Source organism: Lutra lutra, chromosome 6, assembly GCF_902655055.1.
Source record: "Lutra lutra chromosome 6, mLutLut1.2, whole genome shotgun sequence".
Classification (NCBI taxonomy): domain Eukaryota; kingdom Metazoa; phylum Chordata; class Mammalia; order Carnivora; family Mustelidae; genus Lutra; species Lutra lutra.
Window position 1 is genome coordinate 82,021,609 of NC_062283.1, and position 288,358 is coordinate 82,309,966.

General features: G+C 39.7%; 2 protein-coding genes and 1 long non-coding RNA gene across 13 annotated transcripts in view; 1 reads left to right on the forward strand and 2 right to left on the reverse strand.

Annotated features, from left to right (window-relative positions):
- Positions 1 to 4,538, reverse strand: part of LOC125103066 (uncharacterized) — a 7,140-nt gene extending 2,602 nt beyond the window's left edge. Inside the window, exon 1 of the long non-coding RNA XR_007128276.1 lies at positions 4,377 to 4,538. This is a non-coding gene — a long non-coding RNA (uncharacterized LOC125103066). The remainder of the gene's footprint in view (positions 1 to 4,376) is intronic.
- Positions 4,539 to 28,693: 24,155 nt separating this feature from the next.
- L3MBTL3 (L3MBTL histone methyl-lysine binding protein 3) lies at positions 28,694 to 140,354 on the forward strand. Of its 10 annotated transcripts, none has more exons than XM_047734098.1 (23): positions 28,694 to 28,824; positions 32,293 to 32,377; positions 52,843 to 52,959; positions 59,828 to 59,939; positions 60,304 to 60,378; positions 61,816 to 61,975; positions 63,082 to 63,214; positions 65,274 to 65,358; positions 66,883 to 66,974; positions 69,190 to 69,294; positions 71,046 to 71,181; positions 73,271 to 73,362; positions 76,071 to 76,222; positions 87,911 to 87,987; positions 93,131 to 93,216; positions 94,963 to 95,073; positions 100,363 to 100,477; positions 102,045 to 102,147; positions 111,315 to 111,464; positions 123,698 to 123,777; positions 134,395 to 134,564; positions 134,789 to 134,851; positions 140,107 to 140,354. In XM_047734098.1, exons 3-23 carry the CDS (start codon positions 52,858 to 52,860, stop codon positions 140,248 to 140,250), a joined length of 2,343 nt encoding a protein of 780 aa, XP_047590054.1. In that variant the 5' UTR covers positions 28,694 to 28,824; positions 32,293 to 32,377; positions 52,843 to 52,857; the 3' UTR covers positions 140,251 to 140,354. The 10 variants fall into 10 exon arrangements, with proteins under 10 accessions (XP_047590054.1, XP_047590057.1, XP_047590058.1 ...); XM_047734101.1 differs by having other exon boundaries at positions 28,750 to 28,824; positions 32,297 to 32,377; XM_047734102.1 differs by lacking the exon at positions 28,694 to 28,824 and adding an exon at positions 29,607 to 29,625.
- Positions 140,355 to 144,069: 3,715 nt separating this feature from the next.
- Positions 144,070 to 203,357, reverse strand: SAMD3 (sterile alpha motif domain containing 3). Of its 2 annotated transcripts, XM_047734108.1 has the most exons (11): positions 203,224 to 203,357; positions 202,891 to 202,990; positions 202,046 to 202,235; positions 198,878 to 198,985; positions 181,697 to 181,885; positions 181,358 to 181,442; positions 175,619 to 175,786; positions 150,477 to 150,677; positions 145,347 to 145,518; positions 144,750 to 144,832; positions 144,070 to 144,520 (listed from the first exon to the last, which is right to left on the reverse strand). In XM_047734108.1, exons 2-11 carry the CDS (start codon positions 202,967 to 202,969, stop codon positions 144,236 to 144,238), a joined length of 1,560 nt encoding a protein of 519 aa, XP_047590064.1. In that variant the 5' UTR covers positions 202,970 to 202,990; positions 203,224 to 203,357; the 3' UTR covers positions 144,070 to 144,235. The 2 variants fall into 2 exon arrangements, with proteins under 2 accessions (XP_047590064.1, XP_047590065.1); XM_047734109.1 differs by lacking the exon at positions 203,224 to 203,357 and having other exon boundaries at positions 181,697 to 181,882; positions 202,891 to 203,107.
- Positions 203,358 to 288,358: the final 85,001 nt, after the last annotated feature.

Below are 288,358 nucleotides of genomic sequence, written 5' to 3' on the forward strand. Positions count from 1 at the left end.
ACTTTTGCTGATTTTCCTCTGTGGAGAGCAAGATGGAGTCACTCATGTCAAACTGTGACTTGGGTCAAGCTGTGACATCAGCAGCCAAGGGCACTGCTGCTAAGACCGGATGTCTCTGAAAGCAGCCTGGGCTGATGACACCCAGAACAGATCACCAGCAGAACCAGAGGAGGATGGCAAGGGCCTGAGACTGATGAAACTCCTTCAGAAAGGGAGGATTTTTGCAGCAACTGTCACCATCTCCAGATGCGGACCCTTTTACATTTGACCACATCATTTTTTAAAATTTCTTTTCAGTGTTCCAGAATTCATTGTTTATGCACCATACCCAGTGCTCCATGTAATACGTGCCCTCCATAATACCCACCACCAGGCTCACCCAACCTCCAACCCCACTCCTCTCCAAAACCCTCAGTTTGTTTTTCAGAGTCCACAGTCTCTCATGGTTCGTCTCCCCTCCAATTTCCCCTGACTCACTTCTCCTCTCCATCTCCCCATGTCCTCCGTGTTATTCCTTATGTCCCACAAATAAGCAAAACCATATGATAATTGCATATGATAATTGACTCTTTCTCCTTGACTTATTTCACTCAGCATAATCTCTTCCAGTCCCATCCATGTTGATAAAAGTGGGTATCCATCCTTTCTGATGGAGGCATAATACTCCATTGTATATATGGACCACATATTCTTTATCCATTTGTCTGTTGAAGGGCACCTTGGTTCTTTCCACAGTTTGGCGACCATGGCCATTGCTGCTATGAACATTGGGGTACAGATGGCCCTTCTTTTCACTACATCTGTATCTTTGGGGTAAATACCCAGCAGTGCAATTGCAGGATCAAAGGGTAGCTCTATTTTTAATTTCTTGAGGAATCTCCACACTGTTTTCCAAAGTGGCTGCACCAACCTGCATTCCCACCAACAGTGTAAGGGGGTTCTCCTTTCTCCACATTCCAACACATGTTGCTTACTGTCTTGTTAATTTTGGCCATTCTAACTGGTATAAGGTGGTATCTCGATGCGGTTTTGACTTGAAACTCCCTGATGGCTAATGAACATTTTTTCACGTGTCTGTTAGCCATTTGTATGTCTTCTTTGAAGAAGTGCTTGTTCATGTCTTCTGCCCATTTTTTGATGTGGTTATCTGTTTTGTGTTTGTTGAGCTTGAGTTCTTTATAGATCTTGGCTATCAACCTTTTGTCTGCACTGTCATTTGTGAATATCTTCTCCCATTCTGTGGGTTGCCTCTTTGTTTTGTTGACTGTTTCCTTTGCTGTGCAGAAGCTTTTGATCTTGATGAAGTCCCAAAAGTTCATTTTCGCTTTTGTTTCCTTTGCCTTTGGAGACATATCTTGAAAGAAGTTGCTGTGGCTGATGTCAAAGAGGTTACTGCCTATGTTCTCCTCTAGGATTCTGATGGATTCCTGCCTCACATTGAGGTCTTTTATCCATTTTCAGTTTGTCGTTGTGTATGGTGTAAGAGAATGGTCAAGTTTCATTCTTCTACACATAGCTGTGCAATTTTTCCCAGCACTACTTATTGAAGAGACGTTTTTCCACTGTATATTTTGTTCTTGCTGTGTCAAAGATTATTTGGCTATAAGATTGAGGGTCCATATCTGGGTTCTCTACTCTGTTCCACTGGTCTATGTGTCTGTTTTTGCACCAGTATCATGCTGTCTTGGTGATCACAGCTTTGTAGTAAAGCTTGAAATCAGGCAATGTGATGCCTCCAGTTTTGTTTTTCTTTTTCAACATTTCCTTAGCAATTTGGGGTCTCTTCTGGTTCCATACAAATTTTAGGATTGTTTGTTCCAGCTCTTTGAAAGATGCTGGTGGAATTTTGATCGGAATGGATTAAAAGTGTAGATTGCTTTAGGCAGTGTAGACATTTTAACAACGTTTATTCTTCTGATACATGAGCATGGAATGGTCTTCCATTTTTTTGTGTCTTCTTCAATTTCTTTCATGAGTGTTCTGTAGTTCCTCAAGTACAGATCCTTTACCTCTTTGGTTAGGTTTATTCCCAAGTATCTTATGCTTCTTGGTGCTATAATAAATGGAATTGATTCTCTAATTACCCTTTCTGTATTTTCATTGTTAGTGTATAAGAGAGTAACTGATTTCTGTACATTGACTTTGCATCCTGCCACATTACTGAATTGCTGTATGAGTTCTAGTAGTTTGCAGGTAGAGTCTTTTGGGTTTTCCATATAAAGTACCATGTCATCTGTGAACAGAGAGAGTTTGACTTCTTCATTGCCAATTTGAATACCTTTTATTTCTTTTTGTTGTCTGATTGGTGTTGCTAGGACTTCTACTACTATGTTGAATAAGAGTGGTGAGAGTGGGCATCCTTGTCATGTTCCTGATCTCAAAGGGAAGGCTGTCAGCTTTTCCCCACTGAGGATGATATTCGCTGTGGGTTTTTCATAGATAGAATCAATAAAGAAACAAGAGCATTGAATGACACATTGGACCAGATCCTCATGGATATATACAGAACATTCCACCCTAAAACAATAGAATACTCATTATTTTTGAGTGTACATTTAACTTTTTCCAGAATAGACCACATACTGGGTCACAAATCAGGACTCAACTGATACCAAAAGATTGAGATTATTCCCTGCATATTCTCAGACCACAATGTTTTGAAACTGGAACTCAACCACAAGAAAAAGTTTGGAAGGAATTCAAATACCTGGAAGCTAAAGACCACCCTGCTTAAGAATGTTTGGATCAACTAGGAAATCAAAGAGGAGCTTAAACAATTCATGGAAACCAATGAGAATGAAGATACTTTAGTCCAAAACCTATGGGATACAGCAAAAGCAGCCTTAAGGGGGAAATACATAGCCATCCAAGCCTCCCTCAAAAAAATTGAAAAATCCAGAATACCCCAGCTATCTTTACACCTGGGAACTGAAGAATCGACAACAAATTAAGCCAACCACACACACAAGAAGGAAAATAATCAAGATTAGAGCAGAGATCAATGAGATAGAAACTAGCAATACAGTAGAACACATCAACAAAACTAGAAGCTGTTTTTTTTAAAAGACTCAATAAGATCAATAAACCATTGGCCAAACTAATCCAGAAGAAAAGAGAGAGGACCCAAATTAATAAAATTATGAATGAGAAGGGAGAGATCACGACTAACACCAAGGAAATAGAAACAATCATCGGAAATTATTATCAGCAGTTATATGCCAATAAGTTAAGCAACCTAGACAAAATGCATGCATTCCTGGAAACCTATAAACTTCCAAAACTGAATCAGGAAGAAATTGGCAAGCTGAATAGACCAGTATCTAGTAACGAGATTGAAGCAGTGATCCAAAACCCCCCAAAAAACAAGAGCCCAGGACCTGATGGATTCCCTGGGGAATTCTACCAAACTTTTTTTTTTTTAAAGATTTTATTTATTTATTTGACAGACAGAGATCACAAGTAGGCAGAGAGGCAGGCAGAGAGAGAGAGAGGAGGAAGCAGGCTCCCCGCAGAGCAGAGAGCCGGATGTGGGGCTCGATCCCAGGACACTGGGATCATGACCCGAGCCGAAGGCAGAGGCTTTAACCCACTGAGCCACCCAGGCACCCCTCTACCAAACTTTTAAAGAAAAAATAATCTCTATTCTCCTGAAGCTGTTTCAAAAAATTGAAGCAGAAGGAAAACTTCCATACTCTTTTTATGAAGCCAGCATTACCCTGATCCCCAAACCAGGCAAAGACCCTACTGAAAAGGAGAATTTCAGACCAATATCCCTGATGAATACAGATGCCAAGATTCTCAACAAGAATTTGTTTCTGTGGTGAAAAGATCCTAGCTAATAGGATCCAACAGTACATTGAAAAGATTATCTGGGGCACCTGCGTGCTCAGTGGGTTAAGGCCTCTGCCTTCAGCTCAGGTCACGATCCCAGCCCCGAATCCGGCTCTCTGCTCAGCGGGGAGCCTGCCTCCCCCTCTCTCTCTGCCTGCCTCTCTGCCTGCTTGTGATCTCTATCAAATAAATAAAATCTTTTAAAAATAAAAAATAAAAAGATTATTCACCATGACCAGGTGGGATTTATCGATGGGAGGCAGGAGTGGTTCAACATTCACAAATCAATCCATGTGATAGAACAAATCAATAAGAGAAGAGAGAAGAACCATATGGTCCTCTCAACTACTGCAGAAAAAGCATTTGACAAGATACAGCATCCGTTCCTGATTAAAACAATTCAAAGTATAGGGATAGAGGGAACATTCCTCAACTTCATTTGACCACATCAAAGAGGCAACTGCTACCGAGGGTTCTGCCCAATTGATCTCTGAACATCACAGAGACCCGCTGCTGCTTGAACAGACAAAGCAGCACCCGCCCACCCAAGCTCACCAAGACAAGACACAGGCCTTACCTCAACTGCGCACTCATGGACTGACTTCATGTTTGGTTCCTTGATGTCTTACCCCTTGTTGCATCTCGTTTGTTGTGTGACTTGGTATTATGCTTCTCTTGGTGGGATGTATATGAAGCCAAGTTAAATGCGTAGCAAAATGCCATGGAGTTTGGAATCCAGAATGTGCTTTACCTTCACCTTGCTTTACGACTGAACAAAGATGACCCTCTGGAAAGATGCAACCAGCATGTCCGCCTTTATAGCATGCTTGCAAGGTCCTCCTCCCTCCCTGACTTGCTTTTCCCCTCCCCTTGCACATTATCTGTTCCTCACCTCTCTCTTAAAGGACCATGTGCCTCTACGGTTTGTCCAGCAGCTTTCAGTTCTCGCCCTGTATGTTTCTGGTACAATCTCAACTGAATTCTCTCAGGATCTTTCAACTGTCAATTCACGGAAATAAGAGGACCTGAATCTCTTTACTTATTTCACTGTTTTCATTCAGGAGAAGATCATTAAGCTTGTAACATTCTTACAGCTTGGCTATGACTCATTTCTGAGAAGGTCACTGGGTCAATGTTACCTACCTCCTCTTCTCAGCATATCTGATGATTCGTTCGTTGACTATATTCATGTGGAGGCATCTGACTGCCTACTTTCAGCTACTATGCGTAAACACTTCATTTGGCCCCATCTAGTTATTAGTAATCTCTATCAGTAGTTTCCAAATTGCACAACACATTGGAAACACCTAAGGATCCTTAAAAAACTACTGACACCTTGCCTCCACTCCAGACTGGCTGATTTAATTGGTATAGGATGGGATTTAGACACTGGACTTTTTAAAAGCTTACCATATGATTCTAATATGCAACAAATTTGGGAACTATCACCTTCCTTGGTGGTTCTTACACTGAGTTACTCATTGGAAGCACTTAGGGAGTTTCTTTTAAAAAAAAAATGTGGATCTCTGGGTCCTACCTTAGGCCTCAGCCAGTGGGACTCAGGACCTTTACTTTGTCTAAGTCTCCAGGCGAATGGATGCTGAGACTAACTCCCTGCTGTGTATACAACTTGGAGTGGGCCTTTATGGCTGGATTACTACTGCGTTCATTCTAGTTTCTTGAATGGCACCGTAACATAATGGGCCCCTTATATCCTGAGAATGGTCTAGAGCTTCTGTTCTGATCCATGTTTTGTGCTCCAATCATCTATACAAGATCCCAAAGACATCTGGCTGTCATACCATGTACACTTCATTTTCAACTATGGCCAAAATTAAACTCATCAATCGTTTTTATTTTGCGTCACATTTCTCTTCTCTGCCTCATCCAAGTGAGCTGATCACCCTTATCTACACTGGTGTACAAGTCCCAGGTCTAGCCACCACCTCTGAATTCTCTTCTCTTAAGCCCACAGCTAGTAGTAGCCAAGTCTGCTGCCTAAATTCTATCCTGTTGGTTCTCTCTCCATTTTGTAGATTTCAGTCTAGTTCAGATCCATATTATCTTCCAACCAGAGTACTGCTAATAACCTAACTGATCTTTCTGCCACTGATGTCCAGATTGCTAATTTCCATTTTCTTCCAATTCTTTAGGGCTCCTTGAATGAACTTTAGAAAATGCAAATCTGGTTTTAACACCATGCTGCTTAAAACCTTTTAACGGCTCCACCTTAGCATTTTCACAGAATTCAAACTTTTCAGCTTGGAGAGCCCTTCATGGGCTTTGCCTCCAGCCCCAGTCCCTCAGGACAAAGTTTCCCTTTTGTGAGTCACCCGGGGCCCCTCTCCAGACCTGAACCACATTCCGTGGGGGAAGAACTCTAGATATCTAATATTTAACAAGCCTTAGGTGATTCTGCTGATCTCACAAGATTGAGAAACACAGCCCTCAGACACACCCATTCCACTTGTTTTTTTTTTTTTTTTAAAGCCAATTTGGGTGAACATTCCTGAATAAACTGTACTTACTGTGTCATTTGTCTTTGCCTTTCCAGCTGGCTCCCTTCTCCTTATCCCTCAAAACGTTCCCTCGTGGGGTGGAGTCTCCCGGCTTGTCAGGTGGGGCTCTTCCGTGCTCTTCTTCTGTATTTCTAGAACACCTTGTGCCCCTCCCCATTCCACCATTTCCCACCTTGTTGTTTTCTTATCTAGCTTCCCCACTAGAATTTGAAGTCCTTGATGGTAAATACTATGTCTTGGGTTTTGTTTTTTTTTTTCTTTTTATCCCAGATTCCAGCACAATGTTTTGCATAATAAATGTTTGTTGAATGCATTGTGAGAAAATGAAAACAGAGGAGTCCATTATTAAGTAAAAAGGGCTGTCAAAAGCCTAGCAGATTTAGCAATACAGACAACTACCAAAATTTGAATTTAAGGCTGGAGGTTCTATACTAACAATCTAAAATACAAGTAGATAGACACAGAATCATAGTGTAAGTACAGCGTCAGTTAAAAATTTTAATTGCAAGTAGTAGACACTGATATAGGCTGATTGGAGTAGAAAAGGAATTTATTGAGAGCTTATCGGGAAGCCCACAGAATTTCCAGGAAGACAAAAATGCCAGGCTTTGAAAACAGGCAGGAACAAAGGAAGGCTAAGTGGCTAGAATCACAGCAACGGCTGAACAATGGAGGCCGCCGCTCTCCCACCTGTCTCTACCAGCACAGGGCACGACGCTGCCATTGGCACAGCTTCTAATGACTGTTGCTGCGGCTGCTGCTTCTAAAATGAATTCTCTACTTTCCTCTTCTTTGCCTCCCTCATTCCATATTCAAATCTCAGAAGGGTTCTAGCGACCAGACAAGTTTAGTCTGGGTGTGTGGGAGAGAGGGGTGCAACAAAATCATGCTTCTGGACTTCTTAGAACCCATGTGTATGTGCAGCAGAGGTTCAAATCTTGGAGAATTCTTCAGATAAAGGCAGGAGTTCAGATACCAGATAGACCGTTTAAAAAAGAAAAAGCGCCCTGGGTGGCTCAGTGGGTTAAGGCGCTGCCTTCGGCTCAGGTCATGATCTCAGGGTCCTGGGATTGAGGCCCACATCGGGCTCTCTGCTCAGCAGGGAGCCTGCTTCCCTCTCTCTCTCTCTCTCTCTCTCTCTCTCTCTCTCTCTCTGCCTGCCTCTTCGTCTGCTTGTGATCTCTCTCTGTCGAATAAATAAATAAAAATCTTTAAAAAAAAAAAAAGAAAAAACAACCTTGTTTCTAATTTTATACAATTATAAAATGTTAAAATTAATTAAAATCCTAGGGCTCTGTTAGATTAATTTCTGAGTAAAATAACAACATGCACTACATACTGTGTGTGACGTCAGACTCAAGTCTTCAGGTGGCAAAAACTGCAGCACAGACTTCTAGGACTCCTGGAGACTGAGTAGGAATCCAAAGGAAAAAGGGAGGTTCCACATCCTGGGGATAGAGACGACAAGGATGGGCTCAAGGGTGTGTGTCAAGAGTTTTTAAGAGTAACTGGAGATAGAATTGAAGCCAAAGAGTGTGAAAGCAAGCATAGGTTGAAGATGAATGCCTCAGACATGAGGGGAGTAGTCAAGGTTATTTAGTTCATTTAAAATGTTGCCTCTTTGTTTTTATTTAAAGAAACATCTTCTTTGTAGAAAGAGTAATATAATTTTTAGAATGTAAGCAATATTGAAAAATGCAAACAAGAAAATTTAACTAATCATCTCAAATCCTGCTGCTGAGAAATAACCCTTAACACCAGGGGCACATCATTCTAACCATTTTTCTACACATGCTTATAGAAAGACACAACTGGACTGCTACTTTACACTGCTCCAGGGGTGACCATTCATGTAGAAAGGTAGAATGGCCAAGATAGACAACAGGATGGATGGATGGATGGATGGACTTTTGTTACAGGATCTCATTTGAATAAAAGTAGCCGTTTTAATTAATAGGGGAAAAGTTAAGGAAATCGAGGACTTCAAATATAGTTCTTTACCACAAAATATGTAATTTCTTCTTTAAAACAAACCTAACATTAAAAAATAAGGGATGGAAATTGTTATTTTTTTGTTTCAACCAAGTGTTTGGCTTTAGACACCGTCAGCAGACTCACTGCGAGGAGAGATGAGAACGTCAGCACTCTTAACACTCCTTGTAACCAGCTCCTCTCAGTTTTGCCATGTCTGTGAGTTGTTTTACTTTTATACTGCCAAAACTTCCTGTGGTTATATTTGGTTGTTATTTTCCAGTACTCTCTGTGGAAATGGATTAATTGCTCAGCACATATTCTACCATCTCTTTATCCATTCCTCAGTTTTTTATTTTGATTTCTTTTTTATACAGTTCAATTTTTGTCACCAAATAAATATATTTTTCTTTACAAGAAAAGCTAAGGGTGTTATATTCCTGAGGTCTTTCTTATTTAAATATGTTTGTTTTTACTTATATGACACCATGCCTGGAAAAATGTTCTTTGGTCCTGCTTTCTTTTTCTTCAGAACTCTTTACATTTCTCCATGGTCTCTGGCATTGAATACTGCTGTGGATAGAAGTGTGATGACAGTTTCTTTCTTTCTTTCTTTCTTTCTTTCTTTCTTTCTTTCTTTCTTTCTTTCTTTCTTTTTCTCTCTTTCTTTCTTTCTTTTTTCTTTGTAGGCTATTTGTTTTCTTGACCTAGATATTATTAGACTATTCATTTTTATACTCTCAAATTCAACAAATAGACTGAGGTTTCCTAGAGCTGAGAATTCCTTATCTAATTATTCTTATTACAATTTAGGTACAGCTATTGCTCTCATGACTCTGGCAGGCCTAAGAAACAGTCTTGTAGCAACCTTGAAAAGTTAGGGATGTGAATGTGTCAAGAAGGATGCCAGATGCTGTCTCTGATTCTGATTTTGTTTCCAGGTACATTCCCTTTGGGTTTTGTTCCTTCTTATATTCAAGCGAATTCCTGTTGCTCTTCTTGGATAGCTTGAAGTGATTCTCTGCACTCAACAGTTTCTGGAAAGATGGTGATATAAAGAAGTAACAGGAGTAGAAATTATTATTACTATGGAAGAGAACGCTCTTGGTGGAGGGTTGTAGTGAGTTCTGCACATAACAATTGTGGTAGACCAGATGTATTGTCTAGAAAATGAGTTTTATGAGATTCTGCCCGGTCAATGGTCTGTGATTTGCCATAGATAGATAGATACGGATAGAAGGGTCTAAAACAGAGTTTTCTTTCTAGAAGGAGTGGATGAAGTGGTTGGTAGTCCATGAATAAAAAAATACTTCTGCATAGACTTCCCATGCAGTGTCATTTTGGTGAGAAAATCTACTTCCACCAAGATGATCTTTTGCCTTAGGAATGAAAAGGGAAGCAACCAGTGATAAAATACCTGGTGATATTATCCCAGAGGTGCTTCTGGATCAAAGGCATGGAAATAATTTTTCCAGACCCTCAGATCTACCTTCCTTATGTGCATGTGACATAGGAGTTCATGTATTGGCTATGAAAGAGTCACCAGAAATCCCAAAAGATCATTTCTAATGCACAAAATCTCTGGGTGTGCGTGTCATGCCCACACATATATCTAGTTGTTTTGGTTAAGGATTCTCTCACCTATCCCTGGACCACGCTGTGGAGGCTCTGGATCTCAAGCCAGTTCTGTGCATATGGGCATGGGTTGATTACCCTCAAACTGTCTTCCTTAACTCTGATTGGGGTTGAAAGATCACAAAAGGTTTGTACTGGAGACTTGTGATAAGCTGGTCTTGTGCTTTATAGAGCAGTGTGTCTGTGTGGTTGTCAGAGCTCCTGTCTCTTGCTACCAATACAGAGAGCAAAACAGAACTCCCCTCCTCAGAAGCAAGTTGAGTTCTCAAGGTTTCCTGAGCTACAAGTGAGGTGAGGTCCTATCTCAGGGTGCTGAACCTCTTTTATTTCGTGCCCTACTAGAGTGCCTTTAATTGTCAGTAGTTCCTTTTCCCTCACTGGGGAGTTAGCCTTGGCTGACATGAGCTTCCCTGAAGAAGAGAAACAGGTCAGCTGCTTTGGAATCCTCTTTATGCCCAAAGAGTATTCACAAAGATACTAGAAAGTGAATTTACGTCAGAGATGTCAAATTATAAGCCTATAGTATGAAATCAGCCCATAGGCACAATTTTTTTGATCAACATAGTGTTTGCCTGTATATAAAGACTGCATAAGGGGCACCTGGGTGGCTCAGTCAGTTAAGTGTCTGCCTTCGACTCAGGTCATGGTCACAGGGTCCTGGGATCAAGCCCCACATTGGGCTCCCTACTCACTGGGGAGTCTGCTTCACCCTCTGCCCGTCCCCCACTCATGTTTTCTCCCTTCCTCCCTCTCTCTCTCTATCTCTGTCAAATAAATAAACTCTTTTAAAATGTTCATCATCACTAGCCATCAGGGAGATTCAAATCAAAACCACATTGAGATACAACCTTACACCAGTTAGAATGGCCAAAATTAACAAGACAGTAAGCAACATGTGTTGGAATGTGGAGAAAGGGGAGCCCTCTTACACTGTTGGTGGGAATGCAAGGTGGTGCAGCCACTTTGGAAAACAGTGTGGAGATTCCTTAAGAAATTAAAAATAGAGCTACCCTATGATCCTGCAATTGCACTGCTGGGTATTTACCCCAAAGATACAGATGTAGTGATAAGAAGGGCAATCTACCCCAATGTTCATAGCAGCAATGGCCACAGTCACCAAATTGTGGAAAGAACCAAGATTCCCTCCAAAGGACGAATGGATAAGGAAGATGTGGTCCATATATACAATGGAGTATTATGCCTCCATCAGAAAGGATGAATACCCAACTTTTGTATCAACATGGATGGGACTGGAAGAGATTATGCTGAGTGAAATAAGTCAAGGAGAAAGTGTCAATTATCATACGGTTTTGCTTATTTGTGGAGCATAAGGGATAACATGGAGGACATGGGGAGATGGAGAGAAGTGAGTTGGGGGAGATTGGAGGGGAGACAAACCATGAGAGACTGTGGACTCTGAAAAACAATCTGAGGGTTTTGGAGGGGAGGGGGTTGGGAGGTTGGGTGAGCCTTGTGGTGGGTATTATGGAGGGCACATATTGCATGGAGCACTGGGTGTGGTGCATAAACAATGAATTCTGGAACACTGAAAAGAGATTTTAAAAATAAATAAAAATTAAAAAAAAATAAACTTTTTTCAAAAGACTACATAATTTTTAAGTTACTTATTTTTAAAAATCTGGAAATGTCCCATAAATGTTCAGCTTTCTGTCTTTTCTAATAGAGTAAGAGCTATGATGATCACACCAAGTGTACATTTCCAATGGCAACACCAGATCCAGAGCTGTGAAGGAGAGCTGAGAGGCAGATGTCCTCTTAACACGGGGCTGTGCTCTCCGGGTCACCAGGGTCCCCACCAGTTATTACCCTTCTGACATAGAGGGCCGGTGCCGGTTCCCATTTATTGTTAGGATGGAACTTTGTTTTTCTTGCGGTGAAGTCAAGAGGAAAATGACATATCTCTTAGGTTTTACCTCTACCATAAGTGAAGACATGCAAGATAAACTGAGAGGACAATAGATTTCTTTTTCTTGGCCTGCTTCTCTCATTGATATGACCTGATGGGAACCTCTGAGCATCTGAGTTTACAACTGTTGTCTTAGAAAGTCAAGGTGGATCAGGTAGACCAAGATCAGGATATACTTAAAAGTGATGATTCCTTATGGAAAAGCACAGTTCCTTTCATGTGGCCAGTATTTACTTTTGTCATGTAGATTTATTGCTTAGGAGTAGGGATGAGACTCCTGGGGAGAAAAAGTCAATGGTAATCAGGGACTATTGGATGTCTTTAATTGTTTGCAGTCACATCTAGCTTTCTGAGTTTCTTCCCTGAGTTTTATTATTATCAAATTATGATGTGATTTATTGCAAGTTCCCTGCTTACTCTCCATGTCTGATCTACTATATCAATTAGCAGTTTTTGTGTGAGTCTCACCAATGACTCTGGGCTAAGCATCTTTACAAGTCATGATTCTAAAGTCATCTGAGTTCTATACCAGCCAGCCACTTAGCAACTATGCAGCCATGCAGAATATTATCCTTGTATAAAAATGAGTTGTCACCTCACTTTCCTTGGTCCAGCTTTCAAGTTTCTTATGGTTTTTAAAATCACTTTTAAATTTATCTTGAAATGACTAATACATTCCCTTGGTTCAAATTCAAAAAGTAAAAAGGGTATATAGTGAAACATCTTCCTCCCACACCTGTCCCTCAATTATCCAGTATTCTTCATTGAAGCCAAATAATATTACCAGTTTCTAATACATTACTTCAAAAATTATTTATGCAAATATTTCTCCAAGGGTGGTCTGTGGACACCTGGGGGTCCCTGAGATGCATTGAGGGGGTCTGTGAGATCAAAACCATTCATAATGATAAGGAGATGACATTGGCCATTTTCACTGTTGGCTTTTCCCCTGGTGACACACAAGCAGGGGTGGATAAAACCACTGGCACTTTGGCATGAACCAAGACAGTGCAGTCACCTGTACGAGGAGTCACTGTAGTCTTCCCTGCCACATACTCACAGATAAAAACGTGCAAATCTCCCTTAAGAATGTCTTTGATGAGCAAGAAGAGCCAATCATTTTATTAAATCTTGACTCTTGAATCTGTCTGATGCAAAAGGGAAGTACATATAAAGCACTTTTGATACATTCCAAAGTACTGGTTTATCTCAAGGAAACGCACTTGCTGGTAGTCTGAGTTGCAAACCCAACTAGCTACATTCTTCACACAACACTATTTTTACTTGAAAGAATGACAAACAAACTATGGTTATTCATACAAGTGTTTGGCGAACACTCCCTTGAAAATGAACAAAATGTGCCTGTTACTTCCAGAAAAACAAATGATGGTATGAGCTGCAAATCGCAAAATTTGAGCTTTTAAATAGAAATTAGAATTTTGGAAAACTTGTACCCACCACTGTGAGCTCAGTAGCTTTTCAGTATCTAAAAACCTGTTCTGATGAAATTGGTGATGACACAGCAAATGCAATTTTTTCATATTGTAAAATGAGATGTATTAACATTTAAAAGATCTGTATAACTCAGTGGAGCAACACTTCCCAATGACTGATGTGTGATCTTAAAAAGTCATGCATGGGTAGGCGGACCCTCCAAAGGGGAAGGCAGACAAATGGATTTTAACATAACAGGGTATGAATAGCTCTTTGATAGAGTTTCAGATACTGTATTGCAACTAAACTTTAAGAAACTACTGGTTGTTGAGTTTTGGTGTACTATCAAAGAAGAATAGCTACAATTATCTGAAAAACTTAAAATACTGTTTTTCAGTCTCTTATCTGTGTGAAATTGGATTGTCTCCATACACATCAATCAGAATAACATATCACAATGGAATGCATGCAGAAGCAGATATGGGAATCTAGAGGTCTCCTATTAAGTCAGACACTCAAGACCTTTGCAAAAAATACCACTCCTCATATCTGCTTTGGAAAACCTAATGATTTTTTCATAAAAGTATGTTAGTTATGTTCCCATGGAATGGGTTTTGTTGCTGTGTCCTAATGTGTCAGAAGGGGAAAGGGTGAGGAAGCTCTCCAAAGTCTCCTTTATAAGGACACTAGTCCCACTCATGAAGGCTCCGCCCTCAGCATCTAATCAGCACTCACGGGCCCCACACCCTAATTATCATCATACTGGGAGTTAGGTTTTAACATATAAACTTTAGGGGAACACAAACAGTCTATCATAGCATATATTAAATAAATATATGTGTATGCACACATATATACACATATATCAGTTCTTTACATAGCCTCCTTTTCTTATACAAATCACCCAGCGATCACTGAGGCTGCTCCTTGCTGTCCTTACAACAAGCCCTCAGCATTATTCCATATCAGTACATATATATCTTCCTTATTCTTTTTATGCTACATATTATCTCCTCTTCAGAATTAACCATCATTTTTAAAACTTGTCCCATACTGATACATTTTTTTCAAGTTATTTTGTTCTTCTAAACAACGCTGCAGTAACCCCATACTATGTTATGTCACATGTGTAAAAGGAAATCTGTAGGATGGAAGTAGAAATGCTGGTCAAAGATTTAAGTGCAATTATAATTTTGATATATGTTGCAAAACTTATAAACTCATGCTTTTTTAAAAACAAAGTATTTTATTATAGCTTTATAAAAATAGATTCCATCACTTACATTAAGTTGTGATCAGGGAATATAAGAGTTGAGTGGGATGCACACACACATACACAATTTACACGTTTAGGAGCAAAAATGGATTTCAAAAAATAAAAATTAAGAAAGCATAAAGTCTATTATAATATACAAAATGTATTGTTGGGGGCGCCTGGGTGGCTCAGTCGTTAAGCGTTTGCCTTCAGCTCAGGTCATGATCCCAGGGTCCTGGGATCCAGCCCAGCATCAGGCTCCTTGCTCCACAGGAGGCTTGCTTCTCCCTCTCCCACTCCCCCTGCTTGTGTTCCCTCTTTAACTGTGTCTCTCTCTGTCAAGTAAATAAAGATCTTTAAAAATAATAAATTAAAAATTAAATGAATTGTTGATTGTCCATGAATCTCTTATATCATGAAAGTAATTTGGGAGAAGTTATAAGCTTTTGGCAATTGTTCAGTGTATCGTTGACACAATCTGGCAACTTGTGCTGGAGGCCCTGAGGCAGCTGGCATGGACAGCACCCATGAACACAAGGTCCCACCATTTGTAAATTCTAAATTCACGGTGGCCAGTGAAGGAGATGATGCTTATCATTACAGGGCAAGATTTCAGAGTTGGGTGGAGCTAGATTCCAGGCAAAACCTGATGAAGACGAGCCAGGTGAGCTCTTGAGTTCTTCTTTGGACGCTGCAGGTAAGGACTTGTAGCTCATATATATGTGCTGGTAAGTGATACAATGAAGCATTTTTGTGTGGGAAGATGGATTTTTTTAATCTAACATTTTCAAATAGTTTAAAGAAATGAAAGCTCTTAGTTACAACCCCTCTGTCCCCAAATAACTATCATAATTTTTCTTTTGGTACTTATTGATCTTTTGCTCATTACAGGGTGTCCCATGTCTCCCATTCTATGTTTACATGTCAACTTAAATGCCATCTCCTCCAGAAAGCTTCAAAAGTTTCCCTTGAACTCAACAAAATTATTTTCCTTCATACTCCCCTAGCATTTTTTCCTTTCTCTGCCATAGCACATATTTTCATGTATTATAATTGCCCATTTATTGACAATATCTACACTGCATCTTACATCCTAATAGGAGTGCTGATATGTGTCTTACTCAGTGCTTTGTTCCTAGACCCTAGTATAGTACCTGGCATATAGTAGGTACTCAATTAAGTATTTGTTGAATTAATGAATAAATAGAAGAATAAATTCGGGGGGAACATGGGCTCTGGGTATCTGGAAATTTTAATTTAAATGCCCCAAATCTCTTAGCAACTACTTTCAACAACACTATTTTCACATCATTTGTTACTGCTTCATATAAAATTTCTAGCAAAATAAATACACATAATATTTCTAATGTGGATATACTACAATTTGATATAATATACAATTTGATATAATATACAGTTTGATATAATATACAGTTTGATATAATTGATATAATATAATATAATGCCAAGTATCTGACCTAATTAGGTGATGCTTTTTCTTTACTATCCCCAGTGATATTAGTCCTATTTGCCTTACTGGCCATCAATGGCACCCTGGGCCAAAGAAAAAAAATCAATTCTCTAAGAAGCAATAGGATAAATCACATAAGAAAAGTAGCAGTCAATAAGTTGGGATAATATACACATAACAAGCCAGTGAAACATTCTTTAAATGGTACTAGGAAGTATGAGACTATTTTTCAGTATTGACCAAAATTGATTTATTGTCCTTGTTTTTTAAACTACATTAGATCAAAGGAAGAAAACAGAACCTCAAGATATGGGGTAACTTAATACCATCTTTCGGTTCAATTTACAATGGTCAAGGATCAAATGAGGAGAAACTCATGAAAGGAGGGAATTTCAGGAAGATGCTTCCTGCCACCTCCTCTTTTCTGAAAGGCCAAATCCTATTCATTTCTTTTAAGAAGATTTTTCTATTTCATCCTTCCTTCCTTCCTTTCTTTCTTTTCTTCTTTCTTTCTTTCTTCCTTTCTTTCTTTCGAGTGCACGTGAGTTAGGGGGAGTGGTCAGAGAAAAAGGGAGAGAGAGAATCTTAAGTGGGCTTCACACCAGCATGGAGTCCAACGTGATCTCATGGCCCTGAGATCATGACCTAAGCTGAAATCAACAGTGGGACACTGGATGGTAACTGACTGAGCCACCCAGGTGTCCCCTGTGTTTTCATTCCAGTCAGAATTCATTATTCCCTCTTCTGTCCTCTCCTTTACTTTTTTTTCACATATGTTCATAATTTTGCATCCAATCTTGTGTCTTTGATAGAAAATGCATTTCTTGGGGTCCACCTTGAGTTTTATTGAGCGTCCAGCACCGTGCACCGTGACTTCCATTTGCTCATGCTCCATAGATTTCGTCAGATGCCTTAGCATCTCTGTAGTGACTTGCCTTATTGTCTACGTGGACATGTGATGGCAAGAACTAGGGTATTTAGGTCCAGGGAAATATGAGGCCAGACAAACTCTTAACAATACAGAAAAGTTTCAGCAGGTACAAGAAAATTTAAATGAAGAAGGTAAGAAGGATTTCAAGATCATTACAGCTTAGCAGTGGTGACAGGTGACAGGCCGGTTCAAATTTTGACATTCATATTTAGAAGTTTGTGATTTTTGCCAGATGACTTCACCTCTCTAAATTTTAGCTTATTCAACTGTAAACTGAGGATAATAAGAGTAACTACCTATGTCAGGCAGACTTATAAGATGGCTCCAAAATTTCCCTCAGGCTGGTGTGTACTCTACTCTAATTGCCTCCCCTTGACTGTGGGAGAGACCCTGATGGGATGTTACTCTGGTGATTAGAGCATGTGATGTGACAAAAATGAAGGGATTTTCAGATGTAATAAAGATTCCTAATCATTTAACTTTGAGCTAATTGAAAAGGAGATAATGCCAAGTATCTGACCTAATTGGGTGAGCCCTTAAAAGGAGGGTCCTGGGTTTTCCTGAAGGGAAAGAGATTTTGCCGCCCTGCTTGAAGAAGCAAACTGCCCTGTTTTGAGAAGCCTGGGGATAGAGTCATGTAGCAGAAACTGCAGTCCTAGCAGACAATGGTGATGGCCAGCAAGGAAAGGGAATCCCGTCCTGCAGTCACAAGGAGCAGAATTGTGCCAACAGCCATGCAAAGTGCAGAGGACTCCAAACCTCAGACAGAGCTTAGCCCTGGCTGACACACTGACTGTAGCCTTGAGAGAACCCCAGCCGAGGACCTAGTCAGCTCTGCCCAGGGCCCTAACCCCTAGAAACTGTGCAACAATCAACATGGGTTGTCAGCAGCTACATTTGTGACCATTTGTTATAGAACAGTGGAAAACAGATATGCTACTTTATTGGGGTGATTTTTAGGTTATACGCAATTGAGTCTGGCTAACATTGTTTTTTTTTTTTTAAAGCAGAATATATTGAGCCAGAATTTGCTATGTCAGAGTTGGAAGAAAAGTTAAATGATTAGGCCCTGGGGGTAACAGGGACCAGGCCCACTCTGAGGTTATTGTTCAAGAATCTAGGGGGAGGGTGTATTTTGAAATAACCTGCCTCAACCACCATACCTTTGTCACTTGGCCCATGAATCAGATCCTCCCGACAGTCTAATTGGCCTCACTTCCATTACCCACCCCTTCTTTGGTGTCAGGAAGTGTTAGAACAGACAGGCCCCCAAGACCACATAGAATGAGGCTGGGAGCCCCCTAGGATCCAGGTGGTGGCGCTAATGAAAGAGAAGAAAGGGAATCTGGGGAAGCCACAAACAAAAGAAATCCACCTTGCTCCCTATAGCATTGTGAAGAAGACATAAGATAACACAGATAAAAATGCATAACACTGGTCTTGGCACTCAGTAACCACTCAGGAAATTTTAACCACAATTATGAAGCACCAGGTCGCCTAAATCTTATCTTGACAGTAAAATAAAGCACTCTGCCTCTGGAGATGAAAAAAAAAATCCTATCTTGATGAGGGGAAAATTTTCCTAGCACTCAAGAAGACAGGCTTAAGTGCCTGTTGCTACCTAGATAATTTATAATTAAAGGGTTATCAGAGGATAGAAAGTTCTAGATTCCTAAGTGCTATTTGTGCTGATTATTGCCATGTACTCAAAACCAGACCAGCTCTGGGACAGATTGCTCCAAACTCTGCGGGTCAGGGAGGGAAGCCAACTGATGGTGGCTATATCTCTTCTCACAAAACTCTTCATGATTGGTTCACAGCTAGGATTGTAAATATGCCAGACAGTGGCGGGGCCCAACCATCCATGCTGAAATGATGGCTTTCAATTTGAAATTTTAGAAAATTAATTCGGATATGAAATGATAGCCACATTTACTGGGGATCGTAAATCAAACCTGTAACAGCTCTGAGTACCTAGTATTGAGGGATGTAGTGGTATTTTTGAGGTGGGCTTTCTTTTGATCTTTTAGTTGGCAAATGCCATTGGTCAGGAAACCCATTCTGAGGAAGGCCCATCTAATCAGGCGCTGTCATTTCCAGCCTGGAACATCACCGATGGCCAAATTTAACTTCCATTCCATTCTGTTCTACTCTACAAGTATTTATGGAGCTCCCGTTATGTGCAATGAACTGCATTAAGTGCTATGATAGATTTTAAAAAATGGATAGATAAGACAGAGCTCTTGATCTCACGTATTTTATTACCCCAAAAGACAGACAAAAGTTTACAAGGACTGGACACAACATAGAGCAGAATGTGGCAAGTGCTAAAACAGATACAGAGACAGAAGAAAGCTTTAAATTCCCAGTGGAATAACCTGGAGTTTTGCGTGGTAGAGGTAGACTTTGAGCCTTTCTCAATTATATGCCCCTTTGGGACAGTCAGCACTTTATTTATTTATTTATTTACTTTTTGAATTCCCCATACCTAGAATAATCCCTGGCACTTAATAGATGTAAGTAAAAATGAATCAGAAAAAAAAGTAAATTGTGGTAAAATATACATAACATGAAATTGACCATTTTTAAATGTACAGGACAGTGATATTGAGTACAGTTGCACTGTGGCAAAGCCATTTAGCACCAGCCATCTTCAGAAATGTTTTCACTTTGCAAAATTGAAGCTCTGTGCTCATTAAACAATAACTCCCCATTTCTCCTTCCCCCTGCTCCTGGCTATCATCATTCTACTTTCTGTCTCTGAATTTGTTTTTATTTTTTAATTTAAATTCAAGTAGCCAACATATAGGACATCATTAGTTTTTGGTATAGTGTTCAATGATCAATTAGTCGCATATAACACCCAGTGCTCATCACATCATGTGCCCTCCTTAATGCCCATGACCCAGTTCCCCCATTCCACCACCCGCCTCCCTTTCCATAACCCTCAGTTTGTTTCCCAGAACAAGAGTGTATCATGGTTTGTCTCCCTCTCTGATTTCTTCCTACTCAGTTTTCCCTCCCTTTCCCTGTGGTCCTCTGTGCTATTTCTTATATTCCACATATGACTGACACCATATAATTTTCTTTCCCTGACTGACTTATTTCACTTAGCATAATATCCTCCAATTGCATCCATGTCAATGTAAATGGTAGGCATTCATCCTTTCTGATGGCTGAGTAATATTTCATTGTATCTCCTTCTTTATCTATCTTCTTTATCCATTCATCTGTTAAAGGACATCTTGGCCTCTTCCATAGTTTGGCTATTGTGGAAATCGCTGGTATGAACTTTGGAGTGCATGTGTCCCTTCTTTTCACTACATCCATATCTTTGGGCAGACTAATCTAGGTACCTCATATAAGTGGAACCCTACATACCTGTCCTTTTGTGATTGGCTTATTTTATTTCACATGTTTTCAGGTTCATCTGTGTTATAGCATGTGTCAGAATTTCCTTCCTTTTATAAGGCTTATTAATATTCCACTGTATGTACACACCACATTTTGTTTAACCATTCTTCTGTTGACAGACATTTGTGCCGTTCCCACCTTTTGGCTATTGCGAATATGCAGCTATAAATATGAGTATACAAATATCTGTCCAAGTGAGAAATTTTGATAGGTCAAGCAGGTGCAAGGACAGGGCATTTCATGTTTAAGTAATAGCATGAACAAAAGCAAAGTCAAGTGACAATGCACCAGGCTTTCTTGGTATGGCTTCCTCATGGGTTTGTGGGGTGTACTAGCTGAAGATGGAAAGACCACTCTACCCTGGTGGTTGAAGGGAACTAAGTACCATGTTGAAGAGATAAACTTTTTCTAAAGTTATGAGGAACTACTTAGGGATTGGTAGCAGGGGAGTAATGTTACTAACGCTATACTTGAGGAAGATAATTGTAGTGGAAAGGCTACAGTTAGAAATACAGGGTAGTAATCCTGGCAGGAGACAAAGTAGGGCAGTGCCATTTGAATTAGAAAAAGGCAAGAGAGGGCGTAGAGTAGAGATTATTATAGAGGAACAATCAATAGGATCTGTTAACAACTGGACGTGGGTGGCAGGAAGAGGAAGTTGTAGTTAAATCAGTGACTGAGAGAACAGTGACATTATAAACTAAGATGGAGAATGCAGAAGGAAGGAGAAGCAGGGGAAAACAGTAGTTACCGGTTTACTAAGCTCTTACAGGTTAGACACCTTCCAGACATTATTTCATTTAATCTTGACAATGACCCAGTGAAGGACGGGTTATTGTATGTGGGAGGAAACTCAGGTTTAGGTAGATTAAGTTACTAATATCTGATTAAGGGGTAGAATTGGGTGGAACTCCAACCAACCAACCAACCAACCAACCCAGTGTAACTCCAAAGTTGAAGCCTTTGTTCTGGTAAACCCCCAGACCATGCCGTTGTCATCAAACACATAGAATACCCATGTGGATCTATCTCTCAAGAAATTGGAAATGTAGTTTGAAGCTCAGTGGAATGCTCACATACAAAAATGTGGTCCAAGAATTCTTCACACAACAGTGAGTTCAAATGATCCTGGGCAAGTACATGAGTTCACTCCAGAGAGAAGGAAGAGATAGAAGGGAAGGCCAGAAGCTAATTCCAGAGGCACTCATATTTATCAAATGTCAGGAGAAAAAAGGACTAGGTCTGAAGGATAAAAAAAACATTGAGAATCGTGAATTGGCAACGAGTATGAATGAAAAGACAATTTCAAAGAAGAGATTAGTCAACATTGTCAAATCTAGAATCTTAAATAGGAGGTGGACTGTGGCCATTAGATTTGACATTTAAGAAGTCATTGGAGACTTTACAGAGAAGAAAGCATATATCATAACGTCCATGGATTAAAGAATGAATGGGAGGTAAGGAAATGAAGAAAGTGAATATAAACTACTTGCTCAAGAAGTTTGGCATCAAAGGAAAAGAGAAATTATGGTACAGCATTTAAAAGGGTGTGGAGTTGACAAAAGTTTTTCTTTCTCAGGATTGAGAAGATAAGCACGAGTATGGTTTTTGGCTGTGAAAAAGTGAGTGCCGAATAATGGACTGTAAACATTGGGAGAATCATGAAAATTCATGGAGGACTAAAAAGAGGGTGTGACCAAGTACTCATTTGGAAGCTCGGCCTGGGGAAGAGGTAGGGATGTCTTTCACTAGAGATGGGAGAGGAAAAGAGAGAGATTTGGAAGTCGAAAGGGAGAGATGAAGGAGACTGAATGGGGAGAGAAACCCTGGAGTGGAACCTGACCTTGAGATCAGTAGAGAGTTGATTTGGCCATGGAAGATGCGTCAACTAGAGACAAATGAAGGGATTATCCAGCTCTCCTTGGGACTCCTCTGAGTTGGGATTTTTTGTTTTGGTTTGGCTGGGTTTGGTATTTTTTTTTATTATTGAAGTATTATTGATATACGAGATTATGTTTGTTCCTGATGTCCAACATACTGAGTTGTATAATTACAAAATGATAATTGTGGTTACTATCAGTCACCATGCAGAGGTATGACGATATTATTGACTATATTCCTGTGGTCAATCAGCTGAAATAACAACCGAAGCCGGTATCTCTTTTTGGCCCAGTACATTTCAGACTTTCTTGAAACTCCACGGGGACACCTGATTGGATTTCGGTATTTCCCAAACGTCCTCAGCCCTTTTGTAGACACTTAACTTAGATTACTCTTGACCGCTTTCATCAATGGTATGCTGATTCTTTTCCCACTTCATTCCTCACTGTCTACAAATTCTAAGGGCACATACACATTTACACTAGGAAAAAAGTACTGTCTTGAAGACATTTTCATAGAAGAAAGATTGTGCAATTACTGAGATATTGTGAACTATTTCAATACTGAATTTCAAAATTTTATTCTTTAAAGATTTCAAACCCATTGAGAAACCTCAGTTTAAAAACCTATTGATGGTAGTTTCTGAAATAGAACCAAGGGAAAGGCGTAGCTAGTGTAATTTAAAGTGACAGATTGTCTTCTTCTCAAACACTGACATTCCATTCGGCATTCTACATGAACCAAGTAATGTTCCAGATTTATATATATATATATATATATATATATATATATATATATATATACATACAGTTACACTTACTGTATTTATGTGATGAATTCAATTCCAGATCTAGGTATTAGCGATTGGAACCATGCCTCAGTTACCTCCCTTATGAAAGATAACATAGGAATGTTATAACAAATATTTAGTTAAAAAACTGCAAAGGGCTTTGAAAATGTAGAAGTGTAATATAAATGCTAAATAAAGATAATATATTCTGAACAGCAGGCTCCTTTGAAATAGGGCCTATGAATTCCATTAGCACTCTCTGTTTACATGCTTTTAGGAACTTTTAGGGGGATGTTGCCCATGAGCATGTCTGTGACATGATACCTATGGCCTAGTAACCAGCTGGAAAAGGGACAAGTAGAAAAGCAGGTGTAATAATTTGTGTACTAATATTTCCTTAAGTCATTCAATAAATATTTTCTCATAGTTAACTGTGTGCAGGTACAATTCTGAATATTAGCAGTACAGCAGAAAACAAAAACAAGCAAAAATCCCGACTCTCAGGCTCACATTTACTGAATACTAACCCTGTGCCAAGATTTAGTCTTGCATAGATCCATTCAATCCTTAGAATGACACTATGAGCTAGGTGCTAGTCATATGCCCATTTTAGAGATCTAGAGAATGAGGTGAAGTTCCCCTCTATTTTGCAAGTCTAATGGGAACAAGTCATCCTCCTTGCCGTTGTTTGGGTTCTTTTGTTTACCCACTCCGTTCAAAATAGGACTCAATTTCTCATAAGGGATGCCGAGTTATTATGGCAATACGTGTGAATACAGAAATTCTAGCTATGTGGGTAGCCTTCATGGTGACCATAGAGGGGCCAGGCCTCTCCAAGCCTAGAATGACCTTTGGGAATAGGAGGTCATGCTGAGCCCAGTGAAACTATGGCACTTCTATCTTTATCTGGCTACCTTATCATTCTATGTATGCGTAGCTTCTAAGGCCTAATAGTTAATGAGCCTGCAGTCTACCTTATTCTCTCTGTGAATCTTTTAGTTTTTATAATGCCTATGGACTAACTTTATCTTCAGTAGTTCCAGTTCATATGGCCAAGTTTAAGAATATGGCGGGTCCATTTCATCACTGTTATTCATATGGGAAAGAACTCCCTGCTGACTTCTAGGCCACCCCTTGCTACTCAATTTGGTCCTGGGATTAAAAGTCCTTTTCTGCACCAATCAGCTGGGGTCAGGAGGCCAGGTCAAACGGAAAGAACATTCTAGGACCAGGCTCTAAGAGTCTGAGGGGCGATTGTTACAGACATGTTCCAAAGACTGGCTTGTGCCTTCTAACATTGTTTAGTCATAAGACTTTTGGGTTTAGGCTTTAAATTGAGTGAGTATATTATGAAAAACTATAAATTATCTTTTTCCTTTAAATTTAGAAGGCACTTTACAGTCCCAGATTATTCTACTCTTTTGGATATGCCTGTCATATTTCTATCTACTTTTGTATCTAAACAAAATGATAATAAATATTCACATCTATCCAGAAGCTCTTTCTATATTAATTTCCTTAGGATGTTGAGAATGTGATACACATTATAATGCTTTCCCTACCTGATGAGTAATATACCCTTTTTCTTTCACCCTTAGCATTTCAATTACATTTTACCATCACAAGCTGTGTTAAGAATGTATGCAGATGTGTCACAATAAAGATAACCAGGATTCAAATGAGAGTACTTAATAAACATTTCAGTGTTATCTAGAACACTAACAAGAAAATCAAACTCAGCTCTTACAAATATCAATAATAAGAATCTTGGCCAAATCAATGTTAACGTCATTTTTATACTTGGAAAAACATGGAGCACACAATTATGTAGGCTAAAAAAAATCAATAACTTGACTCATACTTAAAAGTAAGATAATACATTAAAAGGATGATTTCAAGTATTGTTCATTTAGGATATTCCTATGGAAAGATTCAATTTTACCTCAAGACTTGTGACCAGCAGCACATGCTACAACTGGGGGACTGGTGTTAGAGAAGCAGTTTGTGGCTATGAAACAGATCAAAACTAACTAGCCATTAGGGAATGGAACCCATGACCTTGATCTCATTAGTACCAGGCTTAAACCAACCGAATGAGCTATAAACTGATAACGTTCTGATACCTAGCAGATGGATGGATTTTTCACTCCTTAAAATTCCTTTCTTGGTTCCATATTATTTGTACCAAAATATGACAGCACTCCCGTTTGGTGAGAAAAATGGGGAAGGACGTGGCTTTTCAAAGAGGCCTCAGAAATCAATTACTCTGTTTTCTTTCTCTAACAAGTGAGAGAATTGAAGCCCTGAAATGTGAGTTGACCCGCCTAATAGTTCCCAGCGGGTGGTGGCAGAACTGGATTAGAACGCAAATCTCTTGGACTTCACTCCAATTTCAATTTGTGAGGGACTGGCCCTTGGAGGAGGTCGTCCTTGAACTGTTCCAGGCCAGGAAGAGTGAGTCCTATCAATGCAGGACCGGCTGAGTGTAGGAAAAGAGATGTTAGGTTTTTAAACTGAAGTTCGCACAGAGTAGAGGTAAGAGAAAGGAGCACAGAGAGAGAGGTTTTATTTTGTTTTATTTTTTTACCATTTATTTTCTTTTAAAAAAATTTTTATTTAAATTCAATTTAGTTAACATATAGTGTATTATTAGTTTCAGGGGTAGAATTCAGTGATTCATCAGTTGCATATAACACCCAGTGCTCATCCCAACAAGTGCCCTCCTTAATACCCATCCCTCAATCCCCCCATTTCCCATCCACCTCCCCTCCAGCAACCCTCAGTTTGTTTCCTCAGGTTAAGAGTCCAGGGAGAGAGCTTTTCAATAATCTTCACTGGGGAGGCCTCAGAAAATCTCTGAAGAATGAAAGCAGTGATTTGTTTAAAATATTTTCCATGTAAAATAACTTTGGCTTCAGAATATTTAGGAATGGAGTAACCCAAAGTCATTGGGTGGGGGGAATCAGTTTGGGTTTAAATAAATCAATACAAAGAATAATAAAGGAATGAGCTAATAGTTTGGTTTGAAGAATCAAGGAAATTGATCTCAACTGAAGGACGGATTTGATACGTAGGTGTCAGAGGGTAGAGCAGGGTGGAGTGGGAACCCAGGAGTGGTAAGGAGTGATGAGATTAAGTGAAGCTGGAAAGAAGGGATTCATGATGAATTATTAAGCAGTGACTAGATGGGGAGGGGTGAAGGAACAGCAAAGAAGCTTCTACTAGTCTATTACCATTTAGGGACCAGATGGAGAGAGGTCCTGTAAATAGTAGCAGTTTACCTGAAGAACACCACAGTGTTATCTAGATCCTAATGCTGCACTCTACCTCTGTCTCTGGTGGTGGCACTAAAGGATTCTTTGTAGAAAAATGCAGTAGCAGTCTTATTTTTACAGGTGAGTACCTTCAAAATATCTCCTACAGTGAACCACGTCTTGGGAACAGCCGAAATGAAATCTTTGAGGTTTTACAGACAGTCTCTGGAGGAGAAAGGCAAGGTATTCCAGAGAGCCTCAACTCATTTTCATTTTTGTTAGTGGACCTCAATTAAATGCACAGGTCCCAAGCAAGCCTTGCTCTCCAAATCCTTAGACTTCCTCTGATTGGATCATTTTTCCCAGAGGAAAAGTGGAACAATGCACCAGGGATGGTTGTCCTTCAAGAATCAGCTTAGCTATGACCTTTTCTGTCCTCATTGCCATAGGTGCTTCTCAACTGTCTTTGCTCTGCATACCCTACAATGGCACACATACTAGAAGGCAACGCCCAGTTCCCTAGACTGAATTCCTTGTGGCCGGTTTTTTGTCTGCTCTTCTTCCCTAGCACCTTGCAGAGTGCTCAACATAGGCCATTAATATAAGTTTACAGGCTTTTGAACCAACATCTCTGAAAAATATATGTGAAACAGAAATATCATGCAGAAGTTATCTAGAGAGAAACAATCTAAAATGGATTTTTAGAAATAAAAATCTAAAATTTAAGGGTTTTTTTTTGTGGGGAGGTGGTATGGCCTTAGTTTTGCACATAGTTCATGGCCTTTCTTTTTGGCTCTTCCTGTAGTCTGCCTTTGGCCATTTCACTGCTTATTATTCAAGGGCTAAGGAGAAAAGGAGAGGAGCTAAAATTCAGATCAATTAATTAGGCTGTTTGGGAGCAGCTCTGAAAAGGGTTGGATGTAGTGGGTGAAATCAATAGTTAACTGGCGGTCTCAGATTATCCATAGCTCTCACTAACCCAGCCTGCGCCACTTCGCACCCCTAAACCGATGGCTGCCCAACATATGAGCATATTTTATAAACTCATTTCAGCTTCATGGGTTTGTTCCTTTGTTTTTGAGTACATGGCAAGCCATATGTCCTGATTTTTGGTTTGGAGAATTTGGTCACTATACCAACAGAAGAAATTGTAGGGTGGTCAGCTTCTCTAGGGCAATTTCATGGTCCTAAAGGAAGAAATTAACAGTTTATTTTCTGAAACTGGTTCAAGGAACATTCCTTAAGTCAAAAAAAAAAATCAATCAAGAAATAATATTACTTACATTTTGAAGAAGGATTTTTAATACAGTATTTCCATCTGTGATATATTTAAACTCTAGGCCTCAGGCAGCAATTCTGGAAAAAGGCCTCCTTTACCCTTTACGAGATGCAAAATAAATAGTCCACTCTGAGGGCCGGAGCCTTTTTCCCTTCCTTTCCCACCCTTGCAAAATGTTAAGACTTGCTTCTTGCCATTTTGGAAATCACACGTGCTACTCCGATTTTTTTTCTCCTCTAATCGCCAACTGTTATTAACATTACAATGCTTATCACAACTTCAATTACACAAATTATTTTGTAATACCTGCATCTGGTAGAAAAGAACAGTGAGCTGCCCAAAAGGAGGCCGGCAGTCACTAAGTGGAAGGCTGTCAATCCTGAAATAAATACTCTCTCTTGATCTAGTTTTGACGCCTTAACAAAGACAGGTTTTGCTCTTCAGGAAGGCTCAGCGCTCTTGACTGGTTGCACGAAGAGGGTAGTCCTGGATCTGCCTTTTGCCCGGGTCTGGAAACACCGATTTCTAAGTTGATGAGCGAATCCAAACATATTTCACAACAGAGGCCTAACATGTAGAAGCTGTCCATAAAGACCAACATTTGAGGAACCGAAAGAACACGCGAGTTTTACACGCACACTTTACCCGTGCCTTCTTCCAGTCCTCAAACAGGGGGAGGATCTACCGCTTGGAAGCTTACAACTTTATTTCTTATTTTTCATGACCTGTGGCATGCAGTGAGCCTTTCGGTAATGTTTGCATAAGACCAAGGCCCACTCTTTAATGGCTGAATGAATACATTTACAGTACATGCTGGATTAGCTGCTCTGAGAATTGCCTTAAAAAAAAAAAGTAAAGTGAAAAATAGACAAAGAAATCTATAACCTGAGCAGTCTTTCATATTTGTTTTGACTGTTTTTGAACCAGCTCTGAGCCGGTGACAAGGATATTGAAAAGATGCACCTGAAACAGTATCTGCGGGCAGCTGCATTTGCCAAGCGGCTTTATAGCTGCTTTCCAGCGGCGAAGGCGCAGCAGCAGTAACAGGGAAGCCAGAGCGAGCCTCCCCGGCAGCGGCGGCGGCGGCGGCGGCGGCGGCGGCACCAGCACCAGCGCAGTTTCCCCTCTCCCCAGCCCTGACTCTACGCGCACATGCGCACTGCGCCCGCAGCCCTGGACCATTTGTCAGGACTACTCGTGAGACGGAGAAAAAAAAAAGAGAAAATTTGGGGGTAAGAAGCGGTTGATTGGATCTAATCTCTAATTAATCAGAAGATTGGTCCGTGCAAAAGCCATTCATTTATTTTTCTGGGTGAGGATGAAAGTTAAGAGACCTATGGAGAGAAGGAAGCGCACCCTCGTCTTGTGAAACAGATCAGGGGAGGGGAAAGGACAGAAGGGGTTTCTCCCCCACTTCTCTGCGCCTCTGGGAAAGAGGAGAAAACTTAATCCCGGGGAAAAAAGTGGGCAAGTGACTCGGAAACGGCTGGAGGGGGAGTCTCTGGGCATCTCACTCTGAAGTAGTGAGTGCGAGTATGAAAGAGGAACAAAAGAGAGAGAAAAGAGAAAGGAAAAAATGGGGGGAGGAGAGACTTGTATTTTTTTCTTTGCGCGCACACGGGGAAGGGTGTGGGGGGCCGTGCTGAAGGGAGCCGGGGCGAGGCGGCCGCGTCGGGCTCTCGCCGGCGCGCAGGCGGCGGGATGCGTGTGGGCCCCCTCCCCCGCGCCCCCCGAGCTTGTCACTTTGGTCGCTTTCATGACACCGGGCGCGGGGTGGGGGAGCGCGGCGGCGCCGGGCTCCGCCGGGGTGCGTGCCCGAGTGGGCGCCGCGGAGCTGCAGCCCGGGCGGCGAGCGCGGCCGCCGAGGCGGGGGGCGCCGGCGGGGGGCGCGGGGGCGGCCGGGGCGGCGGATCCGTGCGGCGGGAGGCGCGAGCCCCGCGCACCGCCCCTGCGGCCCCCTCCGCCCGTGTGGCCTTTGTGCCGGGCGCGCACCGGAGAGCGAGCGAGTGAGCGAGCGAGCGCGAGAAGTACAAGTACGGGAGACCGAGGCAGTGGGAAAAGAGGCCGGGCCACTTTCTCCCCGCTCGGGCTGCGGAGAATGGACTGGTTGAATGTGCAGGCGCGTCTCCCCGGCGTGTGCTGTGTGTGTGCGCGGCGGAAAGGCCTCCCCGACTCCCACCGCGCACACGCACACTCACACGCACGCACACACTCGCGGACCCGCGGCGGGGCTCGGCGGCCGAGAGTTTGCATTTGCTTCCTCGCCGCCTCCCCCTTCCCAACCGACTGTGTGAGAATTTCATATAGATCAGCTCCAATTTCCGCCATTTTGGGAAAGTTGCACAAAAATAAACCCTCCGGTTTATTTCTGCCCGAGGCAGGAAAGTGCTTCGGGAAGCAAGGCGGCACGGGCCCGCCGCGGCCGTCCGCGCGGGGGAGGGCGCGGGCCGCGGGCCGGGCCGGGAGCCCGCGCCGTCGCGGCGTTCGCCCCGCTCGGTGCCGAGCCGCGCCGGCCAGGGTGCGGGCGCGAGCGTGTGTCGGGAGGCGGCGGCAGCGGTAGCGGCGGGCGGCGGCGGCGGCCGCGCCGGGGCGGCGGGCGGGCGGGGGGAGGCACGGGGCTGCTTTTCCTGCAACTTGTTTACGCCGCCCTTATATTGGGGAGGCAGAGTGGGGTCCGGGTCGGGCCGCCGCCCGCTTCGCGCCGCGTGCGTGTGCCATTCCGGAATAATGGGTTTTGCACACTCGCGTCCTGGGCCCGGCGGGCCGTCCTCGCGCCGCGGCGGCCGGGCGGGGGGGAAGTAGAGGCCGGCGGGGGTGGGGATCGGGAAGCGCAGCAGCCGAGCCATCCGCCGCGCGCCCCGCGAGCGGGTGGGGGGGGGACAGGGAGGAAACTTGTGAGCCCTGGAGGCGGTGGGGGGGCATGGTGGCACGGGCGGGGGGAAGACGCAACTTTTGTGCTGCTGGTAAAACTTTAATTACCTTTAAAGAAAAAGGCCTTTTGATTACCCCCCCCCCCTTTCTGGTCAAAGCATGGCCCACAGTGCGACCGTGAGAGAAAGTTTAAAAGCAGGCGGTTTCTTCCCCGCCTTCTCCGCGGAGGGGTGAGGGTATCTGTTTGTCCGTCTGCGCACGGAGAGAGGTGGGGGTAACGAGCCGCCCTTCGGGGTCGCGAAGACCGTAGCCCTTACCCCACCCTTCCACGGGGAGACGAAGGTAAACGTCGCTTCAGTTTCCCTCCTCCCCGCTTTCCCCCCCACCCCGCTTCCTTTTCCTCCCCCTCCCCGCCGATTTTTTGAGGGGACCCAAAAAACGGAGTCTCTTTCCTTATGCAACTTCCTCGGGCGCCGTGAGCACGGCCCTTCCCCCTCCCTGCATCCCTTGGCCCGCTCCTTTCCCACCTCGGGTCCACCGCCAGAAAAATGTATTAGAAATCATTCAAAGTCTACAGAAACAAAAATAGATTTTTTAATTGTTCTAAGTTTAAGTTAAGGGAAATTGAGATGAGAAATAAGATTTTGGGCGGAGGGGGGGGCGGGCGAGGGCTAGGCGAGTGCGTCGAATTTTAATTTTGATTTTCCTAGAGCGTTGTTTGTGATATCTTTATTGGTTTGTGGAGCCCGAGAGTCTCTGTACTGGCTAGTTCGGTCGCGTGGATTTTTGCGCAAGTTTTTAGAAAAACACTGACTCGAGTAGAGCATTTCTCCGGAAAGTTTCAAGTGCAGCAAAATAGCGAACATGCAAAACTGGCCAAGGGGAGACCCCTAGTGGTTAAACGCATCTTTAAGTTCGGAAGGCCGAGAGCAAAGTTTGGCCTTTGCTTGTAGCTACGTAGTCTGTTCAGACGTGGAAGTAATTAGAGGACCTGAGCGAGCAGCCAGATGTTGAGTGAATGGATGCCGATCACAAATAGAAGGTTTAGGAAATATAAGTTCTGACGATCCAGAGCCTGTAGCATCGATCCCTCTTCGTTTATATGGGAAAGATGCTTTGCTTTTATCCGGGGATCTGAGATGGGTCCATAACTGGGTTAGAAACAGTTTGTCTTTATTTATCATTGTCTTTGTTTTTAATCAATCAGGAGTCACAGCAGGTCGTTTCATTTTGAATGTTAATAAAATTCAAAGTGCTTAAAACTTCGAAAAAAATGAAGACCTGTGATTGAAATTTGTCTTTTATATAAACTGATCATTTTATTCTCTAGTAAATACAATTAAAGACTGGTACTTAGTTTCTTAACCATGCAATTATATATAGTCATAAAGTAAGTGGTCCTTTTTAGTTCTAAGAGTGTAATTTTGTTTCACTGGTTAAAACATTATTTCAGAATACATTGTGTTTAAGTTGTGATTTAAACATTTACATACATAGGGAAAAAACTGCTTACATAGTATCTATTCATTTGCCAGTATTTGTTTGGAGAAGTAACTTGAATTTTAAAAATAAAAGCACTGAGAAAAATTAAAGTTGAATCAAATGATCCCTGTAACTTTCATGTGCTGTTCATACAAAGGGGGAATCTTTAATTTAGGAATTTAGGATAACCCATTTCATCTCATCCAGAACTAGTTTATTTTATTTTTAATATAATGAGTGGTATTGTGTGAAATTATGCAATAAGTCAGCGATTCAAAATTTAAACATATTAATTGTGGACCTGGAAGCTTTTTTATGACATTGATTTTATTTTTCCACTCTTTCAGTTAGTGCTGGATCTTTAGGAGAAGTCTTGGGGGGTGGACAGCAATCCTAAAGACCACTGGAGAGTTACTTCTTCACCACCACTAGGTAAGATTTGCTTGTCGAAACAAATTGTGTGGTATATTTGCAAACGTTAAAAGCTGTGCTTGGGAATCAGGAAGGAGAATGTGGGGCAGAGTTGGCAGAAAAGCATCATTTTGTGGTGGCTGCTTTGAATGCATGAAGGTCTTGATGTGAAGTGTGATTGAGGCTCAAGTAAAATATTAGGAAAAGTTCTGAGATTGTCCTGGATAATTTATGTACTGCCTCCTTTACTAGATTCCTAATTTGCATTTCATTTGTACCTGTTTTCTGCTGAAAGTAAATAATTTTATTCTTTGGAATTGAAAAAAATGGGAAAACTAGAACAAAGCACTTGTAAGTTAATGTAACTGTTGTAACCCAGTGATATGGAAGATTCTGGAACTTGTTAAAATTTTGTAGGTGAAATTTACAACAAGAGCTTTGGGGTATTTAAGTGATTTAACTTCTGTGGCTTAAATCCAATGTGGCCCCACTTGTGCCAAATATCATGTCAAAGGGCTGTAGTGACTTTCCTGTGTATTAACATAGACTTGTCAACTTTTGAACTATCTCCACAGAAAATATGGCTGTTGTCTAATAAGATCCCTTTGGTAATTTTGGAGTGTTCTTGCTGGTTTATCTCCAGTAATTCAGGGCCTATTTTTAGGACAAAGGTTGTTCTCAGGCAAAGAGGGCAGCCTGCTGTAGGTAAACCATCAAAGTATATTTGTGCTACTCTAGTGCTTTCTAGTTATACCTATAATCCCCCTCTCCCTTTAATTTTTTTCCTCTCCTTTTTTGCTTGTTTTTATTTGGTCTGTCTTAAGTGTTAAAGGAGTTGCTAATTCTTGTTTAGCAAAAACAAATAAAACAAAATCAATTAGACCTACCTTTTATGAGTAAGACTAATAATCCTCATTGGGGTATGGTAGAACGAGGATAGGTATGACCTAGATGTCAACACTGAATAATTACTGGTGTAAAAATGATTGTTAACAGGAGTTCGTTGTCATTTTCTGCTTGTGGATGGTTTTGAGTGGAGTAATTAGTGAAATAAATAGATGAGGTCCATGTGGGTGATGCAACAGAGACAGTGGGGTGAGAATAACTCCTAGAAGATCATGCAGACGGAAGTAGAGTATAAGCAGAGTAGAAGATGTTTCCTAGGGTGTTGAGTTTCGTGTTTGGACATGCCAGGTGGAAGACAGTGACTCTTTTTTTTCATCTGGGGAATCAGTGTGGCTGTGTATAGAGTGCTAGAGTGGGAATCAGAAGACAGTTTGGCCTCTAAATGTATCACATTATATCAGTCACTTTACCTCTTTCAGCCTAGATTTCTCCATCTGGACAATGGGGGCAACAGTGCTTGCCTCACTTCCTTTGTTGAAAGGATAAAATTAAGTAAGGTTTTGAGAACTATAAAGACTTATTGAAATGTTTGGTAGTCATATTACCATTTTACCTTAGTCAGGTTTTGTGAAGGGCAGGAAGTAGGTTGTAAAGGGCAGAACAGAGTGATTTAAATCCTGGCTTAAAATGATGACATTGGTTTCTGGTATATATATATATTATGTGGAATTGTCACAGTACTTCTGGGGGATATTTCTTTTCTTTAGGAAAAAAATAGTTTATCTTTAATAGTGTTGGCTCATTGCAGGAAGGGACCATGTTTTAACATGATGCTAAATATAAACTGAAATTTATTTATCCCAATCTGGTCATTTAAAAGTTGGGAGTTAAAAGGTAGGAGTAAGTGAAATAAGTCAAATTTAAAATGATGCCTACTTGTGGAAATGGGAGGGTAGTGAAAGTAGAAGGGTTGGTGTGAGGGGAATTCATGTGCTGTAATTAATACTTTAGTTGTGTGAGTCTGCTGGGAAATGAGCATGAGAAAATAGCTAACTGGGGTAGTAAGATTTATACTTTAGGGGTCAGAAAATGGGTCCTGCAGATGACTGTGGATTTAGGGAAAAGTCCATGCAGGACTTCCCCTACACCCCACTTAATGCTTTTTAGACCCCTTTGCTACTTTATTCTAATTATAACCAACTCCCTGTTATCTAAATAGAAAAAAAAAAAAATCACAAGGATTGACTGTCATCATTCTCAATTTGCTGATACTGAACTTGACAAATCCTGACAAGTTTTAGTTCATCTCTCTTCTTTTGTAGATTATCCAATCACTGTTCCGAAAATTCAAAAACCTAATACCAGGGGAAGAAGAAATATGTGTCTTGTTGAATTCGTTGGTTGGTTCTTGAATAGTTTCTCCTGGTTTGTTTGGTAGTTTTATTTCTAAGAACACATATTTCAATCAAGGCTTTTTGTTGCAGATACAGTTAAGATGGGAAATTTATAAAAGAAGTTACTTTATATAATATGGGACAAGGGTACCTTTGGGGTTTGGAGGATGAGTAACTTGAATGATCCCTCTTACAGTGTTTCTACTAGTTAACTAGTTTTTGGGTTTTTTTTTTTTAAAGATTTTATTTATTTATTTGACAGACAGAGATCACAAGTAGGCAGAGAGACTGGCAGAGAGAGGAGGAAGCAGGCTCCCCACTGAGCAGAGAGCCCAATGTGGGGCTCCATCCCAGGACCCTGAGATCATGACCTGAGCCGAAGGCAGAGGCTTAACCCACTGAGCCACCCAGGCGCCCCTGGTTTTTATTGAGCTCTTATAGTGCTGAACACCAAAAGACTAGGTCTTCTCCCCTGAGTTCCCTGGACCCTAACCCCAGGAGTAGACACAACTCTTGAGCAAAGAAGAATATAGCAGCTCCACTTGGTCAAGGGACCCCATGCTCTTGGGAGCCAATGAGTCAGGAAACAGATTCCTGGGTTCACTGAGGAGGACAGTGCCGTATAATTGTATATACAATATTCTATCCCTTTCTTAATGCTTCATCTTCAGAAATTAATATGAAGCTCTTTATCCAGGATCATGAAATTTCTGAATTGTATATCCAGTGAGGGTAATGGGTTTGGGCAGTTCTTTTGTTCTTTGACTAGTGTGTTCACAAAGATAACTTTCTGGTGGAGATTGCTCTACTTGCTCCCACTGAGGGAGTCATGCCTCACAAGAATTTGGGGGGCACTGTGTTTAAAGAAAACATTTATACCTTCGTATGTGTGTATATTTGTATATGACATCTTGAAATTCAGAGTATCTGTAGAAGAAGATAGATTTTGTAAAGGATCTCATTATCCAACGGGAATATTCTCAGGTTGTCCCTTTAGTAAGTTAAATTATTTTACTGATACGTGAGGACATGAGTAAATAGTGGCATATTATGAACTAATTGTACTGATTGTAGCAGCAGCTATACAGCAAGTAGATTAAACAAAACACCAGGAAAAAGGTACCCTTACAATGTAACCGAGTTTGATTTATGAAGTCAAATTGAGAAAGACATATAAGAAATTTCCCCATTGAGGAGACAGGGTGGTTTGGGGGAAAGAACAAGGACTTTTGAGAGGAACCTGAGTGAAGTTGGGTGATCTTGGGTAAGAGCTTCCTTAAAAGTGGACCTAGAATTGGTTACTTGGAAAGTGATGGAGGAATTACATGTGTATTATACATAATAGTTAAGTGCTTCCTTTATTATTATTCTTCCTGTAATCCAAGTTTTGTGTCAATCAACAAATATTTATTGAGCACCTAGGTTTTGGAAGTCTCATTTGAGGAGTGCTTCACATAATCCTCACTTAAAACAGCGTCAAATGAATGAATGGGTTAGGGCATTACAAAGAAAGCAGCAAACCTTGGCCTCCATGTGTTCATAATTCTATTTGAGGAAATAACCCGCACCACGTATAGTACAGTGGTGACTAACAAAACAAAGCCACCTCATGGTTCAGAAGGGTAGAGATGAGCACAGTGAGTACTCTGGTGGTACCACTGGATGTGGCCTTGAACCTATTGCTACAGTAAGGACCTGGGAGGTGGGGCGCCCTCTGTAAAACACTGCCAAATGTTGCTCTATTAAGTGTGATTGTGTATTGAGTGCCTTCTGAATGCCAGGCATTGAGCTAGGCACTTTATATTCTTTGATTCATTCATTCATTTATTTATATATCCAGCAAATGCTAAGTGCCTTCTGTCTTCCCAGGTGCTAGTGTTGGCACTATTATCTCTAACACTTTCCCTAACCTTGAGCAGTTGGTATTATTTTACTTTTAGAGCAAACTGGTGCTCAGAAATACTTAGTAACTTGTCTAAGTTCATATCATACAGTTTGAAAGGGCTGGGACCAGGGAAATTGACACTGGCTTATGATTGTCTTGTTAGGTCTTTAGTTTCTAATTTTTGAAAAAGTAATTCTTAGAGTATTTTTAAGATAATACATTTCCAGATTAATGTGCTCACTTTTTTTTTTTTTAAAGATTTTATTTATTTATTTGACAGAGAGATCACAAGCAGGCAGAGAGGCAGGCAGAGAGAGAGGAGGAAGCAGGCTCCCTGCTGAGCAGAGAGCCCGATGCGGGGCTCGATCCCAGGACTCTGAGATCATGACCTGAGCCGAAGGCAGCGGCTTAACCCACTGAGCCACCCAGGCGCCCCATAATGTGCTCACTTTTATAGATTGGTTTACTAAGATAAGCAATAGCAAACAGGTATCAGAAAAAATAATGGGAAGAAAACTCTATCTCTTCACTTTCCCTTTTTTTTTCTCTTTTTTAAACCAAGAATTGGGAAAGACCAATTACTGAATTACACTGAAAGAAACACCTTGGTCTGACTCATGGCCTCGAAATGATCACAAACTGTTAAGAAAACATAACTCAGATTAGGTAATTCTCATACCTAATATGAGAATATGTGAAAAAGGTTTCACTTGTTCTTTGTAGGAAGAGACTAGATGAGGCAGTAGGGTTAGTTCCCCCAAAATGTAGATCAGTCAGTCAGTAGAAAGGATGGGACCTAAATGTGTTAAAGTGAACACAAAAGATGATGGAGTTTTCTCAGAAGCAGGATTATTAAAGGGAATAAGAAAAATAAATGGAGGTATAGAGATATTGGTGGGGAGAAGTAGGTGGCAGGGCTGAGTATAGAATGCTGGAATCAAAATAAAAAAAAAAACAGGAAATATGACTAATAATACATTCAACAACAGTACTGTGGTAACTGTTACACTCTTTAACCAGAAGAGTATGCTCATGCTCGCCCGATGAAGGGAAGAGTCTCTATTTATTCATTGTTTCTGTACTGCAGTGGGAGTCAGGTAGGATCTCTGGTGTATGAGTTATGGTCCATCAGACAGAGCTTCAGTCTGATGTAGAAGGATACCCCTGCATGCATTGATCATAGGGTAATAGACGGTTTCTCCTTTAAGGGAACTCTATCTCTATCCACTTTTTTGAGCACGTGCTACAGGCAGGCTGTTTTAAGATTGGACAGTAGCTTTATGTTACGTGTAATTTTGTAACGTTAAACTCCTTCAGTAGTAGAACATTTTGAGTAGGATTGCTCAGGCCCCAAAAATCATTTGATTATTTTCCCTTCATCTGTTACACTGACTGAACCCTGAAGCATGAATTGAAATTCCTAAGAGATCAGTGTGGTCAGGTTGTTAAGCGGTCGAAATAATTCACCCTGTCGCTTTGTGTTCTTATTTGGTGGATTTGAGGCCTGCCTAGCTGTTCAATCTGTTGATAAGGAGTTTAGCTACAAATGGTTATCAAGATAAACCTATAGACTTGAACTCGTGTGAGAGAAATAAAATCTGGTCACATCTACTTTATTAGATACAAAAGAGAAATCAAGTGTAAATCTCTTAATTTTAGCTCTGTGTTCTATAAAAATATGAAGCGAGTAAGAAAAAAGATCCCACTTTTAGCATTTAAAAATTATGAAATGAAATAAGAGAAAAGAACAAGATACTACTTTTAGTTTTTCTTTTTTGAGTTCCTGCATATTTTGCATAAGCATGGACATATCTGTGTCAGACAGGTTCTTGTTCTTTTTATGCCCTTTGAGTCCCCTTAATGGGTGTAAAATTTCTATTATGACTCTATTAGTGTAGTGATGTTGATGATATGATAGCACTTGTCAGGATATTTTTGCCTCAAATTGAGATATGTTGCACTCTACACTAAAAGTGAACTTCCAATAAAAGCATTTGATGAGAGTTTATTAAATATGCCGTAAGCCTGTTAATGTCAGTTTGTGATTTCGTTTTCTATGTACATTTTTTTTTTCTTGAAAGGCGTATTTCATTTTCTGTTCCTCCTTTAGAGGAAGTAAGTAGGTTAGGCCACAGAATCTCAAATAATTCATCCTTCTTACAGTAACAAGCGGGAAGGCAGGAAGTTGAGATTTTGTAAAGGTTGCTTTTGGTGATTACCCCTTTGTGTATAATCTCCATGGCAGAAAAGGTAGCAAATCAGATAAACCATAGCTGCATTAATAGGATCATTGTCATTTAGCATATGACCAGGAGATACAGGTTTTGAGAAAATATCAAATAAGAAGGAACCATCCCATAATCGATTTCATATATTTTTTTAAAAGATCTTATTTATTTACTTGAGAGTGAGAGAGAGAGAGTGTGTGCAGGCACATGAGTGGGGGTGGAGAAGCAGAGGGAGAAGCAGACTCCCCACTGAGCAGGGAGCCTGATGCGGGGCTCGATCCCAGGCCCCCGGGGTTCATGACCTGAGCTGAAGGCAGAAGCTTAACCCACTGAGCCACCCAAGTGTCCCTCAGTTTCATATTTAGAGAAAGTGGGGATTAGTTGCCACTCAGTCATCTACCAAATAAGGATAGATGTGGACAGAAGACCCAGATTCTCAAGGATTGTTCTTGACAGTCCTGAGATTTTATTTCTTCCATTGAAATGATCTAGAGTTTTGCCTGCCTAAAATCTATGAACTTGGGCCCTGGAGGCAAAATTTTACATCTTTCCACAACAGGATCTCAATTCCAGTATGTATGCGATTCAGAGTTCTTATCAGGCGGGTGAGTAGAATATCAAAGCTGGTATCTTTCATGCTTGATTTGAAAGGAAAATTTTTCTTTGTAGCAATATGTGTTTGTTGAGAGATACTTCAAGTGTGAGCTTAGATTTGTCTCTTATCCTTATTGAATAAGCCTGCTTCAGAGGCTTGAGTTTAACTTCTTCTGATGTGTCCTCCACTGACACTTAAATAAGGAGGGTTTCTTGGAGCAGTAACGTTATGCTTCTGCCAGCAAGGCGAGTGAATATTTAGCAGCCTAGCTATGAGTTAGAATGTCACTGAAGAATATGAGATAGATGGACAAATGAATTTTATCTTTTTTTAAAATTTAATTTTTTCTTCAGTGTTCCAAAAGTCATTGTTTATCTACCATGCAATACATGCCCTCCTTAATACCCACCATCAGGCTTCGTTTGATCTTTTTTTCTGATTTCCCCTCTCCCAATTCCCACCCACAACTAGTCTGTTGCATTTTCCCCTTCTCTTTTTATTCATTCACTTAATAAATTTTATTGATACCTACAATGGGTATTCATAAGGGATAAGGAAATGAATAAATCAAGGTCCCTTTCTTCCAAAGCCTGGTCAAAGTAGATGATCATGATACACTGTCAGAAGTATTGTGATGGGCTTATAGATTCGTTCTTCCTAGTCTCTCTTCTGGTGCTTATCACATACACAGGCTCCAGTTCTTGTAAAGAAAGGGACTTATTCTAGTCTCCTTTGGGACGATCCCTAGTTCTGGTCTGTCTTTCTCCTCCTGGCCTTTTGCAAGACCTGGAACCACAGTTGGTATGTGAGGAAGCTTTTGTACCTTCTCAGCAAGAATACCCATAAGGTTGCCAGTGGTCTACTCTTGGGTCATCATTTAGAGATTATGTCCTTCTGACTTTTTTGGTTGTTATAACATTCTTTTCTTTATAAGAATGTGGCAAAACTAAAACTAACTCATTTTGAAATTTTCCATGTCCATGAAATCCAGAGTCTTACCATTGATCTTAACATCCCATTTTTCTTTACCTTCGCCTCTGGACTCCTGAGCTATCACTTAGGGCTTTGTGGTGCAGAGGTCTCGGCCTTTGCAGTTATCATTCCTGTGCTCTGGTATGCTTCAGATACTGGGTAAACTGGTGCCTGGAGGGAACGTGGACACTGGGGTGCTGTTTGTTTTGTTTTCTTCAAAATAGCTACAGCTCCGTGTACTGCATGTCTACCATGTGCCAAACACTCTTAGCACGCATGATCAAAACACTGATTTTTACAACTCTGTAGACATTCCCCTTCCATTTTATTGACGAAGGAGCCTAAGGCTCAGGAGAGGTTACGTACCCTGCCCAGGATTATGCAGTAGTTTGGAAAATAGGAGACTAGGACTCAAACCCAGGTGCTGTGGCCCCGGAGCCCGTGTTGTCACCCTCACACTAGACTGGCTTCTGTGTTAGCTAAAATGCAACATGCCGGGCCATGTGGGATAGTCTGAGGGCCACTGTCTTGGGAAACAAAAGTTTGTTTCTTGGCTGCATGACCTCCATTTTCTTGCCTGTAAAATGGAATCCGTCGTAAGAGTAGTCGTGAGGGTCAAACAGTTGCTGTTGGTGAGATCCTTTAAAATAAATGGCAGCTCATGGAGGAGACCTCTCTGCTCTGGTCTGTCTGTATCCCCTTCATGTATATTAGGCTTTTTGCCTTTGGCTGGTCACCCTTTTGTAGCTGCGTATTTGTGAGCGTGTGTGTTTGCCCCTTATAGGCTGTGTACCTCAGAGAGCTGAGGTCACAAGGGTGTAGGCCATCAGAGAGTAAGTCAGAAAATGGTAGACAGGCCTGAGGAGTCAGAGGCTGTATCTTTCTCAGGATCACTTTCTCCAGCCTGGACTTCAAGGACTACATGTCCGGAGGGCGTTCTCCGGTCTAAGACACTAAGAGTCTCACCCCTCGGATTCAGGTTGGGAACTAGATCCGAAGGTAGCATTTGTAGCTGGATCTAACCTGAAGAGGAGTCCGTTTTATTCCTGTAAAATGCTCCCTACTTTCATGTTATTTCCTGAATTTATTTTCCATAGCTCAGCATTTTCCCAAAGGCCGGGGGCAGAGAGTAGAGGACTCCATGGAATTTGATGCCCTGTGATAATAGAGTTACAAGGCAAGGGGACCGTGGGAAGCTTTGGCTTGGCCAGTACTTCCCAGATGCCACAGTGCTGCTGACGTGCGCTGTACGTATCCTGGGGTATTCACATCTCTCTCAATAAAACAACTGCATCACAGGCCCTGAATAAATGGTCTCCTAAAGGCTGTGTTTTGAGGAATAGACTGGGAGATGTTGCCCTGGCCTTTCATCTAGTTTTGTTGCAAAGCCTCCGCCTGGCCTGCAGTGTGTGGTCAGACCAGCATGGTAGCAGAGAGAGCCTGGCCTTCAGGCCCAGTGCCCTCCCGTTGTGGCAAAGCCTTCTCTGTCACTTGGAAATATTGTCTTTTGAAGAAGGGTGATAGTTGAGGGAAACAAAAGCAAAAATAAACTGTTGGGACTCCACAAAATAAAAAGCTTTTACACAGAAAAGCATCCTACTGGGGCGCCTGGGTGGCTCAGTGGGTTAAAGCCTCTGCCTTCCACTCAGGTCGTGATCCCAGGGTCCTGGGATTGAGCCCCACATCAGGCTCTGCTCAGCAGGGAGCCTGCTTCCCTTCCTCTCTCTCTCCCTGGCTGCCTCTCTGCCTACCTGTGATCTCTGTCTGTCAAATAAATAAATAAAATTAAAAAAAAAAAAAGGCATCCTACTGAATGGAAGGAGGTGTTTGCAAGTGATATATCCAATAAGGGGTTAATATCCGAAGTATATAAATAACTTACACAATGCAACACACACACACACCAATCCAATGAAAAGATGGGCAGAGGACTTCAATAGACATTTTTCCAAAGCAGACCTGCACATGGCCAATGGACAAATAAAAGATGCTTGACATCACCCACCATACTGGAAATGCAAATCAAAACCACAATGAGATAAGAGCTCATACCAGTCAGAATGGCTAGTGTGAAAAAGACAAGAAATCCCGAGTGTTGGGTGAGCATGTAGAATAAAGGGAACCCTCACACCCTGTTGGTGGGAATGCCATTGGGTGCCTCCATCATGGGAAACAGTATGGGAGTTCCTCAAAAAATTAAAAAGAAATACTGATACCGCATGATCCTGTAATTCTACTACCAGTTAATTATCCAAAGAAAATGAAAAATACTAATTTGAAAAGATATATGCATCCCTGTGTATTGTGGCATTACTTATAATAGCCAAGCTATGGAAATAATCCAAGTGTCTAGCCATAGATGAATGAATAAAGAAGATGTGATACACGCAGACACACACACACACACACACAGAAGTATTACTCAGGCATAAGAAAGGATGAGATCTTGCCTTCAGCAGCAATGTGGATGGACCAAGAGGGAATTATGCTAAGTGAAACAATCAGACAGAGAAAGACAGAAACCACATGATTTTGCTTGTATGTGGAATCTGAAAAAAACCAAATGGACAAATAAAAAGACAGACTCTCAGGTATAAGGAACAAACTGCTAGTTGCCAAAGGGGAGGAGGAAGGGGGGATGAGCAGAATAGGTGAAGAGCATGAAGAGGTATAAAAAGAGCTAGTAGTCTTTTCTGGAGCTATGTAAATATGAGATATTATGAACAATAAAATATCTGCTTTTATGGAGTGATCTTGAGTCTTGTGATATTTAGGTTTTGAACAGGTGCCTTACCGTAAGAGATACTACAGAAATACAATTAAATAAGAGAAAAATCACTGTCTGATATTTTTAAGGTCACTCGAGAAATCGAATAATTGTTAAACCAGATAATTATAATAAAAAGCTAACATTTTATTGACTGCTTACTACGTGATAGGCACGAGGCTAAAGTATTAACCGACTTATCTCATGGAATCTTGACCATTGTCCACAGAAGAAAGGGTCCCTTCTCCACCCTTTCTGAGTGGGGGAATTGAGGCTTCCAGAGGTTAGCCGGTCTGAGGTTACTGAGTAGGCAATTGTCAGATTTTGCAAAGTGAAATGGAGAGGAGGAAGGGAAGGAAGTGGTTGAGGAAAGGGTAAGGGATAGAAGAGGGAACTGGTGCGCTCACGGCAGGTTTTCAGGATGATCCATGAATTATTTTGTTTGGTTCGTGATGATGCTTTTAGGGTTTGCATTCCTGACTCTTTGCAAAAGATAGCTTGTCCTTTTAGCCCGAACTGATTAAAACCAGGTGCTGGTATCTCAGTTTTTTCATCTGAATGACAGAATTTTAACCCGATTCTGCTTTTGAGGTGATGTTCATCCCCATTTTATAATCACTCCCAACTCACAGCCGTATCCTCTCTGTACCTTATTTTTGAAGAACACACTGGTCAACTATAAAGCTATAAAATGTAACTCTAAAAAAAGCAACTGTAAGATTATTTGAACTCTTTAACTGCTCTTAGTGAACATTAACTAGCCATTCTTTTAAACCATGGTTTGAGCAAGAATGGCCCAGCCACAGTTAGCTCCCTTTCTTAATAATCTTTATTTCTCACTTTATCTGCAGATCCAGACTTTTGGTTTATAGGTAGTGGCCACTCTTTCACTTGATTTTGAGCATCCTGGTTTGGGCGACTTATCTCTCGAGGGACTCTTGTCTTCGTCTCAGTGCTAGAAAGGTTCTTCGCCTTGACTCTGCCATAGGAGCTTGGCACTGGGGGGGTCCGTGCCCCTCGCTTGGAGCCGCCGCTTGTTTGATCCACCAGTGGCAGATATGAATGAAGGGACTGTGTGAAGGGGGGATTACGAAGGACACACGAACTGCTTATCTCCAGTCAAAATAAGATAACGGCAGATTCTTGACATTTGTGAAGGATATATCCCAAGGCAATCACCAGTTCAACTTGAGAAAAAAAATCATTGTAATATACAATTCCTTCCTTCAGATTACTAAAGTGTAACTGAAAAATGTAAATCATCTCTCTAGACCTTAACTACTTATCTTGCTTGATGAGCAATTTTTGTCCTGTCTGGAGCACTTATTAAAACAAATTCACACATCTTTTCTACTTACTTCCTTTTGGAGCATTTGGTAGTTTTGTTCACACAATGTGTCTGAGTCATCATTGCATTTGACATTTCAGTCTTTAATTTATCTGAAACTTCTATTTTGTGGCTAGGCCTAGCGCTTTCATAAACATTTCCATATTCCCCTCATTCTGTCATCAACACTAGAATCAACTAGCAGTTAATGTTGTTTGTTTCATTTCTTTTTTTTTTTTTTTTAAGATTTTATTTATTTATTTGACAGATAGAGATCACAAGTAGGCAGAGAGGCAGGCAGAGAGAGAGGGGGAAGCAGGCCCCCGGCTGAGCAGAGAGCCTGATGCGGGGCTCAATCCCCGGACTCTGGGATCATGACCTGAGCCGAAGGCGGAGGCTTTAACCACTGAGCCACCCAGGCGCCCCTGTTTGTTTCATTTCTTAACAAGAAACGATGTTTTATCTCTTTCTTTACAGCGGCCATAGACTAAGACTCACTGCTCTGTGTAAGAGCATCCCTGGACCATAGCTGGTCCAGGCGACTTGCCCTTGCCCCTCAGCTTCATGGTATGTCTCATTCAGAGTCATGTCTTTGAAAGATAACAAATCGCTGAATGTCATGGGAACTTCAGATGCCTCTCAGGAACGATAGAAGCCATAAATAATCCGTGAATGCCAGTGATCTACTATATATTTCTGATACCCGAGTTGGGGGAGAAGTGAACCTTACCTTCCTCTTCTCATCCATCTGTGGAGCTGATGCATTTGCATAAATAGCTAAATACCTGCTATTTAAATGACCCAAGAGCTTTGGGGAAGTTGACTTCCCTTAGTGACTTCTCTGCTATTGCTTCCGTTGTTGGCAGCAATCACAAACGAAATATTTTCATGAGAAGACCTGCCATTCGTTACATGATCTCTTCTGAATTGACATGAGAAGGGGTTTTGAGACATTTTTTACATTAATTTTTTTTCCTCTTAAAAAAATGTGAACAGTCGGCAGGTATAAAGGAATGTCTAGAGGGCAGATTCCCTCCACGGCTGTCTTGCAGCAAACTGTTGCCTCTTCCCGAGGGCGGCCAGTGTTGTTACCAGTTGCTAATGAATGCTTGCAGAGAGGATGTCTGCCTATATAATAAGCATATGTATACCCTTTGTGTGGTTTTTTTTTTTAAGATTTTATTTATTTATTTGATAGACAGAGATCACATGTAGGCAGAGAGGCAGGCAGAGAGAGAGAGAGAGAGAGGAGGAAGCAGGCTTTCCACTGAGCAGAGAGCCCGATGCGGGGCTCGATCCCAAGACCTTGAGATCATGACCTGAGCCAAAGGCAGAGGCTTTAACCCACTGAGCCACCCAGGTGCCCCTACCCTTTGTTTTATAGAAGCAGTAGGACACAGTTTTTATACTTGGCATAAAATTAGAGTATTAGTCCTGTGTTGGAGCTCTTTTTGTATCACAATGTAAAGAGCTCATTGTGTTATTTATAATGGCATTAAATGCCATATGGATGTGCTGCAGTGGTCCTTAATTGATGGGCTTTTGGATTGTTTCCAATTTTTTGACCTTACGACTAGACCTGTAGTCAGTAAATAACACTTTACATTTTTCCTTCTTTCGTATGTGTGAGTATCTATAGAATAAATTTCTAGGAGTAGAACTGCTGAGTTGGAGGATCTGTTCTTGGAAATTGATCTCCAGAGAGGTTGTTTTCATTTATAATGCCACCGTCAATGCACGAGAGGGCCTGCTTCCCCATATCCTCATAACATAGAATTTTCGAGTATAAGATATTAACTAATCTCCTCATTGCCTGCTGTTTCTTGAAAACTAGTGGTGTATGGTAGGTTGAGGCTTCCAGGGATTTATTCACGTGAGAGACTGAGCACATTCCTCCATTAGATACAATGTCCCAAGGGAAAGATGAGTTGCAAAGCTTTGGTTTAGAGGCAAGGAATGGTGCAGGAGAGAGATACAGAAGGTAGTTCTGAGGACAGTGTTACATGTCCTTTAATCTGTCTTCCAGCCCTTTTGTTGGAGGCTTAGGGCAACAAGGTTGTCATAAAAATGAGTAAAATCTTAAGTGAACTGTTGCACCGAAGAGGGACTTGGGGAGTCTAATACTTTTTGAATTGGTGTCAACAGTAATGCTTTCTGCCTTCAGTAAAGTCATTGGTTCCTAACAGTGGGCATTAGTAGAAGCACCTTGGACATCAGAATGCTTGATTTTAGCCATTTCTAGTCATGATAGGAAAGCTAGTGGGAATCAAAAGATCAAAAGCTGCAGTAGTATATTTGCTGGATATGTGACCCCCACAGTGGTCTTTTTTGACATCAGCAGTGGTTAGGAGACTCTTAGGATTTAGAAGAGGTTTAGAGGAAAATGGTGGATCTTGGCTGATAGTGCAGAGGACCCATCATGGTGCACTTGGGAGATGCTTCTTTAGGAAATCTCAGCATCATTAAGAGATTGGGGATGAGATTTTCTGCAGAATGAGAAATGTTGGGGCACCTGGGTGGCTCAGTGGGTTAAAGCCTCTGCCTTTGGCTCAGGTCATGATCCCAGGTCCTGGGATCGAGCCCCGCATTGGGCTCTCTGCTCAGCAGTGAGCCTGCTTTCCTCCTCTCTCTGCCTGCCTCTCTGCCTACTTGTGATCTCTGCCTGTCAAATAAATAAAATCTTAAAAAAAAAAAAAAAAGAATGAGAAATGCTGTTTGTGACTTGCCTTGTGAGTAACTCTACTACCTACTTGCTTTTTATGGTCTGTGGAATAAAGGTTACACATGGAGTTGTAGAATAGCACCGGGTGATAATTAAAGAAAACATAAAACAAAGTATTTTAAGTTCTTAAAACAAATAAACTGCTTCATTCTTAGGACCCCAACTGATTGAAATCAAAGAACATTGTATGTATGCAAGTGTGCACTTCTGGATAAAGAAAACAAGGGAGGAAGACTTAGGGTGTCATGAAGAAGGAGCTTCTGTTAAAATAATATTGGTTGATGGCTGTTCTCTCTGATGAAGAGATGATAGACAATGTCCTAGCCATTCAGACTTCTTGTGATAGTGCAAGTAGCTACTTGGCTTCAAAATTAGATAAGGGGAAAGAACACATTTCTAAATATTTTTATGCTATCATATTTTATACACAGTGTTCACAAACCTTAAAGCGAAACAATGAATAGAAATTTTTGTAAATTTTATGTGCTTATAGGTAGAGTACAGTGTGAAACATTACTGATGTTTTGTGGGACAAAAGCAAATTCTAAGTATTTCCAAAAATGTGTCATAAGCATTTACTGCAGGTTTTGTACAGTGCTAACTTTTAGATTGCTCCTGCTTTCTATTCCTTCTCCTAGTCATAGGATTTTGTCGTTGTGAATTTTATGCACTTAACGATTTTTTTTTAAAAGATTTTATTTATTTATTTGACACAGAGAGAGAGATCACAAGTAGGCAGAGAGGCAGGCAGAGAGAGGAGGGGAAGCAGGCTCCCTGCTGAGCAGAGAGCCCGATGCGGGGCTCGATCCCAGGACCCTGGGATCATCACCTGAGCCGAAGGCAGAGGCTTTAACCCACTGAGCCACCCAGGTGCCCCGCATTTATGATTTTTAAGTGGAAAAGACTGAAATTCTATTTCTGTTGTATATGTGTCTTAATGACACTTTGTTATTAATAAGCATGTATTTGATATTTATTAAAAGGATACACATTGCACTGATATACATAAATCAAGATCTTCAGCCCTAGTAAATTTGTTTCTGGATTTGTCATGTCTAAAGAAGTAACTTAGGGAAAAGTAGGTTTAGCTAGATTCTTAGAGGCATAAGACTCTGAGACAAGACAAGACAGTGGTTGAGAAAAAAAGCCCATGGTGGGAATTAGACCTGGTTTCAGATATTGGCCATGCCACCAGATAGGGTTTTGCGTAAATTCCTGACCTCTGCAACTCACTTTCTTCAGTGTAGACCAGAGGGATTTTAGAATCGATCTTTTTGTGAGCAAGAAATAAATGAAATAATGTATGTAAATTGCTGCTTTGACTCCATTTCTGGAAGAGGTTGAGATTGAATTAATAAATTTAAAAGTATATATAGTATGTCTGACTGGTGTAATTGTAGTACCTGGTGATAACTTTAGTTCGAGAAAGAACAGTAAAACAGTCCTTTTCTATGGATCACTCGGGTGTTACCTAGTTTATCCACCAGGGGGAAAAATTATTCCATCATTCTACTGTCTGTCAAGAAAAAGTTGCCACTCCTCCAACGCTTCACAGGGAAGTGGATTTTGTTGCTGATTCCTGTTTAGTGAATACGGAGTCGCCTGTTTAGTGAGGTAGGAGTCACCGAGTGCTTAAGCACAAGTCTTAATTCACTTAACATCTTCTCTGTTTCTTAAATTAATCTTCTTCAGGCCTTCACATCTTAGTTCCTGTTTTAAGGGTGAAGTCTAATGATAGTGAAATCTAGTACTTCTTCAAATTCAGACTGTATAAATTTTGAAATGATCAGAAGTAGATAATATGTAACACTTGAAATTGGCTCATTTAAAGGGGACAAAGGAAGAAAGAATATGGAGGGATCCGATAAACTTCAACAAAAGCTAACTATAATTCAAAGAAGCACAGGTTTTTTCTATTGACTATTTGAAAATTAATGTGTATTATGTATCTAAAGAGACTGCATTTAAAATATATTTCTTTTATAGAATAGAATTTAAATAGAATAGAAAATAGAATTTTTCAAGCACTTGTAAATGAAAGATGTAGTATAATAAACTGCTGTGGGCCCTTCAGACTTCTTGAGAATTACTAACACGTTGCCTGTTTATTTTACCGCTTCACCCTCTTGGCTAATTTGTAGCAAATTCCTATCTTAATCATTCCATCTGTCAATTTCAGTTGACAAGGATGAAGTCCCCTTTTTGAAAGTATATGCCATCATCATCCCTCCAGAAAAATCAACATTTTTGTACATCATCAGATAGCCAGGTGGTATTCATGTTTTCCTTCCTCTCTAATTTTTGTCATCTTCTTTAAGAAATGGTTTAAATCAGGGTCCAAACAAGATCTGTGAATGATAATATTGTGATTTATTAATATGTTACTTAAATCTCTTAATCTAAGTTTCAGATTTCCTCTTCCATGTATTTTTTTTACTCCTAGTCTTGTGCACGTGTATGTGTCTATGTAGCAGAAAGCCAAGTTTTTATCCTATACAGCAGTGGCTCTCAAATCTCTCTGACACTCTTAAGAATGATTAAAAACCCCGAAGAGTTGTTGTTTGTATGGGTTATATCTACTAATATTTCCTGTATTCAGAATTAAAATATGTAATTTAAAGTATTTACTTAAAAATAACAGTAGCAAACCCATTATGTTAATATATGTCTGCACAGTTTTAATGAAACATAATCATAGTTTCCATCATGGAAAATGATAGAAGTGGCACTGTGTTACATTTTGAAAGTCGCTTTAATGTCTGGCTTAATAGGAGATAGCTGGATTTTCATATCTGCTCCTGCGTTCAGTCTGTCACAATATGTTGTTTTGGTTGAAGTGTATGAAGAAAATCTGCTTCACACAGATGTGGGGTTGGAAGGGGAGAGGTGTACTTTAAGTTTTTTCATTTAACGGTGGACATTCTTCTGTGATACTACACCAAAAGTTGACAAGTGGTAGTTTCTTAAAGGTAAGATGCAGTAGTGGGCAATTCAAAACCCCAACAATGAACTTTTCTTACTATGTTACATTAAAATCCATTGGTCTGTCATGCACTTGAATGGATCCTTTCCATGCATAATTTTGTGACATCAAGCACGGTTATTGGGAAAATACTGCTTCACTGAGTTATGCAAATCTCCCAAATGTTGACATATGTCAAATATAAAATATTTTAATATTTTAAAAATCCTGTTCATGAATATCACCACCCATCTCCTTAGAAAAGTATTTAGCTCTTGGGAAGCTGTCAAGCCCATGGTGGAGGATACACGTTTTCCAAAATCATGGTCTTCCCTTGAATGCTCAAATTGGATCTTCAGCAACAAATGCTGTCAGTGTTTCCCATGAGGTTGACGGGCTCACTTCATTTATTTTTGACAAAATATTTGCCAGATATCCAAACCTGAATGAACATAGTCTATTAAATACATGGCCTTCCATGGAAAAGCAGCTTGTTCAGCTTGCATCTCAGACAGTTCACAGGTGCTTTCCTTGGTGCTTTGACACACCCAAGGGCTTGATGTGTGCTTCCTATTTTATCCCACAGAATGTTAAAAAGGTGTGTTTTTAAATATCAAGATTTAATGAAAGTTGTCATTTTACTTCATCAAGGATGATCTCTAGTGAAACTGGTGTTTGTTTCCTATAAGTACACAGTGGTAAAGGAGGCAACGACTACTCCTACCACTGGGCACCCCAACTGTCTACCCACTGTTGCTTGTGTACTATCAATGCAGATGTCATATGCTGACATTGCGAAGAAACCAAATAATGTGTTAGTATTTTTATGAAAGTACTTTTGACTTCTTGGGCCTTTAGAAAGCGTCTCAGGTCCTCCCAGGGTCTGTGGACCACACTTGGGAGGATTGTTGCCCCAAGAGTTTCTGACAGTCTGAAGTTTACTCCCTATGTATTTTCATGGTGTGATTTAACATGTCTCTTTGTCTCTGGTATTTCCTGTAAATAGACTTGATCAGATTAGGTTTGAATTTGATTTTTTTCTTGGCAAGATGTCTTGATAGATGGTGTTGGGTTTGTATTCTTAGCAGTCATCGCTGGCCATTGCCAAAGCCATTCATTTTTCAAGGATTGAAAATGGTAAATGTTTCAGTTCTGTTATTTCTTCTTTATTAGCAGAACTCTTTCTAAACTGAAACTTCCTCTCACCAATGATTTGGTTACCCTGAGATAGAGTTTGCATGGGTCTCATGCAATGTAGGCAGGATAAATCCTTGTTTCTTTTTCCAGATGATGAGTTGGTTCCCTTGTAGTCTCAAAAGGTGATCAAGGAGGTGTTCTTGGTTGGTTGGTTGATTTTCTTTTTTTAAAAATTTTAATTAATTAATTAATTTATTTGAGAGAGAGACAGTGAGACGAGAGTATGAGAGGGGAGAAGGTCAGAGGGAGCAGACTCTTCATGGAGCAGGGAGCCTGATGCGGGACTAGATCCCAGGCTCTGAGATCATGACCTGAGCTGAAGGCAGTGGCTTAACCAACTGAGCCACCCAGGCACCTGGTTGGTTGATTTTCAATATCAGTATGAACTCATGGATTTAAACTCATTTGATGTGTTTCAGTTCATTGTAGGAATCTTATCCTTAGTTTGTCCAGCAGGAGCCTCTTCAAGTTGGCTTCTAAGTTCTTTTGATATGACTTCTGTTGTCTTTGATAACTTCCTTGCTTTTTGTTGACCAGTTCCAGACACGTTTTGCATATTTGCCACTGAGCAGAAATCAGCCCCTTCACTGGGAAGACCTGAGAGAAATGGTATTTAGACACCACAGTCTGAGCACTTGGCTGTTCCATACTGTTGGTTGGTGGTGGTTTCTAGATTTTGTCAGACAAAGCTAGAAAATATACATATTTTTAAAATATTAAAGTGCATTATGAACACATACTGATACTTCCATTCAAATTTAGGACTTACCCATCTTTCATTGCATATCAATGACACCAACATAATTACTTACATTTTTAAATCTCATACCACATACACAACAGTTTTGGAATAACAGTATCAATGTGACCACTAACAATATGATTATGGAAAACTGTTTTATAATTTTTAAAAAATGCAAATTAAAAGCATTATCACAGTTAGCTAGCTGACTTGGTTATCTTAACAAAGCCTTATTATTAGTGTTTGCTGTGTATTTTAAGACTGCTTCCCTATTTTCCAGAACATCAAATTGGCAGATATCTCAACTGAATTGAATTAATCAATTTACTGAAAGAATCGGTCACACTGTGAATTCATTGAATTTATATAGCAAACTTAATTGACTGGTGTAGATGACAGTCTGAATGGATTGGAATTTTCTTGTTTTTTATCTAAATGGCTTCATTTTATTTATTAACATTTAATATTGATTCTGTCCTTTATACCCACTTTCTTTTCGATATCTTAAAGCAACAACAACAAAAAAACTAGTTAGTGGGCAAGAAATTCTATTTATATGAATCATGATTTTTTATTTTCGGTGAATATGCTGTGAAACAGAGAATTCCTTTTTAAGAATAGAAAAATGGACACTTTTTAATTTATAAATTTTAGTAATATTTTTTCTTCTATAATTTACCAGGGATTGCGCTCGGAAAAAAGTGATATTTTTGAAGCATTTTTTTCTAGCTCTATGAGTATGGGATTTGTGATCAAGAAAATTATGTTTGGAAACCAAGGCAGTGACCACTAAAATAAAAACAGATTTGTATGTAGAATATTTATGATATGCCTTTTTCCCCCTTCCAGTTTCAAAAATAAATCATGACTGAATCTGCCTCTAGTGCAAGTGGTCAAGAGTTTGATGTATTCAGTGTTATGGACTGGAAAGACGGAGTAGGCACATTACCAGGAAGTGACTTGAAGGTAAGCTGTCTTTATTAAATACAGCTATCTGTGTGTACCGCTGTGTGTATTTATTAAAATAAACTTGACTACACATGTGAAACAAGAATTAAAAGCATTAAGCAAAACGCTCTATGTTCCATGTGATGCTGAGATGTCTACAGTAAATCTTCAAGACGATTTGGAATGCTGACGCCTTGGGAGAAGTCTTCCTCAGTTGTGGTGGTGGATGGGAATGTTTTGGCAATACGCGCTTATTGCTTATTTTGCAGAAGTTGGATTGTAGCTTCCAGAGGTTCATCCCAGGTTTGACTTCATCATGATGGACAATAAATATGGAAATGGTAGGCTTTGAGGACCTAGCTTCCTGTGTTTTGTAGTCATGAACTTTATAACTTTAAATGAATAACCATATTCCCTGTGCCCTAGTTTTCTCTTTTTAAAACCGGATAATGTTAAAATATTTAATAGACAGGGCTATTCTCCTCCCTTAAATTATTTATACTGTAAATATGGATTTTTATTTGTATAATCACTTGTTCAAAAGCTTGTCCTTGCTGTAAACCAAGTTGCTTTTATATAGATGGGAACTGTCTTCAGAGAGTGATGCTTCAGCCTGTTCCTTTCCAGTGTGCTCACCTTGCCCTTTGCCTCAAGTCTCCCTAAACCCACAGCAGGACCACCTCTGCTGCCCTGCGAAACATAGTTATGCAGTCTCATTGGGGAGGCTGGTCACTCCCAGCTCTCATTTTTAATGTGTTTTTGCTCTAGTCCTATCTCTGGGACCTTGAACCTGTCTGTGGCCTTTTAGACTTTGTGTTTGTACGTGGTCACTCAGGTGTTTGAACTTCTGATCACCCTAACTGGCTGTCACTTGGCTTTCCTCTGTAGTGCTTGGTGTTCTGGTCTATCTTGAATAGACTTTCCTGCCCCCTCATAGTAGCTTCCTGGAATCCAGTGCCTTTTAGTTTCTACTTGACAAGTATCTCAGCCAAGTCCACTCTAGTTCATCCTCAGTGGTGAGATTTGGATAGTCTGTCATTGGAAAAATACTTAGATTTTAGTTGGGTTAGGTTGAATTAACTGCAGTGTGCCAACATATCTGAGTTTAGCTTAACAAAATTACTGCGGGTGAGGTTCATTGAAGTCTGGAAAGGAGATATGGTTTTAGTTTTAGTTCTGTATGGCCTTGAACAAGTCAGTCTCTTTGGGCCGGTTTCCTTTTTGGTGAAATAAGGAATTAAATGAATACTAAGGATTTTATCTGCTTTAACATTCTCCAAATGTTCATCTGGATTAGATATGATGGGAATCGAGTGCTGAAATTTGTGAGAAGGAAAAACTGTTCCAGACTCTCATAATGTCAAGCCTCATAGTAGCTACATGAGCTTTGTCAAGTTATTTAAATTTTCTAAGTTTCAGAATCTTTATCCAAAAAATGAGGAAATAGGATCTATGTCACAAGGTGGTTATAAGGATTGAAAAAAGTAACATGGAAAACACTTAACAAATTGTATCTTTTCTGGCTTTGTGATATATTATGTAAGCTGCCTTTTTTTTATCGCTTTATTCTTATATTTTCCTTGTACATTTTTGTTGCATTATTTTGGTGTCAGTAGATGATGAAATTTATAACTTTTGTTCAGTTAGATTTTGAACTTTCTATCCCTGAGAAGTTTCCCTCCCTCAGAAATTTAAATTGCCTGAAGGTTTTCTGAGCAATGGATTTTAGGCATTAGCCTATTACTTTTATTAAGGTAATCAGGTAATTAAGCCACTTAGTGGTATTATAATCTGGTTTATTTTATTTGACTTTTAGGCTCACCTAATTACCTGGGTAATTGCCATGTATCCAACTCACTATATATGCTGTAGACAGTTTGAAACCCCACTTCTAAAAAAAAATAATTAAAAAATTGTTTTTCTACTTTATAACCATTTTTACTTGAAGAGATTAAAGGACAAGCCAGCTGATTATGTTCCTTAGGGTTTCTTAATCCCTTGCTCCTGATATTAATATCTGAGTCACTTAAGAGACCTGATTGAGAAATTGATTTTTCACAAAAATAAGATATTAAAAGAACTTTGAATAAAGCACGAGATTTACTCTCTGACATCGTGCCTTGTCTATCTTACATTACTGAAGCTTCTGTTTTTTTCATGGGTATAGCCATGTGGATTTCCTCATAAACAAGGCTCTCCTAAGACAGCCTGCTCAGATTAACGTAGTCCATACAGTCAGCCAATACACAGAAGTCAGTTTCTTATCATGGGAAGAGGTTTTTATATGCTTCAGTTTATTGCCATTTCGAAAGAATGTTTCTCTGTAAAATGTTGCTGGCCAATCAAGTTATGTCACTCTTCTGCTTAAAATCCTTTAGCAGTTTCCTGTCTTTTATGGCAAAGTTTATCTCAGAAGTTTTTGGTGATCTGGTCCCTTCTTTCTTCCAGCTGCTTCTCATTTCACTCTTCTGTGCCATCTTGTTTCCCTTCCAGGCCAACTGGCTAGTTGAGGCTTCAAACCTTGGTCTGTGTACTGTTTCCTGTTGCTGAGTCCCCTTGCCCCTCTTCGTCCTGAATTAACCAACCTTTATATAAAACAGTGCAAAAACTTTTCATTTGCATGCAGGAGTGGAAAGAATAGAGAACCTACTCTCTGATGAGCCCTTTATCTGCATCTTTTTATTTAATCCTTTTGAGGTATTTCCTGGCACTGTTGTCAGTTTACAGATGGGAAAACAGAGGCCCAGAATGGTTAAAGCATTTGCCCAGGGTCAAGATATTGTCAGAACTGTGTCTAAAGCTGGGCTTTTCTGATACTGAAATTGATTCTCTTAACACTGCTATACTACAGTCTAAAGGGAGGAGATGTTTTCACAACAAAAGAGATACAGGGAAAATGTTAGAGCAATTTAGAGGTGGTATTATTTTAGCTAGAGGGATCGAGAAGGCTTTGGGAAGTAGTGGTCACATGGGCTTCAGGTGTCTGAAAATAGGTAGACATTTACATGAAGACTGCTGTGTGCAGGGATGGCAGGCAAGAAAGAGAAGGACATTCAGAGGAAGGACTAGCCTAAGAAACTATTAGTGTTACAGGAGAAAGGCAAGTGTCTACGGTCCCTCTTGGAAATACTGTAGTCATCCATAAGACATTTTTGCTTAAACAAGCTTTAGAAACTGTGCCATTGCCTAATTTTTCTGTAAAATGGCATATTAGTATTTGTAGATGAATTTCTCAAGGCCAGCCGTAAGAACAGGCAGGGCAGTATGTGGTGGGGGGGAGGTGCATGGTAAGGCTCCTTGTCCCTAAGCAGTTTCTCTCTCTAAACTTCTAATTGGTGTCTGAAATTTATCCACAGAGAATTATTCCTCTGGGTCATGAGGAATTAGCCATTTGGAATCCTTTAGTAGAATGCAGATACACTCCTGAGAGCGATAGCATCTTATCTAGTAAGAATAGTTACTACTTAACTGAGAGCAAGACCCTGCAGCAGCCATGCAGAAACCCAACTGGAAAATTCACTGCACTCATCGTGCGCAGTTTTGCCTTGTTGTGATTAATGTTCAAAAACATGTAGTTACCAGAATCTTTGCTCTTAAAGCAGATTGGTAAGTAGAATTCACGTCATCATGGAAAGTAATAAAACAAAAATAGTAACCTCAGCAGCATCTTTTAATGATCTGCTATTAAAGACAGGCAAAAATCAGCAAAGGATCCTTTGCCTCTACAAGCAAAAAGAAAGAAGAGAATTGAATCTGTTAAAGGTAGTTCAAGCCAAGTTAAACAAACAAACCTTTGTAACCCCTTATATATTTCAGGCATAATTGTTTTCTGACTGACCTAGATGTATCCACCAACAGAACAAATTACAATGTCAGCTGATGTGTTTGATGTGCTTAATAAATTTCTTTTGTAAAGTTTATAATTTTGATGTTCTTGATTATGGAATGGAGCCACACGATAAATTTTAATGCTGCTTTTTAGATGTCTGGATGAAAAGAACTAATAACTTTGAAAAAAGAAGTAAGAGGGATTATTTCAAGTTTCCATGGCTCTGACACCATTCATAAAAGCATTACCCACTTCAGAACCTGGTGTTTTATTGGGGTAAAAAAATGTTGGGGAATGTGTCAGTCTTTCTGGAATTCCATCTGTGGAACTCCAGCAATGCTGGGAGCACCTACCAGCATATGTTGTCCAGCATTTTCTACAATAGTAACATTGTGAAAGACAGTAAATCCAAACTGAGAAGCCAGAAAAAAAAATTTAACCCCTTTGTTTTTTTTTGCATATGATAGGGTACTTTGAAAACGCTTGGAGGTTAATTTTTGACATAAAGTAAATTTGGATAGGGTAGATGTTCTTTACTTTTTCAGGGTTATAGAATACCTTTGAGGATATGATGAAACTTATGAACCTGTTTCCCAGAACTATGACATAATTTTGCATGTATTTTCATGCAAAAGCCCAGCTATGGATCCCTGGCTTCCAGGAGTTCATTGTGTCTCTCAGTGTCATGGCATCTTTCCTCTATACTTCGGCTATAGGTCATTTACTGGCAATAAGTATTAGAAGGAAAAAATAACTGGGATTAATTGTTGTATTGTGGGAATATTACTTTTTAACTTCGAGAGTAGTTGAGCCTAAAGCTCAACTCTAGGTGTCATAACTCTGCACTTTAAAGATTCAACTCAGCGGTGTTCTCTTTCTCAGCATTGGAAAGGCAGCCTTGCAGCTTAGCAGCAGGCTGGAAGCTTCTACCACAGGAGACTCCGTGGAATGCCAGTGGTGCCATTTCTCACATTCTGTAGTTTTCAAACAGGTATAAATTAATGTCAACCTAGGGGCACCTGGGTGGCTCAGGGGGTTAAAGCCTCTGCCTTCGGCTCAGGTCATGATCCCCGGGTCCTGGGATTGAGCCCCACATCGGACTCTCTGCTCAGCGGGGGGCCTGCTTCCCCCCTCTCTCTGCCTGCTTCTCTGCCTACTTGTGATCTCTGTCAAATAAAAAAAAAAAATTAATGTCAACCTATAATAAAAGTAAAACTACTTACCTGAACTGAATGACAAAGTTCATGCCTCTGGTTTTGTTAAACATTCATGCAGAATTGATTTTCTGTCTCATTCTTTCGTATCATTAATTAGTAATCATTATGGCTTGTTTTTTCTACTCTTGCCCAGTAGATGGTACTGTCAGCTTTATTTTGAAATAGTCCCTTTCCAGAGTAGATCATTTAAAAATTTCTTGTTTTCCGAAAAGTAAAGTTATTTTTACCTCTTTTCTTCTCAGTTACCTTTTTGCCACTTTCTACACTGACATTTTTAGGTGAGCACACCAGGTATAGTAAACACATGTCAGCTGGGAACGTGTATCTGAAATAGGTAGTAGAGAACATTTTCACTTCCCTTAACAATTTCAGCTTTGTCAGTCTAAAAACCTTTTAATCATGGTAGAGTACATGCATAAGATTCTTTAAGATGCTGTGTTTTCCTGGTGAAAGGAATAGTAATTTTTGCCTCAGCCTCTTGTGACTTGTAGTTTGAATGATTGAATGAATTGTTCTGTTGGCATGTTGACTAAATAGATGTTTTAGATTGGGGAATGGCGGTCTTAAGTTTCACTACTACATATTGGCATGCTCATCTATATTTCTGTGAAACATCTAAAAACTTTAAGCAAAAAGTTTATGATTTGAATGGTGAGCTTTCCAGTTTTTCGTCAGCTGTCAAAATTAGTGGATCCCGGCATCTGGGTGGCTCAGTTGGTTGAGCAACTGCCTTCCGCTCAGGTCATGATCCCCGACTTCCGGGATCGAGTCCGCCTCGGGCTCCTAGCTCCTTGGGGAGTCTGCTTCTCCCTCTGGCCTTCTCCTCTCTCATGTTCTCTCTCACTCATTCTCTCTCAAATAAATAAATAAAATCTTCAAAAAAAATTTTTTTTAAATAAATTTAAAAATATTAGTGGATCCTTGAGATCATTTTATTTTATGGAAAAACAGAGGACTAGGGAAAATTTGAACTTCATGAATAGGAGAGAAAACCTAATTGTTTCAAAGAGGATAGTGGTGGTGTCCCTGCACAGAGATGGTGGTTAAGCCTTCAACCCATGCACAGTACAACCTGGCTGTTGCAGAAACATACTTGGTTTGAAGCATGCCATGAGATGAGAGGAATTTGCAATATTTGAAGTCAAAATGTCCATGAAATCAAAATGCCTGTAATTTTGATAGCCTTGACCTGTAGCTAGTAGATCTGTTCGCATCTCATAGACTTTGCCGGTTGTTTTGGAGGACTCCAGGTGAATAGGATGGAGAATTCCAAAAAAGCAGTGAAAGAAAGAAGTGTAGAACTGGGGCTCACGTGGCTCACACTTGTCTTCTTCATCTACATCTTGGAAATATAAGGAGTTGCGTGTGTAGGTCATTATTTCTGGAAGAAAGATTTCTTTCTCTTGGCCTGGGTGAATTGGGTGAGACAAGTTGATTCCTGGGAAAACAGTAATTCTTCTTTTACTAATTTTGATTACTAAGTAAGTAGTAATACGAAATAAGAAAAGAGGGGAAAAAAAAAGCCCTATCAAGAACTGGTGTTTGAAATGATAGAGCACGTGGAGTGAGCAGTCAATTCTACCAGCACAGTGCAGGGTTGGTTGGTAATTTTACCGGAAGAAGTACCTTGCTGCTTTGTTCTGTTTTTCCGTCCCCGAATCCCTAGATTAGTAAAACGCAAAGGACTTAATATTAGCAGAGGGCTTATCTAGATATATTTGCTGAAATGAACTTTTAAAGCATAATCAGTTTGCTTCAAGACTGTATGTGTCAGCCATGAAACGATTACCATTTTGAGCGCTTTTGTAAACGTTGCCCCTTTCTACCATGTTGTCCCTAGTTTCGGGTGAACGAGTTTGGAGCCCTGGAAGTTATCACAGATGAGAGTGAGATGGAAAACGTGAAGAAAGCAACAGCTACCACAACTTGGATGGTACCAACTGCTCAAGAAGGTACGAATGGGTCATCTGCAGGGCGCTTTCTGTTGAGAGTTTTAAAATAAGAATATCTAGGTTTTATAAAATAGGCTGGAACTTTGAAAATCCTGGGTGATTTTCATGGCACATGTTCTTAGGTAAATTTCTATAACAAAACTTATACAGAACCAACTTTTATATTTTAAAATAACTATAAACTGTCTTCTTTCCTAATGCCAGATCTGTTAATTGACAAGGTTAATTGGCAATTATCAAGTAAATCCAGTGTTGTAATAGCCTACCCAGGTGATTTAGCCAAAAGCCTGCCACCTTTTTCTCATCTATCCGATGGTTGTAACTAACACCTATATGCTGATGACTCCTAAATCTGTATCTCCAGCCCCGACCTCTCCCCCGAGCACCAGGCCCGTATTTCCACCTGCCTACTGGACATCTCCACCTGGATGTCCCACAGGTACCTCAAACTCCACATGTCTGAAATGCAATTCATTTTCTATTTCCTTCTCCCCTTCCCCCAGACTTGCTCTTTCCTCTGTAACCCGTATTTCAGTTGGTGGTGGCACCATCCACCCAGTGGACAAGCAAGAAATCTAGGAGTCATCCTGAATTTGTTCTCCCCCGGTCCCGCGGCCTGTTCCTCAATCCTCTTGGTTTTTATTTCCTAAATACGTCTCAGATCTGGCTTTTTCTACTAATGACCACTGCCCCTGCCTCAGTGTAGGCACTTCTCAGCTCTCACCTGAACTGTCGCGGCCTCCACCTAGAGAACCACTCTGCTGCTAATTTCACCTGATGGGTCCCACACCTTGAAGTCAGGGGAACTTTTGTAGATCGCTTACCTGATTTCTTCACTTCGCTGATTTCTTATTGTCTCTGTAGCGGACCGTACAAAGATCCGGGTGGCACCACCCACCTGCCTGCTGTGCCTTTTTGCTCTCTGTTCTGTTCTGTCCGTACACAGTGTCCTGGTAGTGCCAGCAGCACTGAATTCCATGTCATTCTCCCAATACGTCATGTGGTATCGTCCTCCTTGCCTCTGCTCATGCTCTTTCTTCTGGCTGGGATGCCATTTCTCTCTTTGTCCAGTTGGTAAATGCCTCTTGGCTTTCAAAACCCAGTTGAGGCTTTATACCAGACAATCCTTCCCTGACCTTACCCCAGCCAACTGAATCACTTCTTCCTCTGTACTACTTCTGGAACTTGTTCATGCTTTAAGTGCATGTTATCATATTTTATTATAAATATTGGTTTTCTTCCCTGTCTTCTCTTCTAGACTGTGAGCTATCTTGGGCAAGGTCTGTACTGTCAATATCAGTGTCTAGTGTAAACTGGTGCCTAATACATGTTTGCTGAATGAATGATTAGCCTAACAAATTCAGGCAGAAGGAAGTGTGAGTTCCTAAATGATTTGGGTCATTATGATTTAGGAGCTCTTTTATATGAAAAGTCACATAGATGGTGATTTAACCAATTTAGTAGGATAAAACCACTCATCAAAAGGTAAATAACATAGATAAGCCTTTTTAAATTGTGTCAAAGATACATCCATAAAATAGGATTCTGTAGATTGACAGTTTCATCTTCTGAATTTAGTAATGAAAATTTCTTTATCTTACTTTGAACTCTGCAGAAAAAGCCTTAGATAAACTTTTATCTTTTCTGCAAAATATTTTTTTGTTGTATAAGTGATTTGAATGATTCCTCCTAAGCCCGTTCTCTTTTCTCTCCCAAGCACTATATGTTGGTCATTCATTCATTCAACGAACATTATTCTTGTATTGTGTTGCTAACAAAATTATTAGAAGAAAAAGTTTATATGTATTTTGGAATATTTTCTGTCATGGTTCTAATTGTTTTTTTGTTTTTTTGTTTTCTCCTTTTCATCTTCTAGTCTTTTCAGAGAAGACTGGGATGCCTTTCAGGTTGAAGGATCCAGTGAAAGTAGAAGGGCTTCAATTCTGTGAGAACTGTTGTCAGTATGGCAATGTAGATGAGTGTCTTTCTGGAGGAAACTTTTGCAGCCAGAATTGTGCCCGGCATATCAAAGACAAGTAGGTTTTTGCCCTGTTTCATCTATACAATGGGTTTTAGAGTCCAAGGTCATGGTACTTGGGAATACAGAGGCTGTCCGACATTGGTCACCCACTCATGCCCTTTATTCTCCCAGAGACTTTGCCTTTAGAGACATGTGGATGCTGACCCCATTACTTCCATCGTGTCTGATCTGAGCTGTCCTGCTTAAGTCATATCTGCATGTACAACCTCTGCCTCTTTAGCCTTTCGATTATATCACAGGCTCCTGCTAAGCGTTTTTGAATTTCTCTGGTCTGCATACATTTTGATGATACCGATGTTTATGGAAAAGCAGTTTTGTTTGTATTTGAGGGGCTCTTAGGTAACTCCGCTAACACTCCACCAGTGAAACAAAGCCACCACAAACTGGGGACCAGCTGAATGAAGATGGCCTTAGAGAGTTGTGTAACAGGTTGCCCAACTGGAGATCTTGGGGCAGACTGATGATGAGAAGACAGGGGTGTCCGCTGTGGCTGACGGTGCTGTGTGACCTGGCCATTTGGGGACTGTCTGACAAAGTTCAGCTAATCACTAGGGTGTGTTTTTTCATATAACTGTGTACCACAAAGAAGTGTCTTGACCCTTATATATTTTTGTGGTGTTTCCCATGTATTTTCACCAGCGTAGTGGGAATTGTCTGTTTTTGTTGGACAACTTTTATTTTACAAAGTTATACTTGGCCTTTTTTCAGTTGCACTTGTCCTTCTTAATAATTACTAGATCTTTGCATTAAAATTGCCCTGAAGACTAAAACATCTCTAAATAATTGTTTCTTTTATTAGTGTGGATGGCAGATGTGAAAGACAAATCATTTTAAACTTTTACAGCCTGTTTCACAGACGGCACTGATCCCCTTTTGAAATTAATATATAAGCTAATTTCCATCTTCTACCTTGGGCTGTTTTGTGTGCCAGTGGTTTCAAGTGTTACTTAGCTGTGATGTTCTGATGCCTACATACTTCTCCTGGTGGTTAATGTTTTTCCTTTGGAGGATGATTTTTTTTTTTAATTGCATGATTGTCAACATGTAGATGTTTGATAGGTATTGTTTCCTGTCACTATTTTGGGTTTATAAACACAACAGAGATCAGAAGGAAGAAAGGGACATAGGAGAAGACAATGAGGAAGAAGATCCTAAGTGTAGTCGGAAGAAGAAACCGAAATTATCTCTGAAGGCCGACTCCAAGGAGGATGGAGAAGAGAGAGATGACGAGATGGTTAGTATCTCCCGTGCACCTACTGCGGGCACAGGGTGCTTCCTAGGAGAATAGCACCCGGTCAGAGGCGCTGACTTCCAGTGGTGGTTCCATGACTTTCTGTGTTTCCATCTGCGAGTTACCTCCCTACCCTCTTCTGGGTGTCACTGTCCACCTTTCAAAATGAGAATAATAAATAATGGTATTCCTCCCTTAGGCTGAAGAAGTAGGGTGTGCTAAAATTTATTACCGGAGAGCAAGGCCACAGCAAAATCTTCCATTTTGCAAATGAATCTTCAATCCCTCTCAATAGCAAAAATGTCAATCCCATTTTGGCAAATTACAGACAGATCACATAAAACTATGCAAGTAGGTAGAAAATGGCAGATAAATGTCAGGTATATTTAGGGGAAACTAATTCAGAATGTGCTAATTAAGGCATAAATATCTATCCCTAAAGTATATATAGTGGTCCTATGTGAAAAGAGAACTTGGAAAGTCTTGAAATTAAAGACTTCCCCTTCACATTGGTGTTGACCCACCATTATTTGCTCATCTCTCTCCTAGGAGCTGGGAACACAGGGGATGTGTGGCAGTGGGAGAACAGGAGCTCTCTTCTCAAGGACACCACATTCTTTTAAGGGGATAGCTAATAAACAGGAGACACGGCAGCCTGTGATAAATGCTATGTGAGAACAAAGTAGGGCACGAGGATTGGCTGACTCCTTTAAGCTGGGCTATCAGGGAGGCCTCCCAGAGAAGCTGGCAAGAACAGTGTGATCTCCGTAACAAGAGGGAGCCCCAGCTTTGCCAAAGGACTGAGGAGCCCCCCCAGGCAATGGAATGGCTGGGAAGAGCCCCTAAAGCAAGAACCTTTGTGACGTGTTTTGTTTGAGGAAATAAAGTTTAATTGAGCCTTAAAGGTCAAGGGAGGGTAGAGTTAGATGAAGCTGAAGAGGTTCAGGCCATGTAAGGCTTCCTGAGAAACCAGACTTAGGGGGTTTCATTCTGTTTTGTGTGTGATGGGAAGCCATGAGCAAGTTGAAGGCAAGGGAATATGATGACATGATTTATGTTTTAAAGCAATGGCTCAGGGCGCCTGGGTGGCTCAATGGGTTAAGCCGCTGCCTTCGGCTCAGGTCATGATCCCAGGTCCTGGGTTCGAGCCCCATATCGGGCTTTCTGCTCAGCAGGGAGCCTGCTTCCTCCTCTCTCTCTGCCTGCCTCTCTGCTTACTTGTGATTTCTCTCTGTCAAATAAATAAATAAAATCTTTAAAAAAAAATAAAATAAAGCAATGGCTCTAGTGTTGGCATGTGAAAGTGAGAATGAAATCAGGGAAACACTCAGTTTATTGCAGTAGACTCATTAAGAGGGCTAGGGAGGATAGAAGTCACTGGATTTAGGGTACATGTTGGAGGCTGTCTTACCAAGGTGGTGAGGGAGAAAGAAGGATCAGGAAAAACTCAGGTTTTGGCTTAAATAATTGACTGGGTAATGATGTCTTTTATTGAGGATGGGAAGGCAAGACTGGAATACAGAATCTAGAGTCCACTGGCATCATGGGTTTGAGACGTTCATTAGGTATCCGAGTAGAGATCCCAGGTGGGCAGTCAGATACAGGAGTCTGGAGTCAGGGAAGAGGGTCGGGGCTACAGACTGGGGATATTGGGCAGGCAGATGATATTTAAAACCCAGGAAGAGGGATTCAATAGAGAAGAGAAAGGAAGTGGGTTGGAGGAGACACCAGCAAAGGGACCGAGAAAGACAGGCCATTAGGGTGTGAGGAAAATCTGCACATAGTGGTCAAGGAGCTATAAGAAGAAAGTGCTCCAAGAAGGCAGGAACGGTATCTGAGTTGTTGCAGAATGTGATTCTTGGAAACGTTCTTATTTTGTAATGACCTCAGGCCAAAAGCAACACAGTTCTCAAATGACCTGTGTTCTTTCTTTCTTTAAAAGTTACGAAGTGAAATTGAAGAAAAGTACAAAAAATAATAATGCTCTCTGACAGCTCTCTAACTTTTCATTGGTGCCAATTTCATGAGCTTTTAAAATCATAATTTTCCTTTCTTGCTGTAGGAGAACAAGCAAGATGGAAGAATCCTGAGGGGTTCACAGAGAGCCCGAAGGAAAAGACGGGGTGATTCGGCTGTCCTGAAGCAGGGTAAGTTGATGAAAGAAAGATTTTACTTGTGGCTTTATGAAGTGGAAAATAATTCACACAGGTAGATATTTTCGTCTTAATTGGAATGTACACTATGGTAGTGAAGGTACTGTTTTGGGTTTTTTTAAAAATTTTGTCAATAAAAATCAGGGTTTTGAAGAAGTAGATAAGGAAAAAAATGGAAATTAGTAACTTCTGAGTAGTGTCCATTCAAACTTGAAAACAGCTTCCGATATTTTTCCACCAAATAGTTTTTTTTTTCTACTTTTGCACATTAACTAAAACCTTTGTTCTTGTTCATTTCCTAAGACTTCCAAGTTTTCAATGTTTCCTCTCAAACCACAACCTCCTGATGGGGAGCCTTTTTTTTTTTTTTTTTTTTTTTGTCATTGCTCCTCAGGCAACACTTTATTTTCATGACGAATCCAGTCCTTAGACCCTTTCCTTTTACACTTGACTGGATGACCTGACCTCCTTATTCATCCTGGCCCTGAGCTCATTTCCACAGACGCCCACTAGATTTTGTCCTGCTTTTCTGATGCGTCCCATCTGTCCGCCAGCCCTTCGTGTCAGGTCTGTCCACTGAGGGCAGTCCCACCACCGACTTGGCCATTCCTGTCGTCCCTGCAAACTAGGGCGGGAGGCCAGTGTGTCTTCTCACCGCGTGGATGCATTCCTTGCCCATTCCTCTCTCAGTTCCTCAGACACGGCTTCAAGTATTTCTGCCTGCCTCAGGCACACAGCCTAACTCATATTCTGGGGGGAGATGACCTTCTGTTTTACATCACTGAGATGATAGGGGATAAACTCCTCACTCTGCTTTCGGCCTCACCAGTGTTTTAACCTTTCTCTCCCTTCTGCTTTTCTGTCTTCAGAGCCCCAGCTCTTCTGGGACCTTGTTCCTTCAGTCATTTATTTTTGCCCCTTACGTGCTCAAATTTCTTTTTTTCTTTTCATGGGCTCCATCTTAGCGTGCTCAAATCTCGCCCCCCCCAAATACCTTTCGCTATTATGTTCTTCCTTTCATTTCTATTATTTATTAAATAAATCCACAATAAAATGGATATTGGCTGGCGGCATACCTTTATCACTCATAGATTCCTTTGCAGCTCAAAGTCTGGCCCTTGCTGAATTGACCATCCCCTCCCTTCCCAAATTAGCGGCCATTCCCTAAGCACTCCTTGCTCTGGCCTCTTCTTAGTCCTCAGCTTCTTGATCTCAGGAAACATTTTTGAATCATCTTGTTTCACGATACTCTTCTGTCTTGGTTCCCTGTGTTGTCTCCATCATTTATTCTAAATTCTTCTGCTCTCTCTTCTGCCATCATAACTGCTTATATACCACAGTTTACTCCTTATCTTTGTTTCTTTGGAAGAGGGGTCAGGAGGAGACTGGGAAATACCAGTCATGGAAGTAAAAGAAGATCCCATCGTAGTAGTAGGTAAGGAAGTGAGACTTCACAAGATACACCTCTGACTTCTTACATCTGGGAACCCTAGCCTATTAGTCTCACTTGCTTTTCAGGTTTGCCTCCTAAAGGAAAGAAAGCCTGGTGCTGGGCATCCTACCTGGAGGAGGAAAAAGCTGTGGCAGTGCCTGCGAAGCTCTTCAAGGAGGTACGGGCCCTTCTAGAAAGCATTGTCTGCATTGTCTATAAGGGCATTGTCTACAAGGGCAAAGGGTCTGGAATTCTGATCTGGAATTAGGATTGATGTCTCTGTTGTTTGTTTAAGAAATGTGACTTGGGAAAATTTCTCAAACATACTGTATTTCATGAGTGTATTTATGTGGAGGGGATAGTGCAAGGGCAGCTAACGCTAATATAGGCTGACCACGCCCCCATGCCCCATGCACGGACACACGTCGGGACACACTTGCTCTTTTCTCTTGACATTTACCAGGCTCCCACTCAGTAATTTTAAGAGGGATACCTCTACTACTGCCGAAAAGCTCATACATAAAGAAAATCTGGCATGAAATTTCATGTCAACATTATGGCTTTGGGAGAAGTGAAAAATGGGTTACTGAGGTTTATGTAATATCACAACAACAATCTAAAAGCAGGTTATTGTATTCTGTTAACTGTAATAAAAACATTTTGTCATGAGTGACTTAAGCTCAGTTAGAAGTATAGCTACCAGGTGTGGTTCTGAGTAGCAGCTGCCACCACTGGGCTAAACCTGGGGTCAGGAAGCCTTTTCTGTAAAAGGGCCAGATGGTACATATTTCAGATATGTAGGGCATCTGGGCTCAGTTACTGCAACTCAGTTCTGTTGTTGTAATAAAAGCAGCCATAGACAATATATAAAAGAAGGGCTATGGCTATATTCTTGTGAAACTTTATTTATAAAAACAGGTTGTGGGCTGGATTAGACCCAGAGAGCATAGTCCACTGAACCTTGCTTTAAATTATTTATATTTAATCATGGTGTGTAATAAATCCTCCATTGATACCTTGTTAGCTATGCATTCACATAGGCAGTTTTAAAAACATAATGAATAGTAAATGTTGCGATGATTAAATCTACATTAAGAATATTTAAATGTGGGGCGCCTGGGTGGCTCAGTGGGTTAAAGCCTCTGCCTTCGGCTCGGGTCATGATCCCAGGGTGCTGGGATCGAGCCCCATGGGCTCTCTGCTCGGCGGGAAGCCTGCTTCCTCCTCTCTCTCTGCCTGCCTCTCTGCCTACTTGTGATCTCTCTCTGTCAGATAAATACATAAAATCTTTAAAAAAAAAAAGAATATTTAAATGTAATTGTAATTACATATGGACTTGTTCTATATAATTATTTTCTATAAATTTGATTCTTTGTAGACTAGATTTTTTTTACATTAAAAAAAGTTTAAGTACACCTAATTACTTGAACCAGTGAAACAGCCTTGTAATTCACACTGTAAGAGTACTAGAAGAATGTGACTATGTCCTTCAGAGCCCTGTCCTCTAGGTCCCAGATTTGCCTCTCCCCGTAATAAGTGATTACTGCTACCAGTTCATCCATCCCCTTCCTAGGAAATTGTATGTGCAAATAAGCAGTAGATATACAGATCCTGTCCTCCCCATCTTCAACCAAATAGTAACATGTCACACACACTGGGTGAGACTTTGCTTTTTTTTTTTTTCTTAACTTAGTTTGGAAGGAGTCCATCATTCCATCATGATTCCCTTCATCATTCTTTTTTTCTTCATCATTCTTTTATATCGATTATTAGTTAATTAATATATTAATCATATCTTTTCCATAATAAGTTGCTCTCTATTAGTGGACACACTATTAACATATATGTTAATATATGACAGATATATGATACCCACATATAAATGTTTTGGTGAATGACCTTGGATACTCCTGTCATTCTGCACATTATGAGGGTATCTCTGTGGATAATTTCCCAGAAGTAGAATTACTAAGACAAACCGAGTATCCTTTTTGAATAGATAGCGGGAGATGGCAAGAGGTTGGGCCAGTTTCGATCCCTGCCAGCGATGTGTGTGTGTGCCTGTTCCCCCAGAGCCTTGCCCACACTGTGTTACCAGACTTTTTGATCTTGATAAACCTGATTAGGGAAAATATGTTTTAGTGTAATTTTACCTTGTATGACTGTCATGGATGAGGTTGAACATCTTTTCAGATACATAAGACATTTCCTTTTCTGTGACCTTTTTATAGTCTTTGATAATTTTCCACTGAATTATTTGGTGGTCCTTTTCTTTTGGATTTTTAAGAATTATTTAGCTGTTTGGTTAGTCTTTATTTAAGAGTGGTAATTAGTCACATTTTAATTGGGCTTTCAGGATAAAATACTAAAACCAGTGTCATTTTGCATTTTAGTATCAATCCTTTCCATATAACAAAAATGGGTTTAAAGTTGGCATGAAATTAGAAGGCGTGGACCCTGAACATCAGTCTGTGTACTGTGTCCTCACTGTGGCTGAGGTAAGCCTAGCCTTGTCTTTATTTTTGCAATAAGATGGCGATTATGGGGTTTTAATAATGGGAAAAGGTTCCATTTGTTGAGTGCTGATACCAGGCATCATACTTCTTGTTTTGTGTATTAACTCACTGAATCTTTATAAGAATCCTATGCAGTTCATGTGTTTTCATTTCTGTTCTATAGATAAAGGAACTGAGGCTCAGAGAGCTTAAGTGATGTTTATTTACAAAGCCACACAACTTCAAAGTAGTAGAAGCAGGATTTGACCCCAGGTCCTTGTGACTCCATAGCTTTGGTCATACTGTGGTTCCTTAACATAGGAAACAGAGCAACGGGGTGGGGGTGGGGGGCTGGGTGGCCCAGTCAGTACTGTGTGTCTACCTTTGGCTCAGGTCATGATCCCAGAGTCATGGGATGGAGTCCTGCATCAGGCTCCCTCTGCCCTTCCCTCTGACTTGTTCTTTCTCAAGAAGAGAAAGAACTTTTCCCTCTGCCCTTCTCCCCTGACTTGTTCTTTCTCTCTCTCAAATAAATAAATAAAATCTTCAAAAAAAAAAAAAGAAAAAGAACTAGACCAACAGATATGTATATATCTTTTAGTATTTCAAGGTACCTCTGTGAAATTTTTTGAGAAAAATTGTCCTAGTCTATTTATATATTTATCTTAGTCTAGTATATTATACTAGTATATTATATACATAATACACTAGTATACTAGTAAATACTGAGAGCATTTCTTAGAATTTACTGCCACTTGGGTTTTAACCGTATGTTCCAGAGGACTTTCCATGGCAGTAAATAAGCATCTCCCTTATTATTCGAGAATGGTTAGTGGTCCCGGCTCTGTGCTCTTGCCTCAAGCTTCCTGACCGGCTTCTACAGAGCAGGTGCTCCTGGAGTGTTTAGAGGTCTACTGTGTCATGTGCTCCCACCTGAATGCATCTGCTGTGCTAGAGGCCAAGGGATTGAGAGGCTGGACTTCTATCTGAGAACCCAAGGCAGAGAGTGACGCAGCTGAGCCCTCCTCAACCCATGTGAAATTTTAACTCAGAACTTCCCCAAGAGCAGCCCTCTAGACAGCTGCGTGGCCGCAGCATTCAGCACACATTACATAAAGTGAGTTCTTACCGGCGTTCCTGGGAACCTGTCTCTGCTAAGTATGAGTTGAGGAAGGCTTTTCTCGCTTTCTCCCAATGCAGCTACTGGTAGAGAGGAGAAGCTGTTGACCTCCCTCCGTGTACCAGCCTTGGCCAGCTCTCACAGTCTGCAGCGCTCTGCCAAGGCCAAGAGCCAGCATTCAGGCAGTGGACAGCGGGGCGTCACCCTGGGACTCTGCAGGGGCTGCATGCCCTGTGCGGGGCTGGCTCTGTCCCTGCTGGCCCTCCTTGCTGATGCATGCTGGTACAATATAAAGAACGGAGAGAGGGCATGGATATGTGGGAAAATCAGTCTTCGCGCAGTATCTTTGCGCTCCTAATATAACTGGGAAGAATGCCAAAGCACGGCAGCTCAGTTCTTCCCAGAGAAGGCCTTTGCCTTTAGATTTTGTCATTTTGTTCACTCGCTTTTATGGCTGGTCATGAGGGCGCTTTGATGAACATAGGCTATGTCACACTGACAGTCCATGTTTATTTGCGTACCAAAATCAGTAGATTTTGTTTTATTTTGTAAACAAGTTTTATACAGAGATATTCTGGGTATTTTGGATTTCTTTCTGTTTTTCTAGTCAGTCAGCCTGCCTTACCTATTTCAGGTTTGTGGATACCGGATAAAATTGCACTTTGACGGCTACTCTGATTGCTATGACTTCTGGGTAAATGCAGATGCTCTGGATATTCACCCAGTGGGGTGGTGTGAGAAGACTGGCCATAAACTCCATCCTCCCAAAGGTATTGTCCCTTTTTTGTTTCATATTTTAAATGCTGTAAAATCTTTCCTTATACTGTGATTTGGAATTTTTAAGAATTCAGACTTTATGATGATTCAGGTAGACCCTAATTTCAAGCTTATTGTTTATGAAGAAAAATGCGTTCATTAAAGTGAAAGAAGTGTAGAAAGTAGAATCCTTTTTAATGATAAACTATGTTCATGTACTTATTTGTATATAAAATAACATTGGATTGATACTTAATTTTTTTTAACTTGTTCATCTTCATTTTTTATTTTAAACAAATTATATGGTTCCAATGATATATGCCCTAGATTCAAGATTGATACTTAATTTTGGATACAAATTTTAGTGACAGATTTCTTTCATACACACACCCCTCCTTCTCCGCCCTCCCCCCCACACACACACACAGCTGACTCTTGAATAACACGGCGATTGGGGCCACCGTCTCCCAGCACAGTTGAAAATCCATGTGTAACTTTTGACGCCCTAAAAACTTAATTACAATAGCCTGCTGTTGACCAGAAACTTTACTGGTAATATAAATAGTCAAATTAACACAAGTTTTGTATGTTACGTAGATGATATACTATCTTTTTACCATAAAGTAAGCTAGAGAAAAGGAAACGTTATTAAGAAAATCATAAGGAAGAGAAGATAGGAGTAAGTGGCCCCATACTGTGCAAACCTGTGTTATTCAGGGTCGAGTATTTAGATCCTTGGAAAAACACGTTTGAAAATTTAGTTGTAACCTGTTGACATGACGAAGTTTACTTACTCATATTTCATTATATAGAAAATCTCTAGAAATTATGCATTGAATTCACGAATCTTAATATTTAGGAGATTGGGAGGGAGAATGTAGCCCTAAACACTGGTTTGAGTGGGGGTTGAATTAATAGTAATTACATTGGGCTCTCTGCTCAGCAGGGAGCCTGCTTCCTCCTCTCTCTCTGCCTGCCTCTCTGTCTACTTGTGATCTCTCTCTCTGTCAAATAAATAAATAAAATCTTTAAAAAAAAAAATTAAAAAAAATTTAAAAAAAAGAATTAATAGTAATTACTTTTTTGTTCCTGAGTTCTCTATACTACAGTCTGCCAGTGATTCTGCCTGTTTCATTTTTACCTAAAGATCCAAGAATGACAGATAACCATTTTTTTCCAGTCCATCTCTGGTGTATTTCATAATATCTTGTTTCTTTCCTTTTCAACTGTTTCATTCAATATTGCTTACTTGGTGTCAAAGATCCAGGTGACCAGTGTAGTATTTTTGGCCTGTCTCAGGGCTCTCATTTTTTCATGGGCTAGCCATCCTTTGGTTTTAAGTGAAAAATTAATGGCAGAATGGTATTTTCAGATGGCTGAAGGATTGAACAAAAACACGTAGAAAAAAATGAGGATGAAAAAGAGAATCTGCAAACCTTTATATAAATTGACCTCCTATATGTGGTGAATTATTCGCTCTTCTTTTCGTGCTGCCCTCTGGACTTTAAAGGAGGTAGAAGAGAGCACATGAGCCAATAAAATAAAATGCTCAATTTCCTTTTTAAAGGAAATGTTGGCTTCAACAGCATTAAATGTGAAATTGTGCGCATGAAGGCAAGGACATTTCCATTATTATAATTTGCCAACATCCTTACTTCATAAATCTTGAATTGTCATTCTTGTGGTGATAGACTAAAAAGATTTTATCTGTTTTATTACTGTTTTCTCCAGTTTTCAACTTGTTCCTGCAAGTGGTTTCCCAAAATAGAACAGGTGAGGGGAAAACTGTGGAGCAGTTATACTTAAATACTGATATAAATAGCTTGGTAATAAGCAGACCTGAGTATAATACATATTTATTACCTTTTATTTATATCCTTTATCGTTCATTCAGAATTGAAAAAATAATACAATTTGTTGGAAATAAACACAGCCTGTGTGAGACAATCCATAGTTATGAATTATGAGTTAAATTTTGTCTTTTTAAAAAAAATCGATTGTTCGATTTCAGCATGTTGGAGGTATAGCTGAATGTGGGAATGGAAAATTAAGTATGAAACATTTTTACATTTTACTCAATCTGTGTATATGTGCTTATCCAAGGTTATAAAGAAGAAGAATTTAATTGGCAGACCTATCTTAAGACATGCAGAGCTCAAGCTGCTCCCAAGTCATTGTTTGAAAACCAGAATATAGTAAGTACATCCAAAATACTTTTCCTTTCAAGGGAAGTGACTTTTGATGTTTCGCAGGATAAACTAAAAGTGATACCAAGAGACTATAGTAAATTTTATTGTTTTGGTAAATAAAGTACTCTTAGTTAAACTTTAAAATTAGCTTAAAATTATCATGAATACATATTTGATAGCCAAATCATGGTTATTGTGTTTTATTGAAGGGTGGAAGGCAACACAGGAAGGAAACCCTGGTGAATTTACAGTAAAAGTACATAAAAAATTAAATTGGGATATTTTATTGTTAGTGTCCATTCTTAGAGTGCTGTTCACATGGGATTCATGCAGTGAAATGAGGGTAGCCCTGTTGGGATTTGCATGCTTAGGGACGGTGATTCACCTTCCCTCCAGTGAGTAGCTTCCTTTTGCCATGTAACAGAAGCAAAGTCTGGATGTGTATGTATTTCCCATATTTTTGATTTGTGTTCCCATTTTCCACAGTGTTTTCCCTGTTGCATCTCTGAGGAAGCCCAACATGTTACACTTTTCTTCCTTGTCCCCGTTCTGATCTAACTGGAATTAACAGAGAGTAGGCAGGCGGAAAGCCAAAATACCATCTTTCTAACAGTTAAGGGCTCAGTTGGAGTACATGCATGACCTCTATCTGTTGACAAATGAGCTCGTGGATTCTGAGACCTCGAATTACGATGTACTGGCCCTTCTGCCCCATCCCCCAAGCCCAGGAGCACTGGATTGGGGCAGACCTACACCCCACAGGGACAGAACAAGCCTGTAGAGGGGTGGAAATTCCGTGCCCTGTAGGCCAGTTTGCTCTTGTGAGTGGGACCACTTCCTTCTTCCAGATTCATCAGTCAGGTGACGGTGAGTGAGAACGTAGAGAGAGACAATAATGTTTCAGTAATGAGGTTCCCTCCAAATGGAAATGAATATTAGGACGGGGTAGAAACTTTCTCACTCACTCCAAATACCTTCCATTTGTGAAATGGTTTTAACCAGTTGTTTCAGGCATTGGTTTGATGGCTAAACAAGTCTCTGATCGAATTGAGCACAGGCCAGGTTGAATTAGAGAACTGAAGAGGGCTGTGTGTGTGTGTGTGTGTGTGTGTTTAGGTGACTAATAGAGCTAATGAGCCAGATCATTTTTTTAAAAATCTCTTAATTGAGAGGAGAGCTTAATTACTGAAATGTAAATACCGTGTTGTCAGTAGGTATTCTCTGTCAAGACAAGGGAGGGAGGTCATTTAGGTGGAAAATTCAGCAGCCTGCTCCAAGATTCCTAATCCCTGTCTGGTTCTCTGAGGATGCGTTCAGTCGGGGATTTGATTAACTGCCTTGAACCGTCATCTTAAATTCTGTGCAGTGCTAGTGTACAGCTTAATCTTGAGCAATGGGTTTGATCTCCAAGACACAATTAACTTTTCTATCCCTAAATTCTTCTACCTCAGAATATGCAAATATTTGTGGTCAGAGCCCTGGTAAATAATTTCAGGACTTAAACGTATCGTCAGGGTGTCTGTGTACCATTAATTCCTGCTCCTTCTATTCATCTAGGACATAAGCTAACATTTTCAGATACGTGTTATCTACACTTCTGTAATGAGAACTGGATAGTTATAGTAAAATGAGAGATAACAGTTGTTTTGCTTAAAGTAAGTAGAATAGTTATCTGTATGCTTAAGTCTGGACAGAGGATTTTTTTAAGAAGGGCAGAAAGGACTTGGGGCGTTATGATTGGCATAACTAATACCCAGTACATCTCTCCAAGTTAGGATAGTTTTCCTCACACAAGATCCTAAGGAATGTTTATATTTTAGTGCACCTCAGGCACTAAATATTATTGAGTTGTTATTGTCTTATTTCCATTACTCAGATGGCTGATCATGTTTGGTATTAGTTATGTTAAAAATTATTTTGAGGGGCGCCTGGGTGGCTCAGTGGGTTAAGCCGCTGCCTTCGGCTCAGGTCGTGATCTCAGGGTCCTGGGATCGAGCCCCGCATCGGGCTCTCTGCTCAGCAGGGAGCCTGCTTCCTCCTCTCTCTTTGCCTGCCTCTCTGCCTGCTTGTGATCTCTGTCTGTCAAATAAATAAATAAAATCTTTAAAAAAAAATTATTTTGAATGGCCATGTGTGTTCAGCCGTTTGTTTTGCTGCTTTTGTGAATAATATCTGTGGTGTTAGGTAAAAGTTGTAATAATTTGCAGCTTTTCACGTCTGAAGATGACCTACTTTCAGTAGAGTACTCTTTAGAGAGATCGCTTCAGGAATGGGAGTGAACTTGGACTGACTCATACACATTTTTAACTTGATTAACTGCATATTTTGTGTGAAATAATTTTCATGATTAAGTCTGTAATCAAGGACAAGAAAAACAAAAAGGGAACTGTATGGTGAATTAAACTTGCCTAACTAGTGGAATTGTCTAACTAGGGTGCCAGAACACATATTGAAATTGATTAAACTCTCTGAGGTTATGAGTATTTTGGTCTGGAGGTCCAGATATCCGCCTAGTGACTTGGGTGTACCAATAAGACATTGTTTTATCATTGCTGCTTGTTGGAAAGCGACCCTGCTTGAAAACCAGTACATGCTCTTTAAATAATGTGAAGGCGGCTGACGGATGCCAGGCCTTCAGGGGGGAGGTGTAGAGAGGGTACAGATCTAGCTGTTAAGTGTGTGCTTATCTCTAATTAAATCTGTGTGTTTCGTAGACAGTGATCCCATCAGGCTTTCGAGTTGGAATGAAGCTCGAAGCTGTAGACAAAAAGAATCCTGCATTCATCTGTGTTGCTACGGTAACAGATATGGTGGACAATCGTTTCCTGGTACATTTTGACAACTGGGACGAGAGCTATGACTATTGGTGAGACCTTTTCGGTTGCAGTGTGCTGTCTGTGATGGGTGTGTTCAAAGGCCACCAGGTGCATGGAAACAATACTAATGCAAAGCTCATGACAAGAAAACAACAGTGTTTTGTCCCATTCTTTGCCGTTTCAGATTTTTAATTTTGCACCTATTTCATATGGCACGTATTTCTAAGTAGTATCCTTCAGTTCGACTTCATGACTTGTATTTTCACTCATTCCTGCTGTGGAAGTGTGGTTTACCCGCCACCCAACACATGTTCATGTGGGAGTGCCCAGAAATGCATACTTCCCCCTTATCCTGGGTGTCCTCTGTCATTTTCTGAGAAAATAATTTTCCTTCATATTTTTATTCTCAGTAACTAATTGAACCATTTTTAATTGCCAAATACAAATATATTAATTGGGGAATATTCTTAATCCTTAGAGTTTTGGGACATACTACATAAAGTAGTAGAGCAACGTATTAGAAAATCACATACCTGTAATTCTAATAAAGCCATCATATTTTGATTAAGCAGTTGAAATAGTGATTTCCATACCTAATTCAAATTTATTGATCATTACAATTCAGTTTCCTGGTGAAGGTAATTTCTGAAGTACTTAATTCCTTCCTAGAACACTGGCAATGAGAACATATCTTTATAAAATATGGCCAGTGTTACAGTATCAATTGAATACTAATTTATATAGGTGTTGCTGCATTTCAGGAAAGCTTGTTTCCTCACCTGACTTTTCAGTATGCATACATTTAAAAATTCAGCTGAGCTGTCAATCATTTCCATTACGCCTCAAATTGGATTCTTAGAGACCAGTTTTACTTACAGTGTTTTAAAAAGGAGAGGCATTGAATCCATTTGCTATTCATACTTTTTAAATGCTTTCTGTTATACATTACATGTATTTTTTACAGAATTTCTTTTAAGGGTAGACAGGCAGTTCCATTATTACACCACATAGAGTCTTGTACTTCTGAATATTTTCGATGTGTTTTTCCCCAGCTGTTTTCTGCAAAGCTTAATTTTCCCCATAGCCTGTCTTTTCATTCCATTTGCAATAAAAATTTTTGAAATATAGACCATTTTAAGCATATACAAAAGTAGAATAATAGTGACCTGCCTGCAGCCACTTTGCAGCATCAAAAATTATCAACTTAAGATTCACTCTTGTTTTCTCTGTATTCCTTCTCCTGAAATCCCAACTTCAGGATTATTTTAAAGCAAATTTCAGATAGCATAGCATTTCATTAGTGTATACTGCAGTGTGTGTCTTTTAAAGATAGGGATTCTTTTTCTCCAGATTCATTGTTATAAATGCTATCTTGTTATTGACATACTTAAACATTCTTCCCAATTATCTTAGTTTTGTGGGTTTTTGTGTGTTGTTGTTTTTTTCCTTTTTTTTAGATTTGATGGTTTTTAAATCCAAATGAGGTGTACACTTCATGATTGTTTTGATGTTTCTTCTGATCTCTTTCTTTATAGATTCCTATTCCTCTCCTTCTCTGCCCCTTGTAACTTTTATTGAAGAAACGAAGGTGCTTGTCCTGTTGAGTTTCCCACAGTCTGGACTTGATTGAATTCTCATATTGCTTACCATGTTCATCTGTTCCTCATATTTCTTACTAATTCATGGTTTCTGTTTCATTCAAAATTATCTGTACCTAACTTGAGTGAGGGAATCGATGAGAAAACATTTAAATTTAGTAACACCATAAATCTGTTCTGAGGTCAAGTGTGTTTCTCCCTTGCTGTGTTTGATGTGCTATGATGGTGACAGTAGCAGAGTGATGACCAGATCCATTAATAAAGTGATACTTCAGGGGCGCCTGGCTGACTCAGTCAGAAGAGTTTGTGACTCTTGATCTCAAGGTCATGAGTTCAAGCCCCATGTTGGGTATAGAGATTATTTAAATAAATATTTTTAAAAATCAGTGATACTTTAAAGCAATTATTAAAATTTGTTAAAATGAGTGCTTTTTGTTTTTAAAGTCCTGATTCATTTAGGGTTATTTATTTTTAGCTTTTGTCTGATTTAAACAAAATGGGTAAATGTTTATTTTTTGTGGTCTTAGAAGTATTAGAGAGTTTTAAAAGTGTTAAGTTGTTTGTCATAAGATGTGTTTCCTTTAAAAACATTCTTCTAGAAAAAAGTAATGAAAAGCCTAGAAGACTTTGTCACATTCATTTTTCTTTGATGCCAAATGCCTAGGGAATAGGAAAGATACTGGGTTCTTATTTTAGAAAGAGCGGAGAAAAAAGATTTTTTTAAACACTGATTTTTGTATTTTTATGAGCACAGACTAATTATTTTTAGGACAAAATGTACTTTGAGGATTTACTTATACTTTTAACTGTTGACATGAAATCATATTTTGTTCATTGTCAGAATAAGAGTACAGTGTGTTCTCTTTCTCAGTATGCAATTATGGCACATTGAAAATTGCTTAAATGCATTGGAATTTCTCCAGCTTTATTAAATATTATGTTCTTTGATCTTTGAATTTTGGGATGGGTTTTATCTATATAAATTACTTGTTTAGGTATGTAATTGAGGTTACAAATAAGATTGCTTTCTGAATTTAAAATGATTTGGAAATGAGATTTTTTTTCCCATTTGGATTGAATAGTAATCTTACATCTTTTTTTACCTTAGTGGGAGTTGGAAAACATGTACAGTTGACCCTTGAACAGTGTAGGGGGCAGGAGTTCTCACCCCCAGTACAGTCACAAATTCGTGTGTAACTTTTGACTCTTCAAAAGCTTAATAGCTTGCTGTTGACTGGAAGCCTTACTGATCACATAGCCAGTTGAATTTGTATTTTGCATGCTATGAGTGTTATATACTGTTTTCTTTTAATAAAGAAAGCTAGAGATAAGAAAATATTATTAAGAAAATCATAAGGAAGAGAAAACACATTTATAGTACTGTATATATTGGAAAAAATCCACATACAAGTGGACCCATGCAGTTCAAACATGTATTATTCAAGGGGTCAAGTATATAAATCTGTCTGCATTTGTAGTAGTACAAATGCAATGAAATGTTTCTTCCTTCCAAAGAGGAAAACTGAAAATGCATGCAGAGTTGAAGTAGTTTTTACTAAAGGGGAAATAGTATATGTTAGAATAAAATTTGCTTTACCTCTGGGTTTCCCATGTGCTTTTATTATACTGGTAATTGCTAGCAGCGTAATTCTATCCCCTTGACAGTCATTAGACTTATTAATAATCCTAAATAGCTTGGAATAGTAGAACTAGAAAGGACTTGAAAGTTGGGGACGATCACCATCAAGGTGAGGATGCCATTGTCCTCCCAGAGCAATGCCCAGCCTCTCTTCCACTGCCTGGAGACTGGGCTCCTCAGCAGAGCACTGGTTTGAAGGAGCATCTCCTCCCTTCCCCAGGTGCTAGCAAGGAACCTTCCCTTTTTTAAAAAAATTAACATATAATGTTAATTAGCCCCAGGGGTACAGGTCTGTGAATCGCCAAGGAACCTTCCTTTTAAGAAATGTTATTTTCATGTGGTCTGGTCTTTTGGTAACTAGGAAGGCACAGCACGACTTAACTGATTGTTGAGTAGAAAAGCTGTCATAATTGAGATTGCCTTCAACTGTCCTTGAATTTCAGTCTGGTTTCCCAGTTGAGGTAGGGCAAGAAAAAATCAACAAGTAGATCTATGAAAAAGAGAAGAGTCAAGTTAGTGAATTAGAACAAACAGGGGGGCTAGGGCCATTATCTCTAAGTGTACTTCAAACTTTGTTATTGTTTTTTGGGGGTTGGGTTTTTTTTGGTTGGTTTGTTTGTTTAGAGGTGACTCTCTTTTGTCTCCCCAAAGTAATGTTGAAAAGTTTACAGCATGTTGTCGATTTCTGAGAGCAGTGTCAAAGTTAACAGGTTTGTCATCATTTGAGAAGCATGGGTTGATGGTGGTCACAGTTACAGAGACGAAAGGAACCTAGGTAGCTCTGCATTTCTTCCCTGAGGGGCTCGGGGTCTGGGGAGGGGCACAAACCATGGGCTGCAGGGTACAAGGTTTTTGCTTAGTTTTTAGAACCAACTACTTGCTGTCTAAGGTGGTGGGTAGGGGGAAAGACTGACTGATAGAATGGAGGGTTCTTGGGGAAGGTTTCCTGGAGGATATGGGATTTGAGCTGGATCATGAAGGATGATAGGAATCAGCTCTTGGATGTTGGGATGGAATATTCCTGGCTGAGGAAAGCATGTGCTTGTGTTTAGGCCCAGGCGAGCAAACAGAGGTATGTTTGGGGAATGGCAGCCCATCTGTTTAGTAAGTGACTTTACTCATGTCTAAGCTTTAGTTGCTCCCTTTGCAAAAGGGATAACAATACGTACCTCATAGGGTGGTGTGAGGATTAAAATAAAAGTTTAAGAAGCAGAAACCAGTTTGCAGAAGGTTAAAGAGATGGCTACAAGGGACTTTAGTCAGAGAAGCTAGGTCCTGGAGGTGAAAGTGGATTATGGGGTGTTAGGGGTGGGGGCAGTCAACAGGGTAGGGTTTCCTGCACAAAAAGAGTTTTGGGCTTAGTTTTCAGGCTGAAGAAATGAGGCCACCATGAGGAAGATATATGAGACTGTGGTCCTGTAGGAAGAGCTAATCTGGGGGAGAAAGGAGCTCCCTTCTCCGTCAGCCTGGAGAAGATGAAGAAATGATAGGAAAATTTGAGAGAAGCATAATGTGGCATCTCCTTTCTCTTTCCCAAGGAGTCCCTGTTAGTGAAAAATCACGTTTTAAGCTTAAAGCAAATTAATAATATTGAAAACAGCTGCTATGGGGAATGGGCTTGGAAATGAATTAGGGATGAAAAGAAGAACTACTTAACTCAGACTGATGAGGTTTGGGGTTTAGTAGTGAAACACAGAGTAATGGAGGCCCCTGAGAATTGGCGCAGACCCAAACCAGGAAAGCAGGGTTCTGGGAAATAAAGGGAGTCATCATGCTCTGAATTCAGGGAGTAGGCAAGGACGAGTGGTGTGTAATTCTTCAAAGAATCTGAACCATTATTGCTTGAAATGAAGACTTTAGTATTTTGCTTAGGTGAGCATCTTGAAATGTTCTCATTTGACTCTCTGCCTAGATTTGCAGAGTCTGGAGCGCATGCATTTTGTTGAGCTTTTGGCTGTGACTTGAGAAAACCAGAATCTCTTTCTTTTCACCTGAAAGGCTTGGTGAAATCTCTTAACCTCTTTCTGTTTCCATAAAATGAATATCTTAGCATCTACTCTCTTTATCCTTATATTAACATGAGTTTTTCGTGAGTGATTTCTTTGGATTCTGACCTTTCCAAAGTCTATCTGTCGAGGTCTGACTGGATCTTAGGAGTCTTCTTGAATAATTTTCACTCGCTTATGAAATGGACTTTTTTTTTTTTAAGATTTTTTAAAGATTTATTTATTTATTTTTGAGAGAGAGCACATGATCTTGTGCGAGCAGGGAGAGGGGCAGAGGGAGAGAATTCCCCATGCAGACTCCCCGCTGAGTACAGAGCCCAACACAGGCTCCGTCTCATGACCCTGAGATCCTGACCTGAACTGAAATCAAGAGTCGGGACCCTTCACCCACTGAGCCTCCCAGGTGCCCCTGAAATGGACTTAAAAAAGTGTTTGACATGGACTTCTTTGATGATTTTTGTAGAAACCCAAGAGAACGAAGGAGGGCTGGTGCAATGATTAACAGTTTACAGACTTCTCACCATCAGTCATTCGTCTATAATTACATTTCTTTCTGGTTCCATTTCTGCTTTTGAACACTAGATGGGACTAAGAGATGACTTGTTTGACAGTAGTAGTAGCAGAAAGGATTTCACAGGCTTCCAACTTCATTCTCAAGTGTTGGCTGATGGGCAGAGTGTGAGTACAATAGATGAAAACAGGGCCATTTCTGTTTTCTCTACTGAGATGGCTTCCTGTTGATTTTAAATGGTAACTTTGATCAGTATTTAGGCAGCATTAAAACCTTACATAAGATTCGAGTGGTACAGGAATGTATGGCTGAGATACACCACGGTATTTTTCTTAATTGCAGTTTATAGAGAAATGCAATAAAATCAAAAGAATTAGTAATGTTGCTGTTCTTACTTTAATCACCATGAGCCTGGCAGGTAATTATAAAAACTGTTTGATAGCTGTATTAGATTGGGAAGAAAGAAATTAGACAAATGTTGTATATGTTTTCTTTTTATTATTTTTCATGAGCCCTATGAATTACTGCCTTTCTCTAAAATAAAATAAGAATTTCTCTGAAATAGAGGCAATACATAATCAGTAATAATCCATAACCAAATGAGTGTCTCAGTAAAGAGTAAAGTATCTGGATATAGAGTTTTATAGCCTTGTTTATATAATTTATAACAGAATGCTTTTATTTTATTCATTTCCAGTATAGTTAACATACAGTGTTATATTAGTTTCAGGTATACAATGCAGTGATTCAGCAATTACACACATTACTCAGGGGTCATCAAGAAAAGTGTATCCCTGGGGCGCCTGGGTGGCTTAGTGAGTTAAAGCCTCTGCCTTCGGCTTAGATCATGATCTCAGGGTCTTGGGATCGAGCCCCGAATCAGGCTCTCTGCTCAACAGGGAGCCTGCTTCCCTTCCTCTCTCTCTCTGCCTGCCTCTCTGCCTATTTGTGATCTCTCTCTGTAAAATAAATAAATAAAATCTTTAAAAAAAAGAAAAAAAGATGGGAGTTGAGGGAAATTGGAAGGTGAGGTGAACCATGAGAGACTATGGACTCTGAAAAACAATCTGAGGGTTTTGAAGGGGCGGGGGGTGGGAGGTTGGGGGAACCAGGTGGTGGGTATTAGAGAGGGCACGGATTGCATGGAGCACTGGGTGGTGCAAAAACAATGAATACTGTTACGCTGAAAAGAAATAATAAAAAATAAATAAAATTAAAAAAAAGAAAAGTGTATCCCTAATCCCCTTCACCTGGTTCCCCCATTCCTCCCACCCACCTCCCCTCTGGTAACCATAAGTTTGTGCTCTATAGCTAAGAGTCTGTTTTTTGGTTTCCTTCCCCCCTCTTTTTTTTCCTTAAATTCCACATATGAGTGAAATGTGGCATTTGTCTCTCTCAAATTTAACTTATCTTGCTTAGCATTACACTCTTTAGCTCTAACCATTTTGTTGCAAATGGGAAAATTTAACTCTTTATGGTTTAATAATATTCCATTATATATATTTACCATATCTTTATCCATTCATCAATTGTTGGACACTTGGCCTGCTTCCATAATTTGACTATTGTGAATAATGCTGTGATAAACATAAACGTGCCTGTATTCTTCTGAATTAGTGTTTTTGTGTTCTTTGGGTAAATACCCAAGAGTGATTTACTGGATCATATGATATTTCTGTTTTTAATTTTTTTTTAAAGACGTTATTTATGTATTTGAGAGAGAGAGAGATCACAAGTAGACAGAGAGGCAGGCAGAGAGAGGGGGGAAGCAGGCTCCCTGCTGAGCAGAGAGCCCTATGCGGGGCTCGATCCCAGGACCCTGAGATCATGACCTGAACCGAAGGCAGAGGCTTAGCCCACTGAGCCACAGGCAACCCTGCTCTTAATTTTTTGAGGAATTTCCATATTGTTTTCCACAGTGGCTACACCAGTGTATATTCCCACAACAGAATGTATTTTAAGAAATTATATATTAAAATATATTTTATGAAATTATATCATTGTAAGATATGTACCAGTTGCCGTATGGACTTAGCATTGACGTAGCAGTATTTGTTTTGTTTTCAGATTTCTAAAATAATGACATACACATATACATATAACCCTAATACATAGATTAAGAGAAATACTGGTGTGGGGAAGGGTGGTAGGAGGTAACAAGTGAATAAAAGAAGAGAAAGATAGAAATCTTTAACTATAAATTTAAAGGTATATTTCACTGAAATAATTCTGAGAAAAATCCACATTAAAAATTGGGGCTCAGGGCACCTGCACGGCTCAGTGGGTTAAGCCTCTGCCTTCGTTTGGCTCAGGTCATGATCTCAGGGTCCTGGGATCCAGCCCCACATTGGGCTCTCTGCTCAGCGGGGAGCCTGCTTCCTGCCCCCCACCCCTTCTTTGCCTGCCTCTCTGCCTACTTGTGATCGCTCTCTGTCAAATAAATATAAAATCTTTAAAAAAAAATGGGGGCTCTATCAACTCACTTTGATACTGTTCAGGGCTACTAATTTGAAAGTTGGTTTGTAAAGAGGTGACTATATGTTGATCTCATTCACTTAGAGCATTTTTTAGAAAGATCTTTGTTTTTCACTAGTCATAAGACTTTTTTACTCACCAGAAACTCTAGCCACTGTGTTACCTTTCTGTCTTTTAGTTTTCCATTCAGAGGAGTGTGTTGAGATTTCCTGATCTTTTAGGATAGACTCAGTGGATCTGGTTAATAGAGCAAGACTGGACTCCTTGGCATCCTTTAGACCAACATTTTCCAAACTGTGTTCTGCAGAACACTAGCGTTCCACATGATGTTAATGGACTGTCCACTAAAGCACTATTTTATAGTTAAATATTTTTAGGAAATGCTAGGTTAAATAATTTGAAACTTGTTTGTTCATGGTATAACTTGACAGTCTTTAATACGCTAATGATGCATTAACTATCTTAATCATTTAGCCCTGATTTTTTTAAGCTTCATTACACCCTTTAACTTTGAGAACTCCAATAAGAAATATTCTACAACTTTTTAAAAACAGATTTTAATTGTCATGTGTCTCTAGGTGCCTATACATTTATTTTATAATCCTGTTATAACTACTCCATTGTAACTGTAGCCTCCTCTGCCTTATATTGTGTTTTCCTGGCAAAATCCCAACCCTGGTTGAACTAACTTTGTGCCCACTTTATGCCTGCACCTGAGTGGTTGAATGTAGCTAGAGAAAGGCACAACATGCTCACTCGTCTAACGTCACATTCATGACTGCTAACTTCAGGTGGGCATTAATGCCTTCCCATAATCCTGCTCAACAGATTCCCATCTGTGATTCCAGATCACTAAAGTTCACTCCATTGTTTCCCTCAAACCTCTCTCACTTCCTTCCCTACCCTCCCTCAACTGATAACCTTGTTTCCTGGTCAGTGAGAAAAAAGACCCCCAGCAGAGATGTCCACGTGCTCCCACTGTCTTGTCTGGTGGGTATATTCTCTGCCCATACACCAAACCCTCTCTGTGACTGTGGGTGTGGTGCCTGTCTGTGCCTTAGGAGCCCACTCTCATGCCAGAGATTCCATTCCCTCTCACTGAGTCATTTCTCTCTTCTGCATCAATAGGTCATCCCTCTCTGCTAAATTAATTCTTATCAGTATCCAAATAGGAGAAGGGATTTGGGGGTTTTTGATACCCCTGGTAGACCTACCACCTAGAACACTACCCTGATCATGGTCGTTGCTCAGCATATAGTTCTTGAATAAATAAAGTAATACTTCCCATCTTTTGTAAAGAGTTTTATTTTAAAGCAATTCTAAACATTTTAAAGCAATTCTAAACTTAAAAAATAGTACAGAGGAGGGCACCTGGCTGGCTCAGTCAGTAGAGAGTGCAACTCTTGATCTCAGAGTTGTGACTTTGAGCCCTCTGTTGGGGGATAGAGTTTACTTAAAAAACAAAAAACAAACAAACAAACAAAAAAAAACAGAAAATTTCCATATATGCCTCACTCAGCTTTCCCCTCTGGATTTCCCAGCTTAAGAAAAACAAAAACAAAAGCAGTAAGATTCCTTTTGCTCTTGGTTTCCTTTTAAAACAGCTTCTAAAGCATGTCGACTCCATCTGTCATCCATCCATTTTACTCTTAAACCCACTCTATTCCAGGGGTGCCTGGGTGGTGTGGACGGTTGAGCGTCTGACTTCTTAGTTTGGGCTCAGGTCGTGCTCTGAGAGTCATGGGATCGAGCCCAGGCTCTGTGCTCAGTGCAGTCTGCTCGAGTATCTCTCTCCCTCCCTCACCCTGTGCTCCTCCCCATGCCCCCACCTAAAATAGATAAATACTTTTTAAAAAACCAACCCTCCCTATTCCAGTTTATGTCCTTTCTTATCCCCAATTCCACCAGAACACCCTTGTCAAGAATGCTAAAGACCTTTACATTGATAAATCCAGTAATCAGTTCTGGTTTCTTCTCTTCTTTGACTTTGACTCAGCATTGACGTCTTTCTTCTTTCTTCCCTTCACTTATTTTCTAGACATTTCTTCATGAACATCTTTGCCTCCTACCTTTTCTGTTTTCTCTCTATATTCATTCACCGGATGGCTTCGTCTCTGTTCATGACTTTAAATATCATCCAAAATGCTGATGACTCACTCCCACATTTGTGTTTTTACCCTTGATCTTGTCTTTGAACTCCAGATTTTTGTGCTCATTATCTCTTTGACTTCTTAACCTATTTGTCAGACATATGTTGATAACAAAACTCTTCACCATTCATAATGCCAGACTGTGTCTGCAGTCTTCCCATCTCAGGAAATGGTCCTCCATTCTTCCTGTGGCCCATGCCTGAGACCTTGGAATGTTCTTGACTTCTTCACATCACTCACATTCTGTATCAAATGTACCAGCATATTCTGTTGGTTTTTTCTTTAAAGTATAAAAACATGATCACTTCTTATTATCTTTACCAGTAGCACTTTGGTCCAGGTCACCATCATCAACTCTGGAAAAGGCCTTCTAAGAGCCTCATCTCATTTCCGATGTGCTTAATTGTCTGCCAGCCAGTCAGAATAATTACTTCAAAACATAAATTAGATTATGCCACTCTTCTGCCTAAAACCCTGTGCATGATATTTTAGTAAACATCATTTTACTCTGAGTAAAATCCCAAGACCTTATCATGCCTAAAGACCCTTCCTGATATTATTTCCTATTCTCTGCTTTCCTCAGTCTATTCCTGACATAGCCATGAGACTCCCAATTCATAGCCTTGATACTTGCTATTCCTTCTGCCTGAAATGGCTTTTTTCTTATGCATTTGAGTGGCACTGTTCTCTTTCTTCACTTTCTTTAGGTGTCACCTTATTTGAGAAGCCCATTTGACTTTACTGTATAAAGGGTTTTTCCATTTTTCTCTCTGCCTCTTTCTTCCACTTCCTGTCCACATAGTGTTCTGCCTCCAGAGTACATATTTTTTTAATTTATTTCTTTTCTCTTCCCGGTATACTGAAGATCCTGCAGAGGCAGGAACTTTGTACATGTTTTATGTGCTACTGTATCCTCTGTGTCTGTGCTAGTGTCTGATGCATTGTAAGTGCTCAGTGTTTAAAATGAATGAGCGAGAGCAAATGAATGTTGCACATTAAGTTCAGGAGTACATAGAACAGGTTTGATCAGGAGCAAGGACTCAGAGGCCACATAATGCATGCTGCTGAAGAGTCTTATGAAAATACGGGCTTGACTGAAGGAAAGATGGCAGAGGGGAGAAGAGAGAGGATAGGAAGGGGCTACCCCATCTTAATGCCTCGTCTCTGCCATTGTGACAGATGATAGAAATAGTACGCTTGCTTTTTGAGGGTGATCAAGCTTCCTGCTTTTCACATGTTTGCCCTTACAGATGCTGAATAATTTTAGCTTGCTTGTGTATATGATTATTTATGTACATATTTACTTGTATCTGAGAATTTGTCCTGGTAATTACAGTTTTGTGGTTTATATAACTACAGGTGTGAAGCATCAAGTCCACACATTCATCCAGTTGGTTGGTGTAAAGAACATAGAAGAACACTTATTACTCCACCAGGTTTGTATTTATTATGCGTCTGCTATTTTTAAAAAGATTTTTTCTACCTATCTCTCAGAGATCAGAAGCAGGGGGAGCAGCAGGCAGAGGGAGGAGCAGACTCCCTGCCGAGCAGGAAGCCTGATGCAAGGCTCCATCCCAGGACCCTGGGATCATGACCTGAGGCAAAGGCAGATGCTTAACCGACTGAGCCACCCAGGTGCCCCTTATGTGTCTAATATTATTTTTCATATACATCAGGAGTCTGCAAACTTTTTCCATAAAGGGCCAGATAGGACATATTTATGGCTTTGTAGGCCATATGATCTCTGTCACAACTACTTGATTCAGTCTTAGCAGCCCTGAATGATATAGAAACGAATGAACGTAGTTATGTCTGAATAAAACTTTATTTGCAAAGAACAGGCAGCTGGCCTGCAAGCGGCAGTTTGCTGACCTCCAGTACTTCTAGAAGTATATACATTGGTTTAGTCCATAACAGAGTATCAAAGGTTGTCTTCTTTGGAAAATAAGTTGTTTTTTTTTTTTTTTTAATTTTTTAAAAGAGTTTATTTATTAGAGAGAGAGCACATACGTATACATGATCTGGGGGGAGGAACACAGGGAGAGGGAGAAGCAGACTCCCTGCTGAGCAGGGAGCCTGTGGGGCTCAGCCCCAGGGCCCTGAGATCACGACCAGAACCGAAGGCAGACACTTAACCCACTGAGCCACTCAGGCGCCCCAAGTTCTTCTTTTAAAAGATCTTTTATTTCTCAAGTTGAAATTCATTTCTAGACCTTGCATTAATATACATTGAAATATATCGTCTAACCACAGAAGTGAGTTGTCTAAAGCTTTAACGAACATAGAGAAATGGGCATAGGGGACAGCACTGTGGATGGAGCCTTGACCCACATGTGAGTCAGTTCTGACAAACGCACAGTGCTCACATTTAAGTGAGAACTTTAGGCTTCAGTTTTTTTTTGTTTTTTGTTTTTTTTTTAATAACCTGGCTCAAAACTCACATACTCACTTTTACTTTTTCTATTGGGTTGTTGTTTCCAAAATCGATTTTGCACCTTTTTGCTGGTAGTACCTCTTCTCTGTTCTCTGTGCTATACAAATACTTCAGCAACTGTTTCCAGCCCTGTGGCCCCCTCTCCCCTCTCCGCTTCCTTACACCCTCTTTGAGAGGGAATGGTGTACTGCTGACAAATGGGCTCTCTGTCCTTGGTCACGTTGAGTTTATTTTCATGTGCATAATCAAGACAGCAGGTTTCCAAGCATATGCCTTTCAAAGGAGCCACCTGGGTGAAAAGACAGGGGTATCAGCTGGTGGAAAGTGTCACTGCACTGTGTGTGGTTACTTATGGGTACTTGTGTGAGCGATGACAACTTCCATTGTCACAGGCAAAGGATAGCTGCTTAGTTTGCTTAGAGCTGATTTGTGGATGTTGATGGCAGCAAAGACTCAGCTTGGAGCTTCAGTACTTGTCTCATTCCGTTCTAACAGCTGATTGCAGGTGGGGGCTTGTCTCCAGTTCCTCGGTACCATGTCTTAGTCTCTGATCATTTACTCACCCAGGGGACCACTTCTGTCATCCCAGGGATGGCTGAGATGAGTCCCTTCTGCTTTCTGACTTTTCTCCTGTGTGAAGGGACAAAAGCCCCATCCTTTACTGATTTATAGAGCTGTCTTGAAGATGAAAGGGCGTTAGCATAAACAATGAAGTGTTAAAGCAAGATATTAACAGTTTCACGGCTCAACTGTCCGGCTGCCCGGAAGACTTTCCCTGGACGGCTCTCCTGTGTCCCACGGCTTACGTAGTATCAGGAGCTGGTGAATGCTGATCGCATAGTTACCTGTGTGCCACTGTTAGCGTCTGAGATGCTAGGAGGATTCTTTTAGATTACCCAATTTAGTCTTGATCCATTTTTTTCTTTCTTCCCCACCTTTTTGGTCATAATCAGAGATCTGATAAACAGAGAACCAGTGAACAGCAGGTTCCTAGTTATGTCTTCACAGCAGTGGCTTAAGTACTGTGGGAAGGGCTGGTGTCAGGCACTGTTGTTGACTTACAATGGGAAGCAGATAACCAAGTCATCTGTCTCCTTCTGTGGACTTTTGTAACTTAGTGGAAGAGAAAAGCCATAGCTTTTTGACAAATTTTAAAAATCTGAACTTCATGTTCAAAAGTACCAAACGCTGACAGCAAAGATACCCTTTCTCCAGTCCTCTTTCCTCCTAGGGCAGCTTCCTGGCTGCATCTCTGATGTCCTGTGTGAGGAGTCCAGTCACTCCCCAGAGGCAGCTGCCCCTTCTGCCACCCTTGCCACATCCTTGATCAGTCCTCTCAGCTGCCCTGCTAGACGCCCCATGTTCATGTTTTCTTTGAAATATGTAGCATGTCTACTGTTCTTTTTCCAAAATTAAAGTCTTGGTGACTTTTAAAATGATTTTCTTTTGAATTATCCGGTTGTACATTAATACATGCTTGTTCTGAAAACTTTAGAGTGAAAATAGAGGTAATGGCTGTTCGCTCTCATAATGGTTTAAAAGTTTGTCCCTCTCTCTCTCCAGAAGAATCTTTTTGCCTCTCTGTATACAGATTTCTATGCATGTGCAGTCAGCTTTAATACTGCTTAAATTTTGCAAGATACGGTCCTTAAAATATGTTGTAAAATATTTGTATTCATAGAGATATGGTTGCATAATACTTACTCTTAAACCTTTATTTTGAAACAACTTCAAAGGTACAGAAAAGGGACAAGGATAGTAGAAATCATCTATGCCCTTGACCCAAAGACCCATTCAGTTCGTCAGTCTTATCAGTGCTATCATTTGTTCTAAAAGGATCAGATGTTGCATTCGGTTGTTACATCCCTCTACTCTCCTTCACGTAGGTTTTCCTTGACTTTCATGTCAGTATGTTTAAGGATTACAGATTAGTCATTTTGTTGTTGTGTTTTAAAGATTTTATTTATTTATTTATTTGAGCGACAGAGTGAGTGCATGAGCCAGGGGAGAGGTAGAGGGACAGATGGATGCCCGACTGAGCCTGGAGTCTGATGTGGGGCTCTGATTCCAGGACCCTGGGAGATGACCTGAGCCGAAGTCAGACACTTAACTGACTGAGCCATTAGTCATTTTGTAGGATGCCACTTAATTTGGATATGCTTAGCATTTCCACTTTATTAGATCCGGGTTATATATTTGGGCAGGAATATCACAGAAACAGTGCTGCGTGCTCACTGCGTCCTCTCAGGTGGCATATGAAGTCAGTTTGTCTCATTCCTTGATTTTTTAACATTAATTGATCAAGGTGGTGTTTGCCAGGGGCATTTGGGTGGCTCAGTCGGTTAAGCATCCAACTCTTGATTTGGCTCGGGTCATGATCTCAGGGTCCTGGGATTGAGCCCTGTGTTGGGCTCCTTGCTCTATTCAGAGTCTACTTGAGGATTCTCTCTCCCTTTCCCTCTGCCCTTCCCCTGCTTGTGTGTACATGTACACTCTCTCTAAAATAAATTTTAAAAATCTTAAAAAAAAAAAAGATGGTGTTTGCCAGGCTTCTTCACTAACATAATTTTTTTCCCTCTCTAATTAGTAAGTATTTTGTGGAGAGATAATTTGAGATTGTATAAATATCCTGTACTTCATCCCGGCATCACTCACTAGTTTTAACATTTGTTGATATTTCTAGTATGAATTATTATTCTGACAGCTGCTAAATGCCAATTTTCTATTCCTTGTACATAATTAGCTAATATTCTTCTATAAAGAATAACTTTTTCATCTTTGCATTTATTCATTCAGTTAATTTATTTATCTCTGTATGGACTCATACATTACTGTTTTTATCAATGAGTTATAATCTCTAACCAGTATTATTTACTTCCATGTCCAGATTTTCTCACATTTGGCCATGGGAGTCCCTTTAAGCTCTACTATGTCCTTTGACATGTTCTAATCATTTTTTGAGAACTTCCTACTTTCTGTTATAGCTAGGCTTATTCTGTACTTTCCCTGATTCAAACTAAAATCTAAACAAGTAGGTGTGCTCGTTGCTGCTGGGATGATACTACTTCTGTCCTCTCAGATGACATAGTTAGGAAATACACTCTTGTGAAAATATTTTTTAAAATTCTGTATACTTCTGTATCTATTTAGACATTGAAAACAATGAATTTATATCCTTAGCTCCAATTCATATCCAAGACCCCTAAGTTTATTCTAGTTTCCTACTTTTTCTATTTATACCTCTTTTTTCAGTCAGTAAGAAGTGTACCTTCTTTTACCTCAGTATATTTACCTATTTTTTCAGTCCTCTTTATATAGCCACTGTTAATTCCTGCTCATGCCTGCCTAATGGATTTTGGACTCTGGAGGAAACAAAAGGAGGCAAGAGAAAGAGGAATAGTTATTGCTACATATTCTCTGAGCACTGTTCCATGACCTGGGGCACTTGGGTGGCTCAGTTGGTTGGGCTTCCCGATCCTTGGTTTTACTCAACGTTGTAAGATGGAGGCCCCCCCTCCCCCCGCTCGGGCTCTAAGCTCAGGACGTAGTCTGCTTGGGATTCTCTCTCCTATTCCCTTTCCCTCCCTCACTGCGTCTCTCCCCATTCACACTCTCTCTAAAAATAAAATCTAAAAAAAAAAAATACCATATCTATGACTTTTGTTTGTTTGACCTAATAATATGATGATATATCTGGAATATGTCACATATTAGTATATGTAAATCTGTCTCATTCTTTTTAATAAGTGCTTTCTATTCCATATGTATTATATATAAGACACATAACAAACAACTGTGCATTGTCTGTGTGTACATGAGATTTTCCTAGATTAGTAGAATTGGACAGTAAAGGGTACTTTTGTTTGTGTGTATCTGTATATAGGACTTACCTGAGAATATAAATTATATGTATACGTATATCTTAAATTTTCATTTAAAAGGTAATAGAGGAGTCTTGATCAAGATGAAAGTAATATAGTTATTAAACAGTTCTGAGTGTATTACTCAGTTTAAAGTTATTATGTGGAATAGGAACATAATTTCTTAGGTTATAGTAATAATATGTCCTAATTTTAACAGGTCAGTTTGTGGTTCTCACTATCATTTTGGTGAAACCTGACAGGATTTACTTTTTTCTTTCTTAGGTTATCCAAATGTGAAACATTTTTCTTGGGATAAATACTTAGAAGAAACCAATTCTTTACCTGCTCCTGCAAGAGCTTTCAAAGTGGTGAGTTAATCTGTTTTACACTATTTGATTAATTTGTGTTGGCAATGGTGTACATTCAATGAAATTCAAGAACAGAAAGAGAGAGTACAAGTGAACCAGAATAGGAAAGGGAGGGAAACAAAAGACCACAGAAGATGTTTTTGACTTCTTACAATTTTGAGAGTCAAAGTTGTTACTGGAGTTTTTATTGTTCGCATCCAGAAAATACTTTCATTTTGGACCTGTCTGCTTGGAAAATAATTCTGCTTGAATTGGTATGGAATGAGTTGTTGTAGTCTTATGGCAAACTTCTATTTTTCCAGGTAGATGTTCTGAAAAACCAAAACAAGATAGGATATTTTCTAATGAAAATTGTATTTAGCGATTCCTTTAGACTTGTTTATGGCAAGCTGAGATGCTGTTTTTCATTTTATTGCTATTTATCAGCATGTTTAATTATCAAACTACAAGGTCACCTGCTTTTTTTAATGGTATCTTTCTAACCGGAGTCATTGCATCTTACATATAACTTGGTAAGATTCAAAGTAAACCTCATTTCTTTGCAAGGGAAAAATAAGTAATGAAATATATTTTAAAAATTTTTTTATCTCTAAAAACTTCTTTTATAATTTCTAGTTTTCTGTGAATTTAAAGAAAACTATATTAAATATTTTAAAAATATTTTAATGTAGCATAATTAGTCTGTCATAAGCATCACTTTTCTTTAAATGATTTTCTCACGTATAAATTGCTAGAGTTTTTAATGATAGAATTAATTAGAAGTCTGGGCCCAAATATAGAAAAAAACAGCATAAATTTTTGAAAGAAAAATCATATTACATAAAGAAAAGCCATGTAAAACAGCATATCTGATAGTAAATTTAGGATTTAAAAATGAATAGAGTTATGACCTACTTAAGAATTTTTACCTCTCTGACTTTAACTCAAGCTGTTACAAAGAAGAACTTGCGTTGCACTTTGCTTTGAACTGGATAAAATCACATTAGTATCAGCCTTCATGTTTCCTGTCACAATGATACCAGAGAGAAAACTATGATTTATCTAGTTTGGCCTTCAGGTGCCTTGCATTGATTGGTTTTTATCTTTTACGTAATTTTCACACTTAATTTTCAGAGCCACTGTTTTGTTATACCCAATTTAAAGAACAGGGGCCTGAAGCTCAGAAAAGTTAAGCAATTTGCCTAACATAACAGTCACCTTGCCTTCTGCAGCTTGCCACTTGTTTCGAGGTTTGCAGGTTTCTGCTGAGGACTGAGGCGTAGGTAGCTAAGGTCTAGGAGAAAAGGTCCTCCTTACTCATTTCTGTTTTTACAGGACGGATTCCATCTTGTATGTTTTGATGGCTAATTTTCCTTTTTTTAAAGACATCTGCTTTTTGGTCTGATCATTTCTAATCTCTGTGTCACTTCTCTGTCACTTTAAAGTTCTTCCCTCTTTTTCTGTAAATTATTTAAATGCTTCTTGATTTTTGCCAAGACGCCTTCTTCTCACTAATGAGAAAAACTTCTTGCCTTCCCTGTGGCTAATCAAATAACTGAAGCATTTTGAATTTTATCTTAAGATCTTTGCTTTCTGTTTGCTCCTGTGGCTGGGTGCTCTGGCTGTTTCTGTTGCCTCAGGGTTTGGCCATGTGATTTGGGATTGTGTTTTTTGATAGGGAGGGAAAGGTCCAAAGCTGTCTTTGTGACAGCGGAGCCCACCTTCTCTTCCTCTGAATCTTACCATGTAAACTTTTCTGTATGGCAGAAACCTCCACATGGATTTCAGAAGAAAATGAAGCTTGAAGTCATAGACAAAAGAAATCCCGTGTTTATTAGAGTAGCAACAGTTGCGGACACGGATGATCACCGAATAAAAGTGAGTGTACTCTGGTGGGGTTTTGTCTTTCGTTCTAAGATATCTTGGATGGAAACTTAGGCAGATATTTAACTCATGAGGTCCTGTAATTCATCAGACCGTGGGAATATGCAAATAAAACAGCTGTGCATCTTTGTCAATGTTTATCCAGTTTTTTCCTTTAATCAATGCAAGAATTTCTCATTTGTGACTAACAGTTACTATGTTGTATCTCCGTTCTTTCTCCCAGAACACACTCGAAATATTAAAAGTCTGTCATAAATCATAGAGTGATTTCTTCTGAATATGGCACCTCATTCAATAGTATGCTCTTTTTTTTTTTTTTTTTTTTTTTTCGGAAAACTTGCAGATTAATGTTTTCTGATGGGATTGTATTAGATGTAGACTTTTCAGAAGAAAAGTACAGAAGCACATCCTTTTAATATAGGATGCGGAAAGAGAAGTAATCTTACAAAGAAGATCAGATTGTATCTTTCACAGGGTCAACGAATGTTCAGGAAGGTGGATCCAGTTTGTTCTGTTGGAGACTGGTAACGTCAAGTGTAGCCACAGATCCCAGTGAGGAGCCAGGAGTTCTCTTCAGCCAGAAACAAATGTCAAATGTCAGGTCCTTGACTGGCTGTATTCTTTAAGAAAAAACGCTTAAAAAGTTAACTGTTTTCATGGGTGGGACTTAGAGACAAGTGGATTTCACCATTTGATAAGAAAGCAGAGAGCCAGCTTTTTCACATGAGATCCCCATTTTTGGCATCTGAGTCCTTCTCTGGAGCCTTCCAGTTTCTGCCAGTCTCCTCCCTGGTGGCTGCTGGGCGAGATAGAAGGACGGGGTTGGAATGTGCAGCTCTTGCTCAGTTCCTTACTTTCTGTCCCACCCATGGCCATGGGATGTTTGTTCTAGAATTTAGAGCCTTAGTGATTTTATTTCTCTACAAGGTAAGCCTCTACTCTCTGGCAGGGTTGTTGAAGGGGCAATTACCATGGTGGGGGGAGTTGGGGAGCACACTAAGGGAGTTCTCCTACCTGCTGCCACCAGATTGAGTCCTTCTTGGGTTCTGCCTGGTACATCCGTTTGCTCTGGTGCTGTTCTCAGGTGCCTAGGCTGCCCCCCACCCACTCTATCCTGTAGGTCAGCACTCCTTTGTTTGTCCCCCACTCACGTCTTTGGTTACCGTCACTTCTCAACTGATGGCCACTTTACTTCTCCATTTGTCCTCCTGGCTTTAGACCTTTGCAGATATAACTTTAATTTTAGAAGAGAATGGAGATAAGCGCCTGGGTCTATAATGTGCTTTACTGAGTTGCCTTTCACAAGAAGAGAAAATCCAATCTTTCTCTTTTTTTTTTTTTTTTTTTAATTTTTGTCCTTTATTTATTCATGTATGTGTGTTTTTTTATATTACTTTATGAAATAAAATGTCTTTTATTACCTTGCTTTTATATGACAAATTTCCTTTGCTGAGAATTTTCTCCCAATCCTCTATTGCTTTTTTTTTTTTTTTTCAGCATAACAGTATTCCTTGTTTTTGCACCATACCCAGTGCTCCATGCAATCTGTGCCCTCTCTAATACCCATGACCTGGTTCCCCCAACCTCCCACCCCCCTCCTCTTCAAACCCCTCAGATTGTTTTTCAGAGTCCATAGTCTCTCATGGTTCACCTCCCCTTCCAATTTCCCCCAACTCCCTTCTACTAACTCCCCATTTCCTCCATGCTATTTGTTATGCTCCACAACCTTTCTCTTTTTAAGAAATAGTGTGCTTTCTAAAATATTAACTGTCTTATTTTTGATTAGTTGTCAGTATGGGGTATTAAGATTTTATAAAGCTTCCAAATGATGCTTCTGGATAAAAATGTATCCAGTTTCCTAAACTGTAATTTTAGATATGTGTGAGTTAAGTGTTACTCACTGTATTTCGATCCATAATCGTCTTATTTTCTTCCTTCCTTCCTTCCTTTCTTTTCTTTCTTTTCTTTTTTTTTTTTTTTTTAGAGAGAGAGAGAGAGAGGCTTAAGTAGGCTGCATGTCCAGCATAGAGCCCAGCTTGGGGCTTGATCTCACAATCTTGAGATCATGACCTGAGCCCAAATCTAGAATCATACACTTAACTGAGTGAGCTGCCCAGGTGCCCCTCATATTATTTTCTTTAGAATTTTTATTAAATTTAGAATTATTGCTGAGTTGCTTTCATATATAATTATATTTCTAGTGGAACATTTGTATTATAAATATTTTATATGTCTCTTTTGGGTTTGTAAAAGTTTTAAGTATTTCATGTTACACATTTGTGTATCTTCCTTTCTTGTTCTTTGTTAGACTTTGGATTTCTTTTCAAAATTGTCACCAGCAAGAGTAAAACTATAACAACATTACTAAAGTGTCTGATTTTTTGTTTGTCTAAAACCTCTTAATATGCCAGCAACTGAAGTAGTAGAATTTACAAGAGATGAAATAAAACTATACAGACGTTAATAAAATGATTTCATCTGGGCTTCTAGAATGAGAATTTTGATTCGGGTTAGTATTAACTTTTGCATATATTATTTTTTATATACTTTCAGATAGCATTTTTAAGTATATTTGGTACTTATCAAAGAGAATTTTATTGTTACCTCTGTTCATAATATCTAAACTAAATTTTATCTCTGAAATTATAACTTTAAACTACTAAAATTCTCCAGATTGTCTACCAGTCTAGTTTATAGGTGGTATTAGACTTATCTATGGTATCTAAAGTACATTAATCCTAGATAGATAACTTCTCATTGCCAACTAAGTTTCAGTTTCATGGAAAACTATGACACATTGTGGTATCAACAGATATGCTAGATCTACCATAAACATTCTTAAAGACATATGTAAGGAAACTTTAAGAAGAACCCTTTTGTTTATTTATTTTATCAAGACTTTCAGAGACTCTATTGGTGTACAGTAATGTACTAGTTAATATCCATGGGTCTCATTTCTGAGCGCACACCTCAGTTTCTTAGACGTTGAGTAAACAACATAAGTATGCGCAAAACCAAACCTGTGGTTTAACAATCTCCTAGGTAGGCTCAGCCGGTTTGTTTTTTTCCCCCTTTATCTCTTTCTCCTTTTCATCGTTGAGAAAATTCTGATCTGTAGCGGGGGTGGAGAACCATTTATTTGTTAGGATTGAGTATGTTTGCTATAGGAAGATGCCTAAATTTTAAAAAATTTAGGAGTTTATTTACAACAAATGAGACATACATTATGTGAACATTGATTCCAGTGTCCAAGAAATGGAATTTAGGAATAGCAAGATCAGAATCCAGGGAAGTTTCATGTGTAATAAAATAGGGTAATCACTTGATTAGTTGAGAATTAGGACACTTTAAATTTACTTTAACACTAAATTATGTGTGTTCATTTATTGGTAGCATTGATAGCATAAATTGGTACTTTTAGAAAATTATCATGAATGTCTTCTCACTGTTAATTGGGCATTGTTTTTGATCAGAGGAAAAGAAGGGGTTACTTTGACTTAGGTAATTTTATGTAAGTGCTGCTTTTATATTCAATGCATGTGAATGATGAGTAATTTTATTTGGATCCTTGAATTTTAGGCTTTGTAACTTCTCCTAATTAGCTGTGTGATCTCTTCTCTTCTTTAAGATAATACCTATGATTTCTTCCAGGTATGGGATTCTGTGGGCTTTGATTCTAGGACTGATTGATTTTCAGCTTGAGAAAGTGGATTCATTGTGAAGGACTTTATTTTGAACCTGTATATGTGTACTTTAACAACTCTGTATTATTCTGTCATACAAATGTACCATAATTTAGCTAGCCAGTCCCCTAACGGTGGATACCCAGGTTGCTTTGTACTGTAAACCAAGAGTTGAGTTACTGAGATTATCAAGTCAAGGGTGATGTATTTTAAGTGATTGTTATTGCAAATAACATACCAGACATATTTGCTAATTAATACTCCTGTCAGCAGTCCAAGAGAAAGCTTTTTATTCTCATACCCACCAACTCTAGGAAATACCCAAGTGGCACATTTTTGACAGGTTGAAATAACTGCATCTTGTGTTTTAATTTGTAGTGTTTTGCTTATAAGTGTAATAGATTATCTTCTTATATGTTTACTAAGTATACTTAGTTTCTTATTTATGAGCAATTTATATCTATTTTTCATCTTTCTATTGGGTTTTTAATCTTACTATGTTAATATATGATAACTATATACATTAAGGAATAGAGTACATTGTTACATATATAATAAATGTATTTTGGAGGTTTCTCCTGGGCCTTCCTTTTTTTTTTTTTTTTTTGTGGTATTTTCCACTCATTACAGAATATTTGCCACTCTCAAGTTTTTCATGTTCATGTGGTTAATTGAACAGTCTATTCTTTCACGGCTTTTGAGTTTGGCATCTTGCTTACAAAGGTTATCCTACTCTGAGAATACAAACATGTTCACTCATGCATTGTTCTAGAACTTTTGTTGTTCAGCTTCTAATGTTTGCATTTTTCATCCATCTGGCCTCTGTTGTCTGGTAGGAGTAAGGGATTCACAGACTTAAGGAGATGTAGCTGGCAAACTTGATGTAAAAGCAAAATATCTATAGCCTTTTGGCAAATCTTCCATCCTAAAAGATAAAGTATATGTAATAATTAAAAGCTACTTAGCTGATCTTTAGTGACCCTAGCTCGGGGACCAGGTGCTCTTCCACGTGGTGGCCAGTAACAGTGGCGCCAGCATAAAATCTTTTTGAGAGATACTGTAATTATTTATGAGAAAAAAAATGTTTTTTAAAAATGCAGTGGATGGAGAGATATTTTGAACTGGTTGTATTTCTAATAGGATGTTGAATTTGTTTAAAAGGCCTTTTTAGCATACCTCTGGAAGAGTTGACATTTATATGAAAAGCCCTTGTGCCTCTCTACTACCCCCTCCCATTTCTCCATCCCTGCCCTGATGTATTCATTACTCAAGGCATATTTACTGGGTGTTTGGCGTTGCTTATATGAAGACGTTGTGTATTCAAGATGTTCTAGTGTTGGAAGATACATATAATAATATCTCTGTAGAAGTACTCCTGGCAAGACATTTCTTAATGGACAGATAATTTAAAAACAAGTCAAAAGTGCCTTTTTTTTTCGCATAGTGTAAACGAAGTAATTTAAATAATTGAAAAAATGTATTTAGTATTAAATCTACTGTATAATTTAGAAGAGAATGAAAATTGTTATGGTGGTTAAAACTTCTATTGTAGGGATTTTCGTGACGTGAATTATACTGTTAATTTCTTTCTGTCATCCAGGTTCACTTTGATGGCTGGAACAGCTGCTATGATTACTGGGTAGATGCAGATTCTCCAGACATTCACCCTGTGGGCTGGTGTTCAAAAACCGGGCATCCTCTTCAACCTCCTTTGAGTAAGAGATACAAGAATAATTTAAATAAATGTTTCCATGTTCTTGTATGGGGTGTTTAAAGTGTTCTTTTCTCCTATCCTTTCTTTCTGTTTCTTTCTCACTGTACATTTTTTCTCTATGTAATCCTTTTCCTACATTTTCAGTCACATGACAGTCACAAAAATATAAAAGAAAAAATGTAATGTTTGAAAAAGCGAAGTTTATATATATTTTTCTTACTTTTATTTAGAAGTACTCCTCACCTTTTAAAATCAATACTGAATTTTTGGAAGACAGTTTGTCAGACTATCAAAATTTAATGTATCAGGAGTGATTTCATACTTTAGTTTTGCAAAATGTTACCATTTTGAGAAACTGAGCAAAGTCTACAAGGTCTCTATATGAATCATTACTTAAAACTTCATGTGATTTATAATAACCTCAGTAAAATTTTCTTTAAATTCAATTTTTATTTATTTATTTATTTATTTATTTATTTTTTAAAGATTTTATTTATTTGACAGACAGAGATCACAAGTAGTCAGAGAGGCAGGCAGGGAGAGAGGGGGAAGCAGGCTCTCCACTGAGCAGAGAGCCTGATGCGGGGCTTGATCCCAGGACCCTGGGATCATGACCCGAGCCGAAGGCAGAGGCTTTAACCCACTGAGCTATCCAGGCGCCCCTAAATTCAATTTTTAAAAAAGTAAACATGGAAAACTTAACATACTGTGATTTCTGTTTGAAAGAAAACATATACATTGTAACAGAAAATATGTAGGAAATAGATTATTGTGGGGTTTTAAAATGTTTAGCATGCAGTCCCCCATCTAGTGGCTTCACTTCTGGATGCCCCGTATAGGCTGTGTAAAGGTACAAAAGTTCACATGAATGCCATTTGTTACGTTGTATTTAAACTAACAAACCTTGGAAACAGAGATTGGTTAAATTCTGGTGCATTCATAATACAGACACTGCAATGGCCATAAAGAATGTTACCATCGAGATGGAAAGATTTACAAGACATGAAGTTAAAGACCAAAGAGAAAAAATGTTTCAGAATAGTGCACATCTATGTTATCCCTTATATGTGACTAAATGAAACAAAAACAAAAACTTGATACATATATACACACACACACACACACACACACACAGGTATATATGGGAATGCTTAGAACAACATCTAGCACATTACACATGGACATAAGTTGTCGGGATGAGGGAGTGTCTGAAATGTGGTTGGGGTAGTATGGATCTGTAACTGTTTCTCTGTATACCAGTGTGGTGTCTGAAATTTTCACAGTATACCAGTATTCCTGTATTAGTTATGTTAGTTACTTGATAAAAATTGCTTAGAATCTCCTCATTAATTCACATTTAGGTGTTTCTGGAATCTGTGACATTGAAAGAGGTTTATACCAAAGTCTACCGTTTCACTATTGAAGAAAGATAAATAATGTGAACAAAAGCATAGGGAAAAACCTTTAAAAAGACTTTTAAGATTTTTAATTTTTATTTTATAGCCTTCTGGTTAATTTTATGCCCCCTTCTTTCTTTCTCTCATTTTTCCCCCCTTGTTTTCTTATAGACCCTTTAGAATTAATGGAAGCTTCTGAACATGGTGGATGCTCAACCCCAGGATGTAAAGGGATTGGCCATTTTAAGAGAGTGAGACACCTGGGCCCTCACAGGTATGTGTTGCTGCCACTCACACGGGGATTCCTTACGTGGTCAAAGAGAGGGTACCTATCCCTCACATGTGTAAAATAATGATTTCCATGTGTACTAATAGATGTGAGCTAATTCTATATTTTGATCTATATGAAATGTGGTTTCCATGGTGACCCTGTAAAATTGAAGAGTGTATCTGTAGTTAAGTCTTCCTGCATTCCTGAAAAAAGCATTCACAGTTTAAAATAGATTTACTCTAGCTATTTGCCTTTTCTTGACAGCCTGACCAGTTGTCCATACACTCATCTTCTGAAAGAGTCATATTGGGTTAACTGTTAATAATGAGAAGAAGACGGACCCTGTTGAAGGTCTTTGTTTGGTAGAATATGATATGATTTGGGGACTCAACAATTTGAATAATGAGAAGTGAGATTATCATAGATTACCAGCAAAGATCACAAGAAGCACAAATATAAATAGTCACACTTGAGAATGCATTGATCCAAAACCATGTTTTTCAAGTATTTTTTTAACCCCTAAGTAACTTAAAAAAGAAATCAAAATTATGCATCTGAAATTTGATGTATTGTGTAGGCTATTTGAGGGTCTTTGTAGGCATTTAAAAATCTTAAGAAATACCTGGAAGTTCCAATGATTTGACTGTGATTTTTGAGGAACAGAAGCATCACCTGTTTAGGGATGTATTAAAATAACCATTAGTCGATGTAAGTGTTCTGACTGCATGTTAATTGGATTGCCCAGTAAGGAAAATGGTCCCTTGTTTATCCAGTCTGTAAGCACTGTGAATCTGGGCCTTCTGAAAAATCTGAACATTGCACTACCTGTTCCTCTGAGACTTAATAGGAACTGTAAAAGTGATGTAATTGTTTCTTCCCTCTCCCTCCTTTTCTTTTCTCTTTTCTTTTCTTTTCTTTTCTTCTCTTTTCCGCTTCTTTCCTCCCTCCCTCCCTCCCTTCCTTCCTTCCTTCTTTCCTTCATCTCTGAATCTTCAAATACTGCTTATCTTCCTTTTATAACCTCCTCCTGAGATTTTTATGGGATTCAATCTATTTTAGAGTAAATAGTCTAAGAATAGGATGGTGATTCCATTTACAGATACCCACTTAAAAATCCTTTTCAGAGGCACCTGGTTAAGCCTCTGCCTTTGGCTCAGGTCATGATCCCAGCATCCTGGGATTGAGCTCCCCACAGGGAGCCTGCTTACCCCTCTCTCTCTGCCTGTCTCCCTGCCTACTTGTGATCTCTGTCAAATAAATAAATAAAATCTTTAAAAAAATAAAAATCCCTTTCAGAAGTGCCTGGCTCTCTCAATTAGTAGAGCATGTGACTCTCTATCTCAGGGTCCTGAGTTCAAGCCCTGCATTGGGCATGGAGCCTGCTTAAAAAATAATTAAAAAAAAAAAAAAAAGAAAGAAAGAAGGAAAGAATGAAAAACATTAAAAAAAAAGAAAAATCCTTTCATTGTTTGTGTAACTGCAAACCCAAAGTTAACATGATTAATGCAAACTGAATTAAATATACTGTATCTTCAAAGTTGTTTAGTGTTGCTGAGTGAAGGCAGCTAGATTATTTTTCAGACATTATATACGTCTAAATGCCAGAAATAACCCACTAGCATTAATAAATTTCCATTGTATATTAATAATTTCATTCAGTAAATATTTTTGAGGTTTTTTTCCCAATAATAACTAACGTTTATTGAGCATGTATTTCCCCCTGCACAAGGCACTGCTCTGTTTTACATGTATGGATAACCTTCAGAACTACCCTATTAGTCTTAGTGTTATTTTCTTCCAATTTTTGATGAAGCTACTATGACACTGGAGAGGTTTATTGATTGGCTGCTGGTAAGGGGGAACAGGGAATGGCACCCAGTCTAGCTTCAAGGGTGTGTGCTATTGACCTCTTCCGTCACAGTGCCTCTCAAGGCTCTGCTCCAAGAATTAGTCACAGAAACCTAAGGTACAGAACAGTAATATTGAACCTTTGATCTGTTACCAACCCCAAGATGTTCATTGGACTGAGGCAGTTTGTTCAAATTATGGAAATTTGAGGAAAATTAAGGACAAGAATAAAGAAATTTTTGTTTTTTTTAAAGCATGCATATTGATATTATGTTGTTGGGATGCAGTTGAAATATTTGTTTTGGCCTTCTGGGAAGGAAAGCCTCCTTAAAGCAATGTCCATCATCTCTTTAGGAGTGCTTTTGGCCTGAGCTGAGAGGTTTGCCTGTCACGGCAAGGTCTTTGGTGACAGTCCTGTCCCCTGCTTGAAGGCACTGTCCACTCATTACGACCACCTTTCCCCAGCAGTACCATGGACCTCTGAGGGCTCCTCTGCTGAGCCACACCCATTTCACAGAGTTTCGGTGATCCTCTCCAGAGCATTTCTTCAGCGATGTGGTGTCGTATCTGCCAAAAGACGGGGGGCATTGTGGGACAAGTCGTGGAAAATTTTATGGAAAGATGCGGTAAAGAAATCTTTCCGTATAACTGGAACCGATAGAGAATTACTCATTTTTTTGGAATGAAAGAGGAAGCAGTAGACCTTCGGGCTTGAAGACATATATTGATAAAGAAGTAGCATCTGGTGTTCTGTCAGATGGAGGGTGTGACTAGCAGTTTTGTGCGTGAGCCTTGGCGAGGAGGGGTGCGTGTGCTTCAGACAACTGGCAGCTGCCGTCAGCTCCTGCCCTGTGCTCTCTCCCCTTTTTCTTAGCTCTTTCCGCTGGCTTTCCTGAGTCTTCCCAACTGTGCTGTCCTATTTACAACACTCAGAGCTCTGTGTCCGGCGGGTTATTAATCCTTAACAGGCATAGCCTGTTTTCCGTTTCATTAGTAGACTGTGGCATAGCTGCAGCCTCATGGATATTCTTGAAAAGGTTCATTTCTCTGGCACTTATTTTTGTCCTTGCTGAGAATGCTGTGTTTAGGAAAACATAATGAGAAAATTCTCTTTGGACTAATTTACTGAGCAACTGCATAAATCAAAACATGCATTCTTTGCTTAGATAACAAGGAAAGTTGCTCTTTTAAGCAAGAATAATCAGTTTTATGAACACATAAGCAAAAGGCTATGTTTTGACTAGCGGTTGTTGTTAGCTTCTCTGAAAAATTATAATAGTTGAATTTGATATAAGAGGTGTTAGAAATAGAACATGTGTCTCGGCGATGAAACTTGAGAATGTGATGTTTTCAGATGTTGAAATGTAAATGATCAGTGAGTGAGTCGAATGTGGATGTTATTCTTGTCTCTAGGGACATTCGGTAGCCAGATTGCTCCATGCTCTCTTTCTAGCAAGGGAGCATTAATCTGGGTGGTGGTGTGGTGTTTCCCTTTGTTGATTCATTCATTCCGACTACGGAAAGGTCAGAGAAGGGGAGGAGATGAAAGGAGAACTAAAGTTATATGAAAAATATTCTGCATCTCTAGTGCTTTCAGAAGCAAATCTTTTCTACGTAAGATTGGATCATGGAGGAAATAAACAAGAACAAAATGGGGAGTATCTCCAGCAACCTCTAAAAGGTCATCATAAAATCCATGGAGAGTTTTAAAAATGTGAACAGACACCTGCAAACTGTAAACATCATAGTGACTGAACATCCATCCATCCCTGCATCCAGCACACACTTGCTGAGTGCTTGCTTTGGGCTGGCTGCAGGGTAAGGTGGTGGGCCGCACAGAGGAGGAGGTCCCTACCCCGAAGAAGGCCAGTCTGGGGCAAACAGGTTTTCGTAGAGGCATGAATGGAGTAGCACCCTTTTCCTGGGAGAAGCAGAGAACCTCCAAACGTGAGGCATGGTATGGACTTTTTAACGCTGTTGTTTATCTTTGCCGATGCTCTCTTACGCCGTCATGGTTATATGTTCGTCAGCTTCGGCTTTTTGAATAATGACAACAGGTGGGATTTATTGATGACTTCCTATGTTCCAGGCACTGTTGTAGGACTTACTGTGTGATCTCACTTACTGCTCACAGCGGCTTTGTGAAACAGGTGCTAATCTCTGTGTTACAGGTGAGAAAACAGGGTTGGAATAGTTAAGTATGTGCCCAAGGGTTAGACAGTGGCCGAATCAGAATTCAGCCAAGGCTTGGATGGCACTCAGTCTCTTCTTCTAACTCCTAGACTCTCATGTAAGAAGTATGTGGCCTGATAGAGCCTGACTCGGGTTTTGGTCAGGATAGTGTATGAGAACGATTATGTGATCACTCAGAAAACTGGAAATGTTACCTAATCGTTTAAATAAACGTATCCACAATTAAAAGGATTTCAAAGGTGGCAGTGGGGAATAGTGAATAGGCATTCCTCCTCCCTTTCCTCATCAGCTGGACCAGTCTGTCATAGGAAAAAACTGCCTCCTTAGAGGGACTGGAGGCACATTGACATTCGTGTGTAAAGCTGATATGGGATTATTTGCCAGTAGAACAGGGTGTACCCTGATGAAATCCTCACAGTAGGTAGCTGTGTGCCCCTGCATGAGTTGCTTCCTCTGCTCTCTGAGGAACTATGTCATGGTAAAGACTTACGTGTATGTGGATACGTGTGTGCCCCGTGTACATGATGCACAGAGGTAGTACAGGAGAAACTAGGGAAGCCTAATGAGAACCACTTTCTCCGCAGAAATTGATCAGTACTGATGAGTGATAGTTTGTAACTTTAAAACTGTATGAACCTTGTAAATTTAAGAAAAAGGAAACTGGCAAAGAGATTCACTTATGGGTCAATGCATATTAGCTCTATGACAGCAGTATCTTGGTCGAAGACGGTACTCAGATGGAGTCCATTGTCACAGATTAAAGCTGAGGGCATTCTTCGATATGGCGAGATACTGTTTGCCCCCATACGACATAACAGGACAGCCAGAGCTCATCATCGGACTCTGCCAAGAACTGGTAAAGTGACAGTGAGCAAGTTCCCTTTTTTAAGACTCAGTTTCTGTATCTGTAAAACGAGTGCTAGACAAGGAGCCAACTTCCCAGGGTTGTAGGAATTAAACAAGATGATGGAAGTAAAGCACTTAACGTGTGTAATGCATTTGAGCCGTGGAAATTACGACATTGTTATCATCCTCGTTTTACAAGTGAGAAGACGGGGTCTCACAAGTCGCGCTCACTCTTGAGGAAGTAATGGATGGAGCTGCAGAGCACCTTTAGGACCAGGTTCCTGATTTCTGTCTAGGGGATTGCCCATCACTCCACGCATACTGTCACTTGAGCACACTTTATTTGCATTTTGTGGCATACCCTTTTTTTTTTTTTAATCACCACCCACCCACTTCAGGAACCAACTGTCTTCCTTCTCTACCCCAGAGTAGGTGTAGAAATGTGAGGTGTGTAAACCCATTTTACTTCTCTGAGGGTTCAAAAGAAGAGGGGGGTATCAGCATAAGATCATGGTGGGACTCCCTTGATAGATCAGCCTGGCCCATTAGTAAATCTCTGCTGGGAGGGCTGTGCTCCCTTCCCCTACTTCAAGATGAGAGTTTGAAATTCCTCTCTGGCCCTAACAATCCAAAGAGGCAGACAGTTAGACAGTAAGGCTGATTTTGTTCTACAGTCTCGCCTCTCTGTGAGCTGTCCAAGTTCATATATAGGGATCTTAGAGCTATTCTTCCTTCATGTAGTCAACAGAGAGGTGAAGGGGATGACGTAAGAGTTCTAAACTGTAGCTCTTACCTCTTGTGCATAGTTGGGGATAGGCAGCCCATCTTAAGAATATTGTGGGTCTTCCAATGTGGGAGTGAGTGAGGTCAGGAACAGGCCTCTCATTTTCTTTACTTCATATCTGATAAAACCCAAGGATAGGTGTGTAGAGAGTTCTTCAGTCACTGTAAAGCCAGGTGTTTAACTGTGAGTGAAATGTGATGGTTGCAGTATTTTCGGATTAGCAGCATACTGTTTGTCCAAAAAAAAAAAAGAAAAAAAATTAGATTTTTTTTCTTGCTGTTCACAAAATGCAAGGAGATAAATTTGTAATAGAAATACACAATATGAGGAAGAGAGAATAGAACAGAGTTAAAGATGACAGTCTGAGGCTTAGTTAATATATTTCCTTTGTCAGAAACAAAGATTCAAGAATAACAGGAGGAACTGGTTGTATTTCTTACCTTTATTCATCAGAAGAGGGGGAGTTTATTGAAGATGATAAATTTGGTTTTAAGCATGTTTATTATGAGGCCACCCTGGGTCATTTATATTTGTATGAAACAAGATAGGTGGAAGGCAAGCTCCACGTCTCTTGGGGGTACCACAGGGAGCAGGGCCTCTCCCCTTCCTCAGACCTGTGGCAGTTACTGTGTGGGCAGAAAACCGAAATGTAGCCAAGCAGATGCTGCCAGCTGGGTCCTCCATCGGAAGGAGTGATGTGAAGGCAAGTCACACTTGGTGTTTGCAGCCTCTGTGGAATTGGGGTTGGGTGGGAGTTGGGCGGGTGTGGAAGTGGCTGAGGGGTCTGCAGAGTGAATGAAGGCCATAGCCCCAGGAGCCCCCCATCCAGTGTAGACTATGTCGGGGAGGAGAGCTGGTTGGACCTTTCTTCCTGACACAACCTGACTGCCCAGTCTTCCTGCAGAGCTGAATGATGCTCTTGTAGTAAGTTGATTTCTGTTCAACTTTGAACTGGTTTTTGTTACTTATATCCATAAACACTGATTAGTACAAATATTCCAGAAAGGATTCCTTGAGGTACTTGAAGGATTCTTGTTTAGAAGAGACAATGGTGATGGATTTTTCTTTAACATCATTACTCGATGAATAAAAATGAGTTAAAATAGCATGCCCATTCTCAATAAGATAAATGAAATAGTGGGCTCATTTTACTGAGCTGCTTCGTTGCTATGTGACATTGAGCAGGCACCATCCCTACTTGATTGTTTAATAAACATTCCACAATTCCTGATGTGGTCCCAAAATATCTCCTTCTCTCTCATCATTCTCATCTTGTTAGGGGGTGGGGGGAGAGAAAAGGCATCCTTATCACCCACCACCCAGGTCTTCAGGCCAGAAACCTGCAGACCATTCTTCAGTCCTTCTTTGATGTCACTCCCCATCAGCCTTCCATGCACAGCTTCCCTTGGAGGGATCACAGAAGTACCGTGACTGTTTCAGCCACCCAAATCCAAGTCACCGTGATGTCTTTACTCTTACAAAACTACTTTTGCTCCAATTCTGTCCTCTTGAAATCTTCCCTCCACAAAGCATTCTGAGTGATTGTTTTAAATTGTACATCAAACCATATCATTCTCCTATTTGAAGGTCCTCTGGTGGCTTCACATCAGAAGTAACCTAACCAACTGAACTCATGACCATGGCCTACCAGACCCTACATAATACTTCCCCTGCCTGCCTCTAGTGCATCCCCTCCCCTTGCTCACACACTCTACCATCACTGATCTTCCCCCACCAAGCTTTCCCTACGAGCTTTCCCTCCATTTGTGTTCTTCTTCCCATTTCCCAGAATGCTCTTCTCCTGTGTGGACAGAGCAGGCGTCTTCCTGACCTCGAGGGCTCTGCTCAAATGCTGCCACTTCAGAGAGGCCCTTCCTCACCCCTGCGACAGCCCCAGCTTCTCTCTTAGGTCATACTGCATGGCATTTGTCATTATGTGAGGTGGTCTAATTTAGGTTTGCACCATTGTGGCATCTCCTAGAATATCATCTTCATGAGAGGGGACATCTTGTCTTTTTATTTTCCATTGTGTTTCCAGTGCCTAGGAAGATAATTAGGGCTTAATAGATACTTGATAAATACTTGTTGAACAAATGAATGAAATAACTAATGATTGAAGTCACCTAAGCATTTTAAGCCTAATTTGTCTCATGAGAAGCCTTCCTCATAGGATATTGTAAAGCTAAGTGAGGTACTGTGCTTAGTACAGTACTTGATTATATAGTAAGAACTCCATAAATATTACTAGTTACTGTTTTTGTTATTGTTGGGTTAGCATTATATACATTTAAGTCAAGACATAAGCAAATGTTATTTATGTTTGTCTTTTGCCTAGAGTGTAGAGCACTATGAAGTTAGGTAAAATAAAGAGTGTATTTTAGCTTACAATGTATCTGTGATAAGTTTTATAGACCACTATCAGAATCATTTAGTTTTCAAACTTTTCCCCCTCTTCTAGGAGAAGGTATCTGATTTTCTTGGTGGAGAATAGACATGCGTTGTTTAAAATTTTTCCCTGGGTGATTATCAACATTCCCACAATCACCTAGAGAGAGGAAGAGACACGTAAGACACTAATATAATTTATCTAAGATCCAACAATTTCCACTTTTAAGCAGACTTCCTAAAACCAGAGGGGCAAGAAGAACCATTAGTTGGAGGGGTTCATTGTGATTGGAGGCCTGAGATACAGAGGTTGCCCAGTTGTTCTGGAGCCTGGAGAGCTGAGGCCTAGGCAGAGGATGATACTGACTTAACACTGATTTAATAATTAGTGGCCTAGATTTCCTTTGCTTAGATAACAGGTGTGATCCCCAAGTGGGTCCTGAGAGACCAGCCAGGGGTGCAGAGGGCACCGATAGAAGGGAAGCGAGCTAGATGGGTCATGATCCAAGTTGGCGTCTGGGCTCCTTTGAGATCAGAAACAGGATTAACTACAGATTGATACAAGTATTGCCTAAGATATCAGGTGTGCATGTGGACGTGGAGCCAGGAACATGGGGGAACCGCCTTCCTTTAGAGGGACAGCTGTTATAAAGAAATGACACAGCCCTTGAGGACCCTGAGGCTGGAGAATCACTTTGGGAAGCAGATCTGCTCCGTCTGTCCCATCAGGCTCTCTCTGACCTACCTTTATCGCCCGGCCTCCTAGGATGTCTTAAGCATTTCTCTCTTGGGGCTGATTGTTATCATAGATATGCACAGGCTCTGCCCTTGGACAGTACAGAGGGGATCCTGCAGTGATCGTTGCTCAGTTCCAAAGATTTCATCAGATTGCGTCTGAACATCAAGTGCCAAGACACATTTGCTCTCAGAATATACTGAAACTGTGTCTGAGAAACAAAATATTGCATACGGTACATTTAGTCATACATATACACATATGTAAATATATATAACATTCAATTAAATTTTGGAATTTTAGGTTCTGTAGCCTGTCATTTTCATTAGAGGTGTGTTCTAATGGGAATGTTCTTCCCTTTTTCTTTTAATGTTTTAGTGCTGCCAACTGTCCCTATTCAGAAATCAATTTGAATAAAGACCGAATTTTCCCAGACCGCTTAAGTGGTGAGATGCCTCCAGCTAGTCCATCATTTCCAAGAAATAAAAGGACAGACACAAATGAAATCTCTTCATCTCCTGAAATCAGGTAATTAAAGTGATAATATTAGTGTTGTTTAGAAGTACTCTGGTTGAAAGAGGTTTTCTATCTCAGATGTTTTATGTTCTCTGGTTATCTTTTCTCAGACATTATTGAAAATGTATTTGATTTAATGTAAAAGGATGATAGAGATCGGTAGTGGACTTAAAAAAATTAGGCAGAGGGTTTTTAAAAGCATATCTACTCAGATAGGCTTAATTCTTACTTGTTCCTCTTCTGGTTGAACTTTTTTGGTGTTAGGAGTTTAGAAATTCCAGTCATTTTATTTCATGCCAGTTCATATTTCTGTGAAGATTTTTGTGAAGAATATACATTACTTCTTTTTCATTCTAAATGCTTGCATATGTGTTATTTCTTTTAATTATTAAACTGTTAATTGCACTACATTTGAGGGTCAGTACCCTTAACCCCCCCGACATAGTGAAAATCTAAGTATACCTTTTAAGTTCCCCAAAACTTAGCTAACAGCCTAATGTTGACTGAAAGCCTTACCGATAACATAAACAGTAGATTAACACATATTTTGTACATTATAGATATTATATATGGTTTTCTTACAATGAAGTAAGCTAGAGGAAAGAAAATGTTATTAAAATCATAAGGAAGAGAAAGTACATTTACAGTAGTATATATAATTTATTGAAAAAAAAAATCCATGCATAAGTGGACCTGCTTAGTCCAAACCTATGTTGTTCAAGGGTTTGGACTAAGCTCATTCAGTTTTGATTTCACTTGTAGAGTTGAGTTGGAATGTTAAGCTCAGTGGATTATTAGGTAAAGAAATAGATTTTGTTTGATCTTTAAATAAAAGTCGTGTGCCCTTCCAGCAGCTGAAGATACTACTGAAAAAAAGCAGATTAGTGGAAAGGTATTCCTTAGTGCTTAGGTTTTGGGAGTTTTTTTATGGAGTATTTTACTTATTTATTTATTTAAGATTTATTTATTCATTTGAGAGAGAGAGAGAATGCATGCACATATACGTGAGTAGGGGGAGGGGCAGAGGGAGAAGGAGTCCCCAGCAGACTCTGCACTGAGTGCAGAGCCCACCTCAGGGGGATCCCAGAACCCTGAGATCATGACCCAAACTGAAATCAAGAGTTGAATGCTCAACCAGCTGAGCCCCCAGGCGCCCCTTTCATGAGTATTTTAAAACCTAAGGCAACATCATTCTCTATTTAAATATTTTATAACTTCCATTCTTATGGATGAGCCAGGTGGACATTTGAATTAATTAATCTTATTCTAAATTCATAGCAATGCTATTGGAGTACTGGCATTTCAGGTCTCACTATCCTTATAAAAAAGTAATTTTATCCTATGGATGGGGTGAGCTGTAACTTCTTTAATTATTAACCACAGGAAGATGATTATTTTTTTTTTACCCTTAAAACTATGACTAATGTAACATAAACTCATTTTCCCCAACCCAGCGCTCCAAAATGAGGTCATACCATGTGAGGAAATTTACTTTAAGACAAATAAAGCACTAATTCATATAGTAATAATTATAGATACAGAGTTCATTGACTCTGACTCACAAGGTGGTAAGACTGCCTAGCGTTTAGATTTCAGAAGCCAAGGTACTATTTAAAATATCAACAGAAGACTCTGAGGAGCAGGCAGGCCTATCTCACAGGCTTTTCACTCATCTTACCGGCTCCAGGGCAGACTCCCAGGGCCAGAGTTTCCTCACAGCAGAATCTCCTTGGGATGATTTCCTAGGGTCTTCTTTAATGCAAAATTTATGTAAAAAAAAAGCTGTAGTGGATTTGACCATTCCAGTGACCTGTCTTCTCTGAGGTGTGGTCATGATTCTTCATGTAATCACCCGGGATTTAGGGAACAACCACAGACATTTTTAGTTTTCTCTATAACCTATCACATATGTTTCACATCTAAATAGTTTTCTGCATCATAAATTTTTCTCCCATACTCTCTTTTGAGTCAGTGAATTCTGACCTGTCATTACTTTGTGTGACTGAATACTTAGACTTCTTTGTATTAAGGTCAGTTTCTTCAGGTGATCTGCTTTCATTTGGTATGTGAGTGTTCCATTATTCATGGTTTGAGAGACTCTTTGGATTTCTTCTTGCCTTCATCTTCCCAGATTTACTGTTTTTATTTTACTTTATTTTTATAACTGAAAAATAAACTGAAAGATTTGATTAGTTACGTGCAAAGGAAACATGAGGGAGATGATCCAAATGACCCCTCAATTTTTAAGGTGAACATTTTTTTTTCTCACTGTATTTTTTACACAGAAATATATGTAAGAGGTGATTGCAGACATTTTGATATTGCAACCTAAATGCTTCATTAGGCATACTTGAAAACACAATATGTTTCAAAATAACACAGATCCATTTACTCTTTAAAAATTTTAATTTCTTCCTTAATATTTTTGAAAATTGATTTAGGATTACCTTTTTCTACTGCAGGCAGTCACTGGTTCTCTCAGCAATCCCAATGGCACTGGGTATTTTAGATACAAATGATCATGAGGTGCCAACATAGTAAATGCGAACAGATAAAAGAAAGGCTGTTAATGAAAAAATGTATCTGATGGCTTGATAATGGTTGGTTTAAGGTAGAATTAACAGGGTAGAAGTTGGCTGGCTTCTCTGCTCTAAGGGAATCTGTGTGAACATATTTAATATTTTTTTCATTTCATAAGTAATAAAATTTTTGGATTGTTGATTTCTTTCACCTGGACTTAAGAAACTAGTGAGCTGTGCAAAGCTCTGAGAGCAGTGACTAATAATAAGCCCTCAGTAAATGTTAGTTTGTATTAACGGGGCAAGAGGAATAGGTTACCTATTTGTTGCACGACATTCTTTTATTCTGGCTGAGCAAAGGAAAGGCTGGCCCATTTCTTTCTTTCCTTTTCTTTTCTTTTTTTCTTTTTTTTTTTTTTAATTTATTTTTTCTCACTATAGCACATACCCTCCCCAATATTCCTCAACCTGCCACCCCATCCCCTCCACCCCCTCCCCTCCAGCAACCTTTAGTTTGTTTCCTGAGATTAAGAGTCTTTTATGGTTTGTCTCTCTCTCTAGCTTGATCTTGTTTCATTTCTTTAAATATAGCATTGAAGACAATTCTCACAATACCAGATTATGTTCTCTCTCCTTTTCTCATATTCATTACATACATGGATAGAATTTTTCATTCAGGTTTTAATGCATTTTCCTTGCATCCTTTGTAATAATTTACTAACTTTGGTAGCCAGACTCTACCAGATTTTTTGTTTGTTTGTTTGGGGTTTTTTTTTTTTTTTTTTTGGTAATACACTTTAGGACAGCAAGAGACCATTTATTTGTCTCCCCAGAAGTGGACCCTGAGAAAAAGATTGAGTTGCAGGTGGTTTATTTGGGAGGTGAGGAAGACCTCCGTTGGGGAGTGAGGAAGTGAGCCGGGGAAGGGGAGACCGCCCATGAAAGCTTTGTTGTCACACTGATTACCACTGTGGACAGCAGGGACACAGTCCTGCTGCAACCACTCTGGGAGTCTGTGTAAAACACACAGTCGCAAAGTTTGCCCACCATGAGGCTGCAGGAGCCGAGCTATTTAAACAGCGGTTACCTTCAGTCCCAGAGCAAGGCTGCCGGGGGTGGAGCACACAGTCATTTCCCTGCACATCAGTCCTGTTGCACACCAAGCAGCCGGAGCCCAGGTTAGTCCTTCAGGGAGGCGGAGTGGGAAGACTGTGGAGCTGGCGATGTGGCTGGAAGGGGAGTGCTGTCCAGCAAACACGGGCTGGGCATTGACCGCGGCTGCTCTGCCACCCATCACTACCCCCTCCTTCACCTGTTTCAAATGCCAGAGGGTCACCAGGCATTGCTTTTGATCTGGAAGCTGATGCAGCCAGGCCAGATAAAGTAACAATGCAAGGAATGTGTATATCCTTTTCAGACCTCGACCATTATTGTAAGGGCAAGTTGGCAGGCCACCTGCTCAGGCTGGGTGTGGGGACAACTAATGTTCCACGGCAGTAGCTCCTAGACTTTGCATCAGAGTCCGAGGGACCTTCTGAGAATTCAGATTTGGGGGCCCGGGCCAGCCCCACCAGAATCTTCCAGGCTAGAACCCAAGAGTATGCATTTGAAAATTTGTTTGTCCCTGCTCGACACTTGCAGTGATTCTCCATTACCCTTGAGATGAAGACCGTAATTCTGAGCCTGGCCTGGAAGGTCCTGTGTTCTCTGGCCCCTCTTGCCCATCTCTGCCAGGCTCGTTTTTAAACTTAATGCTTTAACCACTGTGGTCCTCAGACATCCTTTGCACTCTGCCTAGAGCCTCCAGGCCTGCCGTCTCCTAGCTAATCTCTCATTTTGTAGGTCTCAAGTTCACTATCATTCCCTTGGGGAAGCTTTATCTGATCTGCTGGAGTGTAGTTCAGGTTCCTCATTACGCTTCTTCACAGCACACATCCTGATGCTGCTGATGGTTTCAGGTATATACTTCTGAGTCTGTTTACTTTGCTTGACAGTAAGCTCCATAAAGGCTGGGCCACATCTTCTCTGGTTCTCTGAGACACCCCAGCACAGAACATGCTGCCTGGCACCCAGTAAGGATGCAAGGTGACCTCGAAACATCCACCAGCCTTCAAAGCAGACAGATCAGTTATATAATCTAAGAGGCAACTGCTGTATGAACTTTTTGTTCTGGTGAAACAGCTACATTCTTCAATGTTGTAAGGTCTCCACACTGGGTATCTATTAAATGACTAGATGAACCCACAATACTGGCATACATACTGGCACTCTTTTATAAATTTGGCAGTGCTTCCCAAAATACTGTTGTTTTAATTCCTGTCCCACATAGGAAATGCTACCTTTTTCATTCTCCACAGGAAATGAAATTTTCATTTCATATACCGCAGAAATGACAGTATTTATATATGCAAAGGGAGTGAATGGGGCCGCCTCTTATGACCAGATGGGGGCACTTGTAAGCAGGGACTCAGGGTATCCTGGCTGGTAATCTCTGCCCCACATTAAGATGGCTTCCCTGTGAGTCCTTTTATAGGTGTGTTAAATATTCCAATCTGTTTTCCTAGAGCAATACGTCAAACCCAAAAGGATGGTTGGGTTATGTGAATTCCTAATATGTATTTAGATAGAAATGTGAGTCTGCAATCCTTTTCCAGTTAGCCATTGATTCCTCAGACGTGTAAGGAGTGTCTGCGTTGTGCCTCATGTTTTCATTGAGATGTTTCCCTCACTTGGGAGAGCGACAGCAGTGTCCCTGCCCTCTCAGCGCTCCTCGCCACAAGATGGTGAGTCAGGGGCTTTCCCAGTCCAGTCAGGGGCCAACTTTTCCCCGGGGACTGGGACCTGAAGTCTCTGCATGTCTACCACTGAGTAAAAGTATGTGTGTATTTCCTCTTCCATCTTAATAAACCTGGGTTTCAAACTTTGTTTTGCATCAGACTCATCAGATGTTTGTTAAAATGCAGCTTTCAAAGTACCATCTCCAGAGTTAACAGATTCAGGAAGTATAAGGTGTATCCCAGTTCATTTTTAACAAGCGCCCCCAGGAGATGGATGCAAGTGATCTTGACACTAGGCTTAGAGAATTATTATTCAGTATAAAGACCCCTCTCTGGAGTAATAATTCACAGTGTGTTACCCATCAGAGAACATCGGCATCTATCCCACATAGGCTCATTTTCATGAAATCTACCCTACAGCTGCTTGTAATTGTGTTTCTAAATTAGGTGCTCTCTCTATTAAAAATCGTGGAATGCTCTAAGCTCCCATGTTGTTTAAGCCTGCTTAGACATAACCACAGAAAAACAGTAAAGCACGTTTTAAATATCTGCTAAATGCTTGTGTTACCTTGCGAGGCAAAAGCCCATTGCTAATCTAAATAAAGCCAGTGAAAAATTTCAGTCTGTTCAGCTCATTATAGGCCATTAAAATGGCTTCTCAAGTTGTAGGACCAGTGTTTCTGCTCAGAATTACAGAGAGCAGTTGTAGGAATTGCAACTATTAATCTGATTTATATTCCTAGGATGAATCCGACTTGCCAGTCACTCCAAGAGCTAGTCTGCACACTTGAGGAGGGCTCTATTAAGCAGATGGGAACACAAGCTAACAGAAATATGAAACTATAAGCATATAAAAATCTCTTTACTTTGCAGAACTGAAAGATCAAAGAGAGTAACATTAATTTAGAGCCAGAAGTTCTAAAAGATTACAAATGCTAATTAAGAATCTTTTGGAACTTTGTTTTGCTTTTTGAGGCTTTCTGAGCCTGAGGGTTTGTTGTTGGCAATTGGAGAAAGTCCCTTTTGATGATTAGGCGTTACCTACCCCTGTAAAGCGCTGCCAGATATGGATCAGGAGCGGTGCAAGTTTAAAAAATATTCCAGCTCCTGGGAACCTGAGTCAAATCTGTGTGGTGGTTCGTGTGCACCAAAGAGAAGCTCAGTTTTAGTTAAAACACTCACAGTTGTTTTTTTGTTTTTGTTTTTAAGATTTTATCTATTTGACAGAGAGCAGGATCACAGGTAGGCAGAGAGGCAGGAGGAGGGAGAGGGGGAAGCAGGCTCCCCGCTGAGCAGTGAGCCCAATGTGGGGCTCAACCCCAGGACCCCAAGATCACGACCTGAGCCGAAGGCAGAGGCCCAACCCACTGAGCCACCCAGGCGCCCCCACACTCACAGTTCTTATGCCGACCACTGGGACACCAAGACAGTCATTCAGAGTGTTAAGGAAGCGATAACTGTTGTTGTATGTCTGTGAAGTCGGGGGAACAATACTGAACCGAGTTTTATTTTATCCCCTTGAACAGCACTAATTCCTGACTCAGATGACTCTTTTATATATTGTAGAAAAGCAATGACATCTGTTTACTTTTCTTTGACAACGTAAAAGCTATGCAGTCTTGCTCTTCTTATAATATGTGGTCTTTGTTCCCCAACGCTCGCCTCGTTGGTTAGGGTTTTACATTTTATTAGAGGATTGATCAGTTAATAGCTGAATTAGTTTTTCTGGGGGTCTTTCCTTGGCATTTGATAATATCCACTGTTTTGTCTCATTATATTACTTTTCTTCATTAACATATGTTCCTTATGCTAAATGCTAATTTAATGGGCTTATTAATCAAAATGTTTTATTTTTAGACATTAGATAAATAGTAAACCATGTTTCCTTCCCTTAGGCCATGTTTATGAAGACACTATTAAAACCATTGCTAGGGGTGGCTGGGTGGCTCAGTCATTTAAGCGTCTGACTTGATTTCGGCTCAGGGTGTGATCTCAGAGTCCTGATCTCAGGGTCCTGAGATTGAGCCCCATGTGGGGCTCTGCGCTCAGTGGGGAGTCTGCCTCTCTCTCTCTCTGCCTCTGCCCCCACATGCATGCGCTTGCTCGCTCTCTCTCTCATGCCCACCTCTCTCGCTCTCTCTCAAATAAATAAATAAACCTTTAAAGACTATTCAGATGTTAACCATAGACATAAAAGTTTTAATCTGACTTGTTTCATTTGCCATCTTTTCTGAGTCCTTTTGAAGAGGATGTGCTGAGGCTGTGTGTACATGCTCTCCTCTTCATTTGTAGGAAGCATTTGGAGACACCGCAAGTAATCTTTTATAATTCCTCTAAAGTATAAACCGTGAGATTCTCTTTATTGGATTTTTTTTTCCTGTGAGTGACCTCAGCCCAGAAATTTAGCAAAAAAAAAAAAAAAAAATAGAAAGAATTTGCTGGGGGCATGCAAAAAAGACCTTTTCACATTCAAAACAGAAATGCCTGTATTTTTTTATAGGGTCCTCAGCCCTCTCTTCTTGCAGTCACTGTGTTGCCTCTTGTTACGAGGGAATACAGGTAACTTTTCAGCTCTAACAGAACCCCTGTGCGACTAGAATGAGCTCTGCTGGAGAGAGAGAAGGTGGGGTTATTTCAAGCTAAGAGCCAAACCAAACTCATGCTGCATTTTGACGTATAGCTGAAATCCCTGAATTGAAGCAAAGTAATTGTTTCACATTTTTTCAATATTGTTTTTAACATACTGGGGACTAATGGAAGGATATTTGTTTAGGGATTGTTTTCAAATGAAAAATAAGCAAACTTGAAGAAATGTAGCACTTTGCATTCAAATATATCCTGTTACTATGTATTTACCCTTCTGATGTTTGTTTTGCTGATAATTACCACAAAGTATATTTAGAGTAAGATAGTAAGACATCTAAAGCATGATACATAATTACAGAGAAAAACAGGATGCTGACTCATGTAAGGAATTCATTTTTGCACTTGAGTGGATTTCACTGTCTTAATTAAAAGCCTAAAGAGTATTCTTGAGTAAGGTTTAAGCTATGGTTATATTTCAATTCAGACTAAAGAAATATTGAAATAAATGGGTACTTGAAAATTCTAAAACCTCAAGAGAAATCGCTGTATTCCTCGTCCTTTTCTAGGGGTTTTTTTACCCGCTTTAGCTCACTTAATCTTCACAGTGCCTTATGTGGGGCTAGGTGCTATTATTACATCACCATTCAAAAATGTAGAACCTCTCTTGGTTACAGATTACACAGCTAGTCAATAGCAGACCCAGATTATAGCCCAGGCCATCTGGCTGCAGTCTGGCTCATAACTTTTTCTAAAAGTTGTTGTAAAACTTGAAGAAAACAGGTGACAGTGGGTGATTTTATCCCAAAATGTAAGTAATTCTTAAATAGTAGAAGTTGCCATTGATCATGCTCCTGCTTCTGTGTCTGGCAGTGGGCAGCATTTTCAATTCATTATTTTATTGAGTCCTCAAAATGCCGGTGAGGAAAAGGATTTATTACCCTCGTTTTACAGATGATGCAGCTGGGAAGTAGGGAAGTTAAGTAACTTGCTGAAGATCATTTAGAACTAAGTAGCAGAACTGATGTTGGATCGAGGTCTGTTTACTTCCAGAGACCATCTACGTGACCACTCCATGTTCTGATTCCCTATACCCCTGCCCCCTGCTCCTTCCTAAATGAAATTTTTGGCACTGGAAAGTATTGATAAAGGGGAGAAAATAGAAGTGTTTTTCTGTTCAGCAAAACTGTACTACTAAAACACAACATCAAAGTACTTGGTTGTCTTTTTTTAAAGAGAATCTGTCAAGAAGCATATCGGTACCATGTTCCAGAGCGTATTATAAAGTTACCACAGAGTTGAAGCATTCTGATAATAAACATTTTTTTGTCTTTAATTGGAAGACCTGTGCCACTAGAAAAACTGTTCTTAGGATATTGAAATCCTAGACCAAGGATTTCATTTTTGCACAGAGGAAGAGACCCAATATGGCACACCTTGAGTAAGAATTGGCCATGAAACTCCTCACCTTGTAGGAGGGAGAAATATTGGTTGCCCAAATGAGAAACCAATTTTTAAAACAAATAAAAATGAGTCAGAGTCTTCATGCCCGACCTTGTCACTAGAAGACGGGTAGACTGTATCCTGGAGAAATGCAAGGGTAAAAACCAGCTAATAATTAAATCTGATTATGGATTTTGGTGTCAGTAAGACCTGGTGCTATACTTGTCCTTCAAATTTGACATTATCTTCTTAAGTTTCAGTGGCTATAAGAACAGAATCTTCTTACAGCAATTATTATGAAACATTGGACATGTAAAGATCTCAAAGAGCCTTTGGTGCATAGTATGTTCTTGTAACTTTTCTTATTGTTAACTGCTCCCACATTTCTAAATGTGCTTAATTAGGGTCTGCTCTCTTCAGTGGTTCTGTTCATCCATTTATTTTATAACACTTGTTCTAGTAGACTGCTCAGGTGAACCCACTGCCCCACCCCTCCAACTTCCTAGCTCAATGACATACCGTGTAGAAACCCATAGGGGTTTAGTCACTTTTAATTTTAAGGAATTAGCAGAATCAATCTATTAATTGGAAATGAAACATTCAGTAGACATTTCTTCCAGAGTCCTTTACTTGAATTGTGTTTGGCAAAGAGGAATATTCATGTTTATATATTCCCAAGTTTATATGGGTTCAGTTTAATGACATATCATGAGTTGCAGTAGGGAAAATGGAAACTGAATAAGCTTCTATAATGCAGCTAAATAAATAATAGAAAAACAGATGGCTTCCATTTTGCTTCTCTGGGGATGGATTACAGCAGATTCAGCCCCGAAGAAACTTTTTGGGTCAGAGGTCTTATTTTCCTTTTCCATCTCCTTTCTCTCCAATCAGATGGTCCTCTTCTTCCATTTCATGAGATAAATCATTGACATTGTATTTGGGCATAAGAATACAGTAGATTTGGCTCATATTTAAGTCTTCTATCTTTATTTTAACAAAACTTACTTTAAAGGAATGTTGTGCTTTATTAAAACCACAAAAATATGAAACTTATTAGTGGACAATTCTGATCATGAAAATGAAAATATTTGAAAAATTCTGAGACTTAATTTTAGCCTTCGATTTCAGTTTTTCTTTTTCTTTTAACCATTCATTAGAGCTTTTAGGAAATCTACAATAACTAATTAGGAATTTATTGATTCTGAAAAAATGCCAACTTTAGTTATATCACTATAATATTACTTTTTTTCTCATATTAAGATAGTTGTGCACAAACAACTTTTCAGTAGTCAAACTACTGGGATAGACTTGTGGACTGAGAATATTATTTCTAATTTAATATTAAACAAGTTCAGAAGATCATAGAAGCTGATTTTAACATAGGAAGCTGATTTTAGCATGTTGTAATTACCACGTGTAACTCCAGCACAGTTTTTACAGAGAAGACAGTTTTCAATTAATGTCATTCCAGTTAATGTCCTTCTCCAGTTATCAGTGATTTTCTTATTTTTCCACATATTTCCATCTCCACATTTTATGGAGAAATGATTATCTCTCCATAATCATTTAATTGATTGCACTTGGAAGGAGATATGTTTATATTTTGTATTAACAGTGGTTTGTCCCCATTCTCAAATAAGCAAGTTTTCTTCAGCATTTGTAATAAGTTGTTTTTACTATGAACTTATTAGCCAGGGAGCACAGGTTTCAATGAAATTTCACATGTGTTCATGGAAATGATCTTTCTAAGTAATAGTGAACATGTATTTATGGCATATTTACTGTGTTTGAATTGTTGTGTTAAATTATCATCATTCAAATGGAGAATAAATTAGTGCCTTTGTAATTAAGATCACACATCTTCTTTATATTTTGTTGGGATATTTGGTTTCAAATATGTTACCTTTTTTCTTAAAACTTTACAGTAGAAGTATGATCTGTATCTTTCAGAAACCCATAAAGGTGACAATACATGAGAAACAGTAGGACATCATAAATGCAGAGTATTATAAGGCATTGAAGTGTGTAAAGCAGGGATCATAACCTCGACAATACCAGGAAATTGGAGATTGGGATGTATTTTAAACTCTGGAAGTGGAAAAATTAGGTTGAAAAATTTTAAATACTTGAAATTTAGCTTTAAAGAAAATAGAAGTAGTCTGTGCTTGGTTCCCTTTAATGCCGTTTTTGTCCCTGACTTAAGGGTAAAGCTGTGAATTAAGATCGTAATGATTCCATTGATTTTGGAGCATTTCGGCATGCTTAGATTAGCATCAGGTCATTCCTGGTCAAAAAGAGTTGGAATCAGTTCAGCCTACACATTTGACCTAAGCCAGGAAAAGCTTCCTAGAATTGAGTTTGATTCTCCTGGGCCAATCTCAGGCTCAAGCCCAAATCCCAGAGCTGAGTGTAATATAAATTCTACTTGATTAAATGGTCTGGACTTTCAAAATATTTTCTTTCCTTACATTGTAGCTTTACTGTACAGTAAAGTAAAATTCTTCATGAATACATGTCCCAGTGTGAAGTTGAGTTATTCGATAGTTGAATTTGACAGAAAAGTTCACCGTAATAACATTCTTAGCTTTAAAAATCTCCTTTCTGAACTGTAAATCAAAATTGGTAATGAAGAAAATGGATGTTTAAAGATGTTTTAGTAGGAATTGCTTCTTCGTAGAACTGATAATCCTTTCAAACATTTTAGTGGTGTCATGTGTTTTTACGTTGTTTTGTTTTGTTGGTCTTTTAAAGTTTCAAGTTTTTATTTAAATTCTAAGTAGTTAACATATAGTGTAATATTAGTTTCAGGAGTAGAATTCAATGATTTATCACTTACTTACCTGTAACAGTTGCTGAGATGAAGTGCTGAACTATCCTTTGAAGTGCATCTATTACAAAATATTGATATACCTGTTTTTCTCAGAGACCAACATGCTGATGATGTCAAGGAAGACTTTGAAGAGAGGACAGACAGTGAAATGAGGACATCGCAGGAAGCCAGAGGTAGCCATAATATAATCTCATTGTATTGATGGATATTACTATTAATACTCAACTATCAGACTTGACTAGAGTATAGTAGCCACTTCTGTATTAAAGATAAACTTTATTTAGTTGGTTTATTCTGTTATCACAGGCTCTAAAAGTTTATTGTTCAGGATAAAGGTATAGTTGACCTTGTGCAACGTGGGTTTGAACTGTGTAGGTCCACTCACACATGGCTTTTTTTTTTTTTTTTCCAGTAAATATAGTACAGTCCTATAAATGTATTTTCTCTTCTTTATGATTTTCTTAATAGTGTTTTCTTTTCTCTAGCTCACTGTATTGTAAGAATACAGTATTGGATACATATAATAAGTGTTAACTGGTTAGGTTATCGCTGAGGCTTCTGGTCAACAGTGGGCTAATAGTAATTACATTTGGGGGGAATCAAAAGTTATACAGATTTAAAAAAAAAAGTTCTACACAGACTTTTGACTGTACAGAGTTTCATGCCTCTAACCCTTACATTGTTCAAGGTCAACTATAGTATGTAATTCATAGTGATATGGATTCATGTGTGATCTATATTTACAGTCTCTTTGACATATCTGTGCAATATTATATATAAAATTTGGGCAGCATTCTATTTGGTTCTTGTGATATATTTTCTATGGTATTGTTGATGTCATTTCCTTCATATGTTTAAAACTCACCTCAGAATGTGTATTGAAATCCAAATGGAATTAATATGGTCTTAGTCTAATACCACAGAATGAAAAGAAAATCATTTGAACAAATGTTTTAAGTTGTATTGGAGAAAGTGATTTGTCTTCCATCTTTGCTAAAAACACATTACAGTGGCTTAACTAAGTAATGAAGTCATACTGACTGTTGGTATGGATTGTATTTATGACTTACACATACTTATTATTATTTATATGAGAAAATGTTAGCCTGATTGGGATTTTAATGATCTCCCTGGAGGCTTTGCTTTTTCATATGTATTTTTTGCTTTAGATTATCATATGAGATTTGAGAACAGCACCTAAGGACTGTTTGCCTGCAGTGACCTGTTCCATAAGGGATGGTTTGATTTCCATATCTGATTTTTAGAAAGCAGTAACCTGTGATTATTTTAAAGGTTACATTCACTGCTGTCTTCAGCATGTTCTGTTGTGTTTAATTTAACACCACGTACAAACCCTACAGATGGCCAGGGTTTGAATCCCTGCTCTGCCACCTGCTCACTGTGTGATTTTGGACATGTTACTGAGCACCTCTTCGTGCTTCTGGTTCCTTATCTACCCAGAAGCCTAATGATGGTAACTCCCTCCTCAGGTTGTCATGGCGATTAAGTGCTTCTGTAAGTTGTTTCAAACAGTGCCTGGCACATAATAAGTGCTGTGCAAGCGTTTGATTATTTTAAATGTTTCTGGCCATTTAGAAAGGAAGAAGAACATTTATAAGGATTTTGTCATCAAGGTACATTGGACTCTCAGACGAGGGTCTCTCTGACGAGGGTCTCTCTTTATGAATGGCGGTTAGGATCACAGCCTTCATTCCTCTCAGTGGTACACCTGGCTCTGGGCTTCAGTTTCCTCCTGTGTAAGATTAATGTAGTCCTAACATAGCCATGTCATTAGCTTATCGTGAGGATTAAATGCCCCAGTGGCTAAAGTATTAGCTGGTGGTAGTAGTAGAGTAGTAGTATTGTGGAAGACGTGTTTATTACATGGAATTCTCTCATCATTGGAAATCCAGATAGAAGCAGAATAGAATCTTCTAGACTCTGAACTTTTTGAGGGAGTAATACTTTGGTAAACTTTTCAGTCTGTTCCTAACTTTGATCCATTTAACTTTTATTGGATTTGCTGAGCTGATTTTGATCATTTTTTTTTTCTGGAAATGATCTGGAAAATTACTATTCTCTTAATAGTGAATTTGGCTTGATTAACATACAATATGCATGGTATTCTCTCTTTGTCTTTTCAAACTTTATGTATTTTTGTCCTGTTTTTCTTGATTTGAATTACCTCAGTTTTTCTGTTTTATTCTCTCTGGAAACATTACTAGGATTAATATATAACTCTTAATTATTATTCTCACCTCAAAACCCATAGTTCAATATGCATATATTGTTTACTGTCTTATTTTTTGTTAGTGAAAGGGAAAGAGCCTCATAAAATAAGTTGCTTTGAGAATTTTTGCACATACGTTCCTAAGTGAGATTTGGCTATTAGTACCTCATCCATTTTTAGCCTCTTAAAATGAATTTGATAACTTTCCTTCATTATCAGAGTTTTGAAACATTTTCTATAAAGCTTTCCCAAAACTAATTTCATCTGTAGTAAAATCATGCTATGATTGCCAGCTGGTCTTTAAACCCAGGAAACTTCTTTCGATTATAATTTTGGTTATCACTTGTGCTCTATTCTCTCTGTTGACTGGTAATACCTATTATTCTTGAGTTAGACCCAGGGGATTATATTTATATTCAAAATATTTAACAGTTGGTTTGGCATTCAACTTTGCATAAGATAGTTAAAATTAACAGTGGTCTTAGTACTGGAGGAGAGTTTTGGATGTTCTCCACTATACCAAGAGTTACCCTTAAGTGCTGGATCTTATGAAGTCCAGTTAAGGGCCTGGCTGCCTTGGGGGAGAGTGGGATTGGAATGGGGGAGGGGGAGCATTGTACCAACCAATATGGAAATATTTTAGGGTTTTTTTGGTTTTGGTTTTGGTTTTTGTTTTGACAGGAAGAACAAGCATGGGGAGGAGGAAGCGGCGAGGGGAGGGGTGGGATCTTTAAGCAGGCTCTACACCCAGCACAGGGCCCAGTGTGGGCTCCATCACACGACCCTGAGATCATGACCTGAGCCAAAATCAAGAGTCAGACACTTAACCAACTGAGCCACTTAGGTACCCCAGTATTTTAGTATTTTCACAACTTTTATATATATTTGATGTTCTAGGCATCTTTATCCAGTTGGAATATCTTACTTAGCTTCTTGCTCTGCCAAGTCTACTACTTACCACCTTTAACACGAATTTTAACAGCAGTGGTTTTTATTTCCCTTCAGTTCCCTGCATTGGCTTGTTCTCTTTCACAGCCTGCTTTTGTTTTGTCTAGGTCCTATCCCCTTGGACCTCACTAAAATCACAAAATCCTTCTGTCCATAAATCAGTGCTCCTCTTCTGAGGTTTTATAGAACTTTTTGTCAGAGGCCCCGTGGTGATTGTTTTCTATTTTAACATTTTTGAGTCCAGAGAATTTTTCTAGGTCTTTTGTGAAGAACACTTATCCCTCAACGCTCCCATTTGGGTGCTGGAAGAATTCCTCTTGCAAACCTGAGCCTGGAGGTCAAGTAGATAATACTGCACTCTGGGTCCACATTCTTGAGCCTAGTAAATGTTCACCAGGGATCATTCCTAATTCTGTCCTTCCAGTGGTGGAAGGAGCCCTTCCCAAATCTAGTGGGCTGGGCGGTGGTGCAAAGGGTAGGAGAGGAAGCCCCTTGCAGTATGTGTATTATTTAGGGTAGAGGAGACTTAAAAGAAGCCACCCTAAGTTTCTTTAAAAGGCCAATAGGATTTAAGACTCAGCAGGCCCATGAGAACTATTTTGTTTGGAGTCACGGAGCAAACTGATATTTAAAAAAAAAAAACAAACTTTCTCCTGAAAAAAAAAAATACTCTCTCCCTCCTCTGTTTCTTTAGTTAGTTCAAGTTAATTCCATGCAATATGGGTAGTTCTGAGCCCCCTCTTTTTATGATTCTCACCATACAACTGAATTTGACCTTTGGGAAGTTTAACTGAATATAATTTACCACTTTTTATCACTTTTTCTCCTTTCTTCTTCTTCTTCTTCTTTTTTTTTTTTTTGGACTTCTGTCTTTTTTATCTTAAAAAAAAAACAAAAAAAAAAACTCATTCCTATCATTGTAGGATAGCTCATTAATAAAGGAGTCTATGACCTGGCCTTCAAGTTTAAACTCTTGTACTCCTGGGAAAGGTATAGTTTTGTCTTCTTTCCTGCAAACCTTCTTTCTCATGGGTGGCTGATATGCAGAAAGAATTGAATTCTATTTTATAATGTGCTAAATTCTCACTTGAAGAGTCAGGCTTGCTTTTTGCCTCCCTAGCAGTTGGTTTTTGGTTTTTTTTTTTTTGGTTGTTAACCTTGAAATGATCCTCAAATATCTTTCAGCCTGAGTTAAGTGTTCTGGAGCTAATTTCATCTCCCTTGATGCTGTGATCCATTTATCTTACCCAATCACTCTTATTGTTCATCTTTTTATATTTAGTCACCAGTTAGTAACTCCATTTAAAAAAAATTTTTTTTTTTTTTTTTTTTGGTTGACAGATGTATTCCTTTTCTTCTGGCCTTATTCTTTTCCCATTAGAAGCCTATTTTATAGACTCATGGAATATTAGCCTCAAAGGGTATTGACTCCTTTTCATTTTTGCTTTTTATATCCAATACAGTCTCAGTAATATGCCTTTCTTTCAAAATAGAGATAATTTCTCCCACTTGCTGAGTCGTTCCTGTACGTCAGACACTGGGATAAGCATTTTAAAAATATCATGTGATCCTTACAATAGTCTTGTTACTTTGACTTCACCGAAATTATGGAACTAGTCAGTGGCAGAGCATGAATCGGAATCCACGTTTATCAGACTTTTAAGCCTACCCTCTTGACCATGACCCTCTCCTCTGTATTAGGAGGCAAAAGATCCAGGGTCACTGTCTGATGCTGTCCCTCTTCACAGAGTGGCTTTGGGTGTCAGGCTTCTGTTTCCTCACCTTAGGGATAGTTACCTCCTAGCACTGTTTTGAAACTAAAGTGAAGCAAGGCACTTGGAGCTTTTGGTCTCACTTCTGTCTCTGACTTAAAGGGCTAGAAATGAGTCAGGCAAGAGGTCAGTGGTAACTTGTGCTGTCAGCTTTTTGATTTAGTATTCCAGACTTGGAAATAGGACACCTGCTCAGAGTGGGATCTGAGTCCAAATGCAACAGAGAGGGAGTGCTTCTCCTTTTCTCTAGGACTTGCCCTGCTTGGTCAGCCTACCATACAGTGGTTCCACTGAGTCTTAATGGAATGGTCCTGTGGGAAGCAGATTCTCCTGCTCCATGGAGGTGAGGACGTCCCTTTCTACTAGGAGACTTCATGGTTGGTTTAGATGATGTTCCCTGTACTGAACATTTATTGTCTTGACATCAGAGGATATTTCTTTTAGGATCAGCTTTATCAGAAATGACTTCTTACGAGGGTTAATCTGTGACTTCACATTTTCCTACCTTAAGCCAAATCAGGAATTTTAATACCTATGCTCTCAACCAGATTGGCAGACGTGGTGGGCAACTTTGTAGTGGCAGGTTTCTGTTTTGGATAACTACATTATTATGGATTGCACTTCCTTTCAAGAGAGTCTGCAAGAATATGCTGTCTTGAGAAGCCTTTCACAGTTCCCGATACAGTGTCCATGCTGAGCAATTTCCATATGGTAAATCATAATCCTAAATAGGAGGCAGACCTCTATTATCCATTCTCCAGGTATCAACCTAGGAAAACTATCCCTCTCTCGATACTTGCCTAGCAGTCATGCAGTAGCTGTTAGCAGATGCAACAGCAAGAAAACCATACATATTTCCACCAAGTTACTTATCTTAACACTACTGCCACCTAACATTTTCTTGCTTCCGATATTAAGGAAGCCCAGAAATACCCATCCGTGATAGTCACGAAATAAGTAAAAGTCAGTTAGAAAATTTCCAGACAAAGTATAAAGTTTCCTAATCATATCTCACTTTTGCAAGGATGAGTAAGAACTGGGCTTAGAAATCCTCTCCGGGCTGTGCCCAACAGAACAGAATTGAGTAGCAGCGAAGAACTGTGGAAGCAACAAAACCAGAAGCCAAAGGGGAGGGGAAAAGGACTTTGGTAAATGTTCGTTTCTGGGAACTTCAAAACATACAGAAAACTCCTGTAAAAGTGTAATTTTTCAGGCAGATAAATAATTTGAGAAGAGAGTGGTAAGAAATGTGACGGTGGCAGAAATGTCTTCCAGAACAAAGGCTTTGTTTTGTGAAGCACATTGTGCACATTCAGACCTACTCTTCCTTGCTAGTGGCACTGAGCCGGCTACTTGAGCCGAAGCCTTTTGCATTTATTTTAGTCTGATCACATGTTAAAAATAAAAACCTGGAGTCACATTTCTGTGCAACTCAAGGGCTCAGATACACATTCACCCAACTGAAGTTTTCTCTGGTTTTTTGGATGGGGATCATAGCTAACGCTATTGTTTTCTGAGGAGATTAGACGTTCTGTGGCTGGGAAATGCTCCTTTTGCCCCTTTCTTCAGAAAACACCACTGGGCCACAGCACATCATTCAGCACGGAAGAATCAGCAAAAGCAAGGAAAGTCTGAAGTGAAAGATGCGAAGTTTGTATTAGTTTTAGAATGATGTGTCTGTCTAGGCCTGTTTATAGTGTCCTTTTCAAAGACCTGTGAAGCCATCAGAAATTTGGGATCTTTAGGGGTTTTAGTCATTTCTTTAGAATGGCTCGGTTGTTTTTATTTTATTTTATTATATTTTTTAAAGATTTTATTTATTAGTTGACAAACAGAGATCACAAGTAGGCAGAGAGGCAGGCAAAGAGAGAGGGGAAGCAAGCTCCCTGCTGAGCAGAGAGCCTGGTGCAGGGCTCCATCCCAGGGCCCTGAGATCATGACCTGAACCGAAGGCAGAGGCTTAACCCACTGAGCCCCCCAGGCGCCCCTCAGTTGTTTTTCTAAAGAGTAATGATGTTAGCAACATTAGAAATGAGCTGAATACAATAGCTTTAGGAGGAAATAGAATAGAACTACCTTGAAGGAGGGAAGGATGGCAAGTGTTAATAGAATAGACAGAGTTGTATCATAAATGTATCACTTTGGAAAAGACTGACACTTAGGTGGCAAGCAATCAGAGGACAAGCCATAAAGTGGGCTCTGTAGTGTCACTCTCCTGTGGAACTGGAAATCTCACCACTTCATACTAGCCTGCCCCGTGAAAGATTTTACAAATATCGTATTTCACATAATTGCTAAACTCTTGGTAGTGACTGCAATTAAGAAATGTTTTTAAATACCCCATGTTTATGCTAAACAAAAACATCTTGAGCTCTGTGAAAAATTTAAAAAGAATAAAAGAATAAAAACAAGCTGTTACAGGCTTATATGTTTGGCTCATAACATATTCAGTAGAATAGGATGAGAGCCTGAAACCTCATAATCAGTTATATGAGATTCATTTAAAAAAATGGGGCAAGAGGTACCATGATGGATTTTTTTTTTTTAAGATTTTATTTATTTATTTATTTATTTGACAGAGAGAGAGAGAGAGACAGCGAGAGAGGGAACACAGGCAGGGGGAATGAGAGAGAGGGAGATGCAGGCCTCCCGCTGAGCAGGGACCCTGATGCAGGACTTAATCCCAGGACCCTGAGACCATGGCCCAAGCCGAAGGCAGACACCCAACAACAGAGCCACCCAGGTGCCCACCATGATGGATTTTTAAAAAATATTTGAAGAATTGAAATGTTTCATGTGGGACAGATAGATTTTTCTGTATGAGTTCACTCAGGTGGAGCCAGGAGCAGATTGTGTTAACTCCAATAAGAAAGATTTTTTTCGGGCGCCTCGGTGGCTCAGTGGGTTAAGCCTCTGCCTTCGGCTCAGGTCGTGATCTCAGGGTCCTGGGATCGAGGCCCGCATCGGACTCTCTGCTCAGCGGGGAGCCTGCTTTCTCCTCTCTCTCTCTATGCCTGCCTCTCTGCCTACTTGTGATCTCTCTCTCTCTGTTTCAAATAAATAAATAAAATCTTAAAAAAAAAAAAGATTTTTTTTTCCCCCTAATAATTACTTTTAAGTTACTTTCTAATATTCAGAACATTTCAAAATTCAGATTAGGCTAGTTTAAGAGAAAAGTTATTAAAGAACCACAGTAGAACAATAGGAAATAAATTTTTAAGAAGCTGTGCTGCTTAATAACAACAACAGAAAACTTCAGGTACAGAGGAATCAATTTAAGAAAAGATATGCAAGACCTGTACATGAAAATGACAAAAGGTCAAAGAGAACTGTAAAGACGTCCCAAAGAAATGGAGCAATATACCTTGTTCTTGGATTGGGGAACTGGATATTGTGAAGGTGTCATTTCTCGGGATCAAATCAGTCTATATTCAGTAGTAATCTACATCTAAATCCTAGCATTTTTTTTTTTTTTTTGCAAGTCGGTTCTAAATTTTATGTGGAGATGCAAAGAGATAAGGATATTGAAGAAGAACTAGATCATGGACATCAGGACACATTTATAGTGGCGGTAAATAAAACCTTGTAGGTCAGTGTAAAGAGACTGGTGCAACAGAGTGCAGAATCTGGACACATACATTTATGTTAGAGCAGCACTTTTTGCAGTACACCGGGGAAAGGACGGTCTTTTCAGTAAATCGTGTTGGGGGAATTAGAACTCCATGTGGAAAAAAACGATTAGGAATGGTAAGCCTTATCTCACCCCATACAAAAATAAAGTTCAGATAGATTGTGAGATAAAACATGAAGTACTCAATGGGAAGCAGAGGAGACTAACTTTAGGACCTTGAAGAAAGCACATATTTCTTCAGTAGACGTACAAGACTGTATTAAGAGAGTAAAAAGGAAGGCAAGAGTGGGAGATGTTAATAAGACATATTTCCAGCAAAGGATTCCTATCCAGAGTATGCATAGATTACTTCTACAAATCAGTAAAAAGAAAAAAGGAAAGATGACCCAATGGAAAAAATGGGCATAAAACAACTTCACAAAGGAGGTTCCCCATTTGGCCAGTAAACTTGGGAAAAGATTGTCAATTTCATTAGTCATCAGACAAATGCAGTTATCACAATATGTACCACAGCAAATTCACCAAGATGGTTAAAATGAAAAAGCTAGACGATGTCCTTATCCACATGTCCTTGAGGATATAAAGGATTTGTAACATTCTTACTATTAGTAGATGCATATCGTGCAAGTACTTTGGAAAACTGGCAGAATTTGCTAACATTGAATGTACGCAAACACTGTAAGCTCAAAGTTTCACTAATATATATATATTATACATATGTGTTTTATATATATATATGCATTATATATATGTGTATATAACAGAACATATACATATGTTCATGAAAAGACATGGACAAGAATCCTCATAGCAGAACTGTTGATAATAGTCAAAAATTAAGAACAACTCCACTGTCCATTAATTCCAAATTCATTGTGGAATATTCGTAACAATGAAAAACTATACAGCAAAGAGCAGGTGAACTACAGCCACAGAGAGGAAGTGACGTGGATGAGTCTCCCAGACATGCTGTTGAGAGAAAGAAGCAAAACACCAAGGTTTTCATCTGAATGTAATTCAGAGGCAGGGTAAAGAGCCTTGGTGTTGGAAGTCAGGAAAGGGGTCACCCTTGCTGGCTGGGGTGTGATTAGAAGGGGGCATAGGGAGGCTTTCAGCATGCTGCCATGTTGTTTCTTGACCCTGTTGTTGGGCAGGTGGGTGTGGCCACTTTGTGAAAATTCTTTGAGCAGTACAGTATGATTTATCTACGTTTCTGTAAATCTTACTCTTCAAAGAAATAAACCTTAAAATATTCTTGGCGATACGAAATAGCTTAAAATGTTCCCAGAGATACAAAAGCCTAAACTAGGTAACCATTTGGCAAAGATAGTGGAATTGAAGTATCTGAATTATTAACTGTGGGCTGGTGTAGGGGTGGAGGAGAGTCAATGTTAGGGGAGGTGCCTTTCTTCTGATGGGCTTTGAGTACATAGTTTTCAGAAAAGATTTATGTTCTAAAGGATCTTGAGATAATTATTGACAAGATTTAGGAGTCCCAGTGACATAAAATCATTTACTAAAAAATGGTGATTTTAGGAGAGCAGCAGTAAATAGGCTTGGGTTTAGAAGATCTGGCAGATAGATGGAATATTCTGTACCTTTAATTTTGATCTCCACCAAAATAAGAATGACAAAAGCATTTATTTGCCTTTCTGTGGTTTTATTTTTATTGCAATAATTTCATATCACTGTCAAAAAAAATTAAGTTGGCTAATGTGATTGGTAAACAGAAATTAAAAAAAGAATGCAAGGCTGAGATAAAAGGAAGGAGGTATGGTAGTACACGGTAACCGCAGGGGCTGGACTTCAGCACACAACTTGACCATTTTTACCTTTAGGACATCCACAGATGAAAGGGAAACAAAACTTGTTCCTGAGGTGAGAGTCATTTTCCTTGCCAGTGAAGCTCAGAGGCAAGGATCTTCCATAAAATATTAAAGAGGCCGTGTTGCGAACGTGACCCATCTTCTATAATGGGTAACGCAGCAGACATGTGAGTTGAATTTACAGGTTGTTTCTTACGGTGACCTGGAGTAATGAAAAAGGAAAGTGTAATTATTCAATGAATATAATGTTGAAAGGAAGCAATGCTTTAACCTAAGCCAGCCTCCACCAACATTATTTGGGGGAGACACATGGCATTTGAGGCTTTTTTTTTTTTTTTGCTGCTTTTTCAGAGTGTAATTTCCCATTTGTTTCAATCGACCAGGTGCCCGGGAAGAACCTAGCGTACAGCAGGCTCAGCGTCGATCAGCTGTCTTTCTGTCCTTCAAGTCCCCGATCCCGTGTCTGCCCTTGCGCTGGGAGCAGCAGAGCAAACTTCTTCCCACCGTAGCCGGAATCCCTGCCAGTAAAGTCTCCAAGTGGAGCACGGATGAGGTGTATTTTCTTTTCTTTGTCTGCCAGGGACCAGTTAAAGCAGTGTGTTCTTCAGGGCGGGGTGTGGATACAGTGAATGCATGTGGGGTTTAGTCTTTTTTTCTGAAAGAGAAGAAATTGTTCTGAGAAAAACAACTAAAACATATAGGTGAAATATTTTAAACCTGTAACACTTACATTCTGCCTTTCTTTTTAAACTGGAATTTTTATCTCATATTTGACAGGTTTCAGAATTCATACAGAGCTTACCTGGGTGTGAAGAACATGGAAAAGTGTTCAAAGATGAAGTAAGTACTCCGCTGAGTTGCAGTCTATTACTTGGTGGGATCAGAACACTGAACTGCAGTGAACGGTGAGATATTCTGAATTGGCAGAAGAGGAATGAGATGGACTGTGTCGAAATTGACAAATTGGTATAGAGTTGTCTAAAAAGCAGTATTAGTCATTTGTATAAAAACTGTCTTTGAAGACAAAGAAACAGAAATGTTTGTACCATTTCGTGATGCTCTGTAGCAACAGCACTAGAGTCATTATTTTTTTTATAAAAGGGGGGGTGGTGCCTGGGTGGCTCAGAGTTGAGTCGGTTGAGTATCCAACTCTTGATCTCAGCTCAGGTCTTGATCTGGGGGTCATGGGTTCAGGCCCACCATGGAGCCTACTTAAACACACACACACACACACACACACACAGAAAACTTCATAGCATGCATTTGTGTAGTTTATAGCAAGGGAGAAATAAGCAACATTTTATTTTTAATAATGTGAAATGAGTTCCCTTTATTTTCAAACATCATTTTAACAACACCTAAATTAAATTCATTTAATGTTATAATAAGCATTACTGTTATTGCTAAAATAACCCCTTAGATCTTATACCTATCTCAGGAATGTTTATAACAACTGATATTCATTACAGTCTGCAGTTGGCAGATTATATTATTCGTTTTCATGTGCCTGCCCAAAACTTCAATATAAGAGATGATTAATAATGTTATGACCTATATTGAGCATTAGAACAAAAAAGAAATAGGCTCTAACTACCTAGAAGTCATGCTATTTGAGCACAGCAGGAGACTCTTCTCACTTGAGACTTTTAAAAATAAGCCCCTTGCCAGTCAGCTTCTCCAAGGAAAGCAGTCAATTATCAGTCCCATCTTGGCTACGGGAGGATGGAAAGAAGACCAAGTAATCTCAGAAGGCTTTCTCCACATCTGCCGTGTACAGTTACAAGTATATATGCCTTGTTTGCCTCTGTGTTTAGCCTCAGCAGCTAAGAATAGCACACTTTAAATTAAGTGCCTTGCAAAGGTATCAGGACAGCTAAGAATGCAAGCACCGGGCATCACCGTCGTTACACTAAGAAGTATCGTTAGGCGTTAGGTGGGTGCCCATTAAAACATACGGGCATCTTCTTTTCAACATCCTTTTTTCTCTGATTTATGTTCTTATTTCAAGAACTTTTTCCCTTCTTTTTAGTTGATCTGTAATTGACAGTTATTCAGATTTTGGGGCTTCTTAACTCCTAAATTCTAAGTGTCTTCGTGGACCACAACCCATTAATTTTCAGTCCCCAAACAGATTGAAACACCTGCAGGGAGCGGTGGTTCTTTCTTTGAAAAAACAGTCATGTAGTTATTACCTGTGAAAATGATGAAACATTTTTAAGAATAAATTTATAGCACATCCATTTTGTAAATCCTCTTTTTGGCTCTGTTCATATGCAGACAATCTGTGTGGATTTTCTTTGTTACTTAGTTTAAGATTCAAGTGCGTATTCAAATATGATACTCCTTTGAATACATTTTCTCTTCATGGCATAATATCTCTGGAGATGTTCCTCAGGCATCAGTATCCTCAGTGTCCTCCTTGTGAGGAGTGAGACACTGAATGTCCACCATCCACATGTGTTACTCAGATAATCATTCATTCCCTTGTTCATTCATCCTATAATTTCTTGTGAAAATCGTATCTCACAAGGTTAGCAGATGCTGGTTTTTTGGCCTAGAAGTAAACCGTAAATCTAAAGTCTAGTAAGTCATCTCTAAGAAGCACAGTCCAGGGGTTAGGATGGGCTGTTACTTGAACCATGCTTTACTTCACTTTCTCGTATACACTCCACATCCAATCTGTTGAAAATCCTACTATGTATAATTTAAGAACAGGTAGGGATTCTGACTTTCTGGGTTTCTTTGCCTTCACCACTAACCACTCTGGTCTGAGCCACCACCATCTCCCACCTGGATTAATGCTGTAACCTCCTAAGTAGTCTCCCTCCTTCTCTTTCTGCTCCTCTATGATCTGTTCCCAGCCTAGCCAGGGGACCCTGCTAAAAATGAACACAGTCATGTCCCTCTTCCATTCCTAGCCTTGAGCAGTAAATCAGAATAAAAACAAAAATCCTCACAAGGGTCTGCGGTCTGACACCTCATGACCTGGAGCGAAGTGAGAACCTCCTGACCTCTGTCTCCTCCACCCCTGGCTTACAGTTTCCCACACACTGGCCTCCTTGCCAGTCTCATAATTGTCCAGGCGTGTTCTGGCTCTTCCCTGTGTGGAATGTTCTTCCTCCAGATGTTCACGTGACACACTCCCTTGGCTCAGATGCCACCTTCTCAGTCATCCATTCCTGTCCCTGCTGCCCTGTCATCTGCCCACCGAGCTGTCCTCTTCACAGCATGAATCACCTTTTAGAATGGATTACTGTTGATTCGTTACTAATTAATTTGCTTATTTCTTATATTTTCTGCTCACAGTCTGTCTTCCACTACTAGAATGTAAACTTCACAAGGAGTTTTGGCTTCTTTCCTTGCTTATTTTTGCCTGTATCTCTTACTCTCTGCTGCATGTGCATCCCCAAGAAGAGTGTCTGGGATGTAATAGATGTTTAATAAGTTTTTGTTGAGTGAACACACTCATACTTTGACCCTCTGAGGAAGACATCCAAATAGCATATCACTGTGATTTGCAGAGTTAAAACATTGGGCAAAGAACCATGGGTGCAAAGTAATAGTAATGAAATGGAAGGCCAGAGCACCCTGAGTTCCAAAACCTCCTTTGTAGTTTTGGGCCTGGAGCAACATACTTCACCTCTGGAGTCAGACCAGTGTATACACATTACAAAAGCAAACAAGAAACAAGCCTAGTATTACAGTGCAGTGATCACTGTTTTTAGAAAGGATTTTCTCCAATTAAGTTTACTTCCTTCCAGTGGAGGTATGTAGGTCTGGTCACACCTTGAAGCAGCATGTGTGAAATATACAGGCCCCACTGGCCTTGGGATGACTTTTTCTTTCCAGTGGAACCTTCAGAACAATCTACCGAAACTTCACCTTCTCATCCCACTCCCAGCTTTCAGATTCCAGCCTTGCCATTTTCTCTGTTTCTTTTTTTTCATCAGTCATTGGTCATGTTAAATTCTTATATAATCTCAGAAGGAGGCTCAGTAGGGCCCAAGGTCATAATAAACAATTCCACCTTTGTAATGAGCTCCTTGGGAACTGGGATGTTAGTTGACATTTTCATTAATGACTCAGAAGACTTCTCTCAGACCATATATCTTACTAAGGTCTGCCTTGGTTGAGGGAAATGTTAATAGATCCAACTCTCTGCTTGGCCTTGATTGATCAGAGGACTGTCATAGCACAAGCAAGTGAGACCAGAGCAAATGTTCCCCCCAAAACAATGGATGTTTCCTGTACCTGCCACTGAATTTGTCTTCACTTGGAAAATTACCTTGGAGTGTCTTTCCTTCCGAGTTTATTACAGTAAGATGTTTCCTTACTGAAAATTAAGAAACTTTTTCCAAATAATTAATACTCAAAGTTGCATAAGATGGCCCTAGTTCTTACCAATTAAAAGGGTTTTCAGGGGGCGCCTGGGTGGCTCAGTGGGTTAAAGCCTCTGCCTTCGGCTCAGGTCATGATCCCAGGATCCTGGGATCGAGCCCCGAATTGGGCTCTCTGCTCGGCAGGGAGCCTGCTTCCTCCTCTCTCTGACTGCCTCTCTGCCTACTTGTAATCTCTGTCTGTCAAATAAATAAATAAAATCTTTAAAAATAAATAAATAAATAAAAGGGTTTTCAGGCTTGTTGTATTTTTAGAGAAAAGAGGAAAATCTTAAACAGCTACTAAATTATATCAGCCTTTATTTGGTAAACTGTTTGCAGAATTTGGAGTAGTTATTGGTTTGCTAGGTAGAGCTGCCATGACCAAGAACCATAAACCAGTAACTTGAACAGTAGAGACGTATTGTCCTCCCCGTTCTGGAGTCTGGAAGTCTGAAGAAGGCAGGAAAGGCATTAGCAGGGTAGCTTCCTTCTGAAGGCGGAGGAAAGGCTCTGTTCCAGGCCCCGCTCCCTGGCTCCTAGATGGTGTTCTATCTTTGTCTTCACATCATCTTCCCTCTACACGTGTCTGTCTCTGTATCCACATTTCCTCTTGTTATCAGGACATCAGTCATCTTGGATCACCATACTCCAGTATGATCTCATCCTAACCAACTACATCTGCAGCAACCCTGTTTCCAAACAAGTCACGTGCTCAGGTTATTGGCGGTTAGGACTTCCACATATGAACTTGGGACAGACGCAGTCACCTCAAAGCAGTACATTGCTGTCAAAATTTCCGATGTACTCTGAGGCAAAGAGCAAATGTGTGTCTTACTTTTTTTTTTTTTAACTTTCTGTGTAAAATGGAAAAACTGAAAGAAAAGCAATTTATTAAGGTGGTGGAATGTCCCCAAACCTGACAATTTTACAAAAAGACTGTTCCTTTGTTCTGTCCACTAAAACAGACATCTTCAGAGCTTTATCTTTAAACCTCAGAGTTTTCTATTCTGTGGAAGCAGAGAGTTTTACTCTCAGAGAGACTCAGAGCAAGGAAGGATGTTGGTCACGGTTATGCACCTAATACAGTCAGCCTAGTGTGCAGTTCTTCACACCACCTTTGCCACCTTCATCTCGTGTGTTTCCATCTACACTGTTGATTGCCCTTGTTAGTTACTACTCTTTTTCTGTCTGTGAAGAGTAATTGTGGCCACTCTAAAAATGAATATTATTTATCACTGGTGTTTTTTTTTTTAATGCAGAAAGCTATTTTTAAAAAATGTTAACATGCAGCCGACACATTTGCCCAAATTCCTTGTTTATATCCACAAACAGCTGTGTACTTACTGTGTGCTTATTCTCCTCTCTCATCCGAAAATCTGCCATAATGGTAGCTGGATCTAAGGCACCCCAGAGTTTCCCAGATTCTGCTTGACTCATTGCCTAAGTCAGAGTCATCACGGGGAGATACGGGCGTCTCCCATTTTCCTGCAGGCCAATTTTTCAGATGACTTAGTTTTCACTTTGCTTCCAGTCCACATTTGGTTATTGTCGATAAGAAAGCTTCATGAATCGGTAAACGTCGGCACGCATGAGCTTCTGTCTGTGCCGTTCTCGCGGTGCTGTGCAGAAGACGGCTGATAACACAGCTTCACCTGTTTGCCACACCACCACGTCTGACTGAGTCATAATCTTTTTTGTCTTTTCTTCCCATTGTAGCAAATTGATGGAGAAGCCTTTCTGCTTATGACCCAAACAGACATTGTTAAAATTATGAGCATTAAGTTGGGCCCTGCTCTCAAAATCTTCAATTCCATCCTGATGTTCAAAGCTGCAGAAAAGAACTCTCACAATGAACTTTGAAGATGGGGAATTTGGAATACCATCAGCTTTCTGCTTTAAAAGCTCATGTTTTATTCAAAGCACAAGGACAGTTATAACTCCTACGCGAGAAGTCTCCAAAACTCCGAACAGCGATACTATCTGATTATTTATATTCCTCAAGAGACAATATATACGAATCCTTATGAAAGTCCTTCGGCTTTTAACCAAGTACTGTCTAACAGCGGTCATCCTTTGGTTCTGTTCACTGAGCTAAATTTATCTTTGTACATCTTTTTGAGGCTCGGGGGTGGGGGAAAGGGGACTTCGTTAATTATTTATGGTAAAAGGGGAGGTCAGAGTAAGAACTTTTGGCATTTTGTAAACATTGTTGAATTCTCTTTCATGCACACTGTTTCTTTTTCAGTACTTTCAGAAACCTTTTTATATAATCCAAGTTCAACTGAAACCAAATTAGTCAAAACCTGGCTGAGGTTCGCCAGTGGGACTGTTACCTGTATTCATCTTGTGCCATATTTCGAATTGCAACATTATGCTAAGTATAACTTTGCAAGTCATGATATTGCCTAACTGCTTGTCATAATTTGTTGGGGCTGGACGGTGGTAAAAATTACTTTAAATCAGTGTTTTTACTTTTGCACGCATTATGAAATGTTAAAACAAATTACTTTTCACCAGCATCTTTACTATAATTACCAAAAACATGTATATAAATAATGGAATTGAAAAATAAAATATATAAATAAATTAGGTGATGTATTTGAATGGCATCAGTCTTATACATGGTGGTGCCCTGTGTATTTACAAGAGTCCAGTGGTATCAAAGGAATATGCAGTTATATTGGGGGGAGGGGGCGTTTGTAAGGATCACAATATGTGAGACGATCTCGAGCTTCTCTCTGATTGCCAATGAAGTAACTGTTGTGCTTTTCAGAGCTGAAGGGGTCATTCTGTCGACGGAAACACTAATCCATATAGAGTTCTGTCTCAGATCATCTTCCTCCAGACCCAAAGGTTTTCTTTGGGTTGGCTGAAGGGAGAGTGTATGGATTTTACTGAAAAGGTAGGGTGGGAGGGAGCAACAGTGGTCAACATAAAGCTTCCAAATGCTCACAGATCCAGGGGGGCAACTTCCCAAAGCAATTATTCAAGAACCTCCATTTTGGAAAGGTTCCTTTCTCTGTAGAATGGTTCACCTAAGTTTTATAAATGTACAGATGCACTTTAAATGAAAGCCCTTGATTACCCAGAAACAGCTAGCAGTAGTGTTTCTTTTCCAAGAATGTCTTTCCAACACAAAAGGTAAATTATTTTATCAGCCTTTGGATGTAATGTCTACTCCTAGGATGGGCCATTTATTCAAGGGCTATTATAAGAGTAGCAAGTAAGTTCGTAGCATGCTGTCTGAATTCTGGGGCAAGTTCCGCCTCTCTCCTTAGTTGCCCTCATTTTCTCGGATGTAGGACTTCCTTTGATGTCCCCCGTTGGGAGTCTACTAGCCGTCCTCTGCATTTGTCATAATTCAGAAGGGCCATGGCATCTGTAATGTCCCTTTCATTTCTTTGCATGAATCTGCTTAAATGAGTTTTTCGTTGTCGGGGTTTTTTTTTTCCTTTTTATGTTCTGTTCAGAATTTGTACATTCAAGTTGCACTTGTTATATCTGACATGAATGAAATAAAATCTTAATTGCAGATACTTTTTTTTACATATGTATGATTTTTTTTTAGAAAGCTTGTCAAACAGGCAAATGAGAGCAGGAGCAATGTCAAAGATTTGGGCATTACCTCGCTATGTAAAGAATCTGCAGGATTCAAAATTGTCAAGCTGTGTCCCAGGTGATGCAAAGAACAACAATAAATAAGTGAGTAAATAAGTAGACGCATTTTTAAAAAACTGCAAACATTGTATAAGCCAACTGGGACCTGTCTGCAGGTTGGAATATAACCAAAGGATGCCATTTTGGATTCGGTAGACTCAAACTCCAAAGAAAATAGAGTTATGTTTGTCAACAATAGGAGTATTTACCAAGGGGCAGGGCCGTGCTGGGGGCACTGGGGATGCACCATGGGAAGAGACAATAAAGCTTAAGTGAATTTGCCCTCACGGTCAGCTCATGTCTGCCATGTTGAGAGTCAAACCTCATGGCTGTGTTCCTACAACTCTACCCCTCCCTTCCCCAGCCCATAGGGACAAAGAGGCTTTCGTTGACCTTTAGCCACAGAGACTGAGTACTTCCAAGGAAAGGAATCTGTAAGAATTTAGTAAATTCCTTTGGGAAGAGGAAGAATAAAACAGATTATGGAACTAAAAAAGTGGTGGTGGGGGAGGGGGAATAAAGGGAAGTTCGTAAGGAACGAAAGGCACAGTTCAGAGAGGGGGAAAGGGAAGAAACAGAAATCATGGAATTAGGGACTAGTTCAGGTGAAATTGATAGGAACGGATTTGGTCTTCTGCCTGTCCATTGTCACTGAAGCAGGTAGTGAATGGTCATTGTAGAGGTGGGCAGCTGATCATATTGCATTTTCTAGCTCACTGACTTAAACATTTTAAAGAATAGTACTTACAGAGAAAAAGAATAGTACTTACAGAGAAAAGGGCATTAGAATGAGTATTTCCAGAGATGTATGTCATATAAATATTTTTCAATAATTCATATGAATCCCTTTCTTTGTAAACTTTTAAAAGATCGATGACGTTACCCCCAAAATGCTCATGGCATTGTGATGGAAGTATAGCACACTTAAGTCTCTTCAGTCTCTAAACCAATCTGTTCTGTCAAAACTGATAGGTTTTGTTGAAACTGTGATGATGATTATCAAGGAGCACCCCAAAACTGTAATGTTGTCATGTATCCTTATAAAATACTTGAAAAGAGTGCACTGAGTCTTGTCAAACCTAAGGACTCCTTATGTACCGTCTTTAGGAACAGAACAAATGGAATGATGGCATGGGACTCTGAGCTGGGTGGATGAGGCCATCAGGACCTGGACTTCAGAGATAGGCAACAGAGCAAGTCTAGGAAGGGGCCAAGCCAAACACTGGAAACTGGTGCCCAGAAGGCTCTGGGAGGGAAAAACCAGGTCCATATTACAGACCTAAAAAGTAGGATGATATGAGACAAGAACGGGGCCATCACTGTGTGTCAAGTGGGGGAAGCAGTGAAAGACTACACAGATCACAGGCGATCAAAACCTGGGCCAGCGAGATCAGCTAGCAGTGAGGAGCCGTCAGGAATGAAGCAGGCTTTGTTCTCAACAAATGTGGTTGAAGGAAACCAAAATGCCTGGGACCAGGCAGGTCAGCTGGAGGAAAAAGAACTGGGGAGTATGTGCATCTTCTTAAAATATTCAAGACCAAAATGTTTCCAAGCCATATTCAGACCAAAGAGGCAGCCCACAGGACACAAATGTACAGCTCCTGGGTATCGAGTCTTCCGAGGGTGCGCATATTAGGCCAAGTGTGAGGTGTGATACCCTAATCAAAGGACTTGAGTTATCTGAAGTGGAGGGTCTTTCAAAAACTAAAGCACCCTAGAAAGTGTAGCTCTGGGGGCACCTAGGAAATACAGTCAGTTAAGCACCCATCTCAAGGTTTTGGCTCAGCTTGGGATCTCAGGGTGATGAGATCAAGCCGTGCATTGGGCTCCACACTCAGTGCAGAGTCTGCTTGAGATTTTTTTTCCTTCTCCCTCTGCCCCTCCCACTTGTGTATGTGTACGCTCTCACTCAGAAAAAATAAATAATTTTTTTTTTTTAAGTGTAGCTTGGATCATTGAATTTCTTAGAACTCCAACAGCTCTTTAACATAATATTTTATTACAGAATTTCACAAAGAATTTTCAGTATCTAAGCATAAAGATAGAAGGTACTGAAATTCATTTGCATCTTTGAGACAAGACAATTTTCTAACACCTACCTCTACTATAATGCTAAGTCAAAACAATTTTTTTTTATAAAATTTTAGATGTCCCAGAGATTAATTCTGATGCAATATTTGGCATGCCATTAAGCAACTGGGTGTTGAAATCCTACTTCCTTTTCCTTTTCTTTCATAGAAGGAAAACACGGACTGTGCATATCAAAAATCAGCGTCTCTAGGAAGTTGAGGGTTTGGGACAGTCTTCTTGGACACTCAACTCCAAATACATGGAAGGCAGCAATGAGAGCAGCCAAGGCCGTAATACAGTCGTCTACCTTTGTGAGCTTCTCTTTTTCTAAATACAAAGAAAATTCGCAGACATCGACATTGAAAGGGTTCTTGACTTCTAACACGGGTGTGGAAACTTGCACCTGAAATAATAGATAATAGACTCACCACTCTGTGATGTGGATAATAGCTAAATAATAAAAGGTGCCTCAATTTAACCCTGATATTATAGTAAATGAGCTTGTCGTAGTGCAGCATATTTGTAAATATGATGAAACCGTACTTCAAAAGAGACCACCACCCTGTTTTCAAATAAATTATCATATGAAGATGTGAAACGTCAAACCCAGTGATCACTGTCATACTGCATACCTTCTCATTCACAATGACAAAAAGGCTGGGATCATCCCCAAAAACATCTGGTAGAAGCAAACATGTGGCTGTCATCTTCAGATCTGCCAAAACAAATACGCTTAAAGTCCAAGTGAAAATAAGGTTTTGCCAACTATAAGCAAAAGCCAGTCTTTAAACATGGATTTTTGTTTGTTTGTTTGTTTGTTTGTTTAGTCATTTCCTTCTACAGAGAATAAACCGGCTTTATTGCATCAGTGTTTCACAACTATTTAACCAACATTGCCATCCAATAAAAACCGGATCTCATGTTCTGCCCTCCAGGTCATGGCCGGAAGATAAGAGCCCTGTACTCTCTGTCCATCAGCTAGGAAGATTTTAGCATGCTTTACCTCGTGATGTGTATTATGACACTAACAGCTAACTAGTTCCCCTAAATATAATTTTACAGGATCAAGTGTACTTTTAATTCTGTACCTCAACTTGCCCTATTTGAAAATTTTTTTTATCCTGCATGTTGTTTCACTGAATTACTTATTTCTAAAAGAGAGCTTTTCTAATTATCCCAAATTATCCAGGTAACTGAGACCAGATTGCCCGAGACCCAGGTTTACTAACGTTTCAACATTTCTTCATCTGTGTGCTGTTTCATTTTTTCTTGCAATGCAATATTGATTGGGTTGTCCATCACTGAAAAAGAAGTCAGTATATTTTCTGAATAGGTTTCCAAAATGTGCTTTATTTTCTTATAAATATCTGTTCTCGTAAGAAGCTGGAATTCTCTGAACATCTAGGAAAAAGAAGAAAAAATCACAAGAAAAGCTAATGTATAGAATGTAAGAAGTAAATAACTCTTTAGGCTTATATTAAGCTTTGAATGCTAGTTTAAAATTTATACAAGGTATCTGAGTAGCTTTAGTGGAGGAGTAAAGACTTAAAGACAGAGGAGGGGGGAAAAATCTGAAATGAATAGGATAAATAAGATAAATAATGGACATAGCAAACTTCTATACCCATAGAATTAAAACTTTGCACAGACTCAACTAAATGAGGGTTCCAACGATATATGCGTATTTTGGCTATTCGGCTTCCAGCTAAGATTCTAGGACCTTATATTTCTTTAGGTGGTGTGCAACAAGAGGCAAAATAAGAGAACTGTTAGATCTTAGGAAGCAAAATTTTAAAAATACCTAACCATAGTGTTCGAAAGAGGACAGCTTTAGAGACAAAAGTAAGTGATGAGAAACAGGTGTAGGCAATCTGATTACAAAGTAAAAGCAAAACCAGTTTACATGTATGGGAACCCCTTTACTCAAAACCACCTTTTCCTGCCACTGACCAATTTCTCCCCGTCCGAGAATTCCACCACAACTGGAGCCTCCCCACTGTTTTTTTAATTAAACATTTTTAAATGTTAAATTCAATTAATTACATATAATGTATTATTGGTTTCAGTGGTACAGGTCTATGATTCATCAGTCTTATACCCAGTGTTCATTACGTCACATGCCCTCCTAATGTCCATTACCAGTTACTCCATCCCCCCCACTCCCCTCCCTTCCAGCAACCCTCAGTTTGTTTCCTACGATTAAGAGTCTCTTATGGTTTGTCTCCCTCTCTGTTTTCATCTTGTTTTATTTTTCCTTTCTTCCCCGGTGATCCTGTTTTGTTTCTTATATTCCACCTATCAGTGAGATCATGTGATAATTGTCTTTCACCGACTGACTTATTTCGCTAAGCATTATCCCCTCTAGTTCCATCCATGTCATTGCAAATGGCAAGATTTCATTTTTAATGGCTGCATAGTATTCCGTGTGTGTGTGTGTGTGTGTGTGTGTGTGTGTGTGTGTGTATATACCACATCTTCTTTATCTGTTCATCTGTCGGACATCTGGGCTCTTTCCATTGTTTGGCTATCATGGACACTGCTGCTATAAACACTGGGGTGCACGTGCCCCTTCAGATCACTACATTTGTATCTTTGGGGTAAATACCCAGTAGTGCAATTGCTCGATCATAGAATAACTCTATTTTCAACTTTTTGAGGAAACTCCATACTGTTTTCCAGAGTGGCTGCACCAGCATGCATTCCCACCAACAGTGTAAGAGGGTTCCCCTTTCTCCACATCCTTGCCAACATCTGTCATTTCCTGACTTGTTAATTTTAGCCATTCTGACTAGTGAGGTGGTCTTTCACTGTGGTTTTGATTTTTATTTCCCTGATGCTGAGCGAAATGGAGCACTTATTCATGTGTCTATTGGCCATTTGTACATCTTTGGAGAAATGTCTGTTCATGTCTTCTGCCCATTTCTTAAATGGGTTATTTGTTCCTTGGGTGTTGAGTTTGGTAAGTTCTTTATAGATTTTGGATACTAGCCCTTTATCTGATATGTCATTTGCAAAGATCCTCTCTCATTCTGTCAGTTGTTTTTTGGTTTTGTCAACTTTCCTTTGCTGTGCAAAACCTTTTTATCTTGATGAAGTCCCAATAGTTCATTTTTGCCTTTGTTTCCCTTGCCTTTCTCCCCACTTTTTTTTTTTTAAGATTTTTATTTATTTATTTGACAGACCAAGATCACAAGTAGGCAGAGAGACAGGCAGAGAGAGAGGAAGGGAAGCAGGCTCCCCGCTGAGCAGAGAGCCCGATGTGGGGCTCGATCCCAGGACCCTGGCATCATGACCTGAGCTGAAGGCAGAGGCTTTAACCCACTGAGCCACCCAGGTGCCCCACTTTTTTTTTTTAAGAGTGGCTTTATAAGACAATTCATCACCACTCACACTGGTAGGAATCAAAGTACTCATCGCTTTCCCTAAAACTCTGTAAAGAAGAGTTACATACTACCCATGTGGTCTCATCATTTCTTGAACATTTTGGTAGATCATCAGTTGCCCAAAGACTAGGTCCAAAAGTAGTTATCAGAAAACTGGAATGCACATTCCCATAAAGGCATGGTGGCTCTCTTATTAGGCAACCTTCAGTGGACCACTAATCGAGGTTAGTAGGGAACATGGTAAGTCCAGTGAACTCCATGTATCATCACTGTGGGGCATCTCAACAGAGAAATGGGGTATATACATATATATGTAAAAAATCAATTTGAAAATAACATTTACTGAAATGAAAACATCACCAAATAGGGAAATGCATATGGGAAAAGAAAAGTTTCATGAACTTGAAGATAGAGCAATAGAAATTATTCTGAATAACAAGAAAAAAAAAGAGGATTAAGATTAGTAACCTGTGAGACAAAACATGGAGTGTGGAGAAAGGAGCTTTTCTGTGGCTGATCATTCATGACCAGGAGTTTGGCTGAATGAGGTTTGGGGAAGGTGACACAAATAAGTAAATACATTGAGGATAATGGGTGCCAGTGGGTGCTGTTAAAGATAGTCAGAAAGTATGGAGAAGGAGTCAATTAGAATAAGCCCTCTGGTTTGGGTTGGACTTGAAGGTATAAATGCAACCTCATGGCTATATGGATATATGAACAGATATAGATTTTGTGTGTGTGTGTGTGTGTGTGTGTGTGTGTGTGTGTGTGTGTGCGTGCACACATATACACCTATGCAAAGGTATATATCCTGGCTTTGTTCTGTGAGAAATTGTAGAGCAATAATACCTCTGTAGCTATGAGTATACCTAGGGCTAAAATCTTTGTTCCTAAATATCATTCCGATTTTCTGTTCAAAGAATGTGTTTTGAGGGGAGGAGGGTGATGAATGCAGGTGGTGATGAAGGATCCATGTAAACTCTCCAGTCCAATGTCCCATGCTGGCTGCTTCTCTTCCGCCACACCTGTGCGCACAAGCTCCCTAGGCTCACAGGGCTTCACATTGGTAGTAGCAACAAGTGGTGGGAGTAGTTTGGAGCAGGGGCAGCTGTCCTGCTCTAGGGATTGTTTGTTAGCTGGGTGTTTGTAAGTAAGGTCGAGCTTGCTCTTATTTTAGGAAGCACAACAAGGGTTTTATAAATATTGTGAATCCCAGCTGGCTGGCTAAGGCCTAGACAAGCACTTCTGAAGAAAGCGGAAACGTTCAACTCTTTTGTTTAAAACAATAGACAGACAACTTTATTCATTCAGTAACACAGTCATTACAAAAACCATATCCCAATCTATATTTTGGATATAAAGAGTGAAATGCCTGAGGGAATGGGGAAAAAAAGAGACCTAAGACAAAGCACGAGACACCCAGTCTTAGGTCTAAAACCTGATTCGCCCCCGACTCTGATTCATTCTCATCTATCATTCTTTGAAAGGCTGCTGAACCATAGCTTATCTCTTTGAATCACTAAACCTGTGCAGGCCACACGCCCATGAAAACCTCCTAAGGCTGCAGCGTTGGTGTCCAGACAGTCTCACCAACTGCTGTGGGCTGAATGTTTATGTCCCCCCAGAATTCATATGTTAAACCTAATGCTCGATGTGATGGAATGAAGACGTGGGGCCTTTGAGAGGGGACGGGTTATGAAGGTGGAACCTTCACAAATGGGATTCCTGCCTTTATAAAATAGTCCCAAGATAGCTACACTGCCCCTTCAGCCATGTGAAATGAGAGCTAGAGAGCGCTGTTCATGAAACAGAAAGCAGACTGTCAGACACCAGACCCGCCAGTGTCTTGATCTTGGACTACCCCAACCCCATAATTATTGAGAAATAAATTTCTGTTGTTTATAAACCACCCAGTCCATGATATTTTCGTTACAGCAGTCCAGACAAAGACACCCACTGTTCACTAACTCATTCAGCATTCAAAAAAAAAAAAAAAATCAATATTTCATTTGTATTGCACGCACAATATTCTGCAAGGCACTTGGAGAACTACTAACATGTTTAAAATATGCTCCTTACACTTACGGAGTTTATGGGCTGTCAGTTTGACAAGGTTTTGCTTTAAAACAATATATTGTTAAGTGTGTCAATCTGGCGTACTCTTGAAATAGCCAAAGCCTCCTGGCTATTACTCTTCCTAGCAACCCAAAGATGAAGAGAAAACAACTAATAACTAAGGTAGTGTTGCTGAGAGACAAACAGATACCGAAAATACGCCCCCTATGTAGTAAGCACTCAGATGTTTGCTATAGGCATGATTATGAAAATAAAATATGCAGGCAAGTTCTTTTTCATTTTGTGGAGGAAGAATAACATGGATAACTTTTATTTTCAAAACAGTTGATTGCGCCCACAGAATTCTTCCATGAAATGTGTTCCCAGGTAAAAACTTCAATGAATGTTTCATTATGTACTCAGCTAACATTACACTAAGATTTGTGATAGGACCATTTAAAGGCCCCTGTAAGTAAACTAAATGGAAGGGTATTTGATTTATTTGTTAAATTTCATATATTCCACTTTATAAAGTTATTTGGGATCATAAAGGAAAAAGATTTTGGGTAATGCTGCAGACTAACAGTTCCTTAGAAAACTATCTTGATTGTCTAAATGTATGCAAAGGGAAAATGTTTCACACTGTCAAAACTCCCCTAAGTAGTGGTCCCTCCAGCCTCCCCAGTATGTTCAATGACAGGGAAATCTTTAAATCTGAAGGCAGGCAGTGTATGTATGTTATTAGAATATGCTTCCAGAAATTCTTACCAAATGGTCCCAGTTATAGCCTGTGGAGTCTCACACACCCTACTGAGATTCACACCCACCATTTGCTACACAGTGCTGTTATACTCCAAAAGAAAAGAAAAAAAATCAATTTGGACATTAAAATTAGAGAATATTATAAGCAAATAAAGATACCTGATAAGGGCACTTCAGGAAAGGAAACATTTTAAGAACGTCCTTCAGAGGTGTTCTGCTGCCAATCAACTTTCTTCTTATTTCCAAAGTCTGACTCATCCTCTTATCAATTTCTTTCCAGTTCTTTTCTGTTTTCATATATTCTTGCTGGAACCAGTTAATATGTCCATCTGTCTCAGAATCTAAGCAAACAGTTTCTTCCTGCAAAATATTTTCGAAATATCAATATGTTTCATCTTTCAAGTGGCAGTTTAACACTTCGTGAAAACTTGAATCATAGGCTGTTATTGCACTTGTAATGGACTCCTAAGGTGAGGGTTACCACGTGTAATTACACTTGGCCTTGACTGTGGGTAACAAATGGACAGTCTTTAGCAAATCAGATAGTTCATTACTTACTATCATTACTTACAGTCTGTTCTCTTGACAGATGTAAGAGTTACTTCATTTTCTATATACCCTTTTAGTAGAAACCTAGATTATCTACAAGGTTCACACTTAACAGGAATGTTTTTTTATTTCTGCTCATTTAAATATTAAAAGAGATAAAGAGGTTTTAAATTAAGGTTTTGTTATTGCTACTGTTTGTATTTTTCCTTCTTAAATGCCTTTTTATAACTGCACTACTATGCCATAAAATCAAAATTCAAAATAATAACTGGGTATTTTGTAACACTGAGTCATCAAACTGTCAATTATATTTACTATAAATTTGAGTACATTGGGTGGGGTGGATGACTAGGAAATACCTAGCATATTAAAAATCCAAGATGATCAGTTTGAGTAGCCAGAAAAGCAAGTGTTTCTAGAAAATTTTGTTGAGGAGCAATCAGAAAACAAAAAGAAATAAAAGGCATCCAAATTGTCAAAGAAGAATTCAAAACTTTCACTATTTGCAGATGACATGATACTCTATGCAGAAAATCTGAAAGACTCCACCAAAATACTGCTAAAACTAATATATGAATTCAACAAAGTTGTAGGATATAAAATCAACATACAATAATCTGTTGTATTTCTATATACCAATAATGAAGCAGCAGAAAAAGAAATCAGGGAATTGATGCCATTCACAACTGCACCAAGAACAATAAGATACCTAGGAATAAACCTAATCAAAGAGATCAAAGTTCTATGCTCTGAAACCTTAGAACACGTATAAAGGAAATTGGGGAGGACACAAAGAAATGGAAAAACAGTCCACGTTCATAGGTTGGAAGAACTAACATTGTTAAAATGTCTGTACTACCCAAAGTGATCTACACATTTAATGCAATCCTTATCAAAATACCACCAGCCTTTTTCACAGAACTAGAACAAATAATCCTAAAATCTGTAAGACCCTGAATAGCTCACACAATCCTGAAAAAGAAAAGCAGAGCTGGGGGCATCATGATTCTGGACTTCAAGCTATATTACAAAGCTATAGTCATCAAGACAGTATAGTACTGGCACAAAAACAGACAAATAGATAAATGGAACAGAATAGAAATCCCAGAAATGGACCCACAAGTACATGGTCTACTAATCTTTGACAAAGTGGGAAAGAATATCCAATCGGGGAAAAAAAAACAAACAGTCCTTCAACAAATGGGTGTTGGGAAAACTGGACAGCAAGATGCAGAAGAATGAAACTGGACCACCTTCTTACACCATACACAAAAACAATTCAAAATGGATGAAAGACCTAAACATGATATGGAAATAGGATACTATCAAAATCCAAAACATGATATGGAAACAGGAAACTATCAAAATCCAAGAGGACAACATAGGTAGCATATGACCTTCCATAGCAACTTTGACCTCTGTCATACCAACTTCTTACTAGACATGTCCCTGGAATCAAGGGAAAACACAAGCAAAAATTAACTATTGGTACTTCATCAAAATAAAAATTTCTGCACCATGAAGGAAACAACAAAACTAAAAGGCAGCTTATGCAGTGGGAGAAGATATTTGAAAATGACATATCATTTAAGGGCTAGTATCCAAAACCTATAAAGAACTTACCAAACTCAACATCCAAAAAACAAATAACCCAGTTAAGAAATGGGCAGAAGACATGAATAGAAACTTTTCCAAAGAAGATATCCAAACGGCTAACAGACACATAAAAAGATGCTCAACCTCACTCATCATCAAGGAAATACAAATCGAAACCAGGATGAAATGCTACCTCACACCTGTCAGAATGGCCAAAATTAACACCACTAGAAAAAACAGGTGTTGGTGAGAATTTGGAGAAAAGGGGAACCCTCTTAACTGTTGGTGGGAATGCAAACTGATGCAGCCACTCTGGAAAACAGTATGGAGGTGCCCCATAAAGGTAAAAATAGAGCGACCCTACAATGTAGCAATTGCAGCACCAGTTATTTATCCAAAGGATACAAAAATACAGATTTGAAGAGATATATGCACAACGATGTTTACAGCAGCATTATCAACAATAGCCAAACTATGGAAAGAGCCCAAATATCCATTGACAAATGAATGGATAAAGATGATGTGGTGGTGGTGGTGGTGGTGGTGGTGGTGGGGTGTGTGTGTGTGTGTGTGTGTGTGTGTGTGTGTAGTATGAATATAAATGGGAATATATATGTGAATATTACTCAGTTTTTAAAAAAATCTTTTTGAAAATCTTACCATCTGCAAAGAAACGAGTAGAGCTAGAGTGTATCATGTTAAGTGAAATAAGTCATTCATAGAAAGACAAATACTATATGATTTCACTCACATGAAATTTAAGAAACAGATGAACATATGGGAGGGGGAAAAGAAGAGAGAAAGGTAAACCATAAAAGAAACTCTTAAAGGTGGAGACAAATTGAGGGTTGATGGAAGGAGATGGGTGGAGGATGGGATAGATGGGTGATGGTATTAAGGAGGGCACTTAGGATGAGCACTGGCTGTTGTATGTAAGTGAAGAATCAATGAATTCTACTCCTGAAACTAATATTGCACTGTATGTTAACTAACTAGAATTTAAGTAAAATATTTAAGGGGCACCTGGGTGGCTCAGTCAGTTGGGTATCTGGCTTCAGCTCAGGTCATGATCCTAGAGTCCTGTGATTGAGTCCCATGTCAGGCTTCCTGCTCAGTGGGGAGTCTGCTTCTCCCTCTGCCTCTCACCCGCTTGTGCTCTCTCTCTTTCTCAAATAAGTAAATAAAATCTTTAAAAAATATTAAAAAGTAAATAAAATATTTTAAAACAATAACTAAACAAACAACAAACTGCCTCCTGCCACAAGAAAGAAAGAAAGAAAGAGAAAAAGAAAGAAGAAAGAAAGAAAAATTTGTTGAGGGGATACTCAGCAGAACTGCACTTGAGTTAACAAGTTGGCAAACTGTTTAGCTGACCAGAATATGAGCAGATGTCATTTATAAAAAATGAAAAAAAAAAAATAGGCCTAATTTGTTCCTACATAAGGGCTTTTCAAGAACATGAGAGAGCTTCAGGTAGATCCACTTTCTATGAAGGTAGGATGACTAGCAAGACAGACCAAGTGATCAAATCTCTAGAAAAGGATAACTTACCAACAGACTAATAAAACCCCATAATCTTACATAAATATAAATAGAAAATAAGTTTTTCCACAAGGGATATGCCAAGACCTGGAAGTTTTATAGACAAATTCTACTAAACTTTCAAAACAGAGTGTTCCAAATTTATGCAAATTGTATAAGGAAGTCGGGGTCAGGAGGGTGGGGGGAAAAAGGAATTCTATGAAGGATTCCAACCTATTCTAAGACTCCCCAAACCTGAAAGAACACTGTAAGAGGAAAATTACAAGTCAGTCTCATTCATGAACAAAATTATAAAGAGAACAAAGAACAACTAACTCAAGCTTATCCCAGAAACGCAACAATGGTCTGACATTACTAAAGGAACTATAGAAAACTAAAGGGAAATATGATTGATTTACCCATTACATTTCACATACCTTTCATACTGAAATCTGAATTTTTTTAAAAGATTTTTTATTTTAGAGAGCATGAGCAGAGGAAACAGGCAGAGAGAGAAAGGGAAACAGACTCCCTCCCTGGGAGCCCAATGCAGGACTCGATCCCACAACCCCAATTTCATGACCTGAGCCAAAATCAAGAGTTGGATGCTCAACAGACTGAGCCACGCAGGCATCTCTGAAATCTGAATTTTAGGGTCACTGTGATAGAAACAAAAATAAATAGGTTTTGAGAATTCTGACATATGAACAGTTCTGTAATTAACCTGGATTATCTAAATATGCATAAATACCATATACTGCATTAACCAAAGTTTTTTTTAAATGACCACATTTGAAATAATGCAGAAAAAAATATGTATAAAATTCAACTTGAAAAAATATGTATAAAATTCAACATCCCTTTAAAATTAAAGGAAAAAATGTTCATCAAAATAAAAAGAGGAATTTTTGAAACTTATAAAGTTATCTACCAGAAACTTAGAACTAACATTTTAAATGTTGAAATTTTAAAAGAATTTTCCTTAAAATCAGAAACAAGACAATGCTGCTCTGCTATACTCTTATTCAGTCTTTTACTAGAGATCTTACCCAGAGTAGTAAGATAAGAAAGAGAAACAAAAGGCATGGAAATTGGAAAGATAGAAACAAACTGTCCTCTTTCATAGTTGATGTGATCTGATTATTAAGAGAAAAGCTCAAAATGATGTACATATAATTTATTAGAGTTGGAGAGAGAGTTTTACAAACAACTGAATGTAAGATAAATATTAAAAATTTGTTAACAAACAGAATATGTAATTTTTTTACAGTTGCAACAAAAAGTAAAAAGCACCTGGGAATACAACTAATAATAGATATGTAGGTCCTTTATGGAGAAAATTATAAAATTATTAGAAAATACTAATGAGACAAATTAATAGATCTACCATATTCACTGTTAGAAAAATTCAGTATCATAAGGAAGTATCGCCTTCCTTCAAATGGAGATATAGATTCAATAATATTTTTATCAAATTCTAAATCTATCAAAAACCAAAAATTCATGTTTTAAGAATTCAACAAGATGATTCTGAAATTCACATGAAAGATTAAAAAGCCCAAGGATAACCAAGGCACTCTTAAAAAAATAACAATTAGTTAGTGATAGATACTGGAAACTATCAAGACGTTTACAACTATGTAATATGTAAATAGGGAAAGTTGATATTCATGTGGGGATAGATAATATTACTAGGGCAACATGGCAGAGCTTCTAGACACAGATCTCTGGAAAGAACAGAGATGACAATACAAATGCCTGGGAAAGAGGACTGTTTTACAAAAGGTACAGAAAACTGTCTAGCCATATGGGAAAAAAGAAAACAGATCTATACCACACACCTTATACAAAAGTAAACTACACATGGCTTAAGTAGTTAAATGTTAAGGCAGATCTTTAAATTTAAATATATACATTGGGGCGCCTGGGTGGCTCAGTGGGTTAAAGCCGCTGCCTTCAGCTCAGGTCATGATCCCAGGGTCCTGGGATCAAGCCCCACATTGGGCTCTCTGCTCAGCGGGGAGCCTGCTTCCCTTCCTTTCTCTCTGCCTGCCTCTCTGCCTACTTGTGATCTGTCTGTCAAATAAATAAATAAAATCTTAAAAAAAAATAAATATATACATAAAAATAATTCTTATCATTTCAAGGTAGGAAAGAGGTTCCTAAAAGTACTAATCATAAGAGAAATGACTAATAAATCTAACTACATTGAAATTACAAACTTTCAGTCAACAGCTTTCATAAAGAAATTCAAAAGGCAAGGCACAAACTAGAAGATACTTACAATGATAAAACCGGTGGAGTAGAATACAGAATATATAAAGAATTCTTACAAATAAATAAGAAAAAGGGGCAACCTCAGAAAAATAGGTAAAAGACATGACTGGGCATTTTACAGAGAAGAAAACTTGAGTATTTCATAAATATGAAAAAGATGATAAAGCTCATAAGCGATTAAAATGAAAATAGGAACAAGTAACATTTTACTCCCAACCTATTGGTATCTTACTTGAGGTGGGAGGGAGTTATCTTGATATCTGATCAAAATGGTATCTTACTTGGGGGTGTGGCAGTTTAAACTCAGTTCAGTGAGTTTAAATGTCTGTAGCAACCAGGAGAACAATTGGCATTGTCTAATACAGTTGAATATGTGCCAGCAATTCCACTCCTACACGTATACCCTTGGAAAGAACTTGCACATAGACACCAAGATATACAAAAGGAACGATCACAGCAGCATAGCTCACAGAGACAAAAACTAGAAACCAGGCAAATGTCTGCCAATAAAAGATTATCCAAATAAACTGTGTTTTCCTGTCACAGTAGATTTTAAGCCAATATAAAAACAAATGAATAACACAACTGAACTGAGCCTGGGTGAATCCCAGAGTCAATATATTGAGTGAGAAAAAAAGTCATCGTTGACATACTGTGTATCATCACATAAACCGCAAAAACAAGCAAAACTAAATAAGTCACCTCACACATGTGGCAAATTCATATGTTTCAAAAACAGGTGAATGAGAAACCCAAAATTCAGAGTACAGGGCAGTGAAAGATGGGCAGACACAAAGGTATGGACAGTGTTCCGATTTTAAAGCTGAATGTGAGGCTCACGGTGTTTCCTTTGTCTCATAAATTATACATATAGGATTCTTTTGTAAGTCTCAAATGTATATAATGAGAAGTTTTTTGATAAAAAGGAAAATCTTAATTTTTAAAAAGGAAAGGGAATGTTTGTAATTATAAACAGCTTTCATTTTATTGTACTGTAGTGGGAGTTCTAAAATTGGTACTATTGACATTTATAGACAAGTATACACATAATGAATGGCTTCCCCTAACACCCCCAGCCAATTCATGAAATGTCACAGAAAGCAGAGTTTCTGGAAAGCTTCTACCTGATTGGACCAACATAATGTCAGAAAATCCTATCTTAGATTGAAGTACTGTATTCAAAGGAATAGCAGGCTGCTTCAGAATTTCAAATTCTCACCTTTTAATGATTCATGTATCGTTAGAGCCAGAAGGAACTTGGACAGTGTCTGGCCTGTGCTTCTCACTTTACTGATGAGCAATTTGAGACTTTCAAAGGGGAAGTGACTTTCTCGAGCACGGAGATGGCCAGGTGCAGGGCTTCCAGTCTTAGCGTAACCCCGACTTCTCCAAAACGATGGATGGCCTTATTCCGACAGGCTGGTTTCCTTAGCAGTACGCATTGACAAGAGGGAACCGGGGGATGAGAGAAGCCTGAATCTTACAGAGCAGCAGCAGAGTTGGCTGCTACGTGTCTGTCTCAGCAATAAAGATGTTGGGGCGGGGAGGTGGAGGGAAACATACTCAAGAAGTAATGGAAAGAAGAAACCGTGAAGCAGGGAACAGATCACACCTAGCCAAGGAATCCCAACGAATAGACACGATGAAGGGCAGTGTAGGAGTCATCTGTAGGATCTGTGACTTCAAAGGAATCAGAATAAATGAACAAGAACATTAATTTGAGTTGGATCCAAAATGGGTATGATCCAAAATGAGCTTAGGCCACACCTCCTTGACCACACGAGTGCTGGTAACAGAGAGTGGGCCCTTGGCTCCAACAGCACCGTGCCCTGCAGCTCTGGGGGACTTGGGTAAAGTAGCAGAGAGCACAGTCATCTAAGCCCACGGCTGGAACAGAAATAAGGAGGACAGGGTGCCTGGGTGGCTCAGTGGGTTAAAGCCTCTGCCTTCGACTCAGGTCATGATCTCAGGGTCCTGGGATCGAGCCCCGCTTTGGGCCCTCTGCTCAGCAGGAAGCCTGCTTCTCTCTCTCTTTCTGCCTGCCTCTCTGCCTACTTGTGATCTCTGCCTGTCAAATAAATAAATAAAATCTTAAAAAAAAAGAGAGAGAGAGAAATAAGGAGGACACTCTTTCTAAGTGAGATTTGAACAGAAAATTGAGACTGCTTTTGATATAGTAAGACACAGCATGGTTCAAAATAGTTATAACTATTTCCCGCACAGAGATGAATAAAAACTCACCCTGACTTTTTTTATTGAACACAATGTTGCTCGGCATCCTACAATCTGAATAAGTTTACAAAGAAGGTGTCTAGTTGTGTCAATTTAATAATTCTTATATGTATATCCTTAAAAATCTACTTTAAAGGCCAGATGGAAAGGTCTTGAACCTAAGATTCAGGGTCTGGAGCTCTGAACATCATCAGCAGATAATTGGTCATGCTCCCAGCCAACTACAGTATTTCCAAGAGAGTGTCATCTCACCTTCTAATTCCTAGACGGGTGTGTTTCTTGGAGTCACCTAGTCTGGTGGCCACAGGAGGCAACTGAACACTTGAACTGTGGCTAGTCCACACTGAGATGTAGGCTTTGAAAATGCAGACTTTCAAAGACTTAGTATACCACAAAGTAAAAATAAAAATAAAACTCCTCATTAACAATTTTTCATAATGACTGAATGTTGAAGTGATAGTTTTGTGGATCTACTGGGTTACATAAAACATACTAATATAATAATTCCACCTGCTTCTTTTTACTTTTCTTTATTTTTTTAAACGTGGCTACAGGAGAATTTCAAATTACACATGTGGTCCGTCTTCTATTTCTGCTGGACAGTGCTATGTTAGGGGCTAGGGTTTTCTACATATCACATTCCAATCATCCCTGTTTTCAATGCCATGGTCATCACAAGGACTGTGGAAATGATGTTCCTCTATGTAACTTGAAAAGTCTCTTTGCTTAGCATTCAGGTGTGTGGCTCAGTCAGTCATCAGGGAAATGGCAGCCACTTGGCCCAGGGTTCTAAGAGCACAGCTGACTTGTAAAACTTCACGCATCAGCGCATGTGCCCCCTGCGGATGGCAGTCATTGCATTATATCCCGAATGCAATTAACTCAACATTTTTCTTCAGTTCTGCACCATGAGAGAAACAGCTGTTCAAAAGCCTATAAAAATGATTAGTATTTATTCAATAAATCATTATGTGTCAGGTGCAGTAAGAAGCAAATGGTAAATGCCATAAAAGAAATCCAAAGAAACCTACAAGATATTCTTAGGCATTTGGCCTTTCAGCAGTTTTTGCATAACTTTTGATTCCACTTCACTTCTAAGCAAAGGAAAGCTCACACACAAGACTACTGCATGACTTTCAAAGTTAGGAGGTACAGGATACCCAACAGGGAGGAAAAGAAGATGTTTTAAGAAATGAATCATATTACTAAGGAAAAGAAGATGTTGTAAGATAGAAACAAATCAATTACTAAGTCAGCTTAGTAATTTAGCACCTGGCAGATTTATCTATTTACTTAGCAAATGTTTGGAGGATTTGGGAATATAAGAACAACCTTTAAGGTTTATTGAATGTCTGCATCACTGTCTTGGACATTAGGTAGAGGTTTTTATTGTTGTTTTTTTTAAAAACACAAGTTAATCTCTTGAAAGAAACTGTCACCACATGTCTGATAGGATAGTTCACATCAGATGGGACAAGGTATTAGTTTTGTTTTTGCCATGTTTCAGACTCTGAGAAATGTCCTTAACTAAGGTTACAATGGACATGATCTGCTCCATCCTGAGAACTAGAAAGAATCTCCAAATGGATTCGCTGAAAAAATGAAAACTAGGTATTTTTTACATAAAGCAAAATAAAGTTTCTCTCTGTTGTAAGCATTTTGATTATCATATATGGTAATACTTTTCCTAGAGCTCCCCAATCCAGATAGAGAACAAAAATACAGACTATGAAATCCCTGGGCTAAGGATGGCAGATCAGCGAGACCCTAAAAAATGCCTCTGTAACTTCATGGAGCCAACACAAAGCGAATGACTGAGGTGTGGATCTAAAGCCTGAAATACTGTACTGGGATCCCCTGGTATCACTCAGAATAGGCAAAATTATGCTGCTGTACCTGACAACCCCCAAACCTTAGAGCAATGAAAATTTATTTGTAGCTCATGTGACGTGCCCATCTTGGGGCCCAGGTCCTCGTCCTCCTCACCCAGGGACCTGACTCCACCAACTGCAATGTTGTTAGGCATCACTGATAAAGAACGGGGGAAGATGGGGTCTTGCACACTGGATGACCAACGTACATGGCACTTCTGCTCACATTTCTTGGGTAAAGTCAGTCTTTTTTTTTTTTTTTTTAAAGATTTTATTTATTTATTTGACAGACAGAGATCACAAGTAGGCAGAGAGGCAGGCAGAGAGAGAGAGAGGAGGAAGCAGGCTCCCTGCAGAGCAGAGAGCCCAATGTGGGGCTCGATCCCAGGACCCTGGGATCATGACCTGAGCCGAAGGCAGAGGCTTAACCCACTGAGCCACCCAGGTGCCCCGGGTAAAGTCAGTCTTAAGGCCACATCTAACTTCAAGATAGTGGAGAAGTAACAATCCCACTGATTGTCATAAGGAAACAAGATGATTAAATTGGTGAGGAGCTATAATGTTCTCAGTCCTCTATCCCTAAGTTTCTTGTAATGTGAGAGCAAAGTTCTCCTTATAATTTAGACCAGTTTTAGACAAGGTCGTCTGTCCACTGCAGCCAAAACCATTTAACTGAGATATCAGAACTCCCAATTCTCAAGCCAGAGAACAATGAACAAAATGAATTCTATATTCAGCAAAACACTTTTCAAATATGAAAGAGCAATTTAAGACATTCCCAAATAAATAAAAACTGAGATACTTGGTCGCTTGCAAATAGATAGAAGGACATCTGACTGTGACTCAAATCCACAGGAAAAAAATAGAGCCCTGGTATAGGTCATTACATAGGTATATATAAAAGACAGCATAAATGTATTTTCTGTTTGTAACTTTTTTTCCATCATATTTTAAAGACAGTTGCATGAAGCAATAATTATAAATCTGTGTTGATGTCATACAGTATATAAAATGTGATTTATGTGACAATAACAGCACAAAAGGGGAAAGGGATAGAATTATATAGGGACAAAGGTTTTGTATTCTATTGTAATTAAATTGATATTAATTCAAGCTAGATCTTTAAAAATTAAGATGTTAGTTCTAATTTTCAGGGCAACCACTAAGGGATTAACTAAAAATGTATTTATACTAAAAGAAACAATAAGTGAAATTGAATTAGTACACTAGAAAATAAAAAAAATCACACACAAAAGAAGGCAGTAATTAAAGAATAAACAAAAAGTGAATAAAAAACAAATAAATAGGAAACATAAATTCTAATTTATAAGTAATTATATTTAATAATTGGCAGAATAGATTACACAAATGATCCAAATATATGCTGTCTACTGGAGACACACTTTAGATTCAGACCCAAATTGTTTAAAGGCAAAAAAAGATGGGCAAAGATATAGCATGCAAACAGAAACCAAAAGAGAGAGAGAATAGCTATACTATAATATCAGACTAAATAAACTTTAAAACAAAACATTATCCTAGAGACAAAGGAAAATATTTTATAATGAAAGAGAACCAATCCCTCAAGAAGATATAATAATATCAATTTACATACACCTAACAACAGAGTCCCAAAACTCATGTGGCAAAAACAGAATTAAAAGGAGAAAGAAACAGTTCAATAATAATAGTATTTGGAGACTTGAATACCCCACTTTCAATAATGAACAGAACCTCTAAGCAGAGGATAAATAAGGAACTAGAAGACTAGAACAACTGTTATTTCTGGAGAAGACAAAATGGATTGTAGAGACACCGAACTGGATATAATAAATACATCATTAAAAGAAGACCTCTGAGAAGATGGTATTAAAGGCAGTTTTGGGGGCGCCTGGGTGGCTCAGTGGGTTAAGCCTCTGCCTTCGGCTCAGGTCATGATCCCAGGTCCTGGGATCGAGCCCCACATCGGGCTTTCTGCTCAGCAGGGAGCCTGCTTCCTCCTCTCTCTCTACCTGCCTCTCTGCCTACTTGTGATTTCTCTCTGTCAAATAAATAAATAAATAAAATCTTTAAAGGCAGTTTTGAAGAAACTGATTTATAGATTAAGTCATTTATTAAAAAAAGAAATTAAGTCATTTGTTGAAAACTCAAAAAGAAACTAAACATAAGCAAATTAAGTGATAAAACAATCTATGCACTTAAAGATCATATTAAAAGTCTCTCGACTGGGAGAGGAGTCAAGATGGCGGAGAAGTAGCAGGCTGAGACTACTTCAAGTAGCGGGAGATCAGCTAGATAGCTTATCTAAAGATTACAAACACCTACAAATCCAACGGGAGATCAAAGAGAAGAAGAACAGCAACTCTAGAAACAGAAAATCAACCACTTTCTGAAAGGTAGGACTGGCGGAGAAGTGAATCCAAAGCGACGGGAAGATAGACCGCGGGGGGAGGGGCCGGCTCCCGGCGAGCAGCGGAGCAACGGAGCAAAATCAGGACTTTTAAAAGTCTGTTCCGCTGAGGGACATCGCTCCAGAGGCTTAACTGGGGTGAAGCCCAGGCGGGGTCAGCGCGGCCTCAGGTCCCGCAGGGTCGCAGAAGGATCGGGGGTGTCTGAGTGTCGCAGAGCTTACCGGGTATTAGAACGGGGAAGCCGGCTACAGAGACAGAGCCGAGGAGTGACTCTCAGCTCGGGGTTGCCTTGAACCGGTCGCAGGCTCGGTCAGCTCGGAGCGCGGCCGGAGGCCAGGGTGACGGGAGTCATTGGGCGCTGTTCTCTGAGGGCGCACTGAGGAGTGGGGCCCCGGGCTCTCGCTCCTCCGGGCCGGAGACAGGGAGGCCGCCATCTTCATTCCTGTCCTCCGGAACTCTACGGAAAGCGCTCAGGGAACAAAAACTCCTGAAAGCAAACCCGAGCGGATTATTCAGCGTGACCCCGGGTAAGGGCAGTGCAACTCCGCCTGGGGCAAAGACACTTGAGAATCACTACAACAGGCCCCTCCCCCAGAAGATCAACGGGAAACTCAGCCAGGACCAAGTTCACCTACCAAGGAGTGCAGTTTCAATACCAAGGAGAGCGGCGGAATTCCAGAGGAGAAGAAAGCAAAGCACGGAACTCATGGCTTTCTCCCCATGATTTTTTAGCCTTGCAGTTAATTTATTTTTTTTTTCTTTTTCAATTTTCTTTTCTTTTTCTCTTCTTCTGCTAAATTTTTTTAACTTTTACCATTTTCTTTTTTAACGTTTTTTAAATAGTTTATCTAATATATATATATTTTTTTTATATTTTTTCTTTATCAGCTTTCTTTTTTTTAATAGTTTCTTTTTTTTTTTCTTTCTTTCCGAACCCCTTTTTATCCCCTTTCTCCCCCCTCACAATTCGGGATCTCTTCTGATTTGGCTAAAGCATATTTTCTGGGGTTGTTGCCACCCTTTTAGTATTTTACTTGCTCCTTCATAAACTCTTATCTGGACAAAATGACAAGGCGGAAAAATTCACAACAAAAAAAAGAGCAAGAGGCAGTACCAAAGGCTAGGGACCTAATCAATACAGACATTGGTAATATGTCAGATATAGAGTTCAGAATGACGATTCTCAAGGTTCTAGCCAGGCTCGAAAAAGGCATGGAAGATATTAAAGCAACCCTCTCGGGAGATATAAAAGCCCTTTCTGGAGAAATAAAAGAACTAAAATCTAACCAAGTTGAAATCAAAAAAGCTATTAATGAGGTGCAAACAAAAATGGAGGTTCTGACTGCTAGGATAAATGAGGCAGAAGAAAGAATTAGCGATATAGAAGACCAAATGACAGAGAATAAAGAAGCTGAGCAAAAGAGGGACAAACAGCTACTGGACCACGAGGGGAGAATTCGAGAGATAAGTGACACCATAAGACAAAACAACATTAGAATAATTGGGATTCCAGAAGAAGAGGAAACAGAGAGGGGAGCAGAAGGTATATTGGAGAGAATTATTGGAGAGAATTTCCCCAATATGGCAAAGGGAACAAGCATCAAAATTCAGGAGGTTCAGAGAACCCCTCTCAAAATCAATAAGAATAGGTCCACACCCCGTCACCTAATAGTAAAATTTACAAGTCTTAGTGACAAAGAAAAGATCCTGAAAGCAGCCCGGGAAAAGAAGTCTGTAACGTACAATGGTAAAAATATTAGATTGGCAACAGACTTATCCACAGAGACCTGGCAGGTCAGAAAGAGCTGGCATGATATATTCAGAGTACTAAATGAGAAAAACATGCAGCCAAGAATACTATATCCAGCTAGGCTATCATTGAAAATAGAAGGAGAGATTAAAAGCTTCCAGGACAAACAAAAACTGAAAGAATTTGCAAATACCAAACCAGCTCTACAGGAAATATTGAAAGGGGTCCTCTAAGCAAACAGAGACCCTAAAAGTAGTAGATCAGAAAGAAACAGAGACAATATACAATAACAGTCAACTTACAGGCAATACAATGGTACTAAATTCATATCTCTCAATACTTACCCTGAATGTTAATGGGCTAAATGCCCCAATCAAAAGACACAGGGTATCAGAATGGATAAAAAAACAAAACCCATCTATATGTTGCCTACAAGAAACTCATCTTAAACCCGAAGACACCTCCAGGTTTAAAGTGAGGGGGTGGAAAAGAATTTACCATGCTAATGGACATCAGAAGAAAGCAGGAGTGGCAATCCTTATATCAGATCAATTAGATTTTAAGCCAAAGACTATAATAAGAGATGAGGAAGGACACTATATCATACTCAAAGGAACTGTCCAACAAGAAGATCTAACAATTTTAAATATCTATGCCCCTAATGTGGGAGCAGCCAACTATATAAACCAATTAATAACAAAATCAAAGAAACACATCGACAAGAATACAATAATAGTAGGGGATTTTAACACTCCCCTCACTGAAATGGACAGATCATCCAAGCAAAAAATCAACAAGGAAATCAAGGCCTTAAATGACACACTGGACCAGATGGACATCACAGATATATTCAGAACATTTCATCCCAAAGCAACAGAATACACATTCTTCTCTAGTGCACATGGAACATTCTCCAGAATAGATCACATTCTTGGTCCTAAATCAAGTCTCAACCGGTATCAAAAGATTGGGATCATTCCCTCCATATTTTCAGACCACAATGCTCTAAAGCTAGAACTCAATAACAAGAGGAAATTTGGAAAGAACCCAAATACATGGAGGCTAAACAGAATCCTTCTAAAGAATGAATGGGTCAACCAGAAAATTAAAGAAGAATTGAAAAAATTTATGGAAACAAATGATAATGAAAACACAACGGTTCAGAATCTGTGGGACACAACAAAGTTAGACCTGAGAGGAAAATATATAGCGGTACAAGCCTTTCTCAAGAAACAAGAAAGGTCTCAGGTACACAACCTAACCCTACACCTAAAGGAGCTGGAGAAAGAACAACAAAGAAACCCTAAACCCAGCAAGAGAAGAGAAATCATAAAGATTAGAGCAGAAATCAATGAAATAGAAACCAAAAAAACAATAGAACAAATCAACGAAACGAGGAGCTGGTTCTTTGAAAGAATTAATAAGATTGATAAACCCCTGGCCAGACTTATCAAAAAGAAAAGAGAAAGGACCCAAATAAATAAAATCATGAATGAAAGAGGAGAGATCACAACGAACACCAAAGAAATACAGACAATTAAAAGAACATACTATGAGAACTCTACGCCAACAAATTTGACAATCTGGAAGAAATGGATGCATTCCTAGAGACATATAAACTACCACAACTGAACCAGGAAGAAATAGAAAGCCTGAACAGACCCCTAACCAGTAAGGAGATTGAAACAGTCATCAACAATCTCCAAACAAACAAAAGCCCAGGGCCAGACGGCTTCCCGGGGGAATTCTACCAAACATTTAAAGAAGAACTAATTCCTATTCTCCTGAAACTGTTCCAAAAAATAGAAATAGAAGGAAAACTTCCAAACTCATTTTATGAGGCCAGCATCACCTTGATCCCAAAACCAGACAAGGATCCCAACAAAAAAGAGAACTACAGACCAATATCCTTGATGAACACAGATGCAAAAATTCTCGCCAAAATACTAGGCAATAGGATTCAACACTACATTAAAAGGATTATTCACCACGACCAAGTGGGATTTATTCCAGGGCTGCAAGGTTGGTTCAACATCCGCAAATCAATCAATGTGATACAACACATTAATAAAAGAAAGAACAAGAACCATATGATACTCTCCATAGATGCTGAAAAAGCATTTGACAAAGTACAGCATCCCTTCCTGATCAAAACTCTTCAAAGTGTAGGGATAGAGGGCACATACCTCAATATTATCAAAGCCATCTATGAAAAACCCACCGCAAATATCATTCTCAATGGAGAAAAACTGAAAGCTTTTCCGCTAAGGTCAGGAACACGGCAGGGATGTCCATTATCACCACTGCTATTCAACATAGTACTAGAAGTCCTAGCCTCAGCAATCAGACAACAAAAGGAAATTAAAGGCATCCAAATCGGCAAAGAAGAAGTCAAACTATCACTCTTCGCAGATGATATGATACTCTATGTGGAAAACCCAAAAGACTCCACTCCAAAACTGCTAGAACTTGTACAGGAATTCAGTAAAGTGTCAGGATATAAAATCAATGCACAGAAATCAGTTGCATTTCTCTACACCAACAACAAGACAGAAGAAAGAGAAATTAAGGAGTCCATCCCATTTACAATTGCACCCAAAACTATAAGATACCTAGGAATAAACCTAACCAAAGAGACTAAGAATCTATACTCAGAAAACTATAAAGTACTCATGAAAGAAATTGAGGAAGACACAAAGAAGTGGAAAATGTTCCATGCTCCTGGATTGGAAGAATAAATATTGTGAAAATGACTATGCTACCTAAAGCAATCTACACATTTAATGCAATTCCTATCAAAGTACCATCCAATTTTTTCAAAGAAATGGAACAAATAATCCTAAAGTTCATATGGAACCAGAAAAGACCTCGAATAGCCAAAGGAATATTGAAAAAGAAAGCCAAAGTTGGTGGCATCACAATTCCGGACTTCAAGCTCTATTACAAAGCTGTCATCATCAAGACAGCATGGTACTGGCACAAAAACAGACACATAGATCAATGGAACAGAATAGAGAGCCCAGAAATGGACCCTCAACTCTATGGTCAACTCATCTTCGACAAAGCAGGAAAGAATGTCCAATGGAAAAAAGACAGCCTCTTCAATAAATGGTGTTGGGAAAATTGGACAGCCACATGCAGAAAAATGAAATTGGATCATTTCCTTACACCACACATGAAAATAGACTCAAAATGGATGAAGGATCTCAATGTGAGAAAGGAATCCATCAAAATCCTCGAGGAGAACACAGGCAGCAACCTCTTCGACCTCAGCCGCAGCAACATCTTCCTAGGAATTTCGCCAAAGGCAAGGGAAGCAAGGGCAAAAATGAACTATTGGGATTTTATCAAGATCAAAAGCTTTTGCACAGCAAAGGAAACAGTTAATAAAACCAAAAGACAAGTGACAGAATGGGAGAAGATATTTGCAAATGACATATCAGATAAAGGGCTAGTGTCCAAAATCTATAAAGAACTTAGCAAACTCAACACCCAAAGAACAAATAATCCAATCAAGAAATGGGCAGAGGACATGAACAGACATTTCTGCAAAGACAACTTCCAGATGGCCAACAGACACATGAAAAAGTGCTCCACATCACTCGGCATCAGGGAAATACAAATCAAAACCACAATGAGATATCACCTCACACCAGTCAGAATGGCTAAAATTAACAAGTCAGGAAATGACAGATGCTGGCGAGGATGCGGAGAAAGGGGAACCCTCCTACACTGTTGGTGGGAATGCAAGCTGGTGCAACCACTCTGGAAAACAGCATGGAGGTTCCTCAAAATGTTGAAAATAGAACTACCCTATGACCCAGCAATTGCACTGCTGGGTATTTACCCTAAAGATACAAACGTAGTGATCCGAAGGGGCACGTGCACCCGAATGTTTATAGCAGCAATGTCTACAATAGCCAAACTATGGAAAGAACCTAGATGTCCATCAACAGACGAATGGATAAAGAAGATGTGGTATATATACACAATGGAATACTATGCAGCCATCAAAAGAAATGAAATCTTGCCATTTGCGATGACGTGGATGGAACTAGAGGGTATCATGCTTAGCGAAATAAGTCAATCGGAGAAAGACAACTATCATATGATCTCCCTGATATGAGGGAGAGGAGATGCAACATGGGGGGTTAAGGGGGTAGGAGAAGAGTAAATGAAAGAAGATGGGATCGGGAGGGAGACAAACCATAAGTGACTCTTAATCTCACAAAACAAACTGAGGGTTGATGGGGGAGTAGCGTTGGGAGGGGGGTGGGATTATGGACACTAGGGAGGGTATGTGCTATGGTGAGTGCTGTGAAGTGTGTAAACCTGGTGATTCACAGACCTGTACCCCTGGGGATAAAAATATATTATATGTTTATAAAAAATAAAATTAAAAAAAAAAAAAGTCTCTCGACTGAGAGAACCTCATTGCAATTAGAAAAAACAAATTAGAAAGAAGCCAAAGCTCCTGTAGAAACTTCAGAGTCCTTTCTGTACTGCTTCAAGAAAACAGAATAAATTTTCACCAAATATCCAATTTAGAGTTAATCTACCTCATAAAGACAGAGGAGAATCTTTTCAAGGTAAATGAAAAGATCAGTCATAACTGTAAAGAACTGGAGACCTGAAAAAGTCAAGCCAAACTTTTTTCAGAAAATTTTGAAAGAAAGCTTCTTATCAAAGTGGCTTATATCCCATGAGCAAAAAGTTGATGATAATAGGTTGAGGGTTCTGCTGGCTGAAAGAAACCTCAATAACTTAAAAGAAAATGCATACAATCAAGATAAAAAGCTTTTGCATGTCAAAGCAAACAGTCAACAAAACCAAAAGACAACTGACAGAATAAGAGACAATATTTGCAAACGGCGTATCAGATAAGGGTAGTATCCAAAATCTATAAGGAACTTACCAAACTCAACACCCAAGGAACAAATAATCCAATCAAGAAATGGGCAGAAGACATAAACAGACATTTCTCCAAAGATGTACAAATGGCCAACAGACACATGAAAAAGTGCTCCACGTCACTTAGCATCAGGGAAATACAAATCAAAACCATAGTGAGATACCACCTCACACCAGTCAGAATGGCTAAAATTAACAAGTTGGGGACTGACAAGTGTTGGCGAGGATGCCAAGAAAGGGGAACCCTCCTACACTGTTGGTGGGAATGCAAGCTGGGAAAGCCACTCTGGAAAACAGTATGGAGATTCCTCAAAAACTTGAAAATAGAGCTACTCTACAACCTAGAAATTACACTACTGGGTATTTACCCTAAAGATACAAATGCAGTGATACAAAGGGGCCCATGCATCCCAATGTTTATAGCAGCAATGCCCACAATAGCCAAACTATGTAAAGAGCCTAGATGTTCATCAACAGATTAATGTATAAAGAAGATGTGGTAGATACATATAATGGAGTACTATGCAGCCATCAAAAACATGAAATCTTGCTATTTACAACAATGTGGATGGAACTAGAGGGTACTATGCTAAGCAAAATCAGTCAATCAGAGAAAGACAATTATCACATGATCTCACTCACATGAGGAATTTGAGAGGCAGGGCGGGGGGTGGGGAGGTTGTGGGGGAAGGGAGGGAAAAATGAAACAAGACGGGACAGGAGAGGGGGCCAAACCATAAGAGACTCTTAATCTCAGGAAACAAACTGAAGGTTGCTGGAGGGAAGGAGGGTGGGGGAATGAATGAGATGGCTGGGTTATGGAAACTAGGGAGGGTATGTGCTGTGGTGAGTGCTGTGAATTGTTTAAGACTGATGATTTACAGACCTGTACCCCTGAAGCAAATAATACATTATATGTTAATAAAATAAATAAATAAAATTTTAAAATGAATGCAATAGTCAAAAAAATGATAAAGAAGAATTTAAGCATTTCAAAAGTATATTTACATCCTAATGTTTCAAATGGGGCATCTGGCAGAGGCTCAAGAAGACCATCTAAGGATCCTCTGGTGAAGAGACTTCCAAGGAAGGATGAGCATCAGGCTGTGACCTTGTATGGATCCAGGCCCAGGGCCTCATGCAGACCAGATGCCACCACTACCTCCTCCCCAGGAAGACAGGGGCAGGATTCCTCCAGCAGGGTATCCCCATCATGTCACAGAAGGTTTTCCACATGAGTAAGACATAGCTTATCCTGATGCTTCTGGTGCTGACAGATCCCCAGAACCTTCTTTTGGTCCAACCCTCCCACTTGAATGTGGCATCTCTAGCCTAAGCTCCAGTTCTGTGAGTCCCAGGGGATGATTCGTGAGAAAAGGATCTCCTGTCTTTCCCCTTATTCTGAAACTGCTTTACTGAGGAAATTTCCTGACCATGCCCATCTTCCACAGGCAACAAAAAATGTCTGTATACTAAGCACTGACATGATACTAAGCAATAAACACTAAGTCATCATGTAATGTGGCAATGGCATAAAAACAGAATAAGAGACTAATGGGACAAAGAGACAGTGCCCAGAACACACCCACGTCTATTTGGGAACTTAATATACAATAAGTGTCACCATAAATCAATGAGAGAAGGATGGATTTTTAGCAACTGATGTTAAGAAAGTGGCTCATTCTGAGGAGATCCCTACTTAATAGCAGAAAAGATGGACTCCACATGACTTAAAGAGCTAAACGTGAAAGTGAAAACAATATATTTAATAGAACAAAGAGTAGAAGAATGAATGTCTTTGTGACTTAGGGCATGCGGAAGGACTGCTTCCTTCAAATTAGCAAAAAAAAAAAAAAAAAGATGCCAACTCATTAAAAAATGGGCAATGGATCTAAAGAGGGAGCTTTCTAAAAGAGGAAACTCAAAAGGCTAACGAACATAGTGAAGAGATTCTCAGACTCATTAGTTACCCAGGGAAATGTAAATCATGACAAGAATGACATTACACTTGCTACCTAATAGACTTGGCAAAATGTAGATGACTGGTAATGCCAAGGGTTGGCAGGAATACAGGAAGATGCATGACTGTAGGAATGAGACAAACAAAGTCATCTGGAGACTAATCAGTCAAATGTAAGTAAATGCACACCCTCCACCCCATGACTCCATTTCTGGGGAGACAACCGAAAGCAGTAACACATAGGCAGGTCCAGAAGCAGACATGGATGACGGTATTCTCTACGCTGTAGTTCCTAGTCAGGAGGAGCAGGGCTTGGGGCCCGGAGTACTTTATAATGCATTGCAATCATGGACTAGAAGTACACTAATATGAATGAGTCATAAAGAGTGTTAGTGAGAAAAGTGAAACAGGAATGAAGTATAAAATACCATTTATAGTAAGTCATATGTATGGGTGTGTGTGTGTGTGTGTGTATCCCAAAATGATAGTACACATTCTAGAACACTTACAGATTAAAAGTTATGTATAGAATACATTGGAATGGTGGCTCAAGGGCAGAGGTGAGGGACGAACAGATAGGGGTGAGAAAGAAGAGAATAGCAACAGGCCTCACATGGGAAAACGACCATGATAGGCCATGAATTAAGAAGTGGGACTCATTCAGCTTTAATTAGCACCTGAGATTTTTCACAACAAAATACTGCAAAGTAAAATTCCATCACATGGCTATGCAGTTCTTTATAATTTCTGTAAGCTCTTAAAACTAGTATCTTCACTTAAACAGGATAATGTCAGCAACTTAGGACATTACTCAGTTAAGTCTACTGTTTTGAGAATCTAATTATACTCTGTTTCTAGACATAAGACAAAGTATCGTCAAAGGGAATTAAACAAAAGAAATAGATTTATCAATTCACAGGGCTGCAAATTGCTTAGACCTAGAACTAAAAGTCAGACACATATGAGCTATGGAGCATAGCTGCTGCGTTGGGCTGTGAGACACAGCAGTAACATGAGGTCATGAGGTTGGAAAAAGATTTTTTTTTTTAAAGATTTTATTTATTTATTTGACAGAGATCACAAGTAGGCAGAGAGAGAGAGAGGAGGAAGCAGGCTCCCCGCTAAGCAGAGAGCCTGACGAGGGACTCGATCCCAGGACCCTGGGATCATGACCTGAGCCAAATGCAGAGGCTTTAACCCACTGAGCCACCCAGGCACCCGGAAAAAGAAATTTTTAAATTTATTTTTATTTGACAGTGACACAGAGAGCACAAGTAGGCAGAGCGGCGGGCAGAGAGAGAGGGAGAAGTAGGCTCTCCACCAAGCAGGGAGCCCAATGTGGGACTCAATCCTGGGACTCCAGGATCATGACCTGAGCTGAAGGCAGTCGCTTAACCAACTGAGCCACCCAGGCGTCCCTGGAAAAAGATTCTTAAACACCGTGAAATGCCCAGTATTTTGGAGACTTGGCCTAGAAACAAAGTCTGGGATTCTGACCAGCATAGCCATCCACATAACATGTGGGTGAGTCTTTTTACAACAGAATGTGAGGAACCCAGGTAGATTTAAAACTCACAGGTAGATGCTTTGACGTTGCAGATGCTTTGGGTTTCATAGTGTAGGTTTAGCAGTTGTGAACTGGCCTGGAGCTTGGGATAGGAGGAAAATTAGTGAAAAATGTCGTGTCCTAGCCTCAGACCCACACAAATTCTGCTGCTGTCTCCATTATCTGCAGAAGCCCATGTGATAGAGCTAAGAAAAACTCCTTCCTCCACTAAGACATCTACCTTCAGTTCTTTGGTAAATTGTTCCCAACAATCAAAAAAGAGACAACAGCAATGCAATAAAACAAAAGAAAATCTCTTCCCCTCTCTTACTACTCCTTTCTAAAATCTTCCTCTAGTTCATCCAAACCCACTTCCCTGCCTTTGAGGGCATAGCCTGACTCCTGACTTCTAGCCTCCATCAGCATTTTCCATCCCTGCTGCACATGAAATAACGGTTTCCTATATTGTGGAAATACTGTGCCCAGTCAAGAACGTTTAAAAGACATGAACATTGCCTAAGTATCTTAATTCAAAATGTCTTTAATTTTGAGAAATCTTCAAGATACTGAAAAGGAGCTATCAGAAGTTCAAAGCGGAGATGGGAAGTCATTTAGGCAATTCATGTGAAGTGTCAAATTCTGTTAGTAGTCTATTCAATGGATTTGTCTTTCCATTCTTCCTAGGGTTTTACCATTTGCCTTGTTGCCATGCAGGGTACAAAGTACAGAAACACATTGTTTCTGTAAGATTCTAGGATAAACTTTTTCCCAACTCTAAAGCGTTTGGCTCTAGTGAATACGAGGTCACATACAGAGATGTTACGGTCTCTGACAGAATCAGCAGTCTGTGGCTCCATTTGTAAGGAGGAGACGAGTAAATCTTCATTGATTAGAGGTGTTTGCCAGAAAAAACACTGTCTCTTCAGGTGTGAACAATGGACACTCTATCATCTCTCGTTGCCCCAGCTGGTAAGGTCAAAACTAAATTCTATGGCAACTTAACTCATCTCAGACTCTGGTACATCCAGTTCTCTGTGTTTTGGGGGTTAGGGGGAGAAGGGGAATGTGTTTTTGTGGTGAAAGCCCCTGCATGGATCTTAGTAGGATTCATCTGAGTATTCAGGCTTGTCAGGGGTTCTTGGGGAGGAGGGTAGAAGGGAAGAGCCATGAGGGGTGTCATTCCATGAAGAACTGAGGTGGTGCTGAGAAGGAACTGGAAGGGAAGTGTACAAATTGGTTCAGTGATGATGTGTCAACAAAAACGAGGCCCTTTAGGCCCTGTGATCTCTGACCCTACGAACATTCCTTTGAGTTCTAGTGCTAGGGACAATTCTTAATCTACCGAGCTTACATTCATTCTTTCCAATGAATTTTGGTGAGCATTGCATCATAGTCGTGAATTTGAAAACTTTATATATAAAGGAACTCCATTTTTGTATATGGAAAGTCAGATTTCTTGAGAAAACCAATTCATGTATGACATAATTATGTTCCTTTACAAAGTGACTTTTTATTTTCAGAATATAAAAGATAACTAAAATTAATCTAACTCTGTCTTGTCATGATTTTAGTTTGCAACTGGAATATTGCAGTCAAAGTTTCTAACAAGTTACACCACTAAATTGTTACCTTTCCTTTGTCTTCTGGTCAAAGAGCAGGCATAAAATTATATTCTCTTCACTGGCTTAGGACTTGAAAAATCTCATTGAAAATTATAGTAAGATATTTAAAATATACAGCTTCATCTAAATTTTTTTTGTTGTTGTGGGGATGAATGATTTTCAAATATTGATAGTACTAAGAAAATTGAGATGACCAACTGTGTTGCTTTATAACTATCAAATAATTACACCAGCTAAAAAAGAAAATGAAATATTCACATCAAGTACATTCACTAACATAAATGCGCTTGTGGTGAAGAGTTAGGATTACATGTTCATGTTGGACTGGGGTGGAAACAGAATAGGCAGTCATGGGAGTCGACTTCTTTTACACTTGGTAGCTTTGGACATCCTTCCTAAGGAGTTCATTTACTTTATTAGCAGGGGACATTTTTGCCTCTGACCATATCTGGGGGCTCTGAGGTAGTTAAAGGATATTTATAGGATCTCAGTAATTAGGACCCTCATGCACATTATTTACAGCAAACCCGATGCGGTGGGGGGAATCTCCAGCCGCTGCCTGGCCCTTAGGCCTAAACGTCCTTGCAGCCACCTCTGGGTGGGTGTGGAACACCTTCTGGGCAATGAAAGGGCAGGATGAGGTTTGTATCCATGCATGTGGGCTACATGCTTCCCTGAGACCTTGAGGATAGAGGCTACCCTTTCCAAAAACTGTCTGCAGCAAGAACGTAAGATCTATGTTACGATGAGATGAAGCAGAATTTTTCAAAGGCCCAGAACACAAGGGTGTTTCCAAGTTTTTCAAAGTTTGCGAAAGAACAAACATGAGATGATGAATAACACGCTCCGCTTGAACTGTTTTTGGGAGCCCTCTTTTGGACATATTATCATTCATATTATTAGCCATGCAAACAGACTTCCCTACCTCCAGTTTTCAAAGACTATCTGATTCTGTTTTAGTGATTTTAGATGCTATTACTTATTATCCTTTAATCAATCAATCAATCAATCAATCAACCAACAAGTTATAAGAGCATTTAAATATCCAATCTTACTTTTATCTGGACAATTTTAACTTCATCAAAGCTTATATTGGTAAGAGATTTCTTTGTCTGGCCTCTCCGGTGTCCAAATTTACACTTATTTCTCATCACTTGTTCGTCATCTTCTATGGGTCTCCGAACATATTTAAAGCGATCTTTGAGAGCTCGTTTCCATAAAAACTGCATAAATTAATAGAACAGGACAGTTAATCTTCAAGGAGACTGGAATAATCCCACATAAACAATAAAATCTTCATCACTCTTGGATTGAAGTTATTTTCACATCACAGTAATAGAAATAATAGAACTATCCTTCCACTTACCTTCACGATGGTCTTGTGATACTTCTATAAAAGCTATAATCCCTAAATCATAACTAAGGAAACAGATTCAGAACAATAAAAATATTTCCCCAATGCCACCTAGTTATTGGGTGAAAAATCTGGATTTTCTGATTTCCAAAATTGGATGTTTTCTACCATACTTTGCTGTCTCCACAACACATTCCACTCTTCCACTGGGATCTAGAGAAGGACTGATACTGTCTTATGCTTATATGGATGGATGCATTTTCTTAAAAACAATGTTTCTGTCATCCCTTGAAATTCACGTTGGTGAATACTGTTGGCATTCATTCATCTACATATTTGTAGAGCATCTACTGTTTCAAACACAAAGACCAGGATCCTGCCCCGGGAGGGAGAGGGAGCATAGGTAGACCCCATCTAGCAGAGGGATGAGTAATTTAAGATCAGAAAGAAAAGTGTTATAACAGGGGAAGAGACAGCATTATCTTACATTGTGTTGAGAGACCATAGAAACCTTCCTGAAGGAGGTACACCTAAGCTGAGATTTAGATGTTAAGGTTAGAAAACAAATGGGGTCAGGGGGGAACAATGGAGATGGCACTGGGAAATGCCAGGTAGGGGGAAGCATGGATAGAAGTTCCAGATAAAGCAGTCTGTGCCATGGAGCAGAGGGATAGCCTGTGCCACTTGGTGAGCTGCCAAGAGCTGTGCATGGCTGGAACATGGAGTTTAAGACGGGCCAGAAGAGAATGGGCCAGAAACTGAGGCAGGAGAAGCCAGCCCCATCCTGAAAAGCACGGTTACCCCATAACAGAGCTTCGTTGCAATCGAGAACCAGATCTTTTTAAACCTCTCTCCGTGGAAAGACTACATCAGTATCTCAGAGGGAACCTTCATCCTTGGTTCTTCCTCTAAAGCAGTGGTTCTCAAACTTTAACCTGAATCATAGTTCCTGGAGGATCTGTTAAAACACAGGTTGCTGAGGCTGCTTCAGAGCCGCTGGTTGGGAAGGTCAGGGATAGGGCTGAGAATCTGCATTTCTTACAGGTTCCCAGGTGATGCTGATGCTGCTGGCCCAGACCCTCGGATTTCTGATTCCGTTGGTCTGAGCAGAGCCGGGATGTCTGTATTTTTCAAGGCTTTATGGATAATCCAGCTACAGAGCCAGGCTATGAAGTCCTCCTAGGCCACTAGAGAGAGGAGACCAGATGGTCAGGTCTGGGCTCCGGAAGAATCTGTCTGCCATGTGGTGTTTGGGAGATCAAAGACATGGGCAACAGCTGAGGGACACAACCGGGCTTTCTCAACAAAACAACACTGTCTTCCTCTGCTGGGCCTTTGGTTCTGGCCTGGAAAGCTCTATCCCTCTCCTCCCTGGCCCTGCTGGTATCTAGTTAACTCTTGCTCTGCCTCCAGAGCTCCGCTCTGGTCCTCTGGTTATCGGCTCTCACCATTCCTTGTCTGTACTTACCACACGGGGAGTTTACCTTCATGTGAGTGATGTGTTTCTGCTTCTGTGATTTTCTATTCTGTTCTTTTCATTCTTCCTCTCTCCATTCTTCCCTGCTTGCTTGCTAGCTGCCTTCCCTCCCTTCCCCTCCTTCCTTCCCTCTTTATTTCCTTTCCTTTCACTTATCTATAAGCACAAGAAGACAGGCTCGTGTCTGCACCGGGCCTGCTGCATCTGGGAAACTATAAATATTGGATGTCTTGTGTCAGTCCTCTGTGAGGTAGAGGGACCCACGTGTGGAAGCAACAGACTAGAATCAAGATTCTGAGTCTTGGCCTTCCTTGCTCAGGACCTCACTTACTTCTAAAACCCTGAGTCTCAAGGCTGCTTCTCAGTCCCTCGACTTCCTTGTCGTGCCATATGCCTGAACAGGCCCAGGAGACAGTGATTTGGGGCACCTCTTCTAAGCTCTGTTTCCTCATGGGCAAATGAGAATGCCACTGAGGTCATATTGGTACTGTCTGGTGCTTAAATTCTTCCATTCCTTCTTCTCTGGCTTAAGTCTCTAGAAGAGTCATGCCCTATCCTTCGGAAGAAGGATTGACATTGGGAAGACCCAGGGTCTAGGCCGAGTGTGTCTTAGCCAAGAAATCAGTAACTCTTCAGTCTTAGTTTCTTCAACTATAAAATGGAACAACAAGCCCAGTCCTGTCAACTGACATGATCGCTCCTCATGGAAGTGATTTGTAAACCAGAGTGCTGTTCATAAACACTTCCATGGCCCTGCAGAGGACTGCTGTGGGCGGAGGCTGGCAGGCGGCTAAGACTCTGACGAAGCTCCTTGGTACGTATGAGTCAGAGACGCTCCCTCACCTCCCACAGGCTTGTGGCTTTGCCCTCTGCCACCGCTGTTTTACAACAGCACAGAAAGAATGGATGGCTTGTGTTTTTCTTAGCCCTAAATATGAATGAATGCAAATACATTTCTTCCCCTCTTGTTTTCTATAGTCTGAAGTCCTTCTAAACCTGCCGATCTGGTGGGAAGAATTAGAGCCATCAACTGCTAGGAAATTTTTAAGTTGCCCATGCCTTTTCCAGATGCCACAGTAGAAAATACCTCTGTCACTAAATAATCATTCTCCCTCTGGCTGCTTTTCCACCTGGGGCATGGGAGGAGGCGGGCAGTGCAGTGGGAAGAGCTGCGTGGGTACATGTTCTCCTTCAACCCCCTCTGAAATGCAAAATAGCCCTGAAATTTTGGGTCCCTGATCTGATAGGGGAAGCAGTCCATGGTATCTCCAGCGGGTCCTTGCTCCGCATTTTAAACCCAGATATAATCCTTAGGAAACAGTCAGACAAACCCAGAATATGAACCATCTTCCATGGCAACTGGACTAGACTTGTGCAAAAAATAAGTATCAGGGGGAAAAAGGGAAGAGGCAGGGTTCAGAGAGACTCTCCAAGAAAAAATGAAATTGAAGAGACAAGGTCAAATCCAATGAATAATCCTTGATTTAATTTTATAGAAAAAACTCCATTTCAAAAACACTTTTGGAGCAATTGGAGAAATGGGAATATGGGTTATATATGTCTTTATGCAGTTATTGTGTATGATATGATGCAATTACTGCTCATTGGCTTAGGTGTAAAAATGGCATTGTGCTTAGAGAGGAGTTCATCTCTGTCCTTACAAGATATCTGCTGAGGTGTTTAGGAATGGCATCTGAAACCTGTTATTTGTTTCCAAATGCTTCAGCCAAAACAAACAAATAAATAAATATGAGCCAGGAAAAATAAATGTGACAACCTATTAATACCTAGTGAATCTAGATCAGTGATTCTGAAGTATCAGGATTTTGCCCTCTTCCCAGAATGCACGCGGCAATCTTTGGAGAGATTTGGTGGTTGTTCTCATGGTCTGGGTGAGTGGCTGGGGGCTCCTCACACCCAGGGAATGCCAGGGATACTGCCAACAACCTTATAATGTAGGGGACAGCCACCAGCACAAAGACTCAGCCGGCCTAAATTCTAAGTACTGCCAAGATGGAGAAACCTTGAGTTCTTGGGTATATGGGTGTTCACTGCAGCATCTTTCAACTTCTGTGTAGACATGAAAATTTTCAAAATAAGAATAAAAAAAAGCTGAGAATAAAATTAGCCCTAAAAATAACCAAGAGCTTGCTCGCTTGTGTGCGCTCTCTCTCTCTCTCACACACACACACACACACACACACACACACATGAACCTTTTCTACCATGCACCAGAGTTTCCCCTTCCATCCTATGTGTGCAAAGCAAACACGGGCCATAACATGCCAAGCAATTTTTCAAGTCTTATCAGCTAACCATCTTTCATTAATGCCACTGGGGATAGAAGTGAGTAAAATGCACACAAGATCAAAGTAAACATTATTCATTACTCTCTATTTGTCTCACTTTCATAACTATGAAACTAAAGGTCAGAATGTAATTGGATAAATATGTATTTGTTTATATGTATGCAAAGATTCTCTAGAAGGAATCTTTAATAACGTTAGTTACTTCTGGGGAAGAAGATAAGGTAGCTGGGGGATAGAGGTGGGAGGGAGACTTTTCCATTTATATCTTATTGTCGCTTTTGAATTTTGAACTTTGTGAATATGTAATTTATTCAAACAGCAAATTCAAATTATTTTTTAAGACACAATTAGCTCTATACACAGTAACACTGATTAGTTGCCAGACCGTATATCTTGAGTGTAGAAGGCATTTTCTAATCAATTTTGTCAGGCATATCAGTATGATTATCAATGTTGTGACAAATAGGTTTGTTTATTTTGTAGTTTTTTGGGTTTTTTTGTATAGTGGGTTTGTTTTGTTTTGTTTTTAGAAAAAATTGGTTTATTTTACAGTGTGCTTTTATAGGCAGCAGCATATTTTAGGCAGGATGTCAAACTAGAAGCAAAAATACCTAAATTCTGGACTAGGCTTCAATAGTTACTTCAATAGTTACAATCCCTTTCCTGAGTCTGGGTGGTAAAAAAGAATATATATGGCCCTCTCCCACTCAGAAAATTCTCATTCTATCCATACATAATAAACATTTCTTGAAAATACAGCAAGAAAACAGAAGGAAGGAAAGAAGGGAGGAAGGCAAGCAACACTCCAGTGATGACAGCAGTGAAGTAGGGCGGTCATGTCCTTCTCCTTCTGTGTACTACATCCCTTCAAGACCCTCCCTGGAGACTCAACAGTAAACATAAGCTTCCAAATTGCTTTGAGGGAGAGACAGAAAGATGATGAAGAGAGACAAAGAAGACAAAGGAAGGAGATGGGGAAGGTGTGAACAGGTGGGGCACAGGGGATTTTTAGGTCAGTGAAAATATTCTGTTAGATACAATAATGATGGATATGTGTCATTATACATTTGTTCAAACCCGTAGAACGTACAGCCACAAGCAAGAATCCTAATGTCAACTCTGGACTTTGAGTGATTATGATGTGTAGCTATACATTTACCCATTGTACCAAATGTCCCACTCTGGAGGAGGACATTCATAATGGGGGAGGCTATGCATGTGGGGATGGGGATACATGAGAAATCTCTGTATCTTCCTCTCAATCTTGCTGTAAACCTAAAACTGCCCTTAAAAAAGTCTTTTTTTTTTTTTTTTTAAAGGCAAAGGAACACACAGAGAGACAGAGAAGGTATCCAAAAAGAGCAGAGCGGGGCGGCGGTGGGTGGGTGGGGTAGATGGAGGAAGAAAAGAGGAGGAGGGTGGAGAGAGAAACCAAAGCTAAGAAAAAAACAGGGACTGACAGAATGAGACCAGGCTAATGGAACAGAATCAGAACAGACAGAGACAATGGGTCCAAGAAGGCAGAGCAAGAGAAACAGACATAGACAGATAGAGACTAAGGAAAGGGGAATGGGACATATGATTACCGGACAATACAATGCTACTATTTTAAGATGCGGTGGGATGAATGGTATGGTGCCACATGGTCACTTACGAAGCCACAACCGTCCTCGTCCAGGAAAGGGTGGGTCTGCAGCAGGGCATTGACCACATCATTGTACTGCTGGGTGCTGGGATACCTGATGAGTGCAACAAGGAGGACATGTTTCACCACAAACAGCCCACGTTCCTTCCTACAAGTTGAGTCCAAATTACACTCACTGTTCTTTAGATCCTTCTATATAACAACGTAGATATTCAAGTATTGGACAACGTGGGACTTATGACCAGTATGTCACCCAAAATCTGAAGCACACTGGATCCAAATGAGTTCTACTCTACTCGGAAAACGGACCCTCTCCCAAAGCAGCACGTCCGCCCTGGTATTACTCACAGTGAGCCTTCCAGATACTTAGTCATGTCGGCCTGGAGAAACTCAATGATCCTTATCCTCATGCTGTGATCAGGACACTTCTGTTCTGCTAACATGCATTTGACATCATAGGGAAACTCTGGTAAAACATAGGACTTAGTCCATTGCAATGCTTTTGTTCTTGCTAGAACATGTTTCACATTCCTTCTGCTAAATAAAAACACACAGAGAGTGAAATTCTATTTTAAATCTTTTTTTTTTTAGATTTTATTTATTTATTTTGATAGAGAGAGATCACAAGTAGGAAGACAGGCCGGCAGAGAGAGAGGGGGAAGCAGGCTCCCTGCTGAGCAGAGAGCCCGATGCGGGGCTCGATCCCAGGACCCTGGGATCATGACCTGAGCCGAAGGCAGAGGCTTTAACCCACTGAGCCACCCAGGTGCCCCTGAAATTCTATTTTAAAGAGAAGCAACTTGTGAATTCTCTACATCCTGAGAACTTACAATATCAACTACTTTCCTGAGGGCTACATATGGAATTCATCAATCCCTCTTGCATCCATTCATCCATCTGCCAATGGTTGAGGGCTCATTAGGTATCTCTGTTTTCTTTCCCTTTGCACACACATAAATATTTGTAGTTCTGGAAAATGTGTCTTACTAAAATTGACCATGGAATAAAGCCTGAAGTTGGAAAGAAGATTGATTCATTCATCTTGAAGATGGAATAGATAATGCATAGCTCAAAACTGAACAAAAGGCCCAACTAAAAGGGAGTAAGTTCCAACTCAGCAAAGCAAATGAGGCACACAATTAAAGTCTCAGCACCTGATCGAGGAAATTCTTCTAACTGCTTTACTCTGTTAATATTTATAGTGACATACAGGATCCACTTAATTTAGTTGGTCTTTGGCCATTTTAATAAGGTAAACTGAGTTTCTAAATTAAAAGTACATATCAGATACTAACATTCAGATGAAGTTTCTAGAAAGGACTACAGAAAACTATAGCCACAAAAAGCAAATCAAGCTGATCAGTGTTTGCCTGGGGCTGGAGATCGGAGCAGGGACTGACTGCAAAGGGGTGTGAGGGAATTATTCAGGGGGATGGAAGCATCCCAAAATGGACTGTGACGGGGGCTGCACACCTGTATAAATTTGCCAAAATCAAATGAGTTCAATCAATCAACTGATTGAACTAAATCAATCTTTTAAATAGATGAATTTTATGTTATATAAATGATACCACAGTAAAGCTATTTATAGAATTAAACATCAGAAGGACTTAAAAACCTTAAAGTTAGTAACTGATCATCAAGTGTGTAAAAAGAAGAACCTATAGTAAAATTTCCTAGCAAGTTACCAGAGGCAACAGGCTTGTCTTGGAATGGAAATGAAGAAGCAGAGGCGAGCCAAGTGGAAGACAAGAGAAGGAGTTCCTGAATTAGCCCAAGTAGATTTCCTGAATTAGCCCAAGTAGCTTTATTTTCTGGCACGCCCATGGAATCCTTTGTTGTCTAAACAAAATTCTGATGAGTTTTGAAAAGCCAGGCTTCCTTTAGAATTTGAGGTCATATATTATAAGAGTGCATGAGGCATAATGAAACATAGGCAATAAAGAAAGAAGAGAGAGCGCTCCCCTCCCTTTTCATGATAAGCTCTGTCTTTTATTTCCCCTTTGGCAGTTCTGTATCAGTGGGGAAAATATGTCCTGGCTAAAAGAACCACACAGATAATGTAATGCTTGATCCAATGAAGCAACCGGCAATTCCCAGATGAAATTCGTGCTTCAGCCCAATCTCCTTCCAGTATGTTTCTCTCATTTCATTCAATCTTTCGACCAGTTGTTACTGGAGGTCTACCTTATGCCATTTCATTTTCTACAATCCCAATTTCCTTTCCTATTGCATTAACTTCTTTCTTTCACCTGTGATCTATCCTTTACCCACTCAGAGCAGGGGTTTAAAGTAAGGCAAGTTTTGTTGGCTGTATTTTGTGCTTTCCCAATGATTCCAAAAGGTGCTATAACTGTGCAGGTGTTAAACTTGGTTTCCATACATCTTACCTCCTTTCCCCCCAGAAGTTTTCAGTGGCTAAATTAGCTGGATGATGCCTTTAGGCTTTGGAGGTTGCTATCTCTTACTTTCCTGCACCAGTGGCTAACTTCAGTATTTCCACACCATCAGATAGGCCTTCATACAATGTTTACTTTCTTGTTGTATATATTTTCCTATATGTCACTTCTCCACAAAATAAGGGTAGGGACAGTACAGGGACTATACATTATTTTTTTCAAACTCCCTAAATGTAGCTAGACACATACCAAGCTCTATCAAAGCTAGTTACTCCATCTATTCCATTTTCCCTTTAATAGCATCATTAGGCAAAATCAGAGGCACCAGTTTTTTTTCTTTAAATTAAAGCAATTCAACAAGGTATTCTGGAAGTGAGGGGAATACAAGTTATGCCAACGAAAACAAGTCCAAACAAATATTACGCAAGTAAAGGGACTTCCCAGAAATTAAAAATACACTCTAATTTGGAAGCAGATAACTGCACACACAATCATTTACCATCCCTCAAATGGTATTTGCATTGGATCAAAAAGAAATCTTTACGGTGAGGTTAAGATTATTCATCTTATGTTAATTGAGGTACAGTTGAGCAGAATATCAATAGAAGTCACCCTAGAGCAAAGGCAGGGATCAGAAAGCAATCCCAAACCGAGGACACTAATATTTCGGTTCCCACCTCAGGGCCAGTGCTCTTCAACAAAATACCACAAAACAACAAACCACTGATTCAATGGATCTCAAGCCTGGGTATCCAGTAAAATCAACGGGAAAGCTTCTACGACAATATTAATGGCTAGTATTGATCCCAGTCTAACTGAACCAAAGTCTACTGGACTAAATACTCAGTTCGTAGGTAGAGTTAATATTTGTAATACAAAAACTTGTAATAAAGTTGATACATCTGATAAATGGCAGAGTCATTGTTGCAATATACATTAATTTTTAAAAAATTATGAGTTGAGGTTCTCATGAAAAATCTCGGATTCTGAAACGTCTAACTTTTTAAAATTTTTCTTATATTTTTTTAATTTTTAAAAAAGTTTTAAATTTATATACAATTTAACATGTATTGTTAGTTTCAGAAGTAGAATTTCATGATTCATTGGCTGCAATACAACACACAGTGCTCACTACTTCAATTATGGTGAAAATTCATCTAATATTGCAGACAGTAGGGGGCTTGCCTCGCATAAGGAAGATGGCTCTAGTAAGAGAAGGTCAGATTGAGCTCCAGCTCTCGGGAAAGATTTCGACGCACAGAAGACCAAGGTTGAGCCTTGGCAGTGAGCAGAAGACATCTATCTGTTACACGGGAACAGAGACTTTCTTTTATCTCCAGCAAGATACTTTTGCTTTAGTGGAGTTAGTGCACAATGACTGATGAAAGGATGAATGTGGTCAGCTGAAAAGAGTGGTTATCTGTGCATGGCTGAATTCAATCTGGTCTCAACAATATTGTTAATATTTCAGGGTTCCTCACTGCATTCGCTAGCCTGGAGAGACAACTCACCATCTACACTCCAAATATGTCCCTCCCATCATTCCCATCCTGCCTTTCCTTAATCTCTTGCACATTGATCTCTTCCCAGTCACTTCATAAGACTATATCCTCAAGAGTCAATGATGATTTCCTAATTTACAAATCCAGGGCCTTTTAAGACTGGCCTTTTTCAAGACTTTTCTGACCACATTTAGCACAATTGACCACTTTTGCATATCTCCCTTCTTTCTCGTTTTCTACACACTATTTTACTTGCCTCCTCTCTATCTCTCCAAGAACTCATTCATTTTATTTGCTGACCTTTTTGTCCTTTATCCTCTGTGAGAGTTTGCACATGGCTTGGTCTTTGCCCTCTTAATCCTCAGTATTGATCTATGCTTTCTCCCTCCTACAGCTCACCCAACCCCCACGGCCTCAGCTCTGAGTTACATGTTGAAGGACTATAAATCATCCATAATCTTCTCTTTTCCATGCTTTATCCTCCACCTCCAGCAATTTGTACATTATTCATTTCATAGTCAACATGTCTAAAATAATTTATAATCTTTTCATTTCAAAGCCATTTTTCCATTTGCTACGACTGAATTGTCTCCCCCACCCACATTCATATGTTGGAGCCCCCATCCCCAGTGAGACTGTAGTAGGAGATAGGACTTTTATAAAAATAATTAAGGTAAAATGAGCCCCTGATATACAAGATTTGTGTCTTTATAAGAAGCGACATCGGAGAGCACACTCTCTTTCTTCATCATATTGGCCATTTGCATGCCAGGAAGAAAGCTCTCACCAGAAACCAAATTGGCTGACACCTTGATCTTGGACTTTCCAGTCTCCAGAATGTAAGAAATCAGTTTGTTGAAAACACCCAGTCTTTTTTATTATGGCAGCTGAGCTGACTAAGATAACATTCCAATTTCCATGTGTCTTTCATTGTATCACTTTGTATCTCTTTAACAACTCAGACTTAACAGTTAAATGTCTTAATTCTTCACATCTGGGTGTCATGAAAATTTCTCTGTATCTTATCTCTTATATTTGCCTACTTCTCTCCATTGTTCAAGTTACTACATTTATCCAAGCATTCATCACTCAAATGTGGACTACTTTGATAGTTAACTAGCAGAGTTCTGCTTCTGGAATGGCCTAATTAGCTCACAAAACATCACAAAACATTTTGTTTTTGTCACTGGACAAATTATCCTATGAATAATAGCTATTAGCATTGGACAACATACAAAAATAAACAACAGCAATAAAAAATTATCAGAAAACACCAGAAAGTAGAAAAAGAGCAGGCAGATTCTGAAGAGAATCTACACTTGGAAAAAAAAAAAGACATAGAATGAGTTTCCATTTTATGACTTTTGGCCTGAAGGCCGGCCTCAGGAGGTGCTGCTTAAAACTCTAATAGAAAACCTGAGGTCTTTCTGGACTACTGAATTAGTGGACAGAATTTGGGCAATCTCCTCTCCGGAAAGAGAGAAGAGAATCGTAGAAAGGTGATAGCTAGCAAGAGGAACTACGAATTCTGTGAATAAGCTGTCCAAATCTTTGGCTGATCTAGAATTACACATGTGCATAGCCCAACTAAGAATAAGAGAACTAAACTTGGATTTGGGCTGATCCCCAAGACAATTTTTAGTTCAAGTCCAACCAATTTTGTTGCGTTGCAAAAACAAACTAACCAACACTCCACACTCTTAGAGTAAATAGTACAAAATCAAGAGTATCTACACTGTGACATTCACAATGTCTAAGATACAATCCAAAATTATGTAACATAAACAAACAAAAACCCCAGAGAAGTGTGACCCTTCCTCAAGATAAAAACATTTAATAGAGTGTGATGCTGAGATGATCCAGATGTCTATGAGGACTTTAAGATACCTAGTATAACAATGTTCAGTGACTTGAAGGAAAATATGCTAGAGTGATTAAAATAATAGGACATCACAAAATTAGAAATTTTTTAAAAAGTACTAGATAGGATTAACAGTAGAATTGACATTATATAGAGAAGAGTCAGTGAGCTTGAAGGCAGAGCAATAGAAATAGTCTAATCCAAAAAATGAGAAAAGAGACTGAAAACCAGTATGGTAATAGTTCATTTTTAAAATTCTGTGTTTTCAAATTTTATCCCTGTAGATACTCATAAAACCTTCTCCTCTTGATCTTCTCTCTAATTTTACATAAACACTGATATCATCATGTCAGGGGAGCAGCCAGCTGGAACTGGTTAATGGCTTCCAGGTTACTCCTTGACCCAAGACATAGCCCAGGGACCCAGTATACTACACCAGTCTTGCTTGACATAGTAACCATGCCCAAGAGGAAGAAGCAACTCAGGTTCTAGGCCCATAGCTCCTGATCTAACTGAATGACCACAGCAAACTATGCTAACTCAGACCTAGTCATCTGAGGTCTGGACATGTAAAGAAAGCTGTCAATGATGATATTCGAAAGTAACATCTCTCTGTAGCTTGCCAGGCTACCAGGTTCCTATAGAGAAGCTCTTCCTAGCACCCTATTGCCCTGTCATGATAATGAAATGGATGTCCAAGAGGAATATCCATAAGAAGACTATCTCCAGAGAGAAGACAAACAAGATATTCAGACATGAAATAGAGCTGGAAAAGAAGCCTATATACATGGAGAGTAGGCTATTGTACATTTATTTATTTATTGTAGCCTCGTACATTTGTCCTAATCACATAACAAATTTTGCCCTAATTTGATAAACCCTTGGACTGTCACTTCAACCATTGTCTTTTGAAGCAGTTTATTCTGAAGGACCACTCATGTTGTCTGTGACTGACAACTGTCACAGTGACTGGAGTCTACAGAGGAGGTCAGCTGTCTCTGGGCTTATGTGATCTGATAACTGGACATCATGTATGAGGCACATGCAGCCCAAATACCCAAGAATCCAGCATTTGGTTGTGGGGGGGACTATTTCTTGTCTGTAAAAGAATTAAAAATACTTCAGGTATTGCAAGATTGCTGGGATTAGACAGAAGCCAATGTGGAAATTTCACTGCAGATCTAGAAGTCCCATAGTTTAAAGACCAAGTGTATGGGACAGCTGAAACTTCATCTTCAACACCTGACCGTACTAGAAGTTTTGCCCTTTCCGATTCTTCATGGGAACTTCACCATTTTCCCAATTGTTATAGGCTTGATACTCTTCCTATTTACTTACAGTGTAACCTTCAACTATCAGCCCTTTGGGTTCATGGAACTCTCCCAGAAGAAAATGACTATGATTTATTAACATATTTGAATGTAAAAATGTATGTTTGGAAGGAAAGACCTGGAACTATTCCCTGCAATAAAACCCCATTTAGAGCTATTGAACGTTGGCAGCTATTTCATCCCCCTGAAAGCAGATACTCTTGCTTTAGGGAGAATATAAACTCTTGAACCTCCAGACCAGAAAGGAAATTTTCTCATTCTTCCCTTGTACATCTCCACAAATAAAGCAGGTGATAAGGTTTTTAGATTCTGTGAACAAAAATAAAATTCATAGTGTGTAACTTCTGAACATCCCAAATTTGAATTCATCATCATAATAATTAGGACCATTCATCATATGGTCCAATTTGGGGTTATCTTATCATCAGCTATCATCCAATGTGACTTCTCAGATCCAGCCTTCTCTATCTCCAGAACATACTACTCATGTGTCTGCAGTTGTTTCTCTCACCCTGAGAGTCTGAAGTTTCCCCTCCTTCCTCTAGGCTCATCTTAAGCCCTCTCTTCTGGTGGACTTTCCTCCACTCTTCTGGCTTTTGGGGAGTCTTCCTTGTCTGCACCCCCACACATGGCCTAGTCCAGTGTTGACCCCATGGGTACTCAACTAAGTCTTGCCTCCTTATCTGCTTTGATTTCCTTGTGAATTTGTGGAGTGGAACAGTTTGTAATAAAAATGTTGTAAATGATTTAGGAACATTTGAGAAAGATATAAAATTTAATATCCTATGATAAATACAGTCTTCTATTCCATGCATTTGTGTTTTCACACAAAAAAATTGACATCTTTCCAAAAGGAGAGTTCTGTTACATTAAAAATCCCCAACCTATCTCAAAGGAACCATTGACTAGCAAGGCATCAAGCCAATGTGCCAGCAAAAAGAAAGACCACACAAGTCCTTTGGTTTGAGATACGAAAACCAATGGGACCCAGATCCTGGAGAGACAGATCTGGGATTGGAGCAGCATCCTCTGTAGACACAAAAGGTATACAAAAAGTAGGCTGTGGCTGTGGAGAATTACCAGATGATCAAACACACTCCTCTTCCCCCACAAAAATCCTCCCAAAGAAGTTCTCCTCAGTGTCTCACCCAGGCTCAGCTGTGTCCCATAAGGCTTCTCTACAGAACCAGAGTTCCCATCACACTCATCTGAATCTTGGTTGACTTTCAGAGACACAGTCATTTCATGAATTATCCCTTCTTTTTTAAACCTCAGTGCCCCAATGACACTTTTCTCCAAGGGCACCTGCTAAAGAGATCATCTGCCACCTTCAGGAACAGTGATATTCTTTTAATCTTACAAAAAAAATAAGGCTTTCCAGTTTTCCAGGAAGAAGAACAAGGGACAAATGGGGTACTTTTCTGTGAAGAATATCCATTATGGCTACAGGACTTGGTCTTCATATCCAAAGTACCTCCAGGGGTAGTCTTCCCACCTTCGGGAGAGAAAGTGGTGACAAATACTATGCTCTCCAAGGACCGGACTGAAAGACTGTGTCCCAATGGCCACTTTCTTTTGAGATCTCATTTTTCATTTTATTCTTCTCCACACCCAAGCTCACCGACTTCATACACTGACAGTGTTATTGATTGCCATGCCCAGCCCCCTGTTATTGATTGACATGCCAAAGCCGAATGACATGTGACCACAACAACATCTAAAGGCTGAGATGTTTTTGGAACCTAGAAGAAGAAGAAGGAGGCCACTAAAGGCTCAGACATCTGTTTAAAGAACTTGCTGTCATCTTAGCCTAGAAAAGAAGAGGATGTTATAATATGTCTCTTCAAAATAGTGATCACACTTCACAACTACAAGTTACACAGAAACGTCGCTCTGTTACACACCAGTGCTCTGGAAATCGCCTGCTTTATTTTAGCTCAGCAAGACTCTCCACTACTGAGAAAACAAGGCGAACAAGAAGTTTGGAAAAGCTCAGTAGAGAGATACATGCCAATGAACAAGCTGAGGTACCACCTCTGAAAACAGGGAACCATGTCACCGCAAGACATGCCTGGACTATGAAGAAAATGCTCTTCTGTTGCTGGAACTGATGGTCCCCACTGCCAATGCAGAAAATGTTTGCTCCATATTGTCAGCATTCTGATGTTTGCTTTTAATTTGTGTTTTATAGCTGCGGGCTTTCACATCTGCCATTTAAACTCTCAGGCTTCCAGAGGAATTTAGTTTCTGAAGAGCATGTGTGAACACATAGTCAGACTTAAACAGGGGGTAGAGATGTGGAGGGCATCAGGCATGTGCTGTGGCACAGACAGAGAGACTCCTCTCAAATTCTCCCCGTCTTTGGCTGCCAGTGTGAGATTCAAAGACCCAGCAGCCTTTGGGGCTCTGACTAATCACAAAAAGAAGCCTAAAATAAACAAATATTTTATGTCTTCCCATTGTTCAACTCCTCGTGATACTGACAGACCTACAAAAATCCAGAAACTTCTAGCCTTTATCTTTACTACTTATACTTATGAGCATGACAGTCACAAGAACTCAAAGATAGGTCTCACAGAGCTATCATGTCCAAGTCCCTCTTTTCTGTTTTTGTTCCTCATGCACACGTAAGCAAAAGTAGAGACGTCACCTACTCTGTTGTTGCAAAAATGGTTCAGTACTACCATTTCTACTTTAGAAGTATCAAAATCTGATCTCTCAGGACTGAATGGATCTAAGGCAGCTTAAAAAAAAAATCCACCTTTATATTACTAGACTTTTGGATCTCGACCTCACAGAGAACAGTATATGTCCTCAGAACAACTTTTGCAGGGGTCGGTGGGAGGGGGCAAATCTGGCCCAGAGTGCTGGCTTTACGTGCCTCATGGGGCAAGACCGTTAGTGACTTGGTTTTCCCCCAACCCTGCTCACCTGGGCTGGGGTTTGCCAGTTCCATCCACTATATGGCTCCATAAAAATCTCAGTTCGGCACCTGAAAGGATTCAAGTAACCTGATATATCTACTGACTATGACTGTAGGTAGATGCATTCCGTGGCTCGCTGAGGAATGGAGAAAACCAGACTTCTAAACAAAAATGGCGAGTCCCTCTCCTTGAGACGTTGTGTTAGTGAATGGTGCTCAGAATGACTCCTGTCTGGTGTTTACTTATATGTAATGCTAATGTGTAAAGTAGTGAGGAGAATAAAGGAAAGGAAAAGAAAGGAAGGGAAAGGAAAGGGAAAAAAAGGAAAGGAAGGGAAAGGAAAGGAAAGGGGGAAAAGAGAAAGGAAAGGAAAGAAAAAAAGAAAACAGGAGATGTGAAGAGAAGAGAAAGAAGAGAAGAGAAGAGAAGAGGAGAGAAGAGAAGAGAAGAGAAAAGAAGAGAAGAGAAGAAGCAAAATAAGACAAAACATAGTGAGAAGCCCTGGGCTGCTTCTATTCTATTGAATACACTATGAGACATCTCCTTCACAGTGCTATTCTGATTGTTTTCTTATTTTGGATAATGTCACCACCATCACCCAGTTGCTCAAACCTAAAATACAAGAGAAAACTTACCACTAAGCAAGATTCTTCCCTCCCCCTGGATTAATTAACCATCAAGTCCTCTTGATTTTATTTTAAATATAATTTTCGCCACTACCACTATCTTAGTTTAGACCTTCATCATCTATTGCTTAAACTTTAGTCTAGCACCTTCCTCCTCTCATCCTTTCTCCAACCCATTCCCTACATCACTATCACAATAAATGACAAAAATTCCCTGTGATCTCTAGCAGTGGTTCTCGATTCTCATTATGAACTAGAATTGTGAGTGGAATTTTAAAAAATATTGATGCACTGGGGGGCACCTAAGTGGTTCAGTAGGTTGAGCATCTAACTTTTGGTTTCAACTCAGGTCATGATCTCTGGGTCGTGGGATTGAGCCCTGGGTTGGGCTCTGTGCTCAGCGGTAAGTCTGCCTGAAGATGCCCTCCCCTCTGCCTCTCCTCCCTCTCTTTCTCTCTCTCAAATAAATAAAAAAATCTTAAAAAAAATACTAATGCACAGGTCTCACACTATCTGCTTGAGCTGCTACAACAAATTAGAATTGGGTAGCTGAATCAACAAACATTGACTTCTCACAGCTCTGCGCAGTCTGAGATCGGGGTGCCTGCACAGCTGGGTGCTTGGTGAACACCCTCTTCCTGGTTTACAAAGGCCATTTTTGGTCGTGTCCTCACATGGCGGAAGGATAGCCAGCAAATTCTCTGGCCTCTTCTTACAAGGGCACCAATGCCATCCATGAGGGAGGGCGCCAACCTCATGACATAATTACCCCCCAATGGCCCCCTTCCAGATACCATCACATTGGGATTAGAGTTTCAACATATGAAATTTGGAGGGACACAGACACTTAGTGACACTGACAGCATTGCATGTCACCAGAAATTCTCATTGGTGTCGTGCCTTACTTGCTACCCAAGGGTGGCCCCAGCCTTGGCATTCCCTAGGAACTCGTTAGACATGCTGAATCTCAGGCCCCACCCCCGGCCTATGAAATCAGAATCTGCAACTTAACGAGACTCCCCGGTGATTTTCAAGTACTGAAGAGCTTGAGGAGGACTGGTCTGGGGCCCTGGTATCATTTGTTGATACCCTGCAGGTGAACCTGAGGTACAGTTGCTCAGCTCATGCACAGAGCACAGAGCCTCCTTACCTCTTATCACCTCCCGCAACTCCATCTTCTCCACCTCTATCTCTCACTTTCCCAAAACACTCCACAGGATCCCCTCTACCTTTTCAGGGGTTTGTTTGCTTTGCTGTGAATGTCCCTTTCCTTTCCTGTCCTGTTTTCATTCAGCTGGATTTCTAATCACCTTTCAAAATCCTTACTCCATTTTTGTGAAGTATCCCCCAGAGGCTTTGTCCATATTGCTTCCCTGAAAGTCTACTTCTTTCTCTTCTGTAAGAGAAAGAAGGAGATGTCTGTCACCTGCACCTCTCCGCTTCTGCATCTCTTTCCCACACGGCAGTTGTCAGCAAACATGCTGGTCTTGTCCCTGAGAGGCAGGGGTCCTCTGGACGAGGACAACACGACCCCTCACTCCCCTCCTTCACAGTCTAAATCACGCATAGCTCATGGCATGTATTTAGTAACTTTCGTACTGAACAAAATGGGGGAAATGATTAGAACTCAAGCTTATTTCAGATCTCTGAAGACTTCATACTAGATTTAATTGGAAAGCTCAAGGGTCAGAGAAGCATTTATCAAGGGTCTCAGCCCAGTCTCCCCTGATTCTGCAGATCCTGTCTGGCTGGGCCCGCAAGTATCCTCTGCTGAAGGAAATTTCAGTTCTAGCTTAGTGACCCAGCATTCCTCACTTCATCTGGGTCTGTGCTCAAGCACCACATACTCAAAGTCAAAAGACTTCCTAAAAGTGCCATCTGAAATAGAACCCTCCTGAACCCCTCAGCCCCCACACACAGGTGCTGCTCATTTTCTACGCCCCCTCCTTTTTTCTTTGCATTACTGATCTTCATAGCACTTAAATATATTATAATGGAATGTCTCATTTATGGGCTATTTTTCTCCTCCTTTAGAATGTGGGGCTGGAGGTTTGGTCTGCTGGCCCAGACACAGCATGACCCAGAATCAGCATTCAGTAAATATTTACGTATGAGATCAATGAATGAATCCTGGCTTGGGTAAGAAATCTTTAAGTCAGTATTCCCCGCCCCCGCAGATCTGTTTTGTAATGTTAATAGATATGACCCCAGAGAAAGAATTCTGGGTGGAACAAAGTTAAATGGGTTTTCTCACTGCAGGACTCCTCATAGCATTTACTGTTTGTGTACATTGGGACATCGCTTATTAAGGACTAGAGTTACAATGTAACACTTCCAAAGCTCAGACCCTTTAGGTACAGCTATTTCAGACACCCTGGGGGGGGGGGGTGCACTCCTGCATTTCCCTCTGAGGGATCCTTGCTCTACTGGCCTGTGACAATTTATTACATGTATTGTCTTTGCTGCACTTCACTGAACCTCCTTCTATTGAGCACTGATTAAGATGCGCCGATGACTGCGATGCCCCTTATCTGAGTGATCGAGCCGACAAACAATACATCAAGTGGGGACCCACTGTCATTTGCCTAACTGGGCACAGGCAGCCAGGTAAGATCATTCTGCATTTCCAAGGAAATGGAGACCAATGACACAAATCATTAAAATAATTTTTAAATATGCATGAAACCATGACTAATTTATAATTATGCCCAAAGAGAGAAGCAAAAACATCTGCACACATATACTTAAAGTTTAAGCAAAGTGTTTCTAAGTAACATTTAGGAAACCTCTACCTCCTTATTTGATTTCATGCCTTATTAAACACTAAAAGGGAAGCAAATAGTGTAAATGAAAAACAAGGGATGGCGTTGCAAAAAAAAAAAAAAAAAAACTCTTTCCAAAGGGTCACCAGTGCTTGTTGAAGATGGGTCTTCATAATCAAGGAAGAGCATTTAACCGATTCAGTCACCTATCACCAGAGAAACCTGCATTATATCACAGTATCCTAGCATTTCCCTGGCTCCCAAAATTTATCCACTGGGACACACACATCTCTACTAGAGACTTTTCAAGGGCCAAGCTCAGGTGGTCAGCTTGCCTCTAGAGCATTCTTTTTCTTTCTTGTTTGCAAATAATCTGGGTGGAAAGCACATGGTTGTTTTAAGGACAATAGAAAAAATATCACAGGAATAATTCGAGCCACCTTGTATGGTATGATAATGGTTGCTATGTACTTGAATATGCCATCCCATTTGGACATCAAAAACTACATATGTAAGCGGAAGTTCCTATCTTGCAGAGACCACCTGTCAAGTAGGTGGAGGAGTCAGGATTCCAGAGCAGGTGTGGGTGCCCAAGTAGACACTTAGTCCACTATCTCTCCCTGTCTCTTGAGACCAGATGGCTTTGTGAAAGCCTTATAACCAAATGCCATAAGCTTTCTAGCCTGTTCCGGATGAGTGACTCATGAACTCTGGAGTTTAACTGTTACAAAGTTAGCATATTTAGCATGAACTGTATCAAGAGATCTAAAAAGAAATTGATGCTATTCAAATATATATCCCACCCCAAGGAGATATATTAAGTCTTTCATTGGATGGCGTGCCTTCAGTTCAATTTAAAAATTCCTACTTAGATTCTGTGTGCCAAGGACCATGCGGACTGTGCCAGTGCCGTGTTTACAATGACAAAAAGGGTATGGTCTTTGCCCAGAAGTTGTTTTCCGTCTCATGAGGGAATCAAGATGTTAAAGTGATCAATTCCATTATGTCTGTTTAAAAGTAAAGCAAGAGATACATAGAGGAGGGTACTATGCATAGAAAAAGAGCTCTCTGCATGGCCTGGAATAATAAAACGGAGGGGCTTGTAAATGAGAGGTTTTGAGCAGAATCCTCAAGGATGATGGGAAAGGGAAGGGGACAACCCAGACACAAAAGCCTTGCAACAGGTCCTTCTCTATACTTGTTGAAGGAATAGCACCCCAGACAGAAGGGCAAGAGGAAGGAGGAAGGGAGGCAGGGGGGCTCCAGTGAGTTTAACTCACACAGCTGGATGACAGAGTCCCTGTCTGAGACAGGATGTGGGAAGGGAATCTTCAATCCAGTCCCCCATCCCCTCACCCCCCATAGGCAAGGCTCTGGATAAAAGGCAAGACCAGAGTGAAAATATTTAAAATAAGTGTATTGCCTTTAATCTGCCTCTGTCCACAACACAGCTGGTTGCCCAAGAGGGGACATGGGGTACATGCTGGACCCCTTAATTTCTCTCCCTCAGACGCCGAACAAAGCAGCACTGAAAGACTGACTCTGTTGGCTGGGATGAGCAGTTTTCAGGGAGAATTTTCTTCGAAGTCAGTGCTACGGCAAGGTAGTTACATGCCAGGCATGTGAGTAGTGTGGGACAGCCATGAGTAGTGGGATAAACTCATCCTTGTGGTGAGAAGCAAGAGAAGAAGGCCGACAAAGAAAGCAGAACAGAGATGGAGATGGCCATCACACGGCTCCATGGGGTGTGGGGGGCAGCTTCCTCTTTGCCCTGGGAACTTACAGGCTTTGTCTCAGCATATGATATGAAATGTTTTTCTTACAACAGACTCCCCCTGTCTGGGGTTAGTTGGAGTGGATCTGTGTCTCTTGCACTGAAGTATATACTAAGGTGGGGGACACGAGGTCACTTTTTGGACATATTTAACTCTGAGGTGTTTGTGGATGGAGAGGGCAACAGGCAGTCCCAGGGATTAGGAGAGACTTACCGGCTACAGAGAAAGATACGGGAGTATCTGCTCTGCTTTCCAAACCCTCCGTTGTCTCTCCATTTCTAAGCCATTTCTGTTTTTTCTGCCCCCTGTGAAGCGCTATTAGGGATGAGAGACAACTGTGTTCCTCTGACCAGCCATGTGAAAAAAATGCAGTAATGATCCTTCTGTGCTGGTATCACAGAACCGTTATGAGGAAGAAACATCATCTGAAGGTTTAGAAAAGAGAGGGGTGCCTAGGTGGCTCAGTGAGTGACGTGTCTGACTCTTGATTTTGGCTCAGGTCATGATCTCTGCATTGTGAGGTCTAGCCCTGCATCAGGCTCTGGGCTCAGCACAGAGTCTGCTTAAGATTCTCTCCCCATCTCCCTCTGCCCCTACACAGCCCCCCACCCCCACTCATGCTCCCTCTCTTAAAAAAAAAAAAAAAAAGACTTAGAAAAGAGAAAAGACCTACAGAACCCATAGAAGGCAACAGCCTCATCACCCACTGGCAGCAAATAAGGAGAGAAAAGTCCTATGAAAATGGGACAACTACCTGGAATTGTGTTCCAGGAGCCTGAAAGCAGTGCCCTGAGTGCTTTCAATGGGCTTCTGCTGTGCTCAGCTCAGTTACAGAAGGGACTGTTTGTTTCTGGAAGCTGAAGCTGATGGAAGAAGTACTTGAGAACTCATGGTTCATTCCATGCACCCAGAGCCCATCAAAGGAAAACACTCAAAATCCACAAGCACTCATGGGCAGAAAGCAGGGGGAATGAAGCCATCATTAAAATGTATTTACATCTCCTGAACCGTAGTTCAGACCAGGAAGACCATCGGGACTACATCTCACCTTGGTCATTGCCGTCCACATACTTGTTTACCTCCCCAAGCAGAAGGCAATGGTATCAAGGAAGATGGGCTCTAATACCAAGAGATCTTTGGGAGCTGGAGTCTTTGTGCCCAGGGGTAGGGTGCAAGGTTGAAGATGGTGAAGAAGGAAAGAGGACAGAGAGGACAGCCCAGATCCAAAGTCTATTTTGGAATAGCTCCTGATCAAAGGTGCAGCTTTTTCCTGACTTTGAGGGGTTGCTGGGGCCTGAGGGCTACTGCCTGTGGTCCCCTGAGACCCTCCCCTGAAGGCAGTAGATCCTGCCTGAAGTGAGAATGACATATTCAGGAAAACTAGCCAGAAGCCTCCGGACTTCTTTAAGTCTCAGTTTCATCTACGACCATACCACCCTGAACATGCCCGATCTTGTCTAAGTCTCAGTTTCACTCATTTATCAAACAGAATAATGCTCACCTTGCAGGACTGATGTGGACTGAATGAGATGATAATGGGAAAGTTGAATGAAAACTATAAAGCTCCCCCACTCCTCAGTTTGACTCCTCCCCACCCCCAGCTTGACTATTGCCTGATTATTCTCCTATGCGAGTTGACGTCTCTCCTTTCAATACCAGGATATTTTTAAAAAAAGCATTTGTTGGTGGGTGACTGAGAACCATAAGCGTCATGACTGATGCACAAACCACACAGGTCAAGTGGCCGGGGAACGCCAGTAGGCCGCCATGACTCTGTACCACATCTTACCTACATCTGCCCTTGAGGCTTTGTCTGACTTTCATATTCCTGGGTCTAATTCTCTAGGTTTATGGTTTTCCTTTGTTTCAATTGTAGCCCATATATGGAAATACTACACGATGTAAAATCCAGTGTAGAAATACAAGGAAATATTTGCCAAAGCAGCATGTCCATCAGAACCGTCAACTTAAATCAACTACAATGCCAAATTCAAAACAAAAGCAAAGACACCACAAAAGCATACTCTATGGGGTATTATTTCCTGAATAAATGACATTTTTGTGGCTACTGCCAATCATCCCAGTTTATGACAGAGGAATCCTCTTTCTCCTTAACATGTACTTGAATGATGCTTACTATTATCTCCAAACTTCACTTTTCCAATATAAAGATCACAAGTTTTTATCTTCATCTTTTACCAAATCTCTTCATCACTTGATTAAAGATTCCCTTCTGGTAAAACAAAAGGTTCCTGCTTTAGAAATGCATTTAAACACAGGACATCTCATAAAAAATAAAGACAAATATTATCATTCAGCTTTAAAATGTTTAGAAGTTAGCAACCCCACCTCTGTTTCAGTACTCTTTGGTCGATTAGTCCATTTTCAAGGTTTTCAGCTGCATAGAAAGATGGTGTCTGCTGCCCACAGTTGGCTGGACTAGGGAATTGTTCATCCCTGTCACCAAGAAAGAAGAGTTGGGTTAGGAGCTGTTCAACAGGAGCCACAGCTGTTGAATCTCATGGCTGCTCCGAGGGTAGAGACAGCCCACAGTGACACCATAATCTGAGTCTACCTTCCAGCTCCATGTTAAGGGTACAACTAAGAGAACAGAAAAGAAAGGACACTCTGGAGTCATCTCACACAGTGGTTCATACATGCCGGGATGCAGACTGATACCTGCTCACAATGCTGTTTGCTCCAATCGGTCATATTATAAATGGTGTTATGGCAATCCTTTCTTCTTTGAAATGATGGTGATAACAGAATGTTATCTTTAGGGTGCCAGGGTGGCTCAGTTGGTTAAGCAACTGCCTTTGGTTCAGGTCATGATCCCAGAGTCCTGGGATCGAGTCCCGCATCGGGCTCCCTGCTCTGTGGGGAGTCTGCTTCTTCCTCTGACCTTCTCCCCTCTCATGCTCTCTCTCACTGTCTCTCTCTCAAATAAATAAAATATATTTTAAAATGTTATCTTTATTGGTTAGTATCTCTATTCTGCCAAAAAACAAAGTAATTAACTCTACATCAGATTCCTTCTCCAGTCCCTGCCATTTTGGGGGGTGGGGGAACGTCTCTTCTCTGTGGAATCCAATACCCTTAGAACCACAGTCCACTAACTGCCCCCCTTTACAGCTGGTACGGCTGAAGCCCAGAAGGAAAAGCAAGTTGCTCACAACCTCAGGCTCCTCAGGAGCGGTGCCAGGAGTTGACCTCAGTCTTCTGACTTTCTTTGATTTCTCTACCAGCTGCAGCAACAACAGCAACCGAAAAGCAACTGCAAATACTCCCACCTATTACACGTTCCTGTGATTTGCTCAAGTTGGAATAGGATGCCAAATACTCTGGCCAGATGTGGCCTGCAAATACTTTTCAAAAGAACATACCGGCAACCATTAGCCATTAAAAGAAGTCTGCACTCGAGTTGAAACCCATCTGCAATCTCTGACCCAGAATGCCATTATCGACTCTTTAGAAGGAGTCTTAAGCATCTTTTAGTCTACCTACTTCATTTTGCAGTTGAAACTAAAAAAAGCCAAGCAAATCTCCAAGGTTAAATGAGTAGCTATCATCAGAAGAAAGGTTTGAAATCAAGTGTTTTGAAACCTAGCTTCAGGGTTCTGGTTACTACGCCCAGTTTCCTATCTTTAGTAAGCACTTCCTGAAAGGGTTTAATTAAATAGCATATTCTCAGGCAACAAAATATTTGTCACATGACAACATATTATTTGACAATAAGCAAATATAACCAATAAGCACTTAAACCAAGTATAACCAATAACCCCACCTGCAACTGTGGCTTTGTACCAGATTAATTTAACCAATCCTTAAAGTGGTTAAGCTCTTTACCACGTAGAGTGAAAAGCCCCTGCTCATCAATTCCTGGATTACCAATGTTTCAAGTCTTGGCTACACTTGTAAATGGCTTTCTTTACCAGGGTAACAAAGCTTAAAATTTAACATGAGACTGCTTTGAAGGAGGAAAGATTTTCTCAAAGCTTATGATCCAACCAATATCAGTGTGAATTAACATGAAGTTAGGTACTGTATCACTTTTCGCAACCTACAGATGAAGCAACAGGAATGTCAACATTTAACATAATCAGTCCAAGGTGTCGTAGAACCAGGAATGCAGCCCAGATTTCCTGGCAGTCCAGCTAGTTCTCATTTACTGGAGAACACTGTAAACTGATCCGCAGTGGAAACAAGGCTGTCTGTTTTCTTCCAAGCTGGGCCTCAGGCAATATCAAGATTCTAGTCAACTGAGGGGAACTTCCAACTTAGAAGTCCAACCCATCCAAGAATGCTGGGAAATTACTTTAAGGTTCACACCCACCCTTTGCTGGAATGGCGTAAAAGCATGCTATGGGAACTGCATCAGAAGTCACATACTGAAGAGTGTGATTTTTACACAGATATGTTAAAACAATGTTTAGGAGAAATCCTTGAAATAAATCAGAGGATAGAATCTTCAGAGCAATCACGGACCACTCCTTTGAGACCACCTGCCCCACTCTGTGTTCTAAATACCCAAATATCCTAGAAATTAAATTACTGAGGCCAAGTCTCTTTAACCTTGTATTGCTTATCAAAGAGCAAGGCAACAATTATTACAGATTTAATCTGAAAAACTAAAGACACAGAATAGATTCCATCGAACACCATAATCTTACTTTAAAAATTAATGAATAATAGATCTGTGGCAATTATTTAATCTTTGAAACTTGGCAAAAAGTCTCAAATGCAGAAAAACCAAGTCAGAATGCTTGAAATGATCCTGTGGCATATAGATTTGTAAAGTGAACATTTTAATTTGGTAACTCCAGCTATCGCTTCTTTCCATTGCAGAAGTCAGTGATAAAAACAAAACAAAACAACAACAACAACAACAACAACAACAACAAAAACCCATCCCTGAATCTCAAAGGCACCACCAATTCTTCGATGTGATTTCTGTGGGGTGTGATCATAGCATTCAGGATTCGAAGAATACCCCTGAGAAATTAGAAAACTCATTGTGGCAAGAGTCTTCAGCAAATGATTCTGCGAAGCCTCTAGAGAAGAATATAAATTACTTACTATAAGAAATTCTTGGCAAATACATTCATGAATAAATAAACAGTTTTGGGGAAAAGCAAAGGAGCCGTAAAAGATGCCTTTCCTAAAACCTGATTTTAAAAAAACCCCAAACTGCAGGAGTCCCTTTGCACTGGTGTTCTATGTACACTGCAACCGCCTGCTACAGAGCTTTCTATGTAGGAACTCCCAGTTCATGGGACTTCCCTAACAACTGGGGTCATTGTTCAAAAAGCAGTGTATTAAAAAAATAAAAGAAAAGATGTAGATTGATTCACGAAACTTTGCAAAAGTGTCCTTAACAAAGATATTAGAAATACTGTGCCTACAAATTTGCTGAAAGTGGTCACAGTTTTCAAAGCATTTTAACCCCCACATGTCATGCTCTAGTCCACATCGAGAAAGCACAGCATCAAAACTAAGATCATTCGAGAACAGACTTACTCAGGGGCTGCTCCTGCTTGAGCGAGGGGGGCTGTTTCTCTAGGGCTCCCAAGGGGCTCCAGTCTTTGACTCTTCTGCTTATATTTTTTAATTAAATCCATCAGAACAGCCTGGTGCCCAATTTTCTTCACCAGTTGCTGAACCATCCGATCATTAAGAGCTAGAAGTGCGGCCCCACTTACTTCTTCCTCTGGGAAAAAGAAAAATAAATGTCTCCACATGCTTGTCCAGTCCACACACACACAAAACTCTGAACAGGCAAAGTCACTTCTGGTGTTAAAAGGATCATCTAAACTTGCCCTCTGAAGTTACAAAATTATCTATCTTGACAAAAGAAAGAACACTGACACCTTATCATTCCCAACAGCTGTCTGCTCCTAGGAAAGTATCAGAACATGGAGTCACAAAGAAACTTTTTGCTTCCCCAGGGGGCCTCCCCACTTTCAATTATTCTCTGTAAGAGGCACTGTTTTTATAAGAAAAAAGGTTTCTCTGAAAATCCTTCTTAATAGTAACTCCCAGGCAATATCCAATACTTGTAAATCCAACACTGATCAGAGCACAGGCTGCCTTCTTTAAGGACAAAAGCGGTATCAAATGCCAATAGCCAAGGTGTATTTTGACTAGCTCTTCCTACTTGGCTTTATTTCAATTCTTTTTCGAATATTACATCCTCCTCTGGATGTTAGGTACAGTCAGTAAAGAAAGGGAAGTTCCCCAAAGTAGCAACTCCACACCCACATTCGCATGCATTAGGCAACAAGAGTAACTAATTACCAGTAACAGAGGACACTCAATAACTAGGCTACCCTGTTAATATTTTTTTCAAAGTGTAAACAACTCACCTTGAAACCTATGAACTAGCTCTCCTAAGTTTTTCTCCACCAACCAACTGCAGACCTGATCAACTGACCAGGTTTCCATGGCTGTGTCCTGTAAATACACCTGTAGAATGAGAGGTCAGAGAAGGATTCTTCCGTTTTTCTCTGGGATTGTTGTTCTTTTATTTTTTGTTTTTTGTTTTTTCCCCAATCAGCTCTCTAATCTCAGCTCCTCCCTTTGCCAGACTCTTTGAGACTCTCAACACAAAGCTTCTTTAAAATTACTCTTTCCTGAATACACATCTAAAAGTTGCTAATAAAACAAATACTCTTTTAAAAAATGAGACCGGTTGGAACCTATTTCCTAGTCTCCTTTCTCGAATGTCTTCACCTTCTCCGACTTTTTTTCCACAGGCATCCCTCAGCTTTACTAACAGCCCGCCAAAGCGGTACAATGGTACCCAATCCTGTACCATTAACACCCAGGTCTCCTCACAAAGAAAAGAAAGGTGTGAAATTCACCACTACTAGGCTCATCAGGAAGTGGTTGACATTTACAAAAGGGGTGGGCAGGGGAGGAAGGGAGGAAGGATCAGATAAAAGCCTGACGGAGATACTTAGTAAACCAAGACTGTTTAACCCCTTGTGGCTCCCAGCTAGGAAAGACAGCTAGTCCTCCTGATTACTTTGGTTTAACAAGGGGATGAAGTACCAAGCAGATTTCTCAAGAGAATCTGAATGTTTCTTTCCTTCCTTCTGTTAATACCCTTTATATTCTATTCAGTCCTAGAACTTTATTAAACAGCATTATGATTGGTAAGATAACTAGGAAAAAGAATCACGTTGATTGAAAACTTTAAAAGAATTGAGTTGGGCAAATTTAAAATGGGAAGATAAATATGTTAATAATCGTTAAGTGAATGATGTATATACAAAGCTGGCAAGATATGTTCTTCAACTATTCAGTTATTTTTACATGCCATTATTCTTCTGCAACTGCTTAGAAAATTTAACAAGTGTACCAATTTAAGGATGCCTTGCTGGCTCAGTTGGTTAAGCATCTGTCTTCAGCTCAGGTCATGATCCCAGGGTCCTGGGATCAATTCCCACATGGGGCTCTTTGCTCCGCAGGGAGCCTGCTGCTCCCCCTGCTTGTGCTCTCTCTCTCTCTCTCTCTCTTTCTCTCTGACAAATAAATAAATATAATCTTTTTTTAAAAGCATATCAATTTCAGTAATTTTTAAAATTTCTCTTAGTATCTCAGTCCCTGTTTTTATAATTCCATCCAAATTACTTTAAATGGACCAGGGAGGAACTGAAAACAAAACAAAACAAAACAAAACATTTTCATCTTTTAGCATTACTTTTTATTTCATCCTTTAAACAATGCAGATTTACTTGTACATCGAGACGCTGACTCTTCTATGAAAACAGCACAAAGCTACTCTTAAAGAAATGGAACCATAAGGAAAGATACAGATATTTATTAGATTGTGTATTTAAATTTTATTGCCAGAAGTTCTCAAAATTATTATTATTGTGTTTTTCGTTTTTGCGGATTTGAGTCCGTTAGAATTTCCAGCATCACTGTTGGCATGGTGGGGAAGGAAACGTGTTTACCTTTCAGACTGCAACCATCTGAGAAGATAGCGGTCTTCAAAATCCATTTCCTCTAAAACAAGTCCACTTCAAAGTAATAAGCTACATTCTCATATGCATTCACAAACACCAAGCTGCAAAACTGAAAACAAGGGTTAAACACAGAAGACCAGCTTGTTGAATTACAGCAGTGGATTTAATTTGCTAAGACAACAGTAGCCACAGAACTCCTCCCTTAGGCTAAGCTGCAATAGCACCGTGTGAAAAGTCATTATTTGCAAGACTCTGGTGTAAATTAAAAATCACACCTTCCTGTCACACTTCTGGCTTCCTTGTGAAAAGTAAGACTTTAAAAAAATAATAGAAAAGAAAAGAAAAAAAAAACTCACAATACTCTAAACTCCAAGATTAAAAGGTATGCAGAGCAGAAGATACTGCCCTGAGGCCATCAATGGATAAAAGGAAATTTGAAAATAAAATAAGTACTTGGAAACCATCTCGTATTTTTAAACTCCCAGATATTTACCTAATTCTACTTCCAGAAAAAACAAAACGGTTATCAAATTATAACTTCATACGTACATAATCAGATTAAAGAAGTGTAGTTTTGACCACTAATTTTTCTGAGTACTTAAGAAAATAAAATAATATCACTTCCAAGACAAGGTAACATCTTTAAGCAGCAACCCTGCATCTTCCTCTCACATAAATAATGGATATATTATTTATGACCTTAAACTTCATACAGGAACAGAAGACATGTCAAATGAGAATATATGTATCCAGCGGCTTTACTGCGTATCCAGCAGTTTTAGAAACATCTGAAGTAATTTTGAAATGTGAGAGCAAGTACGATCCCTAAGTATTTTAAGGCACAATAATAAAGAGAGAAAGACATAAGAACGTTCTGTGTGAATACCCCAGCCAAAGCATTTTCGTTATTTGATTAGATTGTGCTTTAATAAAATAAATTGGTAGTAAATATTAAAGGATCACATCTAATTAAAGCCAGGAAGAGATAAGATTTCAGCTAAAGCAGCTTAAGGGCAAATTTTATTTAATAAATTTGTTAAAGCTCCAAAAAGGAAGATAGTACCAGCTGCCATGAATGTGGTTTATAATCTTCAAGGGTGATGTGGCATATAACACCATCAACCACAAATAAGCACTTTTAAAGAAAAATAGGAGGGGCGCCTGGGTGCTCAGTCATTAAACCTCAGCCTTCGGTTCATGCCATGATCCCAAGTTCTTGGGATTGAGCCCTGCATCAGCTCCCTGCTCTGTGGGAAGCCTGCTTCTCCCTCTCCAACTCCCCTCGTTTGTGTTCCCTCTCTTGCTGTGTATTTTTCTGTCAAATGAATAAATAAAATCTTTTAAAAAAATAAATAATAAATAAATAATTTTTAAAAATATGAAAACATCTTTTCACTTTTCTTGCTGTTCGCATTTTTTTTTTTTTCTTTTCCCATCCCAAAGCTGAGGCAATGGAAGGGTTTTTAAAAGCTTTGCTGTGATATTAAGTCCTTTCCTGGACCAACGCCCCTTTGCTTCCCTGCAAAAGATGGCAAAGGACACCTCTCACTGTGGGTGTACTTGAAGGAAGAAGACATTTAGCAAAATATCAGATCCTATTAGTGAAAAAGAAGGAGGGGGTAGGTACAAAAAAACAGGTATATGGTAGTCACATGGAGCAACGTCCAGGCAGTTCTGTCGGGAGCAGCCTTGCTACTGCAGGAAGCGATGACGTCATTATACTCCAGTGAAGCTAATCACGTCATCCACTTTGGGGCATTGTTCATTCCAACCATCACCTGACCAGCAGGTATAAAAACTGGAATAGTTAACTAGAATACCTTGTCTGCCTTTGTCATCAAAATGTCTGCTGCGTAGGTAGCTCAGAGCTAGGTGAATGGTGATAAGGAAGTTAGAAGCCTTACCAAGAACATAAGACGTGTCCATAAGCAGAATATAATATATGACAGGCACTATAAAAAGCACTCTGGGCTGGATTTCCCCACTCTCCTGGAAATGGATTGAATGGATCTTAAGTTGGAGTCTAAACAAAAAATACAGTTCAGGGGTGCCTGGGTGGCTCAGTGGGTTAAAGCCTCTGCCTTCGGCTCAGGTCATGATGCCAGGATCGAGCCCCGCATCCGGCTCTCCGCTCTGCATGGAGCCTGCTTCCCCCTCTCTCTCTGCCTGCCTCTCTGCCTACTTGCGATCTCTGTCTGACTCGTGATCTCTGTCTGTGAAATAAATAAATAAATCTTTAAAAAAAAATACAGTTCAGATAGTGAAAGAGGCAGAGAAGGGGAATCAACAGAACACACTAAAAGTAAAAAGCCAGCAAAAAACAAGTCATGTTTGAGGACCTCTTGGTGCACAGGACGGTCTGGAGTGGCCAGAGCAGACAGGCTCTGAAAGATCACTGGAGAGCTGGGAATCCTGTACCGCAGCTTACCGATACACGTCAGCTTGGGGAAGTCTTTGACTTGGTCGCTTATTCCATGCTTTAGAGGGATTGTTTAAAAAGCTGAGCAAGATAAATTACAGGAAAGGGTGTTCTTTCTTGAAGTAAATTGTGTATGACAAGGAAGGGTTTAATAAACATTCTGACATACACCAATTTTCCTTCATTTTAAAAAGACAGATGTTTTTATTGTCTCTCAAAAAATTATGGAAATAGGGGCACCTGGATGGCGCAGTTAGTTAAGTGCCCCACTCTTGGTTTCAGCTCAGGTCATGATCTCAGGGTGCCGAGATTGAGCCCCACCTCAGCTCTGCACTCAGTGTGGAGTCTGCTTGGAATTCTTTCTGTCTCTCCCACGTGAGCTTTCTCTCTCTCTCTCTCTGAAGTAAATAAATAAAACTTTTTTAAAAATTACGGAAATGAAACTTTCAATTTTTCCATAAATCCCTGACAAAAACAGACTGAGATCTACACAGTTAGCTGACACCTAGCCAGTGAAATACATCAACAGGGTTCTCAATAGACATTAAGCAGAACCATATGAAATTGACGTTTTTGTACCTACAAAAGTCTCAGATCAGTAATTTCTTATGGTTGAACTTACCGACTAAAATCTTGATTTTCTGAAAACTACTAAGTCTTTCTGGGTTTCTTATGACCAGCAAAACTTACCAGAGGCATCTGTAATCCACACCACCCCCAAGAAATCTGAGGGAGAGGAGAAGTGGGGAACACAGTAATAGTAACTTAAACTTTATATTTCTACATTTGTAAAGAAACTAGGAGCAATTTATCTGGGAGGTTAATCAAACTAATGAAAACAATAGCAATGGGTGAGGGTCCCAGGACTTTTGGGACTTTTGAGTCACAAACACCCAGATCTTTTGGTCTTTGAATCAAACTTATGGTTCATTCTTGCTTCTACCTAGTTGATTGTCAAAGTTAATGGGTCAGCAACGCAGACTGCAATCCTCTGGGTTCTTGCCAGAGAATACTGTGAGCCATGGTGTTAACTGTTATCAGAAGCTGAACGTGTATCTGAGAAGTCTTGATCGTCTGAAGCTGTCAGTTCTCTCAGAAGTAATTTATGAATTCCCATCCATGAATTCAAACACTGTTTTATATTTTTACTTTACTATGGTACTCATGTTCATCTGGAAGGACAAATGGGCAAAAAGAGAAATTCTTGGCAAAGGATTTGCTTTCCCAGATGTTCAAAAGTCCGATAAAATTATAAGAAATGTAAAAGCACGGTACCGGGGCAGAAGAGGACAGATCATTGAAACAGAATAGAAATCTGGAAACAGAAAAATACATATGGAAGTATTAAAAAGACGTTGATTCAAATTGCTAATGAAAGAAGGGATCATTCTACAGATTTTGTTGGGACACCACCTCATATCACCTATAAACTAAATTCCTCAGATGAGCTAAAGAATTAAATATGAAAATTAAATTAAAAAGAAGTAAAATAATCTAAAATAAGATTGTAAAATCAAAATAAAAGATTGATAGATTTGATTACTAAGAGGGAAAAATATTTATGTATACATATATAAAATATAATTATAAGGAATATAATGTTTTGTATGGAAGTATTGAATCACTAAATTGTACACCTGAAACTGACATTACACTGTATGCTAACTAACTGGAGTTTAAATAAAAACGTTTTTAAAAAGTTAAATACACCAATAAAAAATAGGAATGGGCAATTAATGAGCGAAATTTTAAATCTGCTCAACATTCTTTGTCATAAAAATGATTAAATTCCATTTTCATCTACTCTATTGGAAAAGGTGAAAATTAACAAAAAAAAAAGTTTAGCAAGAATGTGAGGTCTTACTTTCTCTTATATATTGCTAAGGGAAGTATAAATTGCTACAACTTATTCTGTTGTATTATTCCCATTCCATAGATGAGGATGCTAAAAGTTCATAGACAAAATTCACCTAAAGTCCCATAGCTTATAAGGAAAAGAATAGCTTTGAATCCCAATCTTTCCAATTTCAAGGGCTACTGAGATAAGTGAAAAATCATCAAAAAACTCCTACATTTGACCCTAACATAACATTTCTAAGAATTTACCCTAAGGACATTACCAGAGAACACAAAGATGGGAACTCTAACAATAGCTAGAATGGCAAAGAAATTGGACCGGCTGTTTCCATAAATAGAAATTGAGTACTGAATTATGGTAACTTATATTTAAAATGGATTATTATGCAGTAATTAAAGATAGTGTCTTAGAAAAATAGCAATACAGAGAAACAGCCATGAAATATCATTAAGTGAAAATAAGCTTATAATGTGCTTTAATGTTTTAGGAATATGAAATAGAAATAGAACTAAACAGAAATAGAACTAACAACAGGGAAAACATGCACCAAAAGGGAAAAGTGGTTTCCTTGGTTTGACAGAATTAATGCATTTTGTTTTCTAATTTGTTACTCTCAGACTTTTTCACTGAGAAAATTTTGAGGGTAACAAATTAGGAAACAAATTTTATTTTTGGGAAAGTTAGGGTTTTCTTTTTTTATTTCTTTTAATAGCATTTTTTTAAAAGATTTTATTTATTTATTTGACAGGGAGAGACACAGTGAGAGAGGGAACACTAGCAGGGAGAGTGGGAGAGGGAGAAGCAAGTTTTCCGTGGAGCAGGGAGCCTAAGCAGGGTTCCATCCCATCACCCTGGGATCATGACCTGAGCTGAAGGCAGATGCCTAAAAACTGAGCCACCCAGGCACCCCGAAAGTTAGGGTTTTAAAGATAAAAGACAAAAAGTGATATTTATGGATCATTGCCAGAGAGGCATCAATCTACCAATTCTGTACCAGAAAATCAAAAGAGTGAGCCCTAGGCCAGATCCAGTCACAGAAGTTGTTTTAATTATTTTATTTTAAAAATGGAATATCTCATTAAAATTCCAGATTCTTGGAGCACCTAGGTGGCTCAGTCGGTTAAGCATCCACCTTCAGCTCAGGGCATGATCCCAGGGTCCTGGGATCGAGTCCTGTATCTGGCTCCCTGATCACCAGGAGTCTGCTTCTTCCTCTCCTCCCTCCTCGTGCTCTCTCTCTCTCTCTCTCTAATAAATAATAATTTTTTAAAAAATCTAGAATCTTGATTTCTTTAAAAAAATCAGAGTTCTGGCAATGCTATACTTTTATTTTTGAGCAATAACAGACAGAGCAGTGGCTGTGTCCTTGAAATAAGTGCAAGATGCCCTCCAAGATGGTTATCAGAAGCAGGAAGCCATGTTGAAACCTGCTAGATTTCAGAGAGCTGATGTTCATCAACTCTTGAAGGAGAAGGTCTTGAGAAGAGTGACAAATGCCCATGTAATTACATATGCAAGTATAGGTGCACAATAATATATCTTTAAATATATTTAATTCCCTATCAATTAACTTCTTAACTCCTAGAAGAAATTATACTGATCAGAGAACCTTTTGCCGCAGCAACATTAAGGCAGAGATGGTAACACATGTATTAGAACAAAGGTGTTGATTCAAGGACTCAAAGCTTTGTGTCTAAGAAAGTCCTTGTGTGTTGGGGCTTTTGTTTGCTTGGAGTAAGTACCTAGAAGTAAAATGCACGGGACTTTATTGAGCATAGACACCAGCTTGGTGTAATGTTTATTACATAGCTCAATGCGCATGGGATAGGACAGGTGAGAATTGCTTGTTCTGTAGTTCTGAATGGTGGCAAGAACTTGCAGTTTACTGAACTGCTCTTGGGAGCCACTCGTCTGTTAGAGCACGTGACAGCTGATCCTTGCGTCCTCCTATAAGGCTCCTCTTGCGAGTCAAGCGGGGTTCTGTTCTGTTCATCTGTGATACTGAGCATGATTCAGACTTTGTGTCCTCTAAAGAAAGGACACAAGGTGGTGGATTCTTTTTTAAGATTTTATTTATTTATTTGATGGGGAGGGGGGTACAAGCAGGGAGAGTAGCAGCAGAGGGAGAAGCAGACACTCTGCTGAGCAGAGAACCCCATGAGGGGCTCGGTCCCAGGACCCTGAGATCATGACTTGAGCCAAAAACAGAGGCTTAACCGACTAAGCCACCCAGGCGCCCAGGTCGATCTTCTTAATGCTTTTTAATGCAGTGGGGCTCACACCACAGATGGGAAGGGCGGGGATGAAAAATGTACAGGACCCTGTAGTTCTCCTGTAAGGTTGATATTGGTGGAGTGACAAATGCTCATGCTTCTGTCAGCCCTGGATTCTCCTGAAGATAGGCAGTGATGTTTCAACTTTTCATTCACACAAAGCTAAAACTAGTCTTTTTTAAAAAATTGGCCCCGTGACGCCTGGGGTCTGGTCTTCCAGATCTGGCAAAATCCTCTCCTTTCCTAGATTGGAAAAGAGAGTTTCAGAAATGCTTAGTTGACTTGCCCAAGGACACACAGCTAAGTGAATGAGGATGCACTTTACATCAGGCTCAGTAAAGCAAGCAAACAGAATTGTATTGAATACCAGCCTATAAGGTACGTTCATCCGGGTAGACGGGAAACCCTTGCGTGAGGACAACAGCCTTTTCTTCTTTCTATTCCCTGTGCTGAGCACTAATAACATATAGCAGGACCCAAAATGTCATTGAGTAAAATTCCATTTCAGAGGCACATGTACAATTACTGTGTGAACATGCTTTGAAGGGAATGATACACAGGTTGTACCTAGAGGGGCAGACAGCTCTCCTAACCGAGACTTGCCCAACCCCGGTATGTGAGCACACTGGTTGTCCCCCTCCATTGACAGATGGCAAGGACTGGATCTCTCTCTTTGCTGTACTAGAACCTCTTCCTGGTGTACAGAGGCTTTAAGTGGTTTCATTACTTAGTCCATTGTGTGTACACACACACACATACACACACACACACTTCTCTGCATGCTATGATGTGACTAGTTTGAGAAGCCAAGGGCCAGGCTAGCAGAATGGAACTCGGGAGAACCAGGAGCAGAAGGAGATAGCAGTGGTTGTGTGATCACCTCTGGCTGCATATATTAATAATCCCTGGTGGAGCCAAAAATAATAAACTAGTGCCCAGGTTTCACATCAGTACAATTAAACAGAGTTTCTGGCATCAGGATTTTTTAAAGCTCGCCCAGGGGATTCCAGTGTGCATCGGGGCTGAGAAGTGATGGTGTAAAGTAAGGCAGACAGAACAGACCTCCAGAAACAAGGGAAGACTGCCATGGAAGCATGTCCCTGTTGAGGCTTCTCTTGGCTGTGTGCAATCAGCTCAAGGGAGGCTCTCCCGGAGGCCTGCCAGTAGGAGGTGTGAGCAAATAATACTCAGCAGAGGCATTTCTAGGTATGTCTGCAATCGTTCCTCCTACCATCACTCCTTTCCGAAGTGGGCTCGTTGCCACGGGAGAAACAGCAGAAATGAGTACAGTGTTGCTGGTTATTGTAAACAAGACCCTGTGCTCCTTAGGCTTAGAGAGAGTATCGTGGTAAAACATAGAGAGGAGGACCTTTTCTGGCTGGAGAAAGAGTCCTCTAAGGAGGTACCTGAGCCTTCCCAGCGATCATGGCTGAGACAGCCATGCTGTGCTATGAGCTGCATAGAGGAGACCTCGGGAGGGCCGGGTGAAGTTTCTTGTGCCCAAGCATGGCTTAGATGTGGTAGTGAGACTTTGGACCCAAGGACTGTGTCAACAGGGGCAGTGAATTATTATCATTCTTATCATTATTACATTATTTATTTTAGAGAGAGATAAAGCATGCATAAGCATGAGGGGCAGAGGGAGAGTGAGAGAGAGAATCTCAAGCAGATGCCATACTGAGCACAGAGTCCTCTGCAGGTTCCATCTCATGATGGAGCCGAAGCCAAGAGTGGGATGCTCAACTGACTGAGCCACCCGGGCACCTCAGGACCATGGATATTTTAGTGGAAAACTGGGTGTCCAGTGACCGAATGTTATATGTCACCACTCTACCATCCTCTACCCTGACTGCTTTAGCAGTGCCCGTGTCATGGAATCTGTGACAGAATCCTAGTGCACAAGAGGGGGGAAATGTCAGAAGGACTGAGGGTGCTTGTCTTTCTCCTTGCTCTGGTGGAACAGGGACTCAGAGCCTGACTCTTGGGTGCTGTGAAATAATGACAAATGGATATCCTACACTACTGACTTAGTGAACCGAGATTTATACCTGTGACCTGACACTTTTTAAAATATTAAGTCAGCCATAGGTATTAAGAGAAACCAGGGGTGGCAAAACATGGGTTAGGTGCTCCCTGGCATCACGCTGTGGTTCTGCTGTGACCTTGACCAGAGAGAAATGAAATTGATCATAAACTGTGCTTTCTCCTCTCTAACTGTGCTAAGGACCACATCTTATCCAACATTGTCATTCTAGCACTTACTACTACGACTGGTGCACAGCAAGCCATCTGTCAAGGATGAGTAAATGAAGAGCTCCTTATGACTAAATTCGTAGCCAGCAAGCCGCATAGCTGGTAAACTGCGGAGCTCTTTGTGGTAAATGAATTGCACAGTTACAAGAGGAGAAGTTCAAAGCCAAAGTGTCGGCAAACCTCACCGCAGTGACAATGTTAATGGTTATCAAACAGATTTATTTTAGATTCTGAAATGTAGGCAAGTTTCATACTTGGAGAAATTATTTTTCTCTGCTCCTGATTCATTAGATGAGTACTTGCTTAAACAAATACTACCGTGTTTTACAATAAGTTGTGATTGTATTTAAGAAGTGAGGTTTAAAATAAAGAAGGACTCGATGGTATTATATACTTGCTCACGTAGCATAAACTGTGATGCAGAACGGTGTTGATTAAATTGCTTAAGAAAAGAATGCATATTTATTCCCACTGAGTTCTTGGAAGAGATCCTAAGGGCCTCAGTGCCCAAGCTAGTGAGGCCATCAGGAGAATATTATATGGAAACTCTTTGTGCTTAGAGCATTTTGGTCATAATCCAGAGGACTTTGTGGTGGGAACATTCAGGCTAGGACCAAACAGGGACAGGGGACAAGGTCTGGGGAGACTGTCGGGCTGCCCTAGTCATGCCCAGGATACCATCTGCTGAACTTCTACCTTAGAGAGCCATCCATTTGCCTCTTTGCACAACCCTGAGACCCTCCCCATTTGAGGGAGAACGGCTCCCCAACAAATGCTAGTTGAATAAATTCAGTGTACAAACAAGTTCCATCCTGGTTCAGGAAGTCTTGTTAACATCTTGTGGTCAAGATAAAGAAATATGGATTGGGTGCTAAGATCAGAACATTTGAAATTGGTAGAATAATCAAAGCTGAAAAATTCTGATAAGATCTTGGGGGAAGATCTTCAGTGTCTTGCTTCTCAATTCAACCTGTACTCGTGTTCTGCCCAAGAGCATTATCAATGACTTAGATAAGAAAATAAAGATTTCAAAGACCTTAAAAATTATATGGTGTACTTTTTTTTTTTTTTTTTTAATTTTTAGAGAGCAAGAGAGCGTGAGAGAGAGCACATGAGAGCAGGGAAAGGGGCAGAGCAAGAGAATCTTAAGCAGGCTCCATCCCCAGCATGGGACTTGAACTCACGACCCTGAGATCATGACCCGAGCCAAAATCAAGAGTCAGAGGCTTACCTGACTGAGCTATGCAGGCACCCCTGGACATGTTTAATTCTATCTATGACTATAGGGATAACATGATCAGTACAGGAAATGTGGAAAATATAAGATAAAAATAAAAGATATAAAGAAAAATATTTAAACCTTATAATAAATGTGTTTTAATATTGTTAAGATCTTAGTACACAGTTATTTTTCATTTTTTACTTCTGTCATTTCTCCTGATAGCAAAAGAATTTCTTCACATCATTCAACTTTTTAAAATCTAATTTTTAATGTATAGTATTCCAACTTATGGGAGTATAGTCTAGTTAGCCCACCCCAAATGTTGGGTGTTTAAATTGCTCCTTTTTTAAAAATGTGTGTGTGTTATTAAAAATAATGCTACAGTGAACATCTTTGTTCATCAATGGCTCATAGATAGTTCAAGGATTAGTACCTTAATCAATCAGGGTTTGGTCAAATGTATAAACAACTATAAGGTTATACACACACACACACACACACACACATAGTGGGGTTTTTTTGCCAAATTGTTTCCTAGAAGGGATAGCCCCAAGATCCTCTTACATAACAGCATAGACTAGTGCTGAACAATAGAACTTCTATCATTAATGAAACTGTTCTATACTTGCATTGTCCAATTTAGTAGTCCCTAGCCACATACAGTTATTAAACATTTGAAATATGGTTGAGAAAATGAATTTTTAATTTTATTGAATTTAATTAATTTTACAGAGTTATACATGGCTCCCAATAGCCTAGGTAGACTCTGTCACTAAACCCTGAAGTAGGAGGAAGGTGCCCCCCACCTTGTCAGCGCTCCCCCAGAGCCTCTAAAAGTCTGACCACTCCAGTGGGGAAAGGCCCTCTTCCACTACCCAGGGACTTTTTGTCAACACAATGCCTGGGGCAGGCTGAAATGACAACGGACTGACAAGATGTCATGTGAAAATAGCCCTGTGAGATGCGGAAAGCCAGTGTAGGTATCTTAGAGACACAAGTCCTACTCTTGTCCTCAGGAGTTGCCAGGCAGGATCCGGGTTTAGTAGCATTCATGGTGACAGGCTAGTTCATCTGTGCTTTGGACTAAACACCTGGCCTGTGTCATCTCTCCACCACCCTCCTGGTATTTCCTTGTACCCAAGTTCCCTCAGGATCTGCTTCTTGACAAGCCAAAATAGAGCTGTAAGTTCCGGAAATATACCTGCACGTGGGGATGACTGGAGGCACTGCAATCTGAGAGCACTCTGACAGTTCAAGTAGTGCAATCAGACAGCTGACGTTTCAATCTTGGCCTTTCCTTTTTCTGGCTGTATGACCTTGGGCAAATTATATAACCTAAGTCTCCGTTTCCTCTTCTGTCAAAGGAAGGTAACTGAGGGGCGCCTATGTGGCTCAGTCGGTTAAGCGTCTGACGCTTGGTTTCAGCTCAGGTCATAATCTCAGGGTCGTGAGACCGAGCCCTGTGTCAGGCTCCGTGCAGTCTGATGGAAATTCTCTCTCTCCCTCTGCTCCTCCCCATGTGTGTGCACGCTCTCTCCCTCATATTTAAAAAAAAAAAAAAAAAAAAAAAAGGTAACTGGGCCTTCTCATAAGACTGTGTTAGTGCATGAAGAGCAACCAGAAAATGTTGGCACTCAGCAGCATGTACGGCCACTATAGTAACTGTGGTTTCAGTAATGGTGTGGAGTCTTATTTGTTAAGAGGGTCAACTTGGTTTCTGAAAGACTGGATTATCCTCCAAGGAGTTTCCCAGGAGAGTTGGCAAGTGGGAAGACACCTGTGGAAGGCTCTCTCAGGTCATTTCCTATGACACGAACTGAGACTATTGTGTTAAGTTTCTGACAGGTAAAGGCAGACGTGGCTAGAAGCTTCAGAAAGTAGGGTGAGTTCATCAGAAACCTCCACAAGACTGACCTGAATTTAGAGGTCTTCAGAGCTACCCTCACTTCCCACTGGCCAGCTGCAAACATGAAGGTCACCAGAGCTGTGTTAGGTCCCACAGTTCACTAGAAAGCGTCACAGAACTCGCCGAAAGAGCTATGTGTACAATTACACTTTTATTATAGCCAAGGGAAGGGAGACAAATGAGAGGCAGCCCGAAGAAGAGACACACAGGGTGAAGTCTGGGAGGGCTCCAAATGCCAGCTTCTGCCTGTTTCAGGACCGGGTCCCCTTTCGGCACCGGAGAGTGACAAGACTCTGACTGTTGCCACCCAGGAGCTGCACTCGGTCTTCGGCATCCGGAGTTTTACTGAGGGTTCATTACACAGACAGGCTTCCTGACTGAATCACCTCAAAGACAATTCTATCACGTGACAAACTCCAAGGGTTTAGAAGTTATCTTCCAGGGACAAAGGCCGGCGGAATCCCTTATGATCCTGAGAGTGACTGGACTGGAGTACAGTGAGTGCATGAGACCCATAATCACTGGGGGGATGGAGTGTGACGTGTGGTCTCCATGCCCTCATTCTCTCTGATCACTCGGAAAGATTTGGTCTCAAAGCCTGGAAGGGAAGTAACAGAAGCAGAGCTTGACCACACTCTAGGGCAGACCCCAGCCCTGGAACTCTTCAGAGACTCCCCCAAATGACCTCAGAGTGCCACACGACAGCCCCAACAACCCCGGATCTGACCCAGGTGCGGGCCAGGGGAGATGCGACAACCTTCTTTTATATTCCACAACCCAATTTGTACCTGTTCTTCTCTGCATCCAAAGGGGAAAACAGACCGGGAGAGACACCGAGAGCGCTGAGAGCAAAATTGAAACTTTTCCTTTCGTCTGACTTTTTTCAAGGAAACAGACCCCTGCACCCAAACTCTGTCTATTCATTTTTTTTTTAAGATTTTATTTATTTATTTGACAGACAGAGATCACAAGCAGGCAGAGAGGCAGGCAGAGGGAGAGGGGGAAGCAGGCTCCCCGCTGAGCAGAGAGCCCAACGCAGGGCTCGATCCCAGAACCCTGGAATCATGACCAGAGCCAAAGGCAGAGGCTTTAACCCACTGAGCCACCCAGGTACCCCTTCATTTCTAAAATCAAACTGAGGTCAGAGCTGGGTTAATTGGGGCAATTCTCCTTCCTAGGTCACCCAGAGTTCACTTTTCCCTTTCTGGTGCTAGGAGCGAGGCCAACACAAAAATTATTCTCAGGTAATTTTTGGTCTAGAGTGGAGATGACATCGTCTGGCTAGGAGTTTTGACTTGCTCTGCGAGAGCTGTGAAAAAAGGGAACTTGTCCCTAAATGGATTTGTCATCTTGTATAAAGTCCCTGATTATTAGACAAGCTTAACTCACTGACTTGATTGTTAACGATCATTGACGCTTTAAATTTCAAGCTCGAAATGGAAATGACTTGATTTAATTTCCAGACTAATGAAAGCTTCACACCATCCTCCCAGCAATCCAGCGATGTGAAAGAAAAGTAAATGGCGCCATCAAAGATTCCGAGTTGAGTGGAAGGATAAATGTCAAGTGCCCGCTTGAGTTTCTGTTCCACTGCCATTTCATACGAAGGAATTGCTTTAAAAAGCAAGACTGGATGAAAGGTGACCTTGGTCTGTGGGGTTTGCTGGGTTTTCTTCTTTTAATCAGAACCCTGAAGTAGAATCATTTGATTGCTATCACTATGGAAGCCGACTTGCTGAATATAAGATTAATCTAGTGCTTGAAATGTAAAACTCAACTTTATTTTAAAAATTAATTTTATGGAACATTACTCCCTGGTATGAACTAATTGCTTCTGTAGTTAAGACCAAATGACTACCCTTTAAAAAGTGGGGTTTGTGGGTTACTCCTTTCGTATGCCTCTACACCACAAACCCAACCCCTTCATTCCTAGGGTCATTCTAGGACAACTTTCTGGAACTGAGTTTTGTTGCTTAATTACATTTAGATAGGAATGTCGGTATGTTCCTCAAAATATCTAAATTCTTAGAGTATCTTTGGGAAGGAAACTTTTCATCAGGGATTGCAATTACATGAATTTTGAAGCACTGCTGATCAGACCATGCTCCTTGCTTATTAACAAACCCATGTGACAAACATTTGACATAAAAAGACTGGCTGTTGTTTTGGTTTTAGATAAATATAAAATGCACTTTAATATTTTTTTAATTCAAAATACATTCACTTAAAGATTGAAATAATTTTCAAAGAAAGAGAGAGAAATCTTTTGTTCCCTTTCCTATCCCTCTCTACCAAATGTCCCCTTTCTGCAAGTGACCTTTTTTATTTCAAAGATTTTATTTATTTATTTGACAGAGACAGAGATCCCAAGTAGGCAGAGAGGCAGGCAGAGAGAGAGGGGGAAGCAGGCTCACCACTGAGCAGGGAGCCCAATGTGGGGCTCCATCCCAGGACCCTGGGATCATGACCTGAGCTGAAGGGAGAGGCTTTAACCCACTGAGCCACCCAGGCGCCCCAACATTTTTTATTTTATTCTACTACCTTTTCATCAGTTCTGCATGCAAACAAGATAATGCAAACATATAATCTCTTGTTTCCTTATTTGGGTAGAAATAGTACACCAAATGCATTGTTATTTTTTAATGTTTACTATTATTTATTTTTATTAGTCGTATTATTCTGCATAGAGATTTACACCTTTCAAAGCAGTTGCACTGCCTTCACAAGACCCAACAATTTCAAATCACTTTTTAAAAAGGAACAGGGTTTACAGCATAACATATTAAGTGATAATAATACCTTTATATATGTGTGTTTATATATGTGTGTTTACTTATTTTTAAAGCTTTCTTGAGATATAACTTATACAAAGTAACATTTGCCTGTTGTGAGTAAACAGTTCATTACTTTGTTAAAGGTTCAGGGTTGTGTAGCCATTATCACGATCCTACATTCCTGATTTATTCAAAATAAGTTTCAGAAATATTTCCCTATCAGAGCATAGAGCATCCTTATTCTTTTCCACAGCCATGGGGCACCCTGTGTTGGTCCCTCTGCTTCCTGGGCCAGTGTGGTAGTGATTCACACAGGCTGTTTCCAACCTCTTCCTCATAGATACAGTGTTGTTCACTGTATAATTATTCACTAGATGCATATGTATGATATTAATGTATAAATGGTACACACAATTTATTATGAATAAAAGGATCAGTTGACTATCTTCCCCAGAGCATGATGGCTGGATGAAATTTAAATGCATTTGCCATTTTGTTAGAAATTTAGGGAGAAATTGCCGAATTGCCCTTCATAGGGTTTTATCATTGTTTTTTCATTTCTCTTAGCAATGCGGAAGAGTGGTTCTTCACTCGCACCCCTTTCTTACTGTTGTGTGTTGCCAAACTGTGGGAATTGTGTCACTGCTATGTCGTTAGCTGAGGTTTCATTTGTACTTTGCTTACATGTATAGTTAGTCATTTCTTCATACGTTCAAGATGCATTTGTCTCTATTTTTACGTGAAGCTCGTATTTCTCTATTAGATTGACTATTTCTTCTCCATACCGAAGACGGTTTTTTAAAGCAACTTTATTAAAGTTTAATTGATGTTTACTAAATTATTTATAAAATTAATTGGTGTTTATTTAAGTTTAATTGATAAATTGCACATACTTAAAGAGCACATCTTTGTGGATTTTCATATACACACGTATATCTATGAGTGTATGTCGCTATGTATATACATATACACACACAAACATATATATATAGAGGTGTATACTATTCATATATATACGCATATATATATATGAATGAAATCATCACCATAATCAAGAAAACAAATATTTCCATCACCCCAAAAGTTTTATGTCCCTGAGTATTCCCAAATCTGCATAACAAACTTGACCTAAACTAGAAGATGGTTGTTCCTGAACCAGGAGAACACTGCTTGGATTCTACCCTATTGCTGGTCCCCCATCCCAGAGATGAGGATGGATGGTCCAAGCCTCACTTTACTCACTGTCATGGGATTGCAAGCTTGTTTTCCTTTGAACTATAATCATTATATATTTTTCTAGACTGTTTGAAATCTCAATGAGTTTTAAAAAGAAATACAGATATTATAGTTATTTAATATAGCAAATTGAATTTCCATTTTGGCTTTCATACAATAAATATGGAAATACCAAGGTTTTTCTCTAATGAGTTAAATGAGCTACTGATGGCAAAATATGTATGTATTTCTGCCGGGCAACAATGTATGTGATGCCACAAAATGCTGTTTTTACGCAAGCTGTCTAACCTGTTCAGAACTCTCATCATTCAACCTTAATATAAGGCTGATATTTTTACAAATGCTTTTTACAAACCAATTCCAAATGTTTGCGTTGAGTCTGAAAACAATAATTTGATTTCCTATTGAGTTTGCCCATTGTGGTGAATTTTGAACTTAATAGTGGTTTCTTTCATAACCTTTCTTTTAAGTTCCTATTCATTGATCCAAAACTGAAATCTGTCAGTATAATATCACTGTTAGAATGAACACAAAAATTAAAGGGAAGAATTTCCACCTGGACCATATCCTGAGATTTACAAAACATACAGCTAAAACTACATGCCTTTAGACTTCTCAACAGTAAAAGAACAATTCAAAACAAATCTAAATCAATTTCCTCAAAATTTAAAGAAAAAAAGTAATTATTTCCCAATATTTGAAAAAGTCTGAAACACAAGTAAGTGTAACATTTGATTAAAGTTCAAATGATGCAGTAGAAGCTAATTTTTTATTTCAGTTTGTACTTAAGAATAATGGTAAGAGTGATGAGTGTAACATTTATTGAGCAATTTCTAGGTTTTAGGAACTGTGCAAAATGATTTACAGACATTGACTCATAAAATTATCAACCTGGTAATCCTATTATTATGTTCATTTTGTAGTTCAGATGTAGAGTTCTAAACACGCTTAGCTTAATAGCCAATAAGTAAAGTTGCTGGCTTTCAAACTTATAGGTCAAACTCTAATACACATAATATAAATGTTTTTTGAATTATGGGACTTGAATTATACTTTCAAATGTTTGATTAGTTACATAGATTACAAATTTTTAAATGAATGTCTTAATTTCATATTTCTAAGTCTACGTAAACACACTTTTATGCGTTTTACTTAATAGCAATATGTTTTCAACGATTTTATTTTAAAAGTTATGTTGCAGAACTTCCAAGGAAATATGGTAGATGGCACGTCTGTGTTAACTTTCACTTCTTTTGGGAAACTCGGGAAATAACAGTAAATGAAGAAAGAGGTTTAAACTCAGGAGGTCAAAGAGAACAGAAAAGTAGATGGCAGAGGACCCCTCCAAGGGTCTGCAGAGTTCGTGTGTTAGGACTAGGGGACAGCAAGAAACCAGTGGCTGGCCACTGCACAAGAGAGAAAGGTCAGAAACTGGAGTTTCTCTTGGGAGGCAGACTATGGGTGTAGAGCTGAAGATGGGGGACCTGCTTCAAATTGGTAAGGTAGAAGTTAGACCTCAGATCTCTCTCCCCACTCTAAGCAAATGACAATGACAGCTAAGCAGAAGACAAGAAAATGATTGACTTGAAAAATTATCCAAAGTCTTGTGGCGGGCTTACATTATGAAATCAATACTTCTGGCTACTTGTCAATTTTACAATTGACATCATTTACATAATTAATAATGTTAGCCTCATATCTTTTATGTATTTTTGAAGTTTTATGATATTTTTTATGTAAACATTATTTTGGAGGACTTTTTTCCATGTATCAATTTGACATGACTGCAAACAAGAAATTGACTAAGAGACCACTCAGCCATTTGTATTATATCGCAATTGGTAAAATATTGTCCGGTTTTATCCTGTCCTAATAATAAGGAAAAATGAACAAACCCAACTTTAATATAAAAAATTTCATCATACTTCTTAATTTTACTGTGGTTTTATTATAATTAATGGCTAACGTACACCATTAGATAAAAAATAAGTTACATTGATTTTATACAGAAATGTTTCTATCCCCAGCAATTCAGCAACAATCTGTTGATTATGGACTGTGGAGGACAAAAGGTCAAAGGGTCTGGGTAGTGAGAATAAAGTAAAATAATGTATGCAAAGAGTCTGTTACTCTGTTTGACATGAACTATCTCAAGGGTAACTTGTGCTATTATTATTCAAACTATTTTTTTTAAAGGTTTTATTTATTTATTTGACAGACAGAGATCACAAGTAGGCAGAGAGGCAGGCAGAGAGAGCGGAGGAAGCAGGCTCCCCGCTGAGCAGAGAGCCCGACGAGGGGCTCGATCCCAGGACACTGAGATCATAACCTGAGCTGAAGGCAGAGGCTTAACCACTGAGCCACCCAGGTGCCCCTCAAACTATTTTTTAATACAAAGATCAGTTGCACATGTTGGAGATCTCCCTGCTCTGTCGTGCTTGCGTCAGCCCTAGGTAGAACTCTTTCCTAGCTCTCTCTCATTCTGGGTCCCTAATGCTTCACAAAGCACCTGGCATTAGTACTTGGGTGAATTTTGGGTTGATCTAAACTTCCGAGCTATCTTGAATTGCTTATTTTTATCTAAAGCTGAAGCCCAATGACCGTACATTGGATAAAAATGGTAACAGGTATGTTCTGATAAGGATCAGACTATTTTATTGCTTTAAAAACGACTGGTAGCTAAGCACTAAGAAGAGCCGTTGGCAGTACTGATTGCCAGACACCATACATACATGTGTATTTACACTTCACCACAATCCTTTGAAGCAAATGCAATCATCTTTATGGTGTAGACAAGGAAGGCAAGGTTCAGAGCTATAAGTAACACACCCAACTCAAACAACTAATTAAGGCCTTGAGCCAAGATTTGATTCTGATCCCAATGAGGCATTGCCTCTAAAAGCAAATGCAACCCCCAAATCACTGATTTGCGTGATATTTCTGGTTAGTTTATTAGTTGTGAGGATTAGAGGATTTAACTTTCGTAAAATTAGTCATTACAAGAAATGCAATGAAGTGTTTAAAAATATGTAATGAAGATTCATTTCCAAGTTTACAAAGCCTTAAAAAAAGAAAGAAAGAAAGAAACTCCATTTCAGTTGATTTTGCCAATATAGGTCATAATGAGAATTAGTTAGGCTTAAAGGTATAAAACATTCTCAGTCACCACATTTTTACTTTGCTTTTTAGTATAAAGTGCACAGTAGTCTTATATATATAACTATGGTTTATGCATATATAGAGAACCAAATTGTCAGCAATCTTAATATTTTGCAAAATTAATTTTATTCAACTAAAACTGTATGCACGGAAACAAAACACCAATGGTCTTAAGAAATTAGACACTTAATGTGATCAAAGTCGATAGTTAAGCCAAATAATTGATACTAAAAATTGAAATATTTTTGGAAGATGGTAGGTGGATTATTTTATCAGTTAATATTTCTTCTGTCCTTATAAAAGATAGTGTAGAATGATGTTTGGAAATCAAGAATAATTACTTTTGGTTCCATCAAATCTACTCTTTAACCAAAATAACTAATGTGAGTAAAGAGGCACCAAAGCTAGAGACCATGTTTAATCTTTAAAAAACAGCAGAGAAGATTATTCCTTAGCATTTGTGAAGAAAGATCAAAAGAGGGCACCTGGGTGGCTCAGTCAGTTAAGCATCTGCCTTCAGCTCAGGTCATGATCCCAGGGTCCTGGGATCAAGTCCTGCATCAGGTTCCCTGCTCGGTGGGGAGTCCGCTTCTCCCTCTCTCTCTAACCCTCGCCACTGCTCGTGCTCACTCTCTCTCAAACAAATAAATGAAATCTTAAAAAAAAAAAAAAAAAGATCAGAGATATGAAAAAGGACACACACACAAATTTGCTGTAATAACAACAAGGTTCTAAATGGACTTTCTAGGAGGACATGGGCAGAATGGGAACACGAGTCTGTGCAATCCTCGTATCCCTGTGGACGCAGGGAGTTCATGACTGACTGACCGTGTCTGGGCCAGAAAGGGGAGGGAGCAGGAGGTCAATGTAAAAAATGCTCACCCTTCAGTTTCTCAGACATGAAGAGGCGGAGGAGAGTGCCTGGGAACCGTCTAACAGAAGATGTGTGAGGCTGTCCCTGAGGCTGTACAGTACCTTGCGGGCTTCTATGTCCTGATTCCCTCTTTCTCACTCTTTACGACATATTGCTCAGTGGTGTGGAGTGTTTCAGGGTCTGCTTTGTAACAGTGAGCAAAAGATGAGCCAGCCATAGACGAGCTTCAGCAAATATCTGTCGTAGATACACTGAGGTATTTTATAAGCTCTTCTAAGACAAATTGATATAATATAAAAAGCTAGAAAGAAATTTTAAATAGTGGGGCACCTGGGTGGCTCAGTCATTGAATATCTGCCTTTTGCTCAGGTCATGATCCCAGGGTCCTGGGTTTAAGCCCTGCATCAGGCTGCGTGCCGGCGGGAAGCCTGCTTCTCCCTCTTCCACTCTCTCTGCTTGTGTTCCCTCTCTCGCTGTATCTGTCAAATAAATAAATAAAAATCTTTAAAAAAATTAGATACTACAAAATTAAAGAAAACTTAGCCAGTGGAGGCATTTCACTGATTTGTCTATTACAGAGTTACAGATTTTATAGGAGTTAAGATCAAGAAGGGGCCTAAGATTTATCAAGTCCAACTAACTTCTACCATAGGTGAGAATACTGTGGCAGACAGACAGACAGACAAGAGGAAGGAGAGGCTGACTTGTCTGAGGTCTCACAGTTAGTAGCAAAAAAAAAAAAAAAAAAAAAAGCTAGTACCCAGTATATCCTACTGTCTAAGTGAAAACCACACATTTATATGCAAAGGTTAGGTTAAGTTTTGAGGGGGAAATTTCACTCTGAACATCTCTTCTTTTCTTTCCACAATGCAGACATTTGAGCCCTGGGCCTGAGAGAAGTGTAACATGCCACGTCACATACTCACTGTTGGGTTGGCTGTATGATGAGCTAGCTGGCACCAGGGCCCTATTTTGTTAACAGGAGGGGCTGTACCCAAGTTTGCTCCCAGAGCACGACTGACTTCCCATGGTGCTGGGCAGCTGTCATCCTGGACACAGCATGCAAACACCTTCTCTAGAAAAGCTCTTCTCACATTCCTCTATATGAAGGCAGAGCGCCAGAAGAATGGGCTTTCTCCCCAGCAAAGCAATCCCAGGCGGTGGGTGTTACTGTCACAGTGCCTCCTTAGCGGGCCTCTCCATGGGGAAATGGGAGGAGAAAGAGATTCTCCCTGCCTTTTCGTCTTTTGCTGATGTGGGCTCCTGAATTATCCTCCTCCCAAACAGAGTTTTTTCTTTAACCCATACTATAGGTTTCAGGGAATCCTCCAGAGACCCAGGAACCAATGCTGATGAAGCTACCTGGTATAACAAACACTATAATAAACAAATCAGCAGTGTCTCAAAATGTCTTAGTAAAATAATCACATGACCAAAGAGGGTCAAAGAGGGACCATCTGGAATAAGCTACAATACTCAGAGATGGCAAAATGTCAGGGAGTGAGTAATCATAGACATCTGTGGGCTCAGAAGCAAAGGAAAATTCTTTCCAGCATTTTTAAAAAGATTTGTTTATGTGTTTGAGAATGTGGGGAGAAGGGCGGAGGAGAAGGATGAAGGAGAGTGAGAATCCCAAGCAGACTCCAGAATGACGAGTGTGGAGCCTGATGCAGGGCTCCATCCCACGACCCTGAGATTGTGACCTGAGCCAAAATCAAATGTTGGACACTCAGCCGACGGAACCACTCAGGGACCCCTCTTTCTAGCATTTTAATAATCATTGATTCTTACAACAATTTCAAAAGTAATTTCTAAACTTTTTTATGAAGAGTGGGGCACCTGGCTGGCTCAGTGGGTACAGCACGAGACTCTTTTTTTTTTTTTTAAAGATTTTATTTATTTATTTGACAGAGAGAGATCACAAGCAGATGGAGAGGCAGACAGAGAGAGAGAGAGGGAAGCAGGATCTCCGCCAAGCAGAGAACCCAATGCCGGACTCGATCCCAGGACCCCGAGATCATGACCTGAGCCGAGGCAGCGGCTTAACCCACTGAGCCACCCAGGCGCCCCAGCACAAGACTCTTGATCTCGGGGTTGTGAGTTTGCGCCCATGGTGGGTGTAGAGATCACTTAAAAGAAAAATCTAACTATTTTGCAAAGAATTCTTGCTAACAGTCCGAAACTTCCCAATAAAGCATTCCATTAAACAATAAACTTATCTATGGAGAGTGTATAGTAACATGTTACAGTGGATGTCTGTCTGTCTACATTCCTTTCTCTCCTTTTGGTGACATCCCTCAGTGTTTTGGGAACACTTCCTTTTTCCTATTGCATTCACCCTTGGCCAACTGTCCATCAAAATAGCCCAGGCTCCTGGGGAGTGAACGTGGGGGGGGGTGTGTGGGAAGGGAGGCCATAGGACTCCTGCTGGGCCAGTCAGATTCTGTTTGCCTGGAATTTAAACATTGATCAGAAGGACACAAGACTAGAAATGGTTGCAGCTGAAGAGCCTGTTCTGCTGAATAACCTTCCCTTTGATTCTATTTGCTACCCCAGTTCTTTCATACATTTCATTTTTTACTTAAGCCCTTCGCTTCTTTGTTTCTGCGGCTTGCAACCAATGAATGCTTCCTAATGCACATGAAATATTTTTTATTTTAAAATGAAAATTAAAGCAGAAAAATGATCACATTAATAAAAACACAACTTTGAAAAACTTCTCTCTGGAATGAAGGAAAACTGCAAAGAAAGCACTGATGTTGTCAACATCTGTCTTTGGGAAATGGGACTGAGGTAATTTTTTCCTCGTTTACATTTTCAATAACAGATATACATTATCTTTTAAAATAACCATAGCTTGAGGAAAATAATTATATTTAATAAGCCTGATATATTCCTGGATCGAATCCAGTTATTTTAATATAGCTCTGAAATTAAAGTGGGAACCTTAGTCCTGATTCCTAGCAAACCACTGCCAACACTACAAAAATCAGTGGAAAAAGAAACCTAAAAAATAAATGTAAATATTACCTGTTATGATTCTTCAGCTACTTATATTAATATAACCTTTCAGGGCAACAGCATCTAAAGTCTTCCAAGGGGAAAGTTCTTCCTTCTTCGCTTCCCGGTCTAGTGCTTATTTATTTATTCATCAAATATTATTCAGTGCCTGTTATGTGCCAAACACTGTTCTACTGCAAGAACAATGAACCAGACTACGAGACGGCAAACTTTTTCTATAAAGGGCCAGATAACTAACATTTTCGGTTCTGTGGGACAGTTAGAGGTCTCAACCACTTAAGGCCGCTGTGGTAGTGCAGAGCTCCTACAAACGATAGGTCAATTAATGGGTGCGAATGTGTTTCAATAACACTTTATTTACAAAATATAGGCAGTGGGCCAGATTGGTCCTACAGGCGAAGTCCCTCTTCTGCAGAAGCTTGCTTTCAGGTGTGGGAAAGAATACTCATCAATAAGTAAACAAATAGAAGAAAACAATCGAATAGTAGTGTTACCAAAGAGCTGAAAGAGGCATCGGGCAGCCAATGGCAGGGAAAGGAGGACTCCAGTTTATCGAGGTTTGTGAGGCAGGAAAATAACAGGAAGGAACGCAGGAAGGGGCTGGCCGGCCCGGAAGGTTCTGGGAAGGGCTCGTAGGATAACATCTAGGGCTGACCTACCCACCCAGAGACTGCTCCGTCTGCCCGAATCAGGACGCTGAGGCATAAGGACACAGGAGACACCCTGTGAGGAGGAAAATATGGGGAAATGCAGTTGAGACAGTGGCTAAGCAGGCCTCCCTTTCCTAGCAGGAGTCAGGCCCTGGCGGTGGGGGGGAGGGTGAAGGGGGCAAGTCTCAGGGCAACAACAGGTGGTCAGTGGGGCACTAGCTGGGGTCCTTCTGGGTCTGGGGCACCTCAGGGATTCTGCCAGTCAGTCCCGGACACTGAGGCATTTGTGGTCTCCTCCGCGATCACAGAGAAGAACAGTCGCCTCCTCCCAGCCCTTCCTCCCCCGCAATTCCCGGAAGCACACCTGTGCTACCGAGCTCCCCACCTGGGAAGGGGCACGTGTTTGCTCTTATGTCTCCGCTTGAATCCCTAACAACACTGCTGTCCTGGTGAGTTGGGTTGGGATATGTGGAAAAAAATTTTAAAGCCCTCTTTTTTTCTCTCCCTTAAAATTTAGAACCCGAGGACTCTGCTGTCTAATTCCTCTTCTCTGAGCCTACCATGCTTGGCCGGGTTTGTTCAGGGACGAAGGTTTCTGCTGAGCAGGAGGCACCTCTGCTTCCAAATAGTACCCACCCAACCCCCATGTCTTCCAGTCCGTTCTAAGAGATGAGAGGATAAAGACGGGGGGGAAGAGGAAACTGGAGTGGACATTTCTCATGTTGGATGCTGTGTACTTTGCATATATTATCTCCCTTAATCTTGACTACTTACAAGAAAGGTAGTATTCCCATTTGTTTTCAGGTTAAGAAACTGAGGCTTGGCAAGTTTTAATAACTCGTACAAAGTCATTAAACTATTGAGTACAGAATCAAGATTTGAACTGAGTTCTTACCAAATTCTGGGCTCTTTAGATCACGGAAAATACTACAGGGTAGACATTATATAATCCCACTAATACTTTTTTTTTTTAAGATTTTATTGATTTATTTGAGAGAGAGAGAGGGAGAGAGAGAGCATGAGCAAGGGGGAGGGGCAGAGGGAGAGGAACAAGCGGACTCTCCATTGAGCAGGGAGCCAGAGATCATGAACTGAGCCAAAGGCAGCTGCTTAACAGACTGAGCTGCCCACACCCCTCCACTAATTCTTTTAAAAACCATGAGACTTGATGAAGATTAGTGATTTCCTCTGAGGTCCGGTAGTTGGGAAGAAAGCTGTCTCTTGCCTGTGTTACACACACACACACGCACGTGTACGCACACACACACACACACACACTGTGTAATAAAAATTTAAAAAATTCATCTGCTGCTACTTGTATTGTTATTTTACTCTCTAATAGCCTCATGAATATATATTGTCTGCAACTTGATTTTGGATTCTTTGTTTATGACCTTAGATAAAAAGAGTAGGAACCGTGAAATTCTCATTAGATAAATGACTAACAAAATTTTAATCAGTTTGCAAATACCAAATAGAAGATAGATTTCAAATAATGGTTCTTTTCCTATATAAATAAGGCTGTTAAATTTGCTCCTAATAAGTTGGAAGTATATTTTAATTTGGTTGCAAATTTAGTTTTATTGGATGATTTGATTCAGAGGGAAATATTTCATGCCTTTGACAAAAAATAAACCTTCTACACAATAGACAATTTGAAGCCTCACTAACCTTATGAGATGTGTCATAAAGGCATAGAAATGATTGAGATGCTTCTCTGGTAGCATTTTTCATTTGAGACCAGCAAGTGCAACAGTTAAGAATGGCCTCAAAAGTCAAAATGTTTATGTTCAATTCTTAGCTCCTTCATTTACCATATAATGTTCATTCAGTTGTGTGCTATGAAGTAAATTATTTAATATCACCATGCCCCAGTTTTTCATCTGTAAAACTGTACCAATTTGATAGGATTGTTGTGATTAACCAAGACGATGCTGTAGAACAAATCCACAGGATTGTGCTTGGCCCCATGTGAGACCTCAGTAAATATTCACTATTTTTACTCCCTTAAGATTTTCTAGGGAAAGACTGACATGAAGAATGTTAGCATACATGCTTGGAAGGCAGCGTTGTGACTAAAATGCTCAGACATGCTAAAGGGCTATGTGAATTCCCATTCAGGGTAAAGTCTCTGCAGAAGTTCCCAAATCCATTTGAATTTGGGATATTTTGGGTGCATACCTATGAATGCCTCTAGGAAAATGTTCCACAGAATACTGGGAATTCCAGCCTAAGGCATAGTCATTTTCTATAAAAACTAAGGTGCTGTGGAAGGTGTTAGATTAACTTGAAGAGTAGTTAAAAAGGGTTTCTGCTGCCAAAAAACAAATAGAAAATACACACCACGATCAGAAGTGTTTAGAAATTTTTAGGACCGTTTGCATGGAAAGAGAAAGTAATGCTATTTTGATAATAACATCTCTGTATTTCACCATCAGATACAATTCATAGTCTTCAAACCTCCCACTTTTTTTCCAGTGTACCATGTGTTCTAAGTATAGATGAGAGAATGTACACTCTCTCACAACTTCTCTGTGGTAACATCTCGGTTCAGACTTATGCAGGACTTGTAGAGAGGAACTGATATTCTATTTAGATCAGAGGTCACAGTCACCTGCCAGGAGGAAGGGCACCCCTACACCACTGATGGCCACAACACAGTAACTGGAGACTCTTGATGAGTATAAGCTTCTCAACCTTTCTTTGGAGCAGAACCATGAATAGGCCTCAGGGAATATAATGAAATTCTTGAAATATGTGTAAAATTATACATAACAGACTCAGGATATATAAGGTGGCAAGCGATTGAATACCTCAAATTTAGGCCAGCTTCTCCCATGTCTAGAGTCTAGAGGTAGAGTTCAAAGTTATCCTGAAACAGTTTTTCTATTTTGTGGCAAATCACTTGAATGGGATCCCTTAGTGACATGAATCCAGGACAAAGCAGGAGGATGGTAAGGGTGTAATAGGCACATTAATAACTCTCAGATCTGACACTTATTGAGATTTTGTTCATATAAAGCTAGTCTCAGGGAAGCATGGATTAATCCACAGTTGGAGCTGGTCGCTCACCCAACACGAGTCACCAAGTATCAGATAAGGGTCTTATCTGAAAGCAACTAAAGCCAATTCGAGGAGACTAAGCAGAAAAAGAGGTTAATAAAAAAAAAAATTCAGTAGCTCATAGAACCACTGAGACTCTTGGAGAACCATAATCAAGGCTAAGCTTCTAGAAAATACATAAAAAATCATCACACACACACACACACACACACACACACACACACACACAGACACGATTTTATTTATTTGAGAGAGAGAATGAGAGGGCAAGCGTGAGTGTGAGAAGGAGCAGAAGGAGAGGGAGAGAGAGAATCTCAAGTAGACGCCCCTGCTGAGCAGGGAGCCCAGCGTGGGGCTCAGTCCCAGGACCCTGGGATCATGACCTGAGCCAAAGGCAGACACTTAACCGACTAAGCCACCCAGGCACCCTCCCCCCCAAAATATATGTAATATCTAGATTTAACATTAGATTTAACTTTGAAATCATGTAAATACATTATGTAATTATAAAACAAAATAAAGAGAATTTAAAAGCTCATCCGTAAAAACGGAAAACAAAATGAAACAAAAGAATGAAAAACAAAAAGAACACAATATTATGTCAAGTTTTTTGCATAACCACACAGAATTGGAATTATTTCAAATGGCTTTAATACACTTTAATTTGACTATATAGTCCATCACTAGTGGCTATACTCTAAGGACAAAAACAACCAAAACATGTATAAACTGTTTTCGGTAATCATATCTCTGGTGGTAGTGTTGGTATTTTTGTTTTTAAAGACTGTTAGGTATATACTAAATGGATAATTACATTGAAGTTGGAATATAGGATTTCAGGTGTGGGGGGAAAAAAGAAGATAAAAATATGAGACTGGCAAGGTTAAGTAAAATCTCTCTACTCATAAGTTTGAACGTGAAATTCCATTATGAGCTCACAATTTATTATATTCATCTATAATTTTGACCACCGAAAAGGCCTAGAAACATTGAGCACTCCTAGAACCAGATTATTACCTCTAAAAACTATTTCCAAAGGAACCTGTTCTACCTGAGAAAATGACTGATTCCCAGCCCAGGGCATGAAGTGAGTAAGATGAGCCAGAGTCATCCTGTCTTATCAGAAACTGAAGGAGTTATTAAAAATGATTGTTGTCCTATCAAAAGGACTCAGGAATCAACCCGGAAATGCTCCCGGGGAACAAAGAGGAGAAAATTTGAGCATTAGTATGAACAATACCTAGAATGGATTGAAACACATCAAGTATGTTTAAAACCATAAATTCTTAAGAACCCCCATGGGGTCAGTCACCTTTGGAAGATGCTCAAGGAACAACCCATTATTTTGAAAATGGAAAATAAGAGGACTACCACAACAAAGGCAGGTATGTATCCCATCTTCCTTGTACCTCAGGGAAGGTTTCTTTTTATGGGAGTATTTGGCTAGTACATGAGGAATAACTTCTAGCTCTTGAGCGAGTCTCTCTCTACCCATGTGTTGGCCATTGTATCCATCCTCGTATGAATGGGGTACATCACAATTGTCCCTCTCTGCAGTGTGTCTGTAGATTTCTGCTTGTATCTTGTTTCTTTTAGGATTGTTGTTGCTATTAGCACTTGATTCATCAATATTCATAATATCTTTGGCGTGAAGTACGTCCTGTAGTATTATCAACTGCCCTTCATTGTGTTGTGCAGTGTTTTTGGCCGTATTTTGATCTTGCTGATATTAAAGGTCCTAGATAGGCTTTCATTTTATTAGCCTTTATTTGGTATTCTTTTGATTACCTGTCATTTTGAACTGCTATGAATCATTTTATTTTAGGTCTTTTTTTGTGAGGCAATTTCCAGATTTTGATGTGTTTGCTTTTTTGCATTTATTCGCAAAAAGTCACAGTGTCTTGAAATTTATTCAAATGCTGTAGCACTGGTCCCAAAAAGTGACCACCTAATGTCTGGATCAAAGTTGTACTGCAAGGAGCTTTGTCCCCTCTGGTTCTTCCCCTTCAGAAGCACCCTAATCTAGTCTTTTGTTATATCCCACTAATACCCCTGGTAGTTACAAAATGCTTGGAAACAAAATCAACGTAGAGCAGTTGATGGCCACTTTGTTAACAAGGATAGATGTTGGGTGTCTGGGGATCACACAGGAGGAAGACTGCTTGTGACCAGGCGAGGCCAGTCTATTCTCTGCTTCTGTCTACCCTACCCTTAGCCTTCCATCCCCAAGTAAATGGTAAAGAAGAGACTCTAAGCGTGCATTGCCAGCACTGAAGATTAAGGCTCACCCAACCAATGGACAGAACTCCCCAGTACTAAGCCAGCCTCTCCTTGGGGATGAGGGGGAAGGGAGACAAGGGTTTAGAAAAAGGACCTGGGCTCCTTTTGTAAGTAGTAAGGCTAAGATGCCTTCTAGAAGCCTCAGCAATGAATCCTGCTCTTAGTCCTGGAGCAACAGGAAATTTTAAATTATTAGTTGGCTGGCTATCAGGGTAAAATTTGATTAAAACCAGGCCCCTCGGGCAAAAATATCATCTATGTCTGGCTGACAGAGCAACTCACATAGGGCTCAACAGCAGCATCTGACATAGGGCTCAACACTGAAGTTCAAAAACAAAATTGTATTGGGGACTTCTGAAAAGATAAACAAAATAAAAATCATTCAGGAGCTAATTGTCTAGATTTCTGTCCTTCTAGACCTCCTTCCCTTTCCTGGAAAACTTGGTAATACAGCTTGGGCGGGGACCAGATGCGTGCCCTACAGTCGTAAGTCTGGGCCATGCTGGTCATCAGGAGCCCCAGGAAAGGCAATAAAAGGGCTGGGGCCTAATCAGTGTGATTTGAACACGAGGCCCTGAATTTAGTTCCTCCTCGTCTTCATGACGCTAACATAACTTACTCTAATTGCCCAAAGTGTCTCTCTTCTGAAGCCATTTGTCTTTCTCTGGTAAAAAACAGATTTTTCAAAATGACTTTAGTTTTTTTCTTGAATACAGCTGAACCTTGTATGTGAGAAGGAATCGTGTTTGCGAAACTTGAGGAGAGAAGCGATGATGTTTTCACTCTAATTTATCGACATTTTAAGGCTGTGAGCATCCTGAGTGCTGTTGGGAGTCTTGTGAGCCCAACATCTGTACTTTAATGACTTGTGTCCATGTACGCATAGCAGACACACCTGGACTTTAAAGGTACATGTTTTTATCCCATTACACAGGTTGAAGGAACAAAAGTGAGAAACTAGCAGAAGAGACGTACTGACTAGACACAGTAATATGATAAGTTTAAAAGATACTTGACACAGTTTATACTACTTTCAAAAAATGATCAGTCTGGACCTATCTTGTAAGCCTGTGGGCTGTGGGACATGTAGAACCATTGATTTGAAGGTTTCCAGGAGGACCAGTTTCAGGGAAAGTCTTTTATCAAAGAAGTGATCCCAGAGAAGTTATGCTTCTGAGTAGAGCTTTATTTTTTATTTTATTTCAAGTAGGCTCCGTGCCCAATGTGGGGCTTAAACTCATGACCCTGTGATTGAGAGTCATATGCTCTATCAACTGAGGCAGCCAGGTGCCCCTGAGTAGAACTTTATAGAACATTGAAGGTTATCAGGTGGGGGGAACCCTCTTCGGTCATCTCATATTCAAAATAGTTTCACTGAGACCCATAAGGTCTGAAAAGAAGTCCAGATACAAGGCCTGTGGTCATAGTATAAAGGAGGGCTTACATTAGTCAACACTGGCCAAACATGGGGCTCAATACTAAACAACATGGCGGTCCCAGGAATGAAGTAATGGGTAATAGGTAGGGATGGTGATGCACGTGAGCCCTCAAACAGCTCTACAACATGTATGTACAACTAGGTGTGTAGATTAGAATCACCAGCACCACCACGAGACAGGCATGGCTAAGATTTGAGACCAAAGGGGCATAAATTTAGTATATTTAATGAAAGTGTTTACAAAGACCTCTTTTGGACATAGCAACATAACTCATTTGACATCTTCCAAAACTTTCCCCTTCTGCTCTAAGCTCTCTACAGAGAGTCTACCAAGTACTTTTATCCTTGGTCTAGTGCAGAATGGACCCCAGAGAGGGGATGAGGAAAGACTGTAGAAGAAGTGATACCGACAAGATAAAAGCCTCTCCCCCTCTCAAGTCTTTGCTGAGATAGAGTTCACATAACATGAAATTCACCCATGTAAGTGTTTTGGGTATAGTACAGTGGTTTGGGGTATACTCACAGAGTTGTGCTACTATAACCACAATTAAATTTTAGAAGATTTGTATCACACCCCCCCAAAAGTGCACACATCTTAGCAGTCATTCCCCGCCCCTCCCTCCCCATTGCCAAGCCCCAGACAACTGCTAATCTACCTTCTATCTCTGGATTGGCCTATTCTGGACACTTCATATAAATGGAATCATTCAGAGTGTGGTCTTCCGTGTCTCACTTCCTTCACTTAGAATGTTGTCATGGTTCATCCATATTATAGCTTGAATCAGCACTTCATTCCTTCCCACGATCACATAATATACCTTATTTTGTTTCTCTCCACTCATCACACTGGCAGAAGTTATTTCCCTCAGTCAATGGAGAGAGTCACGTTAATCAATACAGAGTCTCTCTTCCTTCACTGCCTCCAGAAACAGATCCCCTCCAGAAAAGATGGCTGCCTGTGTGAATTTGCCGTTTCCCTCTGCCTCCTCTGTTCCTCATAACTAAAAATGGTTCAAGGGTCTCCTGTCAACAGCTACTGCCTTTTTGTGGGTATCTTTCTTCTTCAGGAGTATACCTCTCTAACCCTTCTTACCAGAAGCTACTGAGTCTCGCCCCGAGGTTATGTTTTTTGTGATACCTTCTCTCCTCTTCTTCCCTTGTGACTCTTGATCTCCCTGTTCAGTTCCAGCTATTCTCAGTAGCTCTTGTGTCTACTTTAAAGCTTAGAAAGTTCAGGGGCGCCTGGGTGGCTCAGTCATTAACTGTCTGCCTTTGGCTCGGGTCATGATCCCAGGGACCTGGGATCAAGCCCTGCATTGGGCTCCCTGCTTTGCAGGAAGCCTGCTTCTCCCTCTCCCACTCCCTCTGCTTCTGTTCCCTCTCTCACTGTGTCTTTTTCTGTCAAATAAATAAATAAATCTTTTAAAAAAAATTTAAAAAAAATCTGGAAAATTTAGCTTCTCCCAGTTTCATTAAAAAAAAAAAAACTAAATAAAAATGAGTAAAAATTAAAAATTAAGAAAAAAATAAGTCAATGTGGATTGAAGCTCTAAGGTGATTTCCAGGAGCCAAAAGGAGGAATTTTGAATTCATGCCACCACATGTACATTAGAAGCCAATTAATAACACCATCCATGTTAAATCAGTATTTTATTCATTATTCTCCTAGAACTGCAATATCCAGCTGCTAGCCATAGGAAACCTACTTTACCTACTGGACTTGACTCATTCACTTGCGATCATGAAATGTCTACTATGTATTAGGTCCTCTCTTAGTAAAATGAGGTTTTGAATTTCTAGCACTGATATTTTGCCTTTCTTTGATATCTGTGCTTATCATCTGATCTTCCTTTATAGACATTTTCTATACTATTAAGCAATTTAATGCAAAACAGTCTGTAAAAATATTAGCCCTAGAAGTTAGGAAATAAAAGAATGTGAAGGTGAACCTATAAAGAATAAGAACATTTAAGTGTATAATTGGACAGAAACCCTAGCCGGTTAGTAAGAGTCATGGGCTAATAGAGCTGCTTTAATGTAATAACAGTGTTATTTATTGAGTGTGTTCTATGGATCAGACACCACACAAGGCTTGTATATCTTTTATTAATAAAAAGGTTGTGATTTATGCATTATTTATTCTTTTTATGTATGAGCAAACTGAGGACCAGAACGGCTAGCCTTAGCTCACAGAACTAGTATATGACACAGAGCCAGGATTCTAGCAAATTCTGTGAGGTGTCATAACTGTCCTCTCCAATTCTGCTATGTTCTTTCACTCAGCCCCTCCCCAGATTTGTCTAGGGAGAGTGTAGCAGACATCACCAGCCACACACCCAACAGTTACTGAACCTCCTCAACTCTGTCCTGTGATACCCGAGTTCTCCTCTGACTAGTAGTGCTGACAATATCAGATCCTTTCTCATCCTCCTCTCATAAAGGACAGGCACATGTGCCGTAATTCTAGTCAAGGGGACTGAGTGGGAATCTGCTGGGAATCATCTGGGAAAGGTTTCGTCTTCAACAACAACAAAAAACGACCCACAGTAGGAAGTACTTCCCCCTTCTCAGCCACATTCGTGTCTCTGTGCTTGGGACTGTGGCAGCCACTTTGCAGCCATGAAGGTGGGTGTAAGCACGAAGTGGGTAAGCTGCCAACATTATCCTGGGAAGATGAAGGGGGTTGGGACCCTTGATTTCGTTGACAAGCTGCTTGATTAACTGTGGCGCTCTGGGCTTCATGTTCTTTAGCACAATCAGGAATGAGATCCTTATACTAGCTTCTCTTCTGTAGCTAGTGGTTATAACGTTGTATCATAGATAAATTTGTTACTTAAATTGCTAGAGGCCCTTTATATCAGGATCCAAGACAATCATTTATAACTGTACTTCAGAAATCTTTTAAGACCAGTGATGACTCTGCACTACATCTTTGCTATTCACTGTTGTGTAAAAATGAAGGATTGCTTTTACTTATGCATCCCCATTATCATTTTTTAAACCACTTTTTGGAGGCATGACTGACATCCAAAGAGCTGTGCATATTTAATCCATGCACCTTGATGAGCTTGGAGAGAACTGTGCACCTGTGAGGCCATTACCACAACCCAAACCATAGATTTATCCATCACCCCTGAAAACTTTCCTTCTGTCCTGTGTATGTATGTGTGTATTGACAGTATTTTTTTCTTTTGCTATTAGAGCACTTAATGTAAGAACTATCTTCTTAGTGAGTTTTAAGTGTACAATACAGTATTGTTAACTAGAGGCTCACAGCATAATCCCCAGTATATGAGGAATTTAGAAGAGTCAAACTGAGGGGCACCTGGCTGGCTTAGTCGGTAGAACATATGACTCTTGATCTTGGGGTCATGAGTTCAAATCCCACATTGGGTGCACAGCTCATTTTAAGAAAATAAAAAATAAAATAGTCAAACTGGCAAAACCAGGGAGTAGGGTAATAGTTCCCAGGGTGGAAGGATAGGAAAGTGGGGAGTTGTCAGCCAAAGGAGACATTTCACTTATACAAGATGAATCCGTTCTGGAAATCTGTATACCATTATTTTTTGTAGAATCTTTATTTGCCTGCTATTCTTTTTTAAAAAAATCTTCTTGCTCAGTGATCCCTCTGGTTTTTACCATTTCATGCCATTCCATTTATAAACTCAAAGAGTCTTTGTCTCCTGCCTCGTCTGTTGATGATTGCATGTTTTGTCTATACGCACTCCTCTTGCAGTGTTCCTGGAAACAGATGTTGCTGCCTATGCTTTCTGCAATGTAATAAATGAAGCAGGATTGGAATAAAAAATAAAACGTTTCTGGTTTCCAATTTATTTTAAACATCCAAGCCAGATGTTCCAGCTAATCCAGATGTCATTAAATGGACGGGTTCACTTTTCTATCACTCTGTAAGCTGCTTAACTTAGCTTTATGAAATGGTGTAAAACAAAGGTATTTTGCAAGCACTCAAAATCATTATTTGGCTAGCTCACTTTTTTTTTTTTGAGATAGCTGCTCTGTAAATAATCCTCTAAAACATTTTTTGTCCTAGTGTACAGAGTCCCGTGGGTGCCTTGGCCTGATCTAAAGTACTTTGAGAATAATAGAGAAATTGGGTTAATATAAATAAGTGGCATTCATTCCATCTATTTTAAAAATAAATTAGAAGACTATTTTAACTGCTGACAGATTAAGGAAAAACAATGTTCTACCCCTCAACTATTACTCCCACCACGTCTCAACACCAACTCTACCTCTAGTTGGATCAACTTTTCTAGTAATCATTCATATCTAATGTCCTCAAAATGCTATAGGATTATTGAGTTTTTAATTTATAAAATCCTACTTCTACAGTATTCTTATTGAAGTTATACACAAAGAAAATGTATACATTTAAGCACAACTTGATGGATATTAACATAAATATACATACCCAGCGACCCAGCATTGAGATCATGTCCAGCTGTCCAGCAGACTGCCATGTGCCTCTTAATGCCGCTACCCGCCAAGGTCACCATTATTCTGACATGTATTATCACAGACTAAGTAGTTTGACTACTTCGTATAAATGGTGTCATACAATCTATGCACTTATTTTTATGAGATTCACCTATGTTGCTTGTGGAAATACATGTTATTGCTTGTTAATGTTCTTTTCTTTTTTTAAGATTTTATTTATTTATTGGACAGACAGAGATCACAAGTAGGCAGAGAGGCAGGCAGAGAGCTGAGCAGAGAGCCTGATGCGGGGCTTGATCCCAGGACCCTGGGCTCATGACCTGAGCTGAAGGCAGAGGCTTTAACCCACAGAGCCACCCAGGCACTCCGCTTGTTAATGATCATATGTGTTACTGCACTGTAGTAATTTGTTCTTGTTATCATGGTTAGTATTCCATTGAATATACACACAGCCACTTATTTTTTTCATTGGGCTTTTTTCATGGACATGTGGGGATTCGAGTTTTTGCCACTTATGAAGATAGCTGTTTGGAACATTCTTGTATATGTCTTTTGATCTACTTTGATATGAATGTAGTCATGCCAGCTTTCTTATTTTTATTGTTTTCATGGTGTATTCTTCTCTATCCTTTTACTTTTCATCTTTTTCTCCCTGAATACTTAAAGTTCCCCACCATTCCTAACTCTTCAGGGTTTTTCTCATGAATGCATGTTTCCTGTTGTCAAACATTTTTGTGTGTGTGTCAATTGATATAATCCTATGATTTTTCTTCTCTGGCCCCTTGATGTGGTAAGTTACACCGATTGACTTTCAGATGTTGAACCCAGGCTTGCATACATGAAGTAGCTTCTGCTTGGTCATAGCATATAATTGTTTTTATATATTTTTTGGATTCAATAGGTTAGTATTTTAGTTGGTGATCTTTACATCTAAGTTTATACACGATATTGGCCTGTAGATTTCTTTTATTACATTGTCTTTGTCTGGTTTTGGTATCAGGGTAATGTTGGCATCATAAAATGAGTTTGGAAGTTTTCCTCCTCTTCTATTTTCTGGAAGAGATTGGGTAAAAATAGGTGTTAATTCTTTAAATGTTCGCTAGAATTTTCTGGTGAAACCATCTGGGACTAGAGATTCCTTTTCTCAGAGCTTTAAAAAATATTACTTCACTTTTTTTATGATTCTAGGACTTTTCAGATTATATGTTACGTTAGTTGAGTTTTAGAGTTTGTGGTTTTTAGAACTTTGTCCATTTCTCCTAAGTTGTTAAATTTGTGAACATAAAGTTGCTTGTAGTATTGCCTTGTCACCTTTTAATGGCTAAGGATTGGTAGTAACGTCCTTGGTTTTAATCCTGATATTGGCACTTTGTGCCTTCTCTCCTTTTAGTTTGTCATCTTGGAAAAAGTTTATCAATTTATTGGTTTTTTTTTTTTTTAAAGAACCAGCATTTTGTTCATTTTATTTTCTCTATTGTTTCTTCTTTTCAATTTAAATGATATTTGTTCTTAGCTTTGTTATATCCTTCCTTTTGTTTGCTTGGGTTTATTTTGCTTTTTCTTCTCTATTGAGGTGGGAACTCTTATTGTTTGAGACCTCCCCCCCTTCTAGTAGAAGCAATTAGTGCTATAAGCTTTCCTCTTGGTGGTGCTTTAGCTGCACCTCATGTATTTCTGAATTTCCATTGTGATTGCTTCTTTGACCAATGAGCTGTTTGCTAGTGTGTTGCTTAATTACCAAACAGTTGGCCACTTTCTAGTTATCTTTCTGGTCTCAAGTGTCATTTTAATTTCATTGTGGTCCAAAAATAAACTCTGCACATTTCCAACCTATTGAAATCACAATACTTAAAAAAAAATTGTGTATTCCCTCATTCTAAAATTTTGTAATTAAAACAACAGAGATAATAACATAGAGGCTAAAATAGAGGTTAAGTCAGTTTTTGAAAGTCTCACTAAATGGATCAAGTTGGAATCAGATCCAGAAAGCAAATTTCCTGAATCTTTGGCTAAAACACTTTCCATAATCCCCTGCTTATCTTCTCACTGGTTGAATTCACTCATTGACTCCTTTGGTAATTCTAGTTTCTTCACTAAGCTGTAGGCAACTGATTCAGCCTTTCCTACCATACCTTTTCTTTCATATCCTATTGTAAATTTTGTAATTATCATGTGGGTTAGCTCTTAGTTATTTTTTTTTTTTATTTTTTAAATTTAACCTTATCTATCCTATATTTTTTTGAGAAGGGCTGTCCTCAGGTATTTTATTTCTTTTGTTTCTCCTTTAGTATTGAGTTTAGTGCTGGGCAGATAACACTCCATATATATTTATTAATTAATTAAATCCTAATGCTATTTTTTCATTTTTCAAATCAAACAACTTACTTTTAAGTTCAATTCATAGTTAAGAATTTGCAGTTAAAATTTTGGATCAATAGTAACTCTCTTAAAAGTCCTAAACTTGAGGGACACCTGGGTAGCTCAACTGGTTAAGAGCCTGACTCTTGATTTTGGCTTGGGTTATGATCTCAGGGTCGTGATACTGAGCCCTGTGTCAGGCTCTGTTCTCAGTAAGGAGTCTGCTTGAGATTCTTTCCTCTCTCCACCCCCCTCTCTCTCCCTGCTCCTCCCCCAAGCCCCACTCATGCATGTCTCTCTCTCTAAAAAAACAAAAAAATTCTTAACTTGAATGTAGATGAACATAATTTGCTTATTTTCCTAGTTATTCTATAAGTTATTGATAGGAAGGAATGTTGTAAAAGAAACTAAATATAGTAATAGAAATACTTTTTAAAATGTATCAAAAGGAATTTATACTGAACATAAGTAATACACAAAGGAAAATCATCTTAAACTGGTCATACAAATATAACAAAAAGTATTATATATTACCAGTAGTATTAGTACTACTAGCTAACATCTATTGATTGTTTTCAAGGTGTCAGTAATTATTTTAAAATTCCAACAAGCCTAGTAAGAATATCACAAGATATTACAACAGTTTTATAATTTGGGTATCACTGTATGTATTCTGTGTTTAATGAGGATTTCACTTTGAGCACAGGCTGTCTACAATCATACCCGGAATATATGACAGACTGGTTATATGGGCCAATACAATTTTCTTTTAATGGAGGCTGAAATGTGTTCTGAGAGAAAGAATTTTCTAAAGGAAGGAGAAGCCATGCATACAGGACTGAACCTGTAGTAAATACATTTGACCTTTGAACAACATAGGTTTCAATTGAGCAGGTTCACTTACACACAGATTTTTTTTTTCCGGTAAAACTATGTGCAGTACTGTGAATGTATTTTCTCTTCCTTATGATTTCTTAATAATGTTTTCTTTTCTGTAGCTTACTTTACTATAAGAATATAGTATATATTATATAAAATATACAAAAGATGTATTAATTGACTGTGTTGATGGTGAGTCTTCTGGTCAACAGTAGGCTATCAGTAGTTAAGTTTTTGGGGAGTCAAAAATTATATGTGAGTTTTTTGACTGCTCAGGGTTAGCACCCTTAACCCCATCCCCCATATTCTTCAAGGGCCAACTGTAGTTAGTTAGAAGAAGAAAAGGCATTCTGAATACAATATGAGATTCATCACTTGATACTAACTTCTAGCACATTAAGGCTTCTGTTGAAGACTTAGTCTTACAGAGAGTGAGGGGTCTATAAATTAGAAAGAGAATTGAGGAATGGGAGAGAGGGGAACAAGGAAGGAAAAGGAAGAAAGGAAAGAAAGAGAGAAAGAGCTCTGTTACTGGCACACAAAAGCACCATGTTTGGGGGAATTCTCACAGAGAGTACTGCCCTGGAGGATACATCACTACAGATCACCTGCAACTTCAAGCCCCTGAGCCCAGTTGCTGGGAAGGCACCTTGGGGGAGCAACAGAGGTTTCTGCTGGGACCAGAGATGGAGTCATAGCAGGGAGAACAAGCGCAAGGGACTTACTAACCCAGGTAGGTTCACAATATGGCTGATGTTTCAGTGCAGACAGAAGAAGGACAGACACCCCGGGGAGCAGTAGGACACAGTGGAGAGCTGCAGTGCCCATGGAACAAGGCAGTATCCAGAATGAACAGCTTGGTATATGAATCCCTTAAGGATTTCTGGAAACACTTAGGGAGAGTTGTACAGGTTACCAACTTTATAAAATTTGCAGGAGGGGAAAATGAACCAGCGAAATTTGAGTGAGTCTTGTTAATGAAATTTCTTTTGTGCCCAAAATGGCACAGAAAAAAAAAGTTAGTGAGGCCAACTTTACCCATAAAAGAGAAAACTAACTTGCTCTAAATCATCAGTCAGTGAGTAAAAGAGCCAGAATTGGGATCCAGTCTGTCTCACTCAGAAGAAGTTCTGTCCACTTGGCCCAGACTTTTCAAACAATCAATTCCAGTATTTATTGAGCAAGATTACATATTCAACTCTGTGAGAAAAGTCCTAATCTTTGAGAAACGAATGATCTGCCTTGTGGTTTTGAAGATTTATTTGTGGTCCTAAATGTAAACAGATGGACAGAATAGAATGGGTTGTTTCTATTAGTGCCTTCAAAGCATAGGTTTCCAAGGTAGAGAGATCTTGGTGATCTAGAGATTCAATTTTATCACTGTTATTCATAGAAAAAAAAATTTTTTTAACAACCATAGCAACCTAGACAGTGTACAAAAAACAGTTATCATGTTGTTCAGAATAACCTGTAATTGTGAGCAACAAGTCTGTGATTATTAAAACAACTCCTCTTCAAAGTGTTAATATCATTTCATAACAAAATGTAAATCATTCCATGCATTATACATGTGGTACTGCCTTTAAAGTTAAAACTACTTAAAAGTATATATCCTTTAAGATATGTTAACTATTTAATATGCAAATGAGCACCAAATATTACTGGTTCCATAAATATTCTTGGACCTCCAATTCTATATCTGTAAAGCCTGGAGGTAGAGTTGGATATTTTAATATTTCCCATAAAACTGTGAGTCAAACATATAGAGTAGCTCCTGCTCTCATCATGTTTTCTGGGACTTTTTTTGGCCTGAACCATTCTCCTCTTTTCTGTTTCAACTTTAGCATTCCTCCCAAGGATTTTAAGTAAGAGGGTTAATTAAGCAAGAATTTGCCTATGACGTTACACCTAAATCAAGATATGATTACTTGCAAAGGTAAACTATGGATAGTCTAAAAATCATTTTTTCACAAAGTCCCTCCCCCCAAATATTTTCCCATGGACCTCATATGATCTTGTAAATATATTAATACACAGACCTATCTTATTCACTCTAATAGCTACATGACATGACATTATTGTATGAATAAATAATAATTTATTTAACTAGTCTTTTACTAATGGATTTTAAGATTTTCTTGGGGTTTATTTAAATAAATAATACTGCAAGGAACATTCATGTACATATTCCTTAGAACATCTGCATGAATGTATCTGTTAAAAATTCCTAGAGGTGGATTTGCTGGGTCAAAGATCGTGACCATCTTAAGCGTGGTTAAATACTACCAAATTTGTTCCGGTAGATAGTATATAAGAATTCCTGTTTCTCCTCAACCTCCCTAACACTGTATACTATCTACAAATTTGATGCTTTCAAATTTGATTGGGTTAAAATAGTTTCTCATTTTAAAGACAATTTTGAAGATTATGAATGAGCATCTTTTCTTATGTTTGAAGACTTTTTTCTTTTATGTTCTTTCCTTCAGTTTCTATTGAATTCTTTTATTACTTGGTTTGTTAAAGATCTTCATATATCTAGAAAATAACCTTTAGTCTGTCATATATTGCAAATGTTCTTTCAGTTTTTGTCACTTGTGTTTGATTTTGTTTATGCTGTTTTTTCCCCCCTGAGCAGAATTTAAAAGTTTTACATAGACACATTCATCTATCCTTTTCTTCATGGTTTATTGAGTTTTGTATTTGTTCTTAAAAAGTCCTATTTTTTTCCTAAAATTATAAGTAATTCTCTTATTATGCTTAAGGCTTTGATCCCCCTGTAATTTATTTTTGTGGAAAGAGTGAGGGAAAGGCACAGATATATTTATTTTCCAGACGGCTGACCATTATCCCATTTTTGTTTATTAAATCATCTATCTTTTCTCTATTTTGAAATGCCATCTTTATCATATACTTATACCCATGTCTATTCATCAGTATTTTATTTAACGAATTAAATTTGGGTATATCTAAAATCAATTACTTTTCTGAGAGACTCTTAGAATCAGGAATCAGATTGGAATAGCCACTTCCTAAAATGATTTACTTATTTATCCACTCATTATTTTAAATTATTTCACACATAAGTCATAGTTGTATAGTGTCCTGGAGCAACCACAAAAAAAAAGAGAGAGAGAGAGAAGAGAAAGAAAAAGAAAGCTCCAAAAGCTTCTGATTTTTATAAATAATGAGGAAAAGCTAGAGAGCCAAGAATGTATTCCCTGAAACTACTGGGATGATTAGCTGTCTGGCCAGTAAGAGATTATAAATCTTCAGCTAATAATTAAATATTGTGTTTTGTGAAGAAGTGAATTAATCCATCCAAGGAGGCTTTAGTTTTTATTGTTTTGCTGGTGTACAGCATTGGATGTCAACTTTTAATTATGGCTCATTCATTCATTTATATTAGATTTAGAGCACCAGGTAGAATTCACAGGAAAAATGTAATAGACTGGTAGCATATTAGCGTCCTCATCCTCTACTAGCATACCTACTTGGAATTTTTTTCTTAAAATTATTTCCATTCTTTCTATATACAGGTAGAAAGAAAAACAGAGTAAACATTCACCCATCACCAAATGTAACAATTAGCAATACCTTCATTATATTTTTTTCTTTTTACTGAAGTTTTTTAAAGCATTTGACTCCCACATACTTCAATATGCATTTCTAAGATATATGGGTATTATCTTGCATAACCAGTAAGTCATTATCCCACCTAAGGAAATGAATGAGAATTCTCTGGAATTCTAAAACTCAGTTCAGAATTGAAGGATCCAGTTTCAGAAACATTTTGTACTTTCAAATTTTTTTTACAGTTCATTTGTTCAAATCAGGATCCAAACAAGTACCACTCGTTATATTTGATTGCACGGTCTCTTGAGATTCTCGAGTTCAGTTGCTCACCCCCCCACCATTTTTTCCCTTCATACCATTAACTTGTTGGATAAATCAACTTAGTGGTTTTCTGGATTCTTGCTTCTCAAAATATAGCCTACTGATTAGTAGTGCTGTCATCACCTACGAGCTTATCTGAAATGTAGAATTTCAAGTCCTACCCCAGACCTGCTGAATCAGAAGCTGTATTTTAACAAGCTCCCTGGATGAGTTGTACAGCCACTAAATGTGAGAAACCCCACCCAAGAATGCCTTTCATTCTGTATTTGTCTCTTTGCTTCCTTGTGGGGGTCATTTACTTATTTCTCTGTTCCCATATTTCCTGTAAATGGAAGATATCTCTATCCCACACTTATCTCTGTACCAGTGCTGAGGCCACATGCTTGGTTCCTGGACCTGTTTGGAACTATAGTTCTATTAGTTGTATTATTAATTTAGTTCCATGTTCTGTCTTTTTCCTTGCCTAATTATGTTTTATGCATCTCTTAACCTCATGCTTGCTCAATCATTAAGTTTGTCTTCTTTACCCCTACTCCCTGTTTACCCACTAATTGTAGAAACCTAATGGGGACCAGATGGTAACACCAGTCTCTACATATTTAATCTGATGGTACCTGGTCCCAAACAGTGCCTCATTGTCCAGAAGAATCCTCACCTCCAGATTGTTTCAAAGTTTCAAGAAACCCTTTACCCTCCTCTCAGGTATATAAGCTTCCCCTACACTCAACAGGGCAAGGCAGCTTTTGGAGTGATCCCCTGCCTTCTCATTGGGCAGCCCTTCTGATAATAAATTGTCCTTAGCTTCAAAACAGGTACCTCTGACATTGGCTTACTGTGCAGCAGGTGCATGGACAAGTTTGAGTTTGGTAATAGTAGTTCTCACCATTGACCGCAAAGGCTCACTTGCTGGTTTCCTGTGTTTCTTCAATAGTCCCAGACCGTATCATCTGCATATTACATTGTGAGGACATAAGCAGCCAGGTTTAAAAAGCAATAAAAAGATATTGTACCTTCTTACTCTGTCAACTCTGGTTTTAAAATCTTGACCAGAATACTCAGATAAAGCCCAGAGATTTTAAAAACCCATCTGTCTTAATACGGGGTAGGGTTGTATTGCTCTGGACCTCAGAAGAACAGCAATAAAACATGTATTTGGTTTATAAGAACAAGCCTGCATTATATAATTTAACTACAGTATACAGTTAAAGTGTAATTATACATAGCAGTGTATTCGTGATGTAAATTTGAGCTTACTTATTTCTTTATTTCTGCTCACTGACACGAGGGGGGAAATCATTAGTTAGCTTGTTATCAACAGGAAATGGTCTGTTTGGTTCTGATTTGGATTTTTCTTTCACTGATCTTCAAACGTTGCTTTTTCTCTTTTCTGCTATCTATCTATCTATCTATATATCTATTTATTTATTTATTATTCTTTTACTTTAGGTTCCACTCCAATATGGTTGCATTCTTATTTTAGAGCTTTTTTTTCTCCCTCACTCTCTGCTTACAACCTTGCTCAAAATTCCTTTAAGTATTGTCATAGGCTGACTACTAACCTCCCAAAGATGTCTACATCCCGGAACCTGAAGCTATGTTACCTTACATGGTACAAGGGATCTTTGAGATGTGATGAAGTTAAGAATTTTAAGATGGGAAGATTATCCTGGATTATCTGGGTGGCATCACTATAATCACAAGGGTCCTTATAAGAAGAAAGCAGGAGGATCAGAATGAGAGAGAGGACAGAAGCAGAGGTTGGGCTATGTGATTTGAAGGTAGGCTAAGGGGCCATAAGCCAAGGAACATAGTTGTCCTCTGTAAGCTGGAAGAGGTGAGGAAACAGACTCCCCCTAGAGCATCCAGAAGGAATTCAGGCCTGCTGACACCTTGATTTTAGTTCACTGAAATCATTTGCAAAATTCTGACTTTCTGAATGGCAAAATAACAAATTGATGTTATTTTAAGCCACTAACTTGACATCAAGCGTAGGAAACTAATGCGAGTGTAAAGTTTTCATCAGTTTACTAATTTTAGCTCCTAAAGTTTCTCTCAAAGCCTAAAATTAAAAGTATAGTTAAATAGTAAGTGAAATAATGAGAGAGAACGCCTCATAACAGACATTAAATGTTTCATAAAGCTATAATAATGAAAAAATTATGTTGTTTAAACAAGTCTGAACACAAGTGAATGAAATAGCATAGAACAAGAACCTGTGTGTAGGCACATTTACTTTATGATAAAGACAATGTCCATTGACACTAAATGACTTGCCATGTTCTTCTCCGAATAGGCCATCTTGTTCCTTGGTCTATGGTACACCCTCTACTTGTCCTCCTTATTCTATTTATTCTACTTGTTGCCTATTTAACCTCTGCTCATCTCTAGGAGTAACTTAGTTATTACCCCTTTCAAGAACCTTTTAATGAATGTCCCAGGTATAAACTTGACGTTCCTTCTCAGTTCTGCTGTAGCCTAAGTTTGGTTTGTAACATGGTAACAAACAATCCCTAAATACCAGGAGATTAACATAATACAAGAATATTTTTGTTCACAAAGTCCACTGCCACTCCTGCCCACCTCTTCAAAGCTATTATCCTCCATACAGTGAACGGGGGATGCAGTCAGCGTCAGACTTTTGGCCCTGACACTTCAAGACCTTCCTCTGCAAGTGGCACAAAGGCAGAAGGGCGCTATAGGACAGTCATGCATTTCACTGCCTCAGCTCCAAAGTGCTGGGTTACTTTGGTTCACATTTCATCTGCTTGAACCATTCACACAGCCCCGCCCAACAAGGGACTGATGTGTCTCCGTCTCTATGTGCCTAGGGGGGAAGGAGGGCTGTGTTACTGCACCACCATAAACCCCCTACACACACTGAGCTTAGTAAGCATCACTGATTAGAGAGAAGGTGGGAAAATACAGACATGATCACATTTTTTGCAATTATATTGAATATTCTGCCTCGCCAAGATCAACCTAGCATAGGAGTTGGAAAATGAGTCTAGGAGTCCAGTTAGATCTGATTTCATTCCTAGCCCCACCACTTAACTTGCTGTATAACCATGGAAATTTACCTTATCATTCTGAGTCTCAGTTCCACATCATAAAATGAGCTTAACAATAGCTCTCTACCAGTGTTGCTCTAAAGATTACATTACTTAATGTTTATAAAGTTTCTAGTACTCTATGTGGCATACAGTAAGCAGTAAATAAAAAATACCCTTTATTATTATGTGAGTCTTTGACCCACGATACCTCAGGGACCCTACTTTATTCTCCCCTTCCTTCTTAAATTTAAATCTCTTTCTCCTTTTTTGACTCATCTTTAATTGGGAATCAAAATTATCTCCCCTAAGTTAAAAATAAAACCAAACCAATCAAAACAAACTAGAAAGTCTGACTCTCAAGCCCATTGGCCCTTTAAGCTATTTTTGCATTTCTCTTTCTCATCACCAGACTCCCCCAAAGTGTTCTGTTTTGTGAGGTAGTGTTTTTCTTCAGTGGCTTTCCAATTTCCCATTTCCTACTCAACCCACCATCGTCTTCCTTTTCTCTTTGTACTTACTGAAGCCATTCTCCTGCAGATGATAACTAGCCTCATCATGACCAAGTTATGAGACTCCCCAAGCATTTTGCATCGAAGGTCTTCCCTCTGGCTTCACATTCTCATTTCCTTTGCCTTTGATGACAGCATACAATCCCACACCTCTTTCCTTCCTCATCTCTTCCTGACTGGCTCCTCTTTCTGTCCCTTCTAGGAGCATCTTCCAGAAGCTTCACACCTTGGTTCTCTCCTGCTCTTTCACATGGTTCTCCTTGGCATCCATATTTAATCTCAAAGCTTTGAAATATCACTTCTAGATGAGCAACTTCCAAATCTAGCCTTGAACACCAGACTCTCATCTGAGCTCTGTTCCCGCTTCCCAGTTGCCTAATCCCATGTTCACATGAATTTTTTTTCCTGCACCTCAAAATTGCTGTGTCCCAACTTGGATTCTCTCTCTCCATGGGACAATTGTTCACACTTCTATTTTGACATGTATCATACAGCATTCTATATTGTAGTTATTTGGGACACCGTCTTGCAGATTGCAAACTCCTTGGGACAGTAATTGTAATATTATAGCATTATCTTCTTGCCTCATCTTTGGCTTCTTTTCTTGTTATTCTACAAATATTCCATAATCATCCATCTCCATGACTATCAAGCATCTATTTGGTAATTATAAAATGCATAAGAATATACACGGTATAACTGTTCATGCTAAGAATGTGGTATAAAATAATTGAGCAGAGTAGGAATCCCCACAGTTCAAACTGGTAGAAAAAGGGGAAGTCTCTACCTCATTGATTTTACAGTATAAAATTGTGATTTCTCCTTTATTTAAATTTCAGGGTGATCCAACTTGTACCACTGTGGGTATTTAATTGGGGTTAGAGATCCACTGCTGCCAAGATGGGAAAGACACAAATTGCATTTCCCAAAAGAACACAAAAGCCAGATATGAGCAGTTGCTTCCCTGGAGCCACACCAGTTAGAGCTCATCATCTGGGATAAAGTGGGTTTTGTTTTAAATTTGGAATATCACATCGCCAGGCTGTTGTTCTCCTGTTGGAGGAGGAATAGAGTGATAAGCACCTGCCAGGCATCTAGAGCTTTCCCAGATTCCTCTGACAGAGAAAATGGGAAATCAAGACAGCCCAGATTGTTTCTTCTGGCAGAAGTATCACCACCTTGCCCCATAAATTTCTATGCCTGTACCCACAGAGATATAGCTATAGCTCCATTAAAGAGTTATTTCTCCCTAGTGAAAGCAGTGTAATGCATTATAGACATATCATTATGTTTTCTCATGCTTTTTCTTGTGGATTATATTTAAAAATGAATTTTTAGTGGTGCTGATGAATCAGAGACTCCATAAGAAAGATAGTCATATTAAGTAGGAAGCATGTCCACCTGTTCCATGAACCAGTGAAAATGGACATCTCTGAAAGCTTCACCATTACTAACCACAACGTCCCATAACTGACAGCATCAAACATTCATCTTTGTTCTCACCATTTCTCTAATTTGGTCCGCATCTTCCCAGCCTAGATTTCTTTGCATTATGACCAAACCTGGCTACAGTTTTGGCCACCCTCATGAGTTCCCTTCTGACTCTCCTGAACTTCAGACCCTCTGTCCAGATGTCCAGACCCCCTGATCGTTCCTTTGACTTTTGGGTCGTGACATCGGGTATCTCTGCCTGGCACCCTTTCTCTGCATTTCCCTCCTCTCCTAACACCCTGACGTCCCCTGGCCCCCGGCGCTCGACTGTAGCACAGAGAATCAGACATACGGATTAGTCCAAGGATCTGCTGGACTATCTATCTCCCTGCCTCGTCTTCCTATTGGCATTCTAAAGAGGAAATCAAATCATGTCACTCTTCTGCCTAAAGCCTTCAAAGGCTTTCAGTTGCCTTTAGGATAAAAATCCAAGCCTCTTGGCATGGACTTAAAGTGGACTTCTCTCATCCAATCCTACACATTGACCATTTGTCTGTGTTGTGTTTATGCTCCTGTTGAATGCACCTTCTTAAAGATCTCCAAATGGCCTATGTTCCCTTATGCCCAGAGCAGGCTCACTGTGCCTTACTAGTAAACTCCCCTTCTTCCTTCAAGACATAGTTCTCAGCAAAGTCTTCCCTGCCTGAGGCCTATATTTACATACTTGACACATTCACATAAGCCATACTTGTACACACACACACACACACACACACACACTCAGGGTTGACCTTGCTTTTTGCTTTTAAGGTGGCTTCTATAACTAGGGAAAGGGTCTTGTTTTCTAGCCTTACCGACATGACAGCAGTCTTAAAGAGGTATAACAAATGGAGAACAAAGAGAAGCAGAAATTCTCCTGCTACCAACACTAAGTAAGTACTGGATATATGTTATTAGGAAAAAAAAAAAAAAACTTTTTTAATGCATAGTTGGGCATATAAGGAAGAACAGACTGCTTTGGTGGCCGAGGGACATACGTGAGCCCATGAGCCCCTGTGGCTGCCCGGCGGTCTTCTTGGTCTCTGTAATCCAGCTCAGAGCTTGCCATCTTCATAGGGACAGAAATTGAAGCTTTGTCTTCCAAAGAAAAGGGACTTGAAGCTGAGAGCTAGACAAATGCGGGACCCAGAAAGCTCTAAATCTCAGGGAACCACTCAGAGAAAGTATTCTTAAAGCAAAACTCCACCTATCGGTCTAGAAAGATGACAAGGTGAGTCAAAAGAGCATTTTCTGGGAATTCAATTCCAAATGTGTGTTTCATGAAGGGTTAGGGTTTCAAACAATACTTTTCGCAAAGCCTAGAAATCTTGAAAGAAAGCAGTTTGCATAAAGATTGGACCCAGCAGGATGGTACCCTTGGGGCTTGTGCAAGAAGCAAATGCAAAACTGTCCTAGAGAGGCAACCCTCAGGCTAAGCCACAGAGAGCTGTTCACTGGGAGCAGCAGTCACCAGATTCAACAATGAGGAGGAGTGAACCCTGAGAATTTCAGTCCCAGGAACACTCTGGTAGAATCTACAAAATGTTTGTCCAACATGAATAAAACATAACGTGAATAAATCATAAGGAAAACAATAGGACACTATGAAGAAACTGTACATTTGTGAAAGAATACATACAATTTCTAGAAATAAAAAGCCAATAGGTACCCTAAGCAGGATGTAAGTGTTAATCTAGAATAAATTAGCAAACTGTTATTTGGAAAGGGAGGGTTAAACAACACATTTTTAGACAGAATTCAGAGGACTTACCACTCTCAGATAAATGATGAACAAAAGCTTTTTAAAGGATGTAAGAAAGGAAAAGGCCAGAAAGAAATACAGATTTCAAGTAGAAATGGTAAGCAAAGAAATTAGCAAAAATGTGGGTGGATAAAAGGAGCATTTCTTATGTAGAATAATAACAAAGCTGTGTCTCAGTGGTTATTAATTTAAGTAATAAAAAAACCTAAGATATAATAAAACCCCAAATACCTACAGCATTAAATAAGGAAAGTGGGTAATTATTGTTTAGGAGAAGGTTAGAATATATGTTGGCAATTTCAACATAATCACTTAAACAACAAGAAATTGATTGTATAACATTTAATTAATTAGAGGATAAAAGAGATAAAGATACCTTGGCCAATCTTACAGAAGTCAGACAAAGATAAAGGCACTTTGAATGGAAAGCGAGAAGAGAGAGATAAATCTAAAAATTTCAGTAATTTACAAGAGATGTCAATGGACAAAATTCTATAGTTGAAGAATAGAGGCTATAAATTGGGTTTTAAACATCCAACAAAATTCTCTTTATATAGGAACGTCAACATAATGACACAAAATAATTCACTGTAAAAGGATGAGGAAAATAGCCCAGGTAAATAAAAATCATAAGTTAGTGTAACTCTATTAATACAAAAAATACGCTTGGAGGGAAAACCATTATTAGAGTTATAGGTGGTTACTACACATTGATCTAAAGTTTAAGTTACAATAAGTAATAACCATTTCAAATGTATATGCCTCCAACAACATACAGAGAGAGCATTTTACACGATTAGAAAGAGAAATGAACAAATCAACAATTATACTAGGAAATAAATGCTCCTTATTCCTTAACCGTAGATCAAGCAGACATAAAAATTCTTTATTTGCAGCTCTGTTTATAAGAACAAAAAGTAGTAACTGTCTCAGGTCAAGGAAATACAGAGCTATTATGCTTTATTTCCATATTAAGTCAATACTCAACAGTTATAAATGTACACACTCTCATGGGTAACATGCATCATTCTCAAAAACATGATATAGAATGACAAAAGGAAATTGAAAAATATTACATATGGCAGGACAGCAAGTGGAGATATGAATTGATATATGAACATGGTCCTCAGAGGTGAGATTTGTACAGTTGGCAGTTATCTGCATATATCTTTTCCAAAGCACGAGAATGTTGTAAGGCACCAAGGAGAATAAGTAGAAAAGAAAGCCATTAGAGTTCTGGGGCTTTTCAACATTTAACAGAGCAAATTGAGAGGAAGAGAATTAAACAAATGAAATCTAGAAAAGTCCCCTCACTGATAAGGTGGATAGGAGACTAATAAGGAAAGCTTTCTTGTTCCTTGACCTCAATATGTGTTGCTTCAAAGGTGGTTCTGTCAGGTCCTGTGGTACCCAAAGTTACAGCAGTCATTTTGGAGCTATGAGGAAGCAAGACTGAAGATGAAAAATCAACACACAGAAGCTGGTGGATTGGAAAGAGAGAAAGAATTCGACATCATACGGGGCGCCTGGGTGGCTCAGTGGGTTAAGCCGCCTGGGTGGCTCAGTGGGTTAAGCCGCTGCCTTCGGCTCAGGTCATGATCTCAGGGTCCTGGGATCGAGTCCCGCATCGGGCTCTCTGCTCAGCAAGAAGCCTGCTTCCCTCTCTCTCTCTCTCTCTGCCTGCCTCTCCGTCTACTTGTGATCTCTCTCTGTCAAATAAATAAATAAAATCTTTAAAAAAAAAAAGAATTCGACATCATACAGGTTTGATAATCTAGAAAGTCACTACCTCTAGAATTTTGTTATAGGAGATAAGCATCCTTTTTGTAAAGTCCCTGCTACTTACGTGTTCTGCTGCTTGAGTCCAAAAGCATCTTACTCTATCCTAGTGCCATTGAACAAGTCTATTTTCTAGATAAAGGAAGGTTTTGTTGAATAAGTGAATTAACTTGTTCACTGGGGTTGTAAAGATGACTAAGACAGGTTCTTGGCCCAGGAGATCAGCCGAGGAGAAAGAAATTTACATTTAAATGGTAAGAAAGCACAGGATCTTGAAAGCTTTTGGTCACAGATGTAAAATAATAAAGACAGCACTTTAGGAACATTAGTTTGGTATAATAAAAATGATTGAGCCCCTTGAGTGCATATATCTGTCTGTCAAACTGATTTTATTTCGTTCGAACCTTATATCAAACCGATAAGGAAGGTAATATCTATGTTTTACAGATGAAGAAATTGAAGCCCATGGAATTTAAATAATTTGCTCAAGATCAGACAGCAGTAAGGTTAAAAACAGGTTTGTTCAATTCCAGGCTTTCACGTGCTTTCTTTCATGCTACACTGTCCCTCCTATGCACTGCCCCTCCCCCACAACCCCCCCACCCACCTCAGCCTTCCTCTCCTTTTTCATCATTCACATTGGAGGGCCTGCAGGGCAGGGAAATGGGAGTCAAGGGGACCAATGAAGGTAGGAGAGAGGCAGGCACAGGAAGGGAAAAGGAGGAATCAAGATGGGAGACATCTGTAAAAGGAATGGTGAACCTTGGTGACAGAGGGACATGGGATGGGGAATAGTGAAGTATCATGGGGAAGTATCATGCCAGAAGTCCTGCTTGGTCCATGCTCCTTGAAAGAAGACTTAGTATTCATTGCTTCCAACCCTTCCCCTATTCCTTAATGCATGATAATCCAGCTTCTGCTCCAATTTTTTTCTTTGAAACTGTTCTCTCTGTATTGACTGTTGGCCTACTAATTGAAAGTATTTACACATATATTCCTTTTTTTTTTAAAGATTTTATTTATTTATTTGACAGAGAGAAATCACAAGTAGGCAGAGAGGCAGGCAGAGAGAGAGGAGGAAGCAGGCTCCCTGCTGAGCAGAAAGCCCGATGTGGGGCTTGAACCCAGGACCTGGGATCATGACCTGAGCCGAAGGCAGCGGCTTAACCCACTGAGCCACCCAGGCGCCCCTCCTTTTTTTTTTCTATCCTCCTTAACAGATCTTCATTTTCTTGAAATTTTCTCCTTTAGCTTCTCCACAAAATTAGATTTATTCTCTTTATTTCTTATTTAAAATCAATTAATTAACATATATATTATTAGTTTCTGAGGTAGAGTTTAGTGATTCATCAGTTGCATGTAACACCCAGTGCTCATTATATCATATCCCATCCTTAATGCCCACCACCCAATTACCCTGTCTCTTCTACCCACTTCCCTTCATTCTCTCTCTTTAAAAATCTCCTTCTCCCCCCACTTTTGCCTAATCCAGAATTTTTTGTGGTTGCCTCACTTCATATCTGTCTTTGTAGTTGGCTCTAATTTTTTCCTTCTGTCCCCTAAATGAGTCTTGGAGTATGTTCTTTACTACAGTGATCTTAAGGAGTTTTATCTCCTCCTAGAAATCTTCTGAAGAATCCCAACCCTTTGATGCTTTGTCTCTGTACCTTCTTGCTTATAACTATCACATGGCATTATATTAATTATATTATATTATATTATGTTATGTTGTGTTGTGTTGTGTTGTGTTAAGTTATGTTATGTTATATTATGCCTTGTTTAAAGAGTAGTTTTTATATTTTTTTATATCCTCCAAGTGTCTAGAATTTCTGCATCCAGAAGACTCTCCATTCACCTCTTCTTCATTCATTGAACAAATATATGAATGACAAGCACGAAAAGGAGGAAAACAGAATAAACAACTATCAAAAGTGTGAAGCTGAAAAGAGAATAAGGTGGTAATTTGAGGATGCTGTGGAAATTCACATTCTATTTTTTTGACCTGATAGGTTGGATTTATTTAGAAGTCAAGAAAATATAGAATGTATATAGGAGAGAAGTAGAAGATACATTGTAGAAGATAGTCTGTTTTTACTCGGAGTCTACGGATTTAAATGCTAATCACTTCTAAATAAATCACATTCACAGTAATATAAAGACTGGTATTTGACCCCAAACTGGGTCCCATAGACTATCCAAGATGACCTATAAAATTCACCATCACAGGAGGGAAGCCAAAGAACCAAGTAAAGATTTTTCTCTAGAAGAAAGAAGAGTTGGCTCCTCCATTTTATATATTTATTTTTTTAGATTTTTTAAAAAAATTTATTTGACAGACAGAGATCACAAGTAGGCAGAGAGGCAGGCAGAGAGAGAGAGATGGAAGCAGGCTCCCGGCTGAGCAGAGAGCCCGATTCGGGGCTTGATCCCAGGACCCTGGGACCATGACCTGAGCCGAAGGCAGAGGCTTTAACCTACTGAGCCACCCAGGTGCCCTGGCTCCTCCATTTTAAATGGGAAATGATGACGGGTACCTGTGTGGGTGATCAGGAAATTCCTATCAGATGGTTTCTATTTCTCTGTGAAGTAGAATGAGATCTTCTGGGATGGAAGGAGGGGATTAAAGGTTGGAAGAGAGTAGATAAGGTTTGCAAAATTGACTGAAGTGAGTGGGAGTGGGAGTTGCCAAGTGAAAGAGAATCAAATTACTGGGGTGCCTGGGTGCCTCAATTGGTTTAGCATCTGCCTTCAGCTCAGGTCATGATCTCAGGGTCCTGAGATCGAGCCTCACGTGGGGCTCCCTGCTGAGGTGGGAGTCTGCTTCTCCCTCTCCGTCTACCCCTCCCCACTGTTCATGCTCTCTAGCACTCTCTCTCAAATAAATAACTAAAATCTTTTTAAAAAGAATCAAATAGCTGAGCAGAGCTAATCACAATCTTATGCATAGTACAGTTTCTTTAATAAACACTCATTGCAGAGCCATTTCACTTTGCTTCAGATGACACCTTTGTAAGTGTTTACACAGTACTGCTCTTACATTCTGCTGGAAAACATCACTCTTCACTTAAGCACTATGTACTATACTTATCCCATCTATTAGACCCAACTAGTGTCAATCGTGGTCTGCTCGTTTGACGAACTTACCATTGTTTGCCTTTAACATTATGCATATAATAAATATTAAAATTTAGAGTGGCGCACAGGGGGCATGGAATATAGCTTAAAGAGGGGGATACAACTGTTGGGACTCATTTAAATGTTAGAAACACTTTTGGATTTTAGCATAGACCCCCTTGCTCTGTGACTTAATATTAACACCCTTCTTTTGCCATCTTCCAAAGGATATGCTTATATACTAGGCAATAGTCACTCTATGTGTATCTGAGGAAGTGAATGAAGAGGCTGGTTTTCTTGATTCCATTTTCAACATCTTTGCCCACTTTGCATACCATGCCCCGAAAGTGGCAAAGAGCAGCATTCATGTAAAGCTTTCGATTCAGTTCTCTTCTTCCTTTTTGTTTGAATTATCTGATAAATGTACTTGTGTATTTGAGAGGTGGTATGAGGTGGAGGAAATATTTTTAGACCATGGAGTCAGAAGACCTAGGTAGGTGATGGCAAACTCAAATCCCTACAGAAACATAACACATCTGCTAGAACCAAACATAACACATCTGTTGGTAGATCTTTTCATCTTCAGTTCACATTTAGTTCAGGCTTTATTCCTCACTAGTACTGTGATTTAGACAAATAATCTGCTCTCTGTTGGCCTATTTTCTTTATCTCTAACATGTTAATAATAACTTGTTTTACCTAGGGCATAAGGTTATACTGAAATCTAAATGAAAAATTGTTACATAAGACAACTTTCGGATTATACTAATATACGTGAATTCATCAAGATTCTCCATAGAAACAGAAATCCATAGAGAGAAATTTCTGTAAGAGAGATCGAGAGAAAGAGATTTATTTCAAGGAATTGGTTCATGCAAGTATGAAGGCCGTCAAGTCTGAAATCTGTAGAGTAGGCTAGCGGTTTGGAAATTCAAGGAGGGGTTCATACCACAGTCTTGAGTCCCATACCTGCAAGCTGGAAACTCAAGCAGAATTTTTATGTTCCCATCTTGAAGTAGACTTCCCTCTTCTGGGAGAAACCTCAGTCTTTGCTCTTGAGGCCTTCAGTAGATTAGATAAGGCCCACCCATAATCTACATTATGGGGAAGAGTTAGCCTCACTTAAAATCTACTGATTTAAATGTTAGGTCACGTGTAAAAATTACCTTCAGAGCAATATCTACTCTGGTATTTTAACTACTAACTGGGCACAACAGCCTAGCCAAATTAACACTTGAAAATAACCATCACAATACAACATTGCGAATAATACATGAGTCTTGAGTTAGGCTGCCTAGATTTAATTCTAGCTCTGCCTTTGGGATCTCCCTTGAGCCTCTCTGTATCCTATGTATCTGTCCTGTGATTGAGTCTCCTCATCTAATAAGTCACCTTACAGAGCTCTTCTGAGGTTGGATGATACAGGTAATGTGTACATACACAATAGAGTAGCACACAGTAATGTGCAAAAAGTTATGGCAATTATTATTAAATGTACATTATTGTTACCACTGTTCTAAAATCTGGAAATATAACAACATACAAGTTTTAAGAAAATAAATTTTTATGTTTATTAATCCTGTTGCTTTCCTTGCCCTCAGGGTTCGGGCAGTAACCAATCACTCTGGATTTACTGTGACAGTCATTATTTCAACATTCTTCCTTAACACCTCCTTTAGCACACTTTTTTCAGAACTTTCATTTTGATGTTTGATTTACACAATAGTGATGCCATTGAAAACAAGTGACCTTTTGGAGATGGTTGTTAAGTCTTACTACTTAAGCTCCTGGTTTATTTCATAGCTTGATAGAGAACCAGCAAATTAGTTAGCTGTCAGCCCGAAGTCTCATGGCTCTGTAGGCAGTGTCTTGGTGAAGGATCCTTAATATCATGCAAAGTTATTCATTAATTTTTTGCCATAATCTCCAAGGGTTATAGTTTACTTCCCTGCATCTGTACATACGAGCATCATTTAAAACAATTTGTTGGTATGTGATCTTATCTGTTAATCCTCATGTGATTTCCCATTTCCAACCCTTATTTCCAACCCTTATTGGTTTTCCAGAATTATTTAATTAGTCACATAAGTGTATATTTAATGAGTTCTCAGTCCCATTAAAATAAATACATGTGCGCAGATCTATAAGTTCTTAATGAGTGTCTACAACAGTTCTGTTTAGATGAAAAGTAATTTAGCTTAGGAAGAGAAAATAGAAATTAAAAAAGGAATTAAAAATTTTAAAAGGTCGTTACGTGACCTTTATTATTAAAGGTTAGTTATTAAAACAGGTAAGTTTTTGAAGTTTTGTAAGTTTTTAAAACTAAAGTTTTAAAACTTTAAAAAGGATTTACTAAATTACAAGTAGGATGTTATTTTTTGTTGCATATACAGAGGTGAGTTGACGGACTGGCCACCAAGGGGGGTTCTTACAGGTTGGCAGTGAGTTGCAGGGCAATTCCTAGCACAAGAGCTAGGCCTTTACTGTTTCAGACGTCATTTTTCAGATGCCTGGTTGGCTCATTCGGTTAAGCATCTGCCTTCTGGTGAGATCATGATCCCAGGATCCTGGGATCGAGTCCTTCATAGGGCTTCTTGCTCAGTGGGGAGTCTGCTTCTCCCTCTGCTTGCCACTCCCCCTGCTTGTACTTGCTGGCTTTCTCTCTCTGACAAATACATAAATAAAATCTTTAAAAATAAATAAATAAAACCTCATTTTCATCGGGTCCTGATTATTCAGCTCCATTCTCAGAAAAGATTCTAAGAATCAAACTCATAAATGATTGCTATGTAATTCAGGTGGTCTATTTATTCATTTACACTGCAGGCTGTTTCTATCCAAGGATTAATCTAGAGTACTGCCCTCTCCTGGTTTCAAATTCTCTGAAACCCTGAGTTAGTATTTAGTCCACAGTTAGGCCAAAGGAACTGGGCTGTTGCATCTATGCCAGAGGAACAGTTTGGTTTTATGTTATGTGCCCACTCTATTTGTCTAAGGTGCCAGGTTAAGGAGTACTTTGAGACAACATTTGAGGCCAGCGGGAAGGAATGTTCTGTGATTGAATACAGCATCTTACATCTGCCCAAAATCTCTTCTGTGAGCCAGGCATTCCATGTTTCCATCATCTTTGATAAAGTTATTGAGAAGACACTCACAAATATCCTTGCATCATTCTAGCCATTAGGATACAGACGTTTCTCAGACACACTGCCCATTCCCTTAGACAAAGACTGAAAAAATCTTATTATCCAAATAATTACTCTCTTTCACAGATAACCATATGACCATGTTTTCCTGGCAGGTGACAATATTGCTAAATAGGATATGGTTTTCTTAGTCACGTTATGGGCCTAAGAATAGCCTGTAGAATTGTGATGTTTTCATAAATATTTTTAAAAAGGTCATTCTCTAAAGATAAAGGGTTAATATGTGATATTGACAGATTATTAATTCAGTGAGGACTATTTTATTGTCAGAAGTGAGTTTGCTATATCTTCAAGTTTAGGAGCACTCAATGTCCCTTTATAATGAAAATATACTTTCAGGAGTTCATGCTACAAAAGACTTCAGAATTTGTCTCTTAAGTCTCTAAACTTTTCCAGGTAAGGACTGCCTTTGATTTTCATAAGTGTTGGGCCACATGGGCAAGGAGAGAAACTCACACAGCCTGGGCTCTGCATGAAAGTTTACAGCAGTGGAAGTCAAGCCTGGCTTAACTTCAAGATTGACCAGAAGAGGACACATAGCCTTTTGTGCTACCTTAATTTAAGTGATCCTTCTTGTATTGTAAGGAACACAGATTTTACTCCCAAGACTTTTTTTTTTTTTTAAAGATTTATTTACTTGCGAGGGAGAGACAAAGGGGAAGAGACAGAGAGAGAGAAAGAGAACAAGGTGCCGGGAGGGGCAAAGGGAGAGGATCTCAAGCCAACTCCCTCCCCAGTGAGAAATCAGATGGAGGGCTGCATCTCTCCATCTCTCCACCTCATGACCCTGAGATCATGACCTGAGCTGAAATCAACACTGACACTCAACTGCCTGAGCCACCCCGGTGTCCCGGCGTTTCTTTGGGAGTATCAGTAGACATTGATAGATATAGCTGTGCAGAGCTGGTAAGCAAGAGTAAGTTATTCATTTTTAAATTGTAGTTTTATATAATTTTTAAGGAAACTACTTAGGAAAAAAATATATATGTAGCATTAACCTAAGGATGTCATATGATATACATACTAGACTCCAAAAGGCTTTAAGCATTCCACACAACTCTGAAAATCACTTCAGAGAGTTTTGAATGAGCTTTTCTTTAGGGCATTTCAGACTACTCTGAGAAAATCTTTGCCTGAACAGTTACTGTGTGTACTTTTTTTTAGAAAGAATTCTACTTGCTCTCCAGCTATTAACGTTTACCTTATTTGTGACGCTCTTTAAGCACTTCGGAAAGGATTAATGATTAAGTACCAAGATGAAATGTTATTATTCCAATTTTATTCTTCCATTGCATTCAACTGAAGAACATATTAATCATTATTATTACATATTTATTAAGATTTCTAATTCTAAGCATTTACTTTCAGTTTTCCAGTGATTTATTTTTCAATATGACTGTTAGGATGATCTCAAAAATTATATAACTCCCTGACTTTTGGTTCTGCAGAAATCTGAACACTATTGAGTACCCTGAATGTCCCAAATGTCCCCAAGTCCTTTATCTAGCATCAATTTTCTCTCCAATATCCAGCAACTACAGTCCAATCATTCATCTTAAATTTCTGTGGGCAGTTCATCTCATTCTTGGGTTTCTGTCCTTTAATATTTTTTAACTCCAGTAATGTTTAATTTTCACCATAAATCCTTCTGATGATTGCATACCAATATTTGTATCAGTTGAAATGTTTTCAGCTTCAACTACATGAAATCTGACCCATAAAGAGCTTTAAAAGTAAGTAAAAGTAATCTGACTTACATCAGAGTGGCTCCTGGGGTAGGGTATGGTTCAGAGTTGGTTGTTGATGAAAAGGACTGGGTTCTTTCCCTCTTTTCCCACCACATCTACTGGATCACTTTTATCCGACATTTCTTTTATGGCCACAAGATGGTGGTTTGTACAACTAGAACTACAGAGTTCCATTTTCAAGTCTAGAGAGAAGGAAGTTGACTTGCTATAGCTTTCTCTTAAGAGTCAAGACTCCAGCCAACCTCTCATACTTCTTATTGGCATAAACTGGCTTGGGTATATATACCAACAACAAGCAAAGGAGATGGGACTGAGTAATTGGCTCATATTAACCAATGATTCTTGCCCGCTCCCCCCAGCCCTTACCTCCCTGTAGAAAAGGGAGATTGGCTAGTCAATCATTCCATACTAAGCTGCTGTGAAATGATGTTCTGTGCTCTTCTATCGGTTTCCCTTTATTGCATTATACCTAATTCTCCAGACTGCAGTTAAGTTACTGGGTCCTCACTGTGAGCATAACAGCAAGCTTAACTTTCCCTCCCACAGAAAAGTCAGTGAAGATATTAGAAGACTACAACCTGGGAAAAATAACTTAATACTGACTATCATACATCACTGTTCCTGGAGCTGATCAACTGAGTACTTTGCCTGGGACACTCCACTGAACATTGCTGTTTTCAGTACTTTTCCCACTTGCCACATCTGGGAGAGCACATCTCCTCCAAGTAGGGGTCCTCTTTGTCAATATTCCCCAAAGGCAAAGGTCACAACCTTCTCTGTTTCATATGACAGCCCAAATGAGTACCTTCCTACTGTATATGGCCAATGACCACCACATTCGTCTTTTAAGCTTGATATCTCTATTGAGTTCTGAGCTAAAGCAGCCGATGCTTATTTTAATGAAGTCAGTATTTCCATGTAGATATCTAACAGGCAACTCAAACTTAACATGGTCCCAAAGGGAACTCTTGACTTCTCCCCAATGCTAAACTTTTCTTCCCTCAGGCATCTCCATAAATAGAAATAGATGTATTTATTTATATAACCCCAGGGATCCAGTTGATTGAGATTAAAATTAAATTTGGAATCAAATTAGAATTTTCTTCTTTTTCTTTGAAACACACAATTTGTCAGCAAGTTCTATTGGCTATACATGCAAAAATCCAGCCTGAATCTGTCTGTCTGAATCTATCTCCTGAATCTATCTCCACTGCTACTACCCCAGTCCAAATTTCCATTTTTCATACTTAACTGTTCTCTTAGCTGTTCCCCACTTTTCACTTTTGTACCTATAGAGTTTATTGAACAAACAATGGTCTGGTGAGCTTTTAAAACCATAAATAAAATAATGTCACTTGTCTCCTGAGTACATTCTAGATTTTAATTCTTATTATTTATACGTGCAGCAAGTACATTCTCCTAGTCTGGTTTTTCATCTTTTAAAAATATTTTGATTAACATAAGGTGTTAAATCTAAAGCCGTTGACTATACCAATCTTTTCCTTTAAAGCGTGTCATCTGTTTTCCCTTAATAAAATCTAACGAGTGTCTAAATGCATTACCCCAGAACATTTTAATGTTTTTTCTTTAAAACTTTATTTTTTTTTAAACTTTCTGGGATTGGGGTGCCTGGGTGGCTCAGTGGGTTAAAGCCTCTGCTTTCAGCTCAGGTCATGATCCCAGGGTCTTGGGATCGAGCCCCACATCAGGCTCTCTGCTCAGCGGGGAGCCTGCTTCCTCCTCTCTCTGCCTACTTGTGATCTCTATCTGTCAAATAAATAAAATCTTTAAAACAAACAAACAAAGCGTCCTGGGATTGATTTTTGTGTTTCATGTGAGGTACGCATCAATTTTCTTTTTCTCCTGTGTGGTTAAACAATTGTTCTGTCAACATTCTTGAACACTTCCTTATTTCCCCTTGTATCTGAAATGCCAAATTTGTTCATAAACCAAGTTTCTGAAAATATGTGGGTTAGTTGTGGGGGTTCTGTCTTTAGTTCATTGACCAAATTCTCTATCTCTATGCCAATATCACATTTATATCTTAATTAGTAGAGCTTTATAACTGTTCATTAAGGTTAAGGAAAATCTCAATTTATTATTTTGCTTCAGAAGAATTTTGGCCCTTTTCAGGACTCTTTCATCTTTTGTATATAAAATCAAGTTGCCGGGGCGCCTGGGTGACTCAGTGGATTAAAGCCTCTGCCTTTGGCTCAGGTCATGATCTTAGGGTCCTGGGATCGAGCCCCACATCGGGCTCTCTGCTCGGCGGGGAGCCTGCTTCCCTTCCTTTCTCTCTCTGCCTGCCTCTCTGCCTACTTGTGATCTCTGTCAAATAAATAAAATCTTAAAAAAATAAATAAAAAAAATAAAATCAAGTTGCCAAGTTCCACACAAAAAAATCATGATGAACTTCTAATTAGAATTCTATGAGAACTTTAAGCTAGAGATGAAAACTGATATATATATTTTTGATTATATTGAATCTTTCCAAGAATATGGTATATGGATCTATTTATTTAGCTATTTAAAAATACCTTTCAATAATATTTTATAATTTATCTACAAAGTGTACATTTTATGATTCTTCGGTTGCTACTATAAATAATAAAACTGCATTTTCTGTTGCTGTTATAAAGAAATGAAATTGATTTACTTACATTGGTTTTGTTTCAAACAACTCTGTTAATCTCTTATTAATCCTAATGAAGGTTTTATAGATTATTTGGGTTTTCTGTCTAGATTGTCTATATCATCTATGTCATCTAAGCAATCATGGTATTAATTCTTAATTTTCAATACTCTATCCTCTTATTTATTTTTTTCTTGACTTATTTCCCTAACTATGATCTCCAATAAAATGTTAAATAGATATTGTGGTAGTGGAGTCATTGTGTTTTTTCTAGATTCTAAAGAGAATGTTTATAGCATTTTGACATCAAGAAAAGTGATAGGTAGAAGTCATTGAAGATTTTCCTTATCAGGTTATAGAATCTCCTTCTGCTCCTAGTTTTGTAAGAATTTTAATCATAAGTGGATACTAAATTCTGTCAAATGTTTTTCCTGAGTCTATAAAGATCATATGGTTTTTCACCTGTTAAATATTATTGGTGGGAAATGTGTTGATTAATCTGCCAAGGTTCAACTAACCTTGAAATCTTGGAATAAACACAACTTGGCAATCACATAGTATCTTTTTAAATACCTCACTAAATTAATATTTTGCTCAGGATTTTGCACTTATGCAAATATATTCAATTCTTTCTTCAAACTACTCTCAGATGGTTTAACCACCGCATAAGTCAGTATCCAAGCAGGAAAAAAACAAGACCATTCTAGATATCATAAGAAGAGGACACTTAATATAGAGAATGAAATTCGTTGCAAGGTTATTGGATGAGTTAGAGGGGCACGAAAGGAACAGTTACCCAGTGAAGGTAATGAGGGCTAGAGAAACAAAAAGCTACCTTGTACCTGAGACTGCCATGACTCTGAGCTGCTTGCCGATGGAAGGGAGCGGACTAAGCTGTTAACCTGATAGGGAGCTGCGGCAGCCCAGCTAGAGCTGCCATCCCTGGAGGAGCTGCCAGAAATGAGAAACAAATCACTTCACCATTAGTCTCATTTTCCAGACTCTTGTCAGGGCCTCACATTAGCAAAACTAACAGGAAGCCAGATAGCAAGAAGGCTACAAGATACAGTTTGTGGGCTTCTACCCTCAGAGATATAGAAAAATACAAAAGACAAATGTGGAGTCGAGGGAAAACGTATCCATCCCAGGTATCCAGATTTATGCTAACCTCGTGAAGTGAGCCAGCGAATGTTCTTTCTTTTTCTATTCTCTGGGAGAGTTCACAAACATGAAACTGCTCAACTGAGTATTTGGTAGACACAGCTGATAAACCATCTGGGCCTGGTGTTTTCTAGTAAAGATTCTGAGCTACCGATTAAAGTTTTCACTGTTGGTTCACTGCGGAGCTTCTATTTCTATAGTGTGACGAAGGATGTGGATGATTGAGCTACGATTCTGACTTACTATTTCATTCCGTCTCCTAAATTTTTTGAATTATTTTAATCCTTTTTTCCCTTATATTTTTTCCCTTATATTTCTGCATTTCTGAACATACTTGCATGGATCTAAATAAAATATTCTGTAATATTTATTAATTCAGAAAGCTCAGCCTTTACATACAGTGGAAACCTGTGCATACCGTGGGGAAGAAAGTATTCACTCAATGCAAAAGACCTTATAGAAGCTGGATGTAGAAGCTGGATGTAGCTGTGAGCAGGGCCGCCTTTATGCACGTGAGACCATGCAGTTAGCTAGCTGCTCAGGGCTTCCACACCAAAGACTTGGTCTGGTTTTATTGCTTTGCTGTCACTGCCTAGAAATTCATCATGGTTTTTAAAAAGGGGACCCCACATTTTCTTTTTGCATCGGGCCCTGCAAATTATGTAGCTAGCTGGCTCTGCTGTGAGTATTGGATTGGCTTGGAGTTAAGCTTTCTTTTTCTTTTCTTCCTTTTTTTTTTTTTTTTGTTAATTGCTAAAAGTATTCATTAACTGTGAAAATAAGTATTTTTCTAAGGGCTTATTAAAACAATAATTCAAATATTCTTTACGAAAGGAATTACAGCATTGATTTAAGAAACCCAGGTTTACAATGTAACGAAGGAGAAATGGGTTTAATATTGTGTTGGATTGTTCCACAAACTGTGGGAGAAACAAAGAATTTGATGTTGAAAATTGAATAACTGTGATCCACACTGCTCTTTTATAGGATTTTACTACAGAATTAACTTAGGTCAATTGGCTGTTAGTGATCATGTCCACAAGTCAGAGTAAGTTTCTGAATAGCTTTGCTTACAAAGAATAGCATGCCAATCACCGCTTTATTGAATTTGATCATTCTGATCATTTCTTTATATGAGTAGATAGATGCTGGCTTGAGAAAGCTTAGCATCTGTCAAATATGAGATAGTTGTTTTAAAACTACACATTTATGCAACGTCAGTTTCTACATTGCCAGTTGAGACCTGTACTTTTATGTCTTTTGACATTGATATAAGTGGCTGAGCGTGAAGCAGAAGAAGAGTTCCCTCTCAGATGGAGCTCGAGGGCATCCCATCCAATATCTAAATTTAAGTCCTTAGAGAACATATACAGTTTGATGGGATTATATATGATACATTCTTGGGAGTCTTTTCCTATAGTCTGTTCTCTATTTGGCCTCTCTGATCAAGCAGGGTTTTGTTTTGTTTTTACTTTCTTTGTTTGGTTATGCTTGGTTTAGCTCAATGCTAATTTTGATCAAACCTGGAACTGGAGTCCACGACCAAAAAATTCCTGAAGGACTCTCTCAGAATGTTAAAATAAAGTCCCAGGAGATTTTTTAGATGTTTACAAGTCCTGGAGAGGTCAAAAGGCCCTCATTCCATCTCAGTGTCCTTGATTTGGCAAGTTCAAATATCCATGCTACTTTGTACTATTTGTTTGTAGGAATGGTTCAGGAAAAAAACCTCAAACCAACCCTAGGGGCTTTGACCAACCTGGAGAGAGCCCCAAATCCTAATTTTTTAAAAAAGATTTTATTTATTTATCTGACAGACAAGCAGGAAGAGTGGGAGAAGGAGAAGCAGGCTCCTTGCTGAGCAGGAAGCCCATTGTGGGGCTCGACCAGGACCCTGGGATCATGACCTGAGCCGAAGGCAGACCTTAATGACTGAGGCTCCCAGGCACCTCACCCTCCAAATCCTAGTTTTGATGGTGTTTCATCAGACCTTATGAAAGATAGCAGTGGAATAAATTCTGGGGCTGGAGGGTAGGTCCTAGATTATAAGATTAAGCCTCTGGAACAAGGGAATGATCAAATCTACCTCAAATGAAGGCAAAAATTCCTTTTCAGAAATGAAGTTACTATGATATAGAAGCAAATCAAGGTGCTAAAAATGCATCCTAGATGCTGATTCACAATGGCCTTTTGACCTACCTCCAAGTAAAGGTGTCCCGATACACAGGAGATTTATGAGGTCACCCTTCAAGTGGAAAATAACCAATATTAATATTAGGATAGCCAACATTTACTGAGAGAATAATATGAGTACACACTGTTCTTTATATAATTCTTAATTCTCTCAATAACTCATGAAACACACAATTATTATCTTTATTTTAGTGGTAAAGAATACTAGACTCAGAATGTTCAAACAACCTTATAAAGTTAGTGAGTAGCAAAATCAAGACTCATACTCTAATCTCTGGCATTAACGCTTGGCTTCCTCAGCAGTCTTATCATGTAATTTTGACCTCTGTAGGAAGAGACCCTTCTCCAAAGTCACTGAAGGAAAGCCAGGGTATTTCAAGCATTGTGTTCCAAATGGGAAAATGCATGTCACATACTTGATTTCATGTTGTAAAGTGTCAGAAAATATTATTTCCCATGATGCTGGAAACTAGACACTAAGGGACAGGAGCTTAGGTGTTAGATTCTAAGTTCCAGTTGATGACCCAGCTCTAGCTGCTTATGCGATTATCAGAAAGTTTCCTTTTCCCTGCTTGAAAAATCGGATACTATTCTTTCCCACTTTGTAGAGTAGTGGTGGTAATCAGGTAAGTTGATACTGTACTTATCACTCTGCTGGGCACTCAGAAAGTGCTCAAGAAATGCTAGCGATTGTTTGCGAACATATTCCTGTCATGGTCTTCGTCACTTGTCATGTGGAGCCACGGATTCGATGTTGGTGCTTTGAAAATCCTTGACGTCAGAAGCCACGAAGGAAGTGAGTCAGATTGAGAGGTACAAGGGTGGTCTTCTGACCAAGCAGAGCCCAAGTTCGCACAGCCACCAAGCAGGGGAAATGAAAAAGAACAGCAAGAAGCAGAAAAGTCACCAAGAAGTGTGAGCCTCCTGGCCTCCTGCAGGCAGAAGGAAGGCGACCTGAGGGACTCTGGGCACCATTATTGTGCTGAGTGTGGGGGTCTGAATCCAGATCACTTCACTGCCATCAGCTGCGTTAACCGAACTCCTTGACTGTCCTCCTGTAAGCTCCTGTGCCTCTGGGAAGTCAAAGCTTACTCCTTTTAATTATAAGTCATCCTTGACTCCCTTTAATTGTATTTCTCAGCTTTCCCAGTGTTTTCCTTTCAGCTCAGAAAGCAATCACTTAATAATATCATACGAAGGGAAAAAAATCTTTCTCCAATATACCAAATGGCAGGTAATTCTGTTATTCAATTAAGATAATACCCTTTCCTGAGCATAACCTCCTGTCCTAAATTGAAACCCTACACGAGCTGCAGGCACTTAAAAAAAATGACTGAAGGCTAAGGTACCCATGGTTTCTCTATTCTTATATTAGAGAATGATATTCTCCCAGAATTTTCTGGCATGCCTACCCATGTGAGGCCCAGAATCCATTTCGGTGTATTTCAATTGCTTCAAAGAATGTAAAACATCATTACCAGAATTGCCTCCATATCTTTATAAATATTGCAATATTGGTAGGGCAAATGTAATCTTAGTAAAACCTAGATTGTCTTTTGAGAAGATTTCATTTAATATCTAGAGCTTTAGAACCCTTTGTGGGTAGAATTTGTATTAATAGAAATAACTTCATATATTTTATTTCTTCACTGACCAAAGAAATGAGTTGTTTTCCAAGGTTAATTATCTCTGTCTTCTAAAAATACTTTTTATGTGGGGCGCCTGGGTGGCTCAGTCCATTAAGTGTCTGACTCTTAATTCTGGCTCAGGTTAGGTCTCAGGGTTCTGGATCAAGTCCCACAACAGGCTGGGGAGTCTGCTTGTCTCTCTCTCTCCCCCCTCTGCCCCTCCCCATGTGCTCTCTTTCAGATAAATGAATAAATAAATCTTTTAAGGAAATAGAAATAAAAATAAAAATACTTTTTGGTTAATAAAAATATTTAAATTATTTTTCTTTAAAAAGCAAGGCACAACATACCATGTTCTAACAAAATTTCAATACACTATGCATGTAAATAGTTCTGGTTATGAGCTAGGGAGCACAGTTTCCTTGAATGTTATAGTTTTCCTATCTCTTTTAGTGCTATAATTTTTCCTGGCAATAAATAATGTACTTCTATTGAATCCAAAATTACAGTAAATGTGCTCCGTGCAGATAATTTAACACATGTCAACTCCCAAACCCTACGGTTATAGATCTTAAGGATCTGAATTATATTGCAAAAATAATGAGTTGAAGACTGATTGCCAATGTGTATCTATTAACATAGCCGTGAATTTTTTCTACTGCACTGAATAGATAGATCGGAGCATGAGGCATTCAGTAACCCATAGTAATATGCTGGATTTGACAGGTTTAGATCTTTAAAAAATTAACTACAATCATAGCTAATAATCTTCCCCTGGGGATTAAGAAGGGCAAGTCCTTTGGTGGTATACCCAATGCTCTGTATTAACCAAGTGTACCTTGGAAAGATGACCCCAGGCTGGGCCGCTCTGGAGGAGTGAATATGACTGAAATCAATTGAGGGGACCCTGAGAAAGAGCCACAGTGCTGCTCACCATCTCACTCTCCCCACCAAATCATGGAGCTACAGAGAGGAGGAACTATCTTTAAAAAGGAAAACTGTTGAAGTGCACAAACAGCATCGACCTCCTATCCACTCTCGCATTTTCAATGCTTTCAGAAGTGATGTTAGAATTATTTGAATTGAACCTTATATTATTATTTTTTTCTGCTGTGAATATCAATTTTATTCATCCAGCTACCAAGATACTCTTTTATTTATGTGGCCAGAATTACAACATGGTAGGGCTGGAAGGTTATTTAGAAATCACTGAAATTCTATTAAAGATGCAGTTTATGTGAGGTGAGGGCACTGGGGCCTACTGAAGCTATGTGCCCATCCAAAGACCCAGGCAAGAGCAGACCCCTCAGCCCCCTCTCCTGCCCTGGATATTGCTGTAGACACTAGCCCGGGATTACGTGCCCACAGAGAAGTATCTGAGCCTTCCTTAAAAAAACCAAAAAAAACTGAAGAGGAGAGTTTTCCAGGGACTGCTTATGCTACACTTTTTAAAATTGGCTGAGATTTGGAGCAAGGGGGCAGCTGAAGTATTGAAAATAAAATTTGTAAGGATGTCCATGGGTCTACTGCTTTCTCTTAGTCTCTTTTTTTCTGATTCATCTCTTAGGTTCTGACCTGGAAACATCCCATCAAAAGAGATCAAATCTTCATCAAAGGAAATGCTTTGCTGAAGACAACTTTCTTATCCTAAATTCTGGGTTTGGTCACAGATTGGCTGGGCTAACTCAGTTTTATGGGGCATCCAACCTTAGGTCCCCCCCACCCGGAATCATGACTGAGTTCTTATAAGAGGAAACCACTCAGTCTTTAGTCAAGGAAAATGGAATGAGTTGGAGGTGGGATTTTTTCATTTATTTGGGGAGGGCCTAGCTTACCATATAGAACATTGCTTGAGCTTCCCACTTTCCTCTGTATGTATCATGGTTCAAACAATTGATGTCAGATCTCAAAATGACTGAGGCAAATCCTTACATGTAGAACTAGCCAAGGTAGTTCTGATTCCACATTTTTAAACTTCTTTGCCAACTTCAAAGGTAAAAGAGTTGAGAGCAAGAAGAAAGGGGGGCATCTATGAGAAGTTTTTAAAGAGAAAGAGCTGTTATACTGTGAGTTCCCCATCCCTACCCAAATACACAGGGATGAGGGGGAGCTGACCTCCAATCCTATGGTTAGTGAGCCAGGAGACTGCTCAAAGAGCTTGCTTTGAGCCTAAGTCAACCTGGGAGAGTTTAAGAGGTCTGTGAGCAGAATGGAGCTGAATGTTTTGGGATAGTCCAGCACACTTGAGTTCATCAGGACAAAGGATGTGTAAGGGTTTTCTGTGGCCAGATGACAGCCATGTTGGAGAGGGACAGGGAAGAAGAGCCAAAGTGAGCTGGAGAAGTTTGAAGTCCTGTTTCAGAACAACTTCCAAAGGATAGGACCGCTCTTTGGACAACAGGAAAACTAGGAACCAAGAGTAGTGTGGTAACTGAAGAAACAGATTCCAAGCCCATCAGGAGAGTGGCCTCTGATGGACACGGGAGAGTACCCAAGGAGGAAGGAGCCCACTTAAAACCTCCATCGAGCCCAGGGAGTGTTCCTTCCCCCCATTTCTCCTCAATTCCCACACCTAAAGGGCCAAAACCACAGTTAGCAAGGGTGGCAGAAGCAGAGCCAGAAAGAGAGAAGCTAAAGCCTAGCCAACACCTCCTCGTAGTGAGTGACTGGGGCTGACACACTGTCTTCCTTAGAAGGTAGTACAAAGCAAGTTTACTTGGTATGCTCTGGGTTCCAGTGGCAAGTTATTCTTAATGTAATTTGGGTCCTAATTTTGGGTGATTTGTTTGGATTCTGTGCCCCTTTTTTAAAGCTCACTTTATTTTGTCAGATATATTAATGATAGTACTTCAGTATGTTCATAGGACCTCATATATATCATTTGTTTGTTTTGATCCCTAATTTTCTTAATAGTCTGGTGATTTACCTGGCTGTTGGTTTTTTTTTTTTCTTTTTAAGATTTATTTGTTTATTTTTGAGAGAGAGAGAGAGAAAGTGCATGCAAGAGCAAGCAAGCGGGGGAGGGGCAGAGAGCGGGAGAGGACATGTCAGGCAGACTTTGTTCTGAGCACAGAGCCCAATGGGGGACTCAATCCCATTACCCTGAGATCACGACCTAAGTGAAAACAAAGAGTCAAATGCTCAACCTACTGTGCCACCCTGGGAGCCCGGTTGGTTCTTTTTTAAGAGTAAGACACTAACAAGCTGATGGTCATCCCACGGGGCAGGAGCTGGGTCTGCACGGGATGAGAACACCGAGACTGTGGCAAACTTTTCGGCTTGGAGGATCACCAGCCCTCAGCGTCTCTAGGACTTCTCCCTCTGGTCTCAGTTTTCTTAGAATGGTTCAGCAGTAGTTCCACATTCCAGTTGTATCAGAATCATCTGGAAGGTCTGTTCCAATGGAGGATTGAGTCTTATGCCCCTAGCCCCCAACTCTATGATTCAGTAGGTCTGGAGAGAGACTCAGGAGAATGCACGTTTTTATCAAGTTCTGAGGTGATGGAGATGTTGTTGGTCTGGGGACCACACCGAAAATCACCGCCCGAAGCGCAGAGTTGCTCAGCCCCCGTACTCTTGACATTTTGTGCTGGAGAATTCTCCGTGGTGCAGGTCTGCTCTGTGTATTTGTGGATCCCTGGCTTCTCCCCACAAGATGCAAGTATCAGACATGTCTCAAAGCATTGCCAAACCACTGACGACCCTAAGGAGTCCTTGTGTCTCCCGCCCGGAAAATCAAAACCTCGCTGTAAGCAAGCTGGGAGGCAGTGGGGCCCTCGAGAGTCTGACCCTTCCGTTGGCAGTCTATTTCACGCCCTTATTTTTGGCATTCCCTCTCACCAGTCTGATCTCACGCTACATTTGCACCTGTACATCTGTCTAAAGATAAGTCTCTTCAACAGGGGAGGATCGGGCCACTGTCCAGGGGGAGGGAACCCGGGGGTCTGACCGACCCTCGCATGAACTTTCGACCCACGCTCCAAGACACAGCTTTGCTCTGAAGTTCTGCTTTCAGAACTGTCTCCTCTCTCTAGGGTTGGAGCCTTCCTGAGGGTTGGCAGAGCTAAGCAGCTCCCTCTCCTGCAAGCCCACAGGTCTGTTTTCCCGGGTCTGCGGAATCGGGTGCCGTTCACCCAACTGCTTTCCCGAGTCCAAGGTTCTGTTGATATCTTTCATCTAATCTTATCTCTTCTCCCACTCTCTTTGTTCTTGTGGCTCTGTGCCCTTTTACACATTTATTTTCAATCTGGAGTATTGCAAAGGAGCAACGAACAGCATGTGTGTTTAATCTGCCATTTCTTTCCTTTATTTTTTTATTAACATATAATGTATTATTTGCCCCTGGGGTACCAGTCTGTGAATCATCAGTCTTACACAATTCACAGCACTCACCACAGCACATGCCCTCCCCAATGCTGTTTCTAACCAGAATTCCCAGCTGCTTTTTGGACATAAGGTCTCGGTACAAGGGAGAAGAGAAAGGGCATACAAAGTATGTGAGTTGGGGAGGTGTTATTAATGATTTTGGCTAAACATGAAGAAAAGAAATTTGAAGGTATGAGATGCATTCTATTCCTATTTCAATTTTTTTTTGCCTGAAGGCCTAATTGTTATACTTTGTTATCACCTGTTCAATAAAAACAACATTTTTGGTAGAAGATGGAGCCCTTAAGGGACTCTGAAATATTGAGCAAGACAATATTTCTTAAAACCTCTTGTAAATGTCATATATACACCCATGTTAGGTTATGATTCCTCACTTAAAAATATGAAGATTATAGGCCTTCATTTTACCCTTAAAATCAAAGCAGTATATTCTTACAGTAGACTTGCTTTCCACTTTGAAAATAACACTGGCACTAAGCCAAATAGCTTAGAAGTGAGAATTAAACCCCTTGAAGCATTTGGAGGTGGGTTGTTTGGTTTGTTTGTTTACTGTTATTATTAACATTCTAGTCAGTGGAACCACTGGACTGCTTCTCCGAATACGAACAATCTGAAATCCGAACGCAATCCGAAAGTGAGATTTAGGTCTTAGTCAGACTTGCTCATGTGTAACTTTTCTTATTGTTGAAAGAGAACCCAGCTCATCACTTTTGGGGATCAGGTGGGATTTAGCTGTACGGAACCAAAGAGGATATTGAATTCAAATTCAGTAATTAGCAAAATGACAAGTGAAAATTCTTCACAAATAAATATCTCGCTCTGGGAAAATTACCAGGTCCCTCAGGAGTCAATCTCTCCTGGTAGAGGAATTGTAAAAATATCACAGCTGAAATGGACTACATGTCCTACAAATCCAACTTTGACTTGACATGTGACTTCCTTCTGAGCTTTCTACAGGTACAGCCATATGTGACAAAATGCCTACCGGCTGCTTTTAAGAGCTTTTTGGATGTTTGAATGTTTGTTTGTTTGTTTTGTTCAGTGCTTTTTGAATATAAGCACTTTGAAAAATTTGGGTTAGCACATGTTTATTAAATATAAATTCGTATGTCCATTGCATTATGACTTACTTGAATCCCAGGATATAGACAGACCACAGGATTTCTGCTAGAATTGTGTAGTATCTGGTGCTTTCAAGCTAACAGGCTCTAAGAAATAATGCGGTGTTCTTGCCCTTGATTTTCAAAACACCTGTTGAATTGCCATCGTATATGGTGCAACTGGAATGTGCTAAGATGGAAAGTCCATGGAAAATGTGGGAGGAGGAAGAAGAGGTCAAAGACATACTATAGTATGTCAAAAGTATACATCCACATCTCGATCTAGATAGACTATATAGAATCTATATTTCCTATAAATATAAATATATTATACAATATATATAAGAATAACACATATATAAAAAGCAGGCCAAATGCCAATACGGTTTAGAGTGTCAGTGAAAACTTGGAAATGAAGAAAGCATCCATGAGAAGAATTTGTCATAAGAGCCAGCGGAGTATGGTGGCAGAATCACTAGAGTAGGCATTTGGAGATCCAGCTTTGTGACCTCCAATATAAATCATCTGGCTCCTCTAAATTACTTTTTTTTTTCACTTGTAAAATGAAGGTAATATCTGTCTTAGCTCTCAGGAGTCTCTGAGGATTTATTGAGATAATGTATGTGACATCACTTTTTAAGTTATATATATATTACATGAATGTAATTTGTTAACAAAAGCAGAATCATAGGAAAATAGAACTGGTGATGCCCATAGGAGGTTGTTTGGTTCAATTTCGTGCCTCAGCCATTCAGGAGAATGACTTACCTGTATATGCCTTTGACGTATTTTATGGTATTTCAATTTTCTCCAAACGTTTAAAATTATATTTATTAACATAAGGCATAGAACTTTTTAAGTATGAAATAGTTTTGAAAATAGTTTTAAATTATTTCCAAGTAACCATCTATCACATAAATGGGATTCTTCTTACACAGATGATATTACTAAATTCCGTAGAGATGAACTTCCCAGAGTGGGGTCCCTTGATAGACTTTGGGGGAACTTGGTGGCTTCGCTGAAAGTACACGTGAAAGTGTGTATATGTGCTAGGGGAGATTTTCTGGGAAGAATATACATCCCTGGGAAGAATGTGCTCCAGGTAGTCTGTGCCCCTCCAGAAGCACAGAGAAAATGCCTTTTTCTGGGAGGGGGAAATGAAATTAAAATTTAAATTATAACTTACATTCACTGAGGGCTCGGTATACCCGGCACTGTGATAACTAACAGCTTTTGTTCTTTGACTACATTCACGACAAAATCCTGAGAGAGGGAAAGATCCACAGCACCTTTTAGGAAATGCCTGAGTCCAAGTGTGTGTCATTTTAAGGTGCATACACTGGGCCAGAATTTTTACATTTTTAGAAAGGTAAGCTGATGCCTTTACCATACATTAAACAATAACCATATCCAAGTGGTTCTGAGAGAATGCCTCATAATTGTAGATGCATAAATAAAAGTTTTTAAAAGATTCCCATTAGTTTATTCCATACAAGCCAGATTATGATGCCAAAAAAGCTATGAAAAAGCATTTTCTTTTCCTAGTTTTTAGGATTTTGGAATTGCAGGCAAGGGATCGTAAACTTGTAGTCTTACCATCTTCATTTAGTAAATGAGAAAATGGCTTCAGGAAGTTAGGAATAGCCCTGGTTTGCACAGCCAGCAGGTAACCAAGCAGACTTACATTCCAGTCTTCTGAGTCCTGGTCTATGATATTTTAAGAATTCGATGCAGATGGACGGACGATGAGAAATCCTAAGAGACACAATTCGGTCTTAATTCACAGCTACTACCAGCCATCCACCTTATTGTTCTTACTGTCTCTATGGATTTTCATTTTCCCTAGCAGCCATAACCAACTAGGGGACAAGAGTGTGGGAGAAGGAAGACAGAGGCAGAGTCCAACCCATTCCTAGAATCCTGAAATGCAAATGGGAAAGCTTAGCATCCAGATTTAGGTGAGTTGGTGACCCGTCCATGAGATCTTCCCAAGAAGAATTCGGAGTTCACGAAACATTCATAAAAGTATTTCTTGAAGACGTACTATGTGTTACATACTCTTCCAGGGACTGGTCACACAATGAAGTGTATGAAATTCTCTACTGTGGTTATATACAAGTAACCACGTACCCAGAGTACACTTGACACCTTAACATAGAATTTGGAAAAAAGTCCAGATCGCAAGATGGGCTCTCCTTAGCTAATAATAGTCTCATAGACATATGTGAGTCTCAATTCCAGGAGAGGGGGCTTTCACAGGAAACCAGAAGAAAGAGAGAAATCCCTTGAGCTGCTGCGTTCCATCTTTCTTATTATCAGGCAACAGTATTAATTTGCCATGCTCTCAAAATATTTGGAAAGGAGAAATAAGTCAGGGAATCCACGAAGACAAGATGAGGGTCACTGACAGGAACTGAGCAGCTAGGATGCCCCTGAGTCATCAGCGAGGGAGAGCCAGAGAGGGGTCCACGTGGGCCAGGTAAGGGTAGAAGTGGAGGAGATATACAGCTGGGAGCACAGGACAGAGGCCCAGCCCTTCAGAAACTCGAGTCATGGCATCAGCAATCAAGAGTGGACTGAGAGAAAAAGACGGACCCCCCAGTGGGGTTCTTTTTCTGCCCAAGGCCATACTACAGGTTGAGACAGCATGGCTGAAGTGGAAGGCTGGGAACCAGGCATTTGCTCATGGACCATCGGAACAGTAAAAGCAGAAAGAACATATACCATGATCCAAGAAGATTCAATGAAACCGTGGGGATGGATGGGTCAGCTGAACTGGAAAGTGTTCAGAATACATGATGGGATGAATGATTGTGTGAACAAGCTGGAAACGTACCAGCTACTCATAATATCATTTCTATATTAACATGAGCTGTGTGTTCTAAGCCACCAATGTCAAAACAGAAATTTGAAGGAATCTGGGCTGGAGATACTTGAATTATAATTTGTCAGTTGCGGAGGCTGCCGCCAAGACCCACTAGGTGGCAGTGTAGTCGTGATTTGTCGGTAAACACAGACCAGACTAGAGCTGAATCTCAAGCTATTAGTTTTTTCTGACATTTAGAAGTTCACAATAGAAAATGTTCCTGGAATAATGGATGGAAAGTCAAACAATGACTACCATGTGAGCAACCATTGGCATATAAAATAAAACTGTTTTACAAATATTTAACAATGGAGCATTTATAAAAAGTCAAAACAGCTGTGTCGTCTGTTAGGTTTTTAAATGATTCTTCTGATAGGTGAACATTAGATATATCTAAAATAGAGAGAGGTGATAGAAGACGACAATGGATACCTCTCTCCCAGCCCTTACAAAAGCTAGGTGCCCTAGCTGCACCTAGCAAGCTTCAAGGGTTTTCTGGACCAGGTTTCACTTCCTTCATACCAACCAATCCAAGTTCCCTGTTGCTTTTGGAGATGCCTTTGGAGACCAATCCCTGACAAGTGACCTCCTATGACCATCTTACTTCATTTTTTGCATTCGTATTTCCCCCAAATTATGTACAAAGCCCACTAACATTTTGCATTGTAAAATTTCCCTGTTCTTTCTTGTTTTTTTGGATTGCCGCTTATTAGCTGTGTGATATATGACCCATTACTTAACCTCTCTGTGCTTCTTTTTCTTTATCTGTAAAAGGGAATGATGATAGTATTAACTTCTTCAGGTTATTGCAGGACTGGCATGAGTTAATATAAGAAGAGATTAGATTAATTGGTCACATGGTAAACATCTTGTAATAGTTTGCTCTCAACCAGAAAGTAAGGTGAGAAGGAAGAAACTGCATTCCGGTTCCCTTTTATTAGTGCCTTTTAAGTGCTGGATATATAGCATATATGCTCAATAAATATTTAAATCAATGAATAAGTAAATGAATGACTAAAATGTGATGGTGCTCTGAGATGCACAGGGATGACTTGGTAAATACAATCCAGCCCTGTACATTTGAAACATCTTTTTTTCTTAAATATTTTATTTTTAAGTAATCTCTACATCTAATCTGGGGCTCAAACTCACAACCAGGAGCTCAAGAGTCATCACATGCTCCACCAACTGAGCCGGTCGGGTGCCCCAGAAGCATTTAAAGAACATATTAATGCATGATTAAAGTTAGAACACTTCACAAATAAGCCTTTAAAATATTTCTTTACATTTTAGATTGACCAAATGTTATTAAATATCAGGATAAGAGTTTAAAAAGATTAGCTGAATCCCCAAATATTGATTTTTTAAAAAGATTTTATTTATTTGAGAGAGAGAGAGAGAGCGCACAAGCAGGGGAAAGACAGGGGGTGAGAGAAGAAGACTCCCCACTGAGCAGCGAGCCTATGTGGGGCTTGATTCTAGGAGCCCGGGATCATGACCTGAGTTGAAGGAAGATGCTTAACTAACTAAGCAATCCAGGCGTCCCCTCCCAAAATAGTGATTTTAAAATAGTAGACATTTTTGGTTAGAAGTTACCTTGAGATAAATAGGTTAACCCTTTTATTTTTGGACTAGAAACCACCCTTTAAATTCAGTATGGTTTTTTGTTTTTGTTTGTTTGTTTGTTTTTCAGTATTTTGCTTCCCCAGTTTGGCAAAAGCCATTACTATGAGTATATTAAGTGTGGTTGATTTTGCTGTTAAAAACATATGTGAGGAATACTTTTGATATTTATATTTTGGTATGGTTGCATCTATTTATATAATATTGAAGCATACTTTTTGGAACTGCCTTCTTTACCATCGAAATATAAAAATGTATTTTTAGATCTGTACTTAGCTTTTTTCAAATTGTGAAGCACTTACTTCTCTGTTTGCACCAATTTATTGTGTGCTTCCTTCCCCTTTGACACTATTTCTCTTGCCTTGAAGAAACAAAGTTAAAACTCTATGTATCAGAAAAAATTAGTCATGGGGTAGAACAAGTGATCTTTTAAAAATATCAAGTCAAATTTTAAATTCAAAAGATCTGAACATTATTCTTGAAAATAGCTGCAACTAAAATAACATGTATTACATTTTGGAGAAAATTTTTTGGAACTGGAAAATGTTAATCCATGCAAAAAACTCGCCCAGACGCAGTGACCTAGTGTGATTTAGGTACAGCATGCACACAAGAACTAATCCATTCTTTTTGGCACCCTGGGACCTTCCCATGCAAGCTTGCCAAGGAGTCAGGGTGTTTGTCCTTGTTTTAAATTATAATCTTGTCATTTTTAAATTAAATATATTTTTATTGCCCTAAGTGTCAGCGTAACCTTACGTGAAATCGCAGGTACCATTCGGCCACAGAGAACCATATGCATTCACAAACAAGAGTTGTGCAAGGCTTTTAGTTTGGCAGAAATCTCATTGCAATTCAAGCTAGGATCTATGTATTTCTTTGCACTTTTGGTGCAGTCCAGTACTGAGATTTTTCTTTAAATACCATGGCTTGAGTGGGTTTGACAACATGAGGGACATTTGTGATCTTGGCATGAGTAAACTGAGTGGAGATTTGGAGCCAAGTGTGCTGCAAAGAAACTGGGGGATAAGAAAATGTACTCTGGGAGGATGGACTGGTTTTATAAAGATGTGGTGCTAGGAAGGGGGAGAAGAATTAGCTGAGGGGCATCTGAGGTCACGGCAGGCTGTCCAGTGGTGGTTGTAGGTGGAGAGAGTTTCTACAGCAAGGTTGCAAACTGATGCAAGGGAAATATCTTAGTGTGCTGGAGGAGACTGGCTTCAGACACAGAGGGGCTGCTACCATTTTCCCATTTTAGCAAAAGAGAGGGAAGAAAGTCAAGGTCAGATACAAGCAGCTGGTGGATTAAGTGATTGGAATATAATCCTCGTATGTATTTCCTCAATAAAGTCCAAGACAGCCACAGTTGATGTATTAGGTTTATAACCTTGAACTTGCTACAGGTTTTCAGCATTTAAACACATTTTAATGCATCTTTGATGCATGCAAAAGCATGTTTGCCATGCATGTGTAAGTTATGAAGTATACATAGTACAGGAAAGTCCTGGGCTCCTTCCACTCACTTAAAAGCTGCACTTTAGAACTTGACCACAACCACTCACACGCCTGGGCGCTCCTTCCTGATCCTGTTGCTCCGACTTCCCTCCGGAAGTAGCCAAGAGTTTGAAATGTGGGTCGTAACATTAGTATAAACTGGTGGCCCAGTGCATCCTAATGCTTTCCTGCATGATTGTCTCATGAGGGACAACAAGCAGTCATAGTGTTAAATAGACTTGGATCAATTAACAATTCTAATAGATGCGGCATATGATTTCATACAGAATTTTGAATAGCTCGTATTCAATTCCTTTAAAATTACACCATGAAAAGGGGGCCTTACAAGAGTTGATAAACAAAAGGAAGATGGGTTTGAGTGAAACTTCCACATGCACTTGACTCATGTTTGAGTCACATCCAAAGCCGTAGCACAGGTGTGACTCAGTCTATAAACCCTGCTGGCAGGAAATATCACATTTATTTATCATTTTAAATCCATATAAAATCTTCTCCAAGCTCCTATGCTGCCAGACAGGTGAGAAATTCAGTCTTAGTCATTAAGGTTGCAGAAGAATCGAGAGAGTGTATGTGGTGCTGACAAAATGGGGGAAGACTGTTTCCTCTGTAGTTCATCATGGTCTTCTCCCCATGCTTTACACCCATGTCCTCCACCGCCATGCCACATGGAAGCCAGCCAGCCTATGCTTGAGACCCAGCCTCGGTGGAGCTAGCGGACGGGCAGACCCCCATGCAGAACAGCCATGTCTCTGGGGCTCTGCCCTGAAGCTATGCTCAGAATCCTGCACATAGAACTCCACTCTTTTCCTTCTCTGTTGAAATCTTTCCACCTGCCTCTGTCGACCTCAAAGGCACTACCTCCTCTCGCCTCTACCCCTGCCGCACTTACCCAAATAACACCAAGGAGGTGAGGCTTTCACAAAAACCAGGAAAATTCTCTGTTTTCTTTTGTTTTTTTTTTTTTTTTCCCAAGTGGCTTATGCTTTTCATTCTAAGTTGAAGGAGCACAGTCCTGAGCCCCATTTGAAATTGTCAGTGGGAAGAGAGGGGAGGAGGGAAACACATTTAAACAAATTACTAACCTCAGCAAATAATCCTGCAACATTTCTATATAAGGCACGGGCTTCTTATTAAAGAAAATGTTTTTGTTTTTGTTTTCAAGAAGGAAAAAAGAGGAAAGCTGTGATCTATGTGATATTGGATTTTGACCTTGTGTGACTATTGAGAAAAATGGAGATACCCCTACCTAGCTCATCTCCCTCATTTTAGGGCTAAGACAACTGAGTTCCAGAGACAACATGGTGTAGTAGAGACAACAAAGGTTTTGCGGTTAGCAGAATGAAGTTAGCTCCCCAATTTGGTGCCTTATTAGTTCAGTGATCTTGGGCAAGTTACATAGTCTCTCCGAAATTCAGCGTCCTCATCTGTAAAGGGGGATCATGACACCTATCTTACAGGGCTGTCAGGAGGTTTAAGCCCTGACATGCATATGTGGCCTCTTACACAGAACTGGTCCATAGAAGGCATTTGAGAATGCTAGTCTTGTTGCCCTGGTTCACAGCCAAATACGCAGGCTGTGGCAGATCCAGATGACATCTCCGGTTCTCCTACTTCCCGCACACTTCCTTTCATGTTGCACCATCAGTGCAGTCCTCTGAGAAAGGCTGTGAAATACGGAGGATCAGGCCCTATAACAGGAAATAAACCTGTTACTGGCAGACAGGTGGTATGCATGCTCGGTGCAAAAAGGACATGGCATTTATCAATCAATCCTTTTCATTGAAAAGATTCATAATCTTTGCAAAAACACTTGGCTGCAGCAATCGCCTTTGTCTCTGAGCTCCAGGGGAGGGGCCAAGGCCTGCAGTAGCAGAGGGTCAGGCTCCCAGCTGCTATTTTTCTCAAGCTCACTTTCCCATTCCCAAAGATAAACCAAGTGGTCAGCAGGCAGTTGACCAGCAGCATTTGTCATGCTCCAGGGTGAATGGAAATGAGACCAAGCTTGTGAATTCTCTCCCCTAGTGAGTGGGTATGCTCCAGAAAGGGAAAACAATGTGCCAAGACTGATGAGCCCAGCCCTGATGCTGGCCAAGCAACTGTCCAACATGTATGACCTGTCCCCAGGACAGGCACAGCCCTGCCCAGTCACCACTGAGGAGATAATCCCATTAGTGAATCTTCCTGCCAGTACCACCAGTATCCTGCTGAGTGAAGAACAATGTACTTATTCTTACTATGTGTTTTAGACTTAAGCAAATCAGATCCATAATTATTAATTCATTTATTCACTCAACCAACATTGTCAAGCAGGAGATTTTCTTTTTTTTCCCTAAGATTTTACTTATTTATTTATTTTTTAAAATTTAATTCTTTTTTTTTTAAGATTTTATTTATTTATTTGACAAGCAGAGATCACAAGTAGGCAGAGAGGCAGACAGAGAGAGAGGAAAGGAAGCAGGCTCTCTGCCAAGCAGAGAGCCAGATGCGGGGCTCGATACCAGAACGCTGGGATCATGACCTGAGCCGAAGGCAGAGGCTTTAACCCACTGAGCCACCCAGGCGCCCTGAGATTTTACTTATTTATTTGAGAAAGAAAGAGTGTGAGTGAGGGTGAAGGGTAGAGGGAAGAATCTCAAGCAGACTCCACCCTGAGCACAGACTCTGATGCAGGACTTGATCCCACGAGCCTGAGATCAAAACCAAGAGTTGGACTCAAATAACTGAACCACTCAGGTGCCCCAAACCTAAGGTTTTCCAAGTCAACCTTATCAAACACATACTCTGTGTCAGTGGATTTCTATGCACTACCTATTAAAATGAAAGCTAACATTTATCAAAACAATGCATTAAGCACTTTACATGAGTTACCACTTTAATTATCAGAAAACACTTATGAGCTATTTTCTGATATTTTGCTTTACAGTTGAGGAAAATGAGGTTCGGATTGCTAGGCACATACTGTGGTAGACCTGGGGTTTGAATCCTGATTTGCCTGTGTTCAATCGATGTATGATACCACATTCTATGGTACAACCCAGTGCATGCCACTATCTCTGGGAGATTTTCATTCTAAAAAAGGAAGAAGGAATCGTAATGACAACTATAGAAGACAGACCTAGTAATGACAGCTATAGAGGTTAGACCTGGTAAGTGGAAGTAACATCTCTGATAATTGATCCTGTTTGTATATTTGCCACAGGTAAAATGGGCATCTCATAGTGATTTCTCTTCAGAAATATCCAGAGGAAAAATTCACCATATTTTCACATGCTACAGACTAGTAGTCTTAAGCGAGCACTTAGTAGAATATAGTCATTTCCTGCCTGAAAATGAAGTAATCAATCTTGCTATGGTAGGTAGTGTTCTATACTTGCTCTAAAATGCAAGTGTATTGATTCCTAAGCTGGTAAAGTCATTATCTCAAATGCTGGTCATAGCTCCTAAAAATTCAGCTATTCACATTAATATTGGGGGAGGGCCTGCTCACTCTTCTTCACATCTGTATATGCTGCCCAAACACCTGACAACGTCTTTGGTGATTCTTTGGTTCTCTGTGCCAAAAAGGCAAGTTAACTGCTATACATTGTGACCCTTTGAGGGGGAGGTAGCGGTTCCTTGTGGTTGTTAGAATTTGGATATGTAACATACCCTTTTCCAAATTTCCACCCCTCCATTTATGATGTGGAATTTGCACCTTGCTACCCCATCCTGGGATGAACGGGGTACAGGCCTGGTTTCCAGCCACTTTGTAAGTGCCCCTCAGGCAGTGTTTGTACTCCCAAGGGTTTATATAAAATTTTATGACTCAGCTATAAAGCACTGAATGTAAGTTATAGTCAAACCTTCACTAGACCATCAGACACTTACCACCACCAGCAAAGAGGGTAAGAGCAGCTAGGAGCAAAACACAAGTTGGAGAGCGTTAGTTTTCAATGCTACCAGCATTCACCATCTGCCGCTTGCACTGAGTGGGCTCCTACATCCACAATCACACTGTCTTCTTTCCAAACTCCTCTTTCAGAAAATAGGAATTCTAAGGGCTAATTTCCACTGTTACCTTCTGTAATAGGTGCTTGGGTGTAGAAGAAAGAACATCAATAGCCCAGACATGAGTTCCGATTCAACGTAAGATGTTGGTCTTTCCGATTCAAATATTCTATATAAATTTCTAAGTCGATTTCTCTCAGTTTATATGATCAAGTTTATCCTCCTAATGTAGCTCCTCAAAAGTCAAAGGATTCTTAAGATTGTGAAGATTTTCCCATATCACTACATGATATGCTGTGGAGATATTTGGTACACATAATCTTATCCTCCACTAAACTTGTTAGGGATCGAGACTTTTCCTTCAACATGTACCCAGTCTATAATGCAGAGGTGGCCGCATGATATGTGTTTGGTAATACTGTATTTGTTTTCTATTGCTGTCTGACTCTTGATTTCCACTTAAGTCTTGACCTCATGGTTGTGAGTTTGAGCCCTGCGTCGGGCTTCATGCTGAGCTGCGTGTGGAGGTCACTTGGAAAAAAAAAAAAGGAGGTCAGAAGTCCAAAGTGAGTCTCCCTGGGCGGAAGTCAAGTTGTTGTTGCAGGGCTGGTTCCTTCTGGAGGCTCTAGAGGAAAAACTTTCCTTGCTTTTTCCAACATATCTTGGCTCGGTGGCCCCTTTCCTCCATCTTCAAAGTCCGCAGCATAGCAACTTTAAATTTCTCCAAGACTCTGACTCTCTTGCTTTTCTCTTTCACTTACAAGGACTCTGATAATCAGATTATGCCCACCTGGATTATCCAGGATAATCTCCCCAAGTCAAGGTCAGCTGATGAACAACCTTAATTCCATCTACAGCCTAATTCTTCATTGTTAAGTAATATAATATATTCACCTTTTCTGGATGTTTGGGGGCATGGACATCTTTGGGGAGCTGCTACTCTGCCTTCCACAAACATTAATCAATTAAGTAAACACAAAAAGAATTAAAGTAAAATCAGAAGGGATTCTCAAAAATCTTATTTTTTTTTAAAGATTTTATTTATTTATTTGACAGAGAGAAATCACAAGTAAGCAGAGAGGCAGGCAGAGAGAGAGGAGGAAGCAGGCTCCCTGCTGAGCAGAAAGCCTGATGTGGGGCTCGAACCCAGGACCTGGGATCATGACCTGAGCCAAAGGCAGCGGCTTAACCCACTGAGCCACCCAGGCGCCCCCAAAAAATCTTATTTTTTAATTCCACAAAATTTTCTGGAAATCCTAAAGGAAGAAAATACTAAATCTGATGCAATTTGATATTTTGATCATATTTATATATATTTACCATTTTGAGACTTTTTTTTTCTTCAGCTATTGTAGTCAGCCATCTGGCATCCTTTATGATGAAGTTCTAGGTTACACTGCTCCAAATTGTGTCTCTTCTTGAACCTTTTTTTCCCCCTGAGGATGTCTAATTTCCCTGATGCTGACAGACCCCCAGACCAGGTGTGTCATCTTTGAGTGAAATCTGTCTGGAAGCAAAATAAGATGTCGGGAGCATTAAACTGTTTCCAATACATTTGGGCCATATGAGGTTTTTGGTTTCCTGTAATAATTGAGCCTTATTGACATTAGATTCCACAAACTCTCCACATTAATGTTTGTTTATTACTTAACAATTTGCTGTCAAGCAACCAAGCAAGAAAGGAAGCTACATAGTAATAATATGGTTGATCATTTTATCTTGCTTTAACACAACACATGACATCAGAATTGTTCAGCTAATTGATAAGCTAGACTATTTGATGGACAATGCAAAATGGTCAAACATTAACGACTTTTAAGTAAGTAAAGACACAGTAGGAAGACCTAGTTTTCCTTTTTTTTTTTTTTACAAGACACTGGGAGAGGGGCAGAGGGAGAGAGAGAGAATCTCAAGCAGACTCCCACTGAGGGTGGAGTCTGACACAGGGCTCGATCGCCCAGCCCTGAGATCATCACCTGAGCCGAAACCCAGAGTCCGATGCTCAACTAACTGAGCCATCCAGGTGCCCCTATTTTTTTTGTTTTTAATTCAGGTTTTAGTAGTTGGTTGGTTTGATGTTTCCTGTCACTTGAAAACTTACAGAGATTTGTTGGATGAG

Excerpts from the sequence above, each read along its gene's own strand:
- L3MBTL3 (XM_047734098.1), top strand. The coding sequence starts at position 52,858 with ATGACTGAATCTGCCTCTAGTGCAAGTGGTCAAGAGTTTGATGTATTC. Across the intron at positions 65,359-66,882 it reads TTCGGCTGTCCTGAAGCAGG|GTTTGCCTCCTAAAGGAAAG; the intron begins GTAAGTTGATGA and ends CTTGCTTTTCAG. Across the intron at positions 95,074-100,362 it reads CGGATGATCACCGAATAAAA|GTTCACTTTGATGGCTGGAA; the intron begins GTGAGTGTACTC and ends TCTGTCATCCAG.
- SAMD3 (XM_047734108.1), bottom strand. The coding sequence starts at position 202,969 with ATGGAAACCTGGTCAGTTGATCAGGTCTGCAGTTGGTTGGTGGAGAAA. Across the intron at positions 202,236-202,890 it reads GCTAGTTCATAGGTTTCAAG|AGGAAGAAGTAAGTGGGGCC; the intron begins GTGAGTTGTTTA and ends TCTTTTTCCCAG. Across the intron at positions 145,519-150,476 it reads TCCTGAAGTGCCCTTATCAG|ATGTTCAGAGAATTCCAGCT; the intron begins GTATCTTTATTT and ends TCTTTTTCCTAG.